This window comes from Saccopteryx bilineata, chromosome 5, assembly GCF_036850765.1.
Source record: "Saccopteryx bilineata isolate mSacBil1 chromosome 5, mSacBil1_pri_phased_curated, whole genome shotgun sequence".
In the NCBI taxonomy this organism is placed as follows: Eukaryota; Metazoa; Chordata; class Mammalia; order Chiroptera; family Emballonuridae; genus Saccopteryx; species Saccopteryx bilineata.
The window spans coordinates 263206844-263435379 of NC_089494.1; the positions used below are offsets into that span (position 1 = coordinate 263206844).

General features: G+C 61.4%; 2 protein-coding genes and 1 non-coding gene across 17 annotated transcripts; 2 read left to right on the forward strand and 1 right to left on the reverse strand.

Annotated features, from left to right (window-relative positions):
* Positions 1–8673: 8673 nt before the first annotated feature.
* On the reverse strand, positions 8674–145613 carry ABLIM2 (actin binding LIM protein family member 2). 11 transcript variants are annotated; one of them, XM_066233865.1, is made up of 22 exons: positions 117432–117519; positions 102764–102907; positions 93202–93385; positions 86076–86191; positions 84334–84460; positions 82071–82164; positions 68986–69073; positions 65032–65090; positions 59605–59682; positions 58505–58651; positions 56907–56939; positions 53842–53962; positions 52351–52449; positions 46720–46821; positions 45846–45899; positions 40168–40220; positions 39314–39452; positions 29003–29064; positions 23726–23780; positions 22442–22449; positions 21774–21854; positions 8674–9863 (listed from the first exon to the last, which is right to left on the reverse strand). In XM_066233865.1, exons 1-22 carry the CDS (start codon positions 117454–117456, stop codon positions 9750–9752), a joined length of 1983 nt encoding a protein of 660 aa, XP_066089962.1. In that variant the 5' UTR covers positions 117457–117519; the 3' UTR covers positions 8674–9749. The 11 variants fall into 11 exon arrangements, with proteins under 11 accessions (XP_066089962.1, XP_066089951.1, XP_066089950.1 ...); XM_066233854.1 differs by lacking the exons at positions 8674–9863; positions 21774–21854; positions 117432–117519 and adding exons at positions 41217–41336; positions 145453–145613 and having other exon boundaries at positions 22397–22449; XM_066233853.1 differs by lacking the exons at positions 8674–9863; positions 21774–21854 and adding an exon at positions 41217–41336 and having other exon boundaries at positions 22397–22449; positions 39314–39449.
* A 2562-nt stretch (positions 145614–148175) lies between these two features.
* LOC136307243 (small nucleolar RNA SNORA43) lies at positions 148176–148311 on the forward strand. Its single transcript, XR_010725902.1, has one exon. It is a non-coding gene; the product is annotated as a small nucleolar RNA SNORA43 (small nucleolar RNA).
* An 11281-nt stretch (positions 148312–159592) lies between these two features.
* Positions 159593–206002, forward strand: SH3TC1 (SH3 domain and tetratricopeptide repeats 1). 5 transcript variants are annotated; one of them, XM_066280506.1, is made up of 18 exons: positions 159593–159747; positions 175758–175980; positions 178585–178653; positions 179978–180105; positions 181445–181550; positions 182276–182422; positions 183132–183366; positions 184114–184190; positions 185038–185233; positions 187260–187393; positions 188193–188234; positions 189995–191662; positions 194778–194958; positions 196043–196193; positions 199537–199659; positions 200539–200689; positions 201594–201790; positions 204964–206002. In XM_066280506.1, the coding sequence occupies exons 2-18, from the start codon at positions 175806–175808 to the stop codon at positions 205219–205221; spliced, it is 4038 nt and encodes a 1345-aa protein (XP_066136603.1). In that variant the 5' UTR covers positions 159593–159747; positions 175758–175805; the 3' UTR covers positions 205222–206002. The 5 variants fall into 5 exon arrangements, with proteins under 5 accessions (XP_066136603.1, XP_066136606.1, XP_066136605.1 ...); XM_066280509.1 differs by lacking the exon at positions 159593–159747 and adding an exon at positions 159962–159982; XM_066280508.1 differs by lacking the exon at positions 159593–159747 and adding an exon at positions 163893–164021.
* The last annotated feature ends 22534 nt before the right edge of the window (positions 206003–228536 follow it).

The following is a 228536-nucleotide window of genomic DNA, read 5'->3' on the forward strand; positions in this document are numbered from 1 at the left end:
CATCCGCATCTCCCTGAGCTCACGCGGGTGCTCACACACAGGCACACACCACCGAAAGCCTGGCTTCCAAACTGATTTGCCAAACAAACTCCTGTAGGAACTTAAGAAGCCCCCTCCCTCCTCTCCAGTGGGGGTGTACTCAGAGGTCAGGGAAACAAATCTCAGGGAGTGAGGTCCTCACAAGGGCCTCGCTCCAGACTTCAAACCTTTGCATGTGCTGCCCTCTGTCTGACATGCTTTTCTCTGTCTCTGGCCTATTCCTACTGACCCTTCCAGTCTCACCCTAAATGTCACTGGTCCCCCAGAATGGCTTCGTAGCCACCCCGCCCACACCAAGTGGCAGACACACCCTAGGGTGACCCATTAACGCGTCACACCCTTGCATGACCCCCTCCGCATGTGCTCAGGTAAAACCTGTGACAACCTCTGACCAATACAATGTGTCAGAGGTGAAGTGATGTGACTGCCACGGTCAGGTTACATTGCCTAAGAATTTGTCTTAACAGACTAGGCAGAGAGGTTCTACTTTACAGGCTCTGAAGAAGTCACCTGCCGTGCTGTGAGAAGCCCACCTGGTGGCTGGTCTGCAGGACCTGAGGACAGCCTTCAACTCACAGCCGGCAAAAAGCTGGGCCCCAGTCCGGCAGGCCCATGGAAATGAACTCTGGTATCGACCTGAATGAGCTTGGAAGTCGATTTGCCCCTGGTCAAGGAAGACACAGGCTGCTGAAACATTAACTGAAGCCAGGTGTGCCCTGAGCAGAGGCGCAGCTGATATGCACCAAACTCCCAACGCACAGAAACTGAGTTTAGAAACATGCGCATTGTTTTCAGCTGGTACGTTTGTGGTGGTTTGTTACAAAGCAATAAAAAAAAAATGAAGATAGCCACCTAGATGCCTTCCCCATTACACACATTTATAATAAGTACCCTGGACTTTTTTTCTGGGCATTTGTCACAATCATACTTATTTTTAAATCTCTCCCCTGCCCCGTAAAGCAGATGTGGCATCTGTCTTACTCATCACGGTACTTTGAGCGCCCAGCGCAGTTTTGTTCTAGGGCCAGTGGTCCACGGTGGACCAGTCAGCTGGTTGGCTGGCCCTCGTCTCTTCTCCAGCCCCCTTTTCCTGGCCATGTTCCGCTGTCAAGACCCAAATAGTTTCTTGCTTCTCAGCTTCCCTTAGAGAGCCTGAGGTGGTCACGTGACCTGGTTCTGGCCAGTGAGACAGAGTGGAAGTTGGCTGAAAGGTTTCTGGCTGTGGCGTCCGTCCTGGAGCCAATTTGAACCAGACCTCAAGGGCTGAGTGTTTATTGTTCAGGAATTTTGCAATTCAGTTGTTAAACACAGTCAGTCATTACTTAACAATTAAGTTATGTAAACATACAATGAAAAATTATATTAAAAACTGAGATAATCATCAAAATTACTTTCTAATGATCTGACGGCAGTTTACAAGGGTCTGTGTTCCGAAGGGCATTGCATCTACTGTGACTGTAGATAGAAATGGTATAAACCGGTGTGCTCTGGCATCTCTTCCCACATAAGCAGCCAGCAACGTCATGTTGGTAGCTGGAAATCGGATGTGAGGGGAGACTTTGTACCAGAGAAGTTGCCATCCCCCAGAATGCCAGTACTTGAAGGCTGACCAGCACACCGCTGGTTCTGAGGGAAGGTTTTGTTCTCTGGGGAAGGGAATAGACACAGCTGATACTGCTTTTTCTCAGCACCGGGGATTACTACCTTGAACACGCACGTGATGTCCAGAGCTGTGGCAGCCATCTCCCGACCATGAGCAGAATCAGAATCAGAGAGAGTCTGACTCTTGTGCCTTGGAGTCACTGAACCAAGACCCTCCCCCCCCATCGACTACCTTCAGATTCTCTATTAGGTAGAAAAAAAAACAAACAAACAAAAAAAAACCCCTTTTTTGTGTAAGCCACTGTTAGCCAATTTTTCTGTGACTTTCAGAATTGCTAACTGAAGTACATAGATAGGCACGCAACCCAAACATCTGTGAATTAATAAACTCAGCCTGACGCTATGTTCGCATCACTGGTCATCCTATTTGGGCTTACCTCCACTAACAAGAGGTTCGGGCATGGTGGCCCAGTTCTGACGAAAACACTTTTTTTTCCTTTATGAAACTGAAATTTGGGGACCTCTTACAATCTCAGAAAATAAGTCTGACCCCTCCTGGCTATCATAACCCTTCTGACACAGTGTCCACTCGATGGGGAAATCAATCAGGGCTGATTGACTTAAGAGGTCTTTGTGGAAACACCCGACCTCGTTTGATACTGTTAAGGAAAAGCTGGAGGCTTTAGTGACTGGAGACCTCTTCCCAGACTCTTCCAGTAACATGTCTCTTGAGAGAAAAATATAAATAAACGATAAGCTGTGTACATACCCAGGTAATCTGCATTTCCGTGAGACCTTCTAATGCAGTCTTCCTAGATCCTGGGGCCCAAAGAGAGCAGGTCACCCATGGCAGCGAGGCCCCTCTGGGGAATGTGGCCGGGTTTGGGATGTGACGTCAGCTCACTGATGCAATGGAAGCCCACAGGCCTGCTGCAGCTGGCCCCACTGCTGTGTAATAAATTCCCCCCTAACCTAGCGGCTTAGAACAACTGACATTTATTATCTCACAGCTCAACTGGATGCCTCCAGCCCTCAGGACTGCAATCAAACCATGGGTGGGATGGGGGGGTGCTGTGGACCCCTGTGAAGGGGTCAATTGAGTGGGACAATCAGTGTACAAACTCCCTCTGGTGGCTGTCCGCAGGCCAGGGCTCCACACTGGCTGTTGGCCCCCAGTGGCTGCCTCTGTGAACCTGACCTAAAGCACCCCACAACAGAGCAAGGGAGCGATGAGCACCTGGGAGGGAAGCCACAGTGTCTTCTAACCCAACACTAGAAGTGACATCCCATCATCACTGTTCCCGTCTTCTGTTGGAAGCAAGTCAGAACGTCCAGCCCACACTCAAGGGGAGGGGACGCCAGCAGGGTGGGGACACCGGGGAGCAGAGATCCCTGCGGGGGGGGGGGGGCATCTCAGAGGCTGCCTACCCCCACTGCTGAAAAGCCAATGATTTTTATCCTTTTTAATCTTCAAAGAAGCCTTAGAAAACAAACATCATCTTCTGGGAAATAACAGTAAGAGTTACAGATGAATTCTTCTTACCAGAAGAAAATGGAAGTCAGAAAACAATGAGAGAACAGTCAAGTCATGTAAGAAAAAAACAAAACAAAAAGAACAGCTGTCAATCCATCACCTCCAAAAGCTACCACCACACACACACTCTGTCTTCAGTCTCCTCCACGCACACGGCCGGGTGGGGGCAGAGGGAGAGGAAGAACCACTCGGGGCTGGCCCCCCACATCACACCTCTGCTGCTCTGCGGGGCACCTTTGCAAACACAGGTCTTTCAGGGTAACACGCGGTGTGCTGTCCTGGAAGAGTGTGAGTTTGAGAGTAAAAACTCCCATCTCTCAAAAACCTGGTTCTGCCGCCTGCATGACCCTGGTGAGTCTCTTCCCTTCTCTGAGCCTCGGGAGCCTTCACAGGAAAACACGTGTCATACCTACCATGCCGGGTTTTTTTCTCAGAATTAAATGAGGTAGCATATGCCAATTGCCGGGCACACACATAGATGGAAGTTTCTTTCCTGCTCAAGATTCCACCCGGCAAACTCCTACTCAGTCTTCAAAATCCTGTTCTTTTTTTATTATTTTTTTTTGTATTTTTTCTGAAGTGAGAAGCGGGGAGGCAATCAAACAGACTCCCGCACACGCCTGACTGGGATCCACCTGGCATGCCCACCAGGGGGCGATGCTCTGCCCATCTGGGGTGTTGCTCCATTGCAACCGGAGCCATTCCAGCACCTGAGGTAGAGGCCATGGAGCCGCCCTTAGCGCCCGGGTCAACGCTGCTCCAATGGAACCTTGGCTGCCGGAGGGGAAGAGAGAGAGAGAGAGAGAGAGAGAGAGAGGAAGGAGAGGGGGAAGGGTGGAGAAGCAGACGAGCGGGAATCGAAACTGGGACTTCCACACGCCAGGCCAACGCTCTACCATTGAGCCAACCGGCCAGGATCCAAAAACCCGTTCTAATGTCACCGCCTTTATGAAGCTGCCTCAGCTCTCTGGGGATGGCATCCTTGGTCCCCCACCACGTCACTGCAGCTTGAACAGCCCGCCCGATATTATTACACTGAACACCCTGCATGATCACCATCTGTTTTCAGATCTGTCTCTCCTCTGCCAAGTGAGATCCCCTGGGCAGGGCATGTCTCATTCAGGCTTGTCTCCCTGCACCTACGTGGGATCTGGCTCTGTAGTGTGTGCTTGATGAGTATTTGTTGTTTTACTGGAAACCATTTAGGGTTTAAACGAGTGGTCCAGACTGTGCTTTTACGCTGAGCACATTTCTGCCCCAAATGTGCTGGTTGGCAACCCAGACTTCCTTTCTTCCTCCCATCCACTCTCCACGGAAGAAGGGACTCCCCTTCCCCAAGGATTGATTCCACTGCCACCTGCATAAAACAGTTCCCTCTCTTGTCACTCTTTCCCCTTGTCCTATTTAGCGGTTTTTTGTTTGTTTGTTTGTTTATTTTCTTTGATGAGCTCTTATCTCTCCCTGACACATGGGTTGTCTGTCTGCTCTTCCTACCCGCCTCCCCCAAAAAAGATAAATCCCAGATTTTTACCTGTCTCACTCACTGTTGTGTCCCGAGAGCCCCAAGGACGACCTGGCACACAGCGGGCACTCCGTGTCTCCCATCCAAGTACTGACCAGGCCCGACCCTGCTTAGCTTCCGAGATCAGACGAGATCAGGCGAGTTCAGGGTGGTATGGCCGTAGACAATAGTGGGCACTCCGTGTCTCCCATCCAAGTACTGACCAGGCCCGACCCTGCTTAGCTTCCGAGATCAGACGAGATCGGGCGCGTTCAGGGTGGTATGGCCGTAGACAATAGTGGGCACTCCGTGACTGTTAAACTGATCTGATAGCATCACGGGGTTGTCGAGACAAGGAAGCTTCCATTATTCGTGAAACCTGGTTCAGTAACCGCCTGGCAGCCTCCGGCGGTCACCAGGGAGGCACCCATTTTCTTTGCCATTGAACTTGTCAGCAGTGTTCTCACTGACCTTCTCCTCTCCTGACCTTCTTCTCTCTGTGCCCTCTCTGCCCTGTGGCCTCTGCTGCTTTGCAGGGCTGGCTGGTGGCCCTGATTTTGCCCACGCCCCTGCCGACACCTCGTGTGTCTGATCAGATGGAGACCTCCGTGCAGGACAAAGCATATCTGGGGCAGAGCCACTGCACAGGGTTCCCGGGGGGTCCGCTCTGCAGGGAGCTCAGGGGCTGTCCTCGGTGCCATCACTGTGCTGGGGCAGCTTACCCGCAGAGGAGGGTAGCCAGGGCAGCTGGAGGACTCCAGATGACCTATGCAAAGAGCCACCGAAGGCACTGGGAGACGAGTTTGGGGACTAGACAGAGCCTCAGCTGCAGAAGACGGCTGACCAGCAGTGCTGGCCTTCTCTCCTTCTCAGACACACGGGTGCCCGTGTTTCCCAGACTCCTTTGCAATTGGGTGGGGTCATGGGGCTCGTTCTGGCCAATAGGCTGGCCTGAAGGTGACACATGTCACTTGTGAGCTACCCCTTGGGACATGCTGATCATGCTGATTTGTCACACTCTTTTCCTCTGCCACAATGGGCTCTGACGCTTGGGTTGAGATGTGAGTAGCTGGGAATGCACAGTGACCCTGGTGAGAAGGGTCCAGACGGAGGCCTGAAGGCTCTGCCATCTTCCTGTTCATCTGTCTTGGGGTTCCTGACACACCCCAAGCTGGGGGCTATTCGGGAAGGTTGGTCCCATTGGCAGACACTAAGGTTGGCGTGTAGAACTGAGCCAGATGTGGCTGCGCCCAGGTCCTTAGAACCTGGAGCAAGTGAGGCTTGGTTGGCAACCTGAGCTCTGGAGGTGGGTCTGTGCCATGCACACCTGTGCCAGGGGCAGACAAGTGCTGAGCAGTCTGCTCTAAACTGACCTTTTATACCAGGCACCAGGTCACCCTGAAGGCTGGACAGCGTGACAGATCCTGGGACCTCCTGGGGGCCCCGTCTCTCAGGTCAGGGCAGACGATTCTAAAGTACGGCCACACTGACTAACCTGTCGCTGCTAGCCACACTGGCTCCTTAACACTTTCAACTTTAAAATTTAAAACTTAGTTCCCTAGTTGCACAGCCATCTTTTAAGTGCTAGTGGCTACCGTACTGGACCGTGTGGGGGTAGATCATTTCCATCATCACAGGAACCTCTTGGTCTAAGCTGTCCTAGAAGCTCCAAAGTCTTGAGAAGATTTGGGGCAAGCTCAGTCTCCACCTGGGCTCCTGTCTCATCACCAGACATCCTGGTGACGGTCCCAGGTCGCCGAGCACTGGTGTAGAACTGTCAGCCTCCTGGGTTCACTGTTTGGTGGAGGGATGCATCGATAAACAGATCAGAAAGACGGTGGTGGCACATGGCAGGTGCGAGAAGAAACACGTGGGACAGACCCCAGGTCTCCAGGGGGTGGCGAGGTGGGCGCCATAGAAGGCGGCCATTGGGCGTGTGGCATGATCCTATGGACGTTTCCCAAAGTATCACTCTGGCTGTCGGGTGGCAAAATGGCCTGTGTGTGTGTGTGTGGGGGGGGGACTGGGAACAGAAAGGCCGAGTGGGAGTGGGAAGCTGTTGTGTTTGTCCAGGGAGAGTTGAGAGTGACCTGCAGTGGGGGCAGGGTGACCACGTGCCCTGGTTTGCCCGGCACAGGCCGGGTGAGTACCCCCGTGCCCCAGGGTCATTGATGACCGTGCCGCCTCCCCCTCTCAGAATATTTTCTGTTCTGGGTGACGCCACGATGGTGTCTGCAGAGATGAGGACACGCGGAGAGATGCTCTGGGCGGGGCCCAGGACCTCTGCTGGGCCGGACTCGGGGTCGCTGGAAATGGGCCGGTTTCTGACCTGTGGGACGGGGGATACAGTGCCACCCTTTCCTAACTGTGCTGGGCAGACTGTGTGCGTGGGGACAGGCTTTTGGGGAGGAAAACCCAAAGTTCGTGAGAGTCATTAATGTCATTGGAATAAGTGAGGGACACTATGGATGTAATCATGTCCGTGTCCCCCCAAAATGCCTATGCTGAGGCCGTGACCCGCTGTGGGGTGGATTTGGAGCTGGGCCCTGGGGAGGTGCCCAGGTCATCAGGTTGGGGCCCTCATGATGGGATTAGTGCCCTGATCAGATGAGACAGACCCGAAGGAGGGATGGGGAGAAGGAGGCCGTCTGCACTGCAGCCAGGAACAGGGTCCTCACGGGCACCCGATCGGGCCGGCACCTTGACCGTGGACTCCCAGACTCCAGGTCTGTGAGAGATGGGTGTGGCTTAAGGCCTCCAGTCCATAATATTTTGTCAGAGCAACCGGAGCAAAGGCAGAGATGACGAGACACTGAATCCCAGGTAGCGGGGGGTCCCTGCGGGTGGGGGAGTCTTGCTCCGTTCTCTTCCCTTCCTCAGCCACGCGTCCCCAGCAGCCAGGCAGCTACCAAGTTTTCCTGCTAGACTGTCTCCAGCCTCCGTGCGTTCGCTCCTGCTGTTCCCTCGGCCTGGAAGGCCCTCGCTCTTCATTGGTCTCCAGGATACTTCATCTGTCAAGGTTGAGTGTGGGGCAGCAGCTTCTCAGAAAGCCTCCCCTGAGCTCTGGGGTGCACTCGGGGCCCTCTCCTGAGTGCCGGGTCCTGCCTGGTCATTGCTGGCCGCTCCGTCCCCGCAGGACGGGGCAGGTGTCAGCTCGCAGGTGTCTGTCTATATACATACCATCAGCATCTGGAGGCCGGCCAAGGCCAGGAGGTGCTCCTGAGCAAGCAGGGGTCCCAGGCCTGTGGCGTTCTGAGGCCGACACCACGTCCGGACCCTGACGGCACCCCTCCCCACACCCTGTGCGCATGCGCAGTGTGCTCTCTCTGGGCAGACCCTGTCCTGTCCCCACGCATCCTGGGCAGAAGGGAGCCCCGCCCTGTGGGAATGGCGGGCGTCTCCACGAAGTGGCTTTGGACTTCCACAAGTTAGAATGTGTCGCCCTTCATTTCCCAGGCTGCCCTGGGTCCGACAGGACATTGCGCTAAGGAGGAGGCGGAGATTCCGGTTGCTCAGGCTCAGGTTGCTAACTCCCCAGCCACAGCGGGCTGGTGAGAAGGCCGGGTGCCCAACGGGCCACGGTGTGTTACGTGGGGGCTGGGAGGAAGCTGAGTAATGCTGACTCACGGGCGGGGACGTGCCGGACACAGAGAGGTGCAGCTCCACAGAACACGGGGGACAGACATGGGTGATACCTTTCTAGTTTTCATAAGCCTCTCGACACACTCCGCAGGGGCCCTGTGGCAGGCACCGTACCTTAACCCACCTAGCGCCTTTCGGGTGGGGACCAGCAGGTGGCCCGTCGCTGCGGGGCGCTCTGCTGACCCAGCGGATCAGACAGGTAGGCAGGCGACCCACCCTCTGTGCCCAGGTGCTGGTGTCTGTCTCAGGACCACCCACACGCCCCCACTCCCGGGGCCACACGTCTGTGTCCTACCGTGGGAAGGTGGGACACGGACACGGCTGGCTACATCACCAAAAGCCACTTAGGTTATGAGGCTGGGTACACGGAAATCCTTTATTCCGGCGCTTTGGCTGGTAGAGGAGGGCTCTCCTCTCCGAGACGTGGAAAAGAACAGCGGGGAGAGAACAGTGGGTCCATATACTTCACGCGTACTTACAGGTGGCATTACTGAGGGGGGAGGGTGTTCTGCCTTTCAGGGTCCCCGTGTGACAGGCACGAGGGAAAGAAAAGCAAACAGGACACAGGTGAGGAGTCCCCGTGTACCAGGAATACCCCGGAACTGCGGCCACACAAACCTGGACCGTGCAGAGTAAGGCCGGGTGCGCCCCCCTCGGCGGGACTGGAAAACTAAACTCTTCGTATATGTCGTCTGAGGTTAACGTAGGCTATACTTTTTAATAAAATAAAATTTTTGTGTTACTTGAAAGATATCATGTAGGCATCTAAGGGAGGGTCTGGAAGAACAATGCGGTGCACGGAAGGCCCGGAGGAAGGTACCCCCCGGGGCTGATGTTTGTCCCCAAAAAGAGACTCATCGCAGACGGCTCCCACGCTCGGCACAGCCCTGTGGGCGCCCGGGCCTGCAGGGCCGCGAGCCAGAGGCCGCTCAGCGGGCAAGGCTGTGGCTCCCGGGGGTGGGTGGGTGGATAGGCAGGCAGGGCCCGTGGATGCTAGGAGCCCTGTGCTGCCCACCAGTGATTGTGTCAGTGCCTCCTGTCCTTGACAAGCCTCCTCAAATCTCAAGTCCCAGTCATCTCTGTGCCCCAAGGGCCTAGGAATGCAGGCTGTGGTTGTCTAAATGCCCCTCTCTCTCCCGGGACAGCCACTCCGCAGTGGCCCCTGGAGCAAGCAAGGCGGGAAGGAGGGTGCAAAGCAGGGGGCGGGGCCGAAACAAAGGCCGGAGCGTCTCCAGCACGTGCTGTGGAACGTGCTCCCGCCCCACCCCCGCCCTGTCCGGCCCCCAGCCTTCCCCAGGCACCCCCCGCCCACCCTGTGGACACAGAGAAGCCAGAGCTGGTGTGATCGGAGGGGTGGAGGGGTTGCGTGGTTCCGGCCGGGTGCCCGCAGCTCCGCAGCCCGCCGCCCACGCTCAGGTGTGTGGGCAGCTATCAGAAGAGCAGGGCTTTCTTCTTCAGGTCGTTCCTCTTCCAGAGAGCCAGGCGGTCAAACTCTTCCATGCTCATCCCAAACACTTCCTGGAACTCCTGGGGCGACAAGTGTCTCTTCAAATAAAAAGAAAACACCGGAGGGGAGCAGTTAGCAACTTGGCAACACGCGCCGCTGCTGCTGGGTCACCAGAGGCAGGATGGTCGGGAGGGCTGGGTGGCCGCCGGCAGCAGCCGGGCCTCGGACCACCCTGGTTCCTTCCCTCTGTGTCCCTGTCACCCGCGCTTTGCAGCTGGTGGGACCACGCCCAGAGGAAAGGGACCGGGCCAGGGACTCTCGGAGACGCCCACACGCGTCTCTCACTGTGAACCGAGGTCACAGGCGTGTTTGGGTCTAGGGCTCCCGCCTGCCCCGAAGCATCCGAGGGTCCGTGGGTTTGCTGACATGCTCACATCATTTCATTTTCATGGTGCCGCCTGAGCGGAGGCGGATGGTTTATCACTTCACGGAAGGAAGGAAAGGAAGGAAAGGAAGGAAAGGAAGGAAAGGAAGCCCCCTGGGGCCCAGACCCATGTTCAGTTCCGCCCTCCCCCCAGCCTCTGCTGTGTGATCAGTGTTTTGTCCATCTGAGCTCCGCTCTTTGTCTGAGGACACACAGAGAGGCTGTACAGCGTCCTGGTCAAGGGCACCAAGGCCAGCCAGCCTCCAAGAGCCTCAGTCTACTGACCTGTACAAGGGGGTGACCATGGTGCCCCCTCCTGGTGGAGATGAGCAAGGCAATGCGGTTAGCACTCAGGACTGACCCTGGCCAAGGGCAGAGCCAGGGCCGGGGCCAGTGGGAGGTCAGCCACAGAGACAGAGCAGCCTGTGTGGCGCGTCCCTGACCTCCACCGAGCTCCAGCCTCTGTGTCCGCCCCCAGGCCCGCACACCTGTCTTCGTCAGCAGGCCCTGAGCAGCTCCTTCATGCCCCCCCAGCCCCGCCGCTCAGGGGAGCGCCAGCACCCGCTCCCACCAAGCTTCCCAGGAGAGCCAGCCTTCCCCACTGAGTGGGAGGGGCTCAGGGGGGAAACGGAAAGAAAGTGGGGGCAGTCTGAGGCAGGAAGGGGCCAGCCTCTGGGCCCCAGAGGACCTGGTTCAAATCCCCCTTCTGCCCCTACTTAGCAAGTGTGGCTCTGCGCAGTTGTGTGCAAGGCAGCCCACCAGTTCCTCCATCAGTTTAAGAGAAGTCCCAACTGACAGTTCCGCTCCCCAGCAGATCCAAAAGAAAAGAGGAACAGAAATGGGCACCGACATATTCATGGCAGCATTATTCACAACGACCACAATGCTGGACAGCATTATTCAGCCCAGCTGTCCACCAAAGGGCAAACGGAGCCATCCAACACGGCTGAGCCACACACTGGACTATCGTGCAGCCACAAAGAGCAGGGACGTCCTGCCACCGGCCACCATGTGGACGAGACCCGGAGACAGGAGGGTGTGTGGAAGAAGTCCAACTCGAAGGTCACGAGTGTCTGGTAAGGCCGCTAATGTGAAACGTCCGGGACAGGCAAATCCACAGGGAAGAAGAGCCCATGAGTGGTGGCCAGGGGCTGGGGGGGGGGGGAGAAGCGGCTTAATGGGTACGGGGTCTCCTTTGGGGGGGATGAAAATGTTCTGGAACTAGAGAGAGGTGATGGTGCACAACGTGGTGAGCGTGCTAAGTGCCACTCTTTAAAATAGAATGCTGTATTTTAGTTTACGTGAATCTGATGATGAAAAAAACCCAACAGACGAATCTTGCATGTGAAAGGTACGCTTCCCTGGACGCCACAGCAGAGCCGCTCATCCTGAAGGTGGTGTGACAATGGAGAGGGGAAGCGCATGTGCAGACATTTGAAAACGAGGAAAGGTGTCAATCATCGCCAGTCACACCTTTTACAAAAAGCACCAGATCTGTGTGGCATGTGGTGGGTCGGAGGCCCGGCTGCTGGCATGATCAAGAGCAGGGAGCTGGCTCACCCAGCCTTGTGCTGAGTCACAGAAGTCCCTCCTAATTGAACCTGGGCCCAGAGTCCTCAGTGCGCGCGCACGCGCACACACACACACAGTCACAGAGACTCACAGAAAGTCACAGACACACACAGAGTCACAGAAAGTCACAGACACAGAGAGCAGTAGATAGTCACAGACACACACGTACGTACACACGTACACATACACGGACACACACACAGTCACAGAGACACACAGAGAGTAACACACACACCCAGACACAGTCACAGAGAGCAACAGACACAGACACACATGTATGTACACACACACAGACACGGACACACACACAGACACGCAGACACATACCACCCCACCCCACACCAGGCGAGTCTCTGCCAGGAAAGGGGCCGTCAGCTGCCTGCGGCAACCTTGAACTTGCAAATAGGGAGGCGGAAGCCTGGAGCTTGCCGGAGTGAGCCGTTGGCACGGAGCTGAAACGGGGGCTCCTCGGTGGCTGAGGGGCCACCCTCAGACCACGGAGACTCGGGATGGGCATTTCAGATGGTGGCACCCCTGTCCTGGTCCCAAACAACAGGCCTCCCAGTGGCTGTGGGACCGCTGGGACGTGAACAAGGAAGGAGGAAGGAGACTCGTGTTCACGGGCACTCAGCAAATACTGATCGGGTGACTGCGACCTGCCCCAGACGGAGGTCCCTGAGGTGTGACGGGGGTGTGTGTGGGGTGGTTAACAGATAGGAACAAGAGAAAGGCCATTGGTCCCTGGTGCCTGAAAACAGCCCGGTGGGCAGGGCAGCTGGAGAAACAGGACCAGAGGAGGCTGGCTCTCCTTCTCTGCTCCTGTGGGGTACAGCGCCCGGCCCAGGGGTGGGTCGGGAGAGCCTGAGGCTGTCCCGGGACCCTCAGTGATGCTCACCTTGCTGATGGGGGCGCCCCCTACCTGCCTCCACCTGGCCCCACATTCTTGCTGCATGCGGGTGCCGCTCCATTGCTGGCAGGGCAGGGCAGGGCAGGGCCAGGGAGAGGAGGCTGCCCGGGGTCCCCGATGAGCTCCCAGCCCTGCATGCCTGTCACCATGACCCAGGGTGATTGTCAGACCTGAGAACCACCAGGCCCCAAAACCCCCCAAAGCAGGCTGTGGGGCACAGGGCCTGGGAGCCCGTACTGGTTCCACGCCCCATCGAGCATTTGATGGAAGCTTGGCTTGGGAACACCCAGGCTGAAGGCCAGTTGGGGGCCAGCAGGGACCCCTCCCCGGCCCCAGTCCTGCTTCCCCACCCGATGAATGAGAGTCCGCTGGGCTGGCGGACTCCGAGGACTGGGGGAGGGTCCACGAGGCGTGGCCTGCGGGCTGAGGGCTCTGCTCACCCCCTTCTGGTTCCAGCTCTGTGGTCCAGGTGTCCCCACTTTTCCTGGCTGGGCCCTCCCCACTTTCTAGCTGAGAAGGGGCTGGGGGCCCTGCTGGAGCCCTCGGGAAACTGGCATTCAAGAAACACTTGCTCACGGTCACGAGGCGAGTCACCCGCCTCCCCCATGAACTTGCCATGAGCAGGCGGGACAGGGCCGTGCACAGAGGCTCCCTGGGCCAGTTCCCCTGGGCGCTGGTTCCGGAAGCCTCCCCAGGACGGGGCAGCCTTGCCCTCTCACCCACCGGGGCCGGGCAGCGCCCTCCTCCTTCCTGAGCCGGCAGGAAGGAGGCCCAGGGCGTGGTGCCTTTGCCGAGGGGCAGGTCAACCTCGTTCTGGGACAGCCCACTCCTGGGGCTCTCCAGCCTCCCACGCAGGGGACCTAGGCTTTGCAGGCGGGTCTGCCTCCAGGCGACCTTCCAGGGCAGCGTCCTGCAAAGACCTCAGACCCAGGTTCAGACAGCCCAGGATTCCGGTCCTGGCTCCGTCCCTGGGCAGCTGGGCCAAGGGAGGCGAGCGGGGTTGTGACGTTGTCAGTGAGGTGGGATTACGCAGGTCAGTGCATGACCTGTTCTTCCTCTGCGTGGAGGGCCTGCCCTTCCTCACCCACCCAGGCGGCTCTGACTCACTCCTCAGACCTGGGCTGGGATGCCGGCTCCTCCAGGAAGCCCCTCTTGATGCCTTCCTCCCCTAGGAAGCCCCTCTTGATGCCGTCCTCCCCCAGGAAGCCCCTCTTGATGCTGTCCTCCCCTAGGAAGCCCCTCTTGATGCCGTCCTCACCCAGGAAGCCCCTCTTGATGCCGTCCCCCAGGCGCCCTGAGACCTTGAGCCTCCCCTCCGCACCCCGGCCAGTTCCATGCTGCCAACATGCACGATGTCACTGAGCATAGAGTTGGGAGGCGATGCCCCCAACTAGAACCTTCTGCCGTACGGACACACGGGTGCAGTCCCCTCAAAAGCAGGGGTGGTAGAAAAAGATGGTAGAGGAGGGGAGAGGGGAGTTTTGAGTATTTGTACCTTTGCTTTAAATATCATTGATTCCGTTCTAAGTTGACATGATTTGGTTTCCTATGATGGCTGGGTTTAACAGCAGCAGGCAAAATTCCTAAAGCTTAACAGTTTGGAGCTGCTCCAGTGGCTGCTGACCTGGGCACTGTACCATGGCTCCCCCGTAACGGGCACCCAGGGCAGACCGCGCCCGGGAACCAGCGTGGGGTGCTCGTCGGCACAGGGGTGTCTGGGGGTGGCTGGGAGGATGGCCGCAGAGGGGCGTGGGAGGGGCGGTGCCCCAGGCATGCTCCCCGCTCGCTCCCTCATTCCCCTGTGGGTGCCAGGCTTGGGGACACTGACATCAACCTGGCCAAGCTGCCCCCAGCCCACAGAGCTCTGACCGCTTACATCTGACGGGGAGGCAGGTCAGAAAGCAGGTAAGTCCGTCTGAGGGGTGGAGGGGGACCAGGGAAGACCCAGAAAGGCTTTTTCAGGGGGGACTCCCTGTGACCTGGAGAAAGGAATCTCTGACTTAAGTCTGTAACCCGGATCAAGGTGGCAAAGGTTTCCTGCAAACGCGCCACAGTAACGACAGAGCTCTGGCTCCCAGCAAGAGCTCATCAAAGGGCCGTGAGCCGATGACCAGAGGGAACCAGGGTGCTGTGGCACACCTCTGCCATCTGTGGGTTCTAGAACATGCCATGCTCTTTGCTACCCCAGGTCCTGCAATCCTCTTTCCCCCACCTCACACACACAGTGGCTCCTCCTGATTCTCCAGGTCCCAGCTCAAAAAAGTCCCCTCCTCCAGGGGGCCCTCCTGAATTGCCCTAGCCAATCAAACCATAGAGCCATGCCGTTCCCTCAGCGCCGAGTCACTGCTGACCTCTCGGGCCCCTAGAGTCCTGGGTACTGGTGCAGATCCATCTCTCAGGCATACCTGGGCAGCCCAGCGGGAGCCTGTGCCATCTATCAGGGGCTCGTCAGACTGGTCGGGTGGGCTTAAACAAAGCAGGTTCTTCTGCACCGATGGGGCCCTTCTTCCTCAGGCACATTCCACAACTGGGGTGTAGAGTCAGGTGTACCGTCAGCCTCGGGGTCTGCAGGCCACTCGGGAGAGTGCAGGACTCACTGTGAGGAGTCACGCACTGTGACTCCCTGCCACAGCCCTGTGCTGCCCCGCACGGGAAAGAAAGGTCTGGGCTGCTGAATCAAGGAGGACCCTCGAGTGACTTCCGGGGACACTGCGTCCCGGCCCCAGGCCAGACAAGAAGCTTCTTTCTCCCGGGACTCTTTACCGTCCACGTGGTCACACTCCGTGTTAGCCTGGCTGGGCACGGGAAGGCATTCCATAGACGAGGCTCCCAGCGAGGACCGGCTGACTTTAAAGTAAAGATGACCCCCCCCACAGTGTGGAAGCGGGTGGGGCCGGGTCCTCCTCCAAACCCCCAAGACCTCAGCGCCAACACTCAGTCTTCTGCAGAAGAAGTTCTTCCTCGAAGAGTCAATGCCTGGTGGCCGCCTGCCGGCCTGTCCTACAGATTTCAGACTCGCCAGCCCTCCTGGCGCCAGCAGCCAATCCCTTAAGTAAATTTCTTTTCATATCTCTCTGTCTGCCGGCCTGTCCATCTGCTCACCTGCCTGCTGGCAGCTGTCCCGTTTCCCTGGAGCACCCTGGCTGAGAGCTTCCCGCCTGAGGAGCGGGATGTCCGCACGTGAGCGCTGTTGGGAGGCTGAGGCACAGAAGATGTGTCGGACGTTCATTCTGCAGAGTGTCGTCAATCCGGGCACAACACGGGGGCTCCGAGCGACACCTCGGCCGGCATCCGGCTCTGCCGCTCAGGAGCCGTGGGCCCAGGAAGGTCCTCCAGGCCCTCCACCTCCGAGGCCCATCCGTAGACACCGCGTCGAGTGTGAAAACCATGCCGAGTGTGAAAACCATGTCGAGTGTGAAAACCATGTCGAGTGCTCAGAACAGCCCAGCACCTCGGCCTCGGGGAGGACGGGGGTTTGTTAACCGAACCCGAGAGAGTCTCGGAGTCCTCCCCGCTCCCAGGACAGGGGTCAAGGAAGGGGCGCGCTCTCCTCCCGGCGGCCGAGCCTCCTGGCCGAGCCCCCCCCATGTGGCCCCTGGCTTTTCTCTCCGTTCTTGGCAAGCAGGGTGCTTGGCCGTCTCCCCACCCGCCCCAGTCCCTGTGGACAGCCGCTTCTAATCTGTCGTTATCTATGCGGTTCCCTCTCAGGTTGGGAGAGTGGGGACGACCTGGGCCGGATAACAGAACCCGCCTGGGCTGCTCATGGTTGGCGATCAGTGACGACTTCCCAACAACTGAGTAAGCGCTCCAACCGCCCAGCAGGGCAGGCGGGGTCAGGCGCAGAGCGGTCGCCCAGCTAGACCTTCTGGATACTGGGTCCACAGTCAGGCCATCCTGACCCTAAATGCTCTCTCCTTCTACCAGGACGCTACCCTGGACAGCAGGGCGCTGACGCAGGGACACAAGGGTGATGTGTTTCGGTGACGTGCCAGCAGAGGTGTACAGGGTGTGGCCTCAGACGAGAGGACACTTGAGTCTGCCCGGGGGACAGGCAAGGCCCCTTCCCCTCAGCGTAAAGAGCTCCTGGCACAGCAGACCCTCAGAGGGTAACTGCCAAAGGCAGGAGGGTCTGAGAGGCTGCAAGGCAGGAGGCCCTGGGGGCAGCGGCTGGGATCCAGGCCCTTCCAGACGGAGAGCGCGCCATCTCAGGGAGGGCATTCAGCCAGGCCCCAAGGGGCCTCCCTGGGAAGTCGGCCCGCTGGTCTTGCTCTGCCCAGTAGGATCACACTGTTTACCTGCCCACTTCCCATGTGACCGAGACAGGATACTAAGGAAGAGGCCAGGAAGGTCCATGACAAGTGGAGTGGGTGAAGAGACAGAGCCCGCCCAGCAGTCTACAGCCGGCCGAGTAGAGAGGGTGAAGACACAGAGCCCGCCCAGCAGTCTACAGCCGCCGAGTAGAGAGGGTGAAGAGACAGAGCCCGCCCAGCAGTCTACAGCCGCCGAGTAGAGAGGGTGAAGAGACAGAGCCCGCCCAGCAGTCTACAGCCGGCCGAGTAGAGAGGGTGAAGACACAGAGCCCGCCCAGCAGTCTACAGCCGGCCGAGTAGAGAGGGTGAAGACACAGAGCCCGCCCAGCAGTCTACAGCCGCCGAGTAGAGAGGGTGAAGAGACAGAGCCCGCCCAGCAGTCTACAGCCGGCCGAGTAGAGAGGGTGAAGAGACAGAGCCCGCCCAGCAGTCTACAGCCGGCCGAGTAGAGAGGGTGAAGACACAGAGCCCGCCCAGCAGTCTACAGCCGGCCGAGTAGAGAGGGTGAAGACACAGAGCCCGCCCAGCAGTCTACAGCCGGCCGAGTAGAGAGGGTGAAGACACAGAGCCCGCCCAGCAGTCTACAGCCGGCCGAGTAGAGAGGGTGAAGAGACAGAGCCCGCCCAGCAGTCTACAGCCGGCCGAGTAGAGAGGGTGACTGAGACAGAGCCCGCCCAGCAGTCTACAGCCGGCCGAGTAGAGAGGGTGAAGAGACAGAGCCCGCCCAGCAGTCTACAGCCGGCCGAGTAGAGAGGGTGAAGAGACAGAGCCCGCCCAGCAGTCTACAGCCGGCCGAGTAGAGAGGGTGAAGACACAGAGCCCGCCCAGCAGTCTACAGCCGGCCGAGTAGAGAGGGTGAAGACACAGAGCCCGCCCAGCAGTCTACAGCCGGCCGAGTAGAGAGGGTGAAGACACAGAGCCCGCCCAGCAGTCTACAGCCGGCCGAGTAGAGAGGGTGAAGAGACAGAGCCCGCCCAGCAGTCTACAGCCGGCCGAGTAGAGAGGGTGACTGAGACAGAGCCCGCCCAGCAGTCTACAGCCGCCGAGTAGACAGGGTGAAGAGACAGAGCCCGCCCAGCAGTCTACAGCCGGCCGAGTAGAGAGGGTGAAGAGACAGAGCCCGCCCAGCAGTCTACAGCCGGCCGAGTAGAGAGGGTGAAGACACAGAGCCCGCCCAGCAGTCTACAGCCGGCCGAGTAGACAGGGTGAAGACACAGAGCCCGCCCAGCAGTCTACAGCCGGCCGAGTAGACAGGGTGAAGACACAGAGCCCGCCCAGCAGTCTACAGCCGGCCGAGTAGACAGGGTGAAGACACAGAGCCCGCCCAGCAGTCTACAGCCGCCGAGTAGAGAGGGTGAAGAGACAGAGCCCGCCCAGCAGTCTACAGCCGGCCGAGTAGAGAGGGTGAAGAGACAGAGCCCGCCCAGCAGTCTACAGCCGCCGAGTATCAGCCTCTCAGAGATAACATCTCGGCCTCAATTATGTTTTGGCTCCAGCCTTCCCCCCACCCCTGGCCAGCGGTGGCCTCCTTGGGGCTGTGGCTGATCGATGCAGCCCTGGAGAGGGGGTGCACCCCTGGAGAAGCTGATGAATGCTCTATTGAAATCCTCCCCTAAACTCTAGCCTCTAAAGACCCTCAAAACAAAGGAGCCAGCGAGCTCTCTCCCTCCAGGGAGCACACCCAGGCCTTCCCCTTCTCCCTTCCCCCCTTCTTTCCCTTCTTTTCCCTCCCCCCTTCTTCCCCTTCCTCTCCCTCCCCACTCCCCCCACCCAGGCAGCTCCTGAAAGGTGAGTGTCCCCGAGAGACTTGTGACCAGCGGGCAGCGGGCAGGGCAGCGCGTCGGGCTCACCCCCGAGCCTGGCTCCTAGGGTTCCTTTTCTCTGCTCATTTCCTTCCCGTCAGGTCTCTAGACGGCCAAGGCAGCCTGGCCCAAGCTCTGCGGTCACTTCTTCTGTCCTGGGCCCTTCCTCGTTTCACTGTCCCCAGCTTTATTTAATCAATGTATTCCCAAGATCATCCGGACTCGTGCTGTGAAATCTTTCCTCCACGAAGTCGGGAACCCACGTGTTACTGGCTGGCCCGAGGCAGGTGCGAGGGGCCGGGTCCCCTGTCCGGTAACATGACCACACCTCCGAGTGGCAGAGGACTGTCATACCGCCTCTGTAAGTCCCCAGCTTCTACTGAGCACCTACTGTGTGCTCCCGGTGCCTCCCTGGTGCCTCCACTCAGCCAGCCTGGGATCCCTGGATTCCCGGGGTCAAGTCTCACAGGCCAGGGCGTCAATCATGGCCAGAGTCCCAGCTCATCTCGGTCCACCCGGTGACCACTCCATCCACCAGCCCACAGTGCACCTGAAGCTACACCCCCTTACCACAGTGCCCCTTCCGTCCCCACGGCCTGCCACCTCAGCCCCCAAATGCTGTCCAAACCTACCTGCTTCCTGTCCACCGCACCGTGGACAACCTAATTACTCCCTAAACAGGCTCCCTGAATCCACTCAGCCAATCCAGGTCTCACAGTGCAGCCCCGGGCATTGTTTTAAATTGCAGACCTAATCATTTAATCCTCACTTGAAAGCCATTGCTTCTAAGCCAAACCCAACGCCTAAGATGGCCCAGGGCCCTGCAAAGCCCAGCCTATTCCTCGAGTCACCCTGCTCAGGTACAGCCAGCTCAGCCACAGCCTCATAGCTCCTCCTCATCTAGCCCTGGTTTCCTCCTGCCCCAGGGCCTTTGCACAGGCAGCTGACGCTTCCTGGAATTCTGTTCTGCCTGCCATCCCTCAGCCTACACTCAGACGTGCAGGCACACTTACTGCACCCCGCTAAGTTGTACCTGGTTTTAACCACTTCCAGGCCCACTTTCCTCCCCTCTAGAGCCCTGATCTTGGTGTATAATTTAATTACACAGAGTCCTGTGGGCCATCAGGTGATTGATGTCTGCCTCCCCTGTCAGACGGGAGCCTGTGAGGGTGGAGCTCCTGCTGCGTGCTCAGCCTGCACCCCAGGACCTACTCAGTGCCTGGCACAGGCTCACCCAGTGGGTGTAAGACTCAGCTAAGCACTCTGGCAGCAGGATGGACAGCATGCCTTGACCGTTTGACAGAGGAGTCCTCCTTCCAGGGCCTGACCCTACAGAGCTGCAGTGGGCCCCGCCAGCCGTCCACCCAAGCCATCCTCCCCTCGCGCTGGGCACCCAGCCGACGCAGCCGGCTTGCGCTGAGCTCAGTCCCTGTGACCCGAGGGGAAGTGGTGCCTGGCCCCTGGGACCCTCCTGCGTGTGGAGCGTGGCCACGGGGCCATCACGCAGCTCTTTCAAGGGACGGACACCGCCGCACACGCTGGCGTGGAAAACGGGCACGTCCAGTTTAAAAGAAGCGAGCAGATGTCCGGCTGCGCAGACGTCCTGAGCCTCTGCCCCCGAAACACGAGTCAGGGGCGCGGGGTGTTTGCGCAGGAAGAGATGTCGGGACTGCCGGAGTCCCGACCCGACCCGGTGGGGGAATTCCGTGCGTGTTTATGCTCGTCTTTGTGTTTTTCTGGGGTTCTACGGCATGACGAATCGTTTCTGTGTTGCACAGAAAGTTCCCTCTGAGACACAGACGTCAGGGCCCCTCCTCTCTGGCTGGTCCGGCCCCTCCGGGCCCTCCTGGCTCACAGCCCAGCTCCAGGCCCCAAAGAATGTGGGATGGGCCCCGCGGTGGCAACGTGTCCGATTCGCGTCCCGGCCTGAATGAGGCCGAGGCCGAGATGGAGGAGGGAGACGCACCCGTGGGCGTGCGCTTGAGGATCTGAACGATTGACCCGTTCCCCAGTCCTCCGAGCCTTTGGGAAGGACACACCTGCATACAGGTATCAACACCTGGCATTCTGCATCTTTCACTCTGTACTGTGGCAAGAAATGGGGGGGGATGGGGGTCGTTAGAAACGCACCCCAGTCCCAAGCGGAAGAAGCAAGTGGCTCTGGGCCGAGACCGCTGCTGTGCCCGGAGCAGGGCAGCTTGCTGAGGGCACCGCCATGCGGAAGGGAGAGCCCACAGGGCACGCCCCTTTAGGGAACAGAGCCGCAGAACAGATAGGGACCCTTCAGCCGACTGTGACCCGGGGGCCACCCAGCCAGAAGCGGCCCATTTTACAGGAGTGACCTTTGTACTGGGGACTGACGGGCATACCATGAACCAGAACACAACTTCAGCGTCCCTGCAGAGAAAGCGGAATTGTCACAAGGGAGGCCCAGGAGGCGGTTGCCAGGAACCTGACACGGGACCACAGGGCGGGAGCCCCTAAGCAAGAGGGGGGCTGCTGGGCTCCAGGCCCGCACTGTGCACACCGCTCCCTGAGCGTCTCGCAACCAAGCGATGGATGACCTTAGATTTTGCGGAGTCAAAAGGTACACCCGGATTCCGGCTGTGCTGGGGGTCGGTGCCCCTCACCCTGCGCTGTTCAGGGATCAACTGTACTTGCTCTGCCAGATCAGTTTCTCCTCCTACATCACGAGAAGCTGCGAACTGGGACCGTTTTCCGCTCTCAGCGCTCAGGGAGGAGAGGGGCATGGCTGAGTGACGCACCGTCCGAGCCGTTCCGGCCAAACCACACACAGCTGGGGCCCCTTTGCACAGCTGCCCCGTTGGGCACACAAGCACCGCGACCATGTTCTCCTGCCTCCGACGCAACGCAGGTCCCTGACACCAAGCCCTCGCGGTCCCCGGTGGGGACACTCTGGACGATGACAGCTGGCTGCGCACGAGGCCCCTGCAGTCACTCAGTGGGAGGACCCCGCCCCAGAGCCCCCTTACCTCCAGTCTCGTCCGGTCCACGTCTTTGGGCAGTTTCACACGAATTCGGTTTGTGACGATGAGGGCGTCATAAGGGTAGACCTGGTGGGGGAGGAGAGCACAGGTTCACCCCAGGAAGCACAGGGGTGGGAGAGCGGAGCCCGGGCCAGGGTGGGGGACACACTTGCATCTGCATCGGACACATATCTCATAGGAAAAGCACAACAAAAGGAAATTTTAGGCCCTGGCCAGTTGGCTCAGTGGTAGAACGTCGGCCTGGTGTGTGGAAGTCCCGGTTCGATTCCCAGCCAGGGCACACAGGAGAAGCGCCCATCTGCTTCTCCACCCCTCCCCCTCTCCTTCCTCTCTGTCTCTCTCTTCCCCTCCTGCAGCCAAGGCTCCATTGGAGCAAAGATGGCCCGGGCGCTGGGGATGGCTCCTTGGCCTCTGCCTCAGGTGCTAGAATGGCTCTGGTCGCAACAGAGCGACGCCCCAGAGGGGCAGAGCGTCGCCCCCTGGTGGGCGTGCCGGGTGGATCCCAGTCGGGCGAATGCCGGAGTCTGTCTCTCTGCCTCCCCGCTTCTCACTTCAGAAAAATACAAAAAAAAAAAAAAAAAAAAGGAACTTTTAACCTGGGCAGGAGTGGCAGGAAGAGGTCAGCGGTCAGTGCGGGCGGCGGCCCCTCTTACCTTGTATTCTGTAAGAGAAAGAGGAGAGACCACAGTGGCCAGTTAGAAAGCACAGGGACTCGTCCTGACGGTGGGAGCAATCCCTTCTGGGACGCCCCCCACGCCCGGCGGTCAGCGGCGCCATGCTGCTCCCCTGCCCCCCCCCCCGCAGCTGTCCTGGGGCCAGGGCGGGGAGTGGGGGACTCTCTGGTCTCAGTGAGAAGCCAGGAGCAGGAGGCGGTCAGGGGGCTGGAGCCAGGCTGGGAGCTGGACGCGGCACTGTGTCCCTGCGGCACTGTCTCTCCTGGTGGGCCGGCCGCCCGGGAAGCTGCTCGCCTCAGTCTACCCCCCGCAACGTGGGCGTCGGGCGGATGTCTCAGGGGTGTGTGGAGACCGGCAGCCTCACTGGGGTCTAAGCCCCCAGCTTCTTACTTTCCTGCTTCCTTCACCCTTTAGTTCCAACTTCTAAATGGCTGAGCTCTGTCCACTGGTGTCGGAGAGTTCTCCCTCCTGACTAGAAGCATCTTATTAAAAAATAACCTGGTACGGACAGCGGCCTCCGTGAGCACGCCCAGCCCACACCAGCAGGACCTGTGGACCCCGGGCGGCAAGCCTGCCTCCGGAGAGTCCCTGGCAGAGGGCCTGGGCGAGGGGGCCGGTCCCTGCGTTTTTCACTGTGACACGTGGGATTCTGGACGTGCCACTTGTGAGCCTGGGGACTTGGAGAGCCACTTCGACATCCCACGCTCTGCCCCGCAGTGCCAACCAGCCCACGAGAGCGAGCCACCCCTCCACCCCAGGCGGGACAAGGGAGCCCTGTGCAGGCCCAGGGCCCGCTCAGAGCTGGCAGAGCCCTCAGGCAGGCACCTGCCATGTGACCAGCGTCACTGCCAACACCCTGGCGGGCAGCCCTCCTGGTTGAAGTCCACAAGGCAAGCACCCAGCTTCGCCGCTGGGCTCTGACCCAGGAGCCTTCTCCTGTGACGCTCCTGCTTTATGTCACCAAATTTCACTGGGGGTGGGGGTGGGCTGGCCTGTGCCCTGACAGGGGACAGCTACTCCCAGTGACCAGGGGAACAGACAAGTCCAGGTGGGAGCTGATGGGAGGGGGGGGGTGTCTTGGGCCAACTGGTCCCCGAGGGAAGGGCGGGAAATGAGCACCCCAGGCCCCTCAGGCCAGGAGGCTGGAGCCTGCTGCCAGCTGGCCCTGGGGGGTGGTGATGGTGGTTTCAGAATGAGGTTTGTGGGGACGCATTGGTGACCCCTGCCCCAGGCAGAGACCTCAGGGGTCCCGGCTCCTTGTACCTCGCGTGCCCCAGCTGGCATCCGGGTCTGCTCCACAAGGGGCCAGATTGGCGTTCTGGAAGAGAAAGAGAAAGGGCAGCAGGAGGCCGGCTGCAGGGGCAGGTGGGCAGGGGGGCGCATCGGGCCACCGTGGCTGGACGCGCTCGCTCTGGATTCCTGCACGCGCCCCTGCCTGTCCGGGCAGTTCCTACCGAACCGCCTTTAAATTCGCTCCAGTGCCCGGTTCCTGCGCTCTGCAGTGGGCACGGACCCCAGGGGCTGGCTCAGCACGCGGGCTGTTCCATGGAGCCTCTGCCCCCCAGGCCCCGCCGTCCCGAGGTGCTCGGTGGCTGGTGTCTGTACAGCCCCCCAGTACAGAGCCCAGCGTGTTGTGAGCACTCCACACAGAGCGTCTGGGACCAGTGCCACCACTCAGAGGGTGCCACCATGCCGAGGGGACGTGGGCCCGAGAGCCCTGCCACCTGCCTCAGGGGCCTCCCTTGCCTGTCCAGCACGGGCCTCGGCGTTGCCGTTTTAGCGCATGACGACCACTCCTGTCCGGAATTTCCTCTCCTTTCCGCCCTCCTGCCAACGTCGTCACCCTGCAGAGCTCCAGGGAGGTCCCTGCCTGGTCGGCAAACACGGAGCCCGGCCGGGGTCCAGCTCCCGCACCTGGGCGCAGGTGCGACTCGGGCCAGGGCTCTGGGCCAGCACTTCCGAAACCGGGTGCGGGAGCTCAGTTTCAGAGGCGGGCGTGCCGTCTGCCGTAGGTAGAAGGGGCGGTGATCCTCGTCACCCCGGGATGGCGTCTCGGGGAAAAGTGCTCTCAGCTCTGACTTCCTGCCGAGGCGGGGGGTGGGGAGCCCCCAGTCCTAGCGAGCGAGTGTGGGGTCTGGAAAGGCCCCGGAGAGCAGCCTGGCCCAAGTCCCTCACCCCCCGCAGGGAAGCCGAGGGGCGCAGAGGGGTGAGCCCGCCGCTCAGTGCAGGGCTGGGGCCAGTCTTGACTTAAATGTGTCATATTCAGTTCGTCGGTGGCTTTGTCTGCATTAATTTTTATTTTTAAGAACATTGCGTTCACACATCATTTATCTTGTCTGCAGAGTCTTGGCAGGTGCCTCACTGGCCTGAACTAGCCCCAGCCCAGGAGTCCCCAGCTCAGGGTCCGCTTCTGCCCGGTGACTCTCTGTGACAGAATAATGCTCCATCGTTTCAAGAACACTTTTTTTTTTTTTTGAGACATTTTCTTAGGACACTGACAAGCACCCCCAGGTGCACCTGTAAGGTCGGTCAGGGGACCTCCTCCTGGAACAGAGCAGGGCACCCCCACCAGCCGCTTGCCCCTCCCTCCCGTCTGTGATACAGAAGGGAAATGCCGCCCCCTAGTGACCACTGTCCTGCATCACAGGCCGTCAAAACTGGCCACCATGGCCACCTTGGGCAGTTGGAGACCCACTTCCTACAGGCAACACCGGCTTCCTCTGCTCTGCCAGGCTCTCTGAGACGACGGAGCCTCCCAGGAGGGAGGGAGGGGTATCGTCTGGGCAGAGAGGGGAAGCAGAGGGTCAGCCCAGCGCAGGGACAGAGCCGTTTCCTGGTCTTCTAGGTGCCAAGTGGGGCTGGGGTCTTGAAGACCTCCCTGGTGCAAGGGAACCTTGGGTTGTTGCTCTATGTGTGGGCTGGCAGGACAGCTCAGAGGTCAAGGGAACCCCATGAAGGCTGTAGGGACCAAGAGGCACACCCCTGGTCGACTGCCCTGCAGAGCCCCGACAGAGGGCCACCGAATGTAAAAGCAGCACATTGTTCACCTCTCCCATTGGTTGGGTGTTACTACGCACCGCCTGCTCCACAACCCCACCCTCTAACCTCCGCTGTGACCCGAGGAGGTGGGCGTTGTTATTATGATACCATTTCATAGACAAGGCTCAGAGAAGCTGAGCACCTTGCCCAAGATCACGCAGCGAAGACAGGGTCCTATAAAAATAAAACAGTTCACTCACGTGTTTTACTTTTCAAAAGTGATACCAGAGTGACTAAGAGTAGGAGTGAACTTGTGGCCGTGTGCCACGGGCCACGGGCTTTTTCTCCCTAACGCTCACACTGGATTGGGCCGCTCCGCTCCGCAGCCCCCGATCTGGAGGTCGGGAGCGGGAGGGAGGTGCCTCTATAATAATTACTCACGTGGGGACCACTCTGTAGAACTTATGATGTCTCACAACCGCAACGTCTTCTGTCCTCACAATGATCTTAAGAGGTAAGGACAATTTTTTTTTAAAGACTAGGAAACAGAGAGTCGGGAAGTGTATTCATCTTGCTCAACCACACATCCCGTCAGCGGCAGAGCTGGGATTTGAACTTGGGGCCCTCTGATGCTCTTTCCAGCACAGCAGCTGGAGACGATCAGACCTCCTCACTTTGCTAAGGTTTCCCGTCGTCCTGTGCATGAACGTTTTGTGGGCACGCGGGAACCTGATTCAAAAGACACCCGTGTTTCTCACGCGCCTTTCGGACGGAGTTTGCTGCCTGCGTTCTTCCATTTTTTTCTGCGTGCTTTTCCTTACTTTTCATTAGATCCCTATGTTTGACCTCAACAGCGTCATATTCAAATCACCTGCCGTGTGTTACCAAGCCTGGAGTATTTAAACTTCTCAGTGTTGCACCTGCTTGATACATTGTGCCCCCTACCCCCCCCCCCCTTTATACTGTTGCTTCTAGTCTGACATTTGGCTTCTAGGTGGGAGGATTCAGTCTACTCATCATGAGTGTCATGGCTTTTCAGGATGGGGACTCCTTCCAGAAGCTATCACCAAGCACCAGGGCCTGTTGGTGGCCAGTGGCCCTCCTCTGAAAAACAGGCCGGGTGGCACACGTCCCCAGCAGACCAACAGCAGGTGGTTACTTCTCTGCTTACTCCCTGGAGAGCGTTGAGCGCCCGGCAGGCTGGTTATTGGGACATTTTAAGGAGCTCGGGGCAAACAGGGATGGCCCCTTGTAACAGGTCCACCTCCGAGCAAGAACAGGAACAGCTGTGCCTCCCCGAGGACCCGACCCCATTGCTCCCCCGGACAACGAGGAGGTCCACACGCTGTGCCCTCCCCACCGGGAAGCTCAGAGCTAAGCTCCCACAGTTTTCTGATACAATGTTCTTTTGTTTGACTTTGGTATAATTGTTCTGCTACAGTTTCCTCCTCTCCTCCCTTGTGGCTGTGTTCATGGGTTTTTGGTCACACTGCATCTAAGCTTGGGCTTTAAGACACCAAAGGAATCCTTTCTGGAAGCGAAAACAAACCAAGAAACAATGTAATACATGACTTGGGAGCTCTGCAGGCTGGCGGCCTCAGTGGTGAACAGCCCCCCGTTCTGGGACCTGTGGGGCAAAGGGCAGCGGCTGGGCACGGAGCACAGATGGGGAAAAGGGCTGGTTATTGGCAGAGAACTATCTAGCCTTCCCACTGAGGAACAGGCATGGAATTACATAAGAGTCTGAGAGAGGGGGAGGGGGGAGAGAAACATGTCAGGGAGAAAAGAGCCCAAAGCGAAGTCACCAGTACTGTGCACCGATATCGCACAGAAGCAATGTGAAAGCAGAATCTCCCGGTGGCGGTGACTCCTGCCTCCAGACTCCCTGGCACACGCAGGACACACGGGCTCCCTGACACTCCGCTCACACACACACTTAGGCTAGCAGGACATTCAGAGGGGAGCTCTGCATCCCGTAAAATGTCAGCCTCTGCTCTCTGTTCTGGAGAGGGGACGAGGACTGTGTCCCCACCCACGGGTCTGGACCAGCTGTTCCCAAACCCTGTGAGGGGGTGGAGGCCAAAGCCAGGTGCTGGGAGGCCTCCACCCAGCCTGGGAGGCAAGAGAGGTCTCCCGGGAGGAAGCAGAGGCAGGGACCACTGAGGCAAGAGTAGAAACACGAGGAGTCTTCTCTTCACTTCCTTACGCAGGGGAGGGGAAGCCGCAGGGCTGGGCTGGACTCGGGTGCCAGGACACCTTGGTGTGGACACCGGTCCGTGACCACCTGCCCTCACCAACCCCAGAGTCAGAGAGCAGCTGTTCCAGTGAGCAGAGCACATTCCGGCCACTTCCCCCACTGCCCTCAGGTCCCGACACTGAGCTTCCTGGGGCGGTGAGCGTCCAGTGGACATCGGTCCTACGTCCTCATCCCTCCCACTCCATGAGGACACAAAGGGTGGACAAACCCACGGAAGGAAACTGGAGCAAGCAGGCGGCATGCACGACCCGACTCGGCCATTCCGGACAAGCGGGGGCAGCTAGTGTGGTGGCCGGGTCTGGGAGTCCAGCCGTGTGAGGCGTCTGGGCCCGGGGCAGACACAGCAGCACATCCCACAGAGCTCCAGGCAGACAGAGAAGCCGAGAGGACGCCTGCAGCTCTGGGGACACGTCCCTGTTCTTAGCCGTGTCCCGGGGCCCTGGGCCCTGGCTACAGACCCTCCTGGGGGAGGCGGGGGCTGTCCCCTGTGCTACACTGGTGGAGAATGCTGCGGCGCAGCAGGTGGGGGACAGTGTCGAGTGGCTTCTCCTGCGGCTGCACTGCCTTGGTTTATGGACAGGTGTCCTCAGTGGGAAGAGGCTCCCGGGGGCTATGTGTGTGCGCACGCGCGCGTGTGTGTACATGAGTGTGTGTGTGTGTTTGTGGTCGTGGGGGCTCTGATGTCATCACACCCGCCCCACCCGAGGAGCTCTCGCTGGAGACCTCGTTACGCTGTGGATGGAGGGACAGAAACGGACAACTCTTCATCAGGGTCTTGCCCCACCCACGGGCCACCACCCAGGCACTGGAGTATCTGGGCTGTCCTTGGATGTCCTGAGATTGGGACAACCCACGGTCCAACCAGCCTTCAGCCAGAGCCACTACTACACTGTGGGTGATCACAGGTGCCAACGGCCCCCCGTGTGGGGACGAGGTAATGGTGACGAGAGGGAGGGGCCACCAGCTTTCCAGAAGGAAGTGGATCCCTTGCTCCCATTCTAAGGTCCGTGTTAGGCTCTGGGTCATGTGAAGAAGGAGGTGGCTGGCCCCCGTCTCCCTGCTCTTATGCAGGGAGGGCTCCCTGGGGTTGGGGGCCGAGCGGGACGGAGGAAGGGTGCTGCCCGGTTCTGTCTGGCCCTGTCTGGAGGATCGGCAGTGTGCCCCCCTGGGGACACAGCAGGCAGAAGCAGGCCGGTGAGCGGGGTCCCTGGGGCCCTCTACCGGCTGTGTGGTCAGGAAGGTGGGGAACCGGGGTTGCCGTGAGGGAGGTTAGTGCACCACGTGCTGAGGAGCGGGGTACCTACCCGGAGGTCCAAGCCATTCTTTCCATGTCCTGGGAGAGGGTCAGATTTGGAATAGGGGAACCCTGAAACAGACACAGCACAGCTCTGTCACACACGTGGGCAGGCAGGCCCGGCCCAGCGCGGAGGAGAGGCAGGACTGGGAGCCGGCAGGGGACATGGTGACACGGTGACACGGGAGGGCCCCTGGGGATCACGCCCTGCCTCGGGCGTGACCCCGGTCCCCAGGGACTGAGGAGGAAGCCAGGAAGGTGGGGACGCCCCCGAGCCCGCCCACAACACCAGGAACACCACGGAGCCTGACCCCGCCCGGGCGCACCTGCGTTCTCTGACATCTGGGGGTGGGTGATGGTTGGGGGGTCAGGCTGCGGCATCCTGAGCCCAAAGGGCAAATGCAGGCCCACCACCGATCAAGGGGCCTGGAGACCACTTAGTTTTGTTTTTTTTTTTCTTGTTAACATACTGAGCTGTTTGGAATTGGGGAATTTCACATTAAAATCCTAATGTCTAGCTTCTCTCCAAGTCTGAAAAGTGGCCTCCTGCCTTGGTGTCTGGGGGGCCCCTCCTGGATACACCTGCTTCCTAATTCACACCTGGAGCCTGGCACACCTGGGGATGCGAGACTGTTCGTTGGGTGAGGAATTGGGGGGACCCTCGGCTGAGACAGAGGAGCAACTCGGCAGCCAAAGATGCCAGAGCCGCGGTTCCCAGAGCTGGCCCCCCGGGCAGCAGCCTCTGCCTCAGCTGGAGACCCGTCAGCAAGGCCGATTCTCAGCCCCCGCTCCGGGATCTACTGCTTCCGAGTGCTGGGGCCCACGGAGACTGGGCACCACTGCCCGAGGGTCCGGAGAACAGCGATGCCCTCGCCTCTGCCCTTAACGGCCCCAAGCCTGTGGCTCTCCCGCTGCACGCAGTGTGGTCGCCTCCCTCCCACAGCCAGCGTCTGACCACCTCCCCCGACGGGCAGAGACCCACTTCCACCCAGTCCCCTCTGTCCTCCTACTTTGTGACATCTCAGGCATTCCTTCCACCCCCGTGAGCACCCCGTGGTAGGATCATTTTCGCATCAGCCATCAACTACGATGTAAGGAATTCCTACAACACGAGCTCATCCGTTTCCTACGCTTACCCCTCTTTTTTTTTTTTTTTTTTTACCCATTCTGACATTCTTCTGTTATTATTGTCTTTCTGTTTGGGGAACTTCCTTTGGCCAATCGCAACTGCTGGAGAACACTTCTCTCAGTGGTCCTCTGTCTGGGAATGTCGCTCTCTCCCAGTCATTCCTGAAGACACACCTTCACCCGCTGAGCGCTCACACCCAGAGCAACTTTCCAGCAGCGCCCTGTCCTGCCGGCCTCCAGGGCTTCTGGCGAGCAGTCGGCGGCCGTTGGAATCGCTGTTCCCCTATAGAAAATCTCATCTTTTTCTGCTTTCGAGATTTTTTCCCTCTCTGTCTTTAGATTTCTGAAGTTTAATTATGACATGTCTTGGAGTGGATGACTTTGGATTTATCCTACTTTGAGGGGTCAGTTTCCCTTAAATCTGCAGGTTTAGGTCTCTTGTCGAATTTAATGAGTTTGGAGCCATTATTTCTCTGAAGACTTTCTCGGACCACTCTGTTCTCTCCTTGGGGGACACCCATGACATCAGTATTGTCCCCCTCCCCACCCCAGACGCTGAGGCTCTGTCCTCTCTGTCACTCAGATTCTCTAATGCTCGCCTCTGACATTCTCTCTATTCTGTTATTGGACCCATCCAGTGAAGGTTGGTTTGGTTGTGGTTCTTTTTGGTTATTTTATTTTTTGGGTCTGTCCTTTCCGTTTGGTTATTTTTTATATAAGTTATATTTCTCTGGTGAGGTTTTTTTTTTCTTTTCAGCTGTTTCAAGAGTATTTGTAATTGTCTGTTGAAGCGGGTTTGTGGCGGTTGCCTTAAACACCCTTACCCAGTCACTCTGACATTGGCCCTGCTGGGTGCCGGTATCTGGTGGTCTTTTTTTCATTCAGGGAGTCATCTTCACGGCTCTTGGTGTGGAGATGAATTCTCTATTGTTTCTGAAGATTATGGAGACTCTGGGTCCTAGTTACACCTCCTATTTAGCTGGCTGCCACCCTGTTTAGGGTTAACACACAGGGCCTGGCTTTATTATGGGCCGAGGTTCTGACGAAAATGTTGTCTTCAAAGTGCTCTTCTGATGTTCGGAGCCCACCCGGTGTTGCTGGTGTCCCCACGAGGGAGTGACATGCGCTTCCTGGGTTGCTCTGTGCCCTGCGGTGGGGCGGGAGACAGAGGCCATGGGTGGAGTGTCTCCCCAGGCCCACGCTCCAGGCTGCTGGGTGCCGGCGTGCCTCCCGCTCCACGCCTGCCACTGTGGCTGCTGTGGCATGTAGTCACCCGGGCCGCTGCGTGGGAGGTGGGAGACAGGGGCTCCTGTTTTTCAAGGTCCCTAGCCAAGTCCTCCTTCTGTTCCTCCTTCAGAGTCCTGTGGTTGTTTGCCGTACTGTTTCTGGATTTCTCCACTTAGCACATGTCCGCTAAGTACATGAACAGCAAGGAGAGGAGTCTGCCATCTCTCAGCCCCCAGGCTGCTGTCCAGACCCATTAAAGTGGGCCTCCCGTGGGGGGGGGGGACCAGCCGTCTGTTGAGTTCAGAGGTCCCAGGGACCCCAGTGCAGCCAGGGTGGGAACCATTGGTGTAACAAGGCTCTTCATACGTTCAGAGATTTCACTTGACCCTCGCGGGCCTGGACATCACAGGGGAGCCCCTTCTGGGACGAGGAAGCTGAGGCCCGATGAGGTTAAGGGGCCTGGACACGGTCGAGTGGTTACTCGCGAAGTGGGTGAGACCAGAGCCCAGGCTCCTGTCCGGGCAGCTCTGCCCTGGTGGAGTTCTGCAGGAGTGGAGCCTGCCAGGTCGATGTCCGTGTGAGTGCACCAGTGAGGGGGGGCACATGGGGAGACGGCCAGCGTGCTGGGCCTGGGACGAGGCGTCTCAGCAGGCTCTGTGCATGCTGCACGCCCACCCACTCCCCATGTCCAAGCTCAGCCTAACCCGGCTTCCCTGCCACCTCCTCCCAGAAGCCCACGTGTGGCAACTGCACCCTCAGCTCCCACCAGGACCGCGGCTGAGACCCTGAGCACACGGTCTCCTCGGGTCTGCATCTCTTCTGGGCGGGCTGGTCAGGGGTCGGAGGACCAGTTGGATGTACAAGGAGAGGTCCAGGACATGCAGGTGGACGGCTGTTCCAGGTGCTGCTGGGGACGTGTGGTCACCTCACAGCACCCAGAGGTGCTGGTGGTAACTGACCCGTCGGCCAGTCCCCGGGCAGGTCCCAGTCAGTTTCACCCGCACCGTGACTGGTTTTCTGTTCACCGATGCATGGATATGGAACTTTGCAGCTGAGCGTCCCTGCGTGGGCTTGGGTCCCCTCGCTGGGCCTTGGTGTCCCCATCTGAGGAAGGAAGAGGCTGGAACCCCCCCCATTCCTGAGTGACTTTGAACGGGAGGTCCCTTGGATGGTCTGAGCTTCAGGCTTCAGAAACAAGCAAGAGGGCTGCTGAGGACTCACTGTGGTCAGCCAGGCTTGTGGACTGGACCCTCCTCGGCCATGACATCCCATAGGGCCCAGGCCAGAGGATGCTGGGGTGCTCACACGTGAGCCCCAGATCCCCACTCTTACAGATGAGGTGACTGGAAACGCAGAGAAGTCTGCTCCCCATGCCCAAGGTCACACAGCAAGTGACAAGCTAGGACTCAATCCCGAGCGGACCAACACCCAGATCCAACGGCTCCCGCTGATCCTCACGTGATCGCGTGGACACTGTTACTGCCCCGTGTTAGCTGCGGCCACCTCACTCCTCCTGCCCCCCGCAGAGCAGCGCTGAGCCCCACAAAGGGGGGAAGGTGCCCCTCCGGGAAGACCCGACAAGCACTCACTGAGAAGCCACTATGTGCACGTGGGGGGGGTCCACACTGGACCCTGCTCCCCAGGAGCCGATGAGGACACAGAGCTGTCCACGGGGGGTGGGGAGTGTCTCGGGACCCCATGGCAGAGTTGGCATGGGACAGAGGGGACCCTGAGAGGTGGGACTTGAGACCCTGGCTCTTTACCATGACTACGTGAGGAACTGGTGCCCCGCGTGGGCTGTGCCCCTGCCCACAGAACCAGAGACCACACACTGCCTGGCTCCTGCGCTCACGGGCAAGCCAGCTGGGCGCAGCGCAGCACAGGGACTTTTGCTAAAAGCAGAGTCCCCAGGGCACCTCAGTGAACGGCAGTGGGCTCTGCCTGGGGGTGCTCTACCCCGCACCTGGGCTGGGGCTGGTCTCTACTGGTGAGGGCCAGCAGTGGTTCTGCCTGGCCAAGGTCTCCTCCCCGATGTCCGGAGCCTCCACCACTCGGGGACCGCACACAGGCAGGGGACGGAAGGCACTCTGTCCACCCAGCGGGAGGCCGCATTTTTGTACGAGGACCAGGCCGTGTTTCTCTCCGGGAGTTTCCGCACCTGGGAACCCACTGGTCCTTGTCGGACAGCCCAGGACCGCTGGACCTAAGCCCTCCAGCCCCCCCACCCAAGGCCCTGCCCTCCCTGCCCTTCCTGACTAACTGCGCTGCTGGCTGTGCCCGCCCCCTTCCGGCTTTCTGGGGACCACTCCACTGCGCGGCGCTCTCTCTCCCTCCGATGCCCCGTCACTCCCTCCCTCTCCCTCCCTCCTCCAGCCTTCTGCCCAGCTGGGGCAGGGAGGGGGCAGGGAGCCCCAGGCTGGAGCAGAACGGTGACAGCTTATCCACCTCGGCCCTTTTGGGAAAGTAACACAGACTCAGGAACATGGTTTATCTGCACCCCTGTTTCATCTGAAGCCCGGCTGCCGTGACTCAGGGCCCACAGGAATGAGGACCCTCGGGGCCCTGCCCCTGGTCCAGATCTCCTCTGAGCCCCCAGTCCATCTGTCCACCTCCGAGCAGCCCCGCCTGGATGGCTCAGGCTCCAACAGCAGGAAGAGCCCACCTCCTTCTTCTGGGTCTCTGAATAAAGGTGCCTCTGCCCGCCTGAGCCAGAGCAACCCCATGTCACCTCGCCCCCTCCCCACCCTCCTGACTGCTCACACACCGTCCAGCCATTCAGGCTGTGCAAGGGACCCATGCTGCTAATCTGGACACCCCGATCCCTTTCACTTTGGCAGCCTCTGTCAGTCCTCTGTGAAGCTGACCACCTGTGTTTCAAACATCTAAACCCGACCACCGCGTGTCCCTGCTCACAGCCCTGTGGTGCCAACCGTCCCCAGTCGGGCAGAGAAGAAACTGTCTCCGGCCGGCTGCTCCTCCTCCCCATGGCTTCCTGCCTCCCTGGGACCACCCGCCTATTGCCCCTGTTCTTTGTGCTGCTTACAAGCCCTCTCCCAAGACCCCCACCTCAAAATACCCCCCCCCGGCACCCTTCTCTAGAGCCGTCCCCCAGGATGGGTGATGGTAAGAGCCTTCTCTTCCCCTGCACAGTCTTGCTGAGACCGTCGTCATGAGGTCAGGCCTCTGTTGAGGACCCACTAGGACCGTCCCTCATGCTGAGGTCAGTCTGGAGTCCCCTCAAAGACAACAAAGCCTTGTGCGACCCCGCCTGTCCCGGCCTTCACCCCTAGCAGGGTCCCCTGACATCCCACAAGCCCCCTTCGCGAGGAGTGCCTTCCCGGGGTCGGCACTGTGCACTCCACACCCCTCAGGTCCCGCTCAGCGGTCACCGTCCTTCCCCAGGGCTTTACTCCACCCTGCCCGCGGCCCCTCCTCGCCTTCTGACCGGCACAGCCGGGGACAACGGACTTTTCCACCGTGTCCGAGTCCCTCCCCGCCCAAGGCCGGCTCCTCCGGGCGGGGCCCTGTCCGCTCTGGCCTCTGCCTTCCCCCAGCACCTGCAGGGCGCCGGAGTCCACATGGCGCTCACAGAATGGCTATGGGCAGTCGGGCGGTCATGCCCTCGCCGGCCTGTGGTAAAAGGGGCAAATGACATAGACGCCCTTCCAGTTCTGACGACTCTGCCCCTGGTGGCCACGCACACGCCAGGCACGTTGCCCATCCCGCCCAATGTTCCCACGAGATGGGCAGCGACTCAGAGCGCCTCTCTCTCTCAACCGCAAACTAAGAAAAGCGAGAGCCGTTCCTTCTCACCTTGCTACTCCAGAGGGATAAACAGGAGCAGCAGAAAGGCCACTCCCGAGCAAGCCTCAGACCCGCCCTCCTTCACTGACAGGGAGGACTGCTGGGACAGAGGTGCTGGCACCTCCCCCTCACACCCACTGGACACTAGGAGGCACCAGGGACTTAGTCGCCAGGCAAGGGTGGGCAACAGGTGAACACAGCCATGTCCCACCACACATGGGACTCCACGGGGAGGGACAGACAGGTGACACACACCAAAGCCACAGGCAGGGTTGGGGCACAGCTGCCCATGCTGGGACCGCCCATCGGTGCAACCTCGACTCTCACCTTGATCCCCAAGCCTCACCCCCACTCCTCTCCTGTGCTGGGGTTTTAGGGAAGAACCTAGCGTCCTTTCCAAGGATTACTGAGTCCCCTGGGCAGGGCTGGCAGCTGGTCAGGGGGTTGTCAGGCACGGACTCACTGCTGACCACCCAGAGGGGACATGGGAACCTCAGAAGAGTATAAAGTATAAACCTCAAGGCCTCTTGTAACAAAAATACTAGCACCATCCCTGTCCTGTGCAGATGCCAGGCTCATTGCTCATACAGCCTACGGCGCGCCCAGCCCAGAGAACGCCTTGTGCGGTGCAGGGAGGACGATGAACAGCGGTCTATCATCAACACGCGACAGGAAGCCCTCTTTGCCGAGGTCAGCAGTGCTGGTTGGGAACCGCTGCTCCTGGGGAGAGGGATGTCACCCTGGTTGGTCACTGCTGCTCCATCCACTGCTTCCCTGCTGGGGACCAGGCCAGGCCAGATCCACCGCCACCCCTGCGCTGCCTCGCACCACATCCAGCGCGCAGTAGGTGCTCAATCAGCGTTCACAGACAGACGGATGGATGACTGCATGATGATGGTTTAGTCCCAGGTGAAACGATGGTGTTGTAAGTGGGATGAGGCGCCGTCTGGTCCCCAGGAGCCGGGGTTCTGCCCCTTGGAGGACCCTGGCAGGCGGCGGCGAGAGGCACCTGTGCTGCGCCGGCCGTGTCTCTGCCTCTCCCTGCTGCCCGCACGCTCCTCCGGGCGGGGGCGTCTCCTCAGTCTCCCCCTGTGAGCCCCACACAGCGTCGGGCACAGAGTGGGTGCTCAGTAAAGACCCATTGACTCTAATGCATCTCAATTCAACAAACATTTATTGAGTGCCCGCTGCGTTGAACGTCACAACCCTGCCTACCCAGGGGCGCCGCTGCCAGAGGCTGCCAGGATGCAGGCGGGGCGTGCCCTGCTGCATGCAAACGTGGTGCTGCGTGCAAACAGTTCACAGCTGTTTGCACAGGGAACTGGTGTCAATGAACTCCGTCTGGGGGGGGAGGGCTCTAGGAACCCCGAGAAGAGGTGGATGGCCCTCTGTGAGTGCAGCCCCTGTTGCCCAAATTTCCCCAGAGGCTGGCAGAGAGCAAGACACGGCTGACCCAGGTGGCCGGCAGCCTGGGTCCTCACTGCTACCTTCGTGCACATCGGGAAGCCAGGCAGAGTCCCCAGGGCAGAAACAAAGTCACCGCTGCAAAGGCTGGACACAGGGATCTCCCACTCAGAGAACCGGCTTCGGAACCCCCGCAGAAAGTGAGCAGACGGCAGAATCATCATCGGTGTCCTCACAAGCAAGCGTCAGTGTGGGGAAGCGTGCGCGTGCGCACACACACACACGCATACACACACACGCACATACTCTATGTCGGTTCTCTGGAGGAATCACCCCAGTCAGGTCACGGGCTACAGCACAGGCCATCGACTCCTGTGCGGGAAGTGACTGCACTTCCCCCCTGTGGTGGCACAAGCAGGTGTGACGAGGCAGCAAGGGGCCCTTGCAGGTGTGTGGCAGGCCGATCGAAACAGCTGGCACGGCCTGTGGGCCTCAGAGGGTCGACCACCCATGGGACACCTCAGATCACCCCAGGGCACCTTGCTGGTGAGGAAGCAGATGAAGGTGAAGGTGCCACACGCACGGACCACAGGGCAGGTCAGCAGCCCAGGGAGGTGCCCACTCCTCCCTCAGCCTGGGCCACGGGCAGGCCAGGGACTTCTGTGGGAACCCCTGGGGGCAGCAGCTGGCCTCCCCAGAGGAGAGTGGGGGAGGCGAAGGGCATGCCACCACCCGGCAGAGGAAGGTCACCCACCACCCAGCAAGGGAAGGGCTGAAAGCAGAGAAGACCACCCTGAGACCCCCGGATAATCTCCCAGGAGCTCTGAGCCTGGGGGGGGCTGAGGCCTCGATGCCCCCCAGGTCTGGGAGGGCCTCCGTGGAGCTACAGAGCTGGGCCGCAGGGCTCCCCGCCTCCCAAACAGAACCGCCAGGAAGGAGGAGCCCACGTGGAAAGGCTCATGGTCTGCGCCACTGGCCTGGGGCCCGGGTGCACGCCCTGCACTGGGGTCCAAGAACAAGGAGGGAGCAGAGGACCAGCTGCTATTGTCTGGTCAGCAGTTTGCCCACTGGTTCTCCAGTGACCAGCCCCGTCCGCCTCAACCTGCCTGTTAGTGGACGGGCAGCTGCCATGCCCCTCCCAGACCCGCTCCCGGGTAGACACGCTGCCATCTGGACAAGTCCCTCTGGGGGATGCTGCGGGCGTGACCTTCCCAAGGTGGCATCAGCCCTGTGTACCGGCTCTGAGCCCCCAGCATTTAGACAGCTGTACCCTGGAAGGGACAGAGGCACGGTGGCCTACAGACATCTGCTCACACAGACCACACACAGAGGCACGGTGGCCTACGGACATGTGCTCACACAGACCACACACAGAGGCACGGTGGCCTACGGACATGTGCTCACACAGACCACACACAGAGGCACGGTGGCCTACGGACATGTGCTCACACAGACCACACACAGAGGCACGGTGGCCTACGGACATCTGCTCACACAGACCACACACAGAGGCACGGTGGCCTACGGACATGTGCTCACACAGACCACACACAGAGGCACGGTGGCCTACGGACATGTGCTCACACAGACCACACACAGAGGCACGGTGGCCTACAGACATGTGCTCACACAGACCACACACAGAGGCACGGTGGCCTACGGACATGTGCTCACACAGACCACACACAGAGGCACGGTGGCCTACGGACATCTGCTCACACAGACCACACACAGAACAGCCACCTTCCCTTTGCACGGGCTGTTCCTCAACAAGGACCAGCGCCAAGATCTTTTTTCTCCTCCCCCATCGGAATGCTTCGCCTTCCATTTGTAAGGACAGTTTTACAACACGAGGATGACGATGGAGATGACAGACAATCTGCATGCTGAGCACCTACTGTGGGCCAGGCAGAGTACGGGCGGCGTGCACAGGTCCCCTCTGTTGGGGCTCTTAACGACCCAGCCAGGCCGGCAGCAACGGGCGTGACGCCGTGGTCCCGCGGCCGGTCGTGGCGAGTGGGGATCTGAACTCGGGTCCGTCTCAGGCAGAGCCGGCATCTCTCATCCTGTGTTCTCTCGCCCACACCCATCCCTGCTTGATCTCCGCACCTTCCAAGCTAAGCCTCAGGCTTGCCCTAGAAAAACACCTTCGGTCCCCTGGGACCCAAAGACCACGCCGGGGTCCCTGACCGCGTGCGGCTGCTGCTGTCCTGTAACCGACGGCCCCGAGAAGCGAGAACCACCCTCTGGACTTGGTCCCACGTCTGCCGATGGTGCCTAACCGGGCTTCACGACATTGTCCCCGTCTCCTGCGCTCCCCGAGGCTACAAAGTCCCAACTCTCGGTCCCTTGCTCGGGACAAGCACAGGGCACAGGACAATGCCGTCGTCCACTCCGAGTCTGGACTCGCCGCCTGGACCGTGCTCACGTCTGCTCCGGAGGGAAATGGGCCCCCACGTCCAGCCTGGCAGCCCAGGACGCCCATTCCTGACTCAGCTCTCTGCCCTCCCGCCGGCTCTGGAGTGTTCTAGTGGACCGACCGGCTGGCGCAGCCCACAAGCCATGCATCAGCTAATGAGTGTCCTCGAGGGGGTCAGCAAGCAGAGGCCTACCTCCTGCCCGGTATACATATATATATATACTTTTTTTCTTAACGAGCAAGGCTTAGATCTGGGGGATTGGCTTAAAGCCGTGGGGCCCCTTTGCTGCGCGGTCTGCAGGCCACATGGACAGCTCCTCGGTCAAAAGAACCACTCACGTGAGTAAAAGTCTCCGGGCACTGTCTGGAGAGGGTCTCTATCGGTCCCACTACTGTGGGACAGAGATTGGTTGTCCAGGTCTGGAGAGTTAGTCCTAGTGTCTGCGTCCCCCTTCAGAATCAGCCAGCTGGCCTTCTGCTGGGGAAAGAGAAAAAGCAAATCCAAAAACAGGCACGTGAATTCCGAGGTCATCTGCCGCGGCAACTGCTCCCATTTTACAGATGGGGAAACTGAGGCTCGGGGAGGGTCCAGGGACCAAACGGCTTCACCCGGGGAGAGCCAGGAGAGCCAGCCTTGGGCTCTTGCTGCACACACCTACCTTCCCTAAGGACAAGAAAGGGGGCCGCAGCTCCCGAGGAAGCAAGACTGAACCCCCCCTCGTGTGCAACAACAGTGGGGGGGGGTGGGGGGGCACGGCCGTGTCCATTCCTCGGGCATCACCCCCGGTGGGCACGGCCCCAGAGCCTGGGAGTGTGCCTCCGGCCCCAACTGGAAACGCCTGCCAAGCCGTTCCAGGACAACTGTCTCAGAGAAGACACAGTGGCTCTCTCTCCTCTCGTTCCAGACATCCCCGTTACAGAACCATAACCAGGACGCCCGGGCACGCCGTGAGGACCTGGCCAGTGGCTGGGCTGGTTGCACAGGGAAGAGGGAGGCTGCAGGGAAAGGGCCACCCCCACTCTTGAACGTGGCCCCTGCCGCATGCGGGGCCTCGTGGGACCCTCTAAGGAGCGGAACCCAAGGGGAGGAGCCAGAGGTTTCGAGTAGGACAAGTTCCCACGGGAGCACATTTCTTGGTGCACAAGCTTGTTCTAAACCAGACTTGCCCCCCCCACCCCCCAACACACATTACCTTCCTGTTGTCCTGGTCGAAACTCCCGTCCTCCCCGTCCAATCGCCTCGAGGCTGGAAGGGAAACATCGATTTGTCACGGCCACACGCTGCTTCTCCCGGGCTTTCACGCCACAGCTCCCACTGCACAGTGACGCTCAGAAAATGGAAAAAACCCAGAGAACAGGTTCGCCAGTACGGGCGCCTGTAAGGGGCTGAGGGGCCAGGCAGGCTGGAGAAGGCTCCCCCCACGAACACTCCGGGGAGTGGCCGGGCGAGTGTCCTTGCACAAGACAGTCCCTGAGCCGAGGGCGGGCGGGGGAGGTGATGCCCAGCCCCCACCCTGCCCCCTGTCAGCCCCCACGCAGAGACCGGGCCGTGCTTGCAGAGGCAGCCACTTGGCACTGCGAAGAGCACGCTCTCTGCCTCCCAGGGTTAACCCCCAGGTGAGCGGAGGTCACTGTGGTCCGGCCTGTCCCATGCCGAGCTCCCCCGGGAGCTGCGTGGACATGGCTGCCTGTCACCACACTGCCCACGTCACAGATCAGAGCACTGGAGCTCAGAGAGAGCAATGCTGTGCCTTTCTCAAGCTCACGGGTCAGCGGGTGGCAGAGCTGGGCCTCCGAGCCCAGGCGATCTGACTCCTGGGTCCTTCCTCTGACGCCCCACCTCACTGTATGCTGCCCACAAACCACAGAATGGTCAGTGGGTAATGCCGCTGGAAACGGTCCATGAAGGGCAGTAAAGAGGGCACAACGTCCACCCCGAGATGGCTGCAACGGGACAGACAGCAAGCGCATTCCTGTCCCCAGAATGCCCCGTGGAGCGGGCGTGTCTCGTGCTGCCCACTGGCCTTTGGGGAGGAGGCCGTCACCCTGCTGAACTAACCTGATCTCCTAACCAAGACCGATCAAACAAGGCGGCATTCCGTTCGGCCCGTGAGGACCTGCCCCGTGCAGCCCGCACTCAGACACCGACCACATGCATGGAGCCATGAAAGGAAACCCCGGGGGCCTCCCGCCCGCCAGGGAGACCGCGGCCATCGTAAGGACGCACCCGGTGGCTCCTTACCTGCAGCCTGCGGAGGGCTCGGACCTTCTAGCCTTTTGGAGCACCCTGCCTTGTGCACCACCAAGGACAAGACAGACATCAGGCCCGAGAGCTGGGAGACTGGGGACTGGGCTACAGGACCTTGACAAGATAAGGCCACAGCTGAAGACCAGACTGGACAGGCTAACGGGCCGTTACTCCCGACAGCTCCGTGTCTCCTTCTTCCAGGAGGGACCGCGCTGTCCAGTGTGCAGACAAAAGGCCCTGCCCTCTCCGCTCCCAGAGGCAAGTTAACTACGTGCCTGAGTGAGGAGCCTGGTGATGGAGGGAGGTCGAGGGGATGGGGTGCCCAGAGGGGGACGTGTGCCCATCAGCTGGGCTCCCCTGTTGCCCAGACAACGGCACTCGAGAGTGGAGCCCTGGTCCCGGCCATGTGTCAGCTGTGGCTCCTGGTGGCTGCCCAGCGAGACCTGAGGACACTCAGGCCAGCGGTGCTTTGGGGCTCTGGGAACAACTGCCGCTGTCCAGCCCAGGGAAGTGCGTGGGCCGCGTTCCTGAACGGCCGCAGGGGACCCAATGGACCACCACACGGGGGATAACTTGCAAGTGCAAAAACCACAAAGGGCCCTTTGGGATACGAAATCCCTGTCCTTGGGAGTCCAGCCCACGGGACCACCGGCCACCCTGGGTTTGAGGACTTCACACAGCCGAGGACGGCAGGTTGGGCCAGACATTCTAGATGCAGGGCTCAAAAAAAATAAAATAAAAAATAAAAATAAAAAACAGCCCTGCTCTCTGGCGAGGGGGCAGGCCGCCAAAGTTTAGCAAATGCCCCTGCAGACCCTGCCAGCTCTTAACCAGACTCAGGCCGAGGCCCCTTAGTGCCCACATGTGCCAGCCCGAAAATCACACGACCGTCCCCTGAGAAACGAGAGTCCAGACAGGAAATACGGGAACCCTCCCAGCACTCTGTATGATTTGTGGCCTGCTCTGTTTTAACAGCTCCAAGACTCAGTTTCCCTGATCTGCAAAGTGGGTACATGACACCCTCCCTTGGAGTCGTGAGGGCCACTGGGCATAACCGGTGGCCGGTAACCAGGGAGCTCAGGTTTGAAGCCTTGGAATCATCCGGAGGCCGACTTGAGGCGGATCTGCGACCCGTGTTTCTGCCAGGAAGGGGGGAGGAGTCCCGGGAGTGGGTCTCCTGCAGCCACAAGGCAGCTCCGCCCGCCCGGGGAGCGCGCTGGGGGAAGGCTGCCTTCCACGCATGTCCCTCGGGAGCCTGTGACAGCGGGCCTAACTCTCCTCCCGGAAACAGAGCCCACCTTCCCTTCTTCCCATCCCAGGAGGCCCCCAGAACCAAAAGGAGTCTCAACCCCGCTACCCAGGAATCCCGGAGCCATGATCCTGAGAAGCAGTCACGCAGTAGGCCACACAGGGTCCCCTTTACTGTCTGGCCTGAGTGGGGGGCTCTGAGAGGCAGGAGGGTGGGAGTGAGTACCCCCACCCCACCGGAGGGCAGCTGGAGCGGATGAGATGCCCCCGGGCCAGGGCTCCACTCCCACGACCACCTGGTGGCCCGCGTCTGGTTACGGATGAAACAGAACGCTGGAGTATCAGTCCTGGCCCCTGTCTGGGGACCGTCAGCTTCCTGGGAGCCTGGGGAGGAACTCCCGTCCCTCTTGAATTCATTTTGAACGGTCTACACACGGGGCCAGCGTCACTCCCTGGAGGGGCTGGGGCCCCAGAGGTCCTGCGTTCTGCTCAGACCCTACACGGCCTCACTAAACCCTCCTCAAGGTGGCCTTGAGCCTTGCCGTTCAGAGGGGACGGGCTCTGAGGGGCGTGTGCTCTGTCTGGTGGCGGGCAGAAGATGACCAGCTGCGCCCCGAACCGTGTCTGCCTCGCACGGTGACTGCGGGTGACTGGCATTCAGAAAAACACCAGAAATGTCCCCAGCGGCACCAGAATTCTTGGTCCCTGGGTGGTTCTGGACAGCCCCCCTCCGACTGGGGAGGGCCGACTGCGCTGTCCCCTAGCCTGTCCTGTAGCTGACCCTGCTCCCCATCTGCTCCTGACTGCGTGGGGTGGGGGACTCTTTCTATCCTCCCCCTTTTTAAAAATTTTACTTTGGTTCCTTTTGTTTCCTTTCTTCTCTTATTCTTTTACTGAAAAAGCCGTTACATCGTAACCAAGTAGAGTTGGAACCGATGGAGTACAAGAAAACACTGCTGGGCCCTCCATGCTGTAAAATGAGGGTTGGAGAAGTCAGGGGTCAGGGGTCAGGGGCCAAGCAGACGCAGGGGTGGGCTTCAGCTCAGCCATGGACCGGTCCCTTCACCGCTCGGCCTGCCTGTCCTCACCCATAACCACACCGACCTCAGAGGGTGGAGATGACACGGGCCGCCCGCCCCGGGCCGGGCAGGCAGCACGCCCATGTGACGCCCATGACACCCACGTGACGCGGCCCCTGGCAGCGCGTGAGGGCCGATCGCCGCGTCCTGGGCACCCCCGAGCCCACCCGCCCGTCAGGCCTGGCCACCCTCGTGGCTGGAGGGAGACGACAAGAGCCCCAGGACAGACCAATGGACAGAAAAACCCTTCGGATAAGCTGCAACTGGAGGGTTGAACAAGTCGAGGAAAAAGCAATTTTTTTTTTTAGCTCTTTGACCGCATCATCTTAAACAAGAGAAACGGTCCAGGATCAACCTCAGGACACCCAGTTTGTTTGGAAACTAAAGCGACGACTTCTCCAGCCTGAGCCGATCTCCTCCCCTCTGGGGGGTGACTGGCGGGGGGGAAGGGGGCTTGGCACACGCACACGCGGGCATCACACACATGCATGCATGCTCACACCCGGGTTTCTGACAGGGCACACACCAAAGGGGCGGGGGTTCCGTAAAAACCCAAACGTCGGCGATGTATTGGCCATCCAGGCATCCGATACATCTGTCCCTTCCTGAGGACCCCCGTGGGGGACGTCCACACCCACCGCATGCTGGGTGAACCCTGGCCTGCAGTCGAGAGCTGCTCTATAAAATGTATTTCCTGAAAGAATCAAGGGGCCCCAATCCTGGAATGTTCAAAGGATCTGGGTTGTGGCTCGGGGTCTGGTCAAATAGGAGTTCACCTGCTTCGGACAGGAGTGGCGCTGATGCCCAGACTGACGACGATGACCCAGAGGTGAGCCCCGGTCGTAAGCTGTCACCACACAGCTCGGTTAAGGGGCCTCATGTCGGCAGCCCTGTCCTAGGTCCCGCTGGGGGCACACTACAGAGCAAGGCCACACACGACTTGCCCCCTGCCGCTCTCAACTCGGGGGCTGACCCCTCCACGCTGTGTACAGGTGACGCAGTTAAGGCTAACGCCAGGCCGGGTGACCGACCCCCCTGCAGGACGAGGACGGCAGGCAGGATGGACGGGCAGTGCTTCCTTCAGCTGGGCCTCAGTTTCCCCCACTCATTCGCGTGGGAGCCCCTCCCCCTCTGGCCCTCTGGGCTCCCCGCTTCCCAGGTTGGGAGGAGATGGTAAAAAGGCCATCCCCTCCTAGAAACCAGGGAGTTGTCATTCATCGTTTCCCCTGTCCTGGGGAGGGAAGGAAACAGACCACGGGGCTGCCACTGAGGAGAAATGTAAAAACCCCATGGTCTGCACGATCGCCCATTGACCGCCCAGCCAGGGAGCCACAGGAAGCACATGCATCCAGGGTTCCACCTGGGAGTGTCCGGCATGGGCTGCCGGACGGGGCTGCGTCCTGGGCACCTCTGAACAAGAACTTCAAGTGTGGGGATTCCTCCTCCCGTCTCCCTAGCGACCTGGTGACAACCCCCACCCCGTGCACAGCCCTTCACAGGGTCTAGGGTGTGCTTCTACGTCCATCTTCCTGTCGGTCCCCACGGGCAGCCTGGGGTGAGGGCAGGGTGGAGGGCTCCCTCCCGCTCTGCAGGTGAGGAAACAGAGGCTCGTGGTGGTGATGCCTTCAGATCACCCAGACATTTCATGAAGACAGAGGGGCCACCTGGAGTCCCCCACCTCCTGCTCCACGGCCCAGCGCCCTGCTCCCTGCCCACCGGCCCTGGAAGGCTCAGGTGGTCACCTCTGAGAGGGAGACCGGGGCGGGTGTGGGGCTGAGAGACGCTCTCTCCATTTCACACATCTGCAGCCCCTGTCTGCTGGTGCACAAACTCACTCCCACTGGAGGCTAGCCCGTCCACGCTCCCGTCAGAAGTTCTCACAGCCGGGACCTCAGCGCCCACGCAGGGACAAATGACCGGCTCTGCTGTGCTCCGTCTCCCACAGACAGGGATGGCTCCGGCCGTGGTCCGAGAAGCCCCCGACCCTCAGCACCTCGGCTGCGGTTAGTCTGACTGCTTCTTTCCAAGGAGCACCGTCAAGAGAGCCACCCAAGAGAGCCAGCTCTCGGTATCAACGCCGACCCCACGCCTAGCCGGCGGGCATCGGCCTCGGGTCTCTAACACACACACTACCCTTCCCTGGGTTTTATGAGGAGGGTCTCTACGTGTACTAGTTCGACTGCTGGGGCCTCTGCGGCCGCCCCAGTGAGCATCGGCACCAGCAGAGCAAGGGTTCAGAGCACAGGGGCCGACAGGCATGCAGGGGCCACACCACCGCGGAGGACACCGACTGTACCATGCTGTTTGTAGATAGGGGGTTTCCTATAGATGTTATCTTTTACGCCGGTGTCTGGGAAAGAAGAAAGAGAACAGGAAGAGAAAGCAGCGTGAGCAAGCAGCCCGTGGGGGCTTCCAGTCGACTGATTCCTGTCAGTGCCCACCAGTCTCCGGGCTCACAGTCTCCAGAAAGGACCTGGGACCCCACCAAGGACGGTTCCCCGGGCCCCCACAACCGCGGATGACCAAGCCCCGCCCAGCCCAGGGGCCACGCCCCCAGCTTGAAGGGGCAGAGGGAGTGGGTGGCCAGAGGCACGGGGCCCCACCCCTGTGGCCCCGACAGCGGCTTCTCCGCAGCCTACCCTGGAGGGCGGAGAGCGCGGGGCTTCGGGAGAAATGGGAAGTGTGGGATGTGCTGATTTCTAAAGCATCTCGGAATTGGTGGAGGGGCGGGGGGGGGGGGGGGGCGGGGGGGGGGCACGTGGAGAGGCTTGGGCATCACTCAACACGGGGGGGGGCGTGGAGAGGCTTGGGCATCACTCAACACGGGGGGGGCGTGGAGAGGCTTGGGCACCACTCAACACGGGGGGGGGCGTGGAGAGGCTTGGGCACCACTCAACACGGGGGGGGGCGTGGAGAGGCTTGGGCACCACTCAACACGAGGGGGGGGCGTGGAGAGGCTTGGGCACCACTCAACACGGGGGGGGGCGTGGAGAGGCTTGGGCATCACTCAACACGGGGGGGGGCGTGGAGAGGCTTGGGCACCACTCAACACGAGGGGGGGGCGTGGAGAGGCTTGGGCACCACTCAACACGGGGGGGGGCGTGGAGACGCTTGGGCACCACTCAACACGGGCAGAAGCCAGGCAGCCCCAGGGCGCGCCCCGTGCCTACCTGGGATGTGGAAATGGCGCGGAGCCTGCTGGTAGGTGGAGGGGGGCGGCTTGCTGTCGGACAGCACCGAGAGGCTGGGGGTGCTCCGGCCGCTTTCGCTGCCTCCAGACGGAAGAGCAGAGGCAGCGGGCAGAGGGGGAAGGGAAGCAAAGCAGAGTATTTCAAGCGTGAAGGCTTATTCCCAGCAGCGAGCCCCGTCTCCCCTGCCGGCGGGCCCCCGAGCCCCTGCCCGGGGCTGACATCTCCACCACGGACCCAGGACTTGTTAATCCAACCTCGCGCCCACCCTTCCCCTGGCGCGGTGGCAGAGGAACAGCGCCCCCGGGGGGCTGCAAGCCGGCTGGTCCCCTAGTTCCCGGGAAGGCTGGCCTGCCCACCCTGACAGGGCCCCGCTGTGCCTGGGCTGGGGGTACAGCAGGGCACTCTGCTGCTGGCTGGGGCCGGGGTTTAAATCCAGCGGGAGGCCCCCCCTTCCTGAGTACCCTTGTAGAAAAATACCCTGTTGGGGTTTTTTTTTTGAGAAGCCACAATAGGATTAAAGTGCTAGAATAAAATCTGTCCTGAAAAGCCGCTGAGAGGAATGTCAGTGCGACAGCAGGACCTGTCGGAATCCAGCGCTGCGTTCTTCCTGGAGCTGGTGTTTTGTTTTTTTGTGGGTTTCCTTGGCAAATTGAACGGAAAGAACCCTGATCCTGGCTCCCGTGTCTTATCCCATCTGGATTTGGGATTTCTGTCTTGCAGACGAGGTTGGATTATCAAGTCACACATGTAGATGGCTATCGTCCCCCGGGGGCGAGCTGCCCCCAGCCCTGTGTTTCAGAAATGAGGTGACACACAGAACGCAGCGGCACTGGACACTGTGCGTGAGGAGGCGAGCGGTGCGCTTCAGGAGACACTCTTAAGACACGACCCGGGTCCTCTCCCATCAGCCTCAGGAAACCTCGCGCCACACTCAGGGACAGCCTGGCATGGGCAAGGGCCCCCATGACCTCAGACAACCCCTTGGAGCACAGCTGTTCAGAGCCACTGGACCCAAGGTGATGGGGCCGCACGTCCACTGCGAGTGGATGCTGTGCAGACCTCGAGGTGGCCCGGCCAGGGATCGCGTGGCCTGCTGACGAGGAAGGTGCCCGCTCAGGGCGAGCTCTTCCCCAGACGGGGCGCCCGCAGAGGTGGGGGTTCAGCTCCAGCCAGCCACACCCGGAGCCCACACCGGGCTGAGGTCTCAGCAGGGGCTGCTGATGGGCGTTGAGCCTCTTCCTGGGCCTGGGAGCCAATTTCGCCCGTCGGCACCAACGGGGCTTCAGACAGAGGGCTGCCCATCACCCCCATGGCGTGCACCCCGCTTTTCCCTCAGCTGCCCTCCAGCAGAGCGTGGAGCCTTGCAGAGCCTGTCCAGACGCCTGCACTGCCCTGGGCCGCAGGGGCCTCCAGGCTGTGCCGAGCCCCGGAGAGACGACACCCCACCTGCACAGACCCGTCCTATCACTCTGTGTGTGATGGATCCCTCCCCGAGGACTCTGACAAGTTCACCTGCTCGGACCGCTCACCCGGGGTCGTCCCTACGCTCCTGTGTTCTTGCCACAGCCTGTTGAATCTGGGGGACCTCACAGGGCCCGTTTCTCTCTGCCTAGAATTCATGGTCCCTCGTCCACCACGCTGCCCAGCCTCACAGCCTCTAACATGCCACAGGCCTCCTGTCCCCCCGTCACCAAGCCCACAGTGCCGTGTCCTCTGTATCTCACAAGCTGGGTTCTGTATGTGCGCGTGACACATTTATCTAAGGAGATCCCATGGCTTTCCTCCGGTGCTTAGGGGCCTAACACCCGGAGGGGCAGCTGGGGACACTGACCTGGTGGCCCTATGGGTCCATTTTGCCTACTTTACACCTGCCTTCCAGGGGCCTTTACACCAGTCATCAAACTGCCCAGGTCTCGGTCCCAACCCAAGACGACGCTTTCCTCCCCTCCCCCCTCCTGGCCTCCGCTGCCCCCACCTCCCCGTCTGGAACCCGCATTCCAATACTCCCCACTTGTCCAAACCCTTCCCGGGTCATGGCTCAGGTACAAGCCTTTCTGGGGGACACAGGCCACCCATGCCCATTCACCCCCTGCCCGTTCACTGTGTCGCCTCGTCGTAATAAAATGCACCACTGACCCTGACCCCGCGTGGGGGCCACTTGGGGCGCTGTGCCCGTGCCGGCTCTCAGAACATCCATGACAGTCCTGTGGGGCACATGCCACCATGGCCGCCTTCTGCAGGAGGGACGGACAGGGTTGGGAGGGTGCAGGGGGCCGGCGCCCGGGGGCGGCTCTGGTTACTGCTCTGGGGACTGGCCTCTTCCACGGGCCTCCTTCGATGTCAAAGTCCACACTGCTGCCATCACCATGGATACGAGGAAGTGGGAGGAGCCTGGCTGTGTAGGGACCCTGAGAAGGCACAGACGGTGTCCCTTCTGGTGAGGCTCATGGCTTCTGCCGGAGGTGGTTCAGGAGCGGGCCGGCTTCTGACGTCTGCTGGGGAGGGGGCAGCGCCCCGTGAGGGGGTCAAGAGGACAGGGAGGGTGCCAGCTTGTGCATGGGAAGACCCCGCCTTTGAAAAGCCACCTGCTTCTTTTACTTCAAGCAGAGAACTTCCTGGAAGGTCGCTCCGGGCAGTGCAGAGGTCCTGCGTCCTGGTGTCCAGGCCCCTACAGGTGACACCGCTCGTCACTATGAGCACTGCCGCGCTCCGGGCAGTGCAGAGGTCCTGCGTCCTGGTGTCCAGGCCCCTACAGGTGACACCGCTCGTCACTATGAGCACTGCCGTGGTAGCATTCGGTAAATGCCACCCTCAGCTCGTATTCCGCACATTCTAGCTCACGGCCTGTTCCTGTCCCAGCATCCCACTGGGGCACCACGTCCCCTTCTGTCACCACGGCTCCCTGGCCCCCTCCGGGCGGTGACAGCTTCTCAGACTCTCCTTCTTTCCTCATGACCCTGGCAGCTTTGAGACATCCTGTCGGTGTTCTGTTCAGCGTCCCTTGGCTGGGATTTGTCTGACATTTTTTCCCCGTGATTAGACGGAGGTTACGGCTCCTGGGAGGACCACAGAGAAGCGCCCTTCTCACCCCATCGGTTAAGGCAACACACATGGTGTCCCATGACCTGCCACTGTGATGCTGACCTGGTGCCCTGCCCAGGGTTGTGGTGGTGGCCAGGTTTCTCTACTGTCCTGCTGCGCTCTGCGCCCTTCCACACCGTCCTGTAGGGAGGCGGTTGCCGAGGACAGCCCACAACTGAGGAGGCCTTCCCCAGGGGCGGGGGTGGATGCCCGGCCCCCTGGCCAGCTGAGAGCGGGCAGGTGACCTGGGCATGGCTGACCACCGGTGCCCACAGGCTGGGATGCCCTGGAGCCCGTTGACTGAGTGAGAGGCACCAGGAGAAGAGCTCAGGCTCGGTCTCCTCTGGGGTGAGTTCTGGGAGGAGGCTGTGCCCTCCTGATCATGGACAGCCCTGGAAGTCTGGCAGGGGACAGAGCCAGGGGGCCGGGCTCCCCTACATTCTACATTAGAGAGGAGGGTGGGGGCTTCATCTGATTTCTGAACAAAGGGAACTGTTGGCTGAAACAGCCAGGAGGGAACCAGGCAGAGACCAGCCATGGCGGCAGCAAGACCCACCACAGGGCCAGTGCCCGTGCCCACCCAGCAGAGGGCACGGGCATGGGGCTTTCTGCCTCTGGGGGCACCCCTGAGTGGGCTACAGCAGAGGCAGTTTCTGAACTGCATTCTGGTGGGTGGGTAGGGACCTGTCTGTAGCAGGTAGAGCCCTGCTGGTCCCACCGAAAGAACAGGGCTGCCTCCCCCCCCCCCCCCGTCTCCTTCCCTGACCCTCTCTTGTGTCTAAGGATGGGGCGCTCCGGTGGGGGCTGCCCTAGGCTGAGGCCCCCTTCTGGCCTTGCCTCACCCTGGAGAGGTGAGAACTAGAGGGTGGAGACTCAGAGGGGCAGAGCAGAGGCCACAGGGCCTGCTCTGGCTCCAGACCCCAGCGGGACAAGTCTCGGCCACAGGGCCTGCTCTGGCTCCAGACCCCAGCGGGACAAGTCTCGGCCACAGGGCTGCCCAGCACAGCTCACGGGGGGGGGGGGGGGGGGGGGGGCGCCAGAGAGCAAGGCTGGAGCAGCCAGGACAGTGAGTGTCCCTGCCCCCCCCCCCAGCTGTAACAGCCCCACCCAGAGCAGGGCCATGTCAGGCGGGAGGGAGGCTGGACGTGAGGCCTTGGACTTTCGAGCAAAGGAAACTTGCCTCGGAGTCCAGCTCCCTCTGGTTTGAGGGGAGCACTCTGTCTGCCGCTGGGGGGGACCACACACTTAGGTGCCGCACGGATGCCTGCAGCAGGGCCCGCCAGCGGCTTCACACTCCAGCGTGTGCCACTTCAGGCTGTCCTGCTTCTTGAAAGAGTCAGTGGGCCCAGCAGAGACCATGCGTGGTAGGGCTAGGTCGACGGGAAGGAGGCATGGAGGTCCCCAGGGTTTGGGGCTCTCTTCTCAGTGGACCCAATGAGATCACAAAAAGCAAGTGATGATGACGGATATTAAGAGAGCCAAGGAGGCCGTCCAATGACCATCAGATGACAGAGTGATCCAGCTGAGGCTGCCGGCCTCCTGGTCCCTTCGGGACAGAAGATTCTGCCTGAGATGCTCTCAGCAGCTGCAGGAACGGGGACTTGACCTTGTCTCTTGGGGAATCGGCAAGAACATCCCTGCTGCTTCCGCTCATGCTGACTCTTCCTGTGGTGTATCAGTCAGCTAGGGCTGCGTAACAAACACCACGGACCGGGGGCTGAGGCAACAAACAGTTCTCACAGCTCTGGAGGCGGGAAGTCTGGCAGGATTCAGTTCCCGGTGAGAGCGCCTTTCCTGGCTGTGGACAGCCTCCCTGTCTTCACACGGACCTTCCTCTGAGCACATGCAGTGACTGAGAGGTCTCCTGGTGTCTTTCCTCTGCCTACGAGACCACCAATCCTGTGGGACTAGGGCCCCCCACCTTTATGACTCCATGTGACCCTAATAACCTTCTAAAGACCCTTTTCTGAATGCAGCCACATTGGGATTTAGGATTTATTTCAACATATAAATGTTGGGGGGAGCAGAATTCAGTCCGTAGTGTATGGGAAAACGGGAGTTTGGCCCTCTTCCTAGTGGGATTCACACACACCCTTCTGTGCAGGGATGTGGACAGCGGGCGGGTCTGTACCCTGGGAAGAGGCAAGAGTTGAAGCCATGCGTGGGGTGCACCCTGCCCAGGCCCCCTGCACCCAGGCTGCGGACAAGTCACCGCTCTGTTCAGGCCTTAGCTTTCGGTCCCTGCGCCCGCGGAGCCGACCGTGGGAAACAACACGGGATGATGTCGGTCCCAGGGCAGGCGAGGACCGGTCCTGATCTCCCCTGCAGCCCCTACCCCACCCCTCACCGCTCACGCTTTTCCGTAACAGCCACACACCCACAGGCACAGAACTGGACTCACAAGACACAGGGCGGGGAGCACGGACGTGAGACACGGGGCTCGGGAAGCCATGCGGCGACACAGACACGAGACACACGCGTGCGGTGGACGCCCGCCAGCGCCCCAGCCCGCAGCACTGCGCGCCTTACCTCGGAAGTAGGGGATGTAATGATGTCTGAACACGGAGGTAGGGCTTGGGTGTTGGGACAGGGACAGGCAGCTACTGGTACCAACACTCACAGTACCAGCTGCGGGGCAACAGAGAGCGAGTCAGAGTCCGCCGGCTCGCGGCCACGGAACCACAAACATCCCTGGGCCCCTTCGCTAGGAACATGTCTGCCTCCTCTCCCCAAGAAGGCACACCTTTCGGGGGGGGGCTCACCAAACAGGTTTTACACCCGTCTGCTCCAGACCCAGAGTGAGGGAGACGGGCCCTCAGGGGACAGGAGCTGCCAGTGCCCTGAGCCCCCCTGTCACCCCGCCTGGGGGCTCCGTGGGACCAAGGACACAGGTGGAGAGCAGCTGGCTGGACGGGGGGTGTGCCCAGACTGTCACCTGACCACCAAACGGCCTTGTCTGTGCTCATCACAGGTCTGGGCTCTCTGGGGTTACCTCCCCGCTGGGACCGGTCCACCAGCCCAGGTGACCCAGAGTACAGTGGTCACGGGTCAGCAGAGGGGCCCTCGGACAGGACAAGGGCCTTTCGTTCCCTGAACCTGGACTGCCTGCTCCCTTGCGCCCTCCCTCCCTCGTCCACGTGCTCACCCACTTCCGGGACCCCCACCCTCGGGCGGATGCACCAGGCACATGGCAGGGAGCCCACGAAAGTAACTGCGTATGAATGAGTTCCGATTTTTCCACGTGGGCTGAGCAGTAAGAGCTGCAGCCCGTGGGGAGGGGGGCGTGGTGGAGCCGTTTGACAGCCGGCCGAGGAGGAGCAAGCGGCGTGGAAAAATCCCCCAAAAAGGCAGCGCCCTTTTTGAGTGTGGAGCGTCCCGTGGCTCTGCCATGCGGAGGGCGACGAGGGATCTGGCAGCTAAGGGACAGCAGCGCACAGCTGGGCACCAGGCAGGGGATGGGGCGGGACGGGAGAGAGGACCCTCCATGGGGCTCCCCCTGCTCCGAGCGGCCTGGCAGGGGGCCTCTTGCCAACTTTCCCGTGGGTCCTTAGGGCCAGCGACCCAGCTCCAGGCGACGTGTCCATGGAGAGTGACTCTATTTTCTGGCCTTTGATTTTTTTTTTTTGCCTTCGCACCTCAGACCTTCCCAGACCCGCGGGAGCTCCGCAGAGCTAACGGACTCCTGCCTACCGTCCGCGCTTCCGTCTTCCCGAGGTCTCGTTGGCTAAAACGGCAATGACACCAGCTAGGTTCTAGGTGCTCGGGGTCTGCCTCGTGGCCTCAGAGCGGACACACCGGCCGCCTCTGCGGTCAGCCTCCACCTCCCCACCCCATGAGGGCCTTTTCCTCTCGTCACTGCACGATGGCTTCTCTGTCACCCACGGCGCCCCTCCCCCGCCACACACACCCGTCCATCAATTTTCTGGTTGTGGATAAGAGACAGATTCATAGCAGAAAAGGCACCAAGAAATACAGCTTCACTGGGGGGGTGGGGTCAAAGAGGCCGGGGAAGCCGAGTACCTGGCCGGCTGTAGTGCTGGGGCGACCGCGAGGTGGGGGTGTAGCGCCCAAGGCTGACGGACCCCGTGGAGCTCGGGCTGGAGGTCCGGCACTGCTTGTAGGAGCGGTCGTCCTGGTCCCCCTGGGAGGGAAGACAGCCTGGTGAACAAGAGCCAGGGCCCAGCCCGCCCTCTCCCACCCCCCCACTCTCCTCCCGCCTTCGCTTTCCTGACCTAAGAGCCGGACTCAACACAACCCCAGGACAGAGTCGTCTCCCCTGCCAGGCACGGGGTGGAGGCGTCACATGGGGGCTTGGCTTTGGTGCTGACACTCCTGTGGGCCTGAGCATGGTCCCCGTGCCCACCAGGTACCAGAGAGCAGGGTCCACCCCACCCCTCCGACAGCCCCTCCTGCCGCTGCGGCTCCCACACCAGTGGGGAAGGCACCCACTCCCCCTTCACCCCTCAGCTCCCCCCTCATTCCCAATCTTTCCCAGCACCCAAGGCTCCTTGGCACACAGTGTGAGCACCACTGTGCTCTCCCAGCCTTGCTGCCCCCCCCCGGCGTGGGAGGTGGGAGGGCACTGGTTGAGTCAGACCCACGAGCACTGACAATGCAGACTCCACTCAAGCAGGACGAGCAACCATTCGGAGCAGTCGGAGCGGGCGGGCGGCAGGCGGCGTGAGATGGCACGGTGGACAGGAGGGGGAAGAGCAGTGCGGGGCCCCCCACAGCTTAGCACGCTGCCCTGAGTCATGACACAGCTCAGCCCAGGGTCCCGCCATGGGGGGGCAGGCAGGGGGGACGCTGCAGTTTGGCCCTGGAGGCCGGCAGGGGGGGGGCAGGCGGGGGGACACGGGGGCAAGCGGGGGGGACACGGGGGGCAGGCGGGGGGGGACGCTGCTGCTTGGCCCTCGAGGCCGGCATGGGGGGGGCAGGCGGGGGGACACAGGGGGGCAAGCGGGGGGGACACGGGGGGCAGGCGGGGGGGGACGCTGCTGCTTGGCCCTCGAGGCCGGCACGGGGGGGGGGGACAGGCCGGCACGGGGGGGAGCGAGGCAAGAGTCGGTCTGGCACTCACGGCTCCCACGCCTTTCCAAATCCACCGGCTACCTCCCTCCTAGGGCACACTCTTCAGCCAAACTGACCAGGCCACTGTCCCTAAAGCCAGCCGTGCACCCCGCTCCACACTTGGCTCCAGCCAGGCCTCGTGGAGGCACTGCCCCTGCAGTCCCTGTGTGTGCTGCACCCAGAGCCCTGTGGCCTGTCCCGGCCGCGGAGACGGGCCCCGTCCTGGTCAGCTAGAGCCTTTCTGTGTATGCCCTCCATCCTGGGCTCCCTCCGCACGGCCTGTTGGCCCGTTGACGCCCACAGGGTCCTGTCTCCTCGCCCAGCCTGTCTGCGGGGCTTGCGTGCCATGTGCACGATTGGGTTGTTGAATTCCTGGACCGAGGAGTCTGATGCCCAAGCAGACTGGAGTCTGGTTGGCAGTGATCGACATCCCTGACTGGTTCTGAGCAACGGGAAGAGAGTGGGCCGCTCATCACCAAAGCTGTGTGGTGGAGACATGCTTCCGGAATGTCTGTCTGCAAGGACTTCCCACATGTCCCGCTTGGAGGCGCAGGAGGTGGGCTCTGGGCCACCCCAGGCTCCTGGACTTCCTCTCTAAGGGAGCCGTGGTGCAGACCTCGGGAGCCCCGTGCCCCAGGTGCCCGCATCGGCGGGTCCACAGACACACCAGGGAGGCATGCAAGTGAGACGTGATTATGAAAATAACCAATGCCCAGGAGGGCGCCCCAGCCAGGGAGCACCACGGCCCGGGCACCGCGGTCAGGAGCCACGGAGGCCCTCCTGGGGGCGGCAGGTGGCTCTGTTCATAATCTGGGGGTGGCACTGTGAGCACGCGGGCTGGGGCGGCAGGTGGCACTGTGAGCACGCGGGCTGGGGCGGCAGGTGGCACTGTGAGCATGCGGGCTGGGGGCGGCAGGTGGTTCTGTTCATAACCCGGGGGTGGCACTGTGAGCACACAGGCTGGGGGCGGCAGGTGGCACTGTGAGCACGCGGGCTGGGGCGGCAGGTGGCTCTGTTCATAACCCAGGGGTGGCACTGTGAGCATGCGAGCTGGGGGTGGCAGGAGGTTATGTTCATAACCCGGGGGTGGCACTGTGAGCACGCGGGCTGGGGGTGGCAGGAGGTTATGTTCATAACCCGGGGGTGGCACTGTGAGCACGCGGGCTGGGGCGGCAGGTGGCTCTGTTCATAACCCAGGGGTGGCACTGTGAGCATGCGAGCTGGGGGTGGCAGGAGGTTATGTTCATAACCCGGGGGTGGCACTGTGAGCATGCGGGCTGGGGGCGGCAGGTGGTTATGTTCATAACCCGGGGGTGGCACTGTGAGCACACAGGCTGGGGTGGCAGGTGGCTCTGTTCATAACCCAGGGGTGGCACTGTGAGCATGCGAGCTGGGGGTGGCAGGAGGTTATGTTCATAACCCGGGGGTGGCACTGTGAGCACGCGGGCTGGGGGTGGCAGGAGGTTATGTTCATAACCCGGGGGTGGCACTGTGAGCACGCGGGCTGGGGCGGCAGGTGGCTCTGTTCATAACCCGGGGGTGGCACTGTGAGCATGCGGGCTGGGGGTGGCAGGAGGTTATGTTCATAACCCGGGGGTGGCACTGTGAGCACGCGGGCTGGGGGTGGCAGGAGGTTATGTTCATAACCCGGGGGTGGCACTGTGAGCACGCGGGCTGGGGAGGCAGGTGGCACTGGGAGCACGCAGGTTGGGGCGGCAGGAGGTTATGTTCATAACCCGGGGGTGGCACTGTGAGCACGCGGGCTGGGGGTGGCAGGAGGTTATGTTCATAACCCGGGGGTGGCACTGTGAGCACGCGGGCTGGGGTGGCAGGTGGCTCTGTTCATAACCCAGGGGTGGCACTGTGAGCACGCGGGCTGGGGGTGGCAGGAGGTTATGTTCATAACCCGGGGGTGGCACTGTGAGCACGCGGGCTGGGGGTGGCAGGAGGTTATGTTCATAACCCGGGGGTGGCACTGTGAGCACGCGGGCTGGGGCGGCGGGGGCAGCAGTTACCTCCGTCGGTGTTGGCGAGAGCAACTGCGGTGACTGTGGACGCAACACAGAGCAGCCTGTCAGCACCTCAGCACCAGCGGCCGCGTGTGGGAGAGACGACACACGGCACAGATGCAGACACGCACATGCACACGCACAGGCACACGCACACGTGACAGGCCCTCCTCCACCCGGGAGAGGAACCCAGCATGGGACTCCCCGGACTCTCTTACGGGAGAAACAGGGTCAACGGCACCCCGAGAAAGAGGCTCCCGGGACGCTAACTGGTGCCCGTCCTGGAGCCTGTCCGCACTGCTCTCCCAGGAAGACATTTTTCCAAAAGGAAGACTGTTGGCTCAGGGCATGGGGCAGCAACATGCTGGGGCCCAAGGGTCCAGGTGAGGTCCGGCTCTGCCAGGGAGCAGTGACCAGCCTCCCCAGCGGGACGCCTCCGGTCAGGACAGGTGAGCACCGTCTGCTCCACAGACGTTTGCTACGGGAGATGGTGGCCAAGCCACCTGACCTCTCCGGCCCTCTTCCAGGGCCTCCAGCAGAACACAGACCGGACACTGGACCACGCGGGCACCTGCCCAGCTCAGGCATGTGGCGGGTGGGGGCAGGTGAAGACCCCCACCTTCATGCCCTGCTCACTGGCCTCTCTTCCTGGCACTTACCACCTGGGGGGTCCCATATGTCCCCTGGGGCAGCAGCCAGGCAGCAGGGATACCTGCTGGCCTCTGAGCAAGGGAAGCAGGGCCCTCCTCACGCTCCCTGGCCTCCCCTCGAGCTCCATGGCTGTGCCAGCCACTGGGACAGCAGCTGGTGCCGGGGGCTCAGCAGGGCCAGGCTGGGCTCGAGTGCACCACCCCCTCCAGCATGGCACCCCCCGGAACCCCAGCCTCACTGCCCAAGAGGCCCTGGCTGGACACTCAAACAGGCGGCGGCGGGGACACGTGTGGCGGGCCTGTGCTCTCCGCGGCCACCCACCGGCGAGCGGCACACACGCGCTCAGACCGACGGCCGGCAGAGGCTCCCGTCACACGGAAACCTCAAAACCACCACAAGAAAATCGGAAGCCAACAGCGCCCGCACCACGTGGAAGAGGCAGCTGCTCCGAGACGTCACCAGCAGAGGACGCCGCCCACAGGGACGCTGCCCACAGGGACGTCGCCCACAGGGACGCCGCCCACAGGGACGTCACGGGTCACCCGGCTTGTGGAAGTCATGGGCCCGAGGACCAGGCCACCATGGCTGGTGGGGGTGGAAGCAAGGCCCGGAATGTTCTGGACGCAGGAGAACTGTCATTTCATACATCATGGAAACCCTCCCAAGCTGCAGAGATGATGGGGTCTCCCGGTCCCTGTCACCTCCCTAAATGCCAGCATGCTTCCCGCTCTCCGCCTCACGCGAGGGGCTTTTCGACGCCGTGCCCCGCGCGCCACGTGTCGCCTGCCCGGCCGTGTCTGGGGCAGGGGCCCTGGGGACACGCACAGCTCGCCGCAGGGCAGCAGAGAAGGCCCAGCGTCACGAGCGCCGTGGGGACAGCGTGAGGGGACGGTGTGAGGGGACAGCGTGAGGGGACGCACCGCGCTGGGGATGCACCGCGCTGGGGGACGCACCTCGCTGCAGCTCTGCCGGTCCCCCGCCGAGTGGCTGATGTAGGGCGCGTAGGAGATCATGTCCGGGCGGTCGATGTTGTAGATGGCCTTGCTCTTGGGAAGGGCAGCCAGGTCCCTGTAGTCGAGAATCTCGTCGCCCAGCTTGGCCTGCCAGGGGAGAGCAGAGGGGCGCAGTGGGGCCCGCATGCCGGGGGGCACAGCCGGGGGAGGGGGTGCCGAGCTGGGCCCAGACCCCCTGCGGGCAGACCTGGACCGGGGGCGGGAGGCCTCACGATCATGTGGGCCTGGGTCCCTGTGCCTACGAAGTAGGAGAGAAGGCCCACAGGATGGATGGCCTTCTCTGGGGGCCAAAGAGGTGCAGCCTGGGTGTGCCTGACATGGGGCCAGAGGACCGTGACACGTGGTCCGTGGCCTTAAAGTACATACATCTCTGTGTGCATACAAATACATACACATACACAAACACAAATGTATGCATACACATGTACACATGGACATAGGCACATGCATCTATGCACACATGAAATACATGGACACGTGCACACAAACACACACCCATGTGGAATGCAAGTAGGTACTATAACTACAAACACACCAATATGTGTGCACATGCACACACATACACACATGTACTCATACACACATGTACACAGACACACACATTCTCCTGAACAAAAATGGATACACAACGTATATTATCCTTAGCACACGATCCTAGGAACGCGTTAGGAACACCGTCCACAACACGCACAGGTCTGCGTGGTATTCACTAGGCCCGCCCGGCCAGCCCCACGTGTGCCCCAGCGGGTTTGTTCAGGCCAGCCCTGGCGCCTGGCCGTGCGGACGATGTCACTCACACCCTTGTCAGCGGCAGCTGCCAGCACCGCTTTGTGCCCTTGTCACTACATGACTGGGGCGTGGCTGGGTCAAGCTTTGTCCACGTGGCAGAAAGGCTCCGGGTCAGCCTCCAGGAGTCAGCACCATCCCTGAGGCAGGGAAGGCAGCGCGGACACCGGGCGAGGGCACCCCAGCCTCCAGGACTCGCTCAGCCGTGACCCCAGACCCCCACCTCTCCCCACTGTCGGAAGAATCCAGCTTACATAAATCACGCGGCTGGGAGACCCGGAGGTGCTGGATGCAGGCATGGAGACGATGCTCTCTGAGGACATCCTGGTCTCCTGGGAGAGGAGGAGACGGGGAGACGGGAAACAGAACATGTCAGCGTGAGGACCCTCCAGAGGTCACTGTCACTGTCACAGTCACACGGCAACAAGAGGCCAGCTCACAGACAGTTTTTCCGTTGGCAGGTTAGAAGAATTCTTAAAATAAACAGGCAGGCTTGGACAGATAACTGGAAACGAATCGGACAGACATGCGGGTGACGTGGGCTACAGCAAAGCAGGGACGCTCTCCGTGCCGACGGTCGACGGTCGGCAAGCTTTCCTGGTGCCGAAATGGTCTGTTCTCTGGAGGACAAGAGCGAGCAGCCTGACCAGGCGGTGGCGCAGTGGACAGAGCGTCGGACTGGGACACAGAGGACCCAGGTTAGAAACCCTGAGGTCACCAGCTTGAGCACGGGCTCATCTGGTTTGAGCAAAGCTCACCAACTTGGACCCAAGGTCACTGGCTCGAGCAAGGGGTCACTCAGTCTGCTGTAGCCCCCCACCCCCTGTCAAGGCACATGTGGAAAAGCAGTCAATGAACAACTAAGGTGCCGCAGTGAAGAGATGCTTCTCATCTCTCTCCCTTCCTGCCTGTCCCTATCTGTCCCTCTCTCTGTCTCTCTGTCTCTGTCACACACACACAAAAGAGTGAGCAGCGGGGTTCCAAAGGGTTCTGAGTCCCAGAGGCAGACACCGTCTCGGACCCAGAATCGTGCTGCTCAGAGAAGTTATTTTCCACCCAGATTCCGGGCCGCATGGCGGCTCATCCCCCCAGCCCGGGCTCTGCTGTCGGACCTCGGGACGGTCTCATGACCTAAAGCCCCGTCTCCAGGCCAAGTCACTCCTGCGCCCTCCACGCCCCTCAGACAGCCACCCCACGCCTTCCTCAGCGCCAGCAGCCCAGGCACAACCCTGTGTTTGATCCTGCACCCCAGACACGCCTTGAACACAGCCAGCCCTCCTGAGGCCACCACGGCCACTCTCACCGCTGAGCCCTCGGGCTTGGCCCGGGGCCTCTCTGTGGTCCTCACCCGTAGAATCCGCCCCTTGAGTGCCCTGCCCCCTTCCCCGACCACACCTCCTGCTTCCCGGAGGTGACGGCTGCCCTGGCCGTCTATCTCCTCCCTGACCCTTCTCCTTCTCTGGCCCCCACCCCCAGCATGCTCCTGTGTCCATCCCCAGCTGCAGGGCGCCACCCGGCATCTCCACCCACCTGGGCCCAGCCCTGCCCCTGCCTGGACCACCCCCATCTCGCTTCCCCACGCTCCCGGTCTAAATGGAACCCATCTCCGTGAAGGGGCTCCCAGCCAGGAACTCGAACCCCCTCTCCCCATACACAGCACCTGCCACCTCCCCTCTTGTCTCCTAAGCAGGCCCCTCTGCACCCCTGCCACGCTGTCCACTCAGTGGTCCACGCCCACGGTACTGCCAGCGCCCGGCAGGGGTCCCGTTTCAGGCTGAACGGCGTCCCTCAAACTCCAAGGTGGAAGTCTGGCCTCCTGGTACCCCAGAACACGACTGGATTTGGAGATAAGAGCTAATTAGGTTAAAATGGGCTTTTAGGGCGGGTCCTGATCCGACATGCCCGGAGTCCTGATTAGAAGAGATGAGGACACAGACAGACACAGAGGGACAACCGTGTGAGGACACGAGGGGACGGCCAAGGAGCGAGGCCTCAGGAGAAGCCAGCGGGGCCGACGCCTGGACCTCGGACTTCCAGCCTCCAGGAATGAGAGGACTGGACCTCTGCTGTTGAAGCCACCAGTCCGGGGTGCTGCCATGGCAGCCCCAGGACATTAGCACAGGCTGTGGAGCCGTCCTCTCCCCGGTGGAGGACTCCCAGCTCCGCCTATGCTCAGCACGACAGCAGCGAGGCCGGGACAGCAGCAGGACCAGATGGCAGGCACACAGCCCTGTGAGGCTCAGGGGTGGCACCGGGCACACCCTGAGTGCAGACCAGCTTCTGCACCCAGAAGGGAGAGAGGAGTCAGAGGGCCCGATGCCGCCCCCAGGGGCTGCGGTCTCCCCACAGAGCTCAGCCCGAACCCACAGCGCAGTGCCCAGCCTTTGGCCACTCCCAAGGTCAGACATAACCTCACGTGCTGCTCAGCAAGGGGATGGTGTCCCCAGAGGCAGGGAACACGGGCCTGTCCCCTTGCCGCCCTGTGGGAGCCCAGGCCACTGGCCACAGATGATGTGCATGTGCGTTTCACACACTGGAAGGAACCCTTTGGGTCTCAGCTTCCTTCCCTGCGCAGTGCACGGGCCTCCCTGCAGCTCTGTTCTGGGGGTTCAGAGAGACGGCCTGTGAGGAGCTAGGGGTCTCGGCTTCCTTCCCTGCGCAGTGCACGGGCCTCCCGCAGGCTCTGTTCTGGGGGTTCAGAGAGACGGCCTGTGAGGAGCTAGGGGTCTCGGCTTCCTTCCCTGCGCAGTGCACGGGCCTCCCTGCAGCTCTGTTCTGGGGGTTCAGAGAGACGGCCTGCGAGGAGCTGGGTTCGGAGACCACCTCACTTCCATTTCGGGGCAGGGCAGGCCCACGACAGGAAGCCCCCAAACGAACACTGGGGGTTTGGAGAGAAAGTCCCCCCAGCTGGCTGCAGCAGTGGTGGCCAAGGTGCTGTCCTCATGCCCCCAGAGAATATTTCCTGGCACCGGGGTGGGAGGTGGGGGCGCACGGGTCACGTGGGCACTGCCGTGACCAGGGTGCTCGGGCCGAGCGCGCGGCCGCCGGGCTCTGTTTGCTCTACACGGTCAGGGCTGTCCCGAGCCAGCGGCTTCCAGGGCCCGGTGCCCGGTGCCCAGCCTGGGGAAAGGGGGCAGGAGCGGAGCACCCCTCCGGTCACTGAGCCCAGACAGCAAGGGAGCTGAGTGCTGGCTATTCCCACAGGCAGATGCGGGAGACGGGGTCTCCTCTCACTTTCTGCCCTGACTCCAGCTCGCCCAGGGGAGCCTCACGATTAAACCCAACACCCGTTGTGTTCTCAGGCCTGTGTGCACCTGCAGTGTCAGAAGGGGTGGAGAGCTCGCCCTGCCCCGCCCCCACTGCGTAGCCTGGCCCCCCGGAAGCACCGTCAACAACAGTGTCTGGGGCGCCTGGTTCTCCTTAAGGTCACACACAAGTCTCCCTGACACCGTGTGAGGGGACTGACACCTGCTCGTCTCCATGCAAAAGTGGGGCTGAGGCTCAGAGAGGGCGAGTGACTTGCCCAAGGTCACACAGCTGGGCGGGCAGAGGCACAGCTGGACTCCAATGGCAGGAAAGGAGCTTGCTCCCAGGGGTCCCTGACACCCCCCCCCCGGGGCCTGGCACAGGGAGGCACTTGTTAGAAGACTGCTGAGCACACCCCCAAGATGGGTGACTTAGCTCTCATGTGGATTACCAGGTAACTGGTGCCACCTTGACCTGGGGCCAGTTTCAGAGAGTTAACGAGGCCCACGCCATCTCTGTTGCATTTCTCAGAGGCTGATGGTCCTTTGGAGCCGACCCCACAGAGCTGACCGGGTCTGTCTGGTTCATGGTCATTAACGGGCTCTCTCTTTCTGCTACCAGGCCAGAGTGGCCAGCTGGCTGGAGAACTGTCTCCAAGGGCCCCGAGTGCCCAGGGAGAATCATGTAGGCCTGCCCCGTCCACTCACTGCCCGAACCCACCCTGGCTGGCCCGGGCCCCAGAGGTCATGCTCATTCCTCGGCCAGACAGAGAGGCTCTGAGGGGCTGGGTGGGGGTGGAACATGGGGAGGGTGACGCGAGGGACAGGCAGGGACAAGAAGGGCATGACCAGGACCCTGTCCCAGGGCAGGGAGGGGCAGGTGCCAAGCCCCCCCAGCCCCGGGGCCCAGTGCTGGGGGGGGGGCAGCTCTTCTCAGGCGGCAGCCTCTGCCCCACATGTTCCCAAACAGCCCAGGAAGCCACCCGGCTGTGCAACCCCGGGCAGCGGCCCCTTCCTCCTTCCCTGTCCCTCTTGCATCCAGAGAGCCCTCCTCCCGTTGGGCCAGCAGCCACGGTCATCACCGGCTGGCCTCTAGGCAGGGAGCAGAGGCTGCCCAGAGCTGGGGTCCCTGCAGGCCCAGTGGTCAGCTCAGCCGCCGGGCCCAGAATCCAGGAGCGGTGCCGGTTACATTGACCTGTCCTTGAGAGGGCCTGCTATGGTCCTGGGTCCCCCTTTCCAGCCCCAGTCAGTCTCACCGTGGACATGCCCATGCACACGTGTGGCCTGGGGACCTCTCGGCACACGAGTCCCTTTGACAGGCCTTGGTTTTGCCCTGGTGTTGGGATGGAGGGGTCCACAGACAAAAGTCAGGCTCTGGTCACTTCAGGGTCATGGGATTGTGGCTCTGGGAGGACAGGGACGTTGCCTGGTTCATCTCTGAGGACTGGGCGGCTCAGGGGCAGTTTGTAGAGCGAATCGGCCATGTGAGAGGATGACGGACAGTCACAGGAGCCACCACTCACTGTGACCCTGGCCATGCACGTGACAAGTTGTGACTGCCAGTCTGTAACTGTGGGAGGCACAGTAACACCCCCATGATGCTCACGTCCTAACTCCCAGACCCTGCGACTGTGACTGTGTGCGGCCAAAGGGACTTTGCAGACGGGGTTGAGGAGCTTGTTCTGGGTTCTCGGGTGACCCCATGTAACCACAGGGTCCTTAGGAGAGACGGGCAGTGGTCTGAGTGACATGGGGCCCTCTAGACACCGAGAAGGACGGGAATGGATTCTCCCTGGAGCCTCGGGAGGGCACAGCCCTGGTGGCCGGGTTAAACTTCTGACCGCCAGCCCTGCCAGGTGGTCTGTCTGTGGTTTCTGAGCCTCTGCGTCTGAGGTCATCTGCTATAGTGCCACAGGAAACAGTGAAGTCACCAGCGTCCTCCCCCGGCCTCTGCGCCCCTGGAGCGGGGAGGACGGCTGTCAGGTGGCTCTGCCCCCTTGCCCACACGGCCTGGGCACTGGCTCAGGCACTGGCAGTACTCAGCTGGCAGTGGGTCAGGGCCTGGTGTAGGGAAGGGGGGAGGGAGGAGGAGACGGGTGGGCTGTCCTCATCCCAAATCCCAGTGTCTGTAATTCTAGTGACATTTCTGAGAATTCGGTCTCTACGGTGATGACCGTCTGGGGACCCACTAACTTCGAAGTTGTCCCCAAAGGTAGCAGCCATCAGTATCCACTGAACAAATGAAGAGGCCAGAGGGTCAGGAGGCCCGGGAGGCCCTGCCCCTCCTGGCACTGTCCCTCAGAGCTACCTGGACACCCGCTGGCCCCGCGGCCCCTGCCCCACAGCCGGCAGCAGCTGGTCAGCCTCCCCCTCCCTGCACGACCCTCACGCACGCACGGGGAGGCTGCGGCCCAGGGAGCAGTGAACTCCACCCACCTTGTTCTTGTCTTCCGTCCTGGCAGCTTGTCGACAGGCTGGGTGCCAGATGGAGGAACCTGGGGACAGATTCCCAAGAGGGGAGTGGTTAGTGTCACCTCCCCGGGGGGAGCTGGTGGCCCACACGTGGACGTCTGCTTGTCCGCTACCTCTGAGGGGACCCTGGGCGCCTTCTGTGCGGAGTCTGTGCTGCTCCTGGGACCTCCCCCTGGGGACACGCAGCCCATTGCGGGACGTGACATGAGCGAGCAAAGCCGCCACCGTCAGTGCTCCCACAGAGGGCAGCCTGCACAGGACAGGGTCCCTCGGAATCTGGGAGGCACCTCGCCCAGCGGGGCAGCCAGAGGAGGCTGCTGAGAGGGGTTGCTGAGGGCCTTCAGGTTCAGGGGCGGAGGGAAGAGAGGGGCTGCCGGTGTGACCTGTCCCTGCCCCTCCTTCCTGGGGGGGGGACAGTAGCCCGCCAACCGTGGGAACCGCCGGGCTGGTGCTGGGGTGGGAACCAGCCGGGAGGCAGGCAGGGGGACCCTCAGGTGAGGAGGGAGGAGCAGGGCCGAGAACTGGGGGCCGGGCACGAGGCCCCCACCCCAAGCTTGACCCATCACTGATCCACTTGGCCCCTGAGCCTTCACCTGCCTCGGTTTCCTCACCTGCCAGCTCTGCCCGGCCACCCACATCAATACCTCCACCAAAGTCACCCAGGACCCCTGCCCCGTGTGTGCAGAGAGGCCAACAACAGCCCGACTGGGTCAGCAGGAGATTCTAATAAAACTGAGTAGAGCCGCAAGGGGGCTGTGGGCGGTTGCGCACACACACACACACACATATACACATGCACACACATACACACACATACACACATGCACACACATACACATACACATACACACATACACATACATACACACACATACACACATACACATGCGCACACATACACACATACACATACACACACATGCACACATACACATACACACATACACACAAACATACACACATACACATACACACACATACACACATGCACACACATACACACATACACATACACACATACACACACATACACATGCACACACATACACACATACACACATACACACATACACATACACACAAACATACACACATACACATACACACATACACACATGCACACACATACACATACACACATACACACACATACACACATACACATGCACACACATACACACATACACACATACACACATACACATACACACAAACATACACACATACACATACACACATACACACATGCACACACATACACACATACACATACACACACATACACACACACACGTTTTATCGGCACGACAGGCAGCACCCCCTGCACCCCCTGCACTCCCGTCCTTCGGGCCCAGAGCACCTGCATCCCCCTGGGGCCTCCCTGAACCTCAGCCGACCCCTCCCCGCTGAGCCCTACCCCCTCTTGTGTCCTCTGCCTGGGGCTGTGTCTGGGTGTTTGTCCCACCAGGGCCATGCCTGCGTGAAGGTGGGGCCGTGTCTGTCACACTCCTCGGGTCCCCAAACAAGCCGCCCAGGGGCCTGGCACACGCTGGGCTACGTGTGTGTGGAAGGAGGCGGTGACACCCCTTTCCTGCTCACAAAGCCTTCGGGTCGTATGAACCAGTGAACGGACGACCCCGATTCCCCCCAGCAGAGCTCCGCATCAGCCCAGAGCTCCCAGGAAGACCACGATTTAGGGGAGGGGGAGGCGTGGGGGAGAGGGGGTGTGTCTAAGTAAAGCACTTATTTAAAACAAATGGTTGACAATGACAATGGGAACAGATGTTCCTCGTAGGACATGAAGGAAGCCTAACGAAGTACATGCACATGATATGAAAATTAAAAGCATCTCTCCCCGCCCCCCCCCCCCCGCTGGCTGGGCTGCCTCAGGACACACGCGCCCCTTAAACGGAGGGGGGACGGTGTTGAGCACACACAGTTCTTGCGATGCCGGCTCTGGGGTGTCCTGAACATTCCCCCGAACAAGTAGATACCGCGGGCGTGGCGTGAAGGGCCCTGTGTCGCTCCACCATGCCGGCCAATGAGAACGCATCCACCTGCTGCCCTCGGCTGGCGCCGCAGGGGCGCTGCCGAGTGACCTGGCGCGGGAGCACCGTGTCCACCTGCCACACGCCTCCTGTCCTCAGGGGCCTCCGAGGTTGTGGGCAATTTTTATGATCCCGATGTGTCAATGACAATTTCCGTTTTCGCCCCGCCAGCCGGCTCAGAGTCCTGTTTCCTAGCGTGCTCGTGACATGGGGCCGTGCCCGCCCTCCTGGTCTCTGTCAGCTCCTCCTCATTATTGTAGTCAGATAATGATGGGAGCCCACCTCCCTGCCCTGTGTTTAGGGGGAAGATCGATGGCTGGGAGGTTGCCCCGGGGGAGGGGTAACCTCCGGGGGAGAGGCGCCTGTCGCATCATCCCAGAAGGCCGTGGGGCTCGCTGGGACGCCTGCTCTTCAGAGCTTTAGTGCACAAGGGTCACCTGTCACATAAGATGTGCACGGAGCCCCAACATCCAGGTGGACCTGGCACCTCGGGGTGTCCAGGCAGGGTGGGGCAGAGCCCCCAGTGAGGTCCCTGGCCCTGGCACTACCATGGTCCGTGGCTCGAAGCTCAGACACCTAGAGCTGGTTGGACCCCCTCATCTGACCGACTGGGACATCTGAGGTAGGGAGAGGGGACGGTGCTGGCTTCAACGTCCCCCAAAAACCACAACAGAACCCGCTTCAGAAAGGGGGTGCCAGCCTCAGCCCACAGCCGTGAACGGCATTGTTGTTCCCTGCAGCTGGTCCCCCGTGATGGTGAACCCCTGTCCCCACGCCCCTGTCCCTGCAGCACTGTGCTTGGTGTCAGGAGACCCTGAAAGCGCTATTCACGGCAGGGGCCAGCACCGCAGGCAGGGCCGCCCCACCCCGCAGACAGCCTGGCACTGCTGGTCGGGGCGCAAAGAACCCCTTTCACGGGCTCTGCAGCGGAGACTCAAGAACAAGAGGGGACACTGGGGACGAGGCCATCCTAGCTGACATCACCCCATGAGGTTCAGCCTCAGAAAGGGAGGCCTGTCTGGCACACAGCCCCAAGACAACGTTGATGATGTCATCAAACAGCCCGTCGGCTGGACGGCGCTCGGCTCCCCGGCCGGCCTGGCCCTGCTCAGCTGCCCCTGGTCACTGGAGACAGAGAGCGCATTGAAGAAACTGCTGAAGAGACCAGTCTCCAGCCCTGGCTCGGCGGCTCAGTGGATAGAGCATAATCCCGGCACTCAGAGGTTGCGGGTTCAATCCCCGGTCGGGGCACGTAGGAGAAGCAATCAACGAGCGCACAGCTAAGTGGAACTCAGTGAAACGCGTTGATGCTTCTCTCCCTCTCTCTTTACCTTCCCCCCTTTCTTCTCCCCTCTTCTCCTCTTCAAAAAAAAAAAAAAGAGATTGGTCTTGACATCACCCACCCTCCCCAGGGCCCGATGGGGAGGGTCCCAGCAGCAGCATTTGGTCCCTCTCCCCGTCCCCAGGTCCTGTGGGCTCTGCCTGCCACGGTCACCACTGCCCCAGGTCCTGTGGGCTCTGCCTGCCACAGTCACCACTGCCCCAGGTCCTGTGGGCTCTGCCTGCCACGGTCACCACTGCCCCAGGTCCTGTGGGCTCTGCCTGCCACGGTCACCACTGCCCCAGGTCCTGTGGGCTCTGCCTGCCACGGTCACCACTGCCCCAGCACAGCACAGCCTGCGGCCCCACTGCGCCCGCCCTCTCAGAAGGCCTGCTGCAGCCCTGCCCCAGCCCCCTGCTGTGCCCGTGCTGGGAGTTCCTAACTCTCCAGAGAGCCCCGGGACCCCCTGGCTCACACCCAGCTCACAGGACGGGCCCAGGAGATGTCGGCCTCCTGCCCTCGGGGACGGAGCGCGGTTCTGCTCCTTACCTTGGAGATACATCTCCTCGCCTTCCGCGAACATGCAGCCGCACCTCACGCACAGCGCGCACGCGGGGTGGTAGTGCTTCTCCCCCGCCTGTGAGGACAGAGCAGAGCAGAGAGGCCTTTACTGCGGGGGGCGCCGCAGGGAGCCCACACAGCCCGGGTGCCCTGCGAGCCCAGGGCGCTGTGCGTGAGAGCTGGCGCTGCCCGCCGGGGACACGTCTGCCAGCGGAGGCCGCCTGGCCACAGCGCGGGTGTCACAAGCTCCCGGCTCAGGGCTTGTGGGACAGCCTTCCCCGCAAGGCAGAGGGGCCAGGTCCCACTCCCCTCTGTATCTGGGGAGGACAGGAGGAGGAAGAGGAGGAGGAGGAGGAGGAGGAGGAGGAGGAGAAATTGGAGGGGGGGGGCACAAAGCTAACATTATTTCCCCTGGGGGACAGGGAAGGAGGGGAAAAATGATTTCGTAGTTTTCTGATGTATTACGCGGTGCTCGATTTTCTCAATTAGCATTTATTAGCTTTATAATTCTTTTAAAAAACTCCATGAAATTAGATTAGACTGTTAACACTGGAATAGCCTAATTACACTCGCTGGTTTGGCCTGCATTCTTTTTTTTTTTTTTTTTTTTGTATTTTTTTTTTTTCTGAAGCTGGAAACGGGGAGAGACAGTCAGACAGACTCCCGCATGCGCCCGACCGGGATCCACCCGGCACGCCCACCAGGGGCGACGCTCTGCCCACCAGGGGGTGATGCTCTGCCCCTCTGGGGCATCGCTCTGCTGTGACCAGAGCCACTCCAGCGCCTGGGACAGAGGCCAAGGAGCCATCCCCAGCGCCCGGGCCATCTTTGTTCCAATGGAGCCTTTGGCCTGCATTCTACATGGTGCCAAAAAGAAGACAACCTCACATCATCCCGAAATACTGTGTTCGGCATTACTTTGTAGGGACTGTCTCTCAGCCCGAGGGGGAGGGGGAGGGGCTGCAGCTTGTTGCTGAATGGGGGTGCCGACCCCCACGCTTCACTCCTTCCTAAAACAGGGAGAAGTCTGATCACCAGCTCCTGACTCTGCAGGCGGAAGCATCACATTCCTGAGTAAGGAAGTAACAGGGTGGAACTTCATCACGAGCGTCTGTCTCATGCTTCTTACCCTTACCCACCCGCGCCTTCGGTGGACACCGGGCCCCAGGTGACCCCTGGCTGTTGGGGGGAAGAACCCAGGGCGGCCTGGAGCAGAAGCCAGGCACACCAGAGCGGGGTCCACCTTTACGGAACTGGCTACAGGAATCTACACTACTCGAGTCAGGGTGGCTGCCCTCGGGGTGGGGGGCCCGGGGCATCGGGGGCTGGCACGTCCTCTCTTGCTCTGAGTGCCGGTGACGTGGGTGTCCAGTTTGAGAAAATTCATCATCAAGTCGCACGTGCTGGCTTCGCGCACGCCTCCGTGGGTGAAACGTGCCCAGTCAAAGAGTTCCCCCACGAAACGGATCAGCGACCTAACAGAAGAGCTGAAAGTATAAAACTCTTAGAAGAACACATGGGCGGGGGGGGGCACATCCTCAGGACCCCAGGTTCGGCAGCGGTTCTCGGGCAGGACACCAAAAGCACCAGCAGCAACTAAACTGGTGACTTGAACCTTAGAAAGGACACACTCTTGTGCCACAAAAGGGTCGACCTATAGAATCAGGAGAAAATGTCTGCAAATCCCGGCTCGGATACGGGCTTGTATTCAGAACACAAAGAAGTCTTACAGCCCAAGAACAAAATGACAAACAGTCCCAGTTAAAATGAAAAAAAAAAAAAAAATGGGTCAAGGACGGAAACACTTGCAAAGAAGACGTCCACGTGGCCGGGAAGCCCACGGAATGTGTCCAGCGTCCCTGTGGCTGAGGAAATGCACATCGGACCCCAACGCGATGGCACTCCACAGCCCCTGGGGTGACGGTCGTTACAACAAAGCAGGACACACGGGGAAGTCACAGTGCTGGAGAGAAGGGTGTCGGCCTGCGCCTTCCCGGAGACCAGGCGGCCCCTCCGCCTGCTCCCTGGGCTCCACCCGGCGGAGGGGGTGCCCGTGTCCCCCAGCCTGCTCCCCGCTGCTCAGGGTGCGTTCGCCACCCAAGGGGAAGCTTCCGTTTCCTCTGTGAATCTGACCGAAAGTGAACCCAGGTCTTACAAGACCCCATCGCCAGAGTGCCGCCATCACAGGGAATTTACCAAGGAGCGAAGGAACAGCTTCTGTGGGCGTGAGGGGGCCGCAGCTGGCACGGTCCCCAGAGGGGGGGTTTGCAGACTAAGACCCTCCAGGGGCCGCCTGCCCCTGAAAAGAAGAGCCCACTTCTCACCACACCGGCTCCCTGCCCAGCAGCCCCTCCCAGAGCCCCTGACCTCACCCCTACCTACCCTTCCCCATCGCTGACCCGCCCGCATCCACCGGCCTCCGCCTGCGACACACCCCCTCTCCTAGGGCTCTCTCTGCCAGGCTGGCAGGGCTCTCTGCTCGCTCTCTCCTTCTCCTCTGTCTCACCATCTAGCTCCACCCAGGGCGTGAGCTTCAGGAGGACAGAGCGCTGTCCCCTCCTCCAGGCCCCCCGGGCCTCGGAGCAGAGCCACATGCGGAGGTGGTGGGAGCAGGGACACGGGTCCACTGGGCTCGGTGCGTTTGGGAAGAGATGACCGATCCCCCCTTCAGGTGTTCACACGCACGCCCACGTCCCAAGGCTCTGAGAAGCCCGTGGACGTCTGCTCCTACCCCTGCCCGTACCCCAGGCCCAGCTGACTGGGGAGCCCCGTGCTGCCCGGCTGACACGTCAGAGACCAGTATCTGATCAGGACCCCGGGCAGTGACTCCCTGGAGCCTGCAGAAGCCGGGGGTGAGGACAGGCACGTCGGTGCGTGTGCGTGTGCGTGTGCGTGTGTGTCTCTGTGTCTCCGTGTGTCTCCGTGTCTCCGTGTGTCTCCGTGTCTCCGTGTGTCCCTGTGTCTCCGTGTGTCCCTGTGTCTCCGTGTCTCCGTGTGTCCCTGTGTCTCCGTGTGTCTCTGTGTCTCCGTGTGTCCCTGTGTCTCCGTGTGTCCCTGTGTCTCCGTGTGTCCCTGTGTCTCCGTGTCTCTGTGTCTCCGTGTGTCCCTGTGTCTCCGTGTCCCTGTGTCTCCGTGTGTCCCTGTGTCTCCGTGTCTCTGTGTCTCCGTGTGTCCCTGTGTCCCTGTGTCTCCGTGTGTCCCTGTGTCTCTGTGTCTCCGTGTGTCCCTGTGTCTCTGTGTCTCCGTGTGTCCCTGTGTCTCCGTGTCTCTGTGTCTCCGTGTGTCCCTGTGTCTCCGTGTCTCTGTGTCTCCGTGTCTCTGTGTCTCCGTGTGTCCCTGTGTCTCCGTGTCTCTGTGTCTCCGTGTGTCCCTGTGTCTCCGTGTGTCCCTGTGTCTCCGTGTCTCTGTGTCTCCGTGTGTCCCTGTGTCTCTGTGTCTCCGTGTGTCCCTGTGTCTCCGTGTCCCTGTGTCTCCGTGTGTCCCTGTGTCTCCGTGTGTCCCTGTGTCTCCGTGTCCCTGTGTCTCCGTGTGTCCCTGTGTCTCCGTGTCCCTGTGTCTCCGTGTGTCTCTGTGTCTCCGTGTGTCCCTGTGTCTCCGTGTGTCTCTGTGTCTCCGTGTGTCCCTGTGTCTCCGTGTCTCCGTGTCTCCGTGTGTCCCCGTGTCTCCGTGTGTCCCCGTGTCTCCGTGTGTCCCCGTGTCTCCGTGTGTCTCCGTGTCTCCGTGTGTCCCTGTGTCTCCGTGTGTCTCTGTGTCTCCGTGTGTCCCCGTGTCTCCGTGTGTCTCCGTGTCTCCGTGTGTCCCTGTGTCTCCGTGTGTCCCTGTGTCTCCGTGTGTCCCTGTGTCTCCGTGTCCCTGTGTCTCCGTGTGTCCCTGTGTCTCCGTGTGTCCCTGTGTCTCCGTGTGTCTCTGTGTCTCCGTGTGTCCCCGTGTCTCCGTGTGTCTCCGTGTCTCCGTGTGTCCCTGTGTCTCCGTGTGTCCCTGTGTCTCCGTGTGTCCCTGTGTCTCCGTGTCCCTGTGTCTCCGTGTGTCTCTGTGTCTCCGTGTGTCTCTGTGTCTCCGTGTGTCCCTGTGTCTCCGTGTCTCCGTGTCTCCGTGTGTCCCTGTGTCTCCGTGTGTCCCCGTGTCTCCGTGTGTCCCCGTGTCTCCGTGTGTCTCCGTGTCTCCGTGTGTCCCTGTGTCTCCGTGTGTCCCTGTGTCTCCGTGTCCCTGTGTCTCCGTGTGTCCCTGTGTCTCCGTGTGTCTCTGTGTCTCCGTGTGTCTCTGTGTCTCCGTGTGTCCCTGTGTCTCCGTGTCTCCGTGTGTCCCCGTGTCTCCGTGTGTCCCCGTGTCTCCGTGTGTCCCCGTGTCTCCGTGTGTCTCCGTGTCTCCGTGTGTCCCTGTGTCTCCGTGTGTCTCTGTGTCTCCGTGTGTCCCTGTGTCTCCGTGTGTCCCTGTGTCTCCGTGTGTCTCTGTGTGCACAGTCTGACAGGGTGGCTTCTACATGGTGACAGTAGTGAGTCTGGGGGTTGGCATTCATCGCAGATGATTTTTTTTGGTTTATTTTGTGATAAACAAGTGTTCCTCCCGAGTGTGTTATATATTTAAATAAGCACATTAATTTGTTTTGCTTTTATTTTTTTTAAAAAGCAGTTGGGGCCATCTGGAGGTTGACTTTGCCTCCGTCCTTTCGTTTACTTGGAAGAGACGGCTTATTTTCTTCCAGATACAGGTGTCCGTGCCCATGAGGGTGCGTGCAGAGCCCCAGCGGAACGGAGCAGGAGCCCAGGCCCAGCGGCCCGCGTCACAGAAGACAGGGTCCTGGACATAAATGCTTAGCTGGACGCCGGACCCAGGGCGGGAGTGGGCTGGGAGGTCCCCTCTCCGACTGGGTCTCCTGCAGGCACCTGCCACCACCACCTCCATGAAGGCAGCCCCCTGCCCCGGGTGGGGACACTGTAAGTGTTCAGGAAGGATCTGTCAGGTGAGCAGTGGATTGAGAAAGGAAGAGTAAGAAGGAAGAGAAGAGGAAAGGCGGGTGGATGGATGGAGGGAGGCAGGGAGGAAGGCAGGGAGGAAGGAAGGAAGGAAGGAAGGGAGGGAGGGAGGGAGGGAGGGAGGGAGGGAGGGAGGGAGGAAGGAAGGAAGGAAGGAAGGAAGGAAGGAAGGAAGGAAGGAAGGAAGGAAGACGGACGGAAGGAAGGAAGGAAGGAAGGAAGGGAGGGAGGAATTAGTGGTCCCAGAGGGACCTTGCCTTCCTTGCTGTCGCCATGGGGACAGCAGGCTGCACAGGGCAGGAGAGACTCAGACAGCAGCGCCTCACGGGCTGAGGGCTGAGGAGGGCCAGGCTGAGCGAGCAGCGTCCCATTCCTGCCCCGCCCCCTCCACCTGCGCAGGGAGCCGTGCAGCTAATCACTGAGAACAAAACCGAGAACGAGGCAGGTGTGCGGGGACGAGGTGAGGACCAGGTCCGAGCCAGGGACGCCCCCTCGCTCAGCGCCCCCTGCCCCTTCCCAAACGCTGGTCTAGTGGGTCTGGCTGTACGGCTGTCCCTGACATGTCACTGGTCACTTCGCAGCTCTCTCCCCGGGACAACTCTGACCCCAGGAGCCAGCAGCTCTGTGGCGGGGCTGCTCCAACCCCCAGCCCCTCCCAGGCACCCCCAGGACCCCCAGAGCTCCTCTACCCGCACCCCAGCAGGGAACAGGCTCAACCAGAGAAGACACCTGAGAGGAGGCCCGCGGGACCTGGGGGACACGGGACAGCACTCCCCACACGGAGAGACTGGGGGAGAGACTGGGGGAGGGAGAGCCACCCTGCCAGCAGAGCACACTTCACAGGCGGGCGGGCAGGCGCCAGCGCTAAGATGGCACTCTGCCTGTGCTGGCAGACCAGACGCAGCACAGACCGGCTCCTGCTGCTCGCGAGCACAGGGCTGGCTGCTCTGCCGCTCGGCTCCACAGAGGAGGGCTGGGGCAAGGACAGCATCTCCACAGAGCAGGGCTGGGGCAAGGACAGCCTCTCAGGGGCACAACGGGAGGAGGGGAGACAGGTGCCCTGGGGGGTCTCGTATCTGGCTGATCTGTCTCTGCCCCCTGCAAACCCTCCCCCTGCAGCCCAGCAGGGGGCCTCTGGTCTCCCCCACCAGCCCTGGGAAGTGACTGGCCCGTCTTCCTACCTGCAGAGGGTCCTGGTGCCAGGGAACCAGTCCGCTTGGCCGGCCCCACGGCCCCTCTCCAGGGCCCGCTCCTGGGTCAGGCCCGCTGGACAGACGTGTGACAGGGAGGAGGGCGGCCCTCGCCCTTCAGCAAGGGGTCCAGTCTGTCCTCCTCTTGTTCAGGTCCTGCCACCTGCCGCCTCCCAGAGCCCACCGCCCGCCCAGCCGGGCGCGGCACACTCTGGGCAGGCTCGGTGGTGCCACCGTGGCGGCGGCTCTCCTTCTGCGGAGCCGGCTCGAGCTTGTCTCCGCCCGCCCTCGCCCTGGGCCGCCTCGCCCCCTGCGGAGGGCGCTCAGAGCTCTGCGGAGCCACTGCCGCTGCCGCTGCCGACTCAGCCAGCCTGGCTCCCTCCCGGCAGAGGCGGAAACAAAAGCATTCATCTTCCCTGGAAGGCCCTGATCCTCCACGCAGACTGGGGGAAAGCCCAGACCTGTTTTCCTCGTCCCTGCTGTCAAGAAGGTCCTTCCTGATCAACCCGACTGCACTGGAGGGGCCTCACGGGCACCGAGCCCCCAGCTGTGCGCCCGGCCCAGCATCCGACATCAGGGGTGCTTACTCTGCAGACAGGGTCACCTTCCCCCTCGCCCCGATCCATCAGGAGAGGCTGGCGAATTGCTGCCACCCCCACCAGTTACCACGGGGCTGGCACTGAGCTGGGGGGGGCAGGGGGTTCATGGGCCGTGACCCTGGACACCCAGCTGTGACTGAAGCCTTCGGCTGACGAGTGTGGCACCCGCTCAGGGTCTCAAGAAGCCGGGCAGGCAGGGGGTTTGGGCAGGTCGGCCCCTTCGCCCCCACACACACACACTCGGGGTGCAGGGGCCACTGCCCACGGTTGTCAGGAAGCCAGCCAGGCTGGGCTCACACACCTGTGGCACCCACAGCTCAGCCCGCCTGAGCCTCAGAGGCACCCCACTTTGGACCGTCAGTCCTCACACTGTGGCACAACGCTAAGGCCGAAACGTGAGCGATGTCCCTGCACTGGGAGAGGCCACGGGGTCGTGGCAAAGGACAGAATGGGCACCAGGAAGCCTGGGCAGCCTGGGTCAAGCCCCACGCTCCCCCTGTGGGTGACGTCCAGCTGGTGGCAGGTGTGCGGCACACGATGGTGGCACTGTCCAGGGGCACGGGGTGCGAGGACTGCAGGCATGTGTCTGGGTGAGGGGGTGGGTCTTTCCAGAATCCGGGTGACCTGATAGAACTTTGCAGCCACCTGCATTTCCCAGGAGGGACAAACTGAGTCAGCCAGGTGCCAGAGGTTCAGGGAGGGGAGAGGCAGGGCGTGGAGGCCCCGAGGGCAGGGAGGGGTCGGTGAGGGGCCGGGAGGGGGCCTCGGGTCCAGTCTCTAGTGACAGGTGTGTGGAGGGCAGGCCCCGGGGGCTGGGAGTCAGGGGACAGCACTGTGCAGCCACTGGGCTGGGAGGGGAGGGGGGAGGGGAGGCCAGAGATCCCGGGGAGCTCGGGCCGTCCTGCCCTGTATGTCGTCCCCCCAGGAGAGGACAGGTCCTGGGGGGGGCAGCCCAGCAGAGAGGGCCGGGTCTGCAACGGTGTTCTGGGGAACGGCGAGAAACGGGGTCTGCACTATGGGGCAGTGGGGAAAGTGGGCCCCGTCCGGGCTCCCCCAAAGCGCTGGGTGCTGCGGCAGGGGTGGCAGACTCCCACCGAGCCAGCAGTGTGGCCAGGGCCCCGCGAGGAGAGAGGTGAGGGAGACCGTGGAGGGAGGACGGCCAGGTGAGAGGTCACAGCGAGGACCAGGAGCGGCTGCACCATTCTCCGCCCTCAGAGGGTGTGGCGTAAACTGGGAGTTGGGATCACCTCCCTGCACCACCCCCCCCCCCCGCAAACAATTCCAGGACAGGATGCCAACAAGCTCATCCCACAACCTGCGGGTACGAGTCAGGAGAGAAGCATGCGGCCCCCCAGGTATGAATGGGCCAAGTTCACAAAGCGTAACTGAAACACTAGAACTACGATCAGCTAAAAATGACCCAGAAAGACCCAGCCTCACCAGGGGTGGAGGGAGGCGAGCTAGGGCGAGGCCCCACGTTGTCACCTCTCAGACTGGCTCAGGATTCCATAAAGATCACACTCCCACTGGGAGGCGGGGAGCATTGTATTCTGTTGATAAGGGGGTAAATTAGGCCTGACCTGTGGTGGCACCGTGGATAAAGCGTCAACCTGGAACGCTGAGGTCACTGGTTTGAAACCCCGGGCTTGCCCGGTCGAGGCACATACAAGAATCAATTACTACCAGTTGATGCTTCCAGCTATGACCCCCTCACCCCTTTCTCTCTTTCCTCTCTCTTAAAAAATAGTGTAAATTAGGATAATCTATCTGAAAAGCAATTTATAAGCACAAAGAACCCTTTAAGGGTTCATGGTGTCTGAATGAGTGTCTGCAGTCCTGTGACTTAATCTAAGGAAACGAGACTTGCAGTAAAGCCAGACGCCCGTCTGGGCGTGACTATTGCTGTGAGGACCGCAGGGCAGTGCTGCGTCCAGCCACGATGGCCCGCTGAGTCAGTTCTCCTCAGCCCTGCGCGCGGCACAGGGCGCAGCGTGGAAACGCTCTTGTGCGGAGAAGCCTGGGAAGCTCTGGGCTGAGTAGGAGCAGCCGACCCGCACGACCACACACACGGCATGGCTCCGGGCGAAGGAGATGTCAGAGCAGGGAGACATGGGGACAGAGAGGAGGTCCATGGTGGCCACGGGCTCCGGGCGAAGGAGATGTCAGAGCAGGGAGACGTGGGGACAGAGAGGAGGTCCATGGTGGCCATGGGCTCCGGGCGAAGGAGATGTCAGAGCAGGGAGACGTGGGGACAGAGAGGAGGTCTCCGGGCTCCGGGCGAAGGAGATGTCAGAGCAGGGAGACGTGGGGACAGAGAGGAGGTCCCCGGGCTCCGAGCACAGGAGATGTCAGAGCAGGGAGACGTGGGGGCAGAGAGGAGGTCCCCGGGCTCCGAGCACAGGAGATGTCAGAGCAGGGAGACGTGGGGACAGAGAGGAGGTCCCCGGGCTCCGAGCACAGGAGATGTCAGAGCAGGGAGACGTGGGGACAGAGAGGAGGTCCCCGGTGGCCACGGGCTCCAGGGGGTAGGGAGTAACAGCTGCAGGGGACAGGGTTCTGGAGAGGTGACAAAATGCTCTAAGATGGACTGTGGGGACGGCGGCCCAGTTCTGTGAAGACATGAACAGTCACTGAACCGCATTACTTAGAATGGTGAGTCATGTGGCACGTGAACAGTATCCCAATAAAGTTGTTACAAAACAAACAAACAAAACCCAAGGCCGGGCCCTGGCCGGTTGGCTCAATGGTAGAGCATCGGCCTGGCATGCAGGAGTCCCGGGTTCAATTCCTGGCCAGGGCACACAGGAGAAGCGCCCATCTGCTTCTCCACTCCTCCCCCTCTCCTTCCTCTCTGTCTCTCTCTTCCCCTCCCGCAGCTGAGGCTCCATTGGAGCAAAGATGGCCCGGGCGCTGAGGATGGCTCTGTGGCCTCTGCCTCAGGCGCTAGAGTGGCTCTGGTCGCAACAGAGCGACGTCCCAGAGGGGCAGAGCGTCGCCCCCTGGTGGGCAGAGCGTCGCCCCCTGGTGGGCGTGCCGGGTGGATCCCGGTCAGGTGCATGCGGGAGTCTGTCTGACTGTCTCTCCCTGTTTCCAGCTTCAGAAAAATACAAAAAAAAACAACAAAAACCCAAGGCCACCACTTCCCACGTACACACACATACAAGACCAGCTTCAGGGTTTTTGGGGAGCAGGGGAGCCCCGGACACACAATGGAGAGGGGGAGGAAGAAGAGGAAGAAGGAGGAAGAAGCTAGGTGTGGAGAGAATGGGGGGGGCGGGGGGCGAGAGGCTCGCCATCTTCAGCCCACCCCCGCACCACCACGAGCACCCAAGATGCACACATCTTGACCAGCTCAGCAGGAAGGTCAATTTACTTCGTGTTTAAAGAAAAGAGAAATGGTCCCGGCTGGTTAACTCAGTCGGTTACAGTGTCATCCCGAAACAACACCAAGGTTGGGGGTTCGATCCCCGGTCAGAGCACCGACAGGAAATGAACAACGAAGGCACAACCAAGTGGGAAAACAAACGAACGCGCTCGCTCTCTCTCTCTCTCTCTCTCTCTCCCTCCCTTTCTCTGTCTCTCTCCCTTTCTCTCTCTCTCTCTCTCTCTCTCTCTCCCTCCCTCCCTCCCTCTCTCTAAGGTCAATCACTCTTTTCAGAAAAGGGAAAGGTCCCGTCCCTGTAGAGATGATCTGCAGTCAGTTCAGCCCGGTGAGAACCCAGTGAAGGAGACCATGTGGACTGAGCCTCCCCCGAGCCCCGCCACCACTGCTCAGAATGCAGAGGGAGCCCAGGTGGTGGAACACGCCCGGAACGGAGAGGTGTTTGACGATGAGTACAGGATCAGATCGGTGGAGGAGGTCCAAGACATAAAAGAAAAAGAAAAAAAAGGAAAAAAAAAAAAAAGACAGCGACCCCCAGAGCAAACAGGCAAGCACATCTCGAGAGCCGGCGAGGAGTCTTCGGGAGGCCGGACAGAAAAATAGAGAAAAGGGTGGAGGTGCCTGTCCGGGGAAGAGGGCGTCGCTTTGCACCCGTCCTGACACTCCGCCGAGAGGAGCTGCTTCACTGCGCAGGCAGGTCACACACCCCGGTCGAAACTGTGCCAAGGTCGTCCTCTTCAAGGAACAAACAGCGTGACCACAGAAGAATCCCGCTCCCTAGCCTGTGCCCCAGGAAACGCCAGTGTTTCCTACGGAACTCGCAAAGGAATGCTGCTAAGCACAAACAAGAAACTGCTCTGGTTACTTTCTCTGCTGCTGCGCCTTGAAACTTGGTGCAACTTGTCAGTCCTCTTGTGTCTGGGTTGTGGCAGCAAAACCCTCCGAGACACTGTGGGTGGCACAGAGGGTCTCCGACCCGTCTTCTAGAAGATGGGGCAGTGGTGAGCTCAGATATCAGAACTTCTGTTCGAGACCGGTCCGCCTCTAGACGCCTCCTTCCCTCTCTCCCTCCTCTCTGTCTCTCCGGAGTGGTCCGGAGCCTTGCCTCTCGCTGGCAGGGCTTGGAGATGGGGCGCTTGCTACGGCCAGCCTTGCTTCTCTGCTAAGAAGATGCAGAAAAGCTCTTATCGATTTAAAGCATGTTGTGACCTGACTCCTGGGAGCGACCCAGGAGGGAGCAGCCCCGGTTGGTTGTTTCGTTTACTTGGTATCTAATCAAGGATCAAACTCGCGACATTGGCTTTGCTCGGGGTGCAGACAGAAGGAAGGGCGATCACAACCATTTCAAATCCCTCTTCCCCACGTGTTTTTTTTCTCCTAAGAAAATAAACATTTTACTGTTTTATGTAAATAAAAAAGACCCATGCTACAAAAAACCAAAACGGAAGAAAACAAAAGCACAGGAATCTGTTACAAAGTATATATGAGTTGAGAAAAATCAGGATATGAAGTTGTCCAAAATGGTCTGGTATCAGCTGTGATGACCTCGCAGGGAGAGAGAAAAGCCTGTAGGGAAACCGGCCCTAAAGGTCAGCGAACTAGGACGGTGTTCTGGGAGACGTCCCCTCCTCTGAGCCCTGCACACTGCGCACCTGCGCCTGTGTAATCGCATCCACCCTCAGGGGCCCCTGCGGGCGGAGGGCGGAGCCCCCACAGAGCCAGGGAGTTCCCACTGTGGGGAGGAGGGCCGGCACTGTGTGGGGGCGGGTGTGACCTCGCCTTGCCCCCGCCCCCTCCCCACCAGCCCCGGGTTGAGAGATTGGCAGGGAGGCCACACTGAGGCCCCTCGGAGCTCTGCGCCTGCGGCTTGGACGTCAAACGTAACTGTGGGAAAAGTAAATCCGGGTTCAATGAGGAATCCCAGCGGCGGAGCCTTCTGAACCGACGGGGTCTCCCGTGCACCAGCTGCAGGCAGAGCCGGAATCCTTGGAGATGCCAGGGGAATGCCTGTCCTCTGCCCCTCCCTCCCCGGCTGTCCTCCCGCCCAGACCTCCAGTCCAGCCTCAGCGCAGCTGAAGGGAGCTCTTGACAGTGCACATCAAATCCACACAGTCCGTCCCCGGGGGCGGGGGGAGCCTTGCAGCCTCAACCCCCAGCCCCTCCTCACCCCCAGAGGCAGCTTCTGGTGCCTTGGCCGGGTCTGCGCCTCCTCCCCTCCCAGTGCTCAGCCCCTCGCTCCTCCCTGAGGTCCTCTGGCCACCTGTGCGCTCCCTCAGGGACCAGGGGCCGGCCCTGGACGGTCCATCCCTCCGCCTGCCCCAGCCAGCACAGAGCTGAGGGAGGGACAGCAGGGTGAGGTGGAGGAGGGGCTGGCCCGGGCAGCGGTGGGTGGGGCTTGGTCCCAGTCCTCCCCAGGAGCTCCCTTACTGGACAGTCGCAGAAAATTGTATAACACGTGCTATTTCACGAGGGAGACGCCCACGTAACCACCACCCAGATCAAGAAGCACACGGGCAGCTCCCAGGAGAACCCGCCCGGTAAGTGCTCTGGGGCCTGGCCGGCAAGGGGACCGACCACTCTGCCCTCCCATGGGGGACACAGTCCTGCCTCCTTGTGCACTTGAAATGCTCCAGGCCTCAGACTCCCCATCTACACTCGAAGGGCTAGGCCCAGGACCTTCAGTCCTTCCCACTTCTCCAGCTCTATTAACTTTTAAAGGGCCCAGGACAGAGTGTCACACTCCAGGAGAGCTTCCTGGAGGAGGTGGCACTCGACTCCCAGCTGTCCTCTAGCAGAGCTGGGAGAACGAGGGGGCAAAGACTCTGGGTTCTGATTCTTGCACAAACACAGGGGCTGTTGGTCACCTTGAGGCCCCTTTTGGTTCCCGTGGGGCAGGCAGAGCCCGGCGTCCACCTGGAGCAGGACGTACCTCCAGCACGTGCCCCGTGATGTACTTCTCACAGCCGTCACAGCGGATGCCGAACTTGGCATGGTAGTCGGCCTCGCAGTAGGGGAGCCCGTCCCTGCAATGAGCCAGGCAGTCAGGATGGGCGGGGTCACCACAGCAACCCCCAAGACCCGACATCCCTCGCCTTCAAGAGGGGCCACGACAAATGGGGGCGAGCCCATTTCCTCCTCCTCCAAGTAACAGGAACACCCTGAGCGTTCATGGGGCGCTCACACCAGCCCCCACGAGAAACTACAATGATGGCCGCATTTCATGAATGGGGACACAGTGCTGCCCAGAGCGGGTGCCACGTGCCCAGTGGCAGAGTGAGGGGCCGGTGGCGCCTCCGGAAGTTGAGCCAAGGGAACAGAAGCCGCGTCTGGGAACCAAAAGATGTTTCCACAGACGTGACTCTTCCTTCGGGTCCACTCTGCCCCACGTCCCACACCCGGCGCGGGAAACGGCCAGACTGCTCCTCGGGAAGGCTTCTAGCTCCTTCCCAAATGGCTCTGGGCACCCTGCAAATTTATATGAGTCCCAAAGGGCATGTGGACAAAGGCGCCCGTGTCCAGGACCAGGTCTGAGGGACGCCACGACACCAGGGAGCGGGCGTGGTGAGTTGAGGGGAAACCGCGCTGCCCGGGTGGGGCAGCAGAGGTGTCGGCAGTGCAGGGAGGAGCAGGGGCCACGGGGAGGGGAGGGGAGGGGAGGAGAGGGGAGGGGAGGGGAGGGGAGGGGAGGAGAGGGGAGGGGAGGGGAGGGGGAGTGGGGGGGAGAGGGGGGGGGGGGGGGGGGGGGAGGGGAGGGGAGGGGAGGGGAGGGGGAGGGGAGGGGAGGGCCCGCCCACCGCACGCCTGTGTACGCCGTGCCTACTCCGTGCCAGGCGCAGCTGGTGGTGCCCAGGAATCAGTGATGAGTGCCCATCACATGGGCACGGGCCCTTGGCACAGGGCGGACTCGGGCACGTGGCGTAGACGCTGCGCCCACAGAAGGAGCTGTGAGACCAGAGCGGCGGGCAGGGTCGTGGGCGGGAGAAAATGCAGGCACAGCTGCTGCCTCCCCTGCCCCGGCCAGACGCTCACTTTATAGCCACAACGATTATTATGATTGACCTTCCCCAGGGCGCAAGACGCCTGGCAGAGGGGAGGGACCTGCTGTGGGGTGACAGGCCCCTGGGGCTGCAGTGACCGCCTCTGCTCACAGCCTCACGGGGGTGGAGGGTGAGGATGGAAACTGGGCGCCAGGGGCCACTCTCGACTGCGCTGACCTGGGGGCCCTGTGTGACTTCCCACACGGTGCATCTGCAGCAAACCCAGGAGATTCAAAGAAAACGTCTCCATGGCAACACCAACGCGCCCTCCTCCTCAATTCTGGGACAGTCTGGAGGCTGCTAAGTAGTGTGGGCTGGGCAGCCGCGTGCTCGGCTCCGGGTCCTAGGGGCTGGGGGTCCTGGGGGCTGGGCGTCCTGGGGGCTGGGGGTCCTGGGGGCTGGGCGTTTCACTTCCTTCTAACCGCTCTGTCCCCCAGGCTGCCTCTGAGTCACCCCGTCCGTCACTATGACGGAGACTCACCCTGCTGCACAGACAGCCTTCTGCTGAAAGCACTCTATCTTGAGGTCACTGTGGGGTCACGTGTACTTGAAAGAAAGAGTCCGGAGACTCAGCACAGCCTCCTGACAGAACCGAGCACAGAGTCACCTGGGAAACCAACGTGGGTGCACCCAGCAGCCTGACTCAGTTTCCCCCAGAGGGACGTGTGCTCGTGTGCGTGTGTGAGCTGGTGTGTGTGTGCGTGTGTGATTTTAGTTATCGACTTGAGAGAGAGAGGAGGGGAAGAAACGGGAAGCCATAGCAGTTGCTTCTCATATGTGCCCTGACCGGGCCAGCCCGGGGTTTAGAACCGGCGACCTCAGCGTTCCAGGCCAACGCTCTACCCACTGCGCCACCACAGGTCAGGCTACGGCAGAGCCTTTCTTTTTTTTTTTTTAATACAATCAGTTCCTGCGATGATTCTGTTCCCTCAGGGCATCAGAACGGGCACAGCGCTCCATGAAGTCGCTCAAAGAGCCCCTGACGTGCTCTGACCCCGAGAGACTGCTCATCGCACCTTTCCCTCTGCCCTCCGCAAGCCGGGGTCGGAGAGCGAGGATGGGGGGGAGGAGGCGCCCGGCCAGCCGTGGGGACAGACATGCCAGGTCCCAGCTCAGGGCACACAGCAGGAGGGCACCCTGCCCCACCCCACTCACTTGCTGATGTACTCGGCATTCAGCTCCTTCCCGCAGGTCTTGCACGTAAAGCAGCCCAGATGCCAGTGCTTGTCCAAAGCCACCAGGGACTGGCCGTTCTTTATTTCTGTGCCGCAGCCCCCGCAACCTGGAAGGTGAGAACCAGACTTCATCACCTAAGCTGAGAGCAGTGGGGGGGGGGGGACTCACCACTGTGTCCCCAGACACCACGAAAGCAGTTAAACTGTCCCTGTGTTAGTGGACAGAGGGGACAGTCCCGCCGGAGTGCTTGTGGGGCCCTGTCACACGACAGCTGGCGTGAGCAGGCACAGAACCGATCACAAAGTTCATTCCCGCGTGGCTGAGCACCGAGTGCACGCAGCCCAGGCAGGAGCTGGGGAGACAGGAGCTCCGCGGGCCAGAGGCGGGGCGTGGCAGGTGCAACCTCCAACGAGAGCCAGAACTGTCCCCAGAACTGCTGCTCAAGCTCTGGCTCTCCTAAGTGATCACACCGCTTAAATCCACATGCAGCTTCGGAAAATGACGGAAAAGCAGACTGGAGCTCCCAGATCCGGGGCCCTGAGGGAACGGGGTGGGGGGCTCTCCTCTCGCTCAGGACCCCGCGGCCGCACCGAGGCTGGCAGGGTACCGCTGGGAGAATGAGTGTGCGCAGACGTGAGCGAGCGAGCAGGCTGGGAGGATGAGTGCGCGCAGACGTGAGCGAGCAGGCTGGGAGGATGAGTGCGCGCAGACGTGAGCGAGCAGGCTGGGAGGATGAGTGCGCGCAGACGTGAGCGAGCAGGCTGGGAGGATGAGTGCGCGCAGACGTGAGCGAGCAGGCTGGGAGGATGAGTGCGCGCAGACGTGAGCGAGCAGGCTGGGAGGATGAGTGCGCGCAGACGTGAGCGAGCAGGCTGGGAGGATGAGTGCGCGCAGACGTGAGCGAGCAGGCTGGGAGGATGAGTGCGCGCAGACGTGAGTGAGCAGGCGGCAACCAGGGTGGGCAGGGAGGAGGTGTTTCGCTGGAGAAGTCGGTCGTGGGCAAGGGGCTGGCTCTGGGAGTCAGCAGGAGCCCTTCCTCTGTCCCAGGACACGTGGGCCTGACACGGGGACATTGCAGCGACCTCACACACGGGGCAGGATCCTGGCAGCTGCCGGTCCTGGAGTGCCAGGGCCCCTGCTCAGTGCCTGCTCCCCCGGGAGAGCCAAGCCCGCTGGGAAGAGCCAGGGCCCACCCCACTCACTCTCTGCCCGACCTCCGCAGGCCAGTGACGCTCCAGCTGATGTGCGTGCTTTTACGGGAATGACCACCTGCTTCTTCATGTAAGAACCATGTACTGAGCACCTACTGTATACACACCCTGGCCCGGCTCCTGGGATGTGGAGCCCCTGACCATAGAAGCCCAGAGTTCAATGCCCTTTGAACAGTTCTTCCAAAGGCTTCCCGATGGCCTGAGATTAACTCTGGGGAGCTAAGTGAGCTAGAGGGAGAAGTAGGCCAGGAGGGCTTCCTGGAAGAGGGAGACCAGAGCTGGGCTGAAAGCAGGATGGGAGTCAGATGTAAAAGCAGGAATGGCGCACAGGGTGGCGGGCACAGGCTCTGCCAAGGCTCAGCAGCACGAGCGCACCAGAGGTTCCTGCCTCGGCCCCTTCCTCCGCTCCTGTCCCCGCTCAGTGCCAGCCTGCCCCATGCCTGCTCCTATCCCCGCTCAGTGCCAGCCCTCCCCCTCGCCCCTCCCCCATGCCCCTCTGCGCCCACTCACTCCAGAGGCCCTGGGACGGGTGCGTGCTGCTGCCCACGGACTTGGGCAGGGAACACTTCTGGCACATGCATTCCTTTCCGTTGAAGGTCACTCGGTCCCCAGGTGGAAAAGGCAACCTGAAACAAGAGGACGATGATAAGCCAGGACCACCTCCTCCTGCTCTTCTCGGGGGCGGAGGGAGCCCCACCCAAGATCCACACCCTCACCTCCCCCACCCCTGGGACCTCACGGACGAGGGCGCCCAGGCCCAGGGGGGCAGGTCCCTCCATCCAGGGGCTGCGGTGTCCCTGTCCTGTGATCTCAGACTAGTCCCTGCCATCTGGGCTCCGGTCCCCCCCCCCACCAGCAGGTAGGACCACAGTCCCACAGGGGTGAGGGCGAGGGCAGTGCCCGGGGCTTGGCCCTTGGCACTCAACCAGAAGGTCCTCACCAGTGGCCTCCCCCGCGCTCCCCTGTCGCCTCTGACCCCACCGCCCCGGGTGCTTTGTTCCTATCAGCTCAACAACAACAGGCCCCTGACAGGCCCTGGGCCTCATTTCACAACGTGGGGATGGCTGTCCAAGTTGGTCATCGCTTGTTCTCTGTTGATGAGAACGCTGAAGTTCAGAGAGGATGCGTAACTGTCCCAGGGACACACAGCCAATGCAGGGCAGAGCTCGATCAGACCCAGACCCGCCTGGCTCCCGGCTTCCCTGCCTGGGCTTCGCAGGAGGCAACAGCAGGACACGCCCTGTAGACACCAGGGAACTAAACTTTGGGTCCCATTTTTATTTAAAAGTTTGGCCTTTTATTCACCATGGATTTTTTTGTATTCATTTCAATATCGCATTGAAGTATATTTTACCTTCATTGCTGAGTGTTTTGGCAGCCACTTAAATCCCGCACCCAAAGCAAGTGACCCGCTCACTGCACCCCGATCCCAGGCCCGAGGCAAGGGTGCAGCCCTGGGTGCCTGGGGCGAGGCTGCCTGAGGGGCAGAGGGCCGGCCCAACCCTTGCAGCCCCCTCCCCCCAATTCTCCTTCGGTGACTGAGAGATGGATCAGGTGGCTGCTGTTTGGTGAGCTGGGGCCAGGCCCCCTGTGGACAAGGGCCCAGAGCATGCCTGTGGGTCCTGACCACCTCCATCTCTGCCACCTGCTCCACTGAGCTCCCAGCAGCCACGGGCCAGTGCCTTCCTCAGCTCAGCACCCTGTGGACAGAACCACCTGGACCAGGATGTGCCCCTTCCTGGGGCTAAGCCTTTGTCATCTCTCCTCTGCCTTCCTCAGAGCTGGACAACACATACCAGGTACTCAACGGGTGATTGTTAAATGAACGAATGAGTGAGTGAGGGGCCAGGTGAGGGTCCCGAGCTCTTGCTGGCTCGCAGCCTTCCCAGCTGTCTGCTGTCCTGTGTTCAGCGCTGAGGTCTGCCTGTCTCCAGACCTCTCTCCAGCACACTGTCTTGCAGCCGGCTTGGTAATCCTGGGACAGAGCAGGAGTCCCTCACCTTCCCTGAATGTGTCTGAGCAAATCTCTGGCTGTGTAATCCAAAGCACATTACTCAGCCTTCCTGAGTTCCTGTCTCTCACCTAGAAAGTGGGACTAATAATACCTGTGTCACAGGGTTGTTACTCATCCAGCCATCCACCTATCTGTCCATCCATCCATCCGTCCATCCATTTACCTACCTATCCATCCATCCATGCATCCATCCATCTATCCATCCACCCACCCACCCATCCATCCATCATCCATGCATCCATCCATCTATCCATCCACCCACCCATTCATCCATCCATCTATCCACCCATCCATCCATCTATGTATCCATGCATCTATGTGTCCATGCATCCATCCATGTATCCATCATCCAGCCATCATTCATGCATCTGTGCATCCATCCATCTATCCATCCACCCACCCATCCATTCATCATCTATGCATCCATCCATCCATTATCCATGCATGCATCCATCCATCCGTGCATCTGTGCATCCGTGCATCCATGCATCCATCCATCTATCCATCCACCCATCCATCCATCATCCATGCATCCATCCATCCATCCATGCATCTGTGCATCCATGCATCCATGCATCCATCCATCCATCCATCCATCATCCATCCATCAATCTATCCATCAAACATACCATCTTGGACCCAGGAGGAGTTGAATAAATGGCAGCTGTCATTCACGAATTCAACATCATTGCAGTCCATTTTGACTAGTGGACACGCTCATGTAACCAACACTACAGACATGATGTGGGATATCCTGTCCACTGAACAAAGTCCCCTGGGATCACCTGCAATCACCCATCACCACCCTGGCCCAGGCAACCACAATGACATTCTGTTGCTATGGGTTAGCCTTGCCCTTCTGGAACGTCATTCATATAAATGGGACCCCACGGCACACAGTCCTGGACGTCCTGCTCAGCATCACGTCGGAGGTTCCTTCGTGTGGCTGCACACACCAGTAGTGTGTTCCTGTCTTCACTGCCCGATCGTGTTTCTTTGCGTGGATGAGCCAATCACAGGGTCCCCTCACTGCTGAGTGGCACCTGGATTCTTTCCAATGTGGGGCTGTGACAAGTACAGCTGCTAAAGTCGTTTGCTGGCAGTCTGTCTGCCGGATATGAGTGTTCATTTCTCTCGGTGAACCCTGAGGAGTGGAAGTACTGGGGTCATATACTAACCAGGTGTGTGTGGCAAGCTGGTTTCCATGGAGATTACTGTATACCACTTTGCGTTCCCACCAGGAATGCATGAGAGTTCCTTCTGCTTCACATCTTCGCCAACACTTGACACCATCCATCTCTTAGTTTCAGTCATGCTAGTGGCTCTGTAAAGCTACGTCAACATAATTCTAATCTGCATTTCCCTGGTGGCTAATCCAGCTTGCTTCATCTGTTTACTGGTCATTCATATGTATTCTTTTGTGCACTATCGGTTAAACTCTTCTGTCCATTTTTTACTGGGTTTTTCTTTTCTTTTCTTTTTTGTTTTCTTTTTATTGACTTTATATATTGTGGATCCCAGTCCTTCCTCAAATATATACTATCTACCAGCTGATGGCTTGCTTTCTGCATCTTCTTGGTGTCTTCTGACATTTTTCTTCTGGTTGCAGAATTTCCTGTAACTTTGTTGTAGGTGCAGAGCTGACTTCTGGCAACATATTCTCTTAAACTTGTGTGTGCCTACACAAGTCTTCATTTGTGTGTGTGTGTGTGTGTGTGTGTGACAGCTTTATTGACACTTTTATTCACGGATGCTTTAAAGTCCACGTACCATTCAAAGGTTGTCACTGTATCCAGAGTTGTACAACCATCCCCCAAACCAATCTGAAGATTTTTTTTATCACCCTCAAGAAGGAAGATCAAACCCTTAACAGTCTTGTCTTCATTTTTTTTTTTAATTTTTTTTTTTTTGCATTTTGCATTTTTCTGAAGCTGGAAACAGGGAGAGACAGTCAGACAGACTCCCGCATGCACCCGACCGGGATCCACCCGGCACACCCACCAGGAGCGACGCTCTGCCCACCAGGGGGCGATGCTCTGCCCATCCTGGGCGTCGCCATGTTGTGACCAGAGCCACTCTAGCGCCTGAGGCAGAGGCCACAGAGCCATCCCCAGCGCCCGGGCCATCTTTGCTCCAATGGAGCCTTGGCTGCGGGAGGGGAAGAGAGAGACAGAGAGGAAGGCGCAGCAGAGGAGTGGAGAAGCAAATGGGCGCTTCTCCTGTGTGCCCTGGCCAGGAATCGAACCTGGGGCCTCTGCACGCTAGGCCGACGCTCTACCGCTGAGCCAACAGGCCAGGGCTTGTCTTCATTTTTAAAAGTTTTTCTTTTTTTGGGGGGGGGGGGCTTGGTATAGAATTGTTTGATAGCTTTTTTCTTTCAGTTCTTTATAGGTGCTGTTCATTGTCTTCTGGTGCACCTAGTTTCAAATGAGAAGTCCATGGACATTCTCTTAGTCTATTGTCTATAACGTGTGTGTGTGTGTGTGTGTGTGTGTGTTTTTCTCTTGCTGCTTTTAAGATTTTCTTCCTACTTCTATACCTCATAAATTTGATTATGGTGGGCTTGGTAGGCTTTTGTTGTGTTTATTCTGAGATTTTTGGAAATATGAGTTTATAGTTTACATCACATCTGGACATTTTTCAGCCTTAATTTCCTCAAAAATTTCCATCTTCTCCCATCCCCTGGGTCTCCCCCTCCCAACCTCGAGGGACAGACAAATAACCCTATAGCCACAGATCACTGAATCTCTATTCAAATTTTTCAGTCCCCCCCCCCTTTGCCTTAGGGGAAAAGAGTCTATAGCTATGTCTTCAAGTTCACCAATATCTTCCTCTGCAAAAGCTAATCTGCTAATTCCTTCCAGGGAATTTTCATTTTGGAGATGGTAACATTCCTTGAACAACCTGAACACGTCCACAAGGCTGTGTCAGAGTCACCGCGAGTGTCGTCCTTGCTCCCGTTTCTGGGTCATTGTCACGGCTGCCGTCTCAGCTTCCGTCACATTTTTGTCTCCCTGTGAGCAGCAGCGTCTGACGGCCTGTGGAACGCCGTCAGGTTTACAGTGCCGAGCGCTGGGTTTTCTTTCCTTCCGGTAAAGAGTGTTGAGCTCGGCGTTGACAGGCAGCTTGGCGTGTTTGTGGGTCAGCCTGGTCTCTTTGAGGTTTCTCACTTGTACTTGGTCAGTGCAGGGTTGTCGTGGCCTGTGCCCAGGGTTTAGTCCCACCCGTAAGGCGCGGCGTGCCTGATGTGCCTACTGCATACCCTGCTGTGCAGCAAGGACTGTCCGTGCCGGGCAGAACTCAATCTCTTCCGGCCCTGGGACCTGCTGAGCTTACAGCAACTGGTCACCCTGGGAAATTCCTCTTTGCCTCACCCTGTGAAATTCCTCAACGTCGACTCGGCTCTGGTCAAAAACTGCACACCCCTCTCTGCAGCTCTCCAGAGCTTCCGTCCAGCCGCTCTCTGCATTCTGCATGCTGCTGCCCCTCGGATCACCATCACCTACCGGCAGGAACGCCACGCTCCAGAGGGTCCCCTCCTTGCACCAGGCAGCAGGTCGGGGCAGCCCTGGGGCCCCATCCCTTCATCTTCCTTCTCTCCGTCCTGAGCCGCCTGGGACCCAGTGCCTCGTTTTGTATATTTTCTCCCATTTCCCAGTTGTTTGTAGTGGATGGGTAGGTCCAGTCACCAGCATGACTGAGCTGTCCGGTCTCACTTTTAAAATAGCAGATTGTCCAGAGGTGATCTCTCAGGTCCACCGTGATTACGTCAGGCCTCAGCTCTGAGCGAAGTGCTCAGAAATCAAACATCGAGACAGTCCTCGGGGGAGCTCTGACCCACGCACGCCACACACACACATGCCGACTCTCCTGTTAGAAATGTTCCCTGTCATCGTCCCTCCCTCTCTCAACATCCCCTGTACCGAGCTTTCGTTTCTGTCTGGCTCACGTGTTGTAACTACAGACACTCCAAAAAGTCCCCGCTAAGCTGGGTGTGGTGAGACAGAGAGAACAGAGCAGAATAGACTCCGGGGGTTTTAGTCTTTGTTTTCCCGAAATGGAACACCCCCTCCCTCCCCGGGAGCAAGGAGCCTGTGGCTGTGCAGGGGAGAAGGCTGCCTCCCTGCTGTGCCCCCAGAGGTGCCAGGCAGAGAGGGGGGCCCGTGGGGCCTGTGCCCCCAGAGGTGCCAGGCAGAGAGGGAGCCCGTGGGGCCTGTGCCCCCAGAGGTGCCAGGCAGAGAGGGGAGCCCGTGGGCCTGTGCCCCCAGAGGTGCCAGGCAGAGAGGGGAGCCCGTGGGGCCTGTGCCCCCAGAGGTGCCAGGCAGAGAGGGGGCCCGTGGGGCCTGTGCCCCCAGAGGTGCCAGGCAGAGAGGGGAGCCCGTGGGCCTGTGCTCCCAGAGGTGCCAGGCAGAGAGGGGGCCTGTGCCCCCAGAGGTGCCAGGCAGAGAGGGGAGCCCGTGGGCCTGCTGCTGAGCGTTAGGATCTCAGTCTACCTCCAGCGCCAGTCACCACGCACCTGCTCTGCAGCCAGCCAGACCAGAGAGGGACGTGCGCCTGCTCTGCAGCCAGCCAGACCAGAGAGGGACCAGACCGACCCCCGCCCACACCGGGCTCACACCAGCTGCTCCATGGACACGTTGCTAGAGAAGTCGGGGTCCAGGAGAGCGTCGGTCCAGGGTGCGATGGCGTGGGGGTGGGGAGTGCACCCAGTGGGCAAGGCTCTGGGAAGCATGGGGGTGGGGAGTGCACCCAGTGGGCAAGGCTCTGGGAGGCCCCTCCCGCTGCACTGTGGTATTTCTGGGCCCGAGCCCTGTGGAGTATATGCTAATACGTGTCACCAGTGTCTGGCCCGCGTAGGCACGTAGAAAGCCTGGCTGAATGAGCAGATGGACAGAGAACTGGCCCCGGCTGGGAAGCTCCTCCCAGCCGGGCTAAGGAGCTTGGAGGCCACGGGGGGGGGGAGGGGCAAGGAGGACAGTGACAGGCAGAGGGGGGATGGGGACCCCAGCAACGGAGATCGCGACACGACCCCAGCAGACAGTTTTGAGGTCAGAGCAGGGACAGTGGCCAAGAGAATTCTGGGAAGGGAGGAGGCACCACGGAAGATGCCCATGCTTGGGGCTCGTGCACGTGGATTGAGTGGTGGTGCCACCCACCAATCGGGGACAGGGGGCGTGAGAACAGGACGTGCGGGTGGACGTGCAGAGGAGCGGCGTGGGTGGTGAGGAGGGGCTGCAGCGTGGACACCGCCGTCCCGACAGGAGAGACGGAATGTGTGGGGGCTGCGGACAAGGGGAGGAGGGGGTGCGGGGAGGCCGAGGAGGGCACGGGCGGGGGGGGGGGGCGGCCTTTCCGGAAGCCAGCGGAGGCCACGGGCCTGCAGCCTTGGTGCTGCTGCCTCTGTGCCCGGGGAAGGATCGGTCCTGTGCTTCGAGCAAGGGCGGAGGCCGCAGGGTCTGGGGCGGCGAGAGGGTGGGCAGTGGGGGGCGGCCATCCAGGTGCACCTGCCGGCCCTTGGCTGGGCCCTGCTTGCCCTCTGCCACTGTGCCCCCCAGGGAGGGCAGGGGGACGGAGGGGGAGGACCCCCCCCGGGCAGGCGCAGGAGCCTGGTGCCCCGCTCACCGGCAGACGGCGCACACGAAGCAGTCGGGGTGGTAGGTCTTGCCCAGCGCCGACACCACCTCGCCCTCGATGAACTGGTCGCAGCTGAAGCAGCGGGTGCCGTACAGCCTCTGGTAGTCCTGCGTGCAGATGTACTCGCCCTGGCGCACGAAGAAGCCGCCCTCGGCCAGGTCGCAGCCGCAGGCTAGGGGAGAGCACGCCAGGCAGGTGTTAGCAGGCAGGGACGCACCCCGAGCGGACCCACCCCAGACGGCCCCCCACCTGACACAGACGGGAGGCTCGGGTGGCTGACTGTGAGACCTTGGGTGGGGGGAGGGCCAGGCACAGGCTCCAGCTCCGGCCCCTCTGTGGAAGCTTCCAGAAAGGGGCACCGAGCTGGGAGGACACCAGTCTCCCTCCCTCACTCCGGGACCCCACCAGGGTGAAGCGCTGATGCTCACTGTCCCAGCGCAGAACTGAATGGATCAGAAAGGCACCCACTATGCGCTAGGCTCTGGTCTGGGTGGGGAGGTCCCATGTGGCAGATAACAGATGAATCCCTGTGGTCAGCCCCTCCTCAAGACCACTGTGAAGCTTCCTGCCCCTCCCCCACGCCATGTGGACAAGGCTGGACCCTCTGCAAGAGGGCGTGAGGCCTGAGACACTTGACCGTGAACCCTATTACCCCTGACCCTAACACACCCCTCCTGCCCCTGGAAGCGGCACTGCAGTGCCTGTGGAGGGCTGGGAGCACGCTGCCAGGGGGAGAACAGGACATCGGCCCTTGGGACAGCTGGCCACCAGGGCACCTGAGCCTTCACCCCACAAACTGCCCCTCCAGCCCCAGGGGCACGTGAAAGCCAGGCACGGCAGCAGAGGGAGCGCCCGGCCCGGCCCGCCCTCCCTGCCAGAGGCCCCCGGGAGGTCCCTGCAGCCCAGCACCTCGGCCAGGCCAGGCCCGGTCCTGGCGGGTCACAGGCGCCAGAGCCTTGAAAACCCGCCCAGCCCTCAGCGGTCACAGGCTCCAGAGCCTTGAAAACCCGCCCAGCCCTCAGCGGTCACAGGCTCCAGAGCCTTGAAAACCCGCCCAGCCCTCAGCGGTCACAGGCTCCAGAGCCTTGAAAACCCGCCCAGCCCTCAGCGGTCGCAGGCGCCAGAGCCTTGAAAACCCGCCCAGCCCTCAGCGGTCGCAGGCTCCAGAGCCTTGAGAACCCGCCCAGCCTCGCACGTTGCTGAGTCGACACCTACACGTTCTCACTGAACGTTCACGATGCCAGAGGACGGCACGTCTGGTGAGCTCTCAGTCCTGACGTTGTTCTGTTGGAGCCCGTCCAGCGGAATGTGGACGCTAAAGGGAGACCCCCATCACTCACAAAGCCCACCTCCCAGCGCTCGGCACGAGCAGGAACGCCACCTCACCCTGTTTTGCCTGGAGAGCGTGTTTGCACGCCCCTGCCCAGAGCTGTATGCACATCTCACGTATTTTAAAGATTAAAACACCTGTACTGTTCTCTGCAAATTCCCAAGTCAACATGGAAATCGATTTCCTAGCAATATCTGTGGTCACAAGGCTTCTCATATTTAACGAATTGTTCTGATTGGTCATTATCACAACTCAGTACAAAGCGATCGAAGCAACACACGGGTTACACGTTCTGGTAGGTTATTCAATGTACAACATAAAACCTTTCTCATGTAGCCCTTGATGATCGTATGGTGGTGACAGGGGAGTTCCTGGGGTCCCATCAGGGGGCCTGATTTCTGACCCGTTCCCTGCTTGGTGTTCTGGGAGTCTGAAGGACAAGGGGCCACCCAGCTGCCCTCCTCTACCCAGAAGGTCACGTCTCAAGAGAGCATCTGGGGAGGTCTGGAAACTGAACCCACGGGGTCTTGGGGTCCCCCAGAGTCCCCTCGACTCAGTCTGGTCAGCTGTGCCCCTCTCAGCGCCTGACGGTGCGCATCCCCCACCCGCCACCTGCCACCTGCCAGCTCAGGGTGGGGCGGTGGCCTCTCCTGGTCTCCCTGTCCCCTCCCCACACCCCAGGGAGCAGGAGCTGTGTGCCGGTGATGGTCACTGGAGCGGTTGGAAATCCTTCATTCCTCTTCTCCAAGGGCACGTTGGCTCCTCGGACAGGCAAGATGTCAGCTGAGCAGCTGCGGGCCCAGCTGTGGGCGCTGCCTGGACTCAGATCCCGGCTCTACCTGGGCCTGTGCTGTGTGACCCTGGGCAAGTTCCTGACCTCTCTGGGCCTCCTTGTCCCAACCGGAGCAGCGAGCCCTCCGCAAAGGTGGAAATGCAGCACAAAGGAGCTAGCGTGACGTACGCCCCGAATCGTGGGGGGGAACCCTGTCCAGGCTGTGCCTGTGCTGATGTCACTCACCCCAGAGGCCAGAGGCCAGGCCAGTTGGAAACCTCTTCACACCCTCCCAAGAGTGAAAACCTCCTCACACCCTCCCGAGAGTGAAAACCTCTTCACACCCTCCTGAGAGTGAAAACCTGTACGCCCCGAGTCGTGTAGAGGGACCCTGTCCAGGCTGTGCCCGTGCTGATGTCACTCACCCCAGAGGCCAGAGGCCAGGCCAGTTGGAAACCTCCTCACACCCTCCCGAGAGTGAAAACCTCCTCACACCCTCCCGAGAGTGAAAACCTCCTCACACCCTCCTGAGAGTGAAAACCTGTAGCTGAATCTGCCTCATGACACAGGCAGACAGATGTCCCCGACATGGGAAGAATGGGCTATCTGGGGCCTGACTGGGTCACTACTGTCCTTTTCTGCAAACCCCGCCTGTAACAATTAGGCCCTTGAGCAGGAGAATGTCCTGGGGACACCCTGACTGCACCTGGCTGTGTTTCTGTTCCTAGTAAGGGTGTGAGGGCGCTGACATTCCCTGGAGGACCCGGATGTGAAGGCGGACCTCGCGCCCCACCAGGACACACGAGTCCCCATCACGGAGTTGCCAGGACAGGGAAGGAGATGCCCTTCCCGCCACACCTGCCCCACGAGCCGGCCCGGCAGGGGCCACCTCGTCCCAGTTACACCGCTACCGATCGGACTGTGGCCGCCCACGTTCACAGAGGTCAGGGCCGGGCAGTCGAACCCAGACCTCTGCCTGCTACAAATAAAAGTCTAAGTTCACTCGTAACTTTACAACCCTAATCAAGACTGTGGCTTGTTGTTACATTCTATTTAGCCAATTGGATCAGCCCAGACTAACGGGGGTTGCAGGGGCAGCTGTGGGTGACCTGAGGGTCAGCCCTCGGCACTCACTGTGGTCACTTATGAGAAACGGTCAGGAGGGGCGGGCAGTGGTGGGATGGTGCTTCCTGGAAGAGCACTTGGCACTGACTCGAAAGAATGTGAAAACCGTTTTCACCCTTTGACCCAGTGATCTCTAGCCAGAGGAAGTGACCAGGACTACCCATGGATGGCCTGTCCCTCATGCTGGCTACAGCATCACAAATGGATCCTGTGGTAAATGATCACTGGGCTTCAGAGACAGGCAGCCCGGGTCGGAGTCCTCACGCCGGCTCTCCCGGCTGTGTGACCTTGGGTAGGTCACTTACCCTCTCTGAGCCTGAGTTCTCCTCTGTTAAATAGGGTTCACCATGCTCATCTGGCTCGGCTGTTGTAAGAAATCACAGAGGTGAGGTTTGGGGAAGCGATTAGCCAGGTGCTGGGCTAGAATCAACACGAATGTCCGGAAGCAGAGTGGGGGGCAGTCCGTGTGGGCCGTGCACGTAGGGGAGCACGGGCAGATGCCGAGACGCACGGTGAGGAGCTTATCCGATGGAGGCCGCGATCTTCGGTCCTCGAGGTGAACAGTTCAGGCTCAGACGTAGGCACACAGCACGGTGCTCAGTTAAGACAGTACAAAGGCCAACTTGCCGGGCTGCAAACCTCAATACTGACGGCAGTTCCCGGGGGCGATCGGGTGCTTCTGTGTGGGTGGGTGGGGGGCATTACCACACAAAGCAAAGCAGAGGAGCCCTGGCCGGTTGGCTCAGCGGTAGAGCGTCGGCCTAGCGTGCGGAGGACCCAGGTTCGATTCCCGGCCAGGGCACACAGGAGAAGCGCCCATTTGCTTCTCCACACCTCCGCCGCGCTTTCCTCTCTGTCTCTCTCTTCCCCTCCCGCAGCTAAGGCTCCATTGGAGCAAAGATGGCCCGGGCGCTGAGGATGGCTCTGTGGCTTCTGCCTCAGGCGCTAGAGTGGCTCTGGTTGCAACATGGCGACGCCCAGGATGGGCAGAGCATCGCCCCCTGGTGGGCAGAGCGTCGCCCCCTGGTGGGCGTGCCGGGTGGATCCCGGTCGGGCGCATGCGGGAGTCTGTCTGACTGTCTCTCCCCGTTTCCAGCTTCAGAAAAATGAAAAAAAAAAAAAAAGCAAAGCAGAGGATGCGGGGGTTTGCGTGTGGGTGGGTGGGGGGCATTACCACACAAAGCAAAGCAGAGGACGCGGGGGTTCGTGTGTTGCGTGGGAGAGAGCAGGCTCAGGGCGGGCAGGGCTGTATCGCCCAGGTCCATCCTGACCTCCGCCTCGGACACGCCACCTGAAATAACAGGCCACGTCATCGGAGAGTCCTTCCTGCCGAGATGTTCCACAGCTGTGCCCGCGGTCCCGGGTCCTGGCACGCCCTCAGGGGTCAGGCTGTGCAGAGCGACCTGTGCCCCGGCCGGGGGTGACACATCTGTCTGGAGCTCTGCTTTGTCCCCGAGGCCCTTGGTGGGTCTCCCATAAAGGCCCTGGGAACATCCCAGAAGGCGAGTGTGCAGGCATTTTTCACGGTGGCCTTGTGGACCCAGAGTGGCTCTGGGCCTGGCTCCCTGCAGTCTCCAGATGGAGGTGTCCCTGTGGGCACCCCGCCCACCGTCACCAGGTCACAGGAGGGCAGGTGGGCTCACCTGCAGTCTCCAGATGGAGGTGTCCCTGTGGACACCCCGCCCACCGTCACCAGGTCACAGGAGGGCAGGTGGGCTCACCTCCCCGACAGGCTGGCTCCCCTCCCTCCTGCCTCCTGGGCTCCTTCTACAGACCTGGATGTGCTCCGTACCCGCAGCTACGCTCTCCCTTCCCTCAGTCCTCGCTCAAAGGTCCCTCCTCCAGGAAGCCCTCCCTGATAACGCCCGACACCCCGAACCCCGCCTTTGTCTTGCTCCTTTCTTCCCTTCCCTAGCACTTTCCAGCACGTGCTAGAATGCACTTCTGCGTCCTGTCCAGTGCTGACCGTCTGTCTCCCCGCTCTGGGATGCCACCTCCACGGGGACAGGGATGTCTGTGTCGTTCATGGATGCACCCTCAGCACCCAGAGCACGCCCGCACAGAGTAGGTGCCCAGTAAATAGCGGCTGATGGAAACGAGGCTGACATGTGTCCAGGGTCCGCTGAGCTGGGGCAGCAGCGGTGGGATTGGAACGCAGAGCCTCAGGCATCACAGCCTCGGCGTGGGTCCGGATGATGATGCCATCTCGCTCATGGAGGTCCCCGGATAAACCGAGGCACGTCCAGCAAGTGCCACTGTGGCAGGATCAGAATCGGCACAACCGTCCTCTGCACCAGCAGACCTGCCCTGATTTACTGGCAACATGCCCCCCGGGGACGGACACAACCATCAGTCACCACCCTCCTGTTCCTCTTTGCCGGCGGGGTGGACAGATGACCCAGTTCTGGCCAATGAATCATTCTGGAGGTCAGCGGGGACCTCGGGGAAAGGGTTCTCCTCCCTGATCAAAAGGAGCGTCCTGCAGGGAGAGAGCCCCTCACGCCGTGCAACTCCCTTCCCCAGGGCTGAGTGTCACCCTGTGAGGATGCGATGCTTGGCGCTCCCGCAGCTACTCTGAGACCACGAGGGAGGCATGCTGCCGTGCACAGGCTGAGGGGGCGAGAGCATGGGGCGGGGGCGTGGAGAAAGAACCTGGCTCTCTGATGACCTTGTTGAGCCATCAAATTAACCGACTCTGGGGCGAGGGGCTACCCCCAGGCTTCCTGCGAAGGTGACAGGTGTCCCTGGGGTTAAGACCGCTGGGCTGGGCGTTCTTCTCCATTCCTCCAAAGGCACCTTCGCTGACTCATGACAGCCCACACGAAAGACTGACCCAGGACCAGGAAGTTCTCGAGCCGAACGCTCGCAGGAAGTCCCAGCCACTCAGTTCCTTCTTCTGCAGGTGAAGCAAGATGCCCCCCACGGGTTAATAACCAAAATTTATAAAGAACTCGTAAATCTCAACACCAGGAAGACAAACAATCCAATCCAAAAATGGGCAAAAGAGATGAATAGACACTTCTACAAAGAGGACATACAGATGGCCAACAGGCATATGAAAAAATGCTCAACATCACTAATCATTAGAGAAATGCAAATTAAAACCACAATGAGATACCACCTCACACCAGTCAGAATGGCGCTCATCAACAAAACAACACAGAATAAGTGCTGGCGAGGATGTGGAGAAAAGGGAACCCTCTTGCACTGCTGGTGGGAATGCAGACTGGTGCAGCCACTGTGGAAAACAGTATGGAGATTCCTCAAAAAACTGAAAATCAAACTGCCTTTTGACCCAGCTATCCCACTTTTAGGAATATACCCCAAGGACACCATAGAACGGCTCGAAAAGGAGAAATGCACCCCCATGTTTGTGGCAGCATTGTTCACAATAGCGAAGATCTGGAAACAGCCCAAGTGTCCGTCAGAGGACGAGTGGATTAAAAAGCTTTGGTATATATATACTATGGAATACTACTCAGCCATAAGAAATGATGACATCGGATCATTTACAACAACATGGATGGACCTTGATAACATTATACGGAGTGAAAGAAGTAAATCAGAAAAAAAACTAAGAACTACATGAATCCATACATAGAAGGGACATAAAAATGAGACTCAGAGACATGAACAAGAATGTGATGGCAACAGGGGTGGGGGGTGGGGGGATGGGGTGAAGAAGGAGAGAGGGGTTGGGGGAGGGGAGGGGCACAAAGAAAACCAGATAGAAGGTGACAGAAGACAATTTAACTTTGGGAGAGGGGTATACAGCACAATCAAATGTCAAAATAATCTAGAGATGTTTTCTCTCAACATATGTACCCTGATTTATCAATGTCACTGCATTAAATTTAATAAATAAATTTGAAAAAATAAAAAATAAATAAAAAAAGATGCCCCCCACGGAGGTGAACCTCAGAGGACGACGACGTGGCCGCCCCAGTGGCACTGTGGGGAGGGGACCCCCTGGGGCAGTCCCCACCTCCGATCAAACCCCGCGGGGTCAAACCAGGTGACGACTCAGTTCTAGGGGTCCCGGCCTTTTATTGTGCTGCCGAGACCTGCGCTTACAGGAGCCCTTTTAAATACAATGGGTGTTTCCTCCCTGTCTTCCAAAATAAGCTTTTTGGAAAGAGCCACCTCACGGATTGTGCTTTTCAGCAATGCAGCCAATGGGCCTTTCTGGAGAGGAGATTAAACCAGACAAACCCCGCGGTGGCCTGGGAGCCCTGGGGGAGGGGAAGGGACACTCCAGGCAGGGCGGGCGCCAACCAGGGCCACGGCCACCTTCTCCAGGGAACGGTCTCCTTGCGCGGGCACAGCCCCTTCATCCTGGAGCCCACAGGGCGGTGGGCGTGGCGTCACGAGCGCAGGCGCCCTGGTCTGGGGGGCACAGAGGGTCCCCATGCTCCCGGCACCACCTGTGGGGGCTCCTCTTCCCAGAACAGAGGCTTCCCAGGCTGTGCCCGCCTGGGGAATCTCCCTCGCCTCTCCCACCAGCCCCCAGGCCCCCTCCTGGGGTGCCCACATCCCCCTCGGCAGGACTCCGGCAGCTTCTGTGAGGGCAGCGGGAATGAGCCGGGCTGCTGACCCGTGGGGGACTCCTGGGTCCAGGAAATTCAGAGGCATCAAGGGACCCTCAGTGTTGTCCCTGACGGCCACCCGGCCCAGAGATGGAGCCACAGCACCTCTGAGGGCGGGAACGGGATTGGGGACCCAGGGCATGCCCACTCCTGCCAGGAATGGCACCGCCCCCACAGGGCCCAGAGGTGAACATCTCTGGTAGTGCCCACCACCTTCCCTCAGTCAAAGCCCCACCCCGCCACCAGCCACCCCAGCGTCTGCCACGCTGTGCTCGGACCCTCCAAGGCCACCAGACACCAGGGCCACCTCCGGACCCTCCCCGGGCGACGTAGAGGAATCATGGCCGGTGGCTCTCAAGATTTTTTTTTTCCCAAACAGCAGGACCACACGGTCTTCACAGGGTGCCTGCCGCTGACTGGGGGCTGCAGGCAGAGGTCCCGGGGTGGGGCTCACCTGCCGTCTCCCCCCCCACTCTGCTGCACTCAGCAGCCCCGCCCCGCCCCCCATGCACACACAGGCCTAGACCACACACCCTGGATAGCAGCGTGCTGGCCCTGCTCCCCGCAGAAGAAAATAGTGTCCCTAGCACGGCTAATACAATTCCCTCAAAACCGTGTACCCTGTGGGCTTGGGCTCCATGGCACGTGGCCTTGATCTGCCCACCCCTTCCCCCAAGTGCTCCTGCTCAGATATTTTTCATTTTTATGTATTTTTCTGAAGTATGAAGCAGGGAGACAGAGAGACAGAATCCCTCATGCGCCCCACTGGGATCCACCCGGCACGCCCACCAGGGGGCGATGCTCTGCCCGTCTGGGGCATCGCTCTGTTGCAACCAAAGCCATTCTAGCACCTGAGGCAGAGGCCATGGAGCCATCCTCAGCGCCCGGGACAACTTTGCTCCAATGGAGCCTTGGCTGGGGGAGGGGAAGAGATACAGAGAGAAGGAGAGAAGGGGAGAAGGGGAGGGGTGGAGAAGCAGATGGGCGCCTCTCCTGTGTGCCCTGGCCATTTATCGAACCTGGGACTTCCACACGCCGGGCCGACGCTCTACCACTGAGCCAACCGGCCAGGGCCTTCATGCTCATATTTTTAGGAAGCTAAATGTGAACACACGTGCTCACCAGAAGTGCGTTAACTTCAGCACAAGGAGGGAGGGAGGGGGCGGCTTGCGTGAACTGCCTGGATGGCGGGACGCTTCGCGGTTTTTTCTTTTATTTTTTTATTTTATCTCATCTCTTTGATTATTATTTGAATTTGGTATGTCACATTATTCTTATATAATCAGGGAAAATAAAGGGCCATTTTCTCTTGGGAAGGATGGTAATGTTCTCATCCTGCTCCGAGTGGGGGCCCCCGAGTGTGGCCGGTGCAGGCCCGTGGGCAGCACACAGTGGAGCGCACACCACCAACACTGGCCACTTGCTCTGGTTCTGGGGCCCCAGTGGCCACAGTTGCTCTGGCCCTGGATCTGAGGCCCCGGACACTGGGCGCACCGTGTGAGGACAGTCCTTGGTGCCTGGCCCCGTCCTCCATCCCGCCCCACGCGAGCGGATTCCTCTGTCACACTAGCGTGACACGGGCCCCACAGAAAAGGTCACATTGCTGTAAAAAGGCTCTGGACTCCGGACTCTCCCAGATTTCAGATCTGAGGGGCCCCCGCTGTGGCCACGCTGCTCTGGCCCCCGAGTCGCAGCAGGAGGCCCCTCGCATGCTTGCTCGCATGCACGTACACTCACCTTTGCACACGAAGCACTTGATGTGGAAATACTTGCTCTGGACGCGCAGCACCTCCCCCTTGCACACGTCCCCACAGGTGGTGCACAGGATGGCCGAGCCCGGCGGCTTCTCCAGTGCGCTGTGGGCGGCCTGCGGCTCCGACACTGTCGGGGGAAAGGAGCGGCATTAGTGGGCGGGCGGGCAGGCACAGGGGGCACTGACCGGCATTAGTGGGCAGGCGGGCAGGCACAGGGGGCGCTGACCGGCGTTAGTGGGCAGGCGGTCAGGCATAGGGGCGCTGACCGCAATGGTGCGAGGACCGGTGGGAATCGAATCACATGATCACCACCCCCCATGAGGGGCTCCTGCTCCCTGTCTCTGCAGGCACACCTGCAGTGACGGGCAGATCGCTACCCCCTCCCCAAGGGTGGCCTTTCCCCGGCAGCCTTGACCTGGCACGAGCCAGGCCCTCAGAACACCCCCCCACACACAGACCGCTGCCACTCCAGTGAGCTGGGCAGCCTAGTGCAGCCGGGAGACTGAGTCCTTTCAAATGCAGGCACTCTGGCCACCGTCCTTCTGTGAGCGTCCTCAGAGTCCCTCTGTGTCCGGGGACACTGCCCTGGATATCATGGCTGTCCTCCAGCCACAGCCTAAGATGTGTACGGAGGCATCGGAAACCCATGTAGGGACAGGTCAGGGTGGACGGTTAGGGGCTGCTGAGGTGGGGGGGGGGCACCGTGCCCTGCACCCTCCAAACGCACCGAGAGAGGCCAGCAGTGAGACGTGGGCCCAAAGAACGCCCTTCAAGGAGCTGCCGCCAGTGGTGCAGACAGTGAGCAGCAGTGACAACCCACAGGGCACAGCCAGGGCCGGGGGGGCCCGGGGCTGGGGACCAGCCCTCCCCCAGCGGAGTCACTTGCCACGCGAGGGGCATCTGGTTGGATGGCAGAGCTGCAGGCGGCACAAGGGCCTGCCAGGCAGAGCGCGCGGCCCACGCAGGGACCCCAGCGGGCTGGACCAAACGCATGAAATAATAAACTACCTTTCGGTATATCTTTTTTTATACTTAAAACGGTCATTAGGGCAGAGAACTGGTTGTTAAATTATTTGAATCCCACCACTGGACACCCCGTCTTGCTGCTGCCCCGGCAGCCGGCTCCAGGCTCCACCAGGACCCCTGGGCCCCAGGGTCTCCATCAGGAAGCTCCCCACCCACCCCTCTGCCCACCTTGGGGTCTCCCCAATGCAAGTGACAGCGGCCGGCCCCCTGCTACAGCCGGATCTGCGTGAAGAGCCGTTGCTTTTTCCTGTGGGCTCCTCGCTGAGCTCCACACCTGATGCCGCCCTCTGTTTTGATCTGGGTCCCCCTGACCCAAGGCTGAGACAAGGATGGGGCACCCAGGTGGCAAGAAGGGGTGAGGGGTTGGGGTGTGGCAGGGAGAAGGCGGAGTCACTGACAGGCACGTCACTGAGCTGGCTACCGCTGTGGGCCAGCGGGCCACCCCTCGGGGCCCTCCACGGAATCCTCCCTCATCGCCCACACGGTGCTTCAGAAGAAAGGGGCTGGGCACTGATCCTACCTCCTGCCCTCTGGGAGGGGGCACCCCAAAGGCAGAACCCCGTCCCCCCTTTCTGGGCTGCGTGGTGCCTGGGCTGGGTGAGTCCGGGGGTCAGCGGGAGCTCAAGGGACAGCAGCCAGGGGAGCTCCGGGGCACCTGAGTTGGGACGTCTGCAGGTGCGGGCGGCGGCCCACCTGGCTGCTGGAACCACAGGTGGGCCCAGTGGAGGTGGGCAGGCCCGGCCGACACCTGCCACGCTCCAGTCGGCATTTAGGCATATTCATACACACACACACACACACACAGATACACACATACACACACACACACAGATACACACACACACAGATACATACACACACAGACACACACACACACACACACACACCCCTGCTGAACACCAGCACTGACGGAGCACCAGGCCCGGCAGGTCTCCCGTCCCCACTGTGAAACTGAGGGGGCAGGTCCCAGACAGAGGACATTCCTCCAGCCGGTCCCCCCCAGACCCCCACTTCCCGACAGTCCCCAGTGTGGCCAGAGCAGGGCTCCTGTCCTCCCTGCAGTCCCTGCCCTCGGCTGGTGGCACAGAGGGACCAGGGCCAGGCCCGGGAGCAGGTCTTCCTGGAAGGAGGGCTCTGAGTGCCCCACAGGGAGTGGGGTGCCAGCTGTCTGGGGACGAGAAGCCGCCCTGCCCGGGGAAGCAGGTGCAGGAAGGGTGACAAGTGGCACCTGGCCTGGGGCCAGCCTGCCTCGCGTTCCCAGAGGAGCCAGGACACCGAGCAGCAGGCTGGTGGAGCTGGGCCTGCGCCCAGGAGTGATGGTGGCATTTCCAGCTCGGGGTTAATTGTCAAAAGCATTCGATGTCCCCTCCCCGTCCTTTTCAGTAGAATCACTGCAGGGACCACCACATCGATTATTTCACACACTTGATGGGAAGAGGCAGAAAGTGAGGGTGTCCCGGGCTTGCACTGAAGACGCCCAGGGAGGAAGAAGTGGTTGCGATCGAGGTCTGAAACCTCAGGCAGCGAGTGCCAGCTCACACTGCGCACAGCCCAGCTGCCCGGGGCTCACACGAGGCTGACGGACAACCGAGTCCCAGTCCGAGGTCAAGTCGAGATCGCAGGGGTGGGGGCAGAGACCGTCCACACGGTCACCTTCTCGTCTGTCTGTGAGGCACACAAAGGACAACATGCCATCGTCTCTCCACAAGTGCACGAGGCATGTCCTTACACTGCCGGAAACTGGCCCAAATCCAGTGTGAGGGAACCTCAAACCACCCCCACGGGTGGGCGGGGGGTACGGGGGTCAGTGTCAGAGTCCTGGGGCACTACAGGCTGCGAGGTCAGGTGCTGAGGGTGCAGCCCTAGACCCACCTCCGACACGCTGGGACCCAGAACTCCCAGACTGCCACCCTCAGCACACATCCCCTCTCCAGACCATGGACAAAAATGTGCCGACCCAGGGGCCAGCAAACCCTAAGTGTGCAATACACACAACAGCCATTTTCCCCGTTCAAGATCTCACAGCCTGAATCTCCAGCTCCCTGGTTACCAGAGCTATATTTGCGTTCCTGGGGAGCTGCTTTAAGTCACGGCTTTGTGGGAGGACCAGCTCCACCCACCTGGAGCATCCTTGAGGCTCCTGGGCCTCCGTGCCAGGGAGAGCCGTGTGCTGCCCTCTGGCGGTAGGAAGTAGACACTGCACCGGTGTCTTCTGCAGGTACCACCCGCGCAGGTAGGGGACCTCGCTAGCTCACCCCTGTCCCCCCACCTGCCCACTTGGCCCTGGGGTCACGTATGTGAATCTCGTTGATGTGTAGCATGGGTCTTCTACCCGCAAGATGGACTCAGTCCTCCTGCAGCTGCCCGGTTGAGGAGAGGCCAACCACGCACAAGGTGCTTTGCAAAGGGCACCGCTCCTCACGGCAGCCAGCAAAGTAAGTGTTGTCACTGCTGCCGCCGCCGTGTGAACCAGGCCCACAGAGGTGGCCCCGCTGGCACACGGCCGTGGCAAGGACGATCAGGGCCTGTGCGTGGCAATGCCCAGGGTTTCTTCCGTGCAGCCCCAGGGCAGCGATGGGCCGGTTCTGGCCACGGGTCATGTCTGTTGTGCGGATGTTACAAAAAAGAAGTGATGCTAAGGAAACTTAAATGCATGCTACTAAGAGACAGAAGGCAATCTGAAAAGGCTGCAGCCTGTAGGACTCCAACCACATGATGTTATAAAGAGGCGAAACTATGGAGACAGTGGGGAGATCAGCGGTTGTCACGGCTGGGAATGGGGAGGCAGGGGGGGTGAATGGGCAGAGCATGGGGACTTTTAGGGCAGTGAAACCAGTCTGCACGTGTCCTGTCATTTGACACATGTCCAAACTTACAGACTGTACAACAAACACCAAGAGTGAGCACTCTCCTCAACTTCAGTTAATAACAATGTACCAGGATGCATTGATAATAATGCACGAGAATGGGTTAATAACAATGTACCAGAATCGGTTAATAACAATGTACTAAGATGCATTGATAACAATGTACCAGAATCAGTTAATAACAATGTACTAAGATGCATTGATAACAATGTACCAGAATGGGTTAATAACAATGTACTAAGATGCATTGATAACAATGTAGCAGAATGGGTTAATAACAATGTACTAAGATGCATTGATAACAATGTAGCAGAATGGGTTAATAACAATGTACTAAGATGCATTGATAACAATGTAGCAGAATGGGTTAATAATGTATCAGAATGAGTTCATCAATCATAAGCACCACACCAATGCAGTATGCTAACAATGAGGAAACGGGTTTGAGGTGGGCATACAGGGGAACTCTCCGCTTTCTGTTCAATGTTTCTATAAACCAAAAACTGCTCTAAGAAAGAAAGTCTGTTAAAATTACTGAGAGAGAGAGAGCACGAGAGGGAGAAACTACCACACTCCCAGAACTATGCCCGAAACAGCAGGTCGTTTCATTATAATTTCAAGATTGGCTTTAATATTTGGTTTAACGAGTCCCTCACTGTGATAATAACACAAGACATACACTCAAGTGGTAAGGATCAATCACACAAGGGCTGTGACTATTTAATCCCTGTGACCATGAAACCCCAACACCGGGGAGCCCTGCTGGGAATCAAAATAATTATTATTATTGGGAACATCATAAGGCTCACACTCGCAATGGAGGGGCACAGTTTGCTCGCTGACTTGAGGGCCAGCCGACCTGGCAATCGCTGTGGTCCCTCCCCTGTGACTGACCCCACCAGGTGTGGGGGGTTCCTCTCTGCCACCAGGAGCAGGTCCTGGAGGAGCTGAGACACAGTTTGGGCCCACTGTCCAGGGGCCGCTGGGTGACCTTGGAGAGCTGACTGAACTCTGAGAAACCTGTCGTTACATCTGTGCAATGGAGCCTGGTCTCCCTCAGCACTGCTCAGAGTCCGTGGCATTAGAGAGAGCACCTGGTGGGCGCCTGGCAGGTGTGAACAACAGCTGAGCCCTCTCCAGGTCTCGACGGCACACCTGCAGCTCGGGCTCTCAGGAAGGGGAGCGGGCACACCCAGAGGTTCCCAGAGGGCAACAGCTTTGCTCACACGGTAGCCTCATCGGTTGCCTGGGACCTGCCTGCACGCTTTGGCCCAGCTTGGTGTGAGGGCAGGAAGGGTGCCTGAGAAGAGACAGCCCCTCTGATCCCAGCTGCACCCTCCACAGCTGTGTCCCCTTAGGCAGGTCTCGCATGACCTCAGGGAGTCTCAGTGTCCCCCTTTATAAAATGGGGACAAGTACTGCCAAACACAGGACCCTCGTGCAGATCAAATGAGAGGACACGTGTGAAGCTGGCGACCCAGCGGGGCGCCCACTGCATTGTGGGGGTGCAGGAGGCAGTCACTGCCACACGGGGGCTATGGGTGCTGCAGCTGCTCCCTCCAGACCTCTCCTGTGGTGACCGCCAGGTGGGCAGGGCTCTCCGCACCCCAGCCGTGCCCGGTTCTGATGCTCTGAGTGCTGCAGACCCAGCCCCAGCCCCAGGCCTCACTGGCCCTTGGCTAGGAAAGCAGGAATGGTGACTGAAGCCTTCACACTGCTGATGTCAGCGACCTCAAGCCTGGGCTCCATCGTCCCTCCTGCTGGGAGGACCCCCAGAACACTGGTGAGCATGTCAACGGCTTGTTGGGTTTTGTTGTAGTTGTTTTTGAGAGAGAGAGTCAGAGAGGGAGAGAGACAAGAAGGGAGAGAGATGAGAAGCATCAACGCATAGTTGCATCACTGTAGTTACTCACTGACGGCTTCTCACATGTACCTTGATGAAGGTGGGGGCTCCAGCTAAGGCAGCGACACCACGCTCACGCCGGTGACCCCACGCTCACGCCGGTGACCCCACGCTCACGCTGGTGTGCCTGCGCTCAGGCCGGCAACCTCCGGGTTTCAAACCTGGGACCCCAGGGTCCCGGGTCAACTCTCTATCCAGTGCGCCACCACCGGTCACACTTGTTGGTTTCTTTACTCTGCTAACTCGGACCTCAGAGTCCTCTGTCCAGCAAGCTGGGGGAGCACGAGTCCGATCCGTGTCCCCACCAAACTGCTTCTCACTCCTCATCCCTCCAGTGACACAGACCCGTCCACAGGGATTCACCAGCCTGCCATTCAGGACGCCACAGCCAAATCCCGACGTCTCCTCCGGTCATCAGAGCGGGAGCCAGCTGTCACCTCGCTCTCCCAGGTGACGTGATCCGTGCTCCAGCCGCAGAGCACCTGTCCCAACCTCTGCTGTGCCCTGAGCCACGGGAAAAGCACTACAACCCCGTGACTTCATTCTGAAGGCCAAGTGCACTCAACTCCAAACACTGAGAAAACAAAGCCACTCTTATCATTCATTCCTTCACTCACCCAAATGTCTGAGGACCTACTGTGTGCCCGGAATCTGTCCTGGCCCTGGGGGTGCCCCAGGGACAACGGACCCAGTGCTTCCCTGCACGTTCTCTCATTTGGCCCATTCCCCACCCCAGGGGAATGGCCTGTCACTCCACAGTGAGGACACTGAGGTGTGCAGATGGCTGAGGGCTCGCCTGAGGTCCCAGCTCAGGTGTGTCTGAGGCCCGGCTCACCCAAGCCACCTGCTTCTGCAAGTCCCAAGCCAGGCGCCTGATCAACAAACGGGACAAAGGAGCCTGTCTGTGGGCAGTGTGGGGGGCGGGTGTCCAACTGGCCACCAGGCCAGTGTGGTGGGCGGCAGGACAGGGGACACTTCCCAGACAGCAAAGCAGACGTCACCCGTGATCCTTGGGGATGTTCCCACCGTCTGTCCCCTCTTTTGTCAGCAACACACTTTAGTTCTGTCCTTTCTCCGAGGGGTCAGCGAGCGCTGCACCTGAGCAGGCGTTCCTGGCTTGGCCCACAGCGGCCCGTCCGGCTTGTCTCCCAGGGTTTGACCTGGAAGTAAATCCCTCGACGTCAGGTGGGGGAACCCCTGCCCCACCAGCAGGGGGATTCTGTAGAGCCTCCACTCTGCTGTTTGTATTGTGCAAACTTCACGGCATGTTCGACTGATGAATGAGCTATGAGACCACATGCATGTCCACTCCTGAGAACCCTGTACACCCAGAGCGGGTCCGGATACACTGCTGTCGCCTTGTCCAGGCCCTTCTGTGTAACCATGACGATGAGCAGGTAACGATGGAGGGGGAGGCACTGGGCTGTGGGCAGGTGCAGCTGGCAGATGCACTGTGTGTAGTCAGGGAGGGCTTTTAGGAGGAGGTGACATGTGGTGGGCAGACACCTTCTGGGACAGCAGCAAGGTCACGTCATGGTGCTCATTTCCATCACAGCACTGACCACACTGGGTGGCCCTTGTCCACTGGCTTGTCTGCCACCCCTGGCCTGAAGCCCAGGACCAGTGGTCAGGCCTGAGAAGCACGTCTCCCATTGGCAGGCTCTGGGTCGGAGAGCAGAGCTGAGGGCTCCGTCCTGAGCATCACACTCACACCGCGTGGCCGTGAGCACCTGTGCAGCCGTGTGCCCTCAAGCCTGGGCATTCCGGCCGGGCCGTCAGCGGCACAGGGCAGGCGCCCTGCACTCCCACACGTCCGGTCAGGCTGCCCCCTCACAGGGTCTGCGCCCACCCTCAGCACACTGCGCAGGTCGGGTCTGAGGCGGGAGTGGGTCACGTGTCGGAAGCCCCACCCTCAGCACACTGCGCAGGTCGGGTCCGAGGCGGGAGGGGGTCACGTGTCGGAAGCCCCACCCTCAGCACACTGCGCAGGTCGGGTCCGAGGCGGGAGGGGGTCACGTGTTGGAAGCCCCACCCTCAGCACACTGCGCAGGTCGGGTCCGAGGCGGGAGTGGGTCACGTGTCGGAAGCCCCACCCTCAGCACACTGCGCAGGTCGGGTCCGAGGCGGGAGGGGGTCACGTGTCGGAAGCCCCACCCTCAGCACACTGCGCAGGTCGGGTCCGAGGCGGGAGGGGGTCACGTGTCGGAAGCCCCACCCTCAGCACACTGCGCAGGTCGGGTCCGAGGCGGGAGGGGGTCACGTGTCGGAAGCCCCACCCTCAGCACACTGCGCAGGTCGGGTCCGAGGCGGGAGTGGGTCACGTGTCGGAAGCCCCACCCTCAGCACACTGCGCAGGTCGGGTCCGAGGCGGGAGTGGGTCACGTGTCGGAAGCCCCACCCTCAGCACACTGCGCAGGTCGGGTCCGAGGCGGGAGTGGGTCGCGTGTCGGAAGCCCCACCCTCAGCACACTGCGCAGGTCGGGTCCGAGGCGGGAGAGGGTCACGTGTCGGAAGCCCCACCCTCAGCACACTGCGCAGGTCGGGTCCGAGGCGGGAGTGGGTCACGTGTCGGAAGCCCCACCCTCAGCACACTGCGCAGGTCGGGTCTGAGGCGGGAGGGGGTCACGTGTAGGAAACCACACCAACCGCACGCGAGCACTTGTCTTTGAACCTACTGAGGGCGGATGCTAATTCGAACCCAGAACCTGGCGCTGGGACCTGGAGCTGCCCCTGGCCAGCCTTTCTCTCCACGACGGCCAGCCTGACCCGGCGAGCGGCCAGGGGGCCATGCCGCCGTCTGACCCTCAAGCACGTCCTCCATCCTGCGAGGACAGAATGGGGACGCCCCAGCCCCATCGAGCTCCGGCGGACACGGGTCTGAGGGTGAGGCCGACACTGTCCCGCCCCCAGCGGCTCACACATGAGGTGGAGATGGGGGACAGACTGGGGAACACCCCCCACCCGGAGTTCATCACAGCGACGCCCCGCGACCAGGCACAAGGACGTCCCTCCCGGGACCCGTACCTCCCCTGTCTCAGTAACAACATGATCAAAGCAACCTGCAGGGACCCGCTGGGGTGCCCCTCCCTGGGAAGATGCTCCCTCGCCACACCCGGAGTCACCTGCTACCCCGGAACTGACCCGCACCCCAGTAACCTCCTGGCAGTGACCTGCGGTCCTGGAAATGACTCATTACCTTGCAAGGGATTCGCTACCTCAGAGGTGACCTGCCCACCAGATGTGACCTGTGACCCTGGAAGTAACTCACTACCCGAGCCGTGACCTGCTGCCCCGGACAGGACCTTCCCCGGAGCGCCCCGGCCCTCTGCCGATTCCCCTCGAGCGCGGTCTCCGGTCTCCCCTGGGGAGCTGACTGCGCTTGTCTGGGTCCTTGACCGGCACCAAGGTCAGACTGCGACTCCCCAAGGTCAGCCATCGGCTCCGCTCTATCCCGAGGGCCTAAGAATTGGACGCGGGGCTTGAGCACAAGTCTGGGCAGACAGAGCTGCGCATGTGAGGACGCCTTACGCGGGCGTCCCGGGCTCCACGATGGGAGGACAGCGGAACCTCTCCAGCGGCAACCGACACGGCCAAGCTGGGTTAGCCGTCTTGAGTGCACCTTACACTTAGGGTGTTTTCAGCTGACAGTGGGCTTATCGGGAGGTGCCCCACGGCCAGTCGGGGAGCACCTGCTTTCTCTAGCCGGCCGACTGCCCCTGCGCCCGTGTCAGCCTGGGTCATGGCCTCCTGGGGTCCCGACCCCCTTGCCCAGCTCAGGGACGGCCCAGAGGGCGGCAGGAGTGGCTGCAGGTGGAGGAGCTGACCCTCCGATCGCTGCACTGAACGTCCTTCTCCCACTGTCCACTCCGAAGGAGTGGCAGGCTGCCCACCCCGGCAGCTCCGTGTGGCCCCCGGAGGCCCAGCACACAGCTCAGGGCCTGGCGCCTCGCGGGTGTGGGGTCGCTGGGGTGCGTCAGCCCACGTCACACAGAACTGCAGCCCTGCTGGACACGAGTCTGTGTCCCCTCCTGCAGCACGCACCGGCCGCACGCACACGGCTCGCCACGCGGCCTCCGCTCCTCCTGGAAGTCCATCCCCGCACCTGTCTCTCTGCTGGGAGGACGGTGACACGGCGGGGCTGACGCGTGGCGGGGCTCAGCAGGGGTGAGTGTGTGCATCTGGGGGGGGAGTGGGGGGCAGAGCTGGGAGACACATGGCGGTGAGCAGCCCCCCGGAAGAGCAGGCTGGCCGTGAGGCTCCGGGCAGACCTCAGCGCGAGCTGCTGACAATTCCTGGGACCTTCGGGCTTCGGGCAGCTGGGCCGGGCGCCCTCCCACCCGCCTCCCCGGAGTGTGTTATTTCATCCCCGGAAGAGCAGCCCGTCCTGGCCGAAGAGGCATCGAAGGATCTCGTGGGTGGCATTCCGGAAGGTTGGGGATTAGCAGGCAACAGCCAACCCCCAGCCCAACCCCACCCCCGCACACAGGGAAAACTACCGACACCTGGCAAGTCTGTGGCCAGGCCAGGACCGGGCTCAGGGCTCTGCGTTCCCAGGCCTGTTCCTGTTCCCCGTGTCATGCTGCCATTGGCCGGGTGGCCACCGCTGGGTCAACAAGTGACCTCGTCTGGGCCTTCAACATATGCCCAGAGCTCAGCACACAGCAGATGCCCAGTAAACGTTCCTTAAATCCAATGGGCAGCAGGAAACGCACTTGGTGGCCCAAGCACCATACACTGCCAGCAGGGGGATAATCAATAACCTCTGTGACATGGTCACCGTCCACTTCCTGTGTCCGGGCTCTGCCAGGTGCTGCACTTGGCAATTTCTACTGATAGCCCGGGTCACAGAGCAGGAGATGGGCAAAGAGCACAGCTAGGACTCGAACCCGGGCCACAGGTTCCCCACCCCCACACACACCTCCGTCATCTCCCACTGAGCGGGTCTGTGGGCTGAGCCAGTCCGGCCAGGGCCCCTCCCCCGGCCATCTGCTGCACGACACCCCCAGGAAGGGAGCTTGTCGGCCTGGAGGCCCTGCCAACATGCCCCCCAGTGTGCACTGACCGCTCAGAGTCCCAGCTGCCCCCTTCCTGCCCAGGCCTTTGAAGATGGGGCTGCAGACTTGACCCTCAGACACCACCTGCCTGGTTGGGGGGCGGGGGGAGGGGGTAGGGGGCTCGCTGGCCCCCTGGGTAACGCCAGCCAGTCTAAACACCCTGGATAAGTCCTTGGCTTTGAATCCAGCCAAGGTGGGCTTAGACAGTCCTGGAGGTCAGAACCCTCCCTTCGACCTCTTCTCCCACCCCATCTCCTAGGAGGGACACCAGCCACTGTCCAGAGGTGCCTGACACTTTTAGTCCAAGTATCCAGCTCACGTCACACAACTGGGGACTCTCTTGACCGTCTCACAGTCCTGCAAAAGGTGCTCGGTATATGCGTTTTAAACAATAACGGCTTTTTTTTTATCCTTTTTTAAACTTCCCCATGCCACACCTCTCCTTCTCCTCGGTAAGACGCACACGCCAATGGTTTTCAGTGTATTCAGAGTTGTGTCATGATCACCATCAATGGTGGGACATTTCCATCACTCCCACCCCCAGAACACCCCCGTGCCCGTCCCTCCGCACCGCTCCTCCGCCCCCGTGCCCGTCCCTCCGCACCGCTCCTCCGCCCCCGTGCCCGTCCCTCCGCACCGCCCCTCCGCCCCCGTGCCCGTCCCTCCGCACCGCTCCTCCGCCCCCGTGCCCGTCCCTCCGCACCGCTCCTCCGCCCCCGTGCCCGTCCCTCTGCACCGCTCCTCCGCCCCCGTGCCCGTCCCTCCGCACAGCCCCTCCGCCCCCGTCCCTCCGCACCGCTCCTCCGCCCCCGTGCCCGTCCCTCCGCACCGCCCCTCCGCCCCCGTGCCCGCCCCTCCGCCCCCGTGCCCGTCCCTCCGCACCGCTCCTCCGCCCCCGTGCCCGTCCCTCCGCACCGCTCCTTCGCCCCCGTGCCTGTCCCTCTGCACCGCTCCTCCAGCCTGGTCACTGAGCGCCCACTTGCTCTCTGTGGATCTGCCTCTTCCGGACGCTTCACAGACATGGGCTCTCAGAGGACGTGGTCTCCGTCCACCGAGCATCCCGTCCTCCCACCCACGCCGCAGCGTGTACCCGGACCCCGCTCCTTTGTACGGCCGAATAACATTCCATGTGTGGACGTGCCCCGCGGACCCACCCATCAGTCAAAGGACTGGGGTTGTTCAGGCTGGCATGTGCCTCCCTGTGTCCTGCTGCATCCCTGCAGGTGAGCCGCTCGGTCGGATGGGAACACTATGTTTAACCGCCAGCTCGTGTCCTCGGCGGCTGCCCCAGTGGACAGTGCCACAAGCAGCCAGGTAGGAGAATCCAGTTTCTCCACATCCTCATCAATACTGCTGTCTGTCTTTCTTACTGCAGCCATCCTGGTGGGTGGCTGTGAGGTGGTATCTCATGTGTGGTTTTCTTTTTTTAGTTTTTCCATTAATTGACACAAAGAGACAGAGAGAGAGAGAGAGAAGCATCAACTCACTACTTGTTTGTAGCATTTACTTGTGTTCATAGGTTGCATCTCTGTATGTGCCCAGACCGGGGATCGAACCCGAAACCTCTGGTGCACCCACAACCGGGACGATGCTTTATTCACTGAGCCACCCAGCCGGGGTGAAAAGTGTCACACTGTTTCGACTGGCACTTCCCCGGTGGCTGATGACGCTGAGCACCTCTCGGCAGCTGGCGGCTTCTGAACCCCTTCTTCGGAGAAACGTCTGTTCAGATCCTTTGTCCGTTTAATTTGGTTGTCTTTTTACAGCCGGTTCATACGTTGTTCGTACGTTCTAGATACCGGTTTCTTGATCAGACGTGACTGGCAAAGACCGCCTCCCGTTCTGTGAGTTGCATTTCCGTTTCCTTCCTCCTGCTCTCTGCAGCATGAGAACGGGTTGTTCTGATGGCGTCCGACTGATGTTTCTCTTCTGTGTCGCTTGTGTTCTCCGTGTCATGTCCGAGGAACCACCACCTGACCCGAGGTCATGAAGACGTACCCTCTGTTTTCCTCTAAGCGTTGTCTAGTCTTTCCAGTTTCCGCTCTTACGGTGATGTCCCACGAATGAGCTCACACTTCCTAAATGGCTATTTTTATCACGAGGTTCCACTTCTCATGTGAGTTGGGAACAAGAGCGCTTGTTCCCCGCCGGGTCCCTGCCATTTCCGACATCCCTGTCTGCTCCCCGCCAGGGGCGTTCTTGGCCACCCTCTGGGAGAGCACACACCACATCTGGGTGTGAGGGACGCTGTGTCCTCAGCCGAGCGGGGACCCACCCAGCCTCCGGCATGGAAATTCCATCTGAGGAAGGGACACGGTCACACGTCACAGTGCTTGGACTGCACTGGCCTCTGGACCAGGCCAGGGGCTGCTGCCTGAGCCCACGCCAACGGACCACTGTGCAAAGACCAGGAGGGAGGTGTTGGTGCGGCCGCCGTGTCAGGCCAGCGGGGGGGGGGGGGGGGGGGGGGCACATGGCCGCTGGTTTGGGGAAGCAAACATCTATCTAAGTAGCTAGTTTGGGAGTGTCTGCTGCGCTTGCTCACACCACCAGGGAGGGAGGAGCCACAGCCAGCCCCGTCCGTGTACCGATGGGGCTCTCGAGGCCCCCGGGCGGTAAAGGGCCCTGACCAGGACACGGTGAGGTCAGGCCAGAGTCAGGGCCGGATGGGCGCTGGCCCAGCTCTTAGGGAACTGCCCCAGCCCAGAGCTGCTTCGTCAGTACAGATCCCGAGTGCGAGGCGCCAACGGTGAGATGTGGGGCAGGCGTCCTGGCTCCTGCCTCCGGACAGACCCTGCAGGCCAGAGCAAAAGGGGAAGGCTCTGTCCTGACTGCCCAGAAGGGAGGTGCCCCTGGGCACTGGGCCTCGTGCCAGGACAGAGGCCTGAGGACCTGGGACGGAGGCGAGGGCAGAGCCTACCCCACACACACCTCGGGCACATGGGGCGATCCCTGTGCACCCGACCTCTCTCTGCCTTCGAGGGGTCCAGGCTCCATCTCGCTCCCAGTTGTCTCCTCTCCTGCGTCCCCGAGTCCTCCCCACCCCCTCCTCCAGGGATGCTCCTCACAGGCCTCAGGTGGCCTTGAGTGGTCAGAAGTTACTTACTGGTTTTCTATCTAAGTAGCTGGTGGCCCATCTCTTGCGTCGACACCAGGAGAACTGACATGTTGATGAAATTCCTTAAAGCAGGCCTCTCAGCCTCGGCTCAGCTGACATTCAGGGCCAGACAGCTCTCGGCTGGGGGGGCCGCCCTGGGCACCAGGAGGCTGGGCAGCGTCCCCGGCCCCACCCCCAGGAGCCTGGGCAGTGTCCCCGGCCCCCACCCCCAGGAGCCTGGGGGGCACCTCGCCCCAAGCTGTGACAACCAAGGAGGCCTCCGGACATCGCCACATGGTCCCTGAGGAGCAAAATGGGTCCCGGTTGAGAACCAGGAAGGGAGGGAGGGGGTGCAGAGAGGCTGTGGGCCCTGGGACCCCGCCAGTGGGGAGGTCTTGCCCGATGCTCCCAATACTCCTTCCCCGAGTCTCAGCTTATTCATCTGTAAAATGGGGCCAGGCCACAGGGCTGTCTGTCACCAAGAGGCCACAGGAAAAGTCCCAAAGCCCGGTATGCAGTCGGCGCTCCTAAGCGCTGGCCCTCACGACATTCATCAACAGCAGAGCTCGGTCAGACTGCCTCCGTTCCCGTCAGGGGCCCAGAGCCTGTTCCTAGAGCTCAACACTTCTCGTTGGACACACGCGCCTTCCTGCCTGGCCGGCTGGTCCCAGTAAAAAGGGCAGTTTGGGAGTCTGGGGTCTTACCTGTGTCCCCTCTGGGCATGCCCATGGAGCGTGGCCTCCTCGCAAAGGGCCAACGCCCGTGGGGGCAGCGGGCAGCAGTTGGACTGGCGGGGAGCCTCTGCGGCCAGCACAGCTCAGATGGGCACGCCGGAGGGTCACGTGGCAGCTGCCGCCCCCCTACTCGCGGAGGGTCACGTGGCAGCTGCCGCACCCCTGCTCGCGGAGGGGCGGCGCCACCCCCTGCCCGACGCCCTGAAATAGACTCCCGCCACACGCCCAAGTGCACCTGTTTCCCAGGCTTCCGGGAAAGGGACTTTAAAAAGATACACGGGGGTGGGGCAGGGGGGCCAGAGGGCCAGGGTCATGTGCTGCCCAGCCTGTGCCAGGTACTGCAAGAGGGCGCTCACACGCCCTCCCAGCAGCCGGGCGTGGGGGCAGATGCCTGGGGCTGCCCGACAAGCCCCACCCACGGGGGCTTCACGAAGAGACACCTCTGCTCTCACAGTCCTGGAGGCCAGAGGCTGGCATCAGGGTGTGGGCAGGGCCACGCTCCCTTGGAAAGACCCAGGGGAGGGTCCTTCCTGCCCCTTCCGGCGCCAGTGTCTCCAGCCAGACTTGCCCTTGTAGCCACTTCGCTCCAACCTCTGCCACGGTCTCTACACGGCCTCCTCCCTGTGTGTCCGTGTGTCCCCTTCTGTCGTTTTTAAAGGATTTTATTTATTAATTTTACAGAGAAAGCGGCAGGGAAGAGTGAGAAATATCAACTCAGAGCTGCTTCGCTTTAGCTGTTCATTTCTTGCCTGTGTATGTGCCTCAACCAGGCAAGCCCAGGGTTTTGAACCGGCGACCTCAGCGTTCCAGCTCGATGCTCTATCCACGGTGCCACCCCAGGCCAGTGCTGTTCTGTCTCCTCTAAGGACACCAGTCATGGGATTCAGGGCTCAGCCTAAACCAGGATGACTTCATCTCCATCCTTATCTTTGTTACACCTGCAAAGATGCTTATGCCGAAGAAGGCTGCAGGCTAAGGCTCCAGGTGAACATGGATTTGGGGGGAGGCAGGGACCTACTTCCCATTCATTTATCCTACACAGCCCCCACTGTGCCGGGGGAACGGAGGCCTGCGAAGCTCGGGTCACTAACGGGAGGCCCTGAGCTGGAGAGGCGGTGCTGGGTCCCTGCCCAAGGCTGGCCGACTTTACGGTCCCTGAGGCGTCCCCGGTCTCTGTGACACTCTTCTGCTAGTTTGGGCTTTATGATCTCAGGATGTGGAAATCTTTTCTGAGCCACCAGCAGCATAAGCATTCAGCAGTACTCAGGGCGCGACACTTGGCCGCAGGGCACCCCTGGCATCCTTGTGGTCAGTGGTGCACGTGACGTGTGAAACCCAGCCTGGCTCACTGAGGCCAGGACCCCCCACACACACACACACTAAGAGGCTTTGGGCGTGACTGTTAATCACAATCACTGCTCACCCCACTCTGCTCCACGGAGGGGCAGCTCTGGGAGGCGTGACAGTTCCGTCGGTCAGGGCGCCCGGCGGAAGATGCCTCTGGGAGGTGTGACAGTTCCCTCGGTCAGGGCGCCCGGCGGGAGACATCTCTGGGAGGTGTGACAGTTCCCTCGGTCAGGGCGCCCGGCGGGAGACGCCTCTGGGAGGCGTGACAGTTCCCTCGGTCAGGGCGCCCGGCGGGAGACGCCTCTGGGAGGCGTGACAGTTCCCTCGGTCAGGGCGCCCGGCGGGAGACATCTCTGGGAGGTGTGACAGTTCCCTCGGTCAGGGCGCCCGGCGGGAGACGCCTCTGGGAGGCGTGACAGTTCCGTCGGTCAGGGCGCCCGGCGGGAGACATCTCTGGGAGGCGTGACAGTTCCCTCGGTCAGGGCGCCCGGCGGGAGACGCCTCTGGAAGGCGTGACAGTTCCGTCGGTCAGGGCGCCCGGCGGGAGACGCCTCTGGGAGGCGTGACAGTTCCGTCGGTCAGGGCGCCCGGCGGGAGACGCCTCTGGGAGGCGTGACAGTTCCCTCGGTCAGGGCGCCCGGCGGGAGACGCCTCTGGGAGGCGTGACAGTTCCCTCGGTCAGGGCGCCCGGCGGGAGACGCCTCTGGGAGGCGTGACAGTTCCCTCGGTCAGGGCGCCCGGCGGGAGACGCCTCTGGGAGGCGTGACAGTTCCCTCGGTCAGGGCGCCCGGCGGAAGACGCCTCTGGGAGGCGTGACATTTCCGTCGGTCAGGGCGCCCAGCAGAAGACACCTTCCCCGTCAGCTCTGAGGAGTCGGGGCTGCCCCATCTGACCTCCAGGTGCCACGCCCAGTGAGCGGGAGGTCGACCGCAGAACTCGGAGGGAAGGTCTCCCGGAGAGGGTCACTACCCAGCCCAGGGAACCCACAAACGGGTACAAATGAGTCCAAGGAAGAGAGTCCCGTCCCCTCTTGCTTATGTGAGAAGAGCTCCTCCTTCACTTAGTTTGCTACCCGTGCCCTGTGGCCCTGTGTCCAGCTCGGGGCAGAAATGATGTTGGTGACAAGGACAGCAGACCTGGTGAGCCCTCAGCGGTCCTGTGGTCCCATGTCTCCCCTGGGTCCACGCCCGAGGCAGGAATCACACCCCCAACTTGTCCAGTGAGGAAAGAGCAGAGACAGGTGGATGGACCGGTGCTGGTGAACAGGACAGGGTCACACAGGCTTGGAGCCTGAGAGTCCAGCAGCGGTAAAGAGCCCCCTGTGTGTGACCGGACCTGACCGTGGTTCTGATCCCGCCTGACCCAGAACCATCCAGCTGAAGGTCCTCAGAGCCATGGAGAAGCTGGGGCACTGAAACCCCGTGAACTTTGGGACCAAGGGCACGGGGACAGGCACCGTGTGGCTTCCACACGGCTCTGACATCAGCACACAGAAAGGGTCGTGCAGGTCAGAGGAGGCCCGCACGCACAGGTGGGCACACCCACTCATGGGCAGGCTGGGCTCTGAAGTCTCCCCACACCCTCACCTTGCCAGGGTCTGGGGCACAGGGTGGCTTCCTGTCCCAGGACAGTGTGTTTGCTTCCTGGGGCTGGTTCTGCCCAATGGCACACAGGTGGAGGTGACAGAGGCCCAGTTCAGGGTCAAGGCCTCAGACACGGCCACCTGCCTGGCCGTGCATCTGCCCTTGAACACTGAGAATGCTCCTCCAGCCTGTAGGTCCCAGGAGGAAGGCGTGAGAGGGGCCAGACCACCCACCAGGACCTGGCCAGGTGAGCCCCCACTGGGCCGTGGGCCCCGAGCAAGGACGGCTGGTTGCTGACCCTCTGTGCGTCCCTGTCCTGGGACTGCGGCTGTAACAGAGCCCCACAGATGGGGACCTTAAAACCACACAGACTTATTTTCTCCCATCCCGGAGGCCAGACGCCCAAAGTGGGTCTCCCATGGGCGACACCGTGGGGTGAACAGGGCTGTGAGATGCTCCTGGTCTCCCGGCCTCGGGCAGCTGCCGGCATCCTAGGCTTGTGGCTGCCTCACCCACCTCAGCCTCCGCGGTCACCTCGCCTGCTCCGTGTGTCTGTCTGGAGCCCCCCTGCCTCTGTCCTGACCATGATCCTGACCATGATCCTGACTGCATCGAGGGCTCGGCTGGATAATCCAGGATCATCTTCCTGGCTCCACGTCCTGACTTAATCCCATTTGGCAAGGACTCTTTTTCCCAGACAGGCACCGTGCTCCGGGGCCAGGGCGGGGACCAGCGGCGAGCCGGAGGGGCCGTGCTTCAGCCCCCGTCTGTGCCGCACGCACGTGTGTGCTGGTGCCCTTGTTCCTCGTGGGGTGCTCTGCCGTTCTGCTATTCCATTCAACTTACGTAACGCGTGTGACCCACTAATCTGATTGCGCGCCCATAAATGGGTCGCCACCTGCAGCGGAGAAAGTTCTATCCTGACCCTGCACCTGTGCACGCCCCCGTCAGGGCGGGGGCCGGAATCCAAGTGGTGACGATTTAAAGGAAAGACAGAAATGAGCTCCTTCCGCATACAGACAGCGGCGGGCGTGACAGGTGCCTGGAAGGAGGGCGTCCCCGGGTCCCTGGGCTCATGCACGGCCCTCACACCCCACGAGCAGTGTGGCTCACTGGGGGCTGGGGAAGGGGCCCCCACCAGAAAGGAGAGCGGTGGGGGTCTCCGGGGTGGGCTCAGCGACTCCTGTGTCTCCCTGAGCTCCACCGCTCGGAGCCTTCCCGTCCCCTCCTCTTTTTTATTTTTTATTTTTATTTTATTTATTCATTTTTAGAGAGGAGAGACAGAGAGAGAGAAGGGGGGAGGAGCTGGAAGCCTCAAATCCCATATGTGCCTTGACCAGGCAAGCCCAGGGCCTCGAACCGGCGACCTCAGCATTTCCAGGTCAACGCTCTATCCACTGCGCCACCACAGGTCAGGCCCGTCCCCTCCTCTTGGCGCGGTCTCCGCTCCACGTCCGGCAGGATCCCCGACAGCCCGGGCTGCCCACCGACCACTGCACGGCCGGTCCAGAGGCTCACTCCGGACACTGACCAGCGCGGCTCCAGGCTGAGAACAAGGGCTTGGAAACGTCCCGTCAGGATGCACAGACAGGTTTTCAAAGTGACTTTGAGGCAAAGAAGACACAACACTCTCTCAGGGACATAAAAAAAATTAGGTCTGGAGGGATCTGTGCCATCCGCTCCCCTGGGCGAGGATTCTGAAGGACCAGCCCGGGCATCTCCTGAGCGCTCAACACCGCCCCCTCTGCCAGCGCCAGCTTCATGCTGGGCGCCTCCACCTGGAAGCCCCCCCAGGCACCTCACAGCTGGAAAAGAGAATGCCTGGCTCGCTGTGCCCACTCTCACCCACCACTCCCACCCGCCAACAGTGCCACGCGTCACATACCTGCCCCTTCACCCAGCGGGCTCCCCCTTCTGCAACTCAGGCAGCCTGGGACGGGCCAGCAGCTGTGTGACCTTGGCCCAGACGCTTTGCCTCTCTGAGCCTCAGTCTCCTTGTCTACGGAGTGGGAATGCCTACCTATGGGGTTGCAGGGAAACCAAACGAGGTGATATGTGTGTGTGAAAGCACCTGGCCCCTCGCCTGGCACAGGGTGGGCACTGGAGGGCTGGCATCTTTCGTTCCCAATTCCCAACTGCATTCATTCCCATGGCCGTCGTGACAGAGGGCCACAAACCGGGGGCCTAATCATGGCTGTCTTGACAGAGGACCACAAACCGGGGGCCTAATCGACAGAAATCTCTTTAATCGGCTGTTCCGGAGGCCGGCGGTCCCAAGTCAAGCTGCCAGCAGGGCGCGGCTCCTCTGAAAGCACAGGAGGGTCCTTCCTGCTGCCTCCAGCCCTGGCGCAGCCTGGCGAGCCCCTTGCCTGTGGCCGCCACCGCTCGGATCTCTGCCTCGTTGTCACATGGCCGCTGCTCTGTGTCTCTCTCTGTCCCTCTCCCCCTCTCATGAAAGACACCAGCCACACTGGGTCAGAGCCCACTCTTCCACACGAGGACCTCACCTGAACTGGCCCCATTTGCAATGACCCTGTTTCTGAGTGAGGTCACACTCTGAGGTGCCAGGAGTTAGGGCTTCAGCCGTGAGTCCAGGACCCCACAGGGCAGAGGACACTCACACTCAGGGACCCCCGAGGCATCGACCAGGAGCTGGCTACAGCGGGAGCCTCCTGGCCATCAAGGGTTGGGCTTGACAGCGGATATCCCCTCCAGAGAGCTAGGGAATGAGAGCCGGTGAGTGCCGGGTGCTCCACACCCTGCCAAGAGCAGGTGCGCCCTGAGCGGCACGCCAGCTGTGACATCCTCGGGGCCCCGTCCCACGTGGGGCGGCCAGGCAGGCGGCGACCCGGCCGGGAATCACAGGAACACGCAGGCCGGACCGCGATCCGCTTAATGCGCGAGAAGGTCCAGGAGCAGCCGCAGCCGCTGCTGAGGTGTAGTGCGCAGGCGGTTAGAGGGCCCCTCGGGGAGGCGACAGTGACAGCACCCCTCGGAGACGAGAAAACGCTACAGAGGGGACAGGATGGGTCAGCAGAGGGGACAGGACGGGTCAGCAGAGGGGACAGGACGGGTCAGCAGAGGGGACAGGATGGGTCAGCAGAGGGCAGGCAAGTGTGAGGACCCCAGGCTGGGAGGAGCCCAGAGCAAGAGGAGGCTGCGGGGACGCCAAGGGGGCAGGGTCTCACTTGCTGGGGGGAGGGGCTTGCTGGGGGCAGGGTCTCGCTCACAGAGAAGGAGGCATCTTGACTTCACACGTGGGGCCTCGGGCCGCCCTCAGAATAGGGTGAGCCCATCTGCTGAGAAAGATGGGAGGGAGGTGACGGACTTTCTGTGTCCCATCTAGAGACCCCCTCCTCCGTCACCATCTGCCTTCTCTACCCAACGACACATCTGCACACTGTGCCCCGAGTCCCTGCCCCCCACACACCCCTTCTCACGGGCCCCATCGCCGAAGCTGCCCCATGCTCGGATCAAGAGCGACTCGCTGCCCTGCCCGACTGAAGGTGGCCCCCACGCCCATCCGGCCCCTGGGTCCATGCAGACAGACAGGCAACCCTCGAGAAAGGTCAGCAAAGGGGGGACAGGAAGTTCACAGGGACACCAGTGGCCCGGAAGCTCCACAGATGCTCTGCTCTCGGGGCCCAGGCAGCCGGCAGACCACAGCAGGGAGGTGCCATTTTCCACCCATTCAGCCAATACGAGAAGACCGACACTGTCCCTGTGCTGAGCTAGGAGGGGACGGGGTGAGGGACTCTTGGCCCCACCCCTTGATAAAGGTATAAACTGGGGAGACGTTTTGGCAGGAGCCCTCCGTTAACCAACTCACCCCCAGAATAGCTCTGAGGGTCTATTTGCATGCAGGTGCAAGAATTCTCCCCTCTGCTCCAGTGAGCGGGGGCATCTGAGAAGCCACCGGAAAGCACGTGGGCCCCTCGCACGGGGACACAGTCACCGAGGCAGCTTCTCCCCTGGATCTCGTCACCGAGAAACAGACCAATGCAGATCGGGGGACACCCCCCCCCCAGCAGGCCTGGACTCTTCAAGCATCAGCAGCACAAAAGTGTCACAAAGTGATCGTGGAGCTGCTCCTGCTCTTGACTTTTCCACATGCTTGAAAGTTTGCAAAATAAACAGTCGGTGGGAGGTGGGGACTGATGAAGAAAACAATGGCACTGGAAACGGGACTGAGAGGGACCTGCTTCACCTCCCGAGACCCCGGGAGAGAGACTGTGCTAACAGAGACCCGCCTGGGCTCGGAGCACCTGGCTCTGCCCCTGGGAAACCCCTCCTCTCCTGGACCTGCTTCCCCGCCTGCAGCCAGAGCTGGCAGACGCATGCACACACACCATGTGCGTACAAGCACATGCATGAACACATGCACACACGCACATGTGCATGCTCACCCTTTTGGCATCTGTGGCAAACCTAGGCAGTCGACTGTCTGTTCTTTGCCTCTGTGTGAGTCAGTCCCCTCGTCCTGCCAGCTCTTAGGAGTGACACCCAGCCCGATGTGTGTCACTCAGCCCAGGACGGGGCACAGCGTGGACCCACTCACACATGGTGAGTAAGTGCAGGACCGGCAGGATGGGGGAATGCATGCAGTTTGGTGAGGAGGCGATGGCGTGTGTTCGAGTTGTCGAACATCCTCCCCCTGGCGCCCAGCGCCCAGCCCAGAGGCTGCCATCACAGCAAAGTCATGTCACCTCGCTGGCCTCAGTTTCCTGATAACAGTGACAGTGATAAAACCGACTTCAAAAATTCAAATGACAGGGACACCCTAGAAGAGGTTGTGTCCTCTTCTATAAGGTCCTTCGTGGCCGGAGAGTGGTGCCCAGCTTTGTGGCAGGGAGGGAAGAGCGGGTGACAGAGTTTAGAAGAGAAACGTCTGCACGCACCCCGCGGGCACTCCAGTGGGGGCCGGGGCAGCGTGGGGACAGTGGCCAGGAGCTTTGACAGAATAATAGACTGTGAACCAGTGCAGGTCAGGCCTGGGCATGTAAACAGTGTCTTGCTAAGTCTTTTTTCTCATCAGAATCAAAGTCAGTGCCTGCTGCCCTGTGGACACTTCCCCAAGGTAGCGCATCTGACCTCAAGCTCAGTGGAACATCACCGCCTCTAATTCCCCCAGCCGTTCCCTGCCCCGGCCCCTTGCTGTCTACATACCCGTCTCCTGAGACGTCTCAGGCTGGTGGGAAGGGCCTGGGACAGGGACAGGCAGCCCTGGCCTCAAACAGCATCTATGCTTTGTTCCGGCCATGACCTCAGCTGCCCTCCCGCCCCCACCATCCCCAGACCCTGAGGTACTTCTGAGGATTCTGGGAAAGCTGTAAGGAGGTCACAGGCATCCGAGAGTTCCGGGGAGCAAGGCCCCCGAGCGCACGTTGGTTACAATCGTGTGGATTATGAGACCAACTGGGAGAAGCCTGCACAGCCAGACCTCAGCCAGGCCCACAGCGATTGCCAGCCCCTCCTCCTCTGGGGCGAGACCGCGGCCACGAGGGCCTTGTTCGGAGCTTGCCTGCAATTCATCTCCCTCACCCAGGGAAACGGCCTTTGCCAGACACTAACGCGAGCCAGGCCTGTTTGCTCGCAGAGTCAGGTAATCGATGCCTGAGTCACTGGCCTTCGGAAGATCGCGCAGTGGAGGAAGGCAGGTGACCGTGTGTCTGGTGTTCGGAGTGGCCCACGCACAGGTGTGCGCACCAGAGAACCCGCGCTGACAGCCACTCGGCGTTCTGAGGAACGGGAGCGTCTGCGGGAGCGCACTGGCTCTCGGCCACGTCCAGGGCTCCGTCCTGACACTTCTTTCATCCACACACGTGCGGGGGCCAAGCTTTCCAGACTTCCCAACCTGCAGTCCGAGCTTAAACAGCTCTTGGGTATGGACGGGAGCGGCTGTCCCCTGAGCGGGAAGTCACATGCCCTGCTACGCTCCTGCCTGAAGCCACAGATCCCAACCACGAGTGCCATCGTCCCCAAACGGCTGCAGCCCCCAATCAGGCGGCGCTGTGGGAAATAAACGGCCTATTCCTGGCACAGCCCTCCTGCCCAGAACTGGGCCAGCGAGACGAGCCCGCTGCTGGGGTCTCAGTGCCGGCCCCGGACCCCGCCCTGCGTCTCTGCGTCTCACAGGTCTGTGCAGCACGGCAGCCTCGCCACGGGGCTGCTCCCAGGCTCTCCGCCCAGCCCGGCCACGCTTCCAGGGGCAGGGACCCCATGAGCCCCATCTCACTGCCCTGGCATTGCCCAGCCGGCCCGGGCACAGAGGGCCCCAGCGCTGGGTGGGCACTGCCGCCATCTGCCGTGGCTCTCCCCCGCACAGGCAGCGGGCACACGTCCCCTCATCAGCACTCACCACCCCAGGACCCGGGCAGCCAGCAGACGCAACACGATGCCAAGTCAGAGAGGCCGCTCTGTCCCAAACTGTCCGCTATTCTTGAATGAAATAATGTGCTGGGCTGGCGGTGGGCGTCCCTGCTTCACGGGGGGAGGAGGCCCCGGCATCCAAACCAGGGGCCTCGCCAGGTCCCCGGGCCCTGTCTCCTGCTCGGCTGGAGGAAGGTGCCGCTACCCCCTCGGGCCCTGCCCCCTGACCACGGGGTCCGTGTAGGACAGCTCAGCAGACGGGTGAGGGGTCAGGAATGGGCCCCCAGCACCTGTCTCCCCTCCAGGTGCCACCCCCCGCCTCTTCCTCCCACCCCATGGGGACAAACAACTAAAGTCCTCTGAGCCCTGGCCACACGGTGACACTTACAGTCCCCAAACATGGCTCAGCCTGGAACCCTGCTCCTGGGCCCCACGCCGGGGGATCAGAGTGCCCAGGAGTCTGCATTCTGCCCGGGCACGGATCTCCCCGCGCCCTCCCCTCCCCTTCCCTGCAGACGCCGAGACCACTGGCTCTTGCATTGTCACTGAGCACCCACTGCGATCAAGGTGCTGGGCCACGTGCCAGGAGACCACAGTGCACGAGAGGCAGACGGGGTTGTGAGGTCCCTGCCATATGCTGCATGCCCCGCACCTTATCTAGGGCCAAGCCTGGTCAGAGGCATGGGTGATGCCCCTCAAATGCTCTGCCCATCCTCACCTCTGGGGCTCTGCACTTACGGCTGGATGTCCTTCTCCCGCTGTTGTATATGGCTAACACCTACTGAATTAATATCACCTCCTCCAGGAAGCCCACCAGGATTTCTCTCTCTTGGCAGGTTCTTTTAACGGTCTCCTCTGTTCCAACAGCCTCCCTGAGAAGTGCTTTCTCATGGTGTGTTCGTCACGTACTGTCTGCCTTTACTATTAGGCAGGGAGCCCCTGGAGGGGGGACTGCATGAGAGTCACCGGCAGCACCTGGCCACTGGATGCATACACTCAGCTGAAATTGCCACGTCTGCCCCTCACCCCTGCCATGGGTGCTGGGTCCGCTGGCTGCATGTCCATGAGACCCAAAGTAGGGCCTTGCCTTGGGGGCAGCAGAAGGGTTCTCTGTGACAGGCACTCCAGGGAGAGGCAGGTCCTCACAGGGAAAACAGGAACTAGGAGGGAGGAAGTCCAGGGAGAAGCCCCACCCCCCAGCTTCCTGCAGGGTGGTGGCTAGCAGGTGGGCTGAGATGCCGCTGCACCACCTCCCCATCAAATCCAGAGCAAAGCCCTGCTGAGCTCTCCTGCTGGACCACAGGGGTACCTCTCAGAGTCTGGGGAAAAGCCTCACAGCTCAGAGCTGGGCATCAACGGGGGAGCAACCCCTGAACCCCTGGGCAAGGGGCAAAAATGGCCCTCAAGACCCCAATTTCCAGCAAGGAGTCCTGTGCAAGGCGCCCACCTGGGAAGCGGAGGGCAGCCCCCTCTGGCCGCCGGGCACTGACATGGTGCTAGCCTGCCCCAGGCCAGCCTGCTCTCTGCAAGCTGGGGAATGGAGGGAACGGAGGAAACTCCGGTCCGCAGTGCCTGGAGCCGATGCAGACAGCCTCTGCTGGCAGCTGACCCACATTAGATGCTACGGAGCGAGGGGCCAGTGCAGCTCCGGCCACAGTCGGGAAAGAGGCCACCCCAGTTCAAGTGCCACTCCACCTCGACCAGCTAGGTCCTCGGGGCAGGCTTCTGGGTGCCACCTGGCCTCCGTGCCCCCCCCTTGGCGTGGGCAGTCACCGTAGCCCCCCCCCCGCAGTACCGAGGGGACTGAGTGACACTGTCCAGTGCTCTCATGCTCTCACTTCTACTGCAAACGCCAGCCTGCTCCACCTGCCAGGCCCCTGCGTCAGGAAGCCCCAGCCCCTTGGAGAAGCACAACGATGCCCCCGATTTGGAAGAACCAGGGGGAGACGGGCGTTCCCGGGGGAGGCGGCACTAGGGGTGCTCCGAGAACAGGGCAGGCTGGGTGGGACCCCACCTGCCCCATCACTAGCCGTGTGACCGCGGGCAAGACACACCTTCTCCTGGCTTAGCCCGAATGCCCTCACCAGCAACTTGGAAGCCACAGTCCCCCACACCACAGGGACGGGACGCGGGGCCCTGGAGCCGACCGAGCCTGCCCGGAGTCGCTACCGTGCTGGGTGTTACTCAACGCTCCATAAACAGCAGACGCCGGCTTTTATTAGGCAGATCAATCACTCCCCTGAGCTCTGGTCAGCGGCAGGCCGCCGCGTGGGGGTGGGGTTCCCAGCCGCCAGCACACACCCGGGATATATTTAGCTTCTCTGCGGGAGCTGGGCCGGGAGCAGGCATTCCGGCTGAGGACTCACAGGCTGACACCAGCTCCCCACTCCCCCACGGCGACCACGGGGTTTGCTTCGGAGCAGAACGCCCTCTCGTTTATAACCACAGACTAAATTCTCACAAGAGGACATGCACACACACACACACACACACACACACACACATACGCGCTGAAGTCCTACACTGGTTAACACGCCGGTGTCACCCACAGCCCTCGCTCCGCCGTGAGTCCACCTCCCAGAATAGAGAATGCCATGACCTTAGCCCAGGCGGCTGGTGCCAGTGAGTCAGACAGCTGCTCGCTAATCAGGCCTCCTTGAAAAACTTCTGTGTCCCTGCGTCTCTCCAAATGAGTCAGCAGGAAAAATAAATAAATAAGTAAATAAAATAGCAAAGTATTGGGGGGGGGACCATTAACTGTGACCCTCCCACACGGCGATGCCTTTTCTTCCAGTGTATTTTCTCTGCGTATTTCGTGGAGATGAACCCGGGTCCAAAATCCTGGACCCCATACCTTCATTCACCACCGGCCCAGACACACGCATTCTCCTGATCCTTCACAAGCGTGCTAGTGACCACAGGATACAGTTAGTCCCTCTTCAATCAGCGGTTCTCAACGTGAGGTCCAAGGACCTCCTGAGGAATGCCACGACCCAAGCAGGGATCGGTCCATTTTCATCAAACTATGAAGATGTGCTTTTCCTTCTTCATGTCCACTCCCCCCCCCCGAGTGCCCAAGGATGCTGTCTGGAGGCTACATGACAGGTGACATCACAACTGATAGAACACAGACCGGACACAAGATCCCAGCTGCCGTCGATTAAGCTGGATATTAAGGAGGTCTGCAAAACTGTACAGCAAGGCTATTCTCAATGGTCTGTCCACTGAGAATAGCCTCACACAGAGGGCTATTATTCTGGTTCGTGGATTAACAAATATCTTAGAGGTCTCTCCATTTTAATTTTGAATACCATGACTATCAATCAATACAGTCCACTTCAGTGAAAGCTCTTTGGGGTCCTCAGTCAGTTTGAGTTCTGTGTGTATGTGTGTGTGTGTGGGGGGGGGGGTCCTAAGCCCTAAAAATCTGAGAACCCCTGCTATGGACAGTATTTTATCTACTATGGCGGGATGTTCGCAGTGCAGAGTACACAGCCCCCACCCCGAGGGGCTTTGCAGGCATGAACCCTTGCCTGTGTGTCAAGAGCCTTTCTCAGAAGGTTCCAGAAGCAGGAGTCTACCAAAGGCCATGGGTGCTTTAAGGGCTCACTGTGTTCTGCCTCACTGCTCCCTCAGGCTTGTGCGTGCTGATGCTCCCGTTGGTGGTCTGTGACAGTGTGCGGCTGGCAGGGTTGGGGACATTTAAATTCAGCCGAGGGGGACATTTTTATCTCATGATAAAGCCATTCTCTCAAACCCTCGGCTAGTCTAGAAACCTAACAGGGAGGAGAAAGCGGCTGGCTCCAGGAACAGAACCCTCAAGAAGCTGCCTGTGCTACCCTGGATAGTGGTCCCCCGAGAAATATCCATGCGCTAGTTGACTAACTAGCACTGTGAACTTAAGTGATTTTAAAAACGGTGTGTGTGTGTGGGGGGGGGGTCAGTCTTTGCAGATGTGGTCAAAATAAGGACCCTGAAATGGGGAGATGATTGTGGATTACCCAGTTGGCCCTAAATGCCATCAGGAGCGCCTTTCCCGGAGGGAGGCAGGGACTGGACACACACACAGAGGAGCAGGCGATGTGGAGATGGAGATGGGGAGGTGCTGGCCTTGCAGGCTGGAGTGACGCAGCCACAAGCCGAGGAGTGCCGGCAGCCACCGGAGCTGGGAGGAGCCGGGGTCAGAGTGACGCGGCCACAAGCCGAGGAGTGCCGGCAGCCACCGGAGCCGGGAGGAGCCGGGGTCAGATTCTGCCCAGAGCCCCCCGAGGGAGCGCAGTGGTGCCAACACCCTGACTTCAGCCACCCCTGTGGGGTCCGGCACCTCGGGGAAGAGGCTGACTCCCTCCTTTCCCAACCCCATTCCCTTTCCAAGACCATCACCTGTTAGAATTCTCACTGCCCACCCCCACCCTGGTGCACTGAGGAGCTCAGGTATGTCCACCCCTCTTGGCTTCTCCAACGGCGGCTGGCTGGCTCCTCCCGCTGTGCCCTAGCTAGCTGCTGTCCCAAAGACACAGGCACAGGGGGGCTGTAGGGTGGCCCAGAGGCTTCCCTGGGGCAGGACACAGCCTGTACCGCAGCCCCAGGCCTTGCAGGAGCCCAGATTGGCCAGAGAGAGCAGTAGGGGACAGGAGGAGAGGGCTGGCAGGGAAGAATGATCAATGCACACCAAGTTCTAGGGTGGGAGGGTCCTCCCCATTGGATTCCTGAGGGGGACAGGCCTGGGGACTCCCTCTGTCCATCAGCACTCAGAGCCACTGCCCACCAACACTGCACCCACCCGCCCTGCACGGAACCCCAGCCCACACTGCACCCGACCTGTCCTGCACGGAACCCCAAGCCCACACTGCACCCCACCTGCCCTGCACGGAACCCCAAGCCCACACTGCACCCCACCAACCCTGCACGGAACCCCAAGCCCACACTGCACCCCACCCGCCCTGCACGGAACCCCAAGCCCACACTGCACCCCACCCGCCCTGCACGGAAGCCCAAGCCCACACTGCACCCCACCCGCCCTGCACGGAACACCAAGCCCACACTGCACCCCACCCGCCCTGCACGGAACCCCAAGCCCACACTGCACCCCACCTGCCCTGCACGGAACCCAAGCCCACACTGCACCCCACCTGCCCTGCACGGAACCCCAAGCCCACACTGCACCTCACCTGCCCTGCACGGAACCCCAAGCCCACACTGCACCCCACCTGCCTTGCACGGAACCCCAAGCCCACACTGCACCCCACCTGCCTTGCACGGAACCCCAAGCCCACACTGCACCCCACCTGCCCTGCACGGAACCCCAAGCCCACACTGCACCTCACCTGCCCTGCACGGAACCCCAAGCCCACACTGCACCCCACCTGCCTTGCATGGAACCCCAAGCCCACACTGCACCCCACCTGCCTTGCATGAAACCCCAAGCCCACACTGCACCCACCCTGCGCTGCACGGAACCCTAAGCCCACACTGCACCCCACCTGCGCTGCACGGAACCCCAAGCCCACACTGCACCCCACCTGCCCTGCACGGAACCCCAAGCCCACACTGCACCCACCCTGCACTGCACGGAACCCCAAGCCCACACTGCACCCCACCTGCCTTGCACGGAACCACAAGCCCACACTGTACCCCACCTGCCTTGCACGGAACCCCAAGCCCACACTGCACCCCACCTGCCTTGCACGGAACCCCAAGCCCACACTGCACCCCACCTGCCTTGCACGGAACCCCAAGCCCACACTGCACCCCACCTGTCCTGCACGGAACCCCAAGCCCACACTGCACCCCCTCCTGTCCTGCACGGAACCCCAAGCCCACACTGCACCCCACCTGTCCTGCACGGAACCCCAAGCCCACACTGCACCCCCTCCTGTCCTGCACGGAACCCCAAGCCCACACTGCACCCCACCTGCCCTGCACGGAACCCCAAGCCCACACTGCACCCCACCTGCCCTGCACGGAACCCCAAGCCCACACTGCACCCCACCTGTCCTGCACGGAACCCCAAGCCCACACTGCACCCCACCTGCCCTGCACGGAACCCCAAGCCCACACTGCACCCCACCTGTCCTGCACGGAACCCCAAGCCCACACTGCACCCCCTCCTGTCCTGCACGGAACCCCAAGCCCACACTGCACCCCACCCGCCCTGCACGGAACCCCAAGCCCACACTGCACCCCACCCGTCCTGCACGGAACCCCAAGCCCACACTGCACCCCACCCGCCTTGCACGGAACCCCAAGCCCACACTGCACCCCACCCGCCCTGCACGGAACCCCAAGCCCACACTGCACCCCACCTGCCCTGCACGGAACCCCAAGCCCACACTGCACCCCACCTGTCCTGCACGGAACCCCAAGCCCACACTGCACCCCCTCCTGTCCTGCACGGAACCCCAAGCCCACACTGCACCCCACCCGTCCTGCACGGAACCCCAAGCCCACACTGCACCCCACCCGCCCTGCACGGAACCCCAAGCCCACACTGCACCCCACCCGCCATGCACGGAACCCCAAGCCCACACTGCACCCCACCCGTCCTGCACGGAACCCCAAGCCCACACTGCACCCCACCCGCCTTGCACGGAACCCCAAGCCCACACTGCACCCCACCTGCCCTGCACGGAACCCCAAGCCCACACTGCACCCCACCTGCCCTGCACGGAACCCCAAGCCCACACTGCACCCCACCTGGCCTGCACGGAACCCCAAGCCCACACTGCACCCCACCTGCCCTGCACGGAACCCCAAGCCCACACTGCACCCCACCTGTCCTGCACGGAACCCCAAGCCCACACTGCACCCCCTCCTGTCCTGCACGGAACCCCAAGCCCACACTGCACCCCCACCTGTCCTGCCCGGAACCCCAAGCCCACACTGCACCCCACCCGCCTTGCACGGAACCCCAAGCCCACACTGCACCCCACCTGTCCTGCACGGAACCCCAAGCCCACACTGCACCCCCTCCTGTCCTGCACGGAACCCCAAGCCCACACTGCACCCCACCTGTCCTGCACGGAACCCCAAGCCCACACTGCACCCCACCTGTCCTGCATGGAACCCCAAGCCCACACTGCACCCCACCCGCCCTGCACGGAACCCCAAGCCCACACTGCACCCCACCTGCCCTGGACGGAACCCCAAGCCCACACTGCACCCCACCCGCCCTGCACGGAACCCCAAGCCCACACTGCACCCCACCCGCCCTGCACGGAACCCCAAGCCCACACTGCACCCCACCCGTCCTGCACGGAACCTCAAGCCCACACTGCACCCCACCTGCCTTGCATGGAACCCCAAGCCCACACTGCACCCACCCTGCGCTGCACGGAACCCTAAGCCCACACTGCACCCCACCTGCGCTGCATGGAACCCCAAGCCCACACTGCACCCCACCTGCCCTGCACGGAACCCCAAGCCCACACTGCACCCACCCTGCGCTGCACGGAACCCCAAGCCCACACTGCACCCCACCTGCCCTGCACGGAACCCCAAGCCCACACTGCACCCCACCCGCCCTGCACGGAACCCCAAGCCCACACTGCACCCCACCCGTCCTGCACGGAACCCCAAGCCCACACTGCACCCCACCCGCCTTGCACGGAACCCCAAGCCCACACTGCACCCCACCCGCCCTGCACGGAACCCCAAGCCCACACTGCACCCCACCTGCCCTGCACGGAACCCCAAGCCCACACTGCACCCCACCTGTCCTGCACGGAACCCCAAGCCCACACTGCACCCCCTCCTGTCCTGCACGGAACCCCAAGCCCACACTGCACCCCACCCGCCCTGCACGGAACCCCAAGCCCACACTGCACCCCACCCGCCCTGCACGGAACCCCAAGCCCACACTGCACCCCACCCGCCCTGCACGGAACCCCAAGCCCACACTGCACCCCACCCGTCCTGCACGGAACCCCAAGCCCACACTGCACCCCACCCGCCCTGCACGGAACCCCAAGCCCACACTGCACCCCACCTGCCCTGCACGGAACCCCAAGCCCACACTGCACCCCACCTGCCCTGCACGGAACCCCAAGCCCACACTGCACCCCACCTGCCCTGCACGGAACCCCAAGCCCACACTGCACCCCCTCCTGTCCTGCACGGAACCCCAAGCCCACACTGCACCCCACCTGCCCTGCACGGAACCCCAAGCCCACACTGCACCCCACCTGTCCTGCACGGAACCCCAAGCCCACACTGCACCCCCTCCTGTCCTGCACGGAACCCCAAGCCCACACTGCACCCCACCTGTCCTGCACGGAACCCCAAGCCCACACTGCACCCCACCTGTCCTGCACGGAACCCCAAGCCCACACTGCACCCCACCCGCCCTGCACGGAACCCCAAGCCCACACTGCACCCCACCTGCCCTGGACGGAACCCCAAGCCCACACTGCACCCCACCCGCCTTGCACGGAACCCCAAGCCCACACTGCACCCCACCCGCCCTGCACGGAACCCCAAGCCCACACTGCACCCCACCCGTCCTGCACGGAACCTCAAGCCCACACTGCACCCCACCTGCCTTGCATGGAACCCCAAGCCCACACTGCACCCACCCTGCGCTGCACGGAACCCTAAGCCCACACTGCACCCCACCTGCGCTGCATGGAACCCCAAGCCCACACTGCACCCCACCTGCCCTGCACGGAACCCCAAGCCCACACTGCACACACCCTGCGCTGCACGGAACCCCAAGCCCACACTGCACCCCACCTGCCCTGCACGGAACCCCAAGCCCACACTGCACCCCACCCGCCCTGCACGGAACCCCAAGCCCACACTGCACCCCACCCGCCCTGCACGGAACCCCAAGCCCACACTGCACCCCACCCGTCCTGCACGGAACCCCAAGCCCACACTGCACCCCACCCGCCTTGCACGGAACCCCAAGCCCACACTGCACCCCACCCGCCCTGCACGGAACCCCAAGCCCACACTGCACCCCACCTGCCCTGCACGGAACCCCAAGCCCACACTGCACCCCACCTGTCCTGCACGGAACCCCAAGCCCACACTGCACCCCCTCCTGTCCTGCACGGAACCCCAAGCCCACACTGCACCCCACCCGTCCTGCACGGAACCCCAAGCCCACACTGCACCCCACCCGCCCTGCACGGAACCCCAAGCCCACACTGCACCCCACCCGCCCTGCACGGAACCCCAAGCCCACACTGCACCCCACCCGTCCTGCACGGAACCCCAAGCCCACACTGCACCCCACCCGTCCTGCACGGAACCCCAAGCCCACACTGCACCCCACCCGCCCTGCACGGAACCCCAAGCCCACACTGCACCCCACCTGCCCTGGACGGAACCCCAAGCCCACACTGCACCCCACCCGCCTTGCACGGAACCCCAAGCCCACACTGCACCCCACCCGCCCTGCACGGAACCCCAAGCCCACACTGCACCCCACCCATCCTGCACGGAACCTCAAGCCCACACTGCACCCCACCTGCCTTGCATGGAACCCCAAGCCCACACTGCACCCACCCTGCGCTGCACGGAACCCCAAGCCCACACTGCACCCCACCTGCGCTGCACGGAACCCCAAGCCCACACTGCACCCCACCTGCCCTGCACGGAACCCCAAGCCCACACTGCACACACCCTGCGCTGCACGGAACCCCAAGCCCACACTGCACCCCACCCGCCCTGCACGGAACCCCAAGCCCACACTGCACCCCACCCGCCCTGCACGGAACCCCAAGCCCACACTGCACCCCACCCGTCCTGCACGGAACCCCAAGCCCACACTGCACCCCACCCGCCTTGCACGGAACCCCAAGCCCACACTGCACCCCACCCGCCCTGCACGGAACCCCAAGCCCACACTGCACCCCACCTGCCCTGCACGGAACCCCAAGCCCACACTGCACCCCACCTGTCCTGCACGGAACCCCAAGCCCACACTGCACCCCACCCGTCCTGCACGGAACCCCAAGCCCACACTGCACCCCACCCGCCCTGCACGGAACCCCAAGCCCACACTGCACCCCACCCGCCCTGCACGGAACCCCAAGCCCACACTGCACCCCACCCGTCCTGCACGGAACCCCAAGCCCACACTGCACCCCACCCGCCTTGCACGGAACCCCAAGCCCACACTGCACCCCACCTGCCCTGCACGGAACCCCAAGCCCACACTGCACCCCACCTGCCCTGCACGGAACCCCAAGCCCACACTGCACCCCACCTGGCCTGCACGGAACCCCAAGCCCACACTGCACCCCACCTGCCCTGCACGGAACCCCAAGCCCACACTGCACCCCACCTGTCCTGCACGGAACCCCAAGCCCACACTGCACCCCCTCCTGTCCTGCACGGAACCCCAAGCCCACACTGCACCCCCACCTGTCCTGCCCGGAACCCCAAGCCCACACTGCACCCCACCTGCCCTGCCCGGAACCCCAAGCCCACACTGCACCCCACCTGCCCTGCACGGAACCCCAAGCCCACACTGCACCCCACCTGCCCTGCACGGAACCCCAAGCCCACACTGCACCCCACCTGCCCTGCACGGAACCCCAAGCCCACACTGCACCCCACCTGCCCTGCACGGAACCCCAAGCCCACAATGCACCCCACCCGCCCTGCACGGAACCCCAAGCCCACACTGCACCCCACCTGCCCTGCACGGAACCCCAAGCCCACACTGCACCCCACCTGTCCTGCACGGAACCCCAAGCCCACACTGCACCCCTCCTGTCCTGCACGGAACCCCAAGCCCACACTGTACCCCACCTGCCCTGCCCGGAACCCCAAGCCCACACTGCACCCCACCTGCCCTGCACGGAACCCCAAGCCCACACTGCACCCCACACCTATACCCATCAGAGGCTGGAGGCACCTGGCTGGATGCTGGGCCCCTTGTAAACACCTATTGCATTTCCTGATTTCTGAGCACAGTGGCAGGGGTGGTGAGGCTGTGCCCCCAAACCAGAGTGTGCATGGCTCCAGACCCTGCACGTGGGGATGACTCACAACCGCACAGATGTCTGGGGTGCAGGGGCCCCCCTGTCTCAGGCATGTACAACTAGCTCAGTGGGAGGTCTGGATGACGCCCCTGTCCTTGGGCTGGGAAGGGAGGGCTCCCAGGTGACAGCATCGCAGAACTTCCCACAGGCGGCGGCCCCCTGGGTCCTCCCTCCCGTCTCACCCTCCCTGGCTCCCTGGGACGTCTCTCAGGGAAGCCACCTGCCCCCAAGGCCCCGGTCTATCAGGACCCCAAAATGAAGCAGCTACGGGACAAAGGGGCTGGACCCTCTGCAATCATCTGAAACTCGAGTGGCCAAACTGAAGTAGGGGCCACAGGGATGGTCCCTGCAATTCTTCCCTCTTGAAATGTCATGTCTAAGGGCAGCACCAACTGGGGCCTCGGACGAGCCATCTCCCTGTAAGATCCTGGGGCCGCGGACACCAAGGAGCAGCAGAGGGACCCCCCTGTGAGCCCCAGACCCGGAACCAGGGCAGCAGACGAGGAGGCTGAGCCACCGTCCCCCCTCCACTGGACAGAAGTCCACGGAATGCCTGTCACGGGGCAGCCTGAGTGTGGCCCACCGTCCCCCTCCACTGGACAGACGTTCAGGGAATGCCTGTCACGGGGCAGCCTGAGTGTGGCCCACCGTCCCCCTCCACTGGACAGACGTCCACGGAATGCCTGTCACGGGGCAGCCTGAGTGTGGCCCACCGTCCCCCTCCACTGGACAGACGTCCACGGAATGCCTGTCACGGGGCAGCCTGAGTGTGGCCCACCGTCCCCCTCCACTGGACAGACGTTCAGGGAATGCCTGTCACGGGGCAGCCTGAGTGTGGCCCACCGGCGGGGGCCAGTCAGAGGCCCAGCCCTGCCCTGGGGACAGACACCCAGCGGGAACAGGAGCCAGTGCCCAAGCACGGCAGTGACACTGGGCATCGGTTTCTTGTTCTGCTGGCTGGAGTCGTGTTGCCGGATCGTCTCTCCAAACCCCCGTCCTGCGCACGAAGAAACCCAAGCCGCGGGAAGCACAGGGCACACGCTGCATGCAGGAGGCGGGCGGGTGCTGCTGGTGTGTGCGTGGGGTGGGGAGGGCCACCAGCCGCCGCAGCTGCAGGGAAGCTCGGAGCTGGACCAAGGACCCCAGCAGCACAGGAGGACCATCTTGCAGCCCATACGGGGCTGGAGCTGGCGCTCTCTGGGGGCCAGACAGGAGCGAGGAACAGGACTGGGGCGGGCTGTGTGGGGGAGGGGAGAGCAGAACCAGCCACACACGGGGAGACGGGCTGCAGCACCTTGTGTAAGCTGACGCCCTGTGGCCCACACAGGGTGACAGGGTGCAATTTCAGGTTTGCCCTGAGCTGTGGAGGCTGTATATATGCTCCACCTGCGTCCTGGGCCCACGGGGCCTGGGCCCTGGACACCCACGCACAGCCCATGAGCGGTCCCAACAAGCGGGGGCTGTTATCCCCACTTCGTAGGTGAAGGAAACGGAGGCAGAGGGCAACCTGTTGGCAGGAACACAATGAGCAAATGACGGGCAGTCGTGAGGGCAGCCCAGGTGTGCCTGACCCCCAAACCGCTGCACTTCCCAAGTATTGAGACTGCCCTCCCCAGCCCCCATGCTGGGAAATCCTCAGTCAAGGCAAGTGGCCCACAGAGGCCCCAAATGCACCGTCCGTCCACAGAACCTGTTTGCTAGACCCTGGCTCGCACCTGCCTGCCTGGGAGCCACTGGAGGCGCACGGCTTCCAGGAGGGCGTGCTGCTGACTGGCGCAAAGAAGGAGTGGGCGTCCCAGAATTCAAAGCGCACCTCCCTCCCTCCCCAGTGCTGCCCACAGACGGGAAGCACTCAGCCACTCTGCCAGCTCGGTGACGGGCCAACTGCCACAGAGGCCACTCCCAGTGTGTCCAGACCCCCTCAACACCAGGATCCTTGGTGTAAATACCGGGTGAGATCCACCTGGCGGAGAAGGCCAACGGGGGACCTCACGGCACGTTTCCCTGAACCAGCAGCGTAGCCTCAGATCCAACAGGGGACAGTGGAAGGGACAGCATTGTCATAAGAAAGAGGTCACACATCTGAGGGGGCCAACGGCCCCATTTTTACAGACAGATACAATGAGGCACAGACAGGGACGACAGCACAGAGGTCTGGGTGGGCGGGGCTGAGAGTCGGGGCCAGAAGGTCAAGGTCACAGGGAAGCCCCTGGACTTGATGTTGTAAAACTCTCTCGGGTCTGAGCTTTCCTAGAGTGAATCCCGGGGGTGGGCCACGACCCCAGAGACAGCGGCTCTGCTTTCCTGGCTTTGTGCAGGCAGGTGACACCTGGGAGATGGGATGGGACAACGCCTCTCTCACTACGAAGCCCCGAAGCCCCGTCATGATGCTCCAGACGGGTCCACCCCAAACACTGACACACCTTCTGAGGGGCCTGCAGGTAGCAAGGCCTCCCGCTGGGGCGCACGAGGCAGGAGGCGGGGGCCCACGGTGCCCACCCAGCCTGGGAGACCTGTGTCCGGCCACACCAGGATTCAAATCCAATTCTGTCCGTTGACAGATGGACTGACATGACACCAGGCAGCCACAGGGCCTTCGGGGCCTCCATGTCCCCATTTTGCATCGGGGACACCCCCCAGCAGCCCTGAGAAGCGCTATCAGATCTCAGGAGCGCCTGACCGGGCACGGGGCCCCAGGGAGCGCCCTGGGAGGCACGGCCGCCCCGCAGTGACACCGGGCAGGATGCTGCTGACACCCTAGAGACCCAGCGTGGTGGAAACTCCCGGCGCTGGGTAAACAGAGAAGCCACACTCAGGTTGCTCAGCCCTGCAGACCGCGGCCTCGGGACCACCGTGCGCTGCCACACGGCTGGCTGGTCCCCCAGCGGCTCACAAGACCTCACTGTCATCATCCAAGAGCGTGAGCCGCTCCCTGCTCACCACCCAGGGGCTCCTATACGGTAGCTGCCTTTCGTGACTATAAGCCTCTCCCACATGCTCAGCCCTTGGCACCCGCTGTCCCTACGGAGACCCCGGGGGAGGCGGCACTGGAAGCAACAGGAAGTTCAACACTCGGCGATGCTGGCAGGTGGCAGAGCTGGGATTTGAGCCCAGAGGTCCGAATTCAGGGAGGCCTTACCACGTCCTGCCGAGGCGGGCGCAAGCGAGGGGCTCAAGGAAGCCCCAAGTCTGTACAGAGGAGGGGTTCGGGATCCGGCTTCTGACCAGCCACCCAGAGCCCCAGCAGCTGCTGTCAGCCACGATGGCTGGCCTGGCCCTGAGGACCAGGAGCAGAATAGACCCCCCACCGCAGGCTGGAACATCCCCCCTTCTCCTGTCACCACCAGTGTCCTCTGGCCAGCTCACAGCTCTCTCATGTCCCAGGCAATGCTCCGGAGGGTCAGTGCATCTGCCAGGCGACTTCTCCGTAAGTGAGGGTCGCAACTGCTCTCCCAGGGCAGAAAGACTGGACTTTCCATGACCTCCTCAAACCGAGTATTTGATGGCAGAAAATACGCCATCTATCCCCCCCCACCCCCACCCCCCAACCTCAACGACAGAAACCATAATAAATCCCAGGGTCTCCGGCGGCCAGTTAGGAAGTGACCCTGAACGTGGGGGACACCAGCTCAGAGCTCGGTGGTTCCCAGGCTGAGCTGCAGAGAGCCGGCCGGTTCCTGGGCAACGGCCGTCCTTTCCTGATGTATTTCTGGGTCAGGATGATTTGTTTTCTGCCACCCTGAATTCCGATGGAGTCACAGGGAAGCAGGGCACCAGTGCCACCACCTGTGAGATGCTCCATGGTGCTGCCACCGGGGAGCCCTCCATTCCCAGACACAGAGGAGGTCCGATGCTGACATCTTGGTTCATGCCCTTCCGGTCTTTTCTCTGTCACCGTTTTGTAGAGGGCAGATCATCTACGGCATGCAGTTTTTGTCCTCAGCTGTTATCTAAATTAAACTTCCCTTAAGCAGGGTTGTCTAACGTTGAAGACTCCCCGCATATGGCTCTAGAATGCTCCCCTCCTCCCAGAATGCAATGTCAGGAGGATACAGAATTTGGTTTGCTCTTGTCCGTTGCTGGCACTCAGGGCCTGGAGCAGTGCTTGGCACACAGGAAGCGTTTAGGAAACATTTGTTGACTAAATGAATGATCGCATGGCTACAATTCCATCACTCCCCTCCACATTGGGGTGGGCTCCAACATTCTGCTGTGATTAGTAATGTTGAGGGGAACAGGTTCGTGGCTACATTGTTGCCCGCACTTGGGTTAGGGGAAGGACTGTGTCTCTCTCTTTCTGTGCCAACCAGAGTAGGGGACTAGGGTTCGGGTTCTGTCTGCCACACACTCTCTGTGGCCCTGGACTGTTGTTTTACCTCTCCAGGCCTCAGTGTCCCTCCTGGGGTGGGGGGGACATCCTTTAAGTCCCTTACAGCTCTGCGATGCTAACACGGTAGCCATGGAAACGGAAGATGGCCGAGCCAGCTCCCCAGGCTCTCCACCTGGCCCTGCACCCCTGTCATGGGCTGAACTGTGTCCCTCCCAAACCCATGTTAAAGTCCTAACCCCACCCCCCACCCAGGACCCCAGAATGTGACTGTTTCTGGAGAGAAGACCTTTATGCAGGTAATTAAGGTAAAATGAGGTCACTGGGATGGGCCCTGGTCCAGTATGACTGGTGTCTTATAAGAGATTAGGACACAGGCACACACAGAGGGACGACCGTGTGAGGTCACAGGGAGGAGACAGCCACCTACACACCATGGAGAGAGGCCTCAGGAGGAACCACCCGCCCACACCTTGATCCTAGACTTCCAGCCTCCAGGACTGTGAGAAGACAACATCTCCATTACTTTAGTCCCCAGTCTTCCCTCACTCCTGGCAGCCTCTGACCACCTGGAGCCTCCTGCCTCACGGGCCGGCAGCCATGCAGGGTGGCTCAGAGAAAGCACGGGTCCTCGAGAACGCAGTGCTCCCGGTGACAGAGCTGGCCCAGGAGCCCCTCCTGGCTTCGTGCCGTGTGGCCACGTGGGCTGCTACGTGAAGCCACCACACACTCGGTATCCACTGGGCCGGCACTGCAGGAAAAGCGCAGGGCATGCCCCGCAGACAGTGGGGAAACGGAGGCACGGGAGCTGACAGCTTGTGTGCGGGTCTGGGTCTGACTGGTACAGTGCCAGCTCCTGCCAGCTCCCCGGCCGCCAGAGATCAGCGTGCAGCAGAACAAGCGGGCAGCTGTCCAGCCCAAGGCCACTGGCACCCTCGCACAGGTGTCTTCATTATCAGCCTCGGGAAAGACGCGCCCCCAGCCTCAGACTTTCACTGTCCGGCCCATCTGGGCAGCTGAAGACTGGACCACATGATGCCTAGCCACACCTGCTGGCGCCAGCCTGCCGTGGGGAGGGCCATCAGGGGACCTGCCCCTGTGGATGATGGAAGCCCGTGACCTGTCAGATATGCACAGTGGCCAGACATTGGAGCCTGGTGCCAGGCACGAGGGGCCACATGGCTCCCCTGCCCTGTGGATGATGGAAGCCCGTGACCTGTCAGATATGCACAGTGGCCAGACATTGGAGCCTGGTGCCAGGCACGAGGGGCCACACGGCTCCCCTGCCCTGTGGATGATGGAAGCCCGTGACCTGTCAGATATGCACAGTGGCCAGACATTGGAGCCTAGAGCCAGGCACGAGGGGCCACATGGCTCCCCTGCCCCTGTGGATGATGGAAGCCCGTGACCTGTCAGATACACACAGTGGCCAGACATTGGAGCCTGGTGCCAGGCACGAGGGGCCACACGGCTCCCCTGCCCTGTGGATGATGGAAGCCCGTGACCTGTCAGATATGCACAGTGGCCAGACATTGGAGCCTGGTGCCAGGCACGAGGGGCCACACGGCTCCCCCCCCCCCCCCCCCCCCCCCCCCCCCCCCCGTGCAGTGCGGTGGAGATTACTGCTGTGCAGATAATGGGCTGGGGACAGGTCTGGGGCGTGAGCGACAGGTGGACGGGAGAGCACTCTCACTGCCGGAGCCAAAGGGCTGGGTTAGCTCAAGAAGGCTGAGGTGAACTTGACCATCTAGTAACGGCCATCACAAGCTATGAAGGACCTACTATGTGCAGGACTTCTCACCATACCTCATCGTCCCCGGGTAACCAGCGGTACTGCTTCTATCGATCAGAGGCCAAGCCCAGGAAGATGCCAAGATCACCAGGCAGACACTATGGTTCAAACCCCAGTCCCTTTGCTCTTTCCAGCCGTGACCCCTGTGGCCCCGGGTGCCCACACAACCACCAGGAGGGGGGATGCCAGGGCTTCTTCCGGGGTTCTCTCTGATTACAGCGGGGCAGGAAGCATCAATTATGATCCTAGAAATCCACAATTACCTTGCGTGCACCTTGTCATTATCCCCGCCCCCCGTTAGACAAATGTGTCTGGAGGTTCTGCTGGGTCTGGGGGTGCCCTGCTCCCAAGCCACCTCCAGATAACAGGTTGGCCATTTCAGCAATCCTCTTCCAGAAAATTCTGCCTCCCACCACCTGCCATTTGCTCTCAGTCACTCTCCCGACGCCCACAGCCAGTGCCATCCCTCCTTTCTTGGTTGGGAAAGGGAGGGCACTGTTTCCGCTGGGAGGGGAGGGTCCCTGGAAACATACTCCTCCCGGGCCCAGAGCGCAAGGTGGGTGCCCTCTAAATGCACCTTCCCTCCCCAATCCGACCACCCTGGCGCCAGGGGAAGCAGCTGTCCCCATTGCTTTTAGCACCGTGGCCAAGGGCCATGCTGCAGTCTGTGGAGACAGGCTCGGAGGAAAGAGCTCAGGGGTCAGGAAGCATCGGGTTCGAGTCCCCGCCCCGCTACACGAGCTGAGCAAACGTACTCAAGCGCGTGCACGAGCTTCGGTCCCACCCTGGAAAATGGGGTGCCGGCTTCCTCCCTGCCCCGGAATGTACGGACAGGCCCTCCGCCCAGGGCCGGGCCCCAGGAGGCTGTCAAACCCAGTGCGATCCGGACTCATCCAACGAGGCCTCCCAGTTCCAGGGCTCAGTTTCCCCAAGAGCGCCAGGCGCGGCGGGTGTGTGGCGAAGAGGGATTCGCAGCGCCGCGCAGAGGCCGCGCGATCCGCGGGTGCGGCACGGGGGGTGGCAGTGGGGGTGCGCAGGGGCGAGGCGACAGGAGCGATGAGCAGAGAGATACGGGCGAGTCGCACACACCTTCCCGGCTCCGAGCCCCCAAATCTGCCGCGGGCGAGCCCAGGGCACCGGGGACCGGCCTGACGCCCTCGACCCCGGACCTAGGCGCGGCGGGAACCGCGCAGAGGGGGCGCCCCCTGCCGCAGAGCTCCCCCATCAGCATCACAGCTCCCCGTGCCAGGGTCTGCGCGGCCCCTCGCCCCTCCGTCGCCGGGACCCCGGCCGCACTCTGCTGTGGACCCCGGACCCCAGAGAGAAGCAAGGGAGTGGCGCCTTCCAGGCAGCCCGGCGCAGCCACCGCGGCCGGTGCGGTGGGAAGGGGGTCCCCAGCCCGCGCGGCAGAGCTACGTGCCTGAGGTCCAGGGACAAGGGGGCCGCGCGCCGGACCCTGGAGCAAAAGTTGGGTGGAGCCGCTGGGCGATCTCCCCCTCGCGCGGCAGGTGCGGCTCCCCGAGCCCTTGCTGCGCCGCGACCCAGCTGGGAGGGCGCGGGTCCACGGTCCCACACTCACCTGCACTCATCTCCGCGGCAGCCCGGAGTCGGGCCGTCCCGGCGCCGCTGCAGCCTGATGCGCCCGCCCGCCCGCAGGTGCGGCTCCCGGCCGCGCAGCGACCCAACCGTCCGCGGGTCAGCGGCTCAGCGCACAGCCGCGCCTGCCCGCAGCGTCGCCGCAGCCCCTCGGCGCGCCGGCCCCGCCCCGTCGGCCCCGCCCCCGTCGGCCCCGCCCCTCGGCTCCGCCCGACCCCTCCTCCCGCCGCGCTGCGAGCGGGACGCACTCTGGGAAGTGTAGGCGTCGCGCCCTCTCCGTTTCCACCTTTACGCCCCGGCCTCCTCACGGATGGACTACAAGTCCCGAAAGGCCGCGCGCCCCGTGCATGCGCACACAGGCGACGCCGCTGCGGCCTCCCGCAGCCACTCGTGGGTCTCTGTGGAGCTGTCACCGCCTCCTGGCTGGTGGCGCGGCTGGTGGCCTGGCTGGCGCCAGCTCTCGGGAGCTCAGGAGCGTCGAGGAGGACGCCCGAGGGGAAAGCGAACTTGGTGCAGCCCTTGTTGAGTCGTGGAGTTTTCAGGGGGGCACTGAACACCTTCTGGGCCCACCCCCTCCTTCCGCGGTCGGCAGAGAGGGAACCCGAAGCGGCGGTGGGGCACGGCGGGGTTTGCCCACTTTCCGTGCGGAGGCTTGAGCAGGCTGCGATTCCGGCGCAGGGCTGCTGACTCCAGGTCTAGGGCCGCACACCTCAGGCTCCCGGAGCGCTGCGCCGGCTGGCGCCTTGGTCTGGCTGGGGCGACGCCGGGGAGGGGGCGCGTCCTCCCCACCCCCGGGTCGGGTTCAGACCCAAGTTCCCCTGCAGCGCGATTGCTCTCTGCGACGTCAGGCGCCCAGCACGGGGCATGGGGACAGAGACTGAGGGCCCCTGGGTGGAAGCAGGTGGACCCCATTGGTGCCTTGTACTAACGAAAGGGGGCTTCAGGGGGTGCAGAGGGTCTCGGCTGGACCAGCAATTAAGGGACAGAATCTCCAGGACCTGGCACTGCTGGGAAAGGGGGCCAGGGCTGCTTGGAGATGCTGTGAACAAGGGGCGGTGGGCTGGCCACAGAAAATGTTGAGGGAAGGCGGAAGGTACACTGGAAGGGGTCGGGTGCCCAGTTCCCTGCACAGCTCCCCCTCTCAGCTGGGCAGACCAGCAAGTCCCTTCCCCTCTGGGTTTCAGGGCCCCGTCTGGGCCGAGGCTGAGTGAAGGACCCGCTGTCGGCTGACAGCACCACATTTGGGTCGTTGGGCCTGACTGGGCAGATGCAGGCCAGTAGGGATGGAGGACCCTGGGGTCCGACCCCCTGTGGGGAGCCTGGCTTCTCTCCCTGCTTGTGTGAGGTGCCGATCTCCGTGCCTCAGCGTTCATCCTTGGACCTGATGGCTGTCCCTGCAATTTGGGATAGTTCTGTGGGTGACATGAGCTAAGGCGTGCTGTGCCCCAGCATGAGTTGAAATCAATAAAATGTCTTTGATATTGTGCGATTCTTCTTATTGTTCTCAGTGCCTTGCACTGGGCTTGGTGCACAGTGGGCACCCCACAAATATCTGTTGAGTAAAAGAAAAGAAGCATGGAGGGACGGAGAGAGGGTAGGCACAGTCCTGTCACCCCTCGCCCTGTTTAAGGAGTGCTGCGTCCAGCTCCCCCATGGCCCTGTTTCCTATCTGGCAGAAGCATCTGCCCCCTGTGTCTCCAAAGGCTCCTATGAGCCTGCTGGGGGTGTCTGGGTTCCTGCGCACAGCACGGTGAGGACAGCAGGGAGGCCCCCATCACACCCGTCGTCAAGGGAGACACCACGGATACGGACAGACGGGCACTTGCTCCCAAGCCCGTGTGAGTCAAGGTAGAGGTGGGTGGCCCGACTTCTGGCTGGTCCTAGAGCTCTGCCACCCAGGCCTCCGCAGGGAGCCAGCCCTGCCCCTCCCACCTCGAGTGCTTACGGAACATTCCCTCAGGGGGACTCCCCTTCTCATTTCACCGTGGGGGGTGTGGGGGGTCCTTTCAAGCCTCTCCCAGGCGGCGTTCCAGGCAGTGGTGCCCCTCTTTTCCCTCTAAGCGTGCAGACATGTTTCTTTTGGCGTCGTCCTTCCCACAACCCGGAAGCAGGGCTCTGGCCCTCTATCCTCCAGGCTTGGAGACTGTCCCCAGGGAAGTGCAGGAGGGGTGAAGCTTTGCAAGGCACCTGCGGATGGGGGACCCCCAGCCTACAGCACTTGTCCCTCCATGGGCCTTGATGGGTCTCCAGCACTCTGCCTGCTGCCTCTGCCACATGGAATCCACCATGGGGATTAGGAAGAACTTGGAGGCGGCATTTCCACCTCTCCTCCTGACCTGTGGGCTGGAGCTCTCCTTGTTCTAACCTGGGCCAGGGAGGACAGTGGTGTCAGAGCAGCTGTGCCCACCAGTGGACCTGCCCGGTGCCAGCAGGAGGCCAGCAGAGGATGGCAAGAGCTCCACCCCCGTCTTCTCAGTGGAATAAGGATTGTTCTGAGGATGGGTGGAGGGCAACCTTCGACTCCCGGCCCGTTGGGTTTCAGGGTCAAGTCTGTCTTAGCCACACTCTGCTCTCTTATGGGCACCAGGTTATAACATTGGGGTTCCATCACTGGTCCCTCAAAGGTGACTGTAAAACGCGAAAACAAAAAATGCAAATGAATGCCCTGCAGTGCTGGGTCTGCTGGCACCAGGGACCAGGGGCACCAGGGACCAGGGGTACCAGGGACTAGGGACCCAGCTGCCCTGCTGCGCCTGTGACCTCAGGGCAAAGAGGAAGTGGCTATTTCTACGCTCAGTGCTCTGAACAGTGGGCACTAAGAATGGTTTGTAGCCTGACAGTCCTTACAGAAAAAAAAAAATGCAAATGCATGTTTTCACAGACATCGTTAGATACATAAAACCACTACTTCGTTCAGAAGCACAGCTGTCCATGGTGTGTCTTCGCAGATAGTTTTCCCACACAGGCCGCACCCAGAGAGGCTTCCTGAGAAAGGAGTCCAGTGAACTGTGGATAGAGAGGAGTCTTTTTTTAATTTTTGTGACAAAGGCCCTTCAATGAGCACAGGCTCCTGGCACTGCTCCGTGGGCCTGCAGATCGCTTCATTTGTCCTCAGAATGTTTATTTCCCTTTGGGGAGGCGTGAAGGTCCTGGAAGAGCAGAACTATGGGTGATGGGTGGGGCTGGGCACGGCTGGGACTGACCGAAGTGCTGACCTCATAGGGCGATTCACATAGGTTTCTTTCTTTTTAATTTTGCCATCGATTTGGGGGTGGGGTGGGGGGGAGAAGTATCAGCTCACTCTTCCACTTAGTTGTTCCATGTAGTCGTGCATTCATTGGTTGCTTCTCATATGTGCCCTGACCGGGGACAGAACCCACGACCTCAGTGCGCTGGGACGATGCTTCATCCACTGACCCACCCGGCCACGGCCTGATATGGGTTTCTTGAGGGTGATGCAGGAGGACCTGGGAGGAAGAGGGGAGGGGGACCCATGGGCTGGGAGCTGCTGACGTGAGCCTGGATGCAGGGGTTGTGTTTGACCCTCTGAGGGGCCGGACTCGTGCTCGGGCGGAGGGAGTCGAGGGCCAGTATGGAGCTGCACCTGAGGAGGACGCCGAGGGCCAAGCCAGGCGTGCAGTGTCCCGTCCAGGGCTGCTGGGCCCCAGGACCGATGTGTGACAGAGAACCTCCATCTTCATCATCATCATTACCATCCTCATCTCCGTCCCATTTTACAGATGAAAAAACGGAGGCCTTTACCCAGTTGCAAATTATAGCTGAGTGGAGCTGCCGGGATGCACCAGGTCCTTCTGAAGAGAAAGCTTGGGGCTCCTCCCGGACCTGCGTCCCTTCACAGGGCACTGGGGAGGCCAGGGGATAAGGGAGGGAGCCCAGGCAGAGGGTGGGGAGTACAGCCCAGAGGGGCCTGTCCCGCCAGATCTGAACCTCGCCTTCTGTCCCCTGGGCTGTTGGGGATGCTCCACCCTCACCTGGGGAGTTCAGCCTCCCCCTCTGGACTCTGCTGCAGTCCCCCCAGTCAGAGAAGCCCCCCGGACCCTCAGCTAGGTCAGGGGCCACCTCTGCTCTCTGAGGTCACTGCCACTTCACTCATTTGTCTCCTGCCTGCCTACCTCACCAGATGTCAGGCCTCCCAGATAGGGCTGGGTCCATCTCATGATGGACATCCCGGGGTCTCCAGGGCATCCCGGGGTCTCCTGCACATCCTGGCATGTCCAGGGCAGCCAGCGGTCTCCAGGCATCCCGGGGTCTCCATCACATGCTGAAATCTTCAGCACCAAGGGAGTAGCCAGTGAACTGCCGGACCAGTGCGCCCCCACCGCAGTTCCCTCTAATGCTCCTCACACAGCTAACCTAAAGGAAAGAGGGAAGACCCCCTGAGCCCCTTGCCCACATTGCTGACCTGGCCCGTGTCTGCTGAGGCCTCCCTGAGACTGCTCCTCCTGCGGAAAGCACGATGTGGCTGGGCTCGCCTGGGGACCTGGTGTAGAAAGGTGTCACCCTGAAAACCCAGCCGTGCAGAAAGCCTGTGCACGGTGGCCAGCGGAAGCTGACAGTGTCCCGGGGGACCTGGATACCCCTGGGCACCTCTGGGCATTTGTCTTGCCAAACTGCAAGTTCCTCTGTCCTTCCTTCGCCTCCAAAGACAGCCCAGAAGCGGATGTAATTCACAACCAAGTGAAAAATCGAATGAAATGTGACTTCACTGTGGGATCTTTCCAACCACTCAATAATTTAAACCGCGCCACGCGAAACCAGGAGTAACAGTAAGATGTGACTCACATCTTGGCCCCACGCTGGGATTACTCAGCTGAACCAGGCCCGGCCACAGGTGAGAATGCGGACCTGCGCCGGCGTGGGCTGGACGCACCTTGATTCTGCGCGGCGGCCGAGTCTATTCCATCCTTCCCACCGCCCCCGTTCGCTCGGACGGCTTTGAGGACTCAGCGACGTTCGGCCGTCACGGAAAAGCACGAGAGAGGGTTCGTGGCAAGGGATGGGCTGAAGTGGACCGTGTGGGCCGACTGGGAATGACTCAGGCCGTGCCCGGCTTGGGCTCCTGGTCGGTGCTCCAAGAACCCGTTCTTGTAATTAATGAAATTCTGTGCCTGTGTAGCGGAAACAGACGAGGAGGTCAGGGCGACGGGAGAGAAACAGAGAGTGAGGGAGAAGGGCAAGTGCAGAGGTGAGCGCCTTCTGTATACCAGGCCTGTGCTGGGGACAAGAGGTGGAGGTCCACCCTGGCTGGGCAGCGCAGTCATCGTCCTGATATGCCCAGGTTGTGGGTTCAATTCCCGGTCAGGGCACATACATGAATCAAACAATGAATGCATAAATAAGTGGAACAACAATAAATCGACGTTTCTCTGTCTCTCTTTTAAATCAATAAGTCCAAATTTAAAAAAAAAAGAGAGAGAGAGGGAGGGAGAGCTGGTCTGGGCCCTCCAGAGTCACTACAGAGTGACATGGACTAGTTCCCTGGGGCTGAGGGACAAAACAACCAAAGTCTGTTCTTTCACTGTTCAGGAGAGGCTTGAAATCAAGGTGTTGGCGTGTGGATGTCCTAGGTTCAATTCCTGGCAAGGCACATAGGAGAAGTGACCATCTGCTTTTCCACCCCTCCCCCTTCTCTCTCTCTTTCCCTCCCGCAGCCATGACTCAATTGGTTTGAGCACATCGGCCCCGGGTGCTGAGGATGGTTCCATGGAGCCTCCGCCTCAGGTGCTAAAAATAAGCTCTGCTGCAAGCACGGTTCCAGATGGGCAGAACTTTGATTCCAGATGAGGGGTGCTGGGTGGGTTCCGACTGGGGCACATGTACGAGTCTGTCTCTCTATCTCCCTTCTTCTCACTTGGAAAAGAAGAAAAAAATTTTTTTAAAGATATCAAGGTATTGGGTGGCGGTGTTCCCTGATAGCACTGGGGAAGGAATCTTCCTCTCTCTCCAGCTCCTGGGGGCTCCGAGCCATCCCTGGCGTTCCTTGGCTTGTGGCTGCGTCACTCCAATCTCTGCCCTGTCTTCCCATGGCCTTCTCCCGTGTGTCCATCTCCTCTGCTTGTAAGGACCCAGGTCCTTGGATTTAGGACCTGCCCTAACCCAGCAGGACCTCATCTTAACTAATTACACCTATGAAGACCCTATTTCCAAATAAGGGCCCACTCACGGGTTGCATGGGTTTAGAACTTGAGGCTCTCTTTTGGGGGGCACAGCTCCACCCAGTATCGTCCCCCCACAAGGGCCTGGGAGGAAAGCTGAGGTCTAGGGGTGCCCAGCTGGGAAGAATGGCAGCCCAGAGAAACAAGGTCACACAGCTAACAAGGACCTCAGCCGGTCAGAATCCACCGGACTCTCCCAGCCACATGACCCCAGTTTCCTGTGTCCCCCTTTCCATGACAATTTGAGGACACGCCCAGCGGGGGACTCAGAGGCGGCGTCCCTGGCAGTGAGAACAGCTCTTGTCCTGAGCCTCATGCAGCAGCCGGGCTTAAGGTCCCATGTTGCTACCAGCCCCCCAGGCTGGTCAGGTGAGACAGCTCATCACCCCCAACCCTTTGTGTCCCGTTTCACCCGCCCGTGGGAACACTTACGTCTCTGGGGGCGGGGAAAGGGCCTGGACAGGAGCTGTGCCCTCCGGAAGCTGCCCGGCACCAGAGTGATACCGGGATAGCCCTTCAGGAAGATTAGCCATGAGCCTCACCTGCGAGACCTGCCCACAGCTCTTCCACCCCACATCTCCTTCCAACGCTCCTCGGAGGCCCGGACGGCAAGGGGCCACCCTGGTCTTACAGACGGCGAACCTCGTCCAATGACGAGCACCGTGGAGAGAGCCGGGGGGGCCCCAGATCATCCTTCCTCTCATCTATGGAGGGGGTGACTATAGGAACGAACGTGTCCAGAACTCCCACAGAAGTCAGGCCCAAGTCCTAGTGATCAGTACAAGAGCTTTGTGGTCAATCTTCCTGGTCTCCACTAGAGGGCAGTGGTGACCCGGAGCCTCTTCTCCGGGTTCAGATTGAGCAGTTTGGGACGCGGGACCAGCAGGGAGATGTCCTGAGGCCCCCTGTCCAGAGAGAAGGCCCAGAAGGGAAGAGACTTGCTCGTAGTCACCCAAGGGAAGAACTGCCACCCGTCCCGGGTTCCTGGGCTCTCCACGGTGGGGCTTGGACCGGATTTGGGGTGGGGAAGACAGACACACCATGAGCGGGTGACAATACCCTAACAAACCACAGACGGGACAGGGGAGCAGAATCAGGGGGTCAAGGACCCGGGTAGAGCCCCCAGGAGCCTGGATCCTGAGGCCTTGCTCGGAAACACTTCCATTTATAACGTAGCACCCGAAAAAAATGTGTATTATCACACGAATCACGTTTCTTTCTGAATACAAACGTCATCGTCCTCTGACTTTAAACTTGATGCCCTCGGAGAATACAGAAAGAGCACAGGAAATGTCTAAGTGCCTGGCCCCATCACGGACGCCCACGGCAAATGTTCCGTACTCCTCTGTCCACGCTCTGTCCCCTAAAGTGCGTTTTCAAAAGCAAAAGCGGGCCTCAGCCCTCCCTCCATAATGTTGTGAAATCCCTTCCTCCGGCCTTGGAGAATAGTTGAGGACACGTTCACAGTCACCGTTTATTCTGCCACCAGCCGTGGTCATCGTCCAGACCTTCCTACGGCTCGGCTCGCCCCCCAGGCCGGGGCGGGCACAGCCCCTGTGACGAATTCAGAACCAAGGTCAAGTCCTTGGGGTGGACTTGGGGTCCTGCCCAACTTCCTTTTCAGAGATGGAGCTGCTGATGGGGTCCACCCTGTCCTCCGCCCCGCCCGCGGGCCACGGCCTCTTCTTTGCCTTGTTGACGTCCCCTCAGCTGGCCCAGCCGCGGCTCTGGAGCCGGCTAACTCACCCCAGAAAGAAACAGACCAAGCCAGTCCGTTTAATGTAGAGCTTCTGGTGCCCTTGGTCCTGGGGGTCCGGGCCTGTCAACACCTGTTTGTTTTCTAGGATCTTCTAGCTTCTGGGTCGTCCACACTCGGGGGGCTCCTGCCTGCCCCCTCAGGGCCACCCCTCCCTCACTGCGTCACTCACACTGGCTCCTCCATGGGCAGGAGACTCGCCTTGAAGAGGACCAGTCGCTCAGGCCCCTTCTGGGCTAGCTGGGTGGCCCGGCCAGCCCTCAGGGCCACAGCGGGCGGAAGGAAGGTGCTCCTGTCTTTATTCTCTATAAGCGAGATCGCTAACCCGGTCTTTAGAAGGGTAAGACAGCAAGGTCAGGTCTGGGCGCCTCGTTGGCTGTGAAGTGGACTCTGGGCTCCACAGCGCCCGTTCCCTAGGCGACAGGACTGACACATCTCCTCCACACCAAGGACACCCCAGTGGATGGAAATGGGGCCCCCTGCTGAACCTGACAACAAGCTCAGGGGAGGCCTGCGTGGTGGCCTTGCACACTCAGGGGCCTAAAGGAACCACACAGGAGGGTCCGGCAGTCAGACTTCCTACGTAAACGCAGTTCCTGGTGGGGAGCCACGTCCTAGGGCGGGACCCTCCCTGACAAAGGTCCCTCTGTACAGCCACTGAGCCTGTCTGTGGTCTTTTTTCGCATCTACAACAACATGTCTTCGGAACATCATGGGGATCCTCTTTTCCCAGGCCCCTCAGGGCACGATCGCCCCAGAACCCCTTCCCGTTCTCTTGTTCCCTGAGTGAGTACCGTCTCCGTGAGCTGTCGATGCCCCTCGTCAACCAGCCTGTGCACACCCGTGGAAAAGAAGCCTGTGTCTGCCGGTTTTATTTTATCCGATCCCAGCGATTCCCCCGCTCTGCCTTCTCCCGCCCCCTTAACCCATCACCCGTGGGTTCCATGGAAGCCCCCACGTCTTCCCCTTGGCTTCTGACCTGTAAAATAAGTGGCGAAGCCGCCATCTTCTCCATCCGCTGAGATTTCCTTCCCGGCAACTGTCCTCTGTTTGGCTCCGATAAACTTATAAGAATTCTCTCCAGTTTGGACGTTTCTGGCGGGCACCCCCTGCGCAGGACCCTGAGCCCAGCGACGCTAGGTTCCCGGAGGCGGAGGGAGACTGCCGGGGCTCGCAGAGCGGGCTCATGTGCAGAGAAAGCGGAGGCGTCCTCTCGGCCAGGACCGTGCGCGGGAGCACGGAGGAGCCTGGGTCCTGCGGTCTGGCAGGTGGACGGCTTCCTCCGTGACCATGACCCACGGGGAGCGCCCAGCCCGGCCCCTCTCAGATCGCAGGTGGGGGCACTGAGGACCAGCGAAAGGTGTGTATTGCTTGCGATGGAGCTGGGGTTAGAATTTCTGGGGGTCTCACCCTGGCTGGGTGGCTCGGTGGGTTCAGGGCACTCAGCTGATGTGCAGAGGTTGGCGGCTTCGATCCCTGGTCAGGGCACACACAGGAACAGAATGATACTCCCATCTCTCTCTTTCTTCCTTTCTCTCTAAATTCAATAAATAAAATATAAGAATAAATATGTAGGGTTCCTGACAGCTCAGCCTCACAAGAGGACGGTCTCTTCAGCACAAGAGACTTCAGTGGTGGGAAACCCCACTGTGGGACCCCAGTGTGGAGACTTCCAGGGGTAGGTTCTGTCCACGGTGCTGGACCCCTCGGGGCCAAGGTCTCCCCACCGGGATACGGGTCACTCGGTAGACCTGCCTGGGGGGGGGGTTGAAACCAAAGGGTGCAGGGGAGACCTGAGCAAGGCACTCAGCCCCCGAAGGCCCTTGACCTGTGGGCGGGCCCCTTGAGGGGCACAGTCTGGGACTGAACCACCTCCAAGCCCCCAGGCCTGGCCTCCCTGGCCAGGTGACCAGCACACCCCCCTGGACCCTGAGTGGGGTGGGGTCCGCAGGCCAGCCTAGGCTGCCCAAGACCTGAGGGGGCCTCTGGGAAAGTCCAGAGCACCAGGGCTTGGCAGCCCCCCCCCCACGTCCCCACTAGGCCCAGGGAAGCAGAACACCAGCTCAACCCCTGCGGGAGGCCCACCAGTGAACCGGAGAGCCCCAGCATGTGGCCAGGCTTCCCAGACTTCCCCAAACAGCCGGCCATCTGGCCCTACTAGGAAATCTCTCCCCTTTCAGCGGACGGCAGTGAACTCAGGAGTCTGTCAGCCCCACACCAGCGGCCCGGGGGGCAGCTGTCACTGCGGGCTGGTGACAGAAATGTGAGCGCCAAAGACCAGAGGTCCTGGAACAGCGGCACTGACAGGTAAGCAAGGAGGACTTGCGAAAAGAAAGCCCAGGTCCCCGGCCTGGAGGGACAGTGAAGGGATATGACAGCCAGCTGCCAGCAGGGCCGTGTAGAAGTATACTCCATGGTTCTTTGATTAAAAGCACCACGGAACCGTGCATTTAATCAAAGAACAGTGTCAGACGCTTTGTACCGCATCCATCCATCCGTTCGTCTGTCCATCCATCCATCCGGCCATCTGTCCATCCGTCCGTCTGTCCATCTATTCGTCACATAGGGAAGCAGAACTGAGTGGGCAGCTCCTGTCCAGCTTTTTCCGCTGTCAGCCGAACCAGCGGTCTCTCCATGACAGCCCACGTCACGTCTCATGGCTGAGAGTTAGAATCACCAGGATGCCTGACAAAGATACACACACCTGGTGTGTGTGCCTGGGCGTGTGTGCACACTTGTGTGTGTACATGTGTGGGGGGGGCACTGTTCTGAGCCCTTAGCATTTATGTCCTGTATTCCTCACACTGATGAGGTAGGCCAAGCATCTGTTGTTCTTAGAACTCAACGATGAGGAAAGGGAGGCACAGAGAGGTTAAAAGACTCGCCTGACGTCACACAGCCAGCGGCAGAAGCAGTGGCCCTGTCCCTGGTGGTTCAGGGGGCTCTTTGGAGGGACAGGGGAGGCGGTATTGGTCCCAGGACTCCGTCCGCCTGTCTGAACAAGCAGTGGGAGGAGCGCCAGGAGCAGGGGCGGCTCTGAACAGGCAGTGGGAGGAGCACCAGGAGCAGGGGCGGCTCAGAACAGGCAGTGGGAGGAGCGCCAGGAGCAGGGGCTGCTCAGAACAGGCAGTGGGAGGAGCGCCAGGAGCAGGGGCTGCTCAGAACAGGCAGTGGGAGGAGCGCCAGGAGCAGGGGCTGCTCAGAACAGGCAGTGGGAGGAGCGCCAGGAGCAGGGGCGGCTCTGAACAGGCAGTGGGAGGAGCACCAGGCAGAGCAGGGGCTGCTCAGAACAGGCGGTGGGAGGAGCGCCAGGAGCAGGGGCTGCTCAGAACGGGCAGTGGGAGGAGCGCCAGGAGCAGGGGCTGCTCAGAACAGGCAGTGGGAGGAGCGCCAGGAGCAGGGGCTGCTCAGAACGGGTAGTGGGAGGAGCACCAGGCAGAGCAGGGGCTGCTCAGAACAGGCGGTGGGAGGAGCGCCAGGAGCAGGGGCTGCTCAGAACAGGCAGTGGGAGGAGCACCAGGCAGAGCAGGGGCTGCTCAGAACAGGCGGTGGGAGGAGCGCCAGGAGCAGGGGCTGCTCAGAACAGGCAGTGGGAGGAGCACCAGGCGGAGCAGGGGCTGCTCAGAACAGGCAGTGGGAGGAGCACCAGGAGCAGGGGCGGCTCAGAACAGGCAGTGGGAGGAGCGCCAGGAGCAGGGGCTGCTCAGAACAGGCAGTGGGAGGAGCGCCAGGAGCAGGGGCTGCTCAGAACAGGCAGTGGGAGGAGCGCCAGGAGCAGGGGCGGCTCTGAACAGGCAGTGGGAGGAGCACCAGGCAGAGCAGGGGCTGCTCAGAACAGGCGGTGGGAGGAGCGCCAGGAGCAGGGGCTGCTCAGAACGGGCAGTGGGAGGAGCGCCAGGAGCAGGGGCTGCTCAGAACAGGCAGTGGGAGGAGCACCAGGCAGAGCAGGGGCTGCTCAGAACAGGCGGTGGGAGGAGCGCCAGGAGCAGGGGCTGCTCAGAACAGGCAGTGGGAGGAGCACCAGGCGGAGCAGGGGCTGCTCAGAACAGGCAGTGGGAGGAGCGCCAGGAGCAGGGGCTGCTCAGAACGGGTAGTGGGAGGAGCGCCAGGAGCAGGGGCTGCTCAGAACAGGCAGTGGGAGGAGCGCCAGGAGCAGGGGCGGCTCTGAACAGGCAGTGGGAGGAGCACCAGGAGCAGGGGCGGCTCAGAACAGGCAGTGGGAGGAGCACCAGGCAGAGCAGGGGCTGCTCAGAACAGGCGGTGGGAGGAGCGCCAGGAGCAGGGGCTGCTCAGAACAGGCGGTGGGAGGAGCGCCAGGAGCAGGGGCTGCTCAGAACAGGCAGTGGGAGGAGCACCAGGCGGAGCAGGGGCTGCTCAGAACAGGCAGTGGGAGGAGCGCCAGGAGCAGGGGCTGCTCAGAACGGGTAGTGGGAGGAGCGCCAGGAGCAGGGGCGGCTCAGAACGGGTAGTGGGAGGAGCGCCAGGAGCAGGGGCTGCTCAGAACGGGTAGTGGGAGGAGCGCCAGGAGCAGGGGCGGCTCAGAACGGGTAGTGGGAGGAGCGCCAGGAGCAGGGGCTGCTCAGAACGGGTAGTGGGAGGAGCGCCAGGAGCAGGGGCGGCTCTGAACAGGCAGTGGGAGGAGCGCCAGGAGCAGGGGCTGCTCAGAACGGGCGGTGGGAGGAGCGCCAGGAGCAGGGGCTGCTCAGAACAGGCAGTGGGAGGAGCGCCAGGAGCAGGGGCTGCTCAGAACGGGCGGTGGGAGGAGCGCCAGGAGCAGGGGCTGCTCAGAACAGGCAGTGGGAGGAGCGCCAGGAGCAGGGGCTGCTCAGAACGGGTAGTGGGAGGAGCGCCAGGAGCAGGGGCTGCTCAGACTTGCCGATGGTGGCAGGTTGGTAAGAAACTAGTAAAACTCTCTGGCAAGTGAAGTGAGGAAACTGAGGCAAATGACTGCACAGATGGCTGGAGCAACAGCTGAGCAATGAACAGCCAGCTCACGAGACCCCACCCTCCCTTACAGAAGATGCCTGAGAGCAGGTGGTCTTATCACCTTAGTGGGGGGGGGGGGGGAGGTAACAAAAACCCAACCAGAGCCGGACTAGTCCGAGACAGAGGTCCAACCAACCAACCAACCAACCAACAGAGAGTGACCCTAAACCCCATTATACGCTCGTTTTAACACATCAGCATTCTAAGTGATGGCCCGGAAACCTAACGAATGTTGTTGAGATTTTCACTGGGGCCCACCCTAAAATTCCTGCCTGCAGAAGACAGATAAAACCCTCCGGACAAAGGACAGAGCCTTCTTCGAGCATGCCTGCACCCCCCCTCCTCAGGCGTGTACTTGGCTTCTGTCCTAAAGTGGGAGGGTCTCAAGGAGACTGGTGCCCAGGGGAGCAGCGGGCAGCTCTGCCCCCCTGCATTCACCCCTGATCCGGTCTCCAGGGGCCCTTCCTCTGCCTCTCTGTCCGACACTTTAACAAACTTCCTTTAACTTGCTCCTAGACTCATGTTTTGAAATTTTTCCTGCATGAGTCCAAAACCCGGAGGTCGCCTGACAGGGTGAAAGGTCCCGGCCGGCTCGGGGCCGGGCCAGCCTCCAGGACTGCCCACGTGGCCACGCTTCCCGGCAACGTCGCCACCGGGACCCCTGGGTGACCCATTAAAAGTCCAGATTGCTGGGCCCTGTAACTTGAAGGGCACCCCAAGGTGACTCACTGTGAGCAAGTTTAGGAACCAGTCTCTGTGGACAGCACACAGAGACCGGCCCCCGTGGCTGTCCGTGCACTCCGCACGTGCTCAGCGAATGCTTGCCGAACTCCCAGCCGGCTGCCCCCGAGGCCCAGCTACAGAGACCCAGCCCCGGGAGGAAGGGAGAGAGCTCTCCCCAGCCCAGCTAGGGGGAGGCCCTAGCAGCTTCCCCAGGGCCCAGTGTCTCTCCCCTCTGGGAGGCCTGCGACCAGGGCCTGCACCTGTTCCAGATGTCGGCCAGTCATCTGGAACAGGGTAGGTGGGGCTGGAAGCCGGCCAGCCCACCTGCTGCGGCTCTTCCCAGCCCTGCTCGGGAATGCCGGCTCCTGGGAGATGCTGGCTGGCTCTGGAATGCTGACCAGGAATGCTGACACTTCCCAGATAGCTGATAAGGAGGAGAAAGGTCACGGAGGAGCCAGCCCCTTCCTGCTGGGGCGGGTCAGCCACTGGCACAGCCAATGACCCAGGCCTAAGGCTCAGGCCGACTGATTGGAGCTGGAGGGCTGGGCTCCCTGAGAATGTGCGCCTTTGGGCCCCAGCTGTGTGCTGGGCAGTGGAAACCCTCCTGAGGGGCCTGTGAAGTGTCTGCCCCAGGCAGGTAAGTTCTAGACCCCCGAGCTGGACCTGTCCCAAGAGGGAGCCCCATGCTGCAGCCCCAAGCCCCATGCTGGGTCACCTGTTGAAACAGGCGGGGTACGCCCTCAAACTTGCCTGGCCAGGGCGCCAAAGGGTTTCGGAGCCCGGGGAAGGGCCAGCCTGCTGTCCCCATTTCTGAGAAAGGGGCTGAGAGCCCAGTGGGTGGAGCTGGATGTCCTCAAGGTGGCAATTGGAAGGTAGGGAGGCGCCTCCCTACTGTTCGGGGGAACTCATGAGGGCCGGGGTGGCAGTGGGCCCAGGGGTCTGGTAATGGCTGGGCGGCTAGTACTGCCCGCCCCTCTGAGCCTGGCCTCCCAGTCTACAAGAGGAGAGTGCTGTGCTGGGACGCACAGTGTCCACACGCGGTCAGCGAGGGCCATGCCCTCAGCAGGGCCGTCCAGCCACCATGCAGAGGAGCCAGCATCCTGGGCTGGGCGGCCTGGCCGGGTCCTGGCTTCCCTACCTGTCCTCCCTAGAGGTCTGCATGAAGGTGGGGTCTCTCCCTTCCCCAGCCCCCATCCAGGTCCCTCAGGGGCCAAGTCCCTGAAGCCCTGAGCACCACCCCTCCTTTCCTGGGGGTGGGCCTGCGAGCGGGTTTGCAGCAGGGAGGAGGTGGTGGCTGAAGGTGGGTCTCCGCCCCCACAGTCTTGGGACCAGGGATCTGGACTTTGCTCAGGCTGGCAGGGGTGAGGGGACAGCTCCGTGGCCCCAGGAGAGGTTGGCTGCACCTCTCAATTTATCAGCGTGCCCAGGGAGCCCGGTGACCACCTCTCTCTGTCCCACAGGGGCTGCGGGAATCACTCCCAGTGCGTGTGGCCCCAGACAGAGTGTTGTTTCTAAGATTTATTGACCCAATCTTTTATTTATATCAGATAGACTCTGGGACCTTTGGGTTATAATCTAATAGAGGGTCCTTTGGCCCTTCGACACATGCCACCGTTGTGGGGTTCCATTTATCACTCGGTCATCTACTCCCTTGCTTCTTTGCCACCACAAGCCCGGCTCATCTTGTATACCTTCTGGCCTGGCCCTAGAATCAGTCGTTTCTCCCAGAGTCCTGATTTCCGTTGTTGGAGAGTGCTCTGAGAAACCCCAAGACCTCTCTTGTGTGTTGGTTGTGCGTGTCGCCACCTGGGTGATGTTTCTTTTTTTAAAAGATTTTATTTCTCGATTTTACAGAGAAGTAAAAGTCAGAACTATCAACTCATAGTTGCTTCACTGTAGTTGTTCACTGATTGCTTGTTGTATGTGTCTTGACCGGGCAAGCCCAGGGTTTCGAACCAGCGACCTCAGTGTTCCAGGTTGTCGCTGTATCCACTGCGCCACCACAGGCCAGACTGGGTGTCTTTTCTTTTAAGACCTCTCAGCTGACAGAGCCTGGAGATACAAGAGTGTATACTCACCTGTGCATATATGTAGCTATAAGTATAAAGTATACTAACCTATAATGCATATCTGTAAGTTAGTATATATATGTACCTAACTCCTATATATACATACATACATCCAAAGTATGCTAACCCATGGATACACTTATCCATGTATACACATGTATCTAATAAGTATCTCTATTTGTAGCATTTGTATCTATAGTAAGTGAGCCATCAGTTCACACTGATGTCTTTGATACATTGTCACGGGGACCACAGGGGTGGGTAGGATCGTTCCAGCCTCCCCCCCTTGATTTCCTGCACCTCCCCCCACTCCGATAGGGACATAGCTGGTTCCACCACCCACCCTTACTTAAATGTCCATATTCCAACTTTTCAGTCCAGGTATAGAAGGGAGTAAGGAATTTGTAACCAGGCCCCGTGGGGAACAGCATGGTCAGCTAGAGCCCAGGGCGCCCTGCGGTTCCATTCGTCCTCGGGCTCACAGACCACCGCCCACGGCCAGGGCTGCTGGGTGGCGGCCCCCTCCTCTTCAGGGAGGCTGCTGCGGGTTCACTGTGTTGTCACTCTTTGTGTCCGTCCTGGATACAAAGGGCAGACACCCTCTCAAATGCAGGAAATTCTCCCAAGTGCAGACACCCTCCACCCTCCTCCAAGTTTTATTGGTGGACATTAAGGTTCGTGCTTTGTGCTGTTCAGTCGAGTGTCTTTTGACAAGTGTGGAATGTTGTGTATTCACCATCACAGTGCCAGGCAGAGAGCTTCCTCACCTGACGAGAGCCCTCGGCCCCTCCTCAGCCTCCCCCCCTTCCCGCCACGGCTGTTCACTTTTCTACCCTCCCCTGGGGTCTGTTCACAGAGGCCAGCACAGGTGCCTGTGTCCTGGCCCCCCAAGGACAGGGAAGGTGGCCCACTCTGCAGTGTACTCCTTCCCACGTAACCCGGCTCTGGTCTTTCCGTGTGGCTCAGAGAACCTCCTCGCTCTTTCTCTGGGCTGCTCGCTCTGCAGTGGGGGTGGGGGGTGGGGGGTGGGGGCGGCGTGAGTCACTCGACACCTGGGTTCTGTCCAAGGTGTCGCTGTTATAACAAGTGTCCACACCTCCGTCGCCCTGCCGTCTAGACTTGGGACTTCCTGGAGGTGGGGCTTCTGGTCAAAGGGTGAACCCCACGTGCGGTTTTATGGCCACTGGGTTGGCAAGCGGCCCTCAGACTGGCCCGGGCACTGCTCCCCTGCAGCTACGGCCGCCAGGTGCTGCCAGGCGGGGAGGTGACGGAGGGTCTCGGGCTCACTCTGCCTGTGCGGTTGCGGAGAGACTGAGCATTATTTCATGTGTTTTAAGGCGACAGGCAGAGGAACCGACTGCTCCTGGCCCTCCCTGTGTTTCTGCAGAGCTGTGATGTTGTCCTCTGACTTGGCCTCCAGGCCAACGTCTCAGGTGCAGTTTGACTAAAAATAGCTGCTGGCAGAGGGGCCAGGTCCAGCAGGCTTTGAACCGAAACCAGCAGTAATCTTGTTTGTTAAAAATTAAAAGACTGAGAAAGACACCAAATCCCAACTGAAGTGCATCGTGCAGGACACGTGGCCAGCCCTCCCTGTCCCGTGTCCCCGGACTGAGGGCTCCGGGCAGAGGGCCTTCCGATTCAGCCACGTCCTCGGTGCCCAGGCTCGGGTCAGGCACAGAGCAGGGCTGCCAGGCTTGGGGCTGGGCAATGCTGCTAGTTCCCAGCCCTGCTTCCATTGAATAATAGTGATCATAATATCACTCCTTTGTGGGGCCCTCCGCTCCACGCCCTGGGGGCTGGGCCGGACTGATACCTGCCGGGGACCAGCGCAGCTAGTAATTCCAGGTCCTGAGTGGGAACGGCACGGAATTAAGAAAATAAGTTTAAAGAGAAAAAAAGGTGGGCTCCAGAGGACTCCCTGCAATGCAAAAGATAGCTTGCAAAAGGTGTCTCCACCCCCCCCCCACCTGCTTTATTTATAGGGCAAAGTGAAGTCATTAGCAAATCAAAGAGATCATTAAAACAAAGTCACATTTCCAAGGCATCCCAAGAATTTTCCCAAGTGCAGAAACCCTCCACCCTGCATAACATCTTAACTTCACAAAACAAAGAATTAAAAGAAAACTGCCTCCAGTCTCTCCCAGGGACATGGAGGATAGGATGGATAGGACAGGAAGAGTAGAAACAATCCATCCAGCACCACAACTAACACGGAGGTGTGGAGAAAATCTTAGCCTTTAGCAACTTAACCAAGCAAGTGAGGTGAGGAGTGGGGTGGGATGAGTGCAAATACTCAGCTTCGTAGCCAATATGAAGGCGTGTGTGTGTGTGTGTGTGTGGCGGGGGAGAGCTTAGCCTCTTGCTAAGCCTCAAACTGCAAGGGCTCTGCCACTTACAGTCTCCCACAGATACCCACGGCCAGAGCTCCAGAATCTGTGCGCTCCCTCGCCATGCGACACCCCAGCTCGTACTGTGTGGGTCAGTGTGGGTGTGTGAGGTGCATGGACCCCAAGTGGCCTTTCTGTGAATGCAGGAAGACTGTGCCAGGGACAGGAGGTGGAGAACGTGCCCATCCCGCATTGGGTGCTCTAGCCACGCCCCACCCCGCCCCCCATGTGACCCGGGAGACCTTGCAGCTGACAGACACTGGCCTGGGAAGGATACCTGCGTGCATGTCAGCCTGACAAGGGGCTGCCACTCGGGCTCATCGATGAGGCTGTGACCCCGGCTTCATCTCCAGCCTTACGGTCTGAGGGCAGAGAGCACAGGACCAGGCCCTGTCCATACACCCGGCAGGTCTCACCAAACAAGGCTGGGAGAGACCAGAGCCCCTCCCAGCTGTGTGAGTGCCCCCAACCCAGCTACCCCCCCACCCCAGGAAGAGGGTGTATGACTGGAAAGGGGCTGAAGGAAAAGGGACAGAGTTGCTTGTGGCTTTGCCTGATCAGGGGCACAAATTACCCAGGGGTCTGCTCCTCTACATGTCTGTTCTGTGTCCCCAGGGGCTTGGTTGGACTGCTCCCCCCATTGCTGGTACCTCTCTGTTAGTCATGCAACAAACACTTGTAGAGTGCCCAATCAATGCCCTTGCGGGACTCATGGCTGTGAGGTGCTCTCGGTTTAACCAAGGGGCAGCCTAGGTAGAGGCCCCAGTTATAGCATGCCTGTGGTCAGGGCTCTCAGGAGCTGGGGGCGTTGGGGGGCTGACTTGTCCTCGGTCAGCAAAGGCCTTGGGGGGGGGGTAAAACCCGAGGGAGGCCCACGGAAGGTGGACAGGAGCTGAGCTCAGAGGCTGGAGGAGAAGATCAGCGGAAGGGCGATGTGCAGAGGCCAGGGCCGTGGGGGACATGGGGGAGTCAGGAGCCCAAGGGTGGGCTCCGTCAGGCAGGGGCCTGGGCCTGAGCAGGTGGGAGAAGGAAGGGCCAGAAGGAAGGGTGCCCATTCCTGGGGTTCAGGGAACGGAGGGGAGCTGGGTGATGGGGGGCAGTGTCCGGTCCCCCCCCCGAGGGGAATGCCCTCAGGTCTGAGAGGGCGCGCTGGGTTGTCAGCGTGGACAGGTGGCCGTGGAAGTCCCCGCCGGCACACTCGTGTCCGAGAGGTGTGGCCTGGGGGGTGGGGTGGGAGGAAGCGTGGAGGCAGGAGGAGGTGTTGGGAGGGAGGGTGTGGCCAGCAGGGCGGGAGTGTCCACAGAGAGGCCAGTGAGGGAGGAATAGGAAGAGACCTCTGCGTTCAGCAGCGTAGTGGGTGCTGCTGGCCTCGACAGGACGGTGTCTGGGAGGGTGGGTGAGGCCGGCCCGGGTAGGGAGGGATGTGGGCGGTCAGGGTAGAGGCTCTGCAGGTGGGTGTTGGGGGAAGGGAGCGGAGGGGCAGGGTCGCACCCCCTGAACCTGCTGGCAGCAGCCCGAGGATTGACCGCATCACCGAGGTCCTGGCATGGCCTGCGGGGGACCCTGGGGACTCCTGTGGAAAGTCCCACTGAGCCCTCCTGACCCCACTCAGCCTGCAGTGACCTGGGCCTGGTTTCCAGGGAGATGGGCAAGAAAGACTTCCACTCCCCAGCGAGGCCTCTGGGGGAGTGTGTGCTCGGCTGGGTTAATGTTTGCACGGGCCAGGTTCAAAATCCGCCCCCTGGTGACTGGGCTCCGAGAATGTCCAGAACTCCAGGAAGGGGGGGAGGGTCCCACACTGAGTCAGGAGGACCGGGGTTTGGGGAACGAGGGCCAGTGGCGTTGGGGTGTCCCTGGGGCTCATTTTAAGCCGAGGTGCTCTCAGGCTCCTGGGGAAGGGGCAGTTGTGCGACACACCCTCTGTGTCCCCCACCCGTGTCCCCTGTGCACTTCCTCCCGGCCACCCGTGACCTCCCGCCTGTCCCACAGTGTGAGACGTGACCAGACGGACGTCCCAGCCCGGGCCTTGTGCGCTGTGTGGGCCATAAGAACAGCCTTTAGTGCCTCTCTGACCCACCCCCCAGGACCCACGTGCCTGATTTGAGGTGTCTGGGAGGGGGCACCCCTGCTCCGAGGGCAGCCTCTCGCCGCCCTGACCGACCACCCGGAGGAAGGAGCGCTCTCCGGAGGAGTCCCTGACACACACAGGCCCGGGATCCTGGCCAGCTGTCCCGGCTGCTGCGTCAGCGCCCCCCCCCAAAGGGCCACACTTGCCGGACAGCACGGGACAGAGGCCCAGCCCAGGCACAGAGGAAGTGCTGACCGCTTCCTGGAGTCCCGCGACCCGGCCTGGGGTGGCCATCGGTCATCTGGAGAGCCTGGTTGTTTGTTCCCGACACCCTTGTTTTGCACAGAGCCGTGTTTGCGCTCACGGGGCCTCGCGCGCTGCTCACCTTTGATGGGGGGCGCGGGGGGGGGGGTTCGGCCGGAACAGCAGACCTGCGGAGCCCGGCGGGCACAGGCCCCGTCGCTCGCCCTCGGTGTGGCGGCCCCAGCTGGCGCCAGGCTCTAGCTAGAGCTTCTGTCTCTGTCCCCGAGAGGCATCCCCGCTCGGACTTGGGGCGGCCAGGAGCCAGCGGGAAAGGCCTCCCCAGGCCGATCCTGCCCCCAGTTCCTTAGACCTGGGTGTGGCTGAGGACCGGGCTGCCGCCTCGGGAGGCGGTGACTGTGTCTGTCTGTCTTTCTGGGGAACTGCGTTCGGCTGGGTCATAGCTGCATTTCACAGATGTTGAACCGGAGACCAGGAGAGACAGAGGGGTGCCTCAGGGTGTGGAGCCAGGCCAGGCGCGGGCTTGGTCACCAGGCAGGACCTGGCTGGGCTGGGAGCCGACCTCTCAGAGCCGTCTCCGTGGGACCTTGGCGGAGGGACTCAGTCCTCCTGGGTCTCAGTTTCCCCATTTGTAAGCCTGAAGCGCGTTGTTATCCAATCACCTGCCTTTGGCCCTGCTCACCATGACACACGGGTGACGGAACTACCTGTGTTCAGGGCCACAGCCGTGTCCAGCAGGAGGAGGGAGGCGGGGCCCGGCTTCATTATGTCCTGAGCCAGCTTCAAGCCCAAGACGGTCAGCAGCTGTCTGGTCATCACTGCCCACCACGCCTGCCTTAGTCCACTCCCGGCTTAGACATTCTTGTGTCCTTGAACCTTATACACCCCAATTCCCAGTGTGGCCGGGAGCGCCCGTGTGCCAACCCCTTCCTGGGAAATTCCCCTCAGCCCTGACCCTCCTCTGGAGCAGGGCCCAGACCCGAGGCAGCCCCTGTCCACTGTGGCCTGTGTCTGCTTTCACGTGGTGATGACACAGGGTTGTGGCCGAGACCCATGGCCCCAAAAGCCCAGACACAAAGTACTCGCTGCCCCTGCCCTGGAATGACCACCGCTGTGGCTGAAGCTGCTGGACAGAGCCAGACTCTGGCCAAGTGGGCGTCGCCACCCTGGAGAGTGCGGCCCAGGACTCTCGCAGGCCTCCCCTGCCGGCTGTCACCTGGACACGGCTATGGGAGGCTGCGCCAGCTGCATGCCCGCGGCAGGGCGGGCCGGGTGGAGGCCCGTCTGGGGAGCTGTCCTGGCTGGCCCTGTCACCCCCCCTCCGCTGCCCCCCAGGAGAACACAGCCGGGTCTGGAGTCAGAGCTGTTGGGCTTGAAGGCACTTAGCGATCCCTGAGGTCTGGGGAGTGACGGGCCCACCCAGAGGGACTCGAAGGCCGGGCGGCGGGGGTTCAGAGCGGCCCGTTGCAGGAGGGCTGCGTGCGGGTCAGCCCCGTCCTCAGCCTCCCGAGGGACCCCTGTTGGGAAAGCCCTCCGACCCAGGGAGGCTCCTGTTCTTCCTCTGGAAGGCTGTTGGGGTGCTCTGTGCAGAGTCGGGGTGCATTCTGTGGAGCTGGGTGCTCTGTGCAGAGCCGGGGTGCATTCTGTGGAGCTGGGTGCTCTGTGCAGAGTCGGGGTGCATTCTGTGGAGCTGGGTGCTCTGTGCAGAGTCGGGGTGCATTCTGTGGAGCTGGGTGCTCTGTGCAGAGTCGGGGTGCATTCTGTGGAGCTGGGTGCTCTGTGCAGAGCCGGGGTGCATTCTGTGGAGCTGGGTGCTCTGTGCAGAGCCGGGGTGCATTCTGTGGAGCTGGGTGCTCTGTGCAGAGCCGGGGTGCATTCTGTGGAGCTGGGTGCTCTGTGCAGAGCCGGGGTGCATTCTGTGGAGCTGGGTGCTCTGTGCAGAGTCGGGGTGCATTCTGTGGAGCTGGGTGCTCTGTGCAGAGTCGGGGTGCATTCTGTGGAGCTGGGTGCTCTGTGCAGAGTTGGGGTGCATTCGGTGGAGCTGGGTGCTCTGTGCAGAGCCGGGGTGCATTCTGTGGACCTGGGTACACTGCAGAGTCGGGGTGCATTCTGTGGACCTGGGTGCTCTGTGCAGAGTTGGGGTGCATTCGGTGGAGCTGGGTGCTCTGTGCAGAGTCGGGGTGCATTCTGTGGAGCTGGGTGCTCTGTGCAGAGTCGGGGTGCATTCTGTGGAGCTGGGTGCTCTGTGCAGAGTCGGGGTGCATTCTGTGGAGCTGGGTGCCCTGTGCAGAGTCGGGGTGCATTCTGTGGAGCTGGGTGCTCTGTGCAGAGTCGGGGTGCATTCTGTGGAGCTGGGTGCCCTGTGCAGAGTCGGGGTGCATTCTGTGGAGCTGGGTGCCCTGTGCAGAGTCGGGGTGCATTCTGTGGAGCTGGGTGCTCTGTGCAGAGTCGGGGTGCATTCTGTGGAGCTGGGTGCGCTGTGCAGAGCTGGGGTGCATTCTGTGGAGCTGGGTGCTCTGTGCAGAGCCGGGGTGCATTCTGTGGAGCTGGGTGCTCTGTGCAGAGTCGGGGTGCATTCTGTGGAGCTGGGTGCTCTGTGCAGAGTCGGGGTGCATTCTGTGGAGCTGGGTGCTCTGTGCAGAGTCGGGGTGCATTCTGTGGAGCTGGGTGCTCTGTGCAGAGTCGGGGTGCATTCTGTGGAGCTGGGTGCGCTGTGCAGAGTCGGGGTGCATTCTGTGGAGCTGGGTGCTCTGTGCAGAGCCGGGGTGCATTCTGTGGAGCTGGGTGCTCTGTGCAGAGTTGGGGTGCATTCGGTGGAGCTGGGTGCTCTGTGCAGAGCCGGGGTGCATTCTGTGGACCTGGGTACACTGCAGAGTCGGGGTGCATTCTGTGGACCTGGGTGCTCTGTGCAGAGTTGGGGTGCATTCGGTGGAGCTGGGTGCTCTGTGCAGAGTCGGGGTGCATTCTGTGGAGCTGGGTGCTCTGTGCAGAGCCGGGGTGCATTCTGTGGAGCTGGGTGCTCTGTGCAGAGCCGGGGTGCATTCTGTGGAGCTGGGTGCTCTGTGCAGAGTCGGGGTGCATTCTGTGGAGCTGGGTGCTCTGTGCAGAGTTAAGGTGCATTCTGTGGAGCTGGGTGCTCTGTGCAGAGTCGGGGAGCATTCTGTGGAGCTGGGTGCTCTGTGCAGAGTCGGGGTGCATTCTGTGGAGCTGGGTGCTCTGTGCAGAGTCGGGGTGCATTCTGTGGAGCTGGGTGCTCTGTGCAGAGTCGGGGTGCATTCTGTGGAGCTGGGTGCTCTGTGCAGAGTCGGGGTGCATTCTGTGGAGCTGGGTGCTCTGTGCAGAGTCGGGGTGCATTCTGTGGAGCTGGGTACACTGCAGAGCCGGGGTGCATTCTGTGGAGCTGGGTGCTCTGTGCAGAGCCGGGGTGCATTCTGTGGAGCTGGGTGCTCTGTGCAGAGTCGGGGTGCATTCTGTGGAGCTGGGTGCTCTGTGCAGAGTCGGGGTGCATTCTGTGGAGCTGGGTACACTGTGCAGAGTTAAGGTGAATTCTGTGGAGTTGGTGCCCTGTGCAGAGCCGGGGTGCATTCTGTGGAGCTGGGTGCTCTGTGCAGAGCCGGGGTGCATTCTGTGGAGCTGGGTGCTCTGTGCAGAGCCGGGGTGCATTCTGTGGAGCTGGGTGCTCTGTGCAGAGTCGGGGTGCATTCTGTGGAGCTGGGTACACTGTGCAGAGTTAAGGTGAATTCTGTGGAGTTGGTGCCCTGTGCACAGCAGGAGAGGCTCTTGGAAAACCCCTCTGGCCGTGGGCCCAGGGCACAGCTGCAGGGACAAACAGGATGCGGGGTTCAGCTCGAGCTGTGGGGACAATGTCCAGGAGAGGAAATGTGTCCGGGCCGGTGTATGGATGTGGAGCCTGTCTGGGGCCTCTTCCAACACCGTTTCCAGCACCACAGGGCAGCAGAGCCAAGCATCTCGTGTTCTGCACAATCTGTGGTCGTGGGGTGTGGGCTGCAAAACCGTTTCCGCCTCACAGAGAGGAGACTGAGGCCAAGGGCAGGCCTTCCCGGGGGGTGGTCTCTGTGCCCTTGCCCGGCTTCTCTCTGCAGCCCCCTCCCACTGGGCCCTCCCTGGGCAGGAGATAGGCCAGCCCTGAGGGGTGAAGTGGGCGTCCAGGCCCGGGGACTGGTCTTCCAGACATGTCCCTCTTCCTCCACGGGTCTGGAGGGCTCCGTGCCTTTGCCCTGGGGAGGCCCGGACACTGGCGTCCATTACAGGAGCAGACGCCCAAGTCCGGCTGTGTGTGTTCTCTGGGCTTGGCCAGCTAGAGAATCCCCATCCAGTGAATTCTCTGGACGGCCCAGAGCCCGGCAATAGGCCATGCCTGCCCCTCCCGGGCGTGCTCTGAGCGAGAGGAGGCCGAGGGTGTGTGACCGGCACAGCAGCGCTGGTGTTCACAGTGGGCATGGGTGCCATCGGCAGGCCCACTCCTGCCCCGTGGGGCAGCCTGTGCTGGAGATGGGGCGCCCGGGGCTTCACCCCATGGAGAAGGCCAGAGAGGCAGCTGAAAGCCCGGGGTGCAGCCGGGGAGAGACGGGGTGCAGCCGGGGAGAGACGTTCCCGGTAGAGGGTGGTGTCGGCCCATCTGTGGACATCCACAGGCCCTGGGTGCCACTCTGGAGGGGCTTGGGCACCTGCCTCTGGATGGGGACAGCAGTGTCACCCAGAGGAGCCCCCGTGATATGAGACAAGTACGAGAAGGTCCAACCTCCCGTGCTGTGGACGGGGCAGAGGGTCCCGAGCACGGGCTTCAAAGGGGGCGGCAGAAAGCTGGATGGAGGACCCAGCGCGGGCGTGGACGGAGTGGACGGGGGACCCAGCGCGGGCGTGGACGGAGGAGAGGTGGGACGTGGGCGGCAGGGGCCCGCATCCCGGAGAGGCTACAGGACAGGCGCCCGGGCCCCGTGGAGGCCTCCCCGAGGCCCGAGGGGGCAGGCAGGAGCACCGTGGGGTGGCTGTGCGTGTGCCTGGAGTTGATCCGGGGAAGGACAGACAGGGGAGGGCAGACCGCAGACGGGACTGCCACGGCCTCACCCAGAAGCAGCTTCGCATGGAATGATGGTCTTCAGCCCAGGGACATCGCCCCCCGGGGACAAGTGTCTGAAGCTGGCTTCTGTGTGACAGCTGGGGCTGGCATCTAGTTGGTAGAGGCCGGGAGGGGGGCTGCTGAACCTCTGTGCCCGGCAGCCCTGCTCCAGACGTGGAGACTTCTCCCCCAGGCCGGCAGCCCCGCCCCGGGACGTGGAGACTTCTCCCCCAGGCCGGCACCCCGTGGTTGGAAACCCTCGCCTCTGGCTTTCAGTGTCGGTCAGACATGGCTCCAGCTCGCCTTGCAGTTGTCACTGGCCTTGGGCATGTCCCGTGAGCTCACTGAGCCTCAGTTTTCCTGCCAGTAAAATGGGCACATGACCACTTAATGTAGAGTCTCTTCCTGGTGTTACCAGGCCACACGTGAAGGTCGCCCTCCTAGGGCCGGGCTGGGACCAGAGCTCATGCCTGGGGAGGGGGGGAGGGCGTGAGAGTAGACCAGGCCGGGGTGGGGGCAGGGCTGTGAGGCTGGGGCGCCGACCCCAGATCAGCAGATCAGTAGATCAGTTCCTGCTTCTTGTGGAAGCTGACAGGAGACCCAGTCCGATCTCCCCAGCGAACAGGGCTAGATTCCCTGTTCTCAAACCAGGGGGGTCCTGGAGCCAGCCCGAGAGGAGGGACAGAGAGCTGTGGAGCTGGACCCCCACCTGTCCCCGGCCCACGTTCCATGGGGGGCGGGGCGGCGTGACGGAACCGCACCTGCGTCCGTGCAGGAGCGCACATGCGCGTCTGGGAGTGCTGGCACAGGCGTGCGTGTGAGCGTGCAGTTAGTGGAAGGGGAACAGAGAGCAGGACTGAGGTTGGCAGGGAGGCCTGGCAGCTGGCGCACTTCCCCAATCCCGGGGGCAAGGCGGGAGGGAGCCTGGGCCTCCTCCCTGGGCCTCCACCCCGGCACCTGGGGGCGGGCAGTGGGCAGGCAGGGGACGCCCCGGAGCTGGCCCAGGAAGGAGCATTAATGATCAGCTGGCAGCCTTGGCTGGGCCTGCCTCTCGCCACTGGCCCCGGGCAGGCAGGCGCGGGGAGGAAGTGGGGCAGGAAGCAGGGGGCGTTGGCCGCCGCTGAGCAGTCAGCCTGGCGGAGGGCGGCCCTGCGGGCTCGGGCTGGCGCAGACGGCCTTCGGGGCCGGGCCGGGAGGAGCCAGGAGCAGCCACCTGGCGTCTGCCGTCCCGGGAGCTGCCTCTGAGGAGCCGGCGCAGGTATGAGGGTGCTGGGACAGGCGGGGTGCTGGAGGGACGGGGGGTGACTGGCACGTGGACTGGCCGAGAAGGCCGTGCCCACAGCAGGGCCTTGCCAATAGGATCTAAGAATAGCCTCCGCCCTTCCTTTTCTCGAAGACTTCCAGACATTTTGGGATTGGGGGGAGCAGACCTGAAGCCGGGGGTGGGGGTGTCCTGGAAGGCCACGGGCCCTGTCGGAGCTCCAGGAAGGTGGCAGTGTGGTTGGCAGAGACGGTGCCCAGGAATGAGGTCAGGCTGAATAAAGTGCCATGGCTCCTGTGACCTCTCCTGACCTCTCCACAGGGGAGAGGAGTGAGTGTGTCCTGAGCCTGCGATAAGGGATTCCAGGTTTCCAGGTCTAGGGGGTCTCAACTAGGACCTCCCGCCCACTTGAGGTTGGCACCAGGTGCCCAGCCTGGGGTGGCACTGTAGCCGTGACCCGGCCACTCAGAGGTCACCACCCTGGGGCCTCTTTTCCAGCATTACAACAGGGTGAGTACCTTGACTAGGGGCATTGACCAGAAAGTGTTAGGGAAGGACTCAGACCCAGACCACCTAACACCTGGTCTTGCCCTGGGCACGTGGCTTGTGGACACCACTGACCTGGTCTTGCCTCCAATGACCCCTTCAAGAGTCTGGGACCCACAGCCCTGTCTGTGGCGATTTCCAACATTTTGGAGTTGGGGAAGCTCATGGCAGTAATGGCCAGCCGGGGAGGGCAGGGCAGTGTCCAGGAATGAGTGGTGCTGGCCGGCGGGCGCATCCAGGGGAGGGCAGGCGTGCGCTGGACTCGGACCCTCCTGCATTCAAATCTCACCTTTGCAACCTCGCTGAGCCTCAGACTGGCCCTCTGTGAAACTGGGCACAAGGACACCGTCCTCCAGGGTGTCCCGAGGATTGGAGGGTGGTGGCTGCTGTTAGGCAACGGTCCCGCCGCCGTGGACAGTGACGGAGCCTCCTGAGTCAGCAGCTGTGCCGCGTGCGACACGACAGCAGCCCTTTCCTTCTGAGTCCTGCTCACCACGAGCACCCCAGTGTGGGTGAGGCTGACCCGCTTCACGGCAGACACAGGGCGCGGGGTTCCGGCCCGAGGAGCGTCCCCCACGCGGGGGGCGCACAGCCACGCAGATTTACTGTCCCGGGCTGGAGGCCAGAAGTCTGAAATCAAAGTGTCAGCAGGGCCACCTCCCCCCACAGGCTCCGGGGGAGGCGCCTCCCGTCTCTGGTGGCTCCAGGGCTCGTGGCCCTGTCACTCCAGTCTGTCCTCTGTGGTCACGTGTCTACACTGTCCCTCCTCTTATAACTAGGACACCAGTCACTGGGTGCAGGGCCCGGCCTACTCCATCCAGTGTGCCCTCATCTTAACTTCGTCTGCAGGGCCCCTGTTTCCAAATGAGATCACCTTCTGAGAGGCTCTGGGGGACACCGATTTGGGGGGAGACACTGTTCGCCCCAGGACAGGGCGACCAGATGGCCCTCGAGAAGCGCTCCTTGGTGAAGTGGGCGCGGTCTGCCTGGGCCCTGGAAGTATTTATTTGTCCACCACGAGCCCAGTGACAGCTCCGACCAGACCCTCCAAGTCCCTTCGAGGCAAGATCGCTTCCGTCTTCTCCCCGTGTGGGACCCTCCCGTATGCTGAACGCCAGACGCACCCCAGGAGCGCCGTTCCTTTAACTCCTCCCTCCACCTCCTTGCGAGGCCGATGTTTTCATTCTCATTCTCTCGGCGTGTAAACTGAGGCACAGAGCAGTCGCCCCGCCCACTGGCCCCAGGCTCCCTGGGGTTGAGGCGGGGCTGGGCTGTTGTCCCCACAAGAAGCTGAGCAAAGAAGATCAAGGCTTTGAGGAAGAAGAGCCTTTGTGGGCAGCTCGATGGTGACCCGGCCAGCTGCCCTTTAGGGGACAAGGGACACCACCGAGGCTGCACCTCACCTGGACAGCCACTGCTGCCTGCAGTCGGGGCCGCAGGCCTCAGGCCGAGCGAGGCCATTTTAGGAACCAGCGGGGAGGGGACCCTTCTGTGGAGATGGCACTCACTTCCTCATGGCTGGACTGTCACCGGGAACTCTGGGCGTACAGTTGTCCTCGGCAGCCGGGTTCCTCACCGAGCGGGAGGGAGGCTCCCTGTGCTCAGGTCCCTGTCCCCTGAGTGCTTGGGCAGGCCAGTGTGGGGCCCTGACACACACCCGCTGGCTGGTCCTGCCCTCGTCCCCCAGGGGCTGGAGAGATGAAGGCACATGCCCTGGACGTGGCCCCCGGCTGTGGGACTACCTGCTCCGTCTCGGGGACGTCGGACCTGGCTCCTGAGGGGCGAGGTGGCAGAGGGGAGGAGGACAAGGACCTGGGTGGGGACAGGCGTCCGGACTGCAGACGCCACACCGGCACTGAGTGGCTGAGCAAGGCCGCGCGCTCCGTGGTCCCGACGACGCGGGTGGAGGGGGATGTGTCTGACCCCGGCACCCGCGGAGAGTCCGTGGCTGAAGCTGGGAGTCTGCCCTGCGTTCCCCCAGCCCCGGCCCAGGCAGCCTGCTGTCCTTGTCACCCTGCACCTGCGTTTCCTGCCCGAAAGCAAGCTCTGTGTTCTGTCTGCTCCCATTGGTGACGAGGCCCCCACCCCCGGGAGTGTGGTCTGTCTGGCTGTAAGGGCTCTCTCTCATCTCTGACCCAGGGGGGGACAAGGCTGATGGTTTGCTCTCTCAGTGGGGGGTGCTGGAGGCCCCCTGGGAGGGGAGAAGTATTCTTTTGGAATCAATCACTTCCCCTTCCTTGCCTTCCATCACCTGCTTCCTCCCCACCCACCCCCAACCCATCTGCAGGGACCTGGCCCATTTCCTGACAAACAGGACCCGTTCCAGGGACCCTGCCACAGTCCAGGCCTCTTCCACTGGGGGGACCAGCCTCCCGGGCTGGTTCGGGCCACGGGGTTATCATAGCAGCACCAGGATCTCTCAAGAACCCCAGCTCGGCTGGGGCCTGTGCAACATGTAATTGGGCAGTTATCTCTTGGGGGACGAGCTGCCTCCAGGGGTTCCTCAAGGTGGCACTCACCAGCCAGGCGTGCGGTGGGCATATCGCCAAAGCACGGGCCACGGTGTGCACCGAGGCCATCTCTGCTCCTTGTCCCCATGCGGCCCCTTGCTCGCGCACCACTGGTCTAGGCGTCCACAGTCCCGTTCTGAGCCGTCATGACATGGCAGGCTCTGAGCTGTGTCCTCGGGGTCTGTCAATGACCCCCGCCTGCAAGGACGTCCACTTGCAAACGTTGGCATGTGGCTCCGACAGCCTGTTCCAGGGGGGCTTGTGCTGGTCAGAGAGGAAGTGACCGGCAAGCAGACCCAGGAAGGCTGAGCGGGGACCCACCAGGCACAGGGTGGGGGGCGGCGGTGCAGTAGGGGTGAGCGAGGGGTAACTCCAACTCTGGGGGCAGCACCCAGGTTGGTCCTGGGGGCCTGTCTTCCCGGAGAGGTGGTCACTGCTGACCACCACCCCCTCCTCTCTCCACAGGGGCCAGCCTGGCATGCCAAGCCCTGGGCACTGAGACCGCTGTGGGCCATGAAGGACCCAGCTGAGGTGGCCGCTGAGGAGCCGGCCCCGACGGCGAGAGTGACCGCGGAGCCCTCGGGTGGCAGCGGTGGCGACAAGGTCCAGACAGAGGCCGTGAGCTCGTCGGTCAGCTGGACGCAAGCGGAACCCGAGGAGGCCCCGGCTCCGGGCAGAGGCAGAGACGGTGAGTGCGGTGTGTGAGGCCCACCCCCTCGTCCTCCCGGCCAGGGCTAGCGTGCTGCCGGCATTGTCCGGCGTCTAGCTGCCCGGTGAGTCACTTGCCAGCTGTGTTTTTCCAGGGGACTGTCAGTGATGACCACAGGGACGCGGAGAAAGGGGGGGCGTGGAAATTCTAGGACAGTTGCCCCTCACGTGCTGATGGCTTTCACAAACCTTCACGTCCCCACTGTCCTGCTTTGCCACCAGGACAGAAGGACAGAACCCCCAGGAACTCGGGACGGGGCACCCCTCACCCCCCCCCCCGAGACAAGAGCCACAGCCCGAGAGGGAACAGGGCCGCGGCAGGACCAGGACGAGGGCTTTCTCCTGCCCTCGTTTCCTGTCTGCGTTCACGTGTGGCAGGTTGAGCCCCTGGTGCTTTGGGGGGTGTGTCTGCCCAGACCAGGGCGTGCTCTCGGAGCTGCAGCGCAGGGGGGGTCACGTGACAACCCACAGACCCCACTCAGGCCCTGCCGTCTGTCTGTCCGGTCACGCCCGCTGGAGCCGCAGACCCTGGGCGGCACCACGCACGCTGGCGCCCTGTCTCTGGCTGAGGATTTGAAGCCCTCGGGCCAGTCGTCCCACAGAACGCCCTCAGTGAGGACACGGCGCGATGTCGCCACCGTGACGTCCGGCACTCGGGGCGGGAACACCCCACCAGTGCGTGTCTCGGCGTGGCGCGGCTGGAGGCCAGGTTGACAATCTTCAGATTGTTTGACAGTCTTCTCTGCCGGAAAGTCATGACTACGTAACTTCTAAGGGGGCCTGGCCCCCCTCCCCACGATTCACTGATCCTGTACTGCGGGCTCATCAGCCTGGGCTGCCCTCTGTGGGCTGTGGCCTCTGTCCTCAGTGTGGGTCCTGTCGTTCAGACTGCCCAGCTCTGGTCCCCTCCCAGCCTCCACCGGCCTGTGAGCTGTCCTGCTCTGGCGACCACAGGACCACTGCCCTCCGTGGCCCCCAGCCCCGGAATCGGCTGTTTCTCCACCCTCCGTGGCCCCCAGCCCCGGAATCGGCTGTTTCTCCACCCTCCGTGGCCCCCAGCCCCGGAATCGGCTGTTTCTCCACCCTCCGTGGCCCCCAGCCCCGGAATCGGCTGTTTCTCCACCCTCCGTGGCCCCCAGCCCCGGAATCGGCTGTTTCTCCACCCTCCGTGGCCCCCAGTCCCGGAATCGGCTGTTTTTCCACCCTCCGTGGCCCCCAGCCCCGGAATCGGCTGTTTCTCCACCCTCCGTGGCCCCCAGCCCCGGAATCGGCTGTTTCTCCAGCAGCCCGGGCTTCTGCATCGGATAGATGGTGCTGACGGCCAAGATCAGGATGTCACTTGCTTCCCTGGATGTGTCCTTGCTGCGTGTTCGGGTCTGAGGCAGGCTCTGGGGACACCAGAGAGGCCTGGACATGTATGAGCTCTGGCCACCCGGGGCCACAACACCCCGAGAGGCTGGTGCTCCTTCGGTGCTCCGTAGACGCCGAGGGGAACAGAGCAGAAATGAACACTGTCCGGTCCAAAGCCGGCCTGGCAGTGCCGTGTCCACGGCTCTGAGAGGACCGTCCTGGAGGGGAGGGGGACTGGCCGCTCCGGAGGTCACACCCTCTGCGGGAACCGCGCAGGCTTTTCCCCAGGGAGACCCACCTCGATCCGAAGGCCCCACGGGCTTATCCCATTTTACAGACAAGCAAACTGAGCAGGGCGGAGACCAAGGTGCAAACGGGGAGCTGGCCTCAGAAGGGGGGACTGTGGGATGGGGGTGACCGCAGAGGACTGAGCTGTCACTCAGGGCTGCAGAGCCTGTCCACTGCTCTCACTGGTCCCCGCAGCGGGAGCCCCTCCTCTGACCCTGAACTTCGGGGTACCTCCCTCGTCCTCGCCCAGGCTGTGAGCTGCACCCACCAGCCTCACAAGACATGTGCCGCCCCCAGCCACAGACCGGGGTGGGTGCAGCCGGATGGGGACGCAGCCTCGTCTGCTCGGACCTCGCCTTCCCTCTGGGTCGCCGCCTCCCCTGTGTGACCAGCGGAATAATGACTCCCTCCCCTCCCCCAAACAAGTCCACACTCCGATCCCAGAACCGGTGCCTGTGTGCACAACACCTCCTGAGGCAGGAGACCCTGTAGGCGGGCTGAAGCCAGGGGTCTTGAAATCGGAGACTGTCCTGAGGTCGGAGTCGGGGAGAAACCCAAGACCCCAGGCTTCCTGGATTTGGAGAGGGAGGCGGGGCCAGGAGCCGAGGGATGCGGCCTCTCGAGAAGCCGAGACAGGCAAGGAACAGAGTCTCCCTGCAGCCTCCAGAAGGGACCGGCCCTGCCCAGACCTTGACTGTAGCCGGCAAGGCCTTTTCCACACCCCGGGACACCTGGGGCCACCAAGCTGGGGGTAACAACCCAGAGGAAACTCCCACGCCCTCCATCCTTGTGCTGGCTTTTGTGACACTGGAGGAAGGGACCCCGTGTGCCCCGTGGCTTGTCGGGCTGTGGACACAGCTCTTCGGTGCCACCAACGGGGGGGAGGGGGCCTGTGCAGGTGAGAGTGATGGGTTTCACCGGAATCACACGGACTGCTCTGTCACAGATGCCGCCGCTCCGCCCGGCCTCCCGGCCCCCAGGACCCCTCCCGGCCAGATGGGCGCGTACCCCACAGGTAGACATCTTGGGGCGCTGTGCCACACCACGTGGTTAAATCCAGACTGCGGATGTGGATGTGGGATCCCTGGGCCCCTTCCCTCCGTGGGGGCAAGGGAGGGGCTTGTTACAGGTGGATGCCTGGGTCCTGTTTCTCTCTGTCTGGGGTCGGGCCCAGGACTCAAGGGGAGGGACGCTCTGGGGGGAGGGGGCGACAGGTGGGGCAGAGGAAGAAGTAGCTGAAGGAGGTCATTGTTACGTTGTTACAGGGTTGCAGAGGGAGGGGAAGGGCCCTCGGGGAGGCGTCCTGGGGCTGGTGTCTGGGGAGGGGACTCTGTGGAAGGGGCAGGTCTCTAAAGGACTACCCCGGGAAGTGCGTGGGCTGGCTGGTGGGGGGGGGGCAGGAAGAATCGATACCTCGCCCTGCAGACCCCATGCCGGCCCTCTCGCTGCGCAGGACACGGAGACCCCGGCCTGGCTGGTGTCTCGCCTTGGCCTGTCCTCCCAGTTTCCTTTCAGGGGTCAGAGCCACCTGTGGTCACCCGGGTGGAGCACAGGACGGGTTGAGCATCAGGGAAAATTATCCGGGAGTTAAAAATGCAACCCCGCCCTTTTATGGGAGTAGGAGGGGTTACATCTTAGCCCCGGTTGTGAAATGCTGGGCCAGCTTCCTGCTGGCCTGACCCCAGATTCCAGAACTCTCCAGAATCTCTGTCCCTGGCCCTGCCCCATGGCAAGGGGGGAGGGGTGTCTGTTCCAGGGCCCTTGCTAGAAAGTTCTAAGGCCGGTGCAAAGCTTGTGCAAAGGGTGTGGGACCCTCCCTCTGTCTCCTTCCCTCTCTGTCTCTCCCCACCCCCCAGCAGCCCTTGCTGTGGGACTCGAGTTGTGGAAGCCTCCGTGGGGGGAAAGGTGGGAGGGTGGGTGGCATCTGAGCTGAGAACTGCATTTAGGGTGGCCAGCCAGGCCCGGTCTGGCAGGGAGGGTCAGTGGGGTCACTGTGGATGGATGAAGGTGGAGGTGGCCTGGTCTGAGCAGGACTGAGCTGGAAGAGAAAGAGAAGGGGTGGGCATGGGGTAGGGCTGAGAGGTCTGTGGGGTGCCTGCCTGGGGCGGGCTGCCCCTCTCTGGGGCTGTGGGAGAGGTCAGAGCTGGGGGTCCCAGTGACTCAGGACCACTTGCTGAGAGCTCACTCAGTGCCGCCCCCTCCTGGGGACTAGGTGTAAGGAGCATGGAACTCACCCCACAGGCAGTGCCTGACCTGGGCCTTGAACCCGGGTCCTGAGTCTGGGGGCTGGGGGCTGGCGGGGGGACGCAGACGGGCTGACCTTGTCCTGCCCCCTCCAGACCTGACCTTGCAGCTGCTGGCTGTGCGGAGGAAGAGTGGGCTGCTGGACCCCGGTCTGCAGCAGGCCCTGCGGGATCAGCTCCGTCTGCTTGAGAATGACAGCTGGGAGGTGGCCCGCACGCTCGGGGTGAGTCCCCCGAGTCCCCCGGGGGCTGGGGCCGTACTGGAGCAAGCCTGGGTGAGCTCAGGTGCAGGGTCCTGGCTGGACAACGAGACGGGAGGGCTGTGCGCAGGAGACAGGGGGACCTCCCAGGAGGAGGGTCCATGAAGTCCAGGCTCCCAAGGGGTCAAGGCCAGGGGAGCAGAGGTCATCCTCTGACCCCACCCTGTGGTGGCGCTGTGACATGCCCCCTAGCTCCCCTGGGTGTCTGGTCCAGGACACTCCTGCCAGGCAGGCCCAGCTGCACGTGGGCCACCGTGTCCCCAATGTCCCCGATTCCTTTCTCCCCCTACCCCCCACCCTGCCAGGACTGGAAAGGTCCCGTTATGGGGAGTCAGGGGACTGCTGTGAGTTGACTTTGATGGAGCCAGCCCACCCCCCATTGGCCTCTCCAGGATGGCCAGGCTGGTGGAGGGAGGGGGCTGGACCTAGTGACCGCCCCTTGGCAGAGGTCCTGGGGCTTCAGGACCGATGGCTACCATCTGCCCTTGCGGTCTGCCTGGCCTGACCTTAGCCAATGCCCCTTCGCCTGTGATCCCAGCTTCCTGAGCTGCAGATGTGGACGTTTAGAACCATTAGAGAGGGAGCCACTGTGAGGACCCCACAAATAGCACCACTGAGCATCCGGCCTATGCTCAGCGGTGGGCTGTCCCCGATGACCCCAGGGGAGAGCTGCGTGGTCACGCCTGCTGGTCCTGGCTGACTTCCTCCTGTGCCACTTACGGAGGGTCAAGCAAACTGGACAACGATAGCCCCCCCCCCCACACACAGACACACACACACACACACACACACACACACACACACACCTCCTGAGAGGTGAGTGCTCCAGTGTCGCCGGCTTGCTACAGCGCCCCCCCCCCCCCCCCCCCGCCAGGAGTGGTCATGGGGTGGACGTCAGAGGAGACAAGTCCTGGAGTTAGAACCGAAAGTCCTGCAGGCGGGCCCGCGGGCGAGGAGGCTAGGTGGAGCCTGGCACCGCCTGGTGTCACCGGTGGGGAGGGAATGAAGGAGACAGACAGAGCAGTGGGGGGGCGGGGAGCCACAGAGGGAGTGTCTCCCAGCAGGGAGCTCAGGAGCAAGGGGAGGAGCAGGGTGTGGTCCGGGCACTGGGCAGCCTCCGTGGGCTTGAGAGCAGGAGGGAGCTGCCCGGGTGGTCGGGAGGCGCCCCCACCAGGGGTCACGCCCCTCCGCAGAGCGTTTCCGCCCTGTGACTCCGCCCCCTCTGCCCTGTGACTCCGCCCCCTGAAGGTCGGTGCCTCCGGGTCGCGGGGGCTGTTTCCGATTCCTGCTTCTTCCCCCCCAGGAGCTCTCGGCCAGACTGCTGTCCATCCACAGCGACCAGGCTCGGATCGTGGTGACCTTTAAGACGTTCGAAGAAATCTGGAAGTTTTCCACATACCACGCTCTCGGTAAAGCCCAGAACCACGCGTTTCTGGTACCCAGATCGGGGCTGTAGAGTAGGTCGGTGCACGGCCCTCTCTTGAGGAAACGGCAGGGTTAGTGTGCTCACCTGTCTTCAGGTAGGGGGGTCTGGGCGGGGGTGAGGCCCCGACACTCACTGTTTGGGCTGGTGCGCGAGTTGGGCCAAACTCCTTCTGACGTTGTGCCGCCCAGCGCTGCTTGACCAGCTCGACTGGCTGACCACAGACCAGGAAGCTAGTGTTTCAACCTCGGCCACGGTGCTTGCTGTCTAGAACATTCCCTGTTCTAGAGGGAGGCCTTTGCAGGGGCTCCTGGAGAAACTCACCCCAGTCTGAGAGCTGAGGAGTTTGAAAATAAGCATCGGAGCCCCTCCCGTCCCCCACGGTTCGCGGTCTTGTCGAACGCTCCTGCCCTGTCTCGTCAACAAGGAGACTGAGGGTCCTAGAGGAAGTGACCTGTCCTTGTTTAACCTTCCCGAGGCCCAGGGAGATGCCATAAGCTGTCCGTGGTCAGAGCTGGTCCACGTGCAGCTCAGACAGGCAGGCAGGTGGCTGGCCCGCCTGGCTTGGGGCAGAGACACCCTGAGTCCCAGAGGCAGGGTAGCGTGTCTCCCTGAGCCTGGTCAGCGCAACGCTCGCCCAACACGGTCCCGGGAGGGCTTCCCTGCCCCCCTCCAGCGCCCGCCGGTGACCAGGGCCCATCGCCTCCCCAGGCTTCACTCATCACTGCCTGGAGAACCTGCTCGTGGACCAGGCCTTCTGGCTGCTGGCGCCCGTGGAGGACGAGGAGACAGCCATCCGGGTCCACGTGGACGAAGAGGCCTTGAGGCTGACGCACGAGAACCTCCTCACCCAGGAAGGTGGGCGCTGCGCGGTGACTGTGACCTCGGCCGGCTCCGTGCTGCGCCAGGGACTCCCGGGGGCTTGGGCAGCAGGAGGGCTCTGGAGGTGCCGGGGTGCAGCGTGCGTGGGGAGACTGCAGGGGGCTCGGGCAGGGGACACCGTCGGTGATGTGCCCGGCCTTTTATCACTTAGTTGTAAGACCCTGGTCGGCTCCCAAATGTGGAACAGGAAGAGGGTTTAGCAAACAGCGCGCCTCCCGCGTTCCCGACTGCGCGGTTGCTCTGAGGGCCGCGCGGCCTCTCACTAGGGTCCCGATGCGCGGCGAACCACGTACAGCTGCCCGTCCCACCCTGGCCACAGAGAGGTCAAACTTGCCCGTGGTTGTCCAAGCAGGAAGGGCCCTTGGGATCACACACCTGGCCCCTCACAGCATAGAAGGGGAAACTGAGGCCCCAAGAGTTTGAGGCCGAGCCAGACCACCAGGGAAAGTCCAGCTAGAGCGAGGACTCCAGCTCTGGTCCAGCCTCCCACTGGCCCCTTGGGGCTCCGGTGTCGGGGCAGCTGGGTTCTGCGGACACAGGGACTGGCGGCGGGGGTGGGCGGGGGCTCCTGCACATGCTGCCTCCACACTTGCATCCTGGAGGGGGATGGGTGGGTCCCGCCTGCACAGCTACGGCCGCCTCTGTGTCCTGCCACCCTGAATGACCCCCCTCTGTCGCTCTGAAGGGCCTTTCTTTGTCCTGTGTCCTGACCGCTATGTGAGAGCCACGACCGTTCCCCAGGGTGCGGGGAGGAGCCCCCAGCCCCTCAGGCGGGCTTCAGGGGCTCCCTGGGGAGAGGCGGCCCCGGGGGCAGTGGCGGCGGTGGCAGCAGCAGTGGAGTCCTCGTCCCCCGGCCTCAGCGTACCCTCTGAGGAGGTGGCAGCAGCGTCCACCGTGGAACCTTTGATTCCGTTTCATCAGTAGGTACCCACCTTTGTTTCTCTGCTTGCCGCTGTCAGGCCTCGGGGAGACGCCCCCTGGGCCCCGGGCTGGCCGCCGAGGGGTGTGTGTGCGGAGAGCAATGTGAGCCCCGGGCAGACCTCCATGCCCCAGGACTGCTGCGTGCACAGCAGGTGGCCGGGCACCGACGGCTCCCGGCTGGGCTCTCCGGGATGAGATGGCACCTGGTGTACTGACGGGCTCTCGCTTCACAGCCTGGCTGGTTCTGGAAAGCTCCTGAGGGAGCTGCACACGTGCGCCCGCAGTGAGGGAGCCCACGGGGGCCCACACACGTGTCAACCCAGGTCGCACAGAAGCTCCTGCTCACATGCAGGCTGTGGGGCGTAAACTCGCCTCGGAGCTCCCTGGCAGCCACAGCAAAAACTGAGTGTTCATTTCCAGAAGTTCAGTGTCCCCGAAACGACAGGCTGTGTCCCAGCTTCGCTCCCAGCAAATACAGGGAGGTCCCCGAGGACACACGTTTGAGGGAGCGAGGGAGGGCAGGAAGCAACTGGGCTGGGGAACATGGGGCAGTGCCACACCTGAGCCCAAAGGCCACACACCTGGGCAGGTATACACGTGTGTGTGTGTGTGTGTGTGTGTGTGTGTGTGTGGTGGGGACAGGTGGCAGGATCTACGTGGGTCACGAACTCATCCAGCTCCGCACAGTTTCAGTCACCTCAAATCTGAAATCCTGCAGCACAGACCTCCCTTCCCCCCCACTCCAGATGGGCTCTCAGGGTCCCCTGGGACCCCCTCGAGGACGCTGTGGGCGGACCCGTGACGCCGGACCTCCAGCGGATGGGTGAGTGTTCCGTTGGCTTTTCTCCCCTGGAGGAGGCTGGGTAGGTGGGTAAGGGGGGTGAGGAAGGGCCAGCACCAGCATTCCGGAAGCTTCAGCATCACCTGTGTGCTCTCCGAGCTGGAAGACACAGCGAGAGTCCCCTCCAGCTCGCCAGGGGTTAGCTGGGGCTCAGAGAGGGTTGCGGGCTGGTGCAGACTCACACAGCCCATGGCGAAGCCAGGCCAGGGTTCTGGCCGCCCTGCCTCTCATGTGTGGCGTCCACGGACCATTCAGCTTTCTGTCCAGCACCATGTTAAACCCTCCAGAGGACCCGGGGGACAGGGTGGGCTGGAGCGAGCGGGGCTGTGGCTGGATGCCCCACCAGCGCTTATGGAGGACGGTGAGGCCGGGTCCTCCTTTGGAAAGCTAGTGTTGCCAGGACCCTGGGCTCCTGGTCTGGTGCCTTCTGCCCTGCCCCAAGCTGGTTAGTGCTCGGATGTCCCTGTGTCCCTGTTTCATGGACACGAGGCCCCATGGGAGGAGGGATGGGGATGTCTATAGCTACATGAGCCCTGGGTGGGCCCTGGCTTGGCCTCACCGGGGTGGGATGAAAAAAAGGGTCCTGACCTCAGAGGCGGTCACTCCGGCCTAGTTCATGGACGTCTCCGGGCCTCGGTTTCTCACCCATGTCCCAGGGTGAGCCTTCCTGAGGACCCCTCATGAGCGGTGGCCAAGCTCCACCCCAGTGCTGGGCAGGTGCTAGGTGATTCCACAGCAGGGCTGCGTGCGTGTCCAGGGCTGAGGGCCACCATCTGTCCACCCAGCCGGCCTGCACCCCAGCACTGACCCTGTGCCCTTCCTCCCACAGCGGTGGGCCTGGTCTCAGCGGTGGCAGACTACCAGGGCTCCGGGCCTGAAGAGATGACCTTCCAAAGTGGCAACCTCATCGAGATCCTAGGCGCCCAGGTGCCCGGCCTGCCCTGGTTCCTGGGCCGGCACGTGACCTCGGGCCAGGTCGGGTTTGTGCCCGTGAGCCTCGTCAATGTGCAGGGGCACGTGTCTGAGTGAGTGGCTGAGGCCCCGCCCTTCTTAAGCCCCGCCCCCGTGAGAACTGGAGCTGAGGTCTGAGTGGCCGAGGCCCCGCCCTTCTTTAGCCCCGCCCCCACCCCCCCCCCGTGAGAACTGGAGCTGAGGTCTGAGTGGCCGAGGCCCCGCCCTTCCTAAGCCCCGCCCCCGCCCCGCCCCCGTGAGAACCGGGAACAGTCTGACTGCTTCACAGGTGACACACCTGGACTTTGTCCTGGATCACACCTCTCTCCAGTCTATCCCGGCCTTGTTCTTGGGGCTGGAGCTAGCCCAGGCTGCCATCCCCTGGTCCCCCCCGGGACCCTGGTGTCACTGTCACCTTCCTGTCTGGGCCCCTCACACCCCGGCTCCAAGCGCTTCCAGGGGTCTCTCCCTGAAAGGCAAAGTTGTTTTACACAACGGAGCTGAGGCTGCCACTTAAATCAGCAGACACGTCTCCTGTCACAGTCCTGAGGCCGGAGGGCGAACGTCCCAGGGCGGGGCACGCCGCGCTCCCTCCTGAGACTGGGGGTAGGGGGGGCTTCCTGCCTCCTCCAGCTCCTGGTGGCTCCAGGGTCCCCAACGGCCACACCACCCCAGTCTCTGCCTCAGTCGTCACATGGCCTCTTGACCCTTCTATCTCTTATAAGGATACCAGTCACTGGATTTAGGCCCCTCCCCCCCGAATAACTCACGATGGTTTCAGCTCAGGATTCTTAACCTGATTACATCTGAAAGGGCCCTGTTTCCAAACAAGGTTCCCTTCTGAGGACATGTGTTTGAGGGACCCTATTCCATTCAGGTCACCGTGCCTCCCTACTTTGCAAAGCCCGGCAAAGCTTCTGGGTCTGGCCTTCGAGGCCCCCACAACCCAAACCTCAGTGACCCCCCCGATTTCAAAGGCCACCCTTCAGTGTCAGCTCACCCTGAGTCTGGCTGTGAGGCCGGCTCGCCCCTCCACCCCGACCCTCTCGTTCTCCGGGCTCTCCCCGGCTCAAAGTCCGTCTCCAACGGCTCATCCCTGGGGACTGCCTGCCTGGCCCAAGCTCCTCTCCCTGTGTGGGCCCCCGTGCCCCTCTGTTGAGGTGCCTGTCCCCACCCCTGTCTGGGATTCTGAGGGAGGACTCTTTGGCCACCTCTGTGTCCCCACTGCCTGCGTGTGTGTGGGGGGGTCTTGGGAGAGCGGTCAGCAAGCACAGCTGTGGTCCCCAACCCGCCAGGCTTCACCTTTCCCGAACACGGGACAGTCTTCTTCAGGGGCCCTGAGCCCCGATGTCCCCTCTCATTCTTGTCTGGCTCTGGGAGAGACCAGCACTCCCAAGGCCAGATCTGAGCGGCCACTCTGGCGTTGTGATGCAGACGGTGGTCCTCTTCCTCCTGATGTGAGCGCCCCCTGCTCCTCTCGCCTGTCCATGGGAAGCCGTCGGAACCTGCCTGGGCCCGGACACTAAGAGCACTTTGTCCAACACCCCCACAAGCGAGCCCTCTCGAAGGTCTCCTTTACCTTCTCCACACAGCTCCCTCTAAGCTCCCACGTGCATCTCAGAGTCTCCGATTCTGCGGCGATTTAGTCCTATAAGCAAACATGGCCTCCTCCCCCTCCCCCACCCCCGTCCTTCCGTCTGTCTCCTTCTGGTTTCCTCTTTCTGACCTCACGGAGCACACGCGTGTTTGCGTTGGTGCTGTGGGAAGTCCCCGGGGGACTTGTGTGAGGGACTTAGTGTGCGGATGGGTCAGTTTTGCCTGTGCTGCCATGGCCGGCCTCACAGGGGAAAGGGCCTTGGAGGTTGGGCTTTGAAGGCTGCCTAGGAGCTCACCTCCCCCCTGGCCGCGGTAGCCACTGTCTCTCACACCCTGTTCTGCTCCGGCGTCTGCTTCAGGTCAGATGAGGTGTCCTGGAAGGCAGGGCCCATTGTGTCTTCATCTGTGACCTCGGTGTCTTCGCTGTCAAGCGACAAGGCTGTGGGCGGGGGGGAGACGGGTCTTCCTGGGTGGTGTTTACTTTGGGCCCTTTGTGTCCTCCAGGCTGGAAGATGCGATTTTTCTCAATGAGGAAGAGAGGTCGTTCTTCAGCAAGGAGGGACGCTTCTCGGAGGAGGACGCCAGGCGGCTCCTGAGGCGGACCTCGGACGGGGACGTCTGCGCAGTGTACAGCCTGGGTAGGCATGGGGGGTGGGGCCCCAGGGCTGCTGCCCCCGCCTTGCCTCACCCCTGCCAGTAGGATTCATCGGAGGGCTGCCTCCTAGAGGAGGGAAGGGTGTCCCCCACGGTGGGAAGACGGGGGACAGAGGGGATGAGGCCAGAACAGACTCGCCAGTCAGGGCTCTGTGGGTGGGGATGTGACTGCAGCTCGCTCACACTCGACCTCGGCCTAGCGAGGCTCAAGCCAGCCTGGCGTTCGGTTTCTTCTCTTTCCCAGGAAGCCCTGCTGGGTCCCTCGTGGGGGGGGAGGTGTTCTAGGGGTCCGCCTCTCTCTGCTGGACGCCGCATGGCTTCCCCAGCTCTGTGTCATCACAGATGACGTCGTCTGCACCTTACACGTCTTTCACACCTCTTTGCATCATTTCATTTTCATGGCAACCCAGAGAACTGGGTTGTAGCCCACTTTAAGGAGGTGGACACTGAGGCTCAGGGAGGTGCTGGCCCTGGGACGAAGGGTCGGAGGACCCTGTGTCCCTGGAGAGCCCACGGCGCTGAGGGCGCCCTGTCCCCAGAGGGGCAGCAGTGGAAGCCACGCCTCTTGTTGGAAGACAGAGCCCTGCAGGGGGGCAGGTGGCGGTGGGCAGGCCCTGGGAGGCGTGGCTTCTTGGCCCCTCCATGGTGGGCCCCCCGAGCCCCTTGGCCCCTCATGGGTGTTGAGGTCTGGACTGTCACCATGCTGGCGCTGCCACCTCTGCCCACCATGGCCCTGGGCCCAGAGGGAACCGGCTAGGGGCTGATACTTCTCTCCCTTTTCAGACAGACTTGGAGAAGCCGAGGTAGCGCAGCCGGAAGAACAAGGTGAGTTCTTCCCACAGGGCACGGGCTCCTCTGGTCACGGGGCTGGGCCTTGGGGACAACGCCAGGCAGAGGCCGCAGAGCCAGCTGCCCTGGGTGCTGGCTGGGTACAACTCGCTCCTCCATGGGCGGAGGGGGCTGGTGGGAGGGCGGTCCTGCCCTGGAGGCTGGATGAGGTGCAGGTGGCGCTCCCTCCGCCGCGGCCGGGGGTGCCCAGCAAACACGCCAGACCTCCTGTCCTGTCCCCAGATAAAGGTGGGCGTCCCCTCCATTGCCCGAGCCCATGCCTGGCCCTGAGCTCCTTGCGCACCACCCCGGAGCAGCTGAAATTCCTGGGGTTCTCGGCTTTGAAGGGCAAATTTGGAGCCTTACGTTGGAGAAATCCCTCAAGGAGGGTCTGCTCCTTCCCCTGAGGGGCTGGTCCAGGGAGAAGCCCTCCTGCTCTCTCCAAAGCTCCCTCCCCTCCCCAGCAGAGGTCTGCATTAAAGAGGGCCTGGGGTCCAAGGTCCCTTTGAGAATCCCCGAGAACGGGATCCACCGAAGCCCCGCCCCCCACCCAACCCCCTGGGCTGTTCCAGGGTCCTCTTCTGAAGTGTCCACTGGGTGAGGACAGGGGGGACTCCGCAGACTCTCAGCTGGGTGAGGACGGGGGAGGCTCTGCAGACTCTCCTTCCCGGAGGGGGCATGCGGGGTGTCACACCCTGTCCGGTCCCGGGAGCACCCGTCGGGGAGAAGCACACGCCCAGAGGAGCCCCTTGGCCTGGCCGGACGAGGGCGTTTTCTTAGCAAATCTAATAGACAGTCAAGTTCGGACACTTGCCCCTAAGCCACACTTAATTCTTTTTTCTCCCATCCCTGGACTTCGCAGACTGAGAAGGACAGTTAATCTTGCACACTTTTTTTTTTTTTTTTTTTTTTTTTTTACACGTGAAGTTGGAACAGAAGCCTCTTTGCTGGGTCTTTCCCTGGCAGACAAGTTCCCCTTTGAGCCTGTGTTTTCCCAGCAGGACCTGTGCTTGTTTGCTATGTGGCGCTGAGCAGCCTTTGGGTTCTGACGCTTTCCAAAGCCAACAGTCAGTTGGGGCGCAGGCTGTGTGGATGGCAAGATGTCCCCAGACTCCCCAGCTCCCTGCCCCCCCTTTTAACACTTTAGTGACCGTGGGCCTCAGATGCTCAAAGCACCCGAGGAGCGGGTGGAGCCTAAGGGGTGAGGGGCCAGTCCTGGTCTTTCTGGTTGGAGACGGTCCCCTGCTGGAAAGAGGCTTTGCTCCGCGGTGGCTGCTTTTGTCCGGTCTTTGGGCTGGCGTTTGAGCTCAGGCGGGTCCTTCCCAAAGTCTGATTGGCCCTGGATGATGTCACAGGGGACACCTGCCCCTGATTGGAGGCCCGAGGTGCTGACACCGTCACACGTGGGCAGTTGCAGCACCAAATGCATGTCCCATGAGGTGGCGTTGCATCTTTCTAAAGCAAAAAGGGGTCTCTGAGTGGTCACGGAGCTGGGACACTAGTCTCCTGACACTGCTTTCAAACAGGAACGACTAAGAAAAGGAGGCCACTTGGTGACTTGGCCAAACTGACCTCCCTGTGACCCTGTGACTGAGCTCCCACAGTGTGCTGGGCTCCCGCTGGGCGCTGGGCGTTCTCTGGGGAGGCAATATCAGCAGAAGGCTTTCTCAGGGAGGATGTGCCCAGGGAGGGATGTCCTGCCCCTTCCTCGACTCGGACCCGACTCTAATCCACCTGGGGGTTTTGGTGACTTGCAGAAATATCTCCACCTGGCTGGCGCCCGGAGCCACGGGAGACCCTGCAGAGGGTGAAAGACATTCTAGAACAGTGTAAGTCCTGCCAGAGCTGCCCCGAGGAGCCAGTGTCCTGGGGTCTGCCCGCCGAGTCCAGTGGTGTGAGCCCGCCGGACGCCGAGGGGCCCCCCCTCTGCCTGAACGCCGAGGACGACTGGGCCGACCCGGAGGCCCTGGGCTCACTGCTGCGGTTCCTGGACACTCCTGGGTACGAGGCCTGTTTCCACGGCCTGTACGGCCTCTCCCCGCCGGGCCTGAGCGCCCTGTTCTGCGGCTTCACGGACGAGGAGGAGCTGGCCAGGCGCCTGGCGCAGGCCCGGGGGGTGGCCAAGAAGGCGGACCTCCCCCAGGCGCTGGGCAGGCTCTGCTTCCTCCTGGGGCGGCTGTGCGTGCGCAAGCTCAAGCTGTCCCAGGCCCGGGTCTACTTCGAGGAAGCCCTGGGGGCCCTGGGGGGCCGCTTCGGAGACCCCTACCTGGTGGTGGCCCTGTATGCCAACCTGGCCACCGTCCACCTGAAGCAGAAGAACCGGGAGAAGAGCGGGCAGGTGATGCCCAAAGCCTCCGCCCTGCTGCTGGGGACGCCCGGGCACGTCTGCAGCACCGAGGCCGAGTCGGAGCTCCTGCGGCATGCTCTGCGGAGGGCCATCGGCGTCCAGAGCCCGCAGGCCGAGGCCCGGGCCTGCTTCCTGCTGGCCAAGCACCACGTCCACCTCAAGCAGCCCGAGGAGGCCCTGCCCTTCCTGGAGAGGCTGCTCCTTTTGCACGGGGCCTCGGGGTCCCCGGACGCCGCGTGGCCCGCAGACTGCTACCTGCTCCTGGCGGACGTCTACAGCCGGAAGTGCCTGCCCCACTTGGCGCTGAGCTGCGTCAGGGTGGCCTCGCTGCGGACCCGGGGCTCGCCGGCCAGCTCCCTCCGGAGTGTGGACCTGGTCCTGCGCAGCACCCCCCAGCCCCAGCGGCTCCCCGCCCAGATCGCGCACCACCTCAGGCAAGCGCTGGCCGCCCTGGCCCCTGGCGCGCGGCCTCCGGCCTGGCGCAGCGCCCTCCTCGCCAGCCTGGCGCAGCTGCACCGCCAGCACGGCCAGCACGGCCGGGCCATTGCTTTCATGACGCGGGCGGCGGAAGCCGACGCCGAGACCGGCAGCCGCCTGGTGGTGGACCACCTGGTGGCCCTCGCCTGGCTGCACGTGCTCCACAGGCAGAGCCCGGCGGCCCTGCACATCCTGGAGTCCGTCCTGGACGCAGCAGTGGCCAGCGTGGACCAGGAGGGAGCGATCGCCAACATGGCCGCCATCGCCCTCAAGAGGACAGGCAGGACCCGGCCGGCGGCCGAGGGCTACTACCGCGCCCTGAGCATCGCCAGGGGCCTGGGCCAGCGGCGGAACCAGGCGGTGGTCCTGGCCAACTTCGGGGCGCTGTGCCTGCAGGCCGGGGCCCGCCGGCTGGCCCAGCACTACCTCCTGGAGGCCGTGAGGCTCTTCTCGCAGTTGCCCAGCGCGGAGTGTGGCCGGGACTTCACCCGCGTCCTCCTGCAGCTGGGTCACCTGTACACCGGCCGGGCCCTCGCCCAGCAGGGCAAGTGCTACTACGAGTGGGCCTTTCTGGTCGCCGTGGAGACAGACCACCTGGAGAGTAAGTGCTGCCCCGGCCCTGCTCTGGCTTCCTGGAAAGAACGTGTGGTTTTGTTTTTTTCCATCTCCGGTCAGAGCGCACCTGGGTCACGGTTCACAGGCGGGCTGTGGGTTCTCCACCACCGAGAGCGCTGAGTCTGAGAAACCAGCAGCTGTGTGCAGGTGCTTGTGGGTGTTCCCACGCTGAGCAAGATGCAAGCTGGGCTCCAGCTCCGCTCCGTCTGCCTGGGGTGTCCTGCTGTGAGCATTCTAAGTCCCACAGCCCGGGAATCACCAGAGTCGTGGGGCAAACAGGCAGTGGGTCACCCTGGTCGTAGCCCAGGCCAGGCAGGGGTGGCTGAGCAGAGAGGAGCCGTGTGGGCCTTGAAGGTGCGGTCAGGTAGCCAGTGCCGTCCTCCGGATGACCTGACAGCCCTGCACACCAGAGACCTCCCAGGTGCTGGGTGGCTCGCCAGGGTCAAGGAGCAGTTGGCTTTATTCATTTATTTATTTATTTTTATATTTTGTATTTTTCCCAAGTGAGAAGTGGGGAGGCAGTCAGATAGACTCCCGCGTGCGCCCGACCAGGATCCACCCGGCATGCCCACCAGGGGGCAATGCTCTGCCCATCTGGGGCGTCGCTCTGTTGCAACCAGAGCCATTCTAGTGCCTGAGGCAGAGGCCACAGAACCAGCCTCAGCGCCCGGGCCATCCTTGCTCCAATGGAGCCTTGGCTGTGGGAGGGGAAGAGAGAGACAGAGAGGAAGGAGAGGGGGAGGGGTGGAGAAGCAGATGGGCGCTTCTCCTGTGTGCCCTGGCCGGGAATTGAACCCGAAACTTCCACACGCCGGGCTGACGCTCTACCGCTGAGCCAACTGACCAGGACCGGAGCAGTTAGCTTTATTAACAGCCACTTGTCATGAGACTACACCAGGCTCTGTGCAGCCCCCCCACCCCTACAAATGGGAGTCAAGTGGCTCTAGTTGGAAACAGATGCCCAGGTCACAAGAACCACAAAGTGGGTCCTTAGAGTGGTGATGGGCAGCTCTAGGCTTTCACTCGTAAGTCAGGGAAGTCTGGGACCTGAGGATAAGGAGGGTTTCGCCTTAACTAAGCTGATAGGAGGTACAGCTTGTGCAAAGGCCCTGGGGTGAGTGAGCTGGGCCCTGGCATGCATTGAGGTGCAAGGTTTGGGTGAGACGGGTAGTGGGAAGGTGAGAACTTTGACTGGGGGCCCAGGCAGGAGTAGGAGAACACAGGCTGGGATTTGGTTTGGCATTTTCCCTGAGAGCACTGGAGAGCCATGAGGGGGGCAGAACATTCCCTGAGGCTGGCAGGGGGAACCTCCAGGAAGAACCAAGAGCCAGGGTACAGGGACCCGTGACCTCAGACTGTTCTGGGCAGTGCTTGCCAGTGGCCCCTGGGGGCCTCTCAGAAACCTGCAAGGGGGCCCACCAGGGCAGTTCAGGGTTCAGGGTTGGGAACGCCACGCTGTGGGACCTGGGGGGGGGCGTCATGTTGCTCCCTCTCCCCCCATATCAAACAGCAAGGAGACCGAGGGCCAGGGTCCCACCAGGGTCACCCAGTTCAGGATTCAGGGTTGGGAACGCCACGCTGTGGGACCTGGGGGAGGGGGGCGTCATGTTGCTCCCCCTCCCCCCACATCAAACAGCAAGGAGACCGAGGGCCAGGGTCCCACCCAGGGTCACCCAGTGCTTGCTCCGGGCCAAGTTTTCAGGCTCCTTCGGTCGTTTGTGCCCCTTGAAGCGTTTGTCCATTTTCTCTGGGTCACCTCGCTGGTCCACAGCGGTGCGCAGTGTGGTCATAGCCCTTTCATTTCTGTAAGACCGGTGTCCCTGGTCGTGAGCAATGTCCCTCTCACTCCCGACTTTAGCCACGTGCATTCTTTTTCTCTGTCCTTGGTCCGTCTGGCTAAAGATGGGTCTGTCTTGTTCATCTTGTTGAAGAACCAGCTTTCGGTTCCACCGACTGTTCTGTCTGTTCTTCATCATTCCCTCGAATCTTAATTCTTCTTCTTTGTCTGGCTTGCTTGGCATCTAGCTAACGCCTCTTTTCCTAGCTTCTGGGAGTGGAGTTTGAAAGTTTTTTGTTTCGGTTTTTTTTTTTTTGAGATTCTCTTCTTGGTTAATGTGGACACTGACAGGTATAAATTTCCCGCGAACGCTCTGCGTCTCACGGCGTGGGAACCTTGTGCTTTTATCTCCGCTCATCCCGAAACATCCTGCAGTGTCTGTTACTATGTCCCCCTTGTCCTCCCCACCCCACCCCCACCACTGGTTACGTAGGGGTATGTTGCTCATTTCCATGTGTGTGTGAATTTCCCAGACTTCCCTCTGCCAGAGATTTCTGATTTCATTCTGTGGTCCCTGAGGACAACACTGTGTGGCTTCGATCCTCCTGTTGACGGGGAATATTGTTTCGTGGCCCTGTCCCTGGTCTGTCCTGGAGAACGTCCTGTGGCACCGAAGGTTGTGCCGTGGTTGGGGGTGTTCTGCAGACGTCGCTGAGGTCTGCGGGGCCACTGGGTCGTTCAGGCCTTCTGTCTCCTTGCTGACCGCTGGGTCCTGATAAACAGTGAAAGCTCTGGACTGTCCCCAGGCCCCCTGCTTTCGGGAGGGGCTGGGAGGCCGGCTTCTTGTCGGAGCGCTGGCTCCAGAATCCCGGAGGCCGGACTTGAACCCCATCTCCACTGCGGGTCGGCACCCAGCGTTGGACTCAGTGTGCCCACCTGCAACACGGGGGGTGCTGGCGTCCGGCCTCGTCAGCTCCGTGTGAGGGGCTGTCCCGGCCGGGAGGAGCTTGGTGGCGCAGGACCAGGCGCCCCGGAGCTGCGGGAAGACCTGCCCAGACCCCCAGGCGTGGGGCTCATCCAAACGGCTGGTGCCGTCTCTCACACATCCGTGCTGTGCCCCGCCCGGCCCCGGCCCGGTGTGCTCGTCACTGCGTCACCGTGAGCGGGTGGCTCGGCCCGCCCGAGCTCAGTTTCCCAATCCGCAGCAGCCCCCAGCTCACAGAGGCGGGGGGGGGGGGCAGGCATGCAGCAGGGCCACCGCCCCCCGGGGACGTTGCTGCGATGAACAACGTGTCCCCCCCGTCCTCGTGTCTCCCCCGCCCAGGCCAGCTGCACGCCATCCAGCGACTGTGTCACTTCTACAGCACGGTGAAGCCCAGGGAGGCCCAGTGTGTCGTCTACCACGAGTTCCAGCTCTCGCTGGCCCGAAGGGTGTCCGACAAGGTGCTGGAGGGCCAGCTCCTGGAGACCATCAGCCAGCTCTACCTGTCCCTGGGCACCGAGCGGTGAGGGCGGGCTCCGCCAGGCAGCGGGGTGTGGCCCGGGCGCTGGGCGAGCCTCCCGCCGGCCTCTCACCTTGGGGACCGTTTCCTTCCTTAGCGCCAGGCAAGCTCTGAGGTCGCAGGCCTCGGGGAATCCTGATTGTCGCTCATGACACGGGAGTCCCCGGACACCTGTCCTTGGTCTCTGCTTGCTCACCTCTCTAGGGCGGGCAGAGTGGCTGTTTCAGGACTCTTCTTCTGGCCATGGTGGCTTCTGGGAGCTGACCTCTGTCTGCCCCGAGTCTGCCCCCATTGGCCCGGTTCTGATATAAGGACAGCACTCACCTGTGCTCAGAGGGCTCTCGTGCACGGGACACAGCTGGTTGCCCCCACTGCTTCCCCTGGGGCAGAGCTGGAGGGTGGCGTGTCCTTTGTGAAGCCCACACTGAGCTTCCTGACCAGGTGCGGTGATGGACACACACCTGGACACAGCCCCCAGGGCCTGGCAGACAAACCAGTGACACGCCCTTCAGTGTGGGGACGTGCAGAGAGCAGGGAGGAGCCAGGCTTCCACAGGGCTCTGAGGGCCAGTCCCGGGCCTTAGTTTCACGGCAGGGCCTATGGCCTGTGCCCTGGATCAGTGCATCTCTAAGTGGGGTCCCCAGGGAAGCAGTGTCCGCATCCCCGGAGCCTGTTGGATGGAGATGCACTTTCTCAGGCCCTGCCCCAGGGCTGGAAACTGGCCGTCTCTGCTCGCAGCCCTGCAGGGGTCTCTGCCGCTCACTCGAGCCGCAGCCTCTGGCCTAGACAGCCTCTAATGTCTGCAGTGCTGTGCCCAGAGAGGGCGGGCACCTGTGTATGGGGGGTGGGCAGAGAAGGAACGGTGTGCCCCTCTCGGCCACGTGGCCGACATGTCCCTCCAGAGAGCCTCCTTCACCTCTGCTGGATGGGCCGTGGGGCCCGTGTGACCTGGCTCTCCCAGCAGCCCGGGAAGGCAGGCTCTGTTCCCGTTCCTGACGTTCCCGACCAGCCCCCGGCAGAGGCTGGCTCTCTCTCACGCGGCCACCGGCCTGTGGGTGCGTGTTCTGACCATCGCGTCTAATTCCAGGGCCTACAAGTCGGCGCTGGACTACACCAAGCGCAGCCTGGGGATATTCATCGACCTCCAGAAGAAGGAGAAGGAGGCGTACGCTTGGCTGCAGGCGGGGAAAATCTACTACCTCCTCCAGCAGAACGAGCTGGTGGATCTGTACATCCAGGTGCGAGGGGCCGGGGCGCCCGTGTGTCCTGGTGCGAGGGGCCGGGGCGCCCGCGTGTCCTGGTGCGAGGGGCCGGGGCGCCCGCGTGTCCTGGTGCGAGGGGCCGGGCCGCCCGCGTGTCCTGGTGCGAGGGGCCGGGGCGCCCGTGTGTCCTGGTGCGAGGGGCCGGGGCGCCCGTGTGTCCTGGTGCGAGGGGCCGGGGCGCCCGTCTGTCCAGGTGCCAGGGGCCGGGGCGCCCGCGTGTCCTGGTGCGAGGGGCCGGGGCGCCCGCGTGTCCTGGTGCGAGGGGCCGGGCCGCCCGCGTGTCCTGGTGCGAGGGGCCGGGCCGCCCGCGTGTCCTGGTGCGAGGGGCCGGGGCGCCCGCGTGTCCTGGTGCGAGGGGCCGGGCCGCCCGTGTGTCCAGGTGCGAGGGGCCGGGCCGCCCGCGTGTCCTGGTGCGAGGGGCCGGGGCGCCCGCGTGTCCTGGTGCGAGGGGCCGGGGCGCCCGCGTGTCCTGGTGCGAGGGGCCGGGCCGCCCGTGTGTCCAGGTGCGAGGGGCCGGGGCGCCCGCGTGTCCAGGTGCGAGGGGCCGGGGCGCCCGCGTGTCCAGGTGCGAGGGGCCGGGGGCGCCCGCGTGTCCAGGTGCGAGGGGCCGGGGCGCCCGCGTGTCCTGGTGCGAGGGGCCGGGGCGCCCGCGTGTCCTGGTGCGAGGGGCCGGGGCGCCCGCGTGTCCTGGTGCGAGGGGCCGGGGCGCCCGTGTGTCCTGGTGCGAGGGGCCGGGCCGCCCGTGTGTCCTGGTGCGAGGGGCCGGGGCGCCCGTGTGTCCTGGTGCGAGGGGCCGGGCCGCCCGTGTGTCCTGGTGCGAGGGGCCGGGGCGCCCGCGTGTCCTGGTGCGAGGGGCCGGGCCGCCCGCGTGTCCTGGTGCGAGGGGCCGGGGCGCCCGCGTGTCCTGGTGCGAGGGGCCGGGGCGCCCGTCTGTCCAGGTGCCAGGGGCCGGGGCGCCCGCGTGTCCAGGTGCGAGGGGCCGGGCCGCCCGCGTGTCCTGGTGCGAGGGGCCGGGGCGCCCGCGTGTCCTGGTGCGAGGGGCCGGGCCGCCCGCGTGTCCTGGTGCGAGGGGCCGGGGCGCCCGTCTGTCCAGGTGCCAGGGGCCGGGGCGCCCGCGTGTCCAGGTGCGAGGGGCCGGGCCGCCCGCGTGTCCAGGTGCGAGGGGCCGGGGCGCCCGCGTGTCCAGGTGCGAGGGGCCGGGCCGCCCGCGTGTCCAGGTGCGAGGGGCCGGGCCGCCCGCGTGTCCAGGTGCGAGGGGCCGGGGCGCCCGCGTGTCCAGGTGCGAGGGGCCGGGGCGCCCGCGTGTCCAGGTGCGAGGGGCCGGGGCGCCCGCGTGTCCAGGTGCGAGGGGCCGGGGCGCCCGCGTGTCCAGGTGCGAGGGGCCGGGGCGCCCGCGTGTCCAGGTGCGAGGGGCCGGGGCGCCCGCGTGTCCAGGTGCGAGGGGCCGGGGCGCCCGCGTGTCCAGGTGCGAGGGGCCGGGGCGCCCGCGTGTCCAGGTGCGAGGGGCCGGGGCGCCCGCGTGTCCTGGTGCGAGGGGCCGGGGCGCCCGCGTGTCCAGGTGCGAGGGGCCGGGGCGCCCCGCGTGTCCTGGTGCGAGGGGCCGGGGCGCCCGCGTGTCCAGGTGCGAGGGGCCGGGGCGCCCGCGTGTCCAGGTGCGAGGGGCCGGGGCGCCCGCGTGTCCTGGTGCGAGGGGCCGGGGCGCCCGCGTGTCCTGGTGCGAGGGGCCGGGGCGCCCGCGTGTCCTGGTGCGAGGGGCCGGGGCGCCCGCGTGTCCAGGTGCGAGGGGCCGGGGCGCCCGCGTGTCCTGGTGCGAGGGGCCGGGGCGCCCGTGTGTCCAGGTGCGAGGGGCCGGGGCGCCCGCGTGTCCAGGTGCGAGGGGCCGGGGCGCCCGTGTGTCCTGGTGCGAGGGGCCGGGGCGCCCGTCTGTCCTGGTGCGAGGGGCCGGGGCGCCCGTCTGTCCTGGTGCGAGGGGCCGGGCCGCCCGTGTGTCCTGGTGCGAGGGGCCGGGCCGCCCGTGTGTCCTGGTGCGAGGGGCCGGGCACCTGTCTGTCCAGGTGTGAGGGGCCGGGCACCTGTCTGTCCAGGTGTGAGGGGCCGGGCACCTGTCTGTCCAGGTGCAAGGCATTGGTGCACTCGTCTATCTAGGTGCGAGGGGCCGGGCACCTGTCTGTCCAGGTGTGAGGGGCCGGGCACCTGGATGAGCAGGTGTGAGTATGGGCGTGCATTGTACACTCACCCATCCCTAAGCCACTGTTGAGCTGTGTGCCAGGTGCCCGTGCCGTCACCCTGCGGTCCCTGGACCCCCGCTGCCTGCCAGCATCTCTCACAACAGCCTCAGCTCCTGGGGGCCGGAGCACACGCCCCTCCCACATGTCAGTCTCCAGCACGGGCTCAGCACGTGTGTGCTGTGTGCCTGCCGCGTGGAGGGCCTTGCTCAGCAGCACATGACACATCTGCTTTAAACATGACGTGATCAGGGACAGGTTGGGAGGTCCACAACCCTTCTGAGTTTTCTTTTTGGGTACCTGCTATGTGCCTCCCTGGGCCGGGGGCTGCAGCTCCCGGGTCAGGAGCTCTCGGCTGGGGGAGAGAGGCTCCTCAGACAATGCTGACCCGGGGACCCCAGGCTGGGGCAGGACGGAGGTGCAGACATGAGTGGCTGGGTAAACTCCAGCCCGTGTGAGGTCACTGAAGTCGGGTGAGCGGCAGTGAGTGGAGGCTAGGGCCCACTGCAAGGGGGGGGGGGTTCCCAGCAGCAGGACTCACCGGTGCAGGACCCAGAGGTGCACGGGAGGGTGCCCAGTTCTGGGTATGGCTAGGGCTAGTCATTCATTCAGTCAGTGGTATTTGTTGAGCACTCACTATGCGCCAGGCACTGTGCCAGGCCCCGGACGCAGCAGAGAAGCTGACAACCTCACTCCTCTGGTGGGACAGACAGGCAGACATGTGCCATCAGGTGGTTCTAAGGGGCATGGGAGTGGGCACTGCCAGCAGAATTCAGGGACCCGCTCTCAACTCTGTCCCAAGCTCCTCAGTGGTCCACACCTGCTGGCTCTGAGGCCTTAGCTGGACAAGCCTCCTCATGGGACACAGGGCTTACATTATCCTCCTCACACCAGTGGGTGACTGTGACCCCAAAAGGCACAGGACCTGTCACACTCCTGACGTGGGTGAAGGAAGAGGCTCCCGACGCACGTCTTTTCACAGCTTGAGGGTCCCCGGGTGGCCGGGAGGTGGCTCCGAGGCCCCCACCAGGTGGGAGGGCCACCTGTCCTGCTGGAGCCCCGTGGGTCTCACGAGAGGTTCCACATCCCTGCAGGTGGCCCAGAACGCAGCCCTGTACACGGGGGACCCCAACTTGGGGCTGGGGCTGTTCGAAGCTGCCGGAGACATCTTCTTCAACGGGGCCTGGGAGCGGGAGAAAGCCGTGTCCTTCTACAGGGTAAGGGCGCCTGGGCGATGCGGTGGGCAGGGGGCTCCGTGGGCGTCCCTGGGCGGGCCAAGGCACAGGTGCAGCGGGGCGGTGGGCAGGGGGCTCCGTGGGCGTCCCTGGGCGGGCCGAGGCACAGGTGCAGCGGGGCGGTGGGCAGGGGGCTCCGTGGGCGTCTCTGGGCGGGCCGAGGCACAGGTGCAGCAGGGCGGTGGGCAGGGAGCTCCGTGGGCGTCCCTGGGCGGGCCGAGGCACAGGCGCAGCGGGGCAGTGGCCTCCCAGGAGGCAGGATCGCCCGTGCCTCGTCTGGGATGGTCAGAAGCACCGTCTGGGGGCCACGGGCAGCTTCAGGCTTGCGGCACGCATTCCGATCATCTCCAACCACCCTGGGGTGCAAATCCGTCCCCGTTTTACAGATGAGGGAACTGAGACTCAGAGAAGCACAGGGCTAGGCTAAAGGACACACAGCACATCAGGGGAAGGACGGGGACCCGGGCCTTGACCGCAGGTGCCCCCAGAGGCTTCTCCTCCTGTCTGCCCAGCTCCTGGCGTGCAGCTCAGCCCCGAGGCTCAGACAGACGTGGCATTGTCAGAGCACAGAGCAGGGTGGGACGCTCCTGGCCTGGCCCCTGCTGCCCAGGAGAGGAGGTGCTGGTCTGAGGTTATACAGTGTAGACAGATGGGCTGCAGGTCACACCCTGATTTACTTATGGCCAGTGGCTGTGAGGGTGTCAGGACCTCTCTGAGCTGACCTTTCTCTTGGGGACAGAGCTGTGTAAAGGTCCAGTGAGGCAGTGGGGGGTGGGCAACTCCCTCTGAGGAGGGTCCTGGGTGTGGGCAGACTGCTGCAGGAGCAAGCCTGACCCGCTGCCCACCCTCTGGCCTGGGCAGGACCGGGCTCTGCCCCTGGCTGTGACCACAGGGAACCAGGAGGCGGAGCTTCGGCTGTGCAACAAGCTGGTGGTGCTGCTGGCCGAACTGGGGACGCAGCAGGAGGGCCTGGAGTTCGCTCACGTGGCCCTGGCACTGAGCATCACCCTGGGTAAGCCCAGACCCCTGCCCCCGGGGCCACCGCCTCTGACATCAGGAGGGCAGGAGCTGAAGGAGGCAGAGGCGAGCCCAGGACAGCGGCTGCGGGCCACTCCCCTCCCAGTCCCTGAGGGCTGTCGCACTCACTGCCCGGCTGGACTTCCTCCACCAGCTCTGTGGCCTCCTCTCTCCGCCTCTCTGCGTTGCCGACCTCGTGGCCAGGCCACGGCACCCTGCCTCCCAGATGCTCCCGGCTTCTCGCCACCCCTGAGTGTGTCAGCCCTGCTGTTCTCTGACCGGGAAAATCCCAACCCCCTTTCCAGAAGCCGGTCCCTCTGTGCCAGGCATCCCTCTGTTCTGACACCTAACTGTACTGACCCAGGCCTTCCCCCAGAGATGGGGGGCCCAGATAGGGATGCGCGCACAGCAGGGGCAAAGCAGGGTTTGCATGCAGGCCCCACAGCCCTCACCTGGGAGGGGGAGGAGCAAGGGGAGGGGCCTGGATCCCACCTATCCGGTGACTTCCGAGGAGGGGGTGGGCCTGCTGTTGACCCACCAGGAGTCAGATGTCACCTCTGAGGTTGACGGGAGCCCTGGCACCTGGGAATGCAGACGGCATGACCTTTGGGGGGTCTCAGTAAAAATAATAACTAAGCCTGTGCCCCATCCTGGTGGCGATGTGCAGGCTCGGAGGTGGGGTCTCCAAATCAGCCACTTTGCCACCCCCCCAGGTGGGCAGGAAGCAGGCATTCCTGGGTCCACTGTACAGACGGGAAGAGTGAGTCTCAGGATGGGGGAGTGATCGGCAGGAGCCCGGGGACGGCATCCCTCCGCCTCCGCCGCCGGCTCCGCCTCCGCCTCCGCTTCCGCCTCCACATCCAGCGCGTCCTCACGCATGGCCCTCCCTGCGTCTCCAGGGAACCGTCTGAATGAGCGAGTGGCCTACCACCGGCTGGCCACGCTGCACCACCGGCTGGGCCAGGGCGAGCTGGCCGAGCACTTCTACCTCAAGGCGCTGTCGCTCTGCAGCTCGCCGCTGGAGTTCGACGAGGAGACTCTGTACTACGTGAAGGTGTACCAGGCGCTGGGGGACATCACCTTCCAGGACCTGAAGGTGGGCGCAGGGAGGGAGGTGGGGCTCTGGTGCTCAACGGCCATCTGCGCTCAGAGCCCAGAGGCCTGACCTGGGTTCCAGGTCCTCAGTCCCAGGGAGGCCAGCCCCTGCCTTTCAGAGCTCAGGGTCAGTGGAGGAGGCTGACCTGTGAACAGATGGCCACAGCCATTAGGTAAAATGGGAGGATAGATAGGGTGGCTTCCTGGAGGAGGTGGCTGCAAAGCTGATTCTTGATAAGAGATAGCCACAAAAATGCAGGATGGGAGAAAGACTTTTTGGAGGGAAGGAGGGAGGTCACACTTATCCCCACAATGCAAGATACAACCCAAATCCTGGCACCTCTTCCAGGAAGCCCACCAGTCTATGCAGAGCTCTTCCTGGGAACTCTGACACCTGTAATCCTCATGTCACCTGGGTAGGGCAGGCACTACCATCCCACTTTGTAGAAAGAAACTTGGGTGTGACTGGACCCAGGTTCCCAAGCAGGGACACCACGGCAGGAAGCCAGGCTGAGTCACTGCCCTGTCCCAGCTGGAGGGGCTGGTATCCCCCAACCCCTCCTAGGTGGCCCTGGCTGTGTGCTAGCGACACCTGGTGGTCAGAAGTAGTAACTCCATCCTTCCGCTATGTCAGAGCCTATGGCCGGTGGTGACCAGGGCAACTGAGCTGCCGGCTCTGTACGTGATCTGGGTTCTGCGTTGGTCCTTTGCATGCTCCGCTGTTTGGGAGGAGCTGGTGTCCCCACAGGGCAGGGAGCAGACAGGCTAGTCCCAGGCCGCTGACCAAGGTCAGATTAGAGGCAGTGTAATGAAGCTTTAGCCCCTGAGACCTGGTGGCTCCATAACCCAGCAAGCCCACGCCCCTGTGGTGTGTGACCCTGGGCACACCCTGTCAGTGCCCACACTTCTCGGCCAGGCCTTCCTCAGTGTGGGGGAGTGTGGTGGGGGGCAGCTGTGGCCGCTTCACCCAAGCTGTCTGCCCAGAGCCGTCTGACCACCGCGAGGCGAGGCGGGCTCAGCACGCGCCCCTGACATCTGGGTGGTCTGAGGAGGGGGCTGCTCAGGGTGTGTGCCACCTGGGTTCCACATGATTGATTACTAAGCAGTTCTCCACCAGAACGGGAAACTGAGGCTGGGGAGGTGAACAGAAAGGGGGTGTATGGGGGATCCAGGCCAAGGGGCGCTCTAGGCCTGAGAATGCTGGCTCACCTCAGACCCCGGGATGGGGCCCTGGGGGTGGGAACTTCTCTCCCCAGTCAGCCGAGAGCCCAAGGACCCTGGGCCCAGTGGCTGGGGTCAAGGGGCAGAGAATTCCTCTGCCTCCTTCCAGACCGGCTTCCCAGGCTGTGCTGCCCACAGCTGCACCCTGAGCACTGGTGCCACCCGGCCTGTCTAGCGGCTGAGGCCTTGGAAATCCCTGAGGGGCCACTTGCCCAAGAGGGAGAGAGGCCCCTTCATGCCTTGTGTGTGACCCAGGGGCATCCCAGCACAGGACAGGGAGGGGAAAGAGGGGTGTGGGGGTGGCCCACAAAGGGTACTCTGGAGACACAGAGTCCTCAAGCACCTTGACTGATGGTCTCACTGACATGGGGTCATCTTTAGCCTGTGATGGGCATAGCCAAGAGAGGGAGGCTTGGATTAGTACTGATGTGGGTGCGATTCCGGGTGTGATTCTGGGTGTGACACCCACTAGCCACTGCACACACATGTACGCGAATACACATACTGCACACATGTACGCGAATACACATACTGCACACATGTACGCGAATACACATACTGCACACATGTACGCGAATACACATACTGCATACATGTACGCGAATACACATACTGCACACACATGTACGCGAATACACATACTGCACACACATGTACGCGAATACACATACTGCATACATGTACGCGAATACACATACTGCATACATGTACGCGAATACACATACTGCATACACATGTACGCGAATACACATACTGCACACACATGTACGCGAATACACATACTGCATACATGCTCACCCCAGCACACCACTCCAAGAGCTCGTTTTTTCTAGTTCCCTCTGTTCAGTTGGGATGTCCCCTCCTCCAGGAAGCCCTCCCCTCCCACTCCAGGTGGACTCAGGTACCTCCCTTGGGCTCTCACAGGCCTCCAGGCTCCCCTCTGTGATAGCTCCAGCTGCCGCCTGTGGTCACCGTCACCCCCAGAGTCAGCCATGGTCCCCACCCTCCGCAGGGTCCAGAGTCAGCCATGGTCCCCGCCCTCCACAGGGTCCAGAGCCTGGCAGGGAGGGGCTGGGGCAGCGCTGGCGGAACCAACACATGACCCTGCCGTGTTTTCTTCCGGGTCCTCGCTCCGCGCGGGAGCAGCAAGGGGCCGGGCTGGTGCATCCGGACTTGTCCTCCTCGCTGGGAACCTGCACAAGCAGGGGACGGACAGGCCAGGCTCAGGTTTTAGAGGGGTCTTTGGGTGACCTGGGGAGAGGCCGGGTTTGCAGACAGCAGTGGGGGCGGGGGTGGGGGTGGGGCATGCTGACTCAGGACCTTGGGTTTCAGGCCAAGGAGCCTCTGCAGCAGGAGCTGGTGTCTGGGGGAGTCATGCCCCATCACAATGGCAAAGATTGCTCCCCCAGGTGGCCCCTGTGGTGGCCTGCCATGCTGGCAGCTGCTGAACACTGGCCGGAGGGACCGGAGCTGTGAGGGCTCCGGGCCAGGCCAGGCTGGGCTGGGTCTTGCAGGAGGCTCGCCCCACTTCTGCCCAGGGGGTAGAGCCACAGAAGGTCCTCCAGGAGGGTGGCGGCCGGGGGCTCAGAGGGGAAGAGGCAGCCAGCACGAGGGGCCGGGGGAGGGGACCACAGGGTGCAAGGCCCTGGCTCCAGGGTGGGAAGGGGAAGCCACTATGGGGTCCCGAGGGCAGGAGGGACCCAGAGCAGCCGAAATGCAGACTTCCAGCTCCGACCCCTGACAGGAACCTACGCCCACTTCCCTCAGGCAGCTTAGCACCCAGGGGCCGAGTCCAGAGGCACCCCTGTCGCTGGCCTCACGGGGTCCCGTCTGCCACAGGCTACAGCCCGCGGGGTGACCGCCTGGGGAGAAGAGAGTGAGGGCAGGCACGGGGCAGATGGGCTCCCCATGTCCCCCCCACCCTAAGGGTTAAATGTCCCATGTCCCCACCAGGACCCGCTGGACGCGGCCGGGTACTACCAGCTGGCGCTGGCGGCAGCCGTGGACCTGGGCAACAAGAAGGCGCAGATGAAAATCTACGCACGCCTGGCCACCATCTACCACAACTTCCTGCTGGACCGCGAGAAGTCCCTCTTCTTCTACCAGAAGGCCAGGACCTTTGCCTCTGAACTCAACATCCGCCGGGTCAACACGGCCCCCCAGCGGACCTGGGGGCGGGCACCCTGGCTGGTCCCCGGCCACCCGTCCTGAGGGCCGCATGCTCTAGGGTGTGGGTCCCGGTGGCTGTCTCCCGGGAAGTGAAGGCAGGGGCCCAGGAGGGATACATGGTTTTGCAGTCACCTCCTCAAGCCGACAGGCCCCGTCTCCGGCTGGCCTCCTGGGGAGCTCCCGGGGACCAGCCCCATCCCGGAGGCCACCCTGCTGCTGCACCCCCTTCTCAGGGATAAGTGGGAAGGCTGTGGGTCCCGCAGACCCAGGCCAGGTCCCCTGCCAGCCGCTCACGGTGTGGCCTTGGGCAAGTCACTCCCCTTCTCCCTTCACGGAGATCCTGGCTGTGTGTCCGGACGGTGCTCTGCCTTTAACCTTCAAACTGCCCTGCGAGGTCAGGACTGCGGTGGTCCTCTGTGACTGCTGAAGAAATGAGGACCAGAGAGGTTAGGTGCCCTGCCCACTGTCGCACAGCAGGTAGGTAGGTAGGTGCAGAGTGCCTGAGCCCAGCGCAGTTGGTAAGCACGGCAGCGCCCAGCCAGCCTGCCTGCAGGGATGTGTGGGGTCAGCTGCCGAGTGTGGTCCCGGCAGGCTCAGCCGTGTGCCTGCCCCAGCCCGCCCACCTGCGCACCACCAACCAGCCGACAGCGGAAGCCAGGCGTTCCTCGTTGAATTCCTCTCCCCGACTAGCAGGCACGGAGGGCGGGGCTCCGAGAGTTGTATCCAGGTGGTTCTTACCCGCACGGCACTGTTCCAACCTCTTCTTCCACTTTAACTTATTTTGTTAATGAGGTGAAACTCAGAACATAAAATGAACCATTTCAAGTGACCGGTTCAGTGACATTGTTTTTTTTTGTGGGTTTTTTGTTTGTTTTGTCCTCACAACGCTGTGGAACCACCACCTCTGTCTAAGTCCAAAACAGTCATCACCCCAGGAAAACTGGCACCCCTGAACCAGTCACTTCTCATTCCCCCTCTCCCAAGACCCTCCCTGAACAGAAGGGGACCCCGAGGCTTGGAGAAGGGCCCCCCCTGCTCCAGTCCTGGGTTTGGTTCTGTGCCCAGGAGAGGTGTCAGACCCCGCAGAGCCCAGGGGAGGAGGGCAGGGAAGATCCATCCTTCTTCTTCCTCTGGTGCCGGGTACCTGGAGCCCCAGAACCCCCGCCCCCATTTCAGAGGCAGCCTGCAGGCACCCCCCAGGGCTCTCCCACCAGGGGGCAGCAGAGAGCTTTCCAGAAACCACACCAGAGCTGCTGACATACCTCCTAACCGAGACCTCACTCTGCCTTCTCCGTGGCTGGGCTGGAAAGTGGGGAGGAGTCCGCACTGTAATTGAAAACACGAAGGCCTGAGTACGTGCCCATCACAATAACCCCGAGGACACATCGCTGAGGTCATTGGCTGGCCAGGCAGCGCCCCAGGCCTGGGCCTGTAGCCACTCAGAGTGGGGTGGGACCCACAGCAGGTCAACGGCAGGCCACCTGCCTCAGAGGACGTGGTTCCTTGGAAGCTGTGCCCTCCCTGACCTTCCACAGACTTTCGTCCGCCCACCCACTGGGGGGGCTCTGGCCTCCTGGGACCCTGTTCTAGGCAGCAGCAGACCCGGAGGTCCAGAGGGGAGGCTCAGTCACCCAACCCCTGGGTTCAGATTCAAACCCCGACTTCTAGGCTGTGGGATTTGTGGGGAAGAGTTTATTTCTCTGGGTAGTCCCAGTTTGTTACAATTAACACCAGGCGGATACACCCCGGGTTGGGGTGAGGGGAGGATCTGAGTAGCCAGCTCAGCTCGGCTCAGACCCAGGGCTGGCCTGTCTCCTATTAGCGGTCCTTGTTACTACAGGGAGAGCGCCAATAACCACAGGCTGCGGGACGCCGAACCAGAAATCGGTCACTCTGGCCAACTTGCTTTACCTCTTAGACCCTCAGTCTCTTCTTCGTCTGTAACCAAAGACATACCATGCCTCTGGGTTCTGAGAATGAAGAGAGACCGTGTGCTGGGCATCGAGTGGGTGCGCACGGAGCTGGGCAGTGGCTGGGCACCGAGTGGGTGCGCACGGAGCTGGGCAGTGGTCTCGTGCTTGTGGCCGAAGTGAGGAGCAGGCAGGTAGAGGCCGGGCTTGACCGGCTGGGCCCCAGGCTTACAGCCCAGTCCCACTTTGCCCCTTCTGAGGCCAGGGCCCCGGGCAGCAACCCCTGCAGAGTGGGCATGAGGTGGGCATGTGGCTGGCACATGGTAGGCACTCACCCCTGTGCAGCAATGTGCAAACAGCCCGGAGCCCACTGGCCTGGTTGGAGAAGGAGGATCTGTTCAGTCACCCTCTCGCACAGGCTCACTGTGCACCTACTGCGTGCAAGCTCCATTAACAACTGCAGGCCAGGCGCAGGGCTGAGCCAGGTGGGGAGACTCCTGGAGGGGCTGGGGTCCGGTTCCGGGGGTAAAATCACACTGGTTGCTGGAGGTCCCTGGAGGCTCTCCCAACCCCCTCCCCCAACAGAAGGCAAGCATCCCGCCCGGGGTCACACAGCCAGCCACCCACCTCCCCCAACCGCGAGGTGCTGGAGCCCCGTTTGGCATGGCTGTCTCCACCCTCCTCTGCCCTGGCTTCATCCAAGGGGCCAATGTTGACCCAACTCCGGTTGGCCTCAGATTTGGATAAGGAAACTGTAGCTCAGAGAGGGACTGTGATGACCCCTAGGATGCACAGCCTCTATCTATCCTTAGCCCCATTGCCTCTGAGCAACGGATGGGAACGCAGGGAGGTGGGCGTGCCTCGGCGTGAGGTGGCGCTCTCTCCCTGGCGATGGGGGAGCCTCAGGGAGAAGTGAGCTCCCCATCCGCAGAAGGGTCCAAGCAGGCCACAGAGGGCCTCCCGCACAAGCAGCCCCGAGAGTGTGCTCGGGGCATGAGGGGTCCTCTCCGACTCTGGTCTGCACCATCTGTGACCCCAGCTGCATCGGAGGGGAGCTTAGAAGCTGTCGGCGGTGCTTCCCTGGCCTGGGCTGGGCGGGGGGCTGGTGGTTACAGGCTGTGCCGGTGGGGGGACCTGCCCACCAACAGCAGAGTGCGGGTCTGTGCAAGTCCAGGCTTTGCCTCCCTCTGACAGGTGTGACCTGGGACACCGAGCAGAAGGCACCCTTCATGTGCCAATGGGTCTGCCTTCTGTGTGCCTCAGTTTTCTCTTCTGTAAAAGGGGGTGATGGTCCTTACCAGATTGTTAGGAAGATGAGCACCTGGCATCCCCCTCCCCACTCCCCACCCCAGGGCTTATTACACTCACCAGAGTTGCCGTGAAGATAAGAATGAACACACGAATGTGCTTTGGCCCAGATGGACGGCAGAACTCTGAAACGGCTCCTATAATCCCCTCCCCTTGAGTGGAGGGGAGGCTGAATATTTAGGATACATGATGTGACAAAGTGAGGAGGTTCGCAGATGTAATTAGGGTCTCTCGTCGGTTGACCGAGTTACTCAAATGAGCTAGAACCCAGGGTGGGCCTGACCTAATCAGGCGAGCCCCTTACCAGAGGATCCAGCCTTCCTCGCCGGGAGAGATGAAGCTATAGGACTTCTCCTATGGCCTTAAGGAAGCAAACGGCCATGGTGTGAACTTCCTGCGGAGGGGCCACGTGGCGAGAAGCTGAGCAGGGCCAGCCGGCAGCCCTCCAGACCACACGGGGACCTCAGTCCTGCAGTCACAAGGAACTAAAACCTGCCAGCAGCCGAGGAGGCCCGAGAGGAAATCCCAGTTGCAGGTGACCCCTCCACTACAGCCTACTGAGACTCTGAGTGAGAACCGGACCCAGACCCAGACTCCTGACCCACAGAAACCGGACCCAGACCCGGACTCCTGACCCACAGAAACCGGACCCAGACCCGGGCTCCTGACCCACAGAAACCGGACCCAGACCCGGACTCCTGACCCACAGAAACCGGACCCAGACCCGGGCTCCTGACCCACAGAAACCGGACCCAGACCCGGGCTCCTGACCCACAGAAACCGGACCCAGACCCGGGCTCCTGACCCACAGAAACCGGACCCAGACCCGGGCTCCTGACCCACAGAAACCGGACCCAGACCCGGGCTCCTGACCCACAGAAACCGGACCCAGACCCGGGCTCCTGACCCACAGAAACCGGACCCAGACCCGGGCTCCTGACCCACAGAAACCGGACCCAGACCCGGGCTCCTGACCCACAGAAACCGGACCCAGACCCGGACTCCTGACCCAGACCCGGACTCCTGACCCACAGAAACCGGACCCAGACCCGGGCTCCTGACCCACAGAAACCGGACCCAGACCCGGACTCCTGACCCACAGAAACCGAGATGATAAATGGGTACGGCTTCCAGCTGCTACGTTTGTGATCATTTGTTACAGAGCCCAGATGACAAACACCAAGGCTTAGCCTCCCCGGTGTCTCTGAAGCCTGGAGTCCCTCCTTGAAGGACCCACACTCCGCAGCCTACCTGGCGGCCCTTCCCCAAAGGCCTCTGTCCTCACCTGCCCACCTGCCCCTGCTGCACAGTCCAAGTGCCCAGTCTCGAGGTTTAACTGCCACACCTGGAACTAATTAAGGAGGGAGGGAGGGAGGGAGAGAGGGCCAGGTGTCGGATCGCAGGCTCTCAGCCACCCTCCAGCAGCTGTGGGACCCAGGGCCTTCCCCAGCAGAGGGCATGACTGCCCCGCGCAGGACCCGAGGCCTGAGGGGTCTGGGCTCTGGGCTCTTCCCCCTGATGCAGCCGTTTTCAGCTGCAAGCTGGCCCTTGTTTGCCGGCTGCTGTGCTCCTGCGGCCGGCCCTCACCGCCCGGCCAGAACCCAAACCAGGATTACACAACTCTGTCTTTGGGCTGGGTTTGCAGGCGTCCCGGGAAGAGGGGACGCAGGGCCTGGGGTGTCTCCGGGAAGCAGGGGCACCCCTCCCAGAACAAACAGGGTGGGCTCGTCTGCGGGGTAAGGGAACCTCTCTGGGGATCCATCAGTTGGGAGGCATGAGGCTGGAGGAGGGCGGGGCTGGGTTTCCAGAGAAATCCGAGGGAGGGAGAGCTGATGTCTCAGGCTCTGACCTGATGTCTCAAGAACAGGCCCTGCTGGGGGGGGGGAGGGGAGGCCGGGGGAGGCACCAAGGTAGCAGACTCCTCACCAGGACTGGGACCCCCTCTCTGCCCACCACCCACCCCACCTGCCCCATGGGGCAGCCCCTGCCCCTGCCCCTGCCCCAGGAGCTGGCCCTGCCCAGGCATCCAGGGAGCCCGGGGCAGCAGGCTGGCGGGGAGGGCCCCAAGGGCACAGTCATGACTTTGCACCCTGCTGGCTTCCCGGTCCAGCTCGGGCAGACACGCCCATTCCCAACCCCGCGGGGATCCCAGAACTGAGTGTGAGGTGGGCTGGGCTCTGACCTAGTCCCAGCCCTGCCAAGTCCGCTTTCCAGGACACGCCCAGAGGGCCCTGCCTGGGACGGGTGGTCAGGCAGGACGGGACCTCACCTCCTCACCTCTGCCTGGCCCGCAGGGGCGGCCCTCTCCGTATGGGACCAGCCCTGGGCCCCGGGCCGGCCGGAGGCTGCGGGCTATGAGCTCCAGGGCTTCCCCGGGAGCTTCAGCCCTCGTACACCCCGCTCCCACCCCCGGCCAGCACCCGGGCCCAGGCAGAGCGACCCAGAGCCCTCTCCGCAGTCGTGGGAAAAGCCTTCCACGGTGCTCTTTTGTCCCCACCTGAATGTGACCAACACCGTCCGCAGTGGGGACAGCCCGCCTCAACCTGCACAGGGTTTCCCGCCACATTTGACAGGGCAGCCGAAGAAGTGGTCAGTTCAGGGACGAGGCCAGCCGGCGTCCACCACTTCCAGTCAGCGTCCCAGCAGAGGGCAGGTCCCGGAGGCGTGGCGAAGCGAGGGAAAAGATCCGGCCTGGATGACAGTGAAAGACACACACACACACACACACACACACACACACACACACACACACGTTCCGATCACAGAAGAGCTGACCACTGAGGGAGAGAACCCCGAGAGAGGCCCAGGCGCCCGGCCCGAGGATGGAGAGAGCGCCGTGTCCGCAGGGAGGCGTGAGCCGAAGTCCGCCCGTCCCTGCCGACCAGCCGCCAGGGCTTGGGGGATGCAGTTTCCACTCACGCACCGACCGTTTAGATATCACGATAAGTCAACAAGAGACCCCCGACATAATCCAACCGAATGCTGAGTGTGCTCGTGCGCAGGAGAACTCAATGTGGCCAAGAGTCCCTTCTCATCATTGACGTGTGGCTTCCTGGCAATTCCAAAAAAGAAACAAAATCCCACAGGGTTTAGGTAAAACTTCACAAACGGATCCTAAACTTCACGAGGTAGAACAAGGGGCCAGGGACAGCCAGGGCACTCCTAAGGAAGAGGAAAAATTGGGGGAGGGGGCCTTTGCCTTATCAGATCCGGTGGTTTACGATAAAATTATTTCATGAATACGGGCCAGTGTTGGGACAGGGTCAAACAACGCCCTAGGAGGCTACAGGCAGCCTGGCACCGCATTCGCCAACGCACGGACCCCTGACGTCCAGGAGGGGTCCTCCCGCCACCGGTGCAGGGGTGCCCAGCCGCGTCCCTGCCTGGCCACCTCCTCAGAGTGGCTGCTGTCAGATGCCGAAACAGTATGGAAAGCAGATACAATGTGAACCTCTAAGAACGACAAAAGAACGAATAAATAAAGTGAGAGCATTTTCAGGAGCGGGGTGGGGTGGGGTGGGGAAGAACGTCTCCAGCTAGACGCAGACCCCCCCCCCGAGAGAGAAAGATGGACACGTCTGGCCACATTACGAGTGCACACCATGCCCGTGAAAGACACCCGGGACAAAGACCACGGCAGCTTGGAGAAGACATTGGCAACACGTGTATCCAATGCTGGGGTAAGAATGCGTGGGAAGCTGGTCAGAAAGCAGGCGGGGGCTCCCCAGGGCTGGGGGACTTGGAGAGGGTGTCAGCCTCCCTGGGACCCGGAGGCAGGTGTGACTGTGAGGTTGGGAAAGGGCTTTGAAGCCCCGTGGAGGGAGAGTTTTGGAGAATGTCTGCACTGAACAGAATGTTCTTCTCTTCTCAGAAATCCCTTGAGCTCCTCTTTTCCTGGGACTTTTTTTTTTTTTTTTTTGCCGCTGAGTTTCTGTCCTGTATAATCTCCCCCGAGGACGGGCCAGCGGAGATCTGCTGGATTTCCTGCTGCCGAGGACTTGGCCGGGCCGCCTGTCTGACAGATGCCTGTTTTCAGATTCCTGCTCGGACCACCGCACCCGTGCTGGGCAGCCGGCTGGGGATGTGGCGTTTTCAGGATGAAGCCTGGCCAAGGCCCAGACGCGGGCTGGGAAGGGCAGAAGCCAGACCTCACCTGCGGCTGCCAGCTGCCCCCAACCTGCATCCAGGGCGGGGTGTGTCCATGCGAACCGTGGGGTGGTCAGGAAGGAGGTCCTGGGGGCAGGGAGGCAGGCTGGACCGGAGCCTGGACATCGTCCAGCAGGGGCTGTTTCCTGTCCCTTCCTGGCGCCTCCTCCTCACCTGTGTGTGTTTTGACACTTGGTTTACCTTGTTAATGGTTTGTTTATGTGACTGACCGCCGTGTGAGGGCCCTCGCCCTGCAGCCGGGGGACAAGCCGCACTGCCCTTTGGGAGAGGGAGACAGAAAACAGCAGGTAGCACTTGCCTGTTGGCCAGGCTGGAAGTCCAGCTTGAACTCCGGGGAGGCAGGGATGGCCCTGAGGGCGGCAGTGGGCCCCCTGGGGGTTGGAGCGCTCTGGAGTATTGGCTGAACTGCTTTCCCATCCCTGTGGGACCCGGCCGGCTACAACCACCTGTTGGAAATGGCTGAAGTGGCTTCTGTTTTCCTGGCGGGATTTTCTTTTTCTTTTTACTCTTTATGTTGAACTAATTACTGATTTAAAAGAAGTTGCGCAGATGGGACAGGGAAGCCCCATGGACGCTTCGCCCGGTTTCCTCGGGGACGGCCTCTGATGTGACAGCGCACGTGGGGACCGGGACCCGCCAACGTGCCACAGGCGTGCCGTCCCGCGTCGTTTTAGCGTGCGTGCAGATGTGTGTGCGGCCTCGGCCGCCATCGGACACAACCTGCCCGCCCCCCCCCGCCCCCCTGAACCCAGGCTCTCCCGGGTCCCACCACCTCCCTGTCCTAACTACAGGCAACCCACCCGTTCCCGTGTCCGACCTTTCGTCTGTCCAAAGTGGGCGCGTACATGGGATTCCACAGCCTGTGACGTTGTGAGACGGACTTCTTAAAATCAACAGAATGGGCCCTGGCCGGTTGGCTCAGTGGTAGAGCGTCAGCCTGGCGTGCGGGGGACCCGGGTTCGATTCCCAGCCAGGGCACATAGGAGAAGCGCCCATTTGCTTCTCCACCCCGCCCCCCTCCTTCCTCTCTGTCTCTCTCTTCCCCTCCCGCAGCCAAGGCTCCATTGGAGCAAAGATGGCCCGGGCGCTGGGGATGGCTCCTTGGCCTCTGCCCCAGGCGCTAGAGTGGCTCTGGTCGAGGCAGAGTGATGCCCTGGAGGGGCAGAGCATTGCCCCCTGGTGGGCAGAGTGTCGCCCCTGGTAGGCGTGCCGGGTGGATCCCGGTCGGGCGCATGCAGGAGTCTGTCTGACTGTCTCTCCCCGTTTCCAGCTTCAGAAAAATACAAAAAAAAAAAAAAAAAAAATCAACAGAATGCCTCTGAGATCCGCCTACCCAGGTAGCTGCACCCGGGCAGCTTCCTCCTCTCCGCTGGAGCATCCGTGGCCCGACAGCCTCAGGCCGTCACCCAGAAAGGCTGAGGGCACTTGTCCAGGTTGGGCTGCGGACCTGGGCTTCACTCTGTGCGGGACGCCCAGGAGTGTCATATGTGCGTGTTTAGTTTTTTGCGGGTTTTTTTTTTGGGGGGGGGGAGTGTGGACTGTCAAATCATTTTTTTCCAGAGTGGGGCCATACCATTTTACATGTCCGGATAGGATTTGGACCGATGCACAGACCTAGAAATGATGGTTACCTTTGGTTGGCAAATTGAACATAATTTTTTTATTTCTTACATACCGTATTCCTGTATCTTCCAGAGTGTACAAAGTCAACGTGTATTTTTAATATGTATTTGCTAATAAAAAAAGTGAATTTTGCAAAAATTACTTGATAGAATGAGAAAATTCTCATGAAATAGTGTTGTGTTCTTTTTTTTTACCATTTTTTTTTTCCTGAAGCTGGAAACGGGGAGAGACAGTCAGACAGACTCCCGCATGCGCCCGACTGGGATCCACCCAGCACTCCCACCAGGGGCAACGCTCTGCCCACCAGGGGGCGATGCTCTGCCCCTCCAGGGCGTCGCTCTGCCGCAACCAGAGCCACTCTAGCGCCTGGGGCAGAGGCCAAGGAGCCATCCCCAGCACCCGGGCCATCCTTGCTCCAATGGAGCCTTGGCTGCGGGAGGGGAAGAGAGACAGAGAGGAAGGAGGGGGGCGGGTGGAGAAGCAAATGGGCGCTTCTCCTGTGTGCCCTGGCCGGGAATCGAACCCGGGTCCCCCGCACGCCAGGCCGACGCTCTACCACTGAGCCAACCGGCCAGGGCCTGTTGTGTTCTTTTTTAAATGAAGATACTGCAAGGTCTGTCAGCCTGATCTTAACTATGTCACACACACACACACACACACGCACATACACGCACACACACACACACACACGCACATACACGCACGCGCCCTGACTCAGACCAGAGGACAGTGACCCCGACGTCAGCAAGGACCCACCCTGACTGTTGGGACATTGCTGAAACAACTTACTACACACTTGGTGACTTAAAACAATAGAAATTTAATCTCTCCGAGTCCTGGGGGCCAGAAGTCCAAGCTCGAGGCGTCAGCAGGGTCACCCCCCTCTCGAGGTTCTGGGGGAGTCCTTCCCACCTCTCCCAGCTCCTGCTGGCTCCAGATGTCGCTGGGCTGTGGCCGCATCACCCCAGTCTCTGCGTCTCATGAGGACATTTATCACTAGGGTTCAGGGCCCTTCCAGGTAATCCGGGAGGGTCTCATGTCGAGACCCTAACGTGATCATGTCAGCAAAGACCCTTTTTAAAATGAGGTCACAGTCACAGGATTGGGGGGGGTTAGAATGTGGACACACCTTCTTCTGAGGCCACCATTCAACCTACTATGGAGGTGACTTTTTTTTAAAAAAAAAGTTTTTCTGCATATTCTGCTACTTTCTAAATGATCCACGATAATATTTTGTTATCAGACGCACAATCAGTAATAATCATGCTAATAAGGAGCACATTATATAAAAATAAAGTTATTTTTCCCAACTTGAGAGCCAGAAACAGAAAGAGAGAGATAACTGACAAAGAGGGTGACTGCCAGGCCCCCCCCAAGTGTGCAGAAGTCCTCATTCTCTCTCACCCGTTCTCCCCGAACAGGGCTGGGAGCTGCCTGTGTCAGCATTGTCAGGGTGACATCATCACACAGGCATTTCCTCAGCTGGCCGGGGGTCCTCTGACTCTGAGAGAGTGGGGACAGGGACAGCTGTGCTGGACCTTGGGGAGCGGCACTCAGAAGAGCGGAGCACTGTCTGGGCAGCACTGTGAGGATTGACCTGCAGGTCAGTCACGTCCCTCGGGGTGACATCAGCAACATCACCACCACTTCAATGCGAGGACGCGGTGCCTCCCACAGTTGCCTCCTTTCCTCGGGACTCACAGCGGGGGCGCGGGGAGGGTGGCAGAGCTGTGACGTGGACTGGGCACAGGGTCTCGAGGACACTTTCAGCTCAGATGTTGCTGAACGCAGACTGGAACACATGTTCCTTCGCCTGTCCCGGGGGCACGCCACACAGTGGTGCTCAATACATGTTCCGGGACCCTCTCTCCTTGTGGGCAGGACTCATGTCTAATTCATTCCTGTGTCACCAGTGTCCAGCTCCGAGGAGGAGGGACCCTGCAGGGCTGGTGACTGAAGAGGCAGGCAGGAACGTGCCCGTGAGGCCGGGCGGGGGGCCCTGGTGCTGAGCCCGAGCCCACGCCCCCACGGGCTGCTCACCCGGTCTATTGTTTGGGCACACTGCGTGCCCGCCCTCGCCTCAGTTTCCCCACCCTGTACAGCAGAGGGGGATGCTCTCTCAGTCGCTGCCACACTCTGCTCCCCCTGCTGAATGAGCGGAAAAGCAAGTTGTCTCCCGCTGGGACCCTGGCCTTCCGGGAGCCCTCTGCCTGGCCCCCGCTGGCCACCACACGCCCCCCGCCCTCGTCTGTCTGTGCCTCTTCCTTCCAGAAAGAGTCCCGGACCGCAAGTCTAGGAAGAGCTTTCATCCTGGCCTGGGAACGGGCCCCGGGGACCAGGACGTCCGCTGGGCGAGACAGTGGCTGGAGTCGGACACGGACACACACCAGGCAGAGCAATACCCACACACGTGCGCCCAAACAGCGCACATGCAACGCAAACACGTGCACACGCACGCAGCACACAACACATACACGCACGCTTGTGAAAGCACACACACGCACACGGCTCGAACGTGTTAATACGCAGAACGGCAATCTGTATGAGAAAAACACCGCCCGGCCTCCCACCACCATGGGGCCCGTTTAGGAGAATGTGCTTCCAGGTTTGGATAGGATGATGGGTAAGTGTCCTTGTCGCTAACCTCTATCAGGATGACACCACATGGTCCCCTCGGGTTGTCCCCACCTTACCCCATTCACATGGAGATGAGAGCATGCCACCAGGGCCATGCCCGGGGTCCCCTCACACCACCTGCTGTGCGACGGTGAAGGCAGGGTCATCGGAGCATCCCTGCAGACGCACCTGCCACCAACCATCTGTGCAAAGCCTTAACAATCTCCTCTCAGTCCACCCCTGGGAACCTCGGGGCAGCCTGCACCAGACCCCTTCCCTGCCTGCCTGCCTGCCTGGTCTCTCCCCGCCCCCCGCACTCTGAAGTCCAGCGCAGGAAACTCCTGGATGGGGGGGGTCGGGGGGGTCTTGAAATTGCCCTTGATGTTGTACAAGCGACCACGTGACTTTCTCCCGCGGTACTGTGCCGGTCACTGGACCCCCCTGGCCCGTACCGTGGTGAGCAGGGCCACTGTACCGGGGAGGGAACCCCACAGGGCTGGTCGTGTTCACGGAAACCACGGCTCACGACGTCATGCTTCCAGTGATTCCATGGAAGACCCCCCCCCACGGTGTGGCCGGCGTGCTGCTCACGGAACACAGATGCTCCTGGTCCCGGGGGGTGGGGGTATAACCTGCCTAGGACACGACTGCATGCCCAGGAGAGCAGGGACCCAGGGGAGGGCCCAGGAAGGGGGACGTGGGTCCGAAACACTGGTATCGGGCCACTTGCAGCCACATCGACGGACCTGGAGGGCGGTCTGCTGAGTGACGTGATGTGACGTGCGTGAGAGAGAGACACACGCCATGCGATGTCACTTACATGCGGGGGACCTGGGAAAGCTGAACGCGTAGAAACAGACGATAGGGTGGTGGTTAGCCGGGGCCGGGCTGGACAGACGCTGGTCAGAGGGCACAAGCACCCAGCCAGGCCATGAGTGAGTCCCGGCTGTGACGCTCAGCGTGGTGGCTACGGAGAACAGTGTTGGAGTGGATGCTTCAGAGCTGCTGAGGGGATAATCTTCCTGTTCTCACCCCAGAAGAGACACAGTCGTTCGTCTATGGTGGTAACTCGATCACAGTATACACCTGTCCGACCAACACGTTGTCCCCCTGGAAGTTACACAGCAGTATATGACTGTGGTATCTCAACAGAGTTGGGGAAAAGAAGCAAAAGAAACTTTGAACTGCTACAGTTCTCCCAACTGTCGCTGGACACACGATTATTCAACTTTCCACCTCCTACGGCCTACGCAGGGCTTCCTGAGCTGAGGGGCGCCCTAGCCTTTATTCCTGGGGGTCTGAGCCTCTGGCGCCCCAATCTATTTTTTTTTTGGTTGCTATAAGTTTTCATTAACTTTTACCATTGGACACGCATGTGAGTAGGAAGAGGCACCCCAGGGACCCCCGACCATGTGCCCCCACTTCCCCTGGAGAGTCAGGAGCACATCCCAACCAGTACAGTGACCCCCTCTCTGTCCATTATGTTCCGTGGAGGGAACAGCCCCAAATGGCCAGGTGACAGGTCTCTCTTCCGGTTCAATGGGACCACTTCCTTGTGCCCTCTTGGGAGCACCGCTGCCTGGGGGACGCGGCCCTCTTACCAGCGGCAGCAGTCACCCCCGCAGGACCAGGAGACTGCCTGCAGGGGGTCCTTAGCTGCAGCCGGGGCAGGGGCGGGGGCAGGGCGGGGCCCGGGCGGGGCCCACCCCTCCATTCCCACACCCACTCCACACGTGACATCTCATCTCCGGGACACCTGAGTGGACAACACACCCACAGGCCGGGCTTCCGTCTCTGCTTTGTCCTGTGGCCTCACATGTGCTACCAGACGGGGTGCCCAGTTAGTCCCTGAGCCCGGAGACGTGCCGGACCCCTCCAGAAACACTCGGGAGCGGCGGCGTGGGAGCAGGGGCTGCATTAGCCGTGGAGGGAGCGTCTGCAAAACGCAGATTTAGGATTTGTGACAATGGGGCCGGGTTCCCGTCTAGGCTGCGGTGGTCCAGGAAAACGGAGGTGACATATGCCACGTAGGGTGTTTAGGGAAAGCCCAGGGACAGTCCAGGGGTGCTGCCCCACCCTGCGGGGTTTGGGGGTGGCGGTGCCTACACCGAATGGACGTTGAAAGATGAGGAAGAATGTGTGGCGGGTGAGGGTGCTGAGGACAGAGAGAGGGCGCCCCGGAGAGAGCAGGTGGGAGCAGAGGCCAGAGGGAGGGGGAGACAGATGTCACTGCAGGGAGCCCATGAGTCTGGAAGGTAGAGGATGGGGGGCCGAGGGAGCCCCAGGAAATGAAGGCCCCGGGCTGCACCCTGGGGAGGCCGAGGAGCTCCGTCCGCACGCTGGAGGGCCAGGCTGGGAGCCCTGTACCGGCCAGGCCGGCAGAAGGGGTGCGGGAGGGGGGCATGTTTCGGGGGTGAGGTCACCGGGACGGCTGAGGCCAGAGCAGGACGGGAAGTGCTGTGTCTGCACAAAGCCACCTCGAAGACTGGGGTGACGCTGGGGCCTCTCTGGCTCAGGGAACCACGGCGGCCACATGGCTGCAGCTTCCTGCCCATCGTGCAGGAAAATTACAGGGGCCCCAGCCGCGCTGGCTGGGAGCACACCGCGGGCTCGTTCATTCATCCTCCACTCCAGTGTCATGCCGAGTGTGGGGGGCCGGTTCCATCCCACACATCAGCCTGAAGTCCAAAGGTTAGGGGGGCATCTGATCTGCCCATCAAAGTGCCTGGAAAGGGCCAAGCCCGAGGCTGGGCAATGCTGAGGCCACTGTCCTGTCTCAGCTCTGGCTCGTCCTCCACCCACACAGGGGTCAATGCCACCCTTTAAGGACAGTCAGCTCACTCCCCAGTCCCCCATCAGGCTTGGAATCAAACGCCAGCTCCTCCCCAGGGCCAAGGGCCCTTGGCTGGAGCCCACCCCTCCAGCCCCAGCGTGCCTGGCATGCCTCCCCCGGTACCCACCCTGCAGCAGTACCAACCTCTGGAGGCAGACCCCAGCGCCTTTCCAGAATGCTGCCCATCCTCCCAATCAACAGGGGCCTGGTTTCCTGTCCTTGATCATGAAACTCAGGTGAGACTGAACCCAGGGCCAGTCAAGGCTAAGCCCTGATTGGCCAAGTCCATCAGCATATCCCGCCCCTCTTCCTCAGTGATTGGTTTAGGGGTGAGTCCTCTAACCAATGAGAGCCAATTCCACAGAGGGAGACCTTTGAGGGTGCCCCTGGGAACCTCGGGACACAGCTCAGGGTCCTGCCCTGCGGACCCCTGCCCGTCACTCCTGATGAACCTGCCCATTCCTGACACCCTGGGTGGCTAGAGCGACGTGTCAGGGTGTCAACCCCCCCACCCCCCTTCACCCTCCCCAGCTCTGGAGAGAATGGAGAAGGGACCTCAGGGGTGGCTCCGCAGAGGGCAGACAGAGGCCGGGCAGCTCCCAGGACAGCTCCCAGGACAGCCGCACAGTCAGCTGGCCGCCTGGCTGGACGGGATGGACAGGACGTCTCCTCCCGGAGTGGAAGGCCGCTCTGGTCCAGGAGAAGGTTCACGTCCAACTCGTGTCGAGGATGGGGCGGGGTGGGGGTGATTTCCAAGAAAGTCTTGGGCTGAGGTCACTCGAAGCTAGTAAGGGTTGTTGTCTTATGAGAAAGAAAAAAGACCAACTCCTGCCCCGCCCGCTGGGGTGAGGGGGCCACGTTACGTCAATCAGACACCCCACCGCTGCCCCCCCTTCCTAGCTCATCAGCTCTCCTTATCCGAGCTGTAGCATCAGCTGCTTCCAAGCAGCTTTTGTCCACGAGGCCGAGTGCCGTGGCCGCGGTGCCCACCCCGATTCTGTGGCTCTCTCGCTGTGTGAGCTCGGGCAAGTCACTGCGCCTCTCTGTGCCTGCTGTCTTCTCTGTGCAGTGGGCGTGTCAGTGACCTGCTCCGAGGCTGTCTGCGGTCACGATTAGACAGACACAGACGGTTTGTGCCTGAGGAGTAGCAGAGACTCAATCAGTGGGATCTCCAGTTATTGTTTAGCCTGGTTATCTGAGCAGCCCGCCTCCCCTTCTGGGCCTCAGTTTTCCCTTCTGTGAAAGAGGGAACAGAGGGAGGGTGCTGGAGAAAGAGCAGGACCTTTGGGGGCGGATACACCGTTCTCTAATCCTGGGCGCACTCGCTCACGGCTTAGGGGCCTTGGGTCAGTCCCTCAACTCCCCTCGTCTAGTGTCGTGTGACCATGAGACGGGACAACCAGCACTGCCTTGTGGAGCTGTCCCTAGAACCTAAGGAAACACCCAGGAGGGGCAGGGTGGGGCTGGCAGGCAGAGCAGTTGGGGGACCTCCCCTTCTGCAGCCCACTGTCCCCCTCACACCCACCGGCTGCCTCCCCGACTCGTCCCTCTGCCCCTTGGAGTTCACCCCGCTCTCCCTCAGCCCCCCACCCCCGGATTCATGTTCTGTGCTGCAAAACGAATGACCACAACCCTGTGGCTTCAAACAACACCCTTTATTGTCTCCGGGTTTCCGCGGGTCAGGAGCTACCACGTGTGAGAGCTGGGCCGGCGCGGGTCCCTCCAGATGTCCGGGTGTTGGCAGAGCTCACTTCCTTTCGGCTGTAGGACTGGGCTCCCACTTTCTCCCGGGCCATCAGCTGGGGGCTGCTCTGCTCCTGGAGATCATCCCCCCCCAGTCTTTTCCCTGTGGCCCCCTCCAAGGGCCCCTCATATTCCAAGTTCTCTGTCCTTTGAGCCTCTGGCTCCAGGAAAGGCCCAGTCCTGTGCCGTGACCTTGGACACGTGACTCCACCTTTCTGTGCCTGGACGCCTCCCCTGCAAAACGGGGGTCATCATAGCACCTACTTCAGAGGGTCCCGAGAGCAGGGGTGAGTCCTCGCTGCCACTGTCCCTGCCTTCTCTCCACCGCAGGCCAGGGCCCAGGGCCGGGCAGCGTCAGGAGGGAAGTCCCCTCTCAGTGTGCTGAGTGCAAGGGAGAGGGCTGCGGACCGTGTCCCGTGTCACCATCCCCTCTCCACCCCAACCCTGAGCAGGGCCCACCCTCTGAGTCACCCACTAATGTCAGTTGGTGCGTCTTATCGTAGACCGAGGCGTGGCCAGTGACGGTCGCCGTGGTTCCCAAAGTGAGGTCAGCTACGACCTCATCTGATGGGAAGGTTGGACCTGGACAGGGGGCAGGTCAGAGGGCAGAGCCTTCCCAGAGTTTAGACCGTGTGACCTGAGGACCAGCGCGCAGCCCCGATATCCAGCTCCTGCAGAGAGGTGGGGGTGCCCCGGGGCGGGGAGGGGACAGGAAGATCCTGGCCGTCCCCAGGTCACGGCTGGATGGACTCAGTTCCATTCCAATCAATGAAGTAACTCTGGCCGGTGCCCAGCGCGCCCCAGCCCTGGGGCAATGAGGCACCGTCTCTCTCCGCAAGAGGCTGCACCTGGGTGGACTCAGGCGTGACCCAGACGGGATCATATTAGGATTGCAGGAGCAAGGTCACTCTTTATAGCAAGAATCCCTACCTGTGGGGGCAGGATGCTGAGCCCTGCAGAAAGCATCCCTGTCGCCCAAGAACTTGAGGCTTTCCCTGGACGGAGTGTCCCAGGAGCTCAAACCAGACAGAGTCTGCAGGGGGTGCTACTGCTCCGGCCTCCGGCCTCCGCTGTGCTGCTGGTTTGCGGGAAATGCCTCGTCCCACAGGGCCCCTCAGTCACCAGGCCGTGGGGAGGGCTACATTTTGTCAGAGGGTCCCCAAGCGCGGTGTGCAGGTCCCCACTGACAGGGTTCTGACGCCTTGAGTCCCTGCAGCCCTTCCCGCTCTTCCAGAACCTTCTCGTCCTGCTGGGCTTGACCGGCTCCTTGCACGACATCAGGTGAACTTGGGTGATTTTAAGGCAAGAGACTGGGTTTTTCTGGGCCGTTTCTTTTCATTCTAAGAGAACGTAGTCTATACAGAAGGGTGGAGGTCGCCTAGGACAGGAGGAGGAAAATAGGTGGCTGGTTTTTTGTTTTTTTTTTTAACAAATGGCTTTTCAGTTGGAACTGCTTTCTGAGGGTCTGAACAAAACCTTTTGCTGGATGAATGAGAGCTCTAACTTTTCAGCTTCTGAGACTAGGGGCACCTTCTTCCTCTAGCTTGGATCTCGGGTAACTAAGCATCTCCGTGGAAGGTTCTGAGGGCTTCCCTCACGGGGTGCAGGAGCTCTAGAGGAAATTCCAACCCGACTGTAATGAAAGCATTACTCGTCCGGGGACGCACACGTCACGGGTGGCTGCCTAGCACTCTGAGTAACCTCACGGTGGTGTTAGACAGCGGGGAGAGAAACAAACAGAGACTCCCGAGAGGGTGTGAGATGACTCAGGAGGTCACATGCACTTGGGGCTCAACGCACAAGCAGCACCCTTTAACCCACTGCACAATATCCACGAAAATTTGTTCAGACTCCTCTACAGATCCCAAAACAAAACTAAAACTCTCACGGGGAATCACATCTCTAAGGCCGGGAGCTCCAAGGCCCCGGCACCCGTGAGCCCTCCGGCAGAGAGACAGTTAATAGAAAGCCTTTATTTACAGGTACTGACAGAGATGGGAAGATTTAACGAGAAGTGGTATCAACTCAGGATGGCCAAAATGTAGCTCTCTGAATGCCTAGATTAATTATGGCAGGCAAAGTTAGACAAAGGCTAGCTCTAAAATTAAGCTAAATGTATAGGACGCATTATCTTGCTTTGGACAGTGAAAGCTCCTAGGAGATGCACTGATAAATTATTTTTTAAGACATTTTAGAGACCGTCTCTGAACTGAAGAAGGCTTGTTGCTGACTGACCCCGTCCGGGAGAGCCTTTGGGGGTCCCTAGCCACTGTCCGGTGATTTTACTCGGGGACTGTCCTCCGCTCTCTGCCAGCGCTGGTCGCCTGCTGCACTGGCTGGTGAAAGAAAATGCCCTAGCCGGTGTGCACACCAGGAGGGGGACGGCTCTGTCCCCGCCACCTGGGCTTGCAGCCATCTGGACACAGCCGCAAGTCACCTGCGGTACCGTCAGGGCAGGGGCTGAGACTGTACGGCCTCAATTCCGGTCTCCAGGAAGACACGGTTGTCTGCTGTCTGTCTGTCTGCACTGCTAACTCAGCGTTGGCCATCTCTGCTGGGTGGGTCCCCACTGTACACACCCAGAAGCCTCTGGGGACTTTCTGAACGACCTGGGACTCCGTAGAAGAGTCCACTGCCGCCGACAGGCAGGTAGAGGTAGCAGAGCCCTTGTGAGGCAAAGTCCCAGCCCCTGCATGGGGGTCAGTAATCGCTCAGCTGGGTTTTGGTTCTGGTTGGCTTCTGAGTGTCTGTTTTTTTTTTAATGTTGATGGTTTCTGACTAGCCTGGGTTGATATATATATCTTATACTATAAATACATATATTTATATAAAATAAGATATACTGTTATATATTATATAGAATATACATTTATATATATATATAACATGTATATAAGGTATACTGTTCTGACTGTATATACTCTGTTGCATTTAGTCTCATTCCTGTGTTTTGATACTCTGAACAGTTATTGCTTTGAAACTGGAATATTTAAGGGGTGCTCATTTCAATTGAGCTAGAATGGCATTTGGACCCTACACTCGTGTCTTTGTTGTTTTATGTCCCGTAAGGTCTGGCCCTGCTGATGGCCGGGCTCCGATTTTGTTCTCTTCAGTGTGGGGGGCGGAGTAGCCACTCTGCGTCAGGCTTGATCGCGTTTTATTTCTGTGGCGTGTTCTCGTCACTGTATCGTATTAGTCTTGTTTGTATTAAAATCGTACTCAGGCCTGTGGAACAGCAGGAGTCAGTGTTGGCTCGAGAGCTCTCGCCTGTCTGTCTGTCTGTCTGTCTATCTGCGGCTTGCTAGGCTATGCACACTGGGAGTCCTCCGTCTCTAACATTCGGGCTTCCTGCTGGCTGGGCTTTGTAAAGGTCATTCCTGGTAGCAGGTGCTGTGAGCTGAGGTTTGTCTATGTGCCTTGACCAGGCAAGCCCAGGGTTTTGAACCAGCGACCTCAGTGTTCCAGGGCAACACTCTATCCACTGTGTCACCACAGGCCAAGCGGATTTTGTTTATATTATTTATATTTTAAAGGGGACGCTCAGTCTCTCTTCCATCAGAGAGTCCGTTCGGCTGTATTCTAGCTGACTGGTCAACTTACAGCCACAAATTAATGACTACTCAAAATTGTTTTATGTGCCAGTTCTCATATTGTTTCATGAATGAGGTTCCCTTCAGAAAAGAAAGAAACTGAGAGCTCAGAGCTGGGGAAAAGGTCTCGCTCTCCTCCCACCCCCTCCACTCCAGACAGTAAAACTCAGGAAGGGGGAAAAAAAAGGAAATAAGACTTTTCAACACCTTCCACCCTGCTCCTGGAGGTCTGGGGGCTGCTGCGATCCTAGGAACATTAGGGGCGTTAACACCCCAAACCCTGTGCCAGCTGTGGGGCTCAGAGGGGTGACAGCACAAGCTCAGTGTGGAAGAAAAAGTGTCCCTTTCAAAACTCAAGTGGCTCCGAGTCACCCAGGCCCAGTCTCTCCCTCCCCCTCCTTGACAAGGTCGCTCCTCTCAGCCTCCTTGAAAAGTTGTCAAGGGCGAATGAAAAATCTTGTCTTCCTACAACAACTAATAATACTATTTTTATATATCTATGTGGTAAAGTATAAAGTTATTCCAAATGGTTTTCTTAGGATCAGGTGGTCTGAGAAAGCATTCGCTATCACTACTCATTTCAGTTTAATTAATGTCTTTTAAAGTTAGTAACAGGATATATGGGTTTGTTTTGCCTGCGTTGACAAAAGGTTCCTCTCATATCTCTGTTCTGCCTTTTGAAAGCACGGGTGCGTCCGCCAATGAAAGTACCTGCCTGCTTCTAAAAGTTGTGACGCATGTCCATAAAAGTGTCAGCCGAAGGAGTGCTTGACGACTCACCTCGGGTTGTCCCCGAAAGGGAAGATTTCTGAGAACTGGGAAATCTGACTCAGTTGGGAAGGAACTTTGTGGTTTTAGTAATAAAAAAAAAAATGCCCTGGCTGGTTGGCTCAGTGGTAGAGCATCGGCCTGACTTGTGGAAGTCCCGGATTTGATTCCCGGCCAGGGCACACAGGAGAAGCACCCATCTGCTTCTCCATCCCTCCCCCTCTCCTTCCTCTCTGTCTCTCTCCTCCCCTCCCACAGCCAAGGCTCCATTGGAGCAAAGTTGGCCCGGGCGCTGGGGATGGCTCCTTGGCCTCTGCCCCAGGCCCTAGAATGGCTCTGGTTGCAACAGAGCGACGCCCCAGATGGGCAGAGCATCGCCCCCTGGTGGGCGTGCCGGGTGGATCCCAGTCAGGTGCATGCGGGAGTTTGTCTGCCTCCCCGTTTCCAACTTCAGAAAAATACAAATAATAATAATAATAATAACAACGTCTAATGATACATTGTTAAGGGGCAAGAATGGAAAACATGTTTGCTCTAAGATAGTTCCTTCTTGAATGAGTTAACGAGGGGGCAGGCCAGTCGCTGAAGGAAGATTCTGCAGGAGGACGAAGCAAAAAGAGGAAGAATGGCGTCCAGGAGGAAGGCGTTGGAAGAAGGACTGTCCCGCAAGGACTATGGGAAGGAAGGAACGGCAAGGCCCAGCAAGCGATGCCGAAACTGGGGTGGTTTTCACAACAGAGGAAAACCCGGAGGCTCCCTTTGCATTTTTTTTTAACTGTTCATTTCCCACAAAAGCACCCACCCACCTGGGTACAGCGGACAGTGGGGAACAAAGTAATTGATTTCTTCATCAATTACATCTTGCAGCCACTGCTTTGGTTCTAGATACAAAAGTTGGTCAAAAGGAGTCAGGGACCAGCCTCAGGGGCAGGAGTTTCTGAGCAGATGCCACAAGAGGCTGTTCTCCAAGCCTTCCCAGACTTTACGTTTTGAGAGACAGGAGTGACTTTGGGTTATTCCATGGGCCCCCGCAATGGGCAGAAACCAGGGGGACGAGAATCTCACGCCAGGGCAACCTTTCCTCCACTGGCTGGTCATGCAGTTTACACCCCTGGATTTCATATCACTGGTCCTATAATTCGGACCCTCCCCTGACCTCGCCTCCACTGGCATGTTGCTACTCACTTGGGTTAGGTCCCTTAGCAGGGGCGCGGACAAAGGGGCCCGAGCAGAGCCCCTAAGCATTAAAACCCCCGGTTCTGACCTGCATCAAATACATCTAGGCCTCAGTGGCGTTTGTGCTCCAGGCCCAAGAAAGCAGCAAAAGCAGAGAAGGAGACAAGCCATGCCACAGCTGACATCATCAGGACAAGCTGCATTGACTAATGACCCCCTGCCCTGGCACTGACCAATCACTGAAGACCATGAACCCCAAAGGTCACATCTGGAGAGATGATGACTATTCTGTTGAGATACCCCCCAAGATCTCCACCCTTAAAAGACCCGAGGACAGACGACCCAGCGTGCTCTCCTTCCCCAGAGCATGCCTGCATCTTCCCCTTCCCTTCTCCCCTTCCCCCCTTCCCCCCACCAGGCATGGATCTCCTAAACGCTAAGGGTCCCCAAGAGAGAGACTTGCAACCAGGGGAGCAGCGGGCGGCGGCAGCTCATTCCGGGCTCACCCCCTGAACCTGCCTCCAAGGCCCCCTTCTCTCCGACTTCCCTGTGGGACAAAGCACCCCTGCCTAAGCTCTCTCCTGCTGCTGCTTCTGTTCTAGGCCCCTTCCCCGTGTCACTGTCCCCAGCTTTAATACACTTACTCTTGAAATCATCTGGACTTGTGTTGTGAAATTTTTCCCGCCCAAAGCCAAGAACCTACACATTCCCGGCCGGTCCTGGGCGGACCCGAAGGGCCGGGTTCCCTGTCTCCTAACATTTCCACCCTGTGGCTCACAGCTGCCTGGCAGTCTCCCCGTAATCCCACCACTGACCAGGCGTTGTGCATTTGGTGGGTTCGTCTGTGGTTTCACTAGGTACATTTCAATCACACCGTTTCCCTTTATAACGCTGTGCAGTTTGTTTCGTGCATTTAAAAACATCATTCTGTCCTAGCTGTGTGGTTCAGTGGATAGAACGTTGTCCCAGCGTGCTGAGGTCGTGGGTTTGATCCCTGGTCAGGGCACATGCAAGAAGCAACCAATGAGTGCACAACTAAATCGAACAACTAAGTGGAACAACGAGTTGATGCTCGTGTGTGTGTGTGTGTGTGTGTGTGTGTCTCAAATCAATGGAAAAATTAAAAACAAAACAAAACAAAAACATCATTCTGAGCGGGGCTCCTCAAGGTGCTCAGGACAGAAAGGGCGGGACTGCAGCTCCGGGGTCTGCACGCTGGTCCTCTCGCCGGGTGAGCGCCGCTATGATGGGTTTTTGCTTTCGGAGACCTTGACCAGCTGGTGATGAGCCTCCAGTTTGTCCTCTGCCAGTGAGCCCCCGCCCCAGTCCCATGAACACACACCCAAACCCTACTCCCCTCACATCCTGGTCACCAGGCTCTGGGCCTCTCGGGGCAGGGCGCTGGGTCTGGAGTGGCCCTTCAGAGACTGGAACGACTCCTAGCTCCCAAGAGCTGTGTGCCCAGCCTGTGTGCTTGTGAACATTGCACCCCACCTTCTACTCCGCGGGGTTCCCTCAGCTGTCCTGTGAGATGCATGGAGAAGGAAGCTGGGGTGCAGAGCTGGGCACCCCGCAGGCCTGTCCAGAGCCTGGAAAAGGGTGTCCTCCAGGATCTAAGGCCCC

Coding starts and splice junctions, on each gene's coding strand:
- ABLIM2 (XM_066233865.1), bottom strand. CDS start 117,456: ATGGGCATGCCCAGAGGGGACACAG. Junction 40,221..45,845: donor CCCTATCTACAAACAGCATG/GTACAGTCGGTG, acceptor TTTCCCTTCCAG/CCTCGAGGCGATTGGACGGG. Junction 29,065..39,313: donor GCCCGGAGACTTTTACTCAC/GTGAGTGGTTCT, acceptor TGTCTGTTTCAG/GGTTCCCCTATTCCAAATCT.
- SH3TC1 (XM_066280506.1), top strand. CDS start 175,806: ATGAAGGACCCAGCTGAGGTGGCCGCTGAGGAGCCGGCCCCGACGGCG. Junction 188,235..189,994: donor AGCGCAGCCGGAAGAACAAG/GTGAGTTCTTCC, acceptor GGTGACTTGCAG/AAATATCTCCACCTGGCTGG. Junction 191,663..194,777: donor GGAGACAGACCACCTGGAGA/GTAAGTGCTGCC, acceptor TCCCCCGCCCAG/GCCAGCTGCACGCCATCCAG.